The 275,214-nt window shown below is 38.6% G+C and overlaps 4 protein-coding genes and 3 long non-coding RNA genes across 16 annotated transcripts; 3 read left to right on the top strand and 4 right to left on the bottom strand.

Annotated features, from left to right (window-relative positions):
• Nucleotides 1–11,719: 11,719 nt before the first annotated feature.
• Nucleotides 11,720–23,608, bottom strand: LOC308184466. Of its 4 annotated transcripts, none has more exons than XR_013942657.1 (4): nt 23,545–23,605; nt 20,889–21,057; nt 14,637–15,008; nt 11,720–13,794 (listed from the first exon to the last, which is right to left on the bottom strand). It is a non-coding gene; the product is annotated as an uncharacterized lncRNA (long non-coding RNA). The 4 variants fall into 4 exon arrangements; XR_013942656.1 differs by lacking the exon at nt 11,720–13,794 and adding an exon at nt 21,665–22,044 and having other exon boundaries at nt 14,184–15,008; nt 23,545–23,608; XR_013942658.1 differs by lacking the exon at nt 11,720–13,794 and adding an exon at nt 15,418–15,559 and having other exon boundaries at nt 14,184–15,008.
• A 31-nt stretch (nt 23,609–23,639) lies between these two features.
• On the top strand, nt 23,640–27,795 carry LOC308184461. Its single transcript, XR_013942655.1, has 3 exons — nt 23,640–24,063; nt 24,173–24,307; nt 25,285–27,795. It is a non-coding gene; the product is annotated as an uncharacterized lncRNA (long non-coding RNA).
• Nucleotides 27,796–47,256: 19,461 nt separating this feature from the next.
• Nucleotides 47,257–60,128, top strand: TRAT1 (T cell receptor associated transmembrane adaptor 1). 2 transcript variants are annotated; one of them, XM_080571554.1, is made up of 7 exons: nt 47,257–47,837; nt 48,565–48,744; nt 52,373–52,486; nt 54,131–54,167; nt 56,084–56,145; nt 56,696–56,754; nt 57,963–60,128. In XM_080571554.1, exons 3-7 carry the CDS (start codon nt 52,381–52,383, stop codon nt 58,221–58,223), a joined length of 525 nt encoding a protein of 174 aa, XP_080427680.1. In that variant the 5' UTR covers nt 47,257–47,837; nt 48,565–48,744; nt 52,373–52,380; the 3' UTR covers nt 58,224–60,128. The 2 variants fall into 2 exon arrangements, with proteins under 2 accessions (XP_080427680.1, XP_080427679.1); XM_080571553.1 differs by lacking the exon at nt 48,565–48,744 and having other exon boundaries at nt 47,259–47,837.
• A 937-nt stretch (nt 60,129–61,065) lies between these two features.
• HJURP (Holliday junction recognition protein) lies at nt 61,066–75,267 on the bottom strand. Its single transcript, XM_080571538.1, has 11 exons — nt 75,104–75,267; nt 74,524–74,590; nt 73,087–73,151; nt 72,110–72,137; nt 69,644–69,705; nt 68,645–68,743; nt 67,824–67,884; nt 65,279–66,879; nt 64,678–64,741; nt 63,409–63,496; nt 61,066–61,264 (listed from the first exon to the last, which is right to left on the bottom strand). Exons 1-11 carry the CDS (start codon nt 75,179–75,181, stop codon nt 61,216–61,218), a joined length of 2,262 nt encoding a protein of 753 aa, XP_080427664.1. The 5' UTR covers nt 75,182–75,267; the 3' UTR covers nt 61,066–61,215.
• Nucleotides 75,268–85,245: 9,978 nt separating this feature from the next.
• Nucleotides 85,246–90,463, bottom strand: LOC308191829. 3 transcript variants are annotated; one of them, XR_013948299.1, is made up of 3 exons: nt 90,215–90,463; nt 89,184–89,317; nt 85,246–88,512 (listed from the first exon to the last, which is right to left on the bottom strand). It is a non-coding gene; the product is annotated as an uncharacterized lncRNA (long non-coding RNA). The 3 variants fall into 3 exon arrangements; XR_013948301.1 differs by lacking the exon at nt 90,215–90,463 and adding an exon at nt 90,122–90,151 and having other exon boundaries at nt 89,184–89,578; XR_013948300.1 differs by lacking the exon at nt 90,215–90,463 and adding an exon at nt 90,122–90,163 and having other exon boundaries at nt 85,247–88,512.
• A 412-nt stretch (nt 90,464–90,875) lies between these two features.
• Nucleotides 90,876–221,158, bottom strand: GUCA1C (guanylate cyclase activator 1C). Of its 4 annotated transcripts, XM_080557629.1 has the most exons (11): nt 221,027–221,158; nt 219,549–219,750; nt 205,275–205,368; nt 202,831–202,908; nt 166,519–166,664; nt 165,424–165,528; nt 164,745–164,875; nt 158,923–159,047; nt 99,262–99,411; nt 96,469–96,556; nt 90,876–93,385 (listed from the first exon to the last, which is right to left on the bottom strand). In XM_080557629.1, the coding sequence occupies exons 4-11, from the start codon at nt 202,852–202,854 to the stop codon at nt 93,255–93,257; spliced, it is 900 nt and encodes a 299-aa protein (XP_080413755.1). In that variant the 5' UTR covers nt 202,855–202,908; nt 205,275–205,368; nt 219,549–219,750; nt 221,027–221,158; the 3' UTR covers nt 90,876–93,254. The 4 variants fall into 4 exon arrangements, with proteins under 4 accessions (XP_080413755.1, XP_080413756.1, XP_080413757.1 ...); XM_080557630.1 differs by lacking the exon at nt 165,424–165,528; XM_080557631.1 differs by lacking the exon at nt 165,424–165,528 and having other exon boundaries at nt 164,745–164,872.
• LOC308178679 (uncharacterized protein C3orf85) lies at nt 197,041–208,173 on the top strand. Its single transcript, XM_080557658.1, has 4 exons — nt 197,041–197,771; nt 205,194–205,342; nt 205,563–205,648; nt 207,407–208,173. The coding sequence occupies exons 1-4, from the start codon at nt 197,735–197,737 to the stop codon at nt 207,483–207,485; spliced, it is 351 nt and encodes a 116-aa protein (XP_080413784.1). The 5' UTR covers nt 197,041–197,734; the 3' UTR covers nt 207,486–208,173.
• Nucleotides 221,159–275,214: the final 54,056 nt, after the last annotated feature.

Below are 275,214 nucleotides of genomic sequence, written 5' to 3'. Positions count from 1 at the left end.
GTGACAAGCAGTATTCTCAGGGAGTAATGTACTGAACCAAAGAAGGACCTCCATTCCTCTAAATGCTGATCTAATAGCTGGTCAAAATTTCTGTGTGGTCTCTAGATGGCACTGTGACTCTAAATAAAAGTTAATCTCAAATGAACAGCCCTCTTAAAAAAAGTGTTTGCATTGCCAGTCGGGCAAGAATTCACAGCTGTCAAGTGACTAGCTTCCACTTCTTTATCTATCAGAAGTGTAGTAATAGCTTTATTTATCGTGCTCAATTACTACTTGGGTCACAACACAAGCTTGTGCTTCACAAGATACCCTCCTGAGTTTGTTCACAGCTAATACTGCAAATATAGCCAGCTGGGTACTGTTACATGTTCTTTCTTAAGTAAAGACAATAAGATAATTAGGGACTCACTTGATTGCCTTTCAGTCCCTGTAGTCCCAAGGTGTGTTATCAATAGCCAGGCTGCTAGAAACACTTAATGGAAGGGTTAATTGGTTCTTCACATCTGCTGGGGATCTGTGTGATCAGCATTAGTGAATTCACTGCTGGCCATCATCTTGCTAAAGGCACAGAAGGACATGTTATCCAATGTCTTAAATCAGTAGAAATATATATATATATATATATTTGGTTTTGAGTGGAAATGAACATTTTTGGAGTGTTAAAATAAAAATCAACTTTCCAGTCTATGTTACTGTTCAGAATTGCTACTTGCAGAAACACTAGTGTAGGTAATGCGTGAAGCACAAACCAAAAGCAAGTTCAAGATTCCAGGGGTCTTCTGTATTATCAAAGAGATTTGTATTTAGTCACCTACTGATTAACAGTAACAAAACCCAGTAACGCTATTTCCTTGGTGGAAAGCAGAGTGACACATTTTGTGATGAAAGACCTAGCTTAACATCTGGGATAATTCATCTGTGTGTTTGGGCTGCAATTGGATCACAGCTCTAAGAAGAGTAGAATGAGAGAAGAGCACATTTTTCCACAGACAAGCTTTATCTGTCCTACTCTCAGATAGAATTTGGAATTAAAGGAAGAGCCAGTCTGAAGTATTCTGGTTGATATTTTGCAAAATGAATCCCACTCTTTCACCATTCATGTCCAGAAAAGAATGAAAGTGAAATCACTTCTTGTTTATGTAACAGCAGTTGTAGTTTTTTTAGCCCCAGGTCCCCTTCACCACTATTCCCCCATTTATTCAAAGACAAGAATAAATTGATGTTGCATACATATGATAAAAATGACACTTCAACATCTCTGCTTCTCATTTATCAACATACATTGTGGTTCCTTGGAAAACTGCAGACTCATTGGTTTTAATGAGCTACATTATACCAATAAGCTACGGCAAATGATTTACCAGTAAGGCCTTCCTGCTTCTTGTTCTTACATGTCATTTACTTACAAAGATAATTTCAGTGTTATGTCTACACTATAACACTCCAGATTCCAGAATAGAAATACACATTTTGGCTTGTTGCTACATTACAGAAAACGTACATTACATTGCAAAAGCTTGTTCTCTACTAAGATAGTAAGTCTATTTTATCTAGGGAACTGAAGTAACATCCTAAGACAATCCACAAACCAGGCATACAACTCAGTGGAAAATGTGAAAGGTCATTACAAACAATAAAAGCTGTATAGATAAAGATTTGAGGAAAAAAAATCCTTATTTCTAATACATCTGTCCTGAAGCTCAGATTTTAATCCCAGACCAACCATTTAAAGGGGTCTAAGATTTTAATCCAAATCCACTTATTTAATGTCTCTAGATTTACTTTCACTTCTTTGAGTCTGATTGAAAAAAAAAAATCCACAGAAAACATTTTCTTTCAGTTCAAAGATATCAAAGGATTATTTTATTTTAAGATTTGTGATTTGAAATGTTTCAGAGCTTTGATCTGAGAAGCAATAATATTTAACCATTGTCCTACTTCCCAGTAAAATATATACCATTTCACAGGCATCCAGATTTTCACTAAGATTTTCTTCTGTTTGGTTAAACAAACTCTGCTTGAGCTTGTTATTAAGCAATTATTGAAAAACATTATCTCGTTAAATAAGTGGAAACTGATATAAGCATTCTTCAGTTAAGTAGATGATGATAAAAAAACACTACGGCATAAACAGAGTCCTCAGATATGATTAGGCTGTAAATTTCCTGATGAAATAGGGGAAGAAATAACTAGAAAATCTGGGGAAAAGTTCAATGGGAACTTGCATCACAGAAAGGTTATTTTGAGCTTGTGCTGGCTACACTCAGCTTTTTCTCAGGATCAATTCTGGATCAGCTTTAACCATGGTCTTTTCCTACAAGTTTTGGTGAGCACACAGCCAAGCAGAGCTCCTTCAGGTTGCACCAGCAGTATGAACTAGTGTGCTACCACCTTAAATGAAACATAGCAAATGCTGTTTGTTGCTTGCCTGCATGCAGCCCACAGGAGCAGTGAGCAGCTGCTGCATTTGCACGTGGGTGACTATGTTTCTCGGTGGACATCATGGGGCGGAGGGGGGGGAAACCATTAAATACCTTCTCTAGGATGCTGCTCAGGTATCTCCCTGGTTTTAGGCATCACACTTACTTGCACTTTGCCTGCCCCAGAAAAGTTACGTGTGTAGCAAGTTGGCTTTCTACACCCAAAACAGGAGCATGGGAGTTTGCACAGAGGGCAGCCCTCCTGCACCAGCTACAATCAGATACCCAGCAGAACAGCAATTCTGCCCAGCTGGCTGTGGAGAGCTGTTAATGTTTGTCCCAGCCATCTGATTAAGCACTGCTGTGCTTCTGAACAAGGGACATGAATATTTTCCTCTCTTTTCTGATCATTCAGATTCAGTTTGTTGAGATGTTTTACAGCTTAACATTTACTATACATTATTTCAACTTATTGTTTTCCAGAAGGAAAACACATTTTATTCCATTTTACCAGGACACTCTTCATAGTTCTGTTATAAACAACTGAGTCCCAAATAGGATTACAATCAAAGTTTACAATTTATTAAACGAATAGAGGCAAGCAAACAGCGCTGGGTGTGCCGGGAGTCTCTGCTCCACCAAGATGCACACCTGTTACATAAGGCGGCTGGTTTTTATGCTCCTAGGCTAATACATATTCATTACTACTTCTAGAAGAGGCAGGGTTATTATAATTGGTTTCCGGAATCCAAAACCCTCCCAGGGGCGCCTGCGTATCAGTCTCTGGTGGTCTCTTGGGGGTCACTCAGGCTGAAGGCTGGTGGTCTTCCTCCTAGGCTTTTGTCCTTCAGTCGTCCTTCAGCTCCCCCTTCCTCCTTATTTGGAAGCCTCTGCGCCAGATTTCAGAAACTCTCGCAACATCCCGTGCAGTAGTCAGCAGTTTTCTCTAAAAACCCCCTTTATTCTCTTATCACCTAGACTCGGGCCTCAATGTTAACCCTTCAAATCCCTTAGTGACACGAATTGCTGGACCATTCCTTACAATCCCTCATCTTCTTTTTAATATCATCAATTTGTGTCTCTTCTTCAACCTTTGCTAGTAACAACTGGGTTCCATCAGTCAGTTCTCGGGGGGTCCATTTCTTAAGCGTCATTATTGACACATCACCTTTTTTCTCTACCGAAGTCATCACAAATTGGGTGCTATTTATTATTTGCTGTATCAACAGCGTAAGGCAAGGTATCATACAAGGTATAAACAATAATGTCATTACACCACATAAAAATAAAAATAGCATCCTTTTAACCCATAGTCCACTGGGCAACCATGAAAACACATCCGAATCCATACCCTTCCGAGTTTGTACTGGGACATGGGCTAGCTTCATAATTTCCTTTGTTATCTGTTTAACCACTTTTCCATTGTCATGAATCTGTAAACAACAATTAATTATAAATAGGGTCTCAGGCTCCCGATACCACCTCATTCGGGTTCCAGGTAGCTGGCCCATAATGCTGTATGATTCTTTCAGGAGGCCATTCATCCTTTCCCCATTTTTGGGCACTATCCCCAGATAAGGAAGTATCAATAGATCGTTTTACTCTGTTCAGGTCATCATATAATCTTATTCCTAAATGATTTCCTTGTGTTTGTGACAATAAAAAGAACAAGGGTCTTATGTATCCCACATAGCATATTCCCGACCGGTTTCCGGGTAGCCTCTTGTAAGCATGTTTGCCACACACCCAATAATGTCCCTTTAGGGCCCACGTCCCATTTGGAAAAGGACCATCCCATCCCTCTTTACCCTTTGGGGCGTGATAATACAGAGTGTCCTTGTTACCGAGTGGTCCTGTTACAATGCCTGCCCCGTTTGTACTCGTATATGCGCACTTCCAAGCTCCCACATTGGGTTTCCACTTACATTTACAATTCAGTTCTCTTTACTGGCCTGTCATATTATAAGCTGACCAGAAATGTTTAAAGAACACTCGCCTCCCATTCTCATCCTGCCATTTCCAGCAATAGACTCACACCACATGCTGTTCCTTAGTGGTGTTATCACGCTGGCAGCTCAAGATTTGACTGTCAAATTGTCCCCCCGCTTGTGCTCTTGCCACAGTTTCACATCCGGATCCAAAAAATTCCCTATATGAGCATTTCAGCCAAGTCCCATTTCTCTGCTGAACATGTGTGGCATTCCATTTCCCACTACGTGCTGTACAGTTTATAGGACTACATCCAGGATCGGTACAATCATATCTGGGGGACAGAGTCCAATTGCAAATGCTTTTTCCCACCGCCACTGTTCCTGTTCTGTTCAAGCAGTATATACCCCAAGCTAACGAGTGCAATTGCCATGGGCCTCCTTCCTCTTTCCAAAATTGTGTCCCATTATGAACTTTGCTCAAATTACTGACCCACCACTTGGGTTTGACTGAGCCTGCTACCCAGGGCCAACTTTCAGTTCCCCCCCGGTCCTCCACAAATCCAGCAGTTACTAAGGTTAAAGGCTTTGGCCACTTCCTCCCCCAGAGTGAAAAAGTTATTCCTCCATTCTTGCCCATAGCCCAATTGCCCCTGTAAAAACAATACCAGGAAGTATAGCATTTCTTATCCTTTTGCGCCGTCCAATCTTGAAAGCGTGGGAAATGCCTTCAATCATGGGGTTGGGCCTGCTTTCAGAGCTTGTGTTACCATTCAGCCTTTCAGGGTGATCCAGCTCCTGGAAAACTAATCACAATTTTATTATGGGTTTAAAAAAAGGTTCTTATGTTACTTTTCTCAGGACAACCTGACCTTAGTGCGGGAGAAGTCCGGTCGAGGCCCTCTCACTCGGCGGTCAATACCTGTAGGGGTTGCCTCCCTCGGTAGACCATACACACTGCAGTGGAGGGTCCTACCCCAGTCTTGCCTTCTCCCTTTCCCTCCTTCAGACTTGTCCTCTTTATCCGGTGCCCTTAATTCGTGCAGAGACTCATTGCCAGAACACTAGTTCCTCTTTAGTCTCAGTTTCAGTTCCTCAGGAGTGGACTCAACCTTCCGGGCTTCGACAGTTATTGATCCTTTTATTCTGGATGTGTGGGTCCAACCCCTTTCTGCTGTTCTCACAGCTGTTTCAGTAGTAAGTAAAACAAGGTACGGTCCCCCCCACTGGGGGTTCAATGATTCCTCTCTCCAGGTTTTTATTAAGACCTTGTCTCCTGGTTGTATCTTATGAATAGCAAATCCTAATGGTGGTGTTTGAGTCATCATCCCAATTTCTCTTAGCTCCTGTAATCTCCTTCCAATGGTAATTATATATTCCTGGATACTACGATCCTCAACTACATTGTTCCCTAGGGGCATCCCTTGAGAATACGGCATACCATATAACATTTCATATGGTGATAATCCAGTCTCACTGTGTGGTTTAGTTCTTATGTTTAAAAGTGCCAATGGTAAGCATTTCATCCAGGGCAGCTGTGTCTTTATCATTAACTTAGCCAATTTTTGTTTTATTGTTTGATTCATCCTTTCTACTTTCCCTGAGCTTTGTGGGTGCCACGGAGTGTGGTATTCCCACTGAATACCTTTCAAGGGGTACACCCTTCGAATCTTTGCAGCTGGTGTGAGTATGTTCGATTATTTCCACACAATTGTGTTCCAACGGTCCTTCTTCTGGAACGGTTCCTAGAAATACTGCTGGATTTAACAGGTTAGTCGTTTTCAAGGTTACATCATCTTGTTCAGTTAGGATTGCCTGATATTTCATCATCCGGCTGGGTGATAACCAGTGGCCCCCCTTTTGTTCTAAAACAGTTGTTACCATATGTGGTACAAAAACTTCAATATGTTTTCCCATTTGAAGACAAATAATTTTCTACTATCTTTATCAAGCGGTATGCAAAAGAAGGCATCCTTTAAATCTATCATGGTAAACCATTTATATTTCTCTCTCACAGATGTTAACAATGTGTAAGGATTAGCTCCTACCGGGTGAATGTCCTTTGTTATTTCATTTATTGCTCTAAGATCTTGTACTAATCTATACTCGTCATTCGGCTTCTTTACTGGAAAAATTGGAGTACTGTATTCCGAATTACATTCTTCCAGAATCTGATATTTGAGAAACTTGTCAATAATTTTCACAATCCCCTGCCTAGCTTCTATCTTAAGTGGATATTGTTTGATTCAAACAGGTTTGGCTCCTTCCTTTAATTCCACATTTACCGGTTGTGCCAGTTTCGACTTCCCTGGTACATCTGTTTCCCATACTGTTGGTATAACTTCATTTTCTTCTTCTCTTGGAATATTAATTAACAAAGAGTTTATCTTTGATCATTAGGATTTGTCCTACTTTGGACTCAGGTACCTTCATTATTAATTCTCCATCCTCAAAGGTTATTGTTGCATCTAATTTAGCTAATAGATCCCGTCCCAAGAGTGGATTCAGGCATTCTGGTACATACTAAAATTCATGGGTTAGTTTCTTACCCCCAAAATGCAAATCAGGGGATTGTAAGAATGGCCGTTCCTCCTCCTTCCCTATGGCTCCAATTATTGTAGTTGTCTTAGTTCCTAATGGTCCTTTTAAACTATTTAACACTGAATATGTTGCTCCTATTACATTTACAGCCTAATTAACACAGAGAAAGAAGCTCCCATAACCAACAAAAAATTCAAGCCTCTGTCTTTGTTTCCTAGCTTTATTTCAACTAGTGGACCTGCTAGGGTAGATGCCCCAGGTCCCCGTCATTCCTGACTGTTGTAAGTTTGTCCTGCAGCCTAAGACAATTTCTTTCTGATATCAGGGGCCGATTGCCCTGGAAAGAGGCTAGCCAATTGCCTCTGTTTGTTTTCTGAAGCCAGGTCCATTTTTTTCTCATTGCATTTCAAAGTTGGTCCAAAAATTCAAACATTCCATAGGGGTTTCTTTTGGACCTTGTTGGAACAGATTCTCAATTCCCAATTTAACCAGATTTTGGTATTTACATAATTTCTGGGGTGGTTAGGGTCTCAGTGGGGGGGGGGGGGGGGGTCGGTCAGGGGAATGCAATGGTTGAAAGTTCCCTGAGTGGTCCCATTGGCAGTCTGAGCTCACACATGAACTCAGGTTGTTTTAAGAGTTAACTGCTTTTCTGTTTCCATGACAACTCTCTTGGACCCATCATGGTCCCTCTGCCCCAGAGGGCTCACACCCATGATTTTGAAATCTCAGCCTCTGGTTGAGGTGGAACTATTAGCATTCCTACATCCTCTTTCCCTGCTCATTCAGCTTCAAACAGCTCTGTTAAATACTACATGCCACACAACCTTTAACACCTTCAACAATCCTTTTAACACTTCCTTTATCTTTCTCCAGCCTGTATTTTTCTAATGCCAACACCAAAGGCTCAGTCAGGGGCCAACTTAATTCCATACCCTTTTCCCTCCAAGATGCTGAAACAACATATCAATATACAACATTTCATCCTATTTTCCTTCTCTCCTCAAAAACAACATTAATTGCAAGACACTGTTATAGTCGATTGACCCATAAAGTGGCCATTTAGTTTATATAGTGGCCACAATTGATTGCAATACTTAGTGGAAGTCCTCTTGCTTTCTGTGCCCCCATTTCTAACAATATCCCTCCAATGTGCCAATATGCACCCAAGGAGGCTTTCTTTTGGACATCTTTGTTTTGGATATTACCCATTTCCTTGATTTCCCATTCCCTTTTATTTATTTATATTAGTTACTGTCCCTTGTTTCAATTTCCACGCAAACCTTTTTATTGCAGGTTTTTACTATATTTTACTAATCTTCTTCCCAAATGTCCCAATTCTCTGGGATTAAACTCTTCTTTCCACATACAAACTTTACTATTTCAGATTATTAATGAGCCCCGTTCCAATCATAAATCCACAGGACTTCAGAAAAACAGCTGAAGCACTCAGCCTTCCATCTTCTAGACAAACAATAACACCTTTTTCAGAAAATTTACATTTCAACAAGACCGAATTTCAAGCTGAATGTTAATTTTTCTCATGCAGTTTGTTAGTAAGCCTACACAACACAAGGAATCACTCCTGTGTGTCCGTCAAGATGAGGGTTTAAAAGGTATTGAGGCCTAAATAAATTTGCTCTCCCCCTTCTTACCAAATTCCCAGAGCTCAGGCCCGAACCACCAAAGAAGTGACTCTCCGTTCTACCACTTTGATAATCAGTCAGCCCCCCTCCCCCGATACTTGGGAAACCGACCAAACACCACCGTGAATATACCAAATCTTCTAAACTGTTACTTTAATAATGCTTCCACCTTCCTCCTTGTCACACTCAAAACATTTAAAAACAAAATAGGATTACAAGATGCACCACCGGGGGTGGATTGTTAGAATATAGAGGTGGTAGGTTATCCAATGACTCCCATTTATCATCTTTTTCTTTATCCATTTTTTTTTTTTCCTCTTCTTCTTCTTCAAACTTCTTGTCTGCTTTTAGTGTAAATATTGAGGCTGGAAAAGGACATGAAGTCCTGATCCGTAATTCTGCATAATCATTTTCCTCCTGGCTAAAAGGTTCCTTTGAATTAATACGTATATTTAAGGCCTGGCAAATCCAGTCTTCAAAGGATTCAAAAACAGGCCAAAAGACATGTGGTCTTAAAGGCTCCTTTGGCCATTCTATCATACAATACTGGATCATTTTTAATTTACTTTTTCCTTTTCTGGGGCCCCTATCATTCCAATTTCTAATCATTATCCCTAATGGAGTTTCTGGTGGTATGTCTGGTAATTTGCTCCCTTTTCTCTGGTCCCGGGTCTTTGATTTTTTCTGACCCATTTAGGAATTTTAGTGTGGCAATTCCTACAGCCCTTGGTTGCCTTAGTGAGAGTGTCTTGCAGGGGGTTTAGGACCTATCACCCACCCACGAATCCTATAGGAATCGCTTCGGTCCTTCACTGGCCAAGTCCCTCACGGGAGATTGGAACCACGGTTAGAAGACCTCCACAATCGCTTCAGAACTAAGTTCCGTCGCAGTCACACTCTCACACACACACAGGCAACTGGATCCCACCCAACCGAACAGTATACGCCTTAAATACTTACAATTCCGTCATCTTCGTTCGGATCTTCGCGTGCAGAATTATGGGCAAAATATAGTGCTGCAGCTGGCAAAGGGAGCTCGTAAAAAAATCTAAATCTTTGCTTGCCCTTATTCGCGTTCAAGATGGCATTAGTCCCAACCTGACTCGAACAGGAGCCACCAAACGGTGGGGGCGCCCCTCCTAGATCAAGTCAGAATTCAGGAACCAAGACCATCCCGGACGAGCCCCCAATTGTTATAAACAACTGAGTCCCAAATAGGATTACAATCAAAGTTTACAATTTATTAAACGAATAGAGGCAAGCAAACAGCGCTGGGTGCGCCGGGAGTCTCTGCTCCACCAGGATGCACACCTGTTACGTAAGGCGGCTGGTTTTTATGCTCCTAGGCTAATACATATTCATTACTACTTCTAGAAGAGGCAGGGTTATTATAATTGGTTTCCGGAATCCAAAACCCTCCCAGGGGTGCCTGCATATCAGTCTCTGGTGGTCTCTTGGGGGTCGCTCGGGCTGAAGGCTGGTGGTCTTCCTCCTAGGCTTTTGTCCTTCAGTCGTCCTTCAGCTCCCCCTTCCTCCTTATTTGGAAGCCTCTGCGCCAGATTTCAGAAACTCTCGCAACATCCCGTGCAGTAGTCAGCAGTTTTCTCTAAAAACCCCCTTTGTTCTCTTATCACCTAGACTCGGGCCTCAATGTTAACCCTTCAAATCCCTTAGTGACACGAATTGCTGGACCATTCCTTACAGTTCCAAGTTTTGCTTGAGCTGTACTGAACTTCTATAATCAAAGGGATTCGTTGCAAGCCTTGAGCATTTTAACACAGAATTTTCCAGGGGGCTTTCCCTAGCTTTCACTTGAATTTCAGTTTTCATTCTATTTCTTTCCTTGTGATGTGATGGGTTAGTTAAGTGCAAGTAGTTACTAAAAGGCAAGTTTTTGAGACAAGCCTGCTTATCATGCCCTTAGAGCCTCAGCTATTGTTTTTGGTTTTCTGTCCATGTTTCTCCTTGTTTATGCATAAGAGGTGCTGTACCCGTGCAAATTTACAGCCCAGTTATTGTGGTGAGTGTTATTGAATCAGTAATGTCTTTTGTTACACATCTTTTAGCAACAGCCTCAGTTGTCCTGATGTCATCCATGCTTTTCTGATCTATTTCTTGTCTTGTGCTTCATTTTACAGCAATGTTTTCTGTCTCTTTTTTGCACGTGTTTATGGAAGAAACAAGGTTTGCATTTGCTTCTTTACCTTGTTAATGTATTTAACAAGGACTTTTCTTGTACTTATTCATTAAAAACAAATAAATGAAAACCCCTACCAAACACAAAAACTTGAGCCATTAGCTCACATCACAGCTTAAAATGGGATCAAGAATTTGCTTGTGCAAGTCCATCTTTTTCCAAACTGGAGCTCTGCTCTCTAGTACCATTTGCAATTGTTGTGGTAATGTCTCTTTTACTGTTAGCTGTCTCAGGACTGTCTGGCATTTTGTTCCTTAAATGGACTTTTGTCTCACAGCCGTACAGCAAGTGTGGTTGCATTTGATGTCACGTAATCAAATGCTGACATTTGCTCTCTGGTATTACAAGCCTAAGCCTTGGTCTGTTGGCCACATCCAGATCACATATGGCTTACTGAACCTCAGTGTGGGTCGTGCTTTGTGCACTGGATGGGCATATTCCCAACTGGTTGCAAGCATCCTGCCCACTTCTTGATCCAGGAAGTAGTCATATCCCACGTGTAAACCGCAGGTGGGGGTTAGAAATGATCCCTTCACCTTCAAGAGGGAACAGACTTACATGTTTTGGCATGGCAGCGATTTAACTAAGAGGACTTACATGGGATCTCAGTAATCAATTTCCCAAGAAAGAAGCAGTGAGATGGCCTCTCTCTTATCAAGTGATCAGAGCCTGTCAGAAACCTCTCCCGCACTTCTATCTTAGAGTGGCTCAGAGATCTTAGCTTGCATTTCTAAAAGGCAATAAACAAATGATGAGTTTCATTGCACAGTTGGATGCATGCACAGATTCCTGTCAGCCAGCTCTCCACCCCTTTGTACATTCAGCAAAACTGCCAGTAATTCATACGCTGCAGCTCCCAAGCTCTGAAACCCCATGACCCCCACAAGAGAAATATTGCTCCTGTCCTTACCACAGGCAAACGGCCAAAAGCAGCACTGACACCTCCTCCCTGACTGCCAGAGAGGGAGGATCCCAGGACAAAAGATGTGTTTTCTACTTCCCAAAGGCAGTCCAGCCTCTGAGAGTGCTCGGGGAGGAGGCAGACATGGCTGGAGAAGCAGGGGATGTGGCGGCCTTCACCCAGCCCCCACCCACAGCCAGTGAAACTCTGTCAAAAATGCCTCCAGCATGTCCGCTGCTCCTGCCCTCTGCCCTCTTCCCAGCCACAGGTGGTTTTTGGAGGGCACAAGGTCAGCAGTCCCCCACGTTCCCACTGAGATTTTACCACCCTCCTTCCTCCTGTCTCTCAAGCTTAGCTCGGAGCAACTGGTCTGCTACAGGAGCATAAAGATGCCATGAGACACACCAAACGCTCACACTGCCACTTAGCTGGTTGCTTTTCTTTTGGAAGAGTTTTTCTCAGTTCCTGGCCTGTACTTCAGGACTTCTGAGACTTGCAGAAACACAAGGAATTCCTATCTGATCAAACACTACATCCCGCTCTTACAGAGGGAGCCATCAGAACAACTTTATTCTGACTGTATGCCGCTACCTACAGCACAGCTCAAGAGGCAGCTGGGCACCGCTTGTTTTCCGGCCCGTTACTTCCATCACAAGCAGAGGAAATATCAACTTCAATTACAGCAACAGAAAGAAGAAAGGCTTTGTGACTGCTCTAGTTGGCAATCCATAATTTAGGCATTACATTTCTGCCAGTATAGAAATTCAGCCATAATGTGAGTCATTGCTAAATGCAGAGAGGGATTCAATTTCCCTTTTATTCTGCTGTAAGTCAGGAGGGAATCCAGGGGAACAGTGCAGAGCTGTAATAGGTGAAGGGACTCATGTTCAAAAACATTTGTTCTTGGTAATTGTCTGCAATAACAAGGTAATTATTATTTTACAATTAACATATTTCATACTTTTAAGCCTGGTATAGACATCCATAATTGAGTGCCACCTATATGACAGTCAGTCCCACACATTTTATGGAATAGTAATTAATTATAAATCTCTATTTCTGGAGAATATTTACTGTGGAATCAAAGTTTGGAAACTGGGCAATAGCATTGCTTTTCATTGCATTAAAGACAAAAATCAAAGGCTCCATTTAAAAAAGGTTGTTCAATTTGCAGCGAATCCAGGTATGTTGTAGTGAGATATTCAGGGAACAAAACCCAAACTTTTGTGTGTGTGTGTGTGTGTGTGCAGAGAGAACTTCTGTCTCAAATGTTAAATGAAGTTCTGTTTTGTAATGAATTAAAAAGTCCACTTTCAAGCAATCACAATATTTTCTTAGAGAAGTGCAAACATGCATCAAACCAAGGATGCTGGGTAAAAAGCTGCACAGCTATTCTTAAACCACTTTGAGCAAAATACTTGGTGCTAATTTTGTTTTGTAAGTACAGAATTCAACAGCACACAATTGAAAATAAGGAGCTAAAACAGTTTGGGGCTCTTCCCCAATTTCTCAAGCTAAGTATTATTTCAAATTTGAGAGTGACTCTGTGATATGGCCGGGGGGGGCTTTCATAATGTCTTTGGCCTCTGTAAACCTACTAGCCTTTGAAATATGTTCTTTTTACTTGGATTGCCCTGCATAGCCTCTGTTACATCACCAGGGTCAGAATAATTCCGAGTCTTGAATACTATACTGGTACTACCACCATATGCTTTGAGACAAAGGAAGGGTCTTAAGTAGTAAGCAGCAAACCACAAAAGCTAAATGGGTTTAAGTCAGCTGATAAATTAATCCCTTTCAGGTCTTACAGAAGGCCATCTTGCTATACACTGTAAATACAAAACATTGATTTGAAAAATAGGCACAGCTACTTCATGGAAATTTCTCAGACGTGCTTGGGGAACAAAGACACTGCATTCAAAAGATTTCTTCTTTAAATCAGTGTATTAGTGCAACACTTTCTTAGCAATCTTGCTCTGCCAAAGTCAAAAATATGTTCCCCATTTTATATCCTAACCTTTCTACAGTTGCCCAGGATGGCTTCATAGGCTGGCTATGGTTGTGTGCTCCAGACTTACAGGGAAGTGCAGGTACTTTCTGGTCTGATAAGCACCATTTACTCTTCATGTAGACTACCAGGCTGCCCATTTTATCTGTATATCTGTAGAAATGAACATGGACCACAGAAAGAAATGTAATTTCATATAGAGCAAAGAACAGCAATAGAGCAGAAAACAATTTGTACAATCACAAAACAGCTAAGGGTTCTCAATATCTTTTCACATCTTATCCTTGCTTTTTAAAAAACTATGTTCAATTATACTACGAAAAGTAATGCAGGTAAGCATTAGGGCATGCATTAATGGGGACAAGCATGTCATCCATGGCTTGAAATTGTCCCATATTTTTGCTTTTGGAAAACAAACCTAAACCGCTGGACTCCTGAGACCACTCAGGAAAAGACCTAAACTTTTGCTTATGTTTCATACATATGTATTGGTTGAAGGAAGAACTCTGTGACACAGAATGTGGTGTGTTCACAACCACAGAATGCAGTGTGTTCACATGTCTTCACACGTTGCTAGAGAACTCTTTCTAATTTAGCACTTTATTGTGCTACATCTTTCTTTTTAGGCCCCCAGATACCACTGCAGCAATTACTGAATACTGAGCTAATTACCTGAGCTCAGTTCAGCATAGACAAGTCAAACATTAAAACGTCCTCAGTAAAGCAGGACCATTTGGACACTTGTTCCTTGGTTTTGGGCTTACCCTGACAACAAATATTACAATTATTGGCAAAGCATAGAGGATTAAATTCTAAAAGAGTCTCTCAGAGGTCTCATAAATTCCAAGTCAGCACAGAAATGGGGTGCAGAATTAAAACATCCCTCACACTGCTCATGAGGTAAAATACTTACAATTCGATTCTAGAACTTTTCCAAGGAGTACAAGAGGTCAAACAGAGACAACATACAATATTAATTAAGTTGAAGACAGTACCTCTTACATTTGGTGAACACTTTTTTTTTTCCTTTTTTTTTTCCCCTCACCAATCCACTGTAATTCCAAGCATTTCAATTTTCAGACAGAACTCCTTCCAACAAATAAGTGTTCTTGGGGATTAATGAGGTTTAGATGACTTGCACTAAGAGTTCTTCTCTTCTCAACTTGCACTGGTTGCAAAGGGTTGTGTGTGATGCCCTGAACTGGAGGGTTTTCCATGTTTAACATACTAGTATAGGGTGTCTTCCTTAGGAACATGCTGTATTCTTACTGCAGCCATGCCAACCATCACACAGGTACTGCTTACAGGTGACTCTTCTGGACTGCTAAAACCCAGAAACAAATGGAGGATGTTCTATTGGCTAAGTTCTTGAAGGAAAAAAACAAAACAAATCATTAGAGCGTGGTACTTGGTTATGTACTGGACCATAGAATCTTGTTTCAACAGGAAGGACAGAGTTACTTAGTGAGTTGCAGTTGAAACAGAAAGGTTCACAAACAACAAAACCAAAACCTTTATATCACTTAAGTTTTTCCTCACACCAAGACGCATCAGCTATACTTCACTGTGGTTTATCACACCAGTGCAAGCATTTCAAAAAAAAAACAAGTTTTGATCAGCAGTTTTCTTTGCCTGCAGACTGTTATATGGAATTCAACGTCAGGCAGGAATAAATTGTAACATCTGAGAGATGGATTTGCTGATGCAGCTAGCTCATTCAATGTCTAAATGAAACATGATCTCCCTCAGGCTAGAGGTTGGTTGAAAATTATTTACCTACAGATGGGTTATATCCGTGGGCTTATTTCATTACTCTGCTGTTGTTCATTACAGTCCTCCCATCTCCTGTTCAATGTGGTATATGTAAATTTTAAGAATAATGGGTTGTCTGGAAAGACTTCTTGATTTTTCACAGGATCTATAACGTTAAAAAATAGGTACCAAATCTAAACAAGATTTTAAGGAATGGAGAAAGAATGTAATAGTTGATTAAAAAAACTTGTCTAATGTTTTGTCTGAAAAGCATTTCACCTTTCACTTCCTTTCAAGGAAGAGAACAATTTTAGAATGAAGGAAATAATTTGCTGTGAAACGAATGCAAGAATAAAAGATCTAGAAATAAACCTCACTGATTCCCCAACAAAGGCTATAGAACGATTTCTTTAGGAGAAATGTGATTGGTGGTGGCAGAAGAAAATCTATTGACATTTAGGTGAAGTGGCATGCGGGCATCTGCATTTGTGTGTGACCTGTTAATCCAGCTCTCAAGAAACTAGGGATTTTCAGTAGGTGGAAGTCTTTCTTTTGAAATAAGCCTTTATCCTGGTGGTCTTTGAGACAGAATTAACGAGTTAGTCACATTGCACTGTTCTGCACATACACACTCTTCTGTCTGTTAGCTACATATTTATAGCCCATCAGGAGAACTCATAACATGTAGGCAGGTAGATTTGGTGATTTCTGGAGAGTAAAGCAGTGCTTTCCAGTGTGAGCAGGGTGTTTCTTCCTGGTAGACCTGCTGTGTTGTTCACAGTAAGCGGGATCTTGACAGGTGAGGACTGCTATGAATCTCATCTGGCAGAGCGCTGTAATACATCCTTACCTTCAACTATGCAAATACCTTTGCTGAGTTCACTATATGTATGCAAGACAAAACATATGCAAAACTAAGTGCCATCCTGAATCATAATCAGAATACACAAAAACTGCAGGATTACCTCAGGCAAGATTTTTTTTTTTCCTCTCCGTTGTCTTCAGTGCTTCTACTGATGTTCATGGGAGCATCATTTTTAGGGTCATTACAGGCTGCAAAGTGTAACCCTTTACTCCAAGAAATTAAGCAATTTAAAATTTCAACAGATTGTATATTGCATGTTTTGTCACTATGGGACGTATGTAGAACCTGTGTTTAAAGAAAGGGGAATTTTACATTTTACAGCAAGGATCCCAGAGATAAAACTGCTTTTACATGAACTGGATACTGTTCTAACTTTGCTGGGTAGAGGCGAATGTCAGTTTAAGTGACAGAGCAGGTTACACTAAGAAAATAGCTTGCTGATGGGATCTAACCCACATACAGCCATCTTCTCTTCCCTATCCCATAACCCTAACAAATCTTAAAAAAGGGAGGGAGATAAGCTAAAGAGGAGTCAAGATACTGCAGGACATAATTTACAATTAGAAGAAATCTTTGTTCTTTAGGAAGCCAGAGAAGTCTGCCCCAAATGATGGCTGGAATTCATGCCCCAAATGCCATAGCCATTTATGAGAAGGCCCAAATGAGGAGCCAGGAAACTACATGACCATTAGTCTTACTTCAGTCTCTGCGAACACCCCCATCCCTGGAAGTGTTCAAAGCCAGGTTGGATGGGGCTTTGAGCAACCTGGCTAGTGGAAGGTGTGCCTGCTTATGGCAGGGGGATTGGAATTAGATGATTTTTAAGATCCCTTCCAACACAATCTATTCTACGATTCTGTGAAAGTAATCAAGAGTCCTCCTAGAAACCGTTACAAACCAAATCAAGCAGGTGGCTGAGTGAATCCAACATGGGTTTACCAAAGGCACATCATGCCTGATTCACCTGACCACCCCTTCTACAACAAAATAACATTTTCTGTTGACTTGGGAAAGTAGTGGATATTTTTACCTGAACTTCAGCAAAGTGCTTGATGTTGTTTCCCACAACCTTCTCCTAGGCAAACAGGCAAGGTACAGATTGGATAAGTGGTCTTGCAAAATGGATAGCCTGGTTATTTCAAGATCACAGTCCTCAGAGCATACTCTCATATCTCACTGAACCTATCAAGGTCTGAGGTTTCTCCCACAGCACTTCTTGAAAACAAAAAACAACCGGAAAAATCAAAAATCACCCCCTATCTTCTCATACACTCGCTGTATTGAGATGTGAGGTATAGGAAGGATGAACTCAGGCTTTGAAGGCATTTGTTAATGGTGGGATGAGCAGATTTCAGTTTCTGTCTATAAAATGGAAGTACTAGCTCTTCTCTGTGTCAGAGGAATACATGTAACTATATATGCACTTTAAGATCTGGATACCACAGTGCAAACAGACCAAGCATAGTCCTTGGTATGTATAAAACCATAGGAATTGTGAAGTAACCTGCTTCATGCATGTGTTGTAGCCTGTCCTTTTTACCCAGTTTGAAGAGCAGCTCCTGCTCTGGCTCTGAGCCATTTCCTTTGCTTTCGGGAGTGGGACAGGACCCATTTCCAGTTAAGTCATACTTTCATAGCAGTTTATATAAAAGTAACTTGTGAAACATAAAACACACAAGTCTTCTGAACAGCTTGCCTGTATTTGGTAGGCAGAGGCTGCTCAAAGTCCATACCAGCTTATTCCTATTTCTCCTTGATATAGTAAAATGTGGGACGTATTAGTCTTCAGCTGCTTATGTTTCACTTACTCTTACCTACACTCCCAAATCGTCTTTCTACTTATCATGCATACAAAAATAAAGCAAACTGATCTGATCTGAATTAGAAATAACCTCTCTGTTAGCCTCACTTTTAAAAAAGCTATCATTTTCAACAACAGCTTTTTATGGCCTCAAGCAGCCTGATACTGCATTTCAGTCTTCAGGGAATCTGCATGTTTTTTTCCTGTTGCATAGCTATGAGTCTGTGCTTTCTCCATTTCCAGACTTGAGATAAATAAAAATAATATAGATATATATTTAATAGGAGACACTGACATTTTCTTCATGATCTTGAGCAGACATTCAGGTTTGTAAGAGATGTGAAAATTTGAAATCTTTCCATAGTTTCACATACTAAAACAAGACCTCTTAGTGGCTTTAGGGTCCATTTAATAGTGTTCAGCCGGACTTTTAGTCTGTCTGCCTCTGAGGTAGAAGAAATACTTATTAAAACTGATTTCTGGGTAAGAGTGCCTCCTTCAGGTCACTGCAGATCATAGTTTTGCTTGGTGAACCTCCAAGCTATTTCAGAGAATCTTAACAAGCTTCAAGAATTCTGACCACTTTCAAACACATTTTTCAGTGTTTAACAGCTGCCCTTCACTTGTCATTTACTGTTCTCTAGTTCAGGAGAGCATTGTTATTCCATATAGGAATGATGCAGTACAGTAAAGGAAGCCAAACACCAGAAATAGTAAATGATTTACAGACTACCAATGGGATGCAGATTCTTTCTTAACACCTAGGAAAATAAATGTTGACTTTTTTTTTCTTTTGCAAGCTGCTTGCAACACCAGAGAAAATCCATGGTTTATGGGTCACAGCAAATGTTTATCAGCTATTGGAACATCAAATATTAGCTCTCTTCAGACACAGCACTTCAGTAATTAAAAACTTCATTTAGTTGTTCAAAAGGTAGCAAGGCATCACAAGCAACTTCTATGGTATAATTGCATACTGTATCCTTAACTCCTATGACAGGCCATACATTGTGTCAAATCTTTTAAGAACTCCATTTACACTCCACTCCAATACTGAGAATAAAACACATTCAGATTTAACCCTGACTCCAAGAGCTGGGAATCTTGGGCTAGATCTAAAGCCTTTATACTTCATTTCCTTCCCTGGAAGCAAGGCAATTTCTATACACTTCAAATACTCACCAAGTACATCGTTTCTAGGGCATTGATTCAGTTCTGTCATAACATCTAAAATTATAGTTACAAGCTACATTCCAGATTTCATGAGAGAGTTTTTAAATTTGTGATGAATGCTTAACTCTATTTCTCCAGCTTGTTTTTCAGAAAGAAAGGGAAGCAGAACCTTCTGCAACATTCCTCCTCAGACACTCACGACAAAGTAATTTGCAGACATCTATAGTAAGGGAACATGGAAACAAAAAGCAATTGCAAGCCAGCTGCTTTCCATAGAAGGCAAAACATTCAGACCCCTAACTTAAAAATCATTTTTCATTCATTGCAGTGATTATTACAGATACTTCTGCAAAAAGACTTATTTCAGTCCCTTGGTTTTATATTCTCCCAAGATACCCAAATTAGTCACCTCTAAGAGGAGGGACATCAGACAGTTTTGTTGTCTCTCAACTTCTGGTGAAGAAATCTTTAGTTAGTTTTCACTAAAAAATGTGCAGAAAAGGCACAGTTTTCTTGAATCAAGAAACTAATAAGGATAGGACAGTTGGCAGCTGTAATATTTGAGCAGTTGAACCTGAATGTAACATTTTCAAAAATACTCAAGAGCTTAAGGAGCACAAGGATGTAGTGACTTTTATGTGGTATTTTCCTGATATAAAGTATCTCACAATATCTCAGGTGGCAAAAGCCTCTCTGAACTAGTACTTAGAAGCACCCTTTACAGCTCTACATTAAGTTTGGCAAACCGTTAACTTACTTTGAAAATAATTCACTATAAAACCTCTAAGCCCTCAGATAGCTTGGAAAAATGCAATACTTCCCTCAGCATCCAAAGAAGCCAGGAAACATTCAAAGGACTTTCCCACAAAGATGCTCATTTGGAGTGAGGTCTCTCCAATGCTTCTCTAACTTTAATCGAAACAAAGTAGTAATTTGTAATTTTATTATCTCATTATGATGTGCACATGTGTAACATCCCTCTGAGGCGTGACCATGAAGGTGGCAGCTGCTGCTTTGCCCACAATTGTCAGTGCTAGTGGAAGTACTCTAAAAAACATCAAGTACTACTGCACTTGACTATGAAAAGGCAAATTATGCAATCTTCCTTCAATGGATGGAGTACAGAAAAGGACTTTGAGTATCCAGCTCTGGTGTTTAATTTATATTAACTTCAGTCCATTTCTGGACGTGGAAGGTTCAGTTTATGTTACACTAGTTGTCGCTGTACAACAGTTGGACAACTATTTAACCTCAGTCTGCTCCCAGGTAGCTCTTGAGACAGACAAGTGCTACACAGTATTAATAGTGCTGCTTCCCTAATCCTAATAAGCAGGCTTCTAATCACAGCTATTTTAAAGCCATTAGTAACACTAGTGAGTGATGACACCAGGATGTAAATGATGCTTTAACCTACTGTGCAAATTTAGGACTATGAAACAGTATCTGAAGAGCTATAAAATCAGCATAACAACAAACCTGAACCTTTTAAGTGATATGTGCTTTGTATTTCTACAGGCTGTATAACAACATAGACATTTCCCAGAACAGCCTATGGTACATCTGCAATGCTTGCTTTACATTTGATTTCATGTCTCCCTTTGAGGCCAAATTTGACATCCACTGGAACATGCTAAACAACATCCAGGAGAAACTAACCTTGTCACCCGAGCACGTGCAGGCTAGCACTAAACACAACATCTCTGATGGTGATGGGAAGTAAAGTTTGGAAGCAATCTTCTGAGTGGTGAAGTCTTCTTGGAAGTGAAGAACCCTCAGCCAAGGGAAAGAGGATTTCATGCTTGCCAGGTAGCACACCTAACATCACCTTCATATTTGGAAGCAAACCACAATTGAATATACATACATGGTAGGATTTTGCTAACCTCCATTTACAAGCTTTTCTCCTCAATATATAGTTAAAACACAGGATGTTTACACAAGAGGAAAAAAAATACAATTATTTGGCATCCAATGAATAAAAGCTAAATTCACCATAATCTTAAATCTTCAAACTTGCAGGAGTAGCCATGGATGCTGAAAACCTGTTTATCCACACTCCCATACAACTTTCCTGTTTTGACACAAAGGTGTCCTCTAGTCATGGGTTTATAACAGGTAGAAACCTTGCAGCTGCTAGAAATCTTGGCACTGGCAGAGTTGTGGATAGACCATGTATTTCACAATTCAGTTCACTGAAAGTGACTTCTTATTTATCAAAATAGCATAAGTTTACATCTTGGAAACAAAATCCTATATTTCCTGCCACACTTGTGCCATACGATTGGCAGCCAATGATTGTATGTGTACGGCTATGGGGCTAGAGTTTGCAAAGTTGTCCTAAGCCCTCGCAATACCTTTCCTTTTTAGTACTACAAGATTTTAGCAAGGTGCTCTGAAACAAAAAAAAGGACTTCTTAAGAAAAGGTGCTTACAGTTGCTGCTTAGAGATGTTGAGTTTTTGTAACATTTCTAACAAAGATGTGCATTTTCACTTCCTTCCCAAACTGTGCACCTGATTTGCCACAACGAAACCTTCCGACTCCTCTTCCTCCTTCCTCCCTGGTAACCTGGGTTTGTGTTCTGCTTGTAGCTGGAGTCATAGCCTTCAGTTGTAACTGAATTTTCAAAAGTCCAGTTAGCTCACACAAGAATCTTTATTTTGGAAACTCTTTTGATACAGGTGTGATTTACAGGTATAGGTTCACTGGTTTGGAGTTAGACAGCTGGGAAACTCTGTATAGTTTGCATCTGAAAGTAACATTGTATTGCTTCAACATGCTTCCCTCCATTAAAGAACAATTGTCCTATTCAGCTGGAAAAGGAGAGGACAGGGGAACAAGTCACTAGACAGAAAAGATGTGGACTCAAATATAAATTGTAATCCTACAACATTGTTGTCTTGAGTGCGACTCATTCTTCTTTGTCTCAGTTTCCTATGTGGAATGTGAGGCAGATGCTATGTAGACACTTCAGGCTACACAAATAAAGAGTCTTTAGAATAAAAAGAAAAACAATCAAACCCCAGAAATCATTGGATGCACAGGATGATTACCAGAAAATTCTGCTGCAATGGAGTTCCAAGGAGGAGGGGCTCTAAAGTAACAGAAGTACCCCACCACCTCCTCGTTCTTGATAATAATTGTAGGACACCTTGAAAAACAGAGATATGCACTCAGAAGATCATATTATTTGAAAATGTACTCAAATAGCAGAGCTCAGATAGGTACCTTTCCTAGTTTAGCTGAGAAAGAAAGATCAAAATACTGAAAAAAGCAGAAATTCATAAGAACTTTTGTGCAAGATGATACTGAAATCAAAAAGTCTCCAGTGGATTTAATACCACTGGGAGAATCTTCCCAAGTCTAAAACGGACACATCTGAGTGATGGCCATTATGAAGATGACTAGAGGCATTATACTCCTGGCTTCTTGTCAGACTCCCAGTGCTTTATATTCCGCACCCCCCCCCCCCCCCCCCCATACTTCCAACAGTTCAAAAGCATTTATTTGGCTTTTGTTATTGTGCCAGCTTCTTATTCCTGGTGTTATCTAATAGGATTAGGAGGACATGAAAGGTGGAGATGCACTGCTCCTGTAATACTCTGAGAGAATCAATATTTTCTGTGTAACACCTTAAAGTTTTATTTCATTTTTACACCAATTTATAATGGAATGATTTCTCCTCTCCTTTCCCTCCTCACTTCCTCCTGTGTCTAAATAGCTGCATGTCACCTTGAAAAACAGCATGTGGGATCTGACTGAGACAAGCAAGAGAGAAAAGCTTTCAGGAACAGATTTGTGGTCACTGTGGGAATCAAAAGCATAAATCTGAAAAGCACAGGATTAACTACAGTCTCAAATTCCAGTGTGAGAAGTAATTAAGCTGTATGCTTTTCTAAATTCTTGTTAAAAGTAAAACTAATTTTTGCCACTGTCTTTCTAAATAAGAAAATATCAGGTATTTATCATAACATCTCAGGAACAATTTAAAATGAGCCTGGTATCTTTGCAAGAATCTTGCAGTTCAAGTAGCTACTTCCTTTATTCTAACAATAAATAGTTCCTGAAAAGTTGAGTAGTCAGATACTTAAACAACAACAACAACAAACAACAACAACAACACAAAAAACCACACTGCCTTCTAGTTCATTAGAAACATTCCATGACAGGAACATACAGAACAGATCTATCTATGTAACCCCCTAAAGAAATTAAGCCCTATTACCTAATAATGCTGTGACAGCCTTATTGATGTTCCCAAATGCAAACAAAATGACAACACATATAAGCTAGTGTTCTAGCTGAGTGCACACCTTTACAACAGATAGGTCTGAAAGCCTTCATCCCTTCCCCCAAGAGAATATTACATGGAGCATTTGGAGAGCAAGAAAGTGCAGGGAGTGTAGTATTTAAAGAGATGCAAAGGTAATGGCAGGTGTGCTTCACAGGAGGCATTGCTTACTTGATTTTTTCTCAGCTGCTTTCAGATATAAAGCAGAGTACATTTACTTAGGCAAGTGGCCAGGATTCAGTTGGCTTTTGCTCAGAGTAGCAACTAAATAGGCTTGACCTGCTGTACTCAGGAGTCTCTTCCTGTCATACTTTACTACTCACACATGACACAAGTCAGTGCTATCAGGAGGCAGCTTTAGTCTCATACTGCAGATATGTGCCAAGAGCTCTTAGAGAAGTGAAACCAAACTCCAGGTGCTCAGTCAGGGGAGTTCCAGCTTCAGGTTGTGGTTGAGAAGGCTTAACTCACTAATTCACTGGGTCTGTTAATATGCACATGGATTACCACGAGAGAGAAAGAGCGGCCTTCACTTATATTGGTTGGTTTGCATCTTAGCTTTAAATTTATCCTCCTGAGGCTTTTCTGAATTCTGGCTTTTTCACCCTTTCTTTCCCATTCTCTACCCTGTTTTAAATCTCTTTTCACAGGTGAATTTTGCTGGATTTTAATCTCCCACTTTCCCAGCTATAATTTTGATCTACATACAGGGAAATGCAACGGTCAAGATGAGCAGCTAGTGAAATGCACGAGCTGCTAGAATAAGCTGAATTACACAAACTGAGGTAAGAAACCTGCCTTTTCCCTACTTAGTCTGGCAGCTCCCACATCAAACAGCTCAATTTTCTATCTGTAGTAAGATGCTAAGCATCATTCTAAAGTAGATATTCCCATCCATCCTCCTCCCCCTTTCTTTGGGAACAGTCAGCTTGAAAGAGTCATTACATCCTGCATCCATCTCCCTCAGCCTCTCCATTATGTCATTTTATTAGCATCTGTGATGTGACTGAAACATTCATGGTTTCATTCATAACCTGTACAAAACCCAACTACAGACGTTGCTGATAAATGAAGCTCCAACTTCTACTTGAAACATTATTACATAATACATCAGTTTTATGTCAAAGGTACTGATGTTTTTATGGCCTCTCCATTCAGAGTAATGGGTCTGTACTCACAGGGGCTTCATAATTTGAAATGCAAGCATCTCTTAGATTGACAAAGTCATTTATAAAACCTGCATCATGAGTCAAGGCTAGTTATGTAAATTGGAAGTTTTTCTTGAAGTGAGAATTGTTGTCGCTTTCCTTTGACAATTTGTGGTCTGTATGTTCTCTGGAGACACTCCTAATCGCTAACAGTATCATCAAAACAGAATTATGCTAATGATGGCATTTTTGATTTGTAATCCTGCCAATTAAATTTGAGCAATGGCTTTTTGCATATGGACAGATGTAGCTTAATTTCCTGAGCATTTCCTTTCTCGTGTCTTAACCAATATAAGATCCCACAAATTCTGAGGCACAGCACCTGCAACAGCAGTTCTGGGTTGTGCTTTAATGCATATTCCTTACTTGGCCCAAAATATTCTGAGAAAAAAGGATGAAATGATGTGAAGCGTCTTCAATGAGTATTTTTAAACCCCTCTAGTGCATCTGAACAACACTTTCTTAAGAAAATAAGTTAAATATTACTAAGGAATAGGTACTTTTTTGATCTAAAATGTGTTTTTAAATGTCTCTTATATAAATCTCCCTGGCAGGTGAAAAAATAAGGAACGTTTTTTGAATTCATGAAGGTGACTGGTTGCAAGCAATGCAGGATTTGATGAATTAACTCAGACTCTGTATAAGTCCAGTTCCCGCTTCAGGTTCCTTCTTTTCTTCTGAATTTGTTACTATTCTTGTCCTGTTGCTTGGCTAAAGTCCTAATAATCTGAACAAAGAGGCACCCTGGCAATGTTTATACAAGACTTTATGCTGCTTTTTCTATTTCTGTCCTTGTTACCTAAATAATATAGAAGTACACTACAAAATTAAAGTTGTGTCTTAAAAATTCAGTGTGAAAAAAGTGTTTTGCAATGCCGTTCTGATCCTGAAAATGGGGAAAAACAGTTCAGTTTATCAATATAAAACACTTGACCCTAAACCACGGGGCAGTACATTGCCTCCAGTTTGTCTATGATTCAGCTTTATCTTGGTCACCCTGTTATTCCAGTGTGCCACCAAAACACGAAATAGACTTTTAAGACATTTCTAGAAAAATGGTTGGAAACCTCAGAGTCCATCTCAAATCTTAAAATATCTGAACAGGAATGTTTCTGGTAATGGTTAAAATAGGGAATAGATTCTCTTTTGACATGAAACTACTTGGAATGGCTCCAAATCAGCTTTTCCTTCCTATCACCAAAGCACGGAGGGTCTTAGTAACACCACGTACAAAACTCAGCGTGCTCCCCTCTGAGTCTGATGTAATTTCTGGTCTATAAATGAGAGAAGGAACTTTCCATTATTTAAGCTTTTACCCTATTAAATAGTATGTTTTGATCTTCTTTTACATGCATAGTGAAGAAAGGTGAGCTTTCAAAATGCTTAGAGCTTTTTCATTATCAGAAGATATTATCTAAGGAAAGTGGCTATAAGATTCAAGTAACTTCAAATGGTCATTTAGAGATTTAAGCACATTTAGTGTTTTAATATTATTGGACTGTTGTAGAACTTGTTCAGTAGCCATGAGAGACTAGAAGACACGTTTCTAAACCAGTGAGAAGGTTATTAGGAGAAATCTAGTAGGCTGATAGAGATAAACTACTTACAACCTTCATTTGAGTGTTTTATCTTGAGCTGATCATTGCTTGCTAATGACACTACACTATTCCACAGCATTTGTATTTTAAGTACTGGAAAGGCAAAGGAAAAGAGACCCACATCACCTTAAATGAAAAGGTTTTGATGTTAGTATTTTTAAACTTTAAGAAAGGTTTCAAAGGGAAAAAACAAACAAACAAAAACCCTTTAACAAGGTTTAAAAGGAGGGGAAAGGGGAAGGTACCAATTATAGTCTAGGTAGCTGTGCTGCTGAAGAAGACAATGATAACTAAAGATACTTCAGATTAATGTTTTCCCAAAAGATGACCTGAAAATAGCTTAATAGATACGATCTCCACAATCCCCAAACCTTTACATACTAGAGGAACACAACACACAGGACCTATCTATTTTCAGTTTATTTTGAGCTCTACCTACCCCTGTGTCTGACACTTTGCAACCACAGATAAATAAACCTTCCTCCTCCAAGATGTTGTCTACCTTCAGACAAAGGAGACTACTGGGCAGGAAAAGCAATCAAGTGTAACAAAGAGAAGATCTTACTTAAATATAACAGTAGTTGTACATGTAAACAACTGAGTTACTTTGGGAACCTCACAGTGAGAATCACAGTGCAAAGTATGTGTGTATATATATTTACGTATGTATACACACACATATATGCATATAAGGAAATGTATACCAGTCCAAAACACTAAATGAAAAATAGTCACATGGGTATACTGTGTAATATTTAGACTATTCAAGATTCTTGTCCTTTATTCTTATTTCCATGCTTTTGCAGTAATGTTTGGCAAACACTCTAATACTTAGATACAGCATCTATTTTTTAAAACAGCAATCCTATTTCTGGTGTCCCAGAAAATTCAACATCCTTGCCTAAACTTTGTATGTAATAACTTAGTTACAATAAAATCTTATTCCAATTCTTTTAAGGTGTATCTTTGCCACTGAAAGTACAAAATTACACCCTAAATAACTTAATGTTTCCTTAAAGTTCTTTCCAGCTTCAAATAAATTCTCCATCTGGTAGATCACATTCACAGCCATCAAGAGATATCTTGATATATGTGGACATGAATTTTGCAGGGCTGAGTAACATGAAGGAAAGATGAATGACCTTGAACTACAAAAATCACAATGTTCTCCTACTTTTCCTGTTCCTTACCAGGAAAGTTACAGATGTACTGCACTTTGTATTGAAAAACAAAACAAAACAACCCCCCTAATGATTTAACATTGCATACAAGTAGTATAAGACTATTTTTTTTTTTCTTGAGAGTCTTAGAGTTTAATTTTGTATAGCAAGTTGCAAGCCAGACTCATAGTCAACAACACACTTCAGCTTCCTAGAATTAAGGTGGTGTCCAGGTCTTACAGATATAAAGAGAACAGTTATTTAATTGCAGATGTTCACCTCCTTAAAAATATTATGTAGATTTCAGGCTGTTTTTTGTTCTTTGGCTTCAACAAAGAAGTTGTCTTTCCTTTTAATTGTTCTAATGCTAAATAATCTTAACAAGACATCAACATATTTTTTAATATATATTGTTTGTTTGTTTCAATCTAAATAACAAAATTCCAAGCTGAACCCCACAAACAATGCAAATGCAAATATGGTCTGCACGCTGCACTGACCAGCCAGCTGACCCTGCCAGTAATTTTCAGAGCAGCATATATTTTTTTGACCTACCATCCAGGTCAAGTACTAACTGAATTTTTGCCTTCAGTATGCCTCCATTCCTTAACACGTTTGATTAGATTAGATTAGGTTAGATGCCCCATTCTTTTCCATTTGACTTCCAACAATATATAGTACCTCTATGAAATTATTACTGCTGTTAGGAAGATCTAAAAAACAAGAGAAATACTCAGCAGTTAAGGACCAAACTCAGCTCCTCTCAGGACAACCTATTAATATGTAACAGTCGCTGAGCAACACAAATCACTGCTTTTCCTTTCCCCTTCTCTTAATAGAATGTGTTGTTATTTACTTGCATCAGAAATAACTACCAGCTCCTGTAATTCCTATTAGTTTCACATTAGCCAACATTCATAAAAGTAGTCAGGAACTGGTGTACTTACCTGGACTCAGTGGAGCTACTCTGCGTATTCCATACCATGGGCTGTACTCTGAACTATTGTCTTCCACACAAGTTTACATTTGGATGTAACAGAGCAATTGTCATTTCTCAGTCACTTGACTGGAATCTTGACAGCCTAGACACGTTGCACACCATCAAGCATGATAACAGCTAATTGATCAAAAAATTGACAGTTCTTGTGGATCTTGTTTAATTTCTGTTCCTAAAATGAAACAGAAGTTGTGTCCCCCTTGGAAGGATTTAAAGTTCACATGTAAAACAGTTTACTGTTGCTAACATGAGCAACCTACTTAAAAGTTAGCTGCAAATGGAAATTTTACTGCATTGTAAAAATTTGTTATTTAGGATAGGAAGACCTTCAGAAAACTCAAGGTGAACCAAAAACGCTAAGCAAATAAGAGAAAAAGTTTTTGTTTGTCAGTCCACGGAAGCTTCCCCAAAAACATTAATAAACTTTTAGTCCAAGGTAACAAAAACTTTGAAATAAACCAGTTTTGCACCAAGCTTTAAAACTTGAGTAAGAGTAGGGATGTTGTTGGTATCTCCTCAACCCTTAGTTTATGTACCCACCAGCCAACTCCCTAAATTTATGGAGCTCCTTGACAATGAGTCTGAACTTGCTTTACTCATATCTCTCTCAGTTTTCTTCCTGACCCTCAGAAGAGGGCGGACTGCTCAGTTTCTTCGCTGGCCTAAATTACTCTTAGGAATTACGATGAGAAAGACTAAAGTGCAAGACAGTGGCTAAAGAGGTCTTAATGTGGGGCCTGTCCACACAGGAACCGTGCTGTCAACACTCTCAGAAGGAAATTAATTTTTCAAGACACTATATCTCCAGCCACAAACTGCTTTCAGCATCAAAAGGACAGCTCAGGTAGTGTTACAAGCAGTCTGCACAACATGGTTAGCTAGCCTTTAATTTGTGCAGGAAACTTGAATATAGCCTTCAGCCTCACTTATGTCTAATAGGGATGAAATAGGGGAGAGGTGTACAGGATCAAATTAAGATTTGAAGAGGGTATGGTGAATCATACGAGCTAGAATTACGATGGTTTAAATGGGTTTATCAGCCGGTCAGGCAACCAGGATCAAGAGACTAGATTATTCACTGCGCAGCAGTGCTGAAAGCAAGGGTTGGATATCTTGAAAGGCCGATGACCTTTCCTCATCCTTTTGGCATTTATCTTCTTAACCATCACCTAAATCCTCTAAATTGCCTAGCTGTATTCAACACATTGCACAAACTCCAGCCTCACAGATCTCTGCCGCACTTCTGAGACACTGCTCTTGCCACTGGGAACCCCAGAGCTGATCCTTGGGAAGTTGACCACCAGTCCCATTACACAGTGCCCCAATAAAGGTGCTTTCCACCAGAGTGCTCCCAGGCTTGTTAGGAGTATGAACAGGCAGAGACAGGCAGCATTTTAACCATATTTTATGAGGGAGGAGGAGGCAGCTGACACCAGTTCACTCACTGAAGTCTTCAGAAAGTCCATTAATATCTCAGCAGGGGCTAACCAGCTATTTCTATAGCACACTCTAGCTACTTGCGGAAGTGTCCTGGTTCCAGTTAGGACAGAGTTAATTTTTCCTCATAGTAGCTGGTAGGGTGCTATGTTTTGGATTAGGATGAGAAGAGCGCTGATAACATGCTGATGTTTTAATTGTTGCAGAGCAGTGTTTACACCAGGCCAAGGACTTTTCGGCTTCTCGCTCTGTCCTGCCAGCGAGCAGGCTGGGGGTGCAGCAGGAGCTGGGAGGGGACAGACCCAGGACAGCTGACCCAAACCGGCCAAAGGGGTATTCCATACCATCTGACGTCATGCTAAACAATATATAGGGGTGGCTGGCCGGGGTGGGGGGCCGGCTGCTAGGGGATAGGCTGGGCATCGGTCAGCGGGTGGTGAGCAATTGCATTGCGCATCACTTGTTTCATACACATTATTATTAATAATACTATTATCATTATTACTATTATTATTATTGTTATTATTATATTCCTGTCTTAATAAACTGTCTTTATCTCAACTCACAGGCTTCACTTTCCCGTTTCTCTCCCCCATCCCAGAGAGGGAGGGGGGAGGGTGAGCAAACGGCTGTGTGGTGTTTAGCTGCCAGCCGGGTTAAACCACAACCGAAAGTTAAGGAAAGGAGATGGTCCAGCCCCTTGAGAGCTAAGCCTGCTGAAAGCACCATCAGAATATTTATTTTTATTTCTTCCACCTTCATTTTCTATTCAATTCACCACACTTCACTTTTTCCATATCTCTTCACATCTCATTTCAGTAGCAATATGAATCTGTTTCCCTTTAGCTTTGAGTCCTCCTCCTCTTTTTTTTTTTTTTTAATAGAAATGTCCCCTTGCATCCAGGTAACTTTGGTGCTATTGACTCTCTGGCTATGTATCTTTCATTGCTCTAATTACTTACTGATCATTGCCACACACTTTCCTACTTCCCTTACATTTATGTATCATCTTAATTTCATAGCCTCCTGTCTCTTAAGTCCTTGTTCCTCTTAGCTTATTCATTTTCCCCTGCAGTTCCACTCCAAGTAATAAATACCTGTTTTTATTAACTCAGAAAAATATTTGTTTCCTTTGTGCCCGTCCTTTTGCTAAAACCAGATTAAGCAACTGTTGTAGTAGCAGCCAGAGGGCGCCACTGAAATGAGGGTTTCTGTTGTGCTAAGCACTGTAAAAATATATCAGCCTGACTAGTTGTACTTCCAGCACACATTGTCCTTTGAAGAAGTTCAAGGTTTCAAAAAGCACAGACCACAAAGGGGACAAAAAGTCAACCATTTAAAACGAGTTTCTGCAGAGTACAATTTATCCACAACTGTTGAGGGAAGAAATATTGCAAAATGTTGTTGCAACAAGGGAATCTTCAATAAATATTTGATCAAGCTTTTCCAAAAACAAAACATCAAATCCATTTTTAATGAAAAGTTTAGATTTTATTTGAAGTGACCTTTTGATGAAAAACTCTTACAGTAAATGTTGTTACAGACTCTAATTGTGAGCTTTCTAGGCAGGTTACTCAAACAGAAAAAAGTGCATTATTGCCTTTCGTACCATCATTGTGTAAATACTGAATGAAGAGAAAGAAGTGCCAAGGTCAGTCGGGCAACCCTACACCAGAGCCTGGTGCTGAACAGTATTTATCCTGAGTCTGATAATGATCAGCAGCTAACTTCAGATGCAGACATTTCATCTCTGCTTCTTGTGCCAGGGCCTCTGCCATTTCTATCACCACCTCCTTTATGCCTGTGTATACAGAGTAGGAATACAAATAGAGAGTCAGGTCTTCCACAAACTTCATGTATGGCAGCAACCAGGAATTATTAAAGAAAGTGCTCATTTTATCTGGATTGATTTTTTTGGCCATAGATATGAATGAAAATATCCATAAAAGTTGCCAATAAATAAGCGAGTAACATTCAAACCAAGTCAACACATGAAGTCTCACTATCTTACTTATGCCCATAGCTTGGCAGGACCAGATTTACATACAATAGAATTTTTTTTTTTTTTTCCAGACAAGTCATGTTTTAAGACACCATTTTAAGACTTGTAGACTGATTAGTGTAGAACAGAAGAAAAATACACAGCTACACTTTTGTATTTCTGACTAGCTTTGCTTTGTTTGTGTTATATCTTCTCTTGCAGGTCAAGACCGAACCCCAAAATTCTACCAAAAAAAGTGTCATGAAGCATGAAGCAGACTATTTTGCATTGCTGTGCCTAAAGCATAATCTCTGCTGTGAGACCTGTCTGAGCTTCACACCTAAGGAAGAGAGACAACCTTGAAACAAAAAGCAGAAAAGCCCAAACATACTTTTTTTTTTTTTTTAAAGGAAAACCTACCCATGTTTGTTAGGATAATGAAATGCCAGTGTTTAAATTAAACCATATAATGATTTTCTGCCAGTCACTGTGCAAAGACACAATAGCCACATTATTCATTGAAAAAAAAATAATAATCACAAACTTTTCTACTCCAATGTATAGACAAGTTTCTAATCCTAAAAATATTTTGTTGTAAAATATTGAGCTTTTCTAGCAATGGAATTTCTCACTAATTCTCTACTTGATTTCCTTTACTGGACAAAATAGTTACTATGATCAAATTGTTTAGTATGAAAGAAAGAAGCAACAAAGTCTTCTTTCAATACACTTACTAAGTGGAGAGGAAATTGAAATGAAGTCTTACAATGAAATAACAAAATAGCCTAGATGGAGCATAGAGAAAAGAACAGAGGTCTTTGTCTGGCAGACCTTGCCACTGTCAGATAACTGAAAAACTTGGATGTTTTACACAGTTCTATCTCTGCACTTCCCCAGTATTGGATAAAAACCAAAGGATGTGATGATAGCCAAAAACAGGTCTAAAGAGAGAATTATATAACCCTAAAGGCTGTTCCATAATAAGCTTTTAATTATCTTTTGGACATCCTTTCATTCACCCTGCAGTAAAAAGAGTCAGTGTTTTCATCAGCTTAATAGATTGCTATTACTAGGCTCAAGGTATGTAGGCTCTAGTCCCTCACTGACATGTGACTGCTCTGCATGCAAGTGAGATGAGCATTCGTTTTCCCTCTGCCCAATCCCAAAGATTTTGTTGTCTTTCTGCAGCTGCCACCCCTCTACACTGCTGTTTTCTACTGTACATGGGTACCGGGGCAAGGAGGATTTTGGAGAGGACAACAAAGATCATTCGTGTTCATTTGCAATCAAAATTTTTGGACATTGTCCAAATGTCTAGAACCTTGTGTGCCACAAGGACCACTTTCTACTTCCTGGCATTATATAGCAGAACTCAAGGTGGTCTGTGCGCAGTCTTTCAGTCTTGCTTTGGGGGACAGCTGTTTGCGAAGAAGCATTAGCAGATCTGTGTTTGGACAAGAAGCAACCACCAAATGCTATCTGTGACAATGAAGGAAACATTTTGAGCATGTATTCAAAGTGTCATATGTAAATATGTAAGGCAACAGAGATGTCGCCTGATATAAGGTTATGATGCACAAAAATCTTACAAGCTTCCTTCTGCTCATGTTTGGTTTTGAGAACCAGCAAGGAGTAATTTCATTTGTTTCTTACATTCCCCTGACATCCAAAAGAACATATTGAGAATAGCTGAAGGGTTCAGAATAGCTTTATTTCTGTCTTTTCCCCCTTTCCTCCTAGGAAAGGGGGAGCTTGATATTATTATGATTCTAGATCTGATTTTTTCCCTAGTTAAGGGAATCAGAAATAAATATAAGCATTAAAAAAAGAAAACAGTTTATCTCTCCAAGTTCCTCTCTTGCAAAACTTCTGCAGTAAACTGAACCCAAAAGACTGGCCTTGTTCTGTAAAACAGGGTTTGTAAGAGGAAAATCCCCATCCATGACTAAATCAGCTAATTGGTAGAGGGGAAAAAAAACACAAGCATGTAGCATTTCACTATCTAAAAGTTAACTTCTTTTCTTCTCTCCCCCCCCCCCCCCCCCCCCGAATATTTTCTTTTCCTTGATCATCTTCTGACTTTATTCAGTCAATTCAGTGCATGTCAATTAGAGTTCACAGAAACTTAGAGATGGAGAACACCCAGAATCCTTAAATTTTAACTGTGACATTTGCTGAATCCATAACTTTGGAAGTTACTTGCTGATGGCTGGCAAGAGGTGGCCAAGAAATGAGTCTTGCCCCAGATTCCAGTGCATAAACTGTGCACTTGACAGATGTACTGCTACAGTAGGAATTGCTGCTGCAAGCTGTATAAGCTCAGGAGAAAAAAAAAAAAGAGAAGAAAAAAATAGTTGGGAGATCCCACAAACTAATGTATAACACAAATACTTAAAAAAACAAACGAACAAACAACCAACCTTGGGCTTCACTTAGAAATCGAATACCATGATGTATAAACTTATTTTTCCATTAGTGACCTCTGACACATCTCAGCACTAAGTGGTGCTGGTGTACAACAAAAGAGGCAGACTTGTATTTCTGTAAAATTGGAAGCAAGGCGAAGCTCCTCGTTCACATATCATCAGGCAGTAACAGGATAGAGAAGTTACAGTGGATGAGGCCCAAGTAGTTGTGAAGGTCTCATTGTTACTCTCAGAACTGACTTAAGGTAAGCTTCTAAATCAGAAAGATTAAGGAAGCATCTAACATCTTTGAATATGATTTTTTTTTAAAATAAATTATTTAAAGATCAAAGGTGATGTGCTCACCCTTATCCCCTCCGAAAAGAGTACTCAAGCAAATGCTTTTAATTCACTAATTATGGATTCTGAAAGATTCAATTTCATGCCCATTCTGGCACTGAACAAGAAGCACTTATGATAGAGAATCAGAGATGGAGACCCAATGATGAAAATACTTCTCCAAATACAGATACTCCTCCAAAACAGAGGTGTCAGGTCAGGCTGACCTACAGCCAGAGAGGTGAAGAGTACCCTAAGAACACTTTCCTCTTTTTAAGACAATGCTGAATTTCTAAGGTGAACACAGTGTAGTCTGTCTGGGAGCTGGCAGCAAGAATACCATTGTGACCCATTCCCACACACAACAAACCATGTCAGTATTAAGTCCCTGAGGTTTGTGGAGTGTTTCCAGCATGAAACACATAAAGCTGTTGGGTAAGGTTATTACAAACCACTCAGCTTTCAGCCAGGAGACTGAGTGGAGCTGGCATTGGAAAGGACCCGTGACAGTCCATGGAAGCTTGACAGCCTGTTCTAAACTGATACTGAAATAAACTGCTATATTCAGTGGACATATCAATGCACATTATGGATGTTACCTATGCCCCTTCTTTGTTGGCATCACTAAGGGACAGATCAGACTGATATATTGATAAAACACACAATATTATCTATCAGCACCTTTAGCAATGGCAGTTAATAAATAAACCATATTGTTACTGACGAGCAAAATCCAGATTAAGACCTGCATTCAGAAAACCGACAATGGCTTTACTATGGGGAAGGAAAATTAAAAAAATGTATACAAATTGTTCATTTTCTTCTGCATCAGTAGGTGGTGCTCTTTATATTAGGTATCACAGGCTACTTCTGAGAAACAGCGCTTGCTTGCCCTGGGGAGAAAACTAAGTGCTTTTTCCATAGGCCCCTCTTAATCTCCTTAAATTGCCAGACCTTCTTCCCTCTAAAATGGCTAGACAATAATCATATTAGCTCTCAATGTGTTCAACCAGGAACTTCAGATTAATCTCTCCCAGTAAATAACCAAACGAGCCAAAAACCATGCAGGATTTCTATGCCTCTCTGGAAGGCTACCACTCAGTAAATACTAATGTGATCCTTCCTTTGAAAGTGCCACAAAAGGCATCTCACCACACTTCTGTCCATGGTTGCCTTGGTAGGAATGTGCTGAGCAGCAGAGTGACCCTAGATCTGACAAAGCCCAAACACAGTACATGTTGGTGCAGACCATGTTTAGAGTCAGTGTATAAGTTTGACACATCGCAGACACAGCAAAACCACCCTGCATGCTCCTGTAACATCACTTTCTCCTATTAGGCTACCAGAATCCCAAACACCCCAAACAATCACTTTGAGATAAAATGGACAACTGAAGAGTGAAGAAACCTGAGAAACTCACACAAATACCAGCCTTTTTTTTTCCTGGTCCCAGAACAGAGGAATTCATGGTCCAGACAGTAGCAGAACCAGATGTCCTCACATCCACAGCCAAGCACACAAGTCCTTGTCCTCTGGAAACAGAGCATTTGGACATTTGTTCCAGCGTAACTTGGGAAGGTGACAGAATATCACACAGCCTTTAAATAGTCTCAGAGCCATGGCAAAACAGAACCAAAATCTGCGATAATAGGAGGAAAATAAGTCTAAGTATACACAGACACATAAATCAGGCAAGTTGGCACACTTACATAAAAGTGATGGAGTACTGTGCAGGACTCTTCATCCTTTCCTAGTTGCCTTTTAAGTCTATAGATTTCTACAACTGGCATTAATTTTTTCACATCTTCTTACTGAGTCTGGCACTACAGGCTGCTTTGAAGTTAATGTGTTATATGAAGTTACCTGGATTTATAAAAAAGAAATTAACCCATACCACAAAATACATCTAACCCACGACAATAACGGCAAGCCCACAAACCACAAACAGTGCCACTGACAGCACTAAAGCAGCAAAAAAAAAAAAAAAAAAAAAAAAGAGTGCTTTTCAAGCTAGCTTTGCCATCATAAAATAAAGATAACAAGTCGATACTTTTTACACTACTGCCTTCTTAATTCCTTATCAAACTTTGTTGGGGCCTTATTCTCCAGAGGTCAGAGATTGAGTTCCTTCATCTCTGGTGGGGGAGGAAACCCACAATGAATGGGTTAAAGGAAGAACAAAGGCTTCCTCAAGAATTGGCTCCTGCACAGCTGATACACCTTTTCAAACTTAGAAAAACTCCCCTATTTCTTTTGTTCTGAGTCTTTTGCTCATGTGTACAGAGACTTCCCTTTGCCCTCCTCATGAGGTGGAGTATTTCCCCAGAGCAGGCAAGGGAGAGAAGCAAGTAGCTGGATGTGAGGCTCTTTCTTAAGCTTCAACACTTTCGTAGATTTTTCCAGATAAATGGACAGGCCTTGTTTGTCCATTGCCCACTTCCAAGTCTCTGGTCCCCCAGCAGGCCCCCCCAGAGATTTTGAGGAGGATGTATTAGCTCCACCATCCAAAGCTGTATCCCTCTGGCTATTTTAAAGAAGCGTACCACAAGTTTTAGGAACCTTTGTTATCCGTCCTTTACAGAAAGGATTTCAGTTCTGCCCTGTGTCTTTCTCTCATACCTCTTTGTTTATTTCTTATCTTTTCTTCATCTTAAATCGTCCCTCTGTTTGCCCTGCAATATCCCCCAGTTGCCTTTTCCAGCAAGGCCTATGCTCCCATTCAACCTTGGATGTAGCAGGCTCATCGTTAAACTCAAGCACCAATAACCTGAGGAATTTCTTGAGACCAAATGAATTCATCTCCAAAATGTGCTGCTGAAAAGCATACACAGAGACTTAGAAACTCACTGTCTCTGTCTATATTTTCACGATTTCTTTCTGAGTGGGAATATTCACCTTGAGATAGCACCTAATACTGCATGAATATACAGCTTTGGCACCCAGTCCTTTCCACTTCTTTTGTTTGTCATTCTAATGAAGCAACATAAACCCCCAGTACTTTTCTCCCAACAGAAACCATGTTTCTGAATGGTGTTTAAGGTACAGAAAAGGATATTACATTTAGGCTGTCTAGGAAATGCTACTCTGCTGTGGTAAACTGAATTATATATCTTGACCTGACATTTTCCAAATGTATATATGGGCTTGTTTTCACTCCATGCTCTGCTCTCTCAACATAAGCCACCCTTTGAACACAGGAGGAGGAAAGGGAGACAAAAGAGGATGAGAAAAATTCACTGACACTGCGACAAGCCTCTAGCTCCTGCTGACTACACAGTGCTAGTTCTGTGCTTAAAGCAGAAAGATGAGAACAACAAAACAGAGTTGGCCCCAAAAGAAAGTATCACTTGAAGAGCTCTCCAAATTAACACAGGTGTCTGCTGAAAGGATCTGAAGTTCTGGCTACTGAGCTTATCATTACAAGAAAGTCTTCACACACAACAGATGGATGCATCGACTGTTTTAAAATCCTCTAATTAAATTGTAGTTTGGGTTAAAATAGCAGAAAAGTCCTAATGTTTGCCAGAAACCAGACATTGGAAGAAAAGCAGCAGTTATTGATCCCCTCCAGGATAACAAACATCTTCATCTCTGAGCTGCAGCAAGGCAGCTGCCAATTAACTGGCAGCCTTGGTGAGAGGAATATGGCTGATCTGTAAAAATAAATCCCACAGCTCAATAATATGGGATCACAGGACCTCTCTGACCACTGAAGAAGCCAATTTGCTATAAGAAGGGTTAATGGCATAGGTAACATCCCAATACTTGCATTTTCTAAGTCTTAAGGATTTGCATGTCCTTCCCTCCACCTCCTAGAAGAAGGCATTGGTGACATACTACTAAAGGCTGGCATGCTTGGACAAGCCTCTGGTTTTAGCCTCGTTGGTGCTTCTCTCACATAGAGAAGAACAACCTGACCCAACTGTCCCCCATCACTTGCTGCACCGCTTATACTTTGTGAGCTTAACCTCGTGAAGCAATGCAGGAGAGAGCCTCAAGGCCTGCACAGGAGGCAGGACAGACCAGGGAGGACAGTGCTCAGGACATAGCCTGCCAGTAGCAAACTACTAACTGTGTGTAGGCCCAGGTCAGGAGTCTCTCACTCACCTCAGAGCCAGGATGGTGGAAGCAGGAGGAATCACATCAGGAAAGCAGAGACGTAGAAGGATGGTACTGTAAGTACTACATGGGACACATCAGTTAAGTTCAGTTTAATAGTTTTCTGCTCCCCTCCTTTGCTGTTTCAAACTTGAAATGAAACCATCTAAGTCATCACTACTACTATAAAAACACTGGCATCAAAGGGACTAGCACAGGTAGTATTTCATACTTTGTCAGGCTCTCCACAAACATGGGGTAGTGTTACTGAGTTGATGAGTTAATCATGTTATAAAACACAAGCCTGATAGGTAGGGTAGAAACTCCCTTGCTCCAGGAATTTTGGAAACACTAGTACAATGCCCCTTCCTGAAAACCTGGACATATTTAGCTTTTAAATGCATTAAATTACCAGATTTCTCCTGTGCTTAAATTAGATGTGAATTAGTACTTTCAGCAAGTCATTTAAGGCCTGAACTTGCAAATATAGAAAAGCTCAGGGGAAATACAGACCCAAGACTCTGGGCACATACAACACTTCAAAGGTAGTATAGGTTTGCAAAAAGAGAAAAAATTACTCCAGCATATGGAGGAAATTGTGTTATTACTCTCTAATCAGGAGTAGCTAGTCTGCATTTTTCATTTGATGGCATCCTTCCATCATGGCCTTAAACAATCTCACAGGGCTGCTGCTGAATAAGAGAGATATTCTATATCAGAACTGACTGCAGTTCTGAGTTGGGTGTACAATGGTGTTGTTCATGATGCACACAGCATTCATTGATTTCAGTTTATGAAGTATTTTTATTGGTTTCAAGGATAGACACTTCAGTCCTGCAAGAAGTCTTCTATATGATGCCTTAAAAAGGAGTTGAGTACAGATTCCATTCTGTATAGCTTCCATCTGGATTTCAGCATTGCCTAAGCTCAAAGCATGGGCACATTAAAATACAGAATTCCATTATATTATAGCAGCAAAAAAAAGTTAGCACCAAGTCACAGCATTAGTGTATGAATCATGCCTGCAATTATACACGCTTAACCAGTGAAATAGAAACCTTCTGTGAGCTACAAATGACCTCAGAGGTTCTTTTCTCTCAATTAAAAAAAAAAAAAGTATCAACAGCTTCTTTAAAAGAACTTCCTTAGCCTCTAGCTATAGAGAAAAAAACTCTGGTGTTTGCATGTCAATCAAATGCTGCACTTTTATTCATAAGAGTATTCAGTGCAAACTTTTGATGTATTCTGAAAGTCAATAATTTTAAAAGAAAAGCAGTCTTCCATACATATGAAGAAAATTCCAGCTTTTCTTCAGACTCCTCAGTCTCGTTACTGCTAATGAGTTGTAGCACAACTCCAGGAAAGCTGCTTGCCAGGAAAATCAGAACCTGACATCTCTGTCTCACAAATGACCTTCTGTAACTGTCCCACGATGTAAAGCCATGATGTGCACATTTCAAACACTAAATAAAAGCACTGAGTAGGAGAAAGCCGCAAACCAGAATGGTCAGCCTTTACCACATTTTTTTTTTCTTTCCCCACGTAGCTGCATCACCAAGGTTGTGACTGTTCAGCTGAAGTAGATAAGTGTTTCCAAGGATTACAGAAAACTATTTGTGCCCTCCTCTCCATTTTAGCGTGGTGCCATCCTCCTAAAACACTGCTTCACTTCAGGTAGGGTGAGGTGTAAAACTGATGCTTTATCCAAGATGCTATAGCTCACAGCAAAGTTGAACGTTTTCAAGCATACATTTAGTCTTGTACTAAGAAGGAAATAAAGCTTAGTGCACAAAGATCAAATAGTAATACCATTCCCTTGCTTGCCTCATTTCATTTTTAAGCTTCAGGGGTGCTTTTTTTCCCCCACCGTAGTGTGTATTTCAGGTGTATATTTTTTTTTCCCACTGAAGCATGGGTACAGCATATTAACTACCACAGTATACCTCTCCACCCCCTGTACTACTTAATAATATGCCTGCTCTGCATCAGGGAGGTTCAGGTAAGGTTAGAAAATGGCTTGCTCTACCTGCCTCCTTGTCTTGTAGGGAATGTTGTCAAGCTTCTGAATTCTATTTATGAATGCCTTTCTTTCCAGCAGCTGCAGAGCAAGGCCTAAAGAGTTATTCTATGAGCTACTTAGTTTTAAAACACTTTCTGCTAAAACCTCATGGAGTTTTAAAGACAGAAATGTTATCTATTTCTGCAGTGCTCACACAGATGGATAGCATGTCTGGCTGAAACCGAGCCCAGTCACAATGTCTTTGCTCTATCTGGTCACATCTGATAGAGAGCTGAACCTAAATATGTACATCAATGGTGAAGTAGAAGGATGTGAGGTTTTTATTTATCAGGTAAATCAGCATCTGAACAGAAGTTTCTAAATAGCAATAAAGTCATACATTGCCTGTCACCTTTAAATACTATGCAATTTTGTTCTTTAGATTACAGAAGGAGAAGAGCGACTCATACAAATATTTCCTACATCCTTGGACAGTACTACAAATAAAGCACTAAGCCACACAGCAATAATTTGTTGGCATCAATAATCACCCATAGGGTAAGTCTTTCCTAAGCATCAACTATGGAAAAAGGAGCTGTACACATACAAAAAGTTGGAAAAATACTTATAAGTAGCATCTTTTCAAGAAAGAGAAAAACACTTAACTAGTCAAATAGACTCAACATAAAAGATAGTAAGCACTAAACATGAACTGAAAGACTGCAGTACCCTAGATTAGAAACTAATCCAAAACCAAAATCATAGGATTATTCTTGATAGGTTATAAATCTGAATTGACAAGCACAGAGCTTGCTTAAAGGTGGTCAGTTTTCCAGCAATGCCATACTTCCGAAATGAAATTACCTTGTTAGACAAGGACCTTAGTGGAATGTGTTATGACGCTTTTCTGGGGACAATTTGCTTCCACTGAGGACAGAACCTTTGTTTGTGACAGGATAAGGCTGCCCACAACACCTAACTAGTGCCCATGACTACACATTTCAGTTGTCACATGGAGACAGATGCTCAAGTGCACGTCCTGACTCCTTCATCCAGGAACTTTAACTCAAGACTCAAAGAAAACAGCTTAAACATATAATACTTTCTCTGGCCTCTGAGAAATGTCAAAATGTGTGTCAAATATAGAACAAACACTCTACAGCCTTACAATGCTTTGTAGAGAGACATTTTCTGCACACCTGTGCTCTTACTTTCTGCAAACGCTAACAGGTCCCTGGCAGTTTTTGCTATGAGGAAACTAGCGCACACACTGTACCCAAATCCACTGTTGAACAGGAAGTAGTAAGAAAACAATGTTTTTAACAGCCGTGTACATGGTGAGACAAGTGGTTTTATCTGCTTACCAGATACTACTTTAAACAGAAAGATGGAACCACAACATTGTTAAGCTGAAAGCTTTAGAAGTTGAGTGATTCAGACCAAACTCACTACCCCAATGTATCACTGACCACTTTTAAAGAACTATCTTCATAGCCACTATTTCAGGTCTTCATCTGAACTTAAATGCACACGGGTCAGATCTAAGATGTCTCACTAGTGCTCAGCTGCACTGCAGAGCTGTCTTGGCTTATTGGCAAACGTGTAACCACAGAGATTGAGGCAGGCTCATGCATTTTTTTTTTTTTTATTTCCTCATTAATGCCTGTGACTTTGCAAACTTATGTCCATGAACACGCCCCTTGACTCCCAGTGCTGTGGTACTCCTACTGCCCTCCAGCAACTGTGTCATAACAGGGGAACAACATCCCTCAGGGATAAAAAGCAGGTAGGATATTAGAGGAGAAAACAAGGGGGCTCAAATGCTTTTACCTGCATTGTCATGGCAAGGAGAGGTGGGAGAAGAAGCATATACAGAGGAGTCTGACTTCTAAAACATACCCCCAACCAGACAGCCTACCTTAGGTCTCCAGCAGCTTTTAAAGAGCTCAGAAGTTTTGCTGTGTCCAAAAGAGGGATTAGGCCAAAGCCCAGTTAAGAGCCAACATTAGTCGTGCTGTGATAACAAAGGTTGTATGTCAAGGGAGAATTACAAAAATACTAAAACCAGGTAAGTGGATTATAGCAACTTTACTAGGAAATTCGTTCTTCTTGTGCCTATCGAAAGAAACACCACCAGAGATTACATCTCTCAGAATACAGCAGCTGTCTGAGCAGAAAATAAAATCCACTGAATTCAGTGAAAAGGCCACACTTCTACAGGTTTTGGATGAAGGGGCATCTGTTCTTTTTGCTCTGAGCTAGTCGTGCAGAGACTCTGCTCAGCAATTTCACATCATGCAACACAAAAAACCCCACCCAAAGCTGCAAAAGTGTGCAGTGTTAGCTTTCAATGGAAATTTTGACAGTGCAGAATTACCAAGATAAGAAGTTTTCTCTTGCTACCTCTCTTAACAGTCTTTGATAATAAGGTTTTGTAACATTCGGAAAAAATAACCTGTGGTTTCCCCACAGGAAACCCATGATATTGCTTGTAATAGGAGCCTTAATTTCAGGGGCTATTAATGGGGTAACATCGAGTAAACATTGGTTTAAGATAAAACAATGAAATTCACGACATTGTCTCTAATGCACAAAAGACAATGATTAACTTTACCATAAGTACAAAATTCACAGTATTAGTCAGAATCACTCTCTGAAGCATTTGAGGGTGGATTCAAAATTCTCACTCTCCTCTCTCCTCTGTAGCGTTGTTGCTAATTTATATTTACTATAGATGTAGCACCAGGTCTGCGCCTGCAACCTAAGCAAAGAGCCACGTGCTAAGGTTAAAAGAATAGTTCTACTTCCTTGATGTGTTCATGAGATTAGTGTCAGAGTAGACACCACTTTAGCACGAGCTCATCTCAAAACATTTGCTATAGTTGCTTTCCCCAGCGAGTCAGACAAGATTTACGATTAAAAACATATTCCCACTTCAAACAGAGAGGTCATTTACATCTTGCATTTTTTAAGACTACAACCAGTCTCTCTGTCTTCTATTCCTTACAAAGGGGTTTTCCACGATACCATTTAGCATCATAAATGATATAAATTTCTAAAAGAAAGGCTTTAATATGAGTAGTGATAGAGAAAGTAGGCATTTGAGGCCTGATTCTATTGTCAGCTGTGCAGTTTATTTTGTCTTCCGGAAACTAGAATAAGTACGCATTCTGAGGTCTTAGAAAAGTACAACTTGCTGGTGACATGCATATATTGCAAAAATGTACTGAACTGAATGAGTTCTTAAGTAAATAAGAGATGTTGATTTATCAAGTCAAATGCATTAGAACCTTGTGCTAACTACCTTTTAATTTCGTCTTTTCTCTGACTACACTTGAAAAATTTTATATTCTTTTTTAACATCCGCTTTCTAAGAAACTGATAAGACAGTCCCCAGAAGTCTTCTTTTAGAGGCAGAGCAAAGACTTTCTCACTTGAAAACAAGGAGAAAAGAATCAAGGGGGCTTTTTGATTTCTTGGGGAGGAAGAAAGAGGAAATACAAACTGTGAAATGACTTTCAGATTGATCAGGCTGAAAACTTTTTTTTTTTTTTTTTTTTTTTTTTTAAGTTTTCAGTTGCATGTAGCAAATTCCAGGCTTGGAAGGGACTGCTGAGAACTGCTGTGGATTGCAGCCACCATAAAAAGTTCCATCCTGCCACAGTTCATCCAGAACCAGAAAAGTACTTTAAACATATGTATTCCAGTAACGGTCTTGCTTTTGGAAACTTGCTGACATCCTCTGGGTCTCTGCAGTCTTTCCTTGGTCAGCCATTGCCTTAGCTCCATGTTTTGTGGCAACATACAGCGACCTCATCATAGAAATTGGATATATATATATCTACCATGTTTAGCTGCTGTCCCATATCTCCTTCCCCAAAATTGTTTACTATACAAGTTTAACAAACTTCACAGTAAGTGTGAGTTCCCTATAACATGAGTACTATATGAGTACTATGAGTACATTCCCTATAACATGAGTACTTAAAAGACAAGTACTGCAAGGACTTCTAATTATTCCATTCTGTAGATAGCACCACATATTTTCAAGACAAAAATGAACAAACAAACAAAAACATTTGTAACATATTACTTAATCTTTTGTTTTGTTTCTACACTAATATCAAATTTAGAAAGACTCAGTTAAGCCCAGAGAAAGAAATTTGATATCAACCCTCTCCCTTCCCAAGTATGGCTTCCCTTCCAAACATCATCTTTCATGCCTACTTTGGGATTCTCCTGCCTGCCTTTCCCTAAAGCAGCAAACAAAATAATACTTTGTAAGCTTTTCATTATTTTTTCAACTGCTCCCTCACTCAGATTCACTTGATCATTCAAGTCTTCTGCCAAACCCTACTGTTTGTCTGACTCTATTTGAGCACAGACTTACTCCTTCTTATATGCCTGTGCATAACCATATTTAATAGTACTTCATTTACCATTTCCAAGAACTTGTCTAGCAAGAACCATTCCCAAACTAGTCAGTTGTCTATTTGATGTAGAATCATATCTTGGAGACACCAGCAGCATATATTTACCAAAGATCAAATAAGTAGGTAAGCGGTCAGAGATACTTCCCCAGAATATGCCCCCAGCAGTTTACAGCTCAGGGACTTTCAAAAACAGAGGAAACATCTTTGTACACAATAAATGTGCATGGAGTGACATTATGTCATGTCTTTCTAAAATTAGGCACAATTTATCCTTGTCTTTGTTATCCTGAATAACAAAACTTTAAGCAGACGGCTGGTTCTCTCTCTCTCTCTTTTTTTTTTTTTTTTTAACCTTAACACAGATATAAAAGACAGGAAAGTGAAGTAAGAAGTAATATTCACAATGGATTTTAGGGCCTGCAATGAAGAATTTCTTGCTGTCTAACAGATCTTGCAGTCTGTTGCAGGCTGTCCAGCAGAGCACATCATACTCATGTCTAATCCAATAGACTTCACTCCTGTGACCAAAGATGCTACTGTACAAAGATTTGCTCTTGGAGAACAGATTTATTAACATGCTACCAGGGCTACGAACCTAGAAATCCCCTACTGTATTCTCACTGTTCACCTATGCATTATGGCTCTAATTATCTCCAAAGGAGTTTATTACTTGTAAGCTTCTTGTTCAGGCTGGTAAACATTTTATTCTGAATCCTCAGCAGATCTCAGTTTTACTCCTCACACTCTTAGCTGAGAAATTAAGCAACTGTCTCCATTTATTAAATATGTATTTCCCACTCTCATCAACTTCCCCCTCAAATAAAGATTCTTTGTCTTTACAAGAGGTCTCTTTCCGAGTTGCATACTCTCATAAGGTGGCTTCACAGCACTTCAGTTCACTTGAGCCTACGACATGGAACTACTAAAGGCAGTTGTTATAACTAGTTGAGTTCTTTTACTTCCCTAAGCTCATGATAAACCTTTTACTTTCAAAGGTATCAATTGTGGTCACCATTTCATAAAAAATGTATCTTTTTCCCTGCTGAAAGCCAAGGTTTAAACCACATATCATAGTATGTTTCACTTTTTGAAAGGAACTTTTATTGAAAAATGGAATATAGAATTAAATGGGATGGACCTATGCTTTTTGATTTAACACTGAGAAAGTAAGTATCTGTAATTTTGATTCTACTGACATTTATAAGTAAGGTGTCTAAACTCAGTTGCTGGCAAACACCAAAGCTATAACCATTTAAAAATGTCATTTTTCATGCAATTTTTCATCAAGATAATTATAAACTCAAAAAACTTTTTAATTATTTCTATATTAATGTCTCATAATCAATGCACCTCATTCTGATAAAGCTGTGAGTAGTTAAGAGTCTTATTTGCCTTTGGATTCAAATGGAAGAGTATGTCATATTAAATAAGACTAACCTGCACCTGCACATTCAAAGAAGATGCTAAACCAGTAAATTATTTCTTAAGCATTAATCTAAGGCAGTTAATATAAAAATAATATCCTGAAGTAATAACACCCCAAATAAACTTATACTGCCAAGATTGTTTCCTCCTATAAGAGCCTTTCTCAAAGACAAACATTTTACATTGCTCCTTAGATTATAGTGAGGACATTTTCAATTTATGTATTCCAAAAAGACAAACAGTCATGTAATTCACCTTTTTTTCTTAACCAACGCTTCCTACTTCTACATTATGCGTAATTGGAGATAAAACCATTTGCTCTGAAAACAAACAAACAAAAAAGCACACAAACCCTCAAAAAGTTAAAAGACAGCCTCTTCAACAGTGATCTACATGCAAGCTTCCTCTGGAAGAAGCTACTGCAATTCTGAGAATAACATGTCTTTTCTAGCCAAACACAGGCATGTTTTGCTAAATTAAAAAAAAAAAAAAGGACAAAACACACACAGTAAGACACATGCTGATTTACCCTCTTTTTCCACAACTGTTTTGAGTTGTAAGCTCAGATTCACAGACATTAAAGAACAGAGGGAGCATATTACGATATCTTAACCTGACCTTCCAAATCTGGCAGTGGTGTAATTTCTGCATCATGCCTCTGTGTTGTCTTACTGGCTAAACTGTAGGCTCTCTCGGCGACGGACTTCCAGACTTGGTTTAGAAACCTCAAGAAGGAAAGAGTCAAATAGCACTCCTATGTAAAATATTTCTGTAATTGAGTTTAACAGGCATCCAAAATACTTTTGTTGAATTCAACGTAGCACAAACAGGAAGCCTTACAGTATGGGTCTCATATAAATATTACCATAGTAGGTTTTTATCACATAAAATTGAACTAATAGTCCTGTACATGCTCCGTACATGCTCTTCTGTGGCAAGACAGGTGGTTATTGTATGCAAGTGCACATATGAATATTTTATTCCCTCTCAGAGGCGTACACTCAAGGAGACTGTCAGTTTGCTAGTAAAGTTGTAAAAGCCTGAACCACATTTCCTGTCTGTAAGAATGCAGGGGAAGAAAAGACTAGAGACTTTTAAGACTGATGGCAACTCTGGAGATAGATTTATGCTGTCAGATCTGAAATAAAAGCACATCCAAGGTCTGCCAACATAACATAACTTGTTTTCCTGTTGGATAAAGAGACGGGGTGTATTCCTAAAAACAACAAAACCAGGTGAGTCGTGTCTTTTCAGTATTATAAATTTGGAAAAAAAAATGAACAGTAGAAACATACTTCAGTTGATTACCAGTCCTTCAAGAAGGTTGCCCTTTGTGCTGAAGTTAAATTATTAAGAACATATAAACATAATGATGAGGCTGAGTCATCGTCAACAGCTTAAACCTTCATTAATCTTCAGCTAAGTGGGCAAAAGCACTAAGGTTTGTTAATGAAGACTAAGCATTGACATCAATTTTATTCTTAAAATATTTACTGAGCATAGGACTTCTTATTTTATAGTGTGCTTCTTTCCTTCTGAAGTATGAAGTTGGTATCTTACAAAGCAATTAGTTATGCATTAATTAATTGCATCTTAACGAATCCTTTCCGGAGAATTAATCCTGTCTTAAAAGCTCACACAGGTGGAAGCATTATTAATGTTAATTTAACATTTATCAGTCTTTTAATGGGTTTCTTTTTGGCAGGGGTCATTGGTACAGAATATTATTTACCTCACCATTTAATAGGAGAGGGAAAAAATAATTTTGTTTAATCTTTGACAAATTTACAGACAGAAACAATGAGAAACAAACTATTTTGTGCTCCAGCTTATCTTCTAAAATTTGGTAGTGATCAAAGTAATTAATCTGCTAACATGAATAATGAGTTGATACAATAGATGGCAAGACAGCTCTTGCTAGATAGGTATCTATATTCCCCACCTCTTGTTCCTTTTTTGTAGGAAAGTACAGTAGAAGGATGATATACTCCTGTTACCCTTTGTGACAAATTCTCTGAATAAAATACATTAGAACAGGAAGGAACAGAGCTTAATACTTCTACTATTTATACATACGCTGCTAGGAGAAAACACATCTATTTCTAGCCCCAAATTGCTGAATCTGGTCTGTTCCACCAAAAGGTAAGTAGGATAGGATGTACGATAGGATAGTAGGAAAGAATGATTATGTTAATTCCTTCAAGTTGCAGTAATTGCAGAATTCACCCAGGAAAGGCTAGGGTGTTTCAATTTTGTCTGTTCTTTTTTGTCTGTTATCCCCACCCTTATTACAGTAGAAGGGACTCTGCAAACCTAGGAAAAAGTCAACAAATGTTTATTTATTCCCGTGTCCTGTATTTGTTGGTGCAGACAGTCATCAAGAGATTTAAAAGGGAGAAAAAGCAAAAATAACTGTCTTTGGAAATAGTTTTTTTTTCCCTGTATTTTGTTGTGTGAATTTACTATAAAGATTTGGGTAACCCCATCCCTAAAGTCACAAAAGTAGAAATAAATAAATAAATCATCCAGATGGAGTAAACAATTACCTGAGGCAGATACTCTGCTTGGATGGACATCCAGTTTGATGCTGTTTCCAAACTAGAATGAAAGAACAGCAGAATAAGAATGTACCAATAATACTAGAGAGATTCTGGTATAAGGTATTTGAAATACTGGCATCTTTGTAATGATTAAATGTAGTACCACCTCCCAAGTACCACCTCCCAAATGATTAAATGTAGTACCCACCTCCCAGGTTCTCCTGAATTAAAACTAGAATTGTTGCCCTCATGAAACCTTTGGCTATACGATGAACTCTTTTCTTTCACAGCGGAGCACAGTGCTTTAAGAACAGCTTCAGTATGAGCAAGTGACTATTGCTCTTAGGCTTAGACTATTGCAGAAAACTCTGATGGAAATTAGGCTTATCCTATTAGAATAATAGTGTACTGTCCGTAGGGGCCTATTTTTTCCTTAGGACATTTTTCCCAAAGATATAATTTTTTTTTTTTTTTTAATCAGTTTGAAGGTAATTGAGTGGAAATGTTCCGAACACTGTTCTAAGGGTTCTTAAGAATAAATATGTAATTTCAGAATGGTAAATCTAGTTTTGCTACATTTGACAATAGATGATTTAGAATTAAAATTAGAGAATGGAATAAAACTATTTCAGAACACTCTAAACTATAATTAAACATCTCTTGCTGTCTATCTCTCAGTCTCCACCCGCACTTGCCTTACTTTTTTTCTTTAGCACAACCAGTTAGCTGTCACATATTGCATCTGCTATCATAACATAAAGAGAGAGCAGCGTAGTTATCTGAGGAGACAAACTGTTCTTCAAACAAGTATTAGCTTTCCTTCTACCACTGCAGTTGTCAAAGTAGTAAATATTTGAATAATGCAATTATAAATGTAAATAGCTAGCATATTGGCAACAAATATAAATGTAGTAAAAGAACAGCTGGGGGACAGCTGGGAGTTGTATATCTGTAAATCTGAGATATAAAAAAAAATCTCTTGTATTTTGTACTTGAAAATTAAGATTAACTTGAAACTGACATTAGAAAACCATAGTCCAAACACAGAGGCACTCCTGTGTGTCTGATCAAGGCCTTTACTATGGTTTTATGGGGTAACTGAAAATTGATTTTATTTCTGAAATATAAATAGGGTTGTCTGAAAAACAAGTAGCTCATATTGCAAAGGTAAGAGAAAAAAATAAAAAAGACATTTACATCACATACATGTTTGTGTATGTATATAGGTAAAGTCACATATTCTACTGAAATACAAGCAGATGTTTAAATTGACATTTTGGGAAATCAACTTTAAAATAAATTAAATAATGATAAATGAAACTGTTGTTTTCTACCTTTCCCCAAACCTATGCAAGTTTCTAAACTAAGTATAAGAAAGACCTGTAGCTTGTAAAATTTAAAACATTGGTACATTTTATTAGAAATAAAAGTTGTTTTGTTAGAGTATTTCAGAAGTTCTAGAGAAGTGGAATTGCCCAAATACTGTAGATCTTAAACTTGAAACTGAAATGGAAAACAACTTTTTTTCCAACATCAACCATTTTCCAGTCAGCGATTCAAATATAACTCAGAAGTTGAAATATGAAAAAAAGCTTGTCCACAAAAATTTGGTTACCTCTTCCACATTAATTAAGAATTCTCCTTTTTCTCTGGAAACACCATGGAAAAAGAGAACTCCTAAAACAGACCAATAAATTATAGCCTTCAATACCTAGAAAAAGGTAGAAACTCAGATCCAAGTTGTATATTTGATATCTACTCCCTGTTTTTATTCCAATGAATCACAGGGTTTTTGTTTCTATCACAGGTACACGTGCCCTTCTCTCAGGCCACAATACTGTTTTTGCTCGCTGGACAAAATACAGTCTTAGGAAAAGCATTAATAAATGAACATAAGAAAAATGGAAGGCAATCACTTCACAAAAGATAGGACAGAAGAAGAAGGAAGGATGATTATTATTATTTAGAGTTGGACTACATTGAGACTTAAAATTTCCTGTCTTTGGCATAGACTTCTTGTAGTTTTGGGCAGGTTGCACAGGATGCAAATTTTTTATAGTGACTCATTGTACAGTAACCCGGTTCCAAACGCTGGTTACTCTTGATGTTATTACCTCTTCTCAAGGTGAGATCTCCATTTTTCTTAATTCCTCCTCTGGAAAATGGGAATAACATAGCGTTATATCATGGTGTTTTGTCTCTTGTAATGAATGTCTCATTCACGTAGCTCATTGCAAAAAAGTGCCTCTCAACATGACGTGTTATTGCAGTAATGGAGAGCCCTCAAATAACTTTTCTAGAACTAAACTAGGAGAAAAGAAAGGAATGGAAATTGGATATTTAGTTTGAAAGGATGGATAAATGGCCACTGGAAGGACTATGTGGAATAAACAGTTACAAAGCTGTCAGGAATTTACAGATTATTTGCTCTGCTTTGTTCCTTTAAAAAAGAGAGAGTCCAGATCAGGAAGGAAAAGTGCTACATAGAAGTCTACGTGACAATTTCTCACTAACAAGGATTATCTTATCTTGTTTAATCATCGTAAGAACATCTGTGGATTGGAATTAAACAAAACTAAAAGAGTCTTTCAACACTAGTGTAATTAGGGAACAAAAACCAGAAGGGGCATTTTCTAAGGTGAGCTGGAGTCAGTGAGCCAAGGAACAAAGCTCTGTCTTCTCAATAGGAGTAAATGCATTGGTGCCCCTGCAACATGTGAATGTATAGTGATGCATTCCTTTACTCAGCTTTCCTTTAAAAAGTAAACAAAACATTAAGCCCCTGAAGGAATCCAGCTATATCAAAACCAAATAGGAATATTACGGACCTGACTGAATCTCATGCTGCCAGTGTCATCTAACCTCTGCTCCAGCTACCTTTTTTTTTTTTTTTTTAAAGACAATTAGAAAAACACTTTCAAAGCTATTCATTGAGTTTTTTTTTTTTTTTTTTTTTTAAGCAATGTGTGATTTTTACTCCATTTTACAGGCAAACTAGTAGCCCAGCCTTTGGTTGATTTGCTATGAAACCACAGCTCTGTTAACAGTTTATGAACGTTTTCTTGTTATTTAGCATCTGGTTTTGATATTAATTATATAGCTCATAGAGCAATGGCTGCCACAGAATAAACAATAAAAAGGCTTGAATTACAGAAAGCAAAAATCAACCAAACACAAAGAATACAGTGTAATTGTTAGACAATACATAATATAAAATGATTTTCCTTCAGTTACAGAAATGGAATGCCACCCTTCTGTCTGGGGAGTTTTGGCCTTTCTGAGTCTGGCTCTGATTGTTTCATTGATACTGAATATTTCACACTATATGAAAAAGAAGCAAGAAAGTAAGTAATGTTGTCTCTGTAAGGAAAGGAATTTGACTGTTTAAAAGCACCTGCAGAGAAAGCTATCATTTCTGGGAGATGTCAAGCCAAAAGATTTATACTTTTGAGTCTTAAAGTTATTCTTTGGCAAGAATGATTCTAGCTGTGAGGGTGTAACTTTTAAAATTTTTAGAAGAATCAGGTAAGATTACAGAGTGATTATTACCTGTCCAACCCACTGCTAAAAACCACTATCCAAATCTGTCCTCTGATGACAAATCAACAGAAAATGTACAGGGTGAAGAACTTATTTCTGGTTAATGTTTTATTTTTATAGTGTACTTTTAAAGTCATTAATTGCTTTTTTTTTTTTCTTTAGGAGTACATTTCATGTTACTTATTTATATTATAACTGTACCTTAATTTAAAAATGATTTTAAGTAGCTGTACTAACATAAAATACATTTGAGAAAATTTGATCCTCCCCAAATTCCCAAATGCTTATTTGAATTTTGGCTTTCATAATTAATTAGATTAATATTGATATTAAGATTTAATATTAATATTTCATAATTAATCAGCTTAATCAGTTTGTTTTGAAAACAAACAAAAAAACTTGCTTTTCATCATGGGATTCTCTCTCAAACCAATGTGTCACTGACAATAAGGAACTCATTTATTTTTTTAGAGGATGACTACAGTCATACTCTGTTTTCAGTTAAAATTAACTTTTTTTTTTTTTTTTTAATGTGATTGACTAAGACAGTCCAACCAATCTTCTGCATATAATTCTATAATCAGTTGTACAATCCTACTGCAACCCTTCAGGAAAACCTGTCTTTACACAGGGAAAATTGTACCTTGTGCTGTATGAATATGAATGGGCAAACACTGTTAGATCAAACTACTTTAAAGGCTTACACACATACGTAATCCACATAAGCAGAAGGTTATTGCTTATAAATTGAAATCACCAAGAATAAGAGAATTGGTATGACTACAGGCTATTAAAAGAGATGTTGGAGTGTTTTGGGAGGGGGAGGAGGGTGTTGCTTCTTTGTTTTATCTTGACTTTTAGTGTTATTAGGCAGATATTTATACGGTGAAAAATCACAGTCATTTACAAAACTAACCTTGAGCAAGGCTGCAGTCAGATTGGCTGATGCTACAGTGTTCTGGTATCAAAGCCTTACCATGGTAAAGTCTGGAGTCCTGGAGCACAAGATAGAAAGTCAGGCATTCCAGAGTTATTAATCAAGCACTAGCAATAAATCTCTTTGTGGCTATTGCCTCTCTGCTTCAGTTTCTTTGTCTGTGGATCACAGGATATCTCTCTTTCAGAGATGGAAGCAATGGAACTAGTAAAAAAATGAACCCTTCATCTTCTAATATAAACACGATGCACCTCCCTAGGCATAGAAAAAGATATGTTAGAAGCAGAAGGAAGAGGAAACAAGAAATGAATCCCATATGTTACAATACATTTTTGGGAGAAGGGATTATATTTAATACACATATATGTTGTGTAACAAAATAGAGCCTGGAAGACTTACTTCTATACAGTGAAATCAGAAGCATTTCGGTTAGGACAATTATCTGAAGCACCCTTAAATAACACATTTCATTTTCTTTCACTTTTTTTTTTTTTTAAAACAAATTTTCTAGCTAAAATGTATAAAGACTACGAAGACAACAGTCCAAGGTAAGAGTGGATAAAAAGTTTCTTTCTGAGAAGGGCAAAGTAAGCAATAAATTATGATAGATGGCTTTAGAGGGGTGACACAGGGGAAAATCCATTATCTCACATGACCTGCCTGGAACTACTGGAGAGCAGGAGAGTTATGAAAAAAAAAAAAAAGTTCTATGAAGGAGGGAGGGAAATAATTTCACACAGGAGAGATGTACTCCAGTCATTTTATCAACAATAAATAACTGCATGTTGATATGGTTATTTTATTTATGGAAGGAAGTACAAGATATTGAGCCAAAACACTATTTATCACTCAAATTCAATGAATCTATTATAATTAAAGAGAACTCTCAGAAAATAATGAGAAATTATAGTCTGATATTTAATACTTGTGGAGCAGTAACTCGTGTGTATTTACTTTTCATAACCTCCTTTTGCACACTGTGTTCAAAAGCCCTAAAACAGTCTGCTTGCACTGGTTCCAGCTGCTGGACAGCTCCTGATCTCTCCCCAGTTTATACTATATTAATGAAATTACTTTAGAAAACAGAGATGGAAGGAGTTTCACCTCAACACAAATATAAGAGGCCCTTGAAACAAAAATACAAAAGCTGTTGTCCTTCTCTCCAAACCAATCCTCAATGACGTGCTTACTTGAAATTGGGAAGTCCCTCCGTTTGTTACTGTCTGTTCAGCTGATTATACCACTGAAAAAAGCAGTCTAAGTTTGCATTACTACATCCTCTTTACAAGTCACAGTATAAGGATGTAATGGGAACAGGATCACACAGTGCTTCACTCTAATGATTCTCATTTTTACAAACATGCTTAAAAACATTTTCAAGAAACACCAGGTAATGGAATACAGAATACCATTAAATATCCAAAGCTGAACTTTGTTTTGGTCTTGTCTAGGTGCATTGACATAAGAATTTTAGTTTAATCATGAGTGCACTTTTTAAAGAACATCCTCCCCAAAAGCACCATTTAGTTCTTTAGCCTGTATTGCAAAGCGGTCTTGGAGGATGTGAACAGAGTTCCCTCCAGATGGAACCAAACTAGGAGCCATGCTCCAGGATTGTACCTCATACTCCAGTTGTTAATTGGATTTCAGTGAATCGAACCAGGCTCGAGCTAAATAGAATTTAGCCCTCCTTCCCAACCACATACAGCTTTATCTATTCCTTAGCAACATTTTTTTTTTGACTCTAAAGGTGCACTCCTGTTGTGCCACACTACTACATTGGGCCTCTTTGACCTTCACCAGCTTCCCCCAGACTTGTCAAATTTAGCTTGCAAAGTGGAGGTTCAGAAGGATTAAGCTACCTCTGCACATGAAGTTGTCATCTGAAAGGGAGCGCGTTTCTGTAGGTTAAAGGAGTTTAGCTTGAGAGTGAAGGCATGTAACTCGACAGTGAACAAATTTATTTTGGTGGTAGAAGGTTCCTTATTACAGCAATCACTATAAATATGAGTAGCAGGATTAGAAAAGTTTGATGTAGTTCTCAAAAGATTATATGGTATGTGAGCCAATAAAGCAAGAAGTTGGTTACACTTACCCATGAAGTCCTTTTTGGGCCACTTTCCACAGTTATCTCACTAAGAGATCATTAATATTTTCAGAACTCCATCAACCAGTAGCTTAGTAGTCTTGAGATTACCTTTATACATACTTAAGTTACAGGAAAGAAGAATTCAATCCTTGGCTAGATGATAAATTTATCTTCAGAATATTGACAGTGCCTTCTCTTCCCCTCCTGCAAATCCAGTGTTATTACCTCCCATTCCCCCAGATATTCTTCGTGTTGTTTTTTAGGTCATATACAATCTTTTACTGTATATTTGTGTAAAATGTTCAAAGCAGAATAGTGGGGTCTTAAATAAAGCTTATTATGTGATTTTAAAATATCTTTCCATTCCCATTCTAGCTATGATGACCATTACACAGAAGATGACCCAGTTTATGGCAATCTCAGTCAGGAAATTTTAGGTAAGCTTCACTTTAAAAACATGTGTCTATTCGGTGGCTATGAGAAATGTGAAGTTAAAAGCAAGATGACTGACACATTCTGTGTTTCTCAGAAAACTTGGGAATCCTTTCCTTTTTAAATTGCTGTAGTAATACCTACTTGGGGTAGAACAGCAAACTAATGTACTGCACCGTTTACAAGACCAGGTCATCTACTGAATAGATCACCTCTACTGATGAATATTTTGGTATGTGAAGTTATCCCCAGCTGAAGATGTTCTAGCAGTCTAAAACTATGTCCCTTTAGTGCATAACAAGAAGCTTATCATCCACATGAATAGAACATTATTTTCCATTTTAGAGTGCCTGTGCCTGAATTTCTAAGCTACTCTGTAAGCAGAGTAAGAGGGAGAGACTTGTGTGTCACTTCAAAACAAGTGAAGCTTCTATCAAAGTAAATTGGTGGGAGTAAAGGGGTGGGGTTACTTCTGCCAGGGGGATTTGTTAACTGGATTTTTTAATCCTCAGTAAGATGTCTTTAATAACATTTTTCTACTTTGGTAAATTATAGAGGAATGTTGTTACGAGCAGATGAAGTCCCAGCCCCAAGTGCCAGTTAACCAACTACAGGTATCTTCAATTTTAAATTTGGATATCTGAATTAGGGTAATGTGGTCTGTCTCAGAGTTTTTGTGGTAATCCCATGACAATAAGTAACTCAAATTCTTACACTGCTCATCACAAAAGTTACCATGCTTGAGTGTTTCAGTTCATCAGGAAATTTAAGCACAGACTTGACACTTAGTTCAGTCTAGGCCATTAATAAAGGAAGCAGCAGAATTATGGACTGCTCATTTCTAGCCATATGGCATAATAAAGCTCAGTCACAGGCATGCAGATCAGGCTCAATTAAGCATGCATCTACTGCCATGGTTTGTATGAAGAATTGTATTTGTTTTGGACATCAACCAAATGAAAACATAAGTTGCATCACATGGTAATCATGAGTTTGACTAACTCTCTCCTGCCCAGCACAAAAATCTATGCCTTAACAAATGAAAGACAACTGATTTTCTATTGATTTTTATCTTGTTGTTACTTGGATACCTAAAAGCATACAAGCTTCTATTGAAATTTGTCTGTAATTGAAGCATTCCTAGTATCAATTTTTTGAATTGATTTCCACGTATTTCATAAGGAGTTATTTCCAGCCTCTCTCTCTCAGGATACTTCCAGGGGGAAGAAACATGCTTTCTTATCTAAAGATCTGTTAACATAAACTTCACAGAAACAGAATCGTCTATGAAAATTCCAATGCCAAAAGCACTTAACAATTTTACTTCAAAAATGTATAGAGAGTAGCAGTGGATACACACACACAACATACATTTTGCACTTGAAATCAGATGAGATATAGAACAAAGAATCGCCCATCGTCTGTTTTCCGCACAAAGCCTGCAAAAACCGGTCGCGAACAATGCTGTTCTAATAGATCAAATGGGGGAAGAAAAGCAGATCAAACAATGCCTTGCATCGCAAAGAACTTGGGCTGATTATATAAGCTATCCTTATTCCCATAGAGGGAATAATACCTTAATTATTTATTTACTTACTGCCATTATTCCAAGAACATGAGTCATTTACCACTAGGTTATGTTGGTCTGTTTTCTGTGCTGCCATAGCTTAATCATTTGTACTTTCAATTAGTTCATTTACAGCTAGTTTGTGTAAGCTTCAGCCCCTCCCAAATAACAATACAGACATACTGAAAGCCTTAGACGTAATTTTAAATCAAGCATGAGTACTGAATGTTAAATGCAAAGTGAATTTCCTTCCAGGTGGAGCCTGACCATCAGATGTGTTATGCCTCACTTGATCACAGTGTCAAGGGAAAACGCAGAAAACCAAGGAGAAAAAAAGACCCTTCAGCAGAGGATGAAGAAAGATCATCCAAACCCACCATTATCACTTCAAAAGTTAGCATTTACCTCAACAGTGATCAGCTGGCTGCTGAAAATACTGTAAACATAGAAGCCATTCATGATGATCCCATAAGACTAATGGGTTTGATTCATACATCAAATGGAGAGAACATCTGAAGTAGCTTCATGAACCAAATATGCAATCACAAAGTGAGATCTGCTTTGGATGTTCTGAAGGAACGGTGAATGATTAAAGATTGTATCCTGTCAAACTGACATACCAAACATAGGTGTAAAACAGGTAAGTGAAATGTTCCAGATTGTCTTCCAAGCAAATCTACGGACTAAGCAAGAAATAACTATAGGTCCAAACTGGCATTTTAAAGGACCTGTCCTCCTGAAGAAGTTTTGAAAGGGAATTGTAGGAGCAGTATCACAGCATTCACATGGTATTCAAGTAAAAATTAAACCTTTGTTTAAAACAACCATCAACCTTCAAACAGTCACAAAAGACCTACTCATTTGTGTGTAAGAACTGCTGCACAGTACGACTGTTCTTCTATATAGGTTTTCACAATACTTTTGGAAAGAAATGGTGTTTTGCACAAGTACACTTAAGGATTTAGTTGTTTTCCCAATTAAACACTGATCTGCTGTTCAACATTGTGTACTTCCCAACTGTCAGTAGCCTACGGTGTTAAAGGAATATACTTAAAGCTAATTGGAGAATAATTTAACAACTTGTTTTAAGTAGTACCTGTACATCTAGGAAGATTTAACAAAACTCCTATATATCTTTATTTTCCTTCTGTGAGCAATATCAACATACACCTCAAATCTTCGTTCCTCTACTAACAGTGTTTTATTCATCCTTATTCAAGAATAAGATATTGACAAATGATCTGTACCAATAAATCTCCTGTAGAGGATTTTTTCCTTCTAAAATTATATTTGATATTTAAATTCCTACTGGGTGTTACAGTGCATTTTATCATTTATTTTTTATTTTTTAAGTAGAAAGATTTTTATTTCCTAAGTTATTTACATACTGGTTGCACTCATAAGATGGTAAGATTTTATAGTGAGGATTTCTTTTTGTAGCACATTCTGGGAGCCATTATATAGTAGTAGCAAAAAACAAGACATGCTGATGTACCACGCCTGCCTCTAGGTGTCAGAAAGTTCTGCCTTCTCAAAAAAAAAAAAAGATATTAGTGCCTTTAAAAATCTATGCAGAGCACAGTGCCGAGGAGCTTGAAATGCTCAAGGACATTTGGAGACCTGACAGCATCTCAGGTCCTGAAGGAGACAGCAGCCTCAAAAGCAGTTACAAAAAACAAACAACCTATAGTACAAAGAGCCAACACCTCTGAAAAAAGCAGAAGTGGCTGCCTCTGTCTAGAGATGCAACAAATTTATGAAGAAGAACAAATGTAAGAATGCCTTGACAGTCTGGCCCACATTTAGTTTAGCTTAGTTAACAAATCTCTCTAACATGCCTTAACTTCTATGTTAGACCAAAATGAATGACCCTGTAGACCAAGCTGCTCAGTGTCTTGTGTTAGCATGAACTTTTATGTGCAGAGATCAAATCAATATGTTTGACAATTAGATCCCAGAAACAAGGCAGACTCAGTAGCATTAAACTGACTGTTATCATGGCCACTGACCACATTAACACTGGAGAAACAGGAATAAATACTTGTGAAGAATCAATTAAAAACAAACACATGCACATCACCACTTCAATGGAGCATCATATTAAATGATGACCCTAACTGAAATCCCAAGAAGGGGAAAAAAAACAGAAGTCAAATCCAAAATCCAAAGCTAAACAGCAAAACAGAGCACGAAGTACTATCTTAATTTGATCAGGTTGGAAAGAGTACCTTTTTTTTTTTTAGCAGGGGCAAAGTAAGAAAGAATAAACTAGGTATTTACAAGTTTTTGCATAGCTTCATATATCAAAATAGTTTGAGTAGCATTAATGATATGTAAAATATTTCAATTTAACTGACACCAATCAGATGCAATACTCAGATCTGTGAACCAATCAGAAGTGAAAGCTTTCTTAAACAGCCTCTCCAGTATATAAGGAGAATCCCATGGAGCTGTTTGTCGTTGTTTTTCCAAGACATACATGAAAAAAGGAATGCTATTATTTTCAGTTAGTACAATTTGTGTAAACTTTGTACAAGGGTTGCTATTTCCTAATTTTCTCTCAGCATTTGTACTCTTGATTATGCCTTTCCTCTCAAAATTCCAAGATCAAAGAACTTCTGAGACCGATCATTAGAAAAAATATCAATAGAAATGAAGCATACACTTCTCATCGAGTAAACACATAACAATAACCCCACTGCATAATGTTTTGGTACATTTAGTTTCCTCTGTATACTTAGCCTTCATTGTTCAGTCCAGCTATTTATTTACTAAAATATTCATCCGCTGCTTTTCCCTGCAACTTTGTTTCCTAAAAGAACAGAGTTATTTTGTAAATATCCTCCTTCAATATACATTTTCTTTCCAATTTAATCACTGTTATCAATAAATTATTCGTTGCTGCTCTCACAGCCTCAACTTCAGGATCATCTTTTGTCAGGCTTATTAAAAGTTATTACAAGTTAGGGTGCATGATACTGCATTTGGACCCCAGTCCGGTTTAGATTTCTTTCATACATTTAGTACTGACATGTCTATAAAGCAGGAAGGGAGTGGGTGGGAATTAAGTGGACACAGAACTTAAAACTGTAGTATTAATAGATTAAATGCAAAGTTCCTCAGCAGATAAAAAGATAATACAAACCATGTTCTATTATTATAAATAATACCATATACAAAATTTAAATAAACTGAGACATAGAAAGGAATGTTGATTCCTTGCAATACCTGATGAAGCCCAAGGAGTAAGGAGTACACTGTCAGAAGTGAGGAACCAGCTCCTGAGAATTTATATTACAGGGAAGTATAAATCACGACTAATTATGTATTACAATAATGTTCTTCCATCCTATGGATCTTTTGCTTAAATATTTAAATTATTAATAGATCTGTGATTCTTGGAAAAAAATAACGAACACAAATCAAAGATTATAAAACATTGTTTTCTCTGTAACAGTCCATGAAGGTTCCTTGGTGACTTTTGACCAGGACATCATCCAAGGGATTACTAGGATTTTTGGTCTTTTCCACTGGTGTAACTTAGTTTTCTTGATACCCTGTGAAAAAATAATTGTTTAGAACATAAAATAAATTACACAAAAATACTATACTTGCTGACTATCTGATGAACAGAATGAAAGTGAAACAACACACCAAAGCAAGATACGTGAACACCTTGATTGTGAACAGCAGCAGGACTCCTTGCCTGCATTCCTATGTGTGTTCAGCTGAAGAGGAAGCTTTTCATCCTGTGTCAATTTCAATATCTCAGTAATGCTACTATATTAACCTAAATTATGTTAACATAACTTTCTATTTAATTTTCAGATGCAAACTCTGAATGTATTCAGAAGTAGCTAAAAATTAAAGATACAAGTGAGAATACAATTATTTATTTGCAAGTTACTTAAGAAATGGCATATAATTTTTTAAGATTTATTTTAAACTAATCTGGTATACATTTACAATTAAGTGTAGTTGTAGAACAGCATTCCCATATATTTCCTTTTCTGATAAAGGTCTTTTCCATAATCAGCTTCTAGATAAAGGCAGTAAAGTTATAAACTGGAAAAGAGTCTCCTTTCCTTTTCCTTTCCCCGGAAGTATGTCTTCCTCTCCTCTCCACAAACAGTTATTACAACAAACAGCATTTTGCCACCTGGCTTAGGCATAAAACTTTTGAGGGCTCTGAAGCCATTAAAGAGCTTCAGTCCTGGCAAGCGTATTTCAACCATAGAAGGCTAAGAATATCACACCACAGGCCTAAGGAATCTTGCCAGCTGACAGACCATTTTGGCTACATATCAGCAAACGTGTATTTGTGTAATTAAGGAACAGAGCAATAGATTTTCTTCCAGACGGCTTGACAAGAACGCACACAGTGACATTCTGATTTCCTATACTTTCTCAAACTTCTCTACTTGCATACATTAATTAAAGGAAAACCTTTTCCTTCTTGAGAACAATTACTAATTGAATAGGGAGGGCTATTTAGCGTGGACTCAGGAAAAAAGGAAATAAAGGAATTAAAAACGGAGCAGAATTGCACTCAGCTAAGTGGGTATAGTCAAGATCACTTAAACATCCTTTTATAGTCATCAACACACCTCCAATCTTCCACTGTATCAGAAATAATCCAAATAGAATCTTTATTGGTATTATCATATACTTGTAATGCAAGCTTTTAAGTTTTAATACCATCTTTGCTTAAATTGAGACTTTTTTGATATACAGTACAGTCTCTTTCAGATTAAGTTCTCCACACAAACAGTTTAAAAGCACACTCAGGCTTCCTTTGAAAATCAAAATTTTAATTTGAGCACTGTCATTTTTATTTATTTATTTATTTATTTATTTATTAATATTAGCTGTATGATCACCTTAAGTGTGGTGAAAGCACTTATTGACTTTAAGTTCGGGAAGGCAGCACATCTGATGGTGCCAGAACAGACTTTTTAGCAAAAAGAATGTCAGAAATGTTTCAGAAAATAAAACAAAACTGTTTAGAGAACTTGTAATATTTTTTAATCCTGCTACCTATTAAATTAGTTAATAATTAAAAAGCCAAGAGATCAGAAACTTGAGAAACTCGCAGAAGCCATATTTGCTAAGGAAAATAGATGTAGTAGGCCATTTTCCAGGGTGCTGAAAGGCGTTTTCTCCATCCAGAGATGTCAATACATTGCCAATAGTAATAACAGAACAGGAGGCAAGGATCTCAGATACCTTCTGAACATACCCATTGCTTGTTTACACAGAGCCAAAATGCACATAACCACGATCAACTGCAAAGAAGCTGACTTTTGGAAGTCCATCTAAATGGCAATATACTACGCTCTCCAGAGCTTAAGGATGTGAGAAAACTTGTCAGCTTAAGCACACAGCCAGAATCAAAACAACTATGTGGTCACATAGTGGCTGAAATAATAAATATCCCTATAATGAACACAAAATAAGAACTGGCGTAGCTGATCCCTTAGGCCCATCATGTATTCACTGCCATCCACGTTGGTCTCCGGCTATTTTTGTCCACACTTGCCTCCCAGTGTTCAAGTGTGCAGGCTTGAGCTTGTGTTCTCTCAAGCATCCATGCTCATTTTCATTACAGATACACTCATTTAAGCAACAAACCCCCTACGTTTAATATAAATGTAGAACAGTACAAATTTCCTCTGAAATTTTTTTCTCCAAAGGCACTTACTTTTGATGATGTTTCTGTGCACCTCCAGGACAGCTGTAATTCTGTGTTGTCCTATGCCAGCTAGAGCAGGCATCTGCAATTCCAGATTCTGGTGATGAAAGATAGTATCGAAAGGGTAAGAATCATGCTAAGTAGCACAAAGAATACAATACGTTTTAAAAATACTAGCCTGTTAAGACACTGGTAATAATCACCACATTTCAGTCAGAAAATTCTCTTCTGGCAAAATTTAATTTCAAAAACATTTTATAACCTATATTCAAAAGCCTCAAATATATTTAAGTATAAGCTAACTTTTTCCCAAATAGTTATTATTTAATGACCATTAGAAAAAGGTACAATGAGGAGAAATAGTTATTTCCAGAAAAAAAATGTGACAGAAAGTATGAGGAATTAAAATTTGAGGAAGGCAAAATAAGACAGATGGGATACATCTCAAATAATATGTCATCTCAAATAATCGAATTCTTTGTAAAAATTATTTATTGGTAATGAAAATGCAGCAAGGCAAGAACCATACAAACAAGTTCATTTCTTTTGCCATTTTCTGTTTGTATATTAGTTGACAACTTTTTAAGTAATCTTCTTCAGTATTTTCCCTTGCATGTTAATTAGTTATTTGATGACCTGACTCATAAAAACGAGGTATAGAAAAGAAATATCGTCAATTTTGACTAAGCTGGAAGAAAACCTACATCATGTTATAAACACACTTTAACCAAAACCAGATTATTAAAGGAAAAATATAAAATTACCATCTAGAATCTTAGTAGTCTAGAATCTTAGTAGTCTTTCAGTCCAGAGCTAATAAAATGATACTGTCCTGAATCTGCACAAGTGGTGATCAATAATCCAATTCACCTAAGCAAGTAATGATAGGCATGCAACAAGGCAATTGCACATTTTTGTAAAATCCACACAGAAACATTTGGTTATTCAAGTGTAGGATTAACAAACTATCCATTTCCTATGGAACATTTTTATACAGAAAGTAAAGTTAGGAAAAAAAAAAAAGAAGAGAAAGCTAACAGGTAACGAGCAATACTTTAGTAGGAAAATTCCTACAGAAAAAGCTTATTAAATTACTATTGTGAGATTCAGGAAACTCTTTTCTACTTCGACTCCTTATTAAAGAAAAACAAGCACACCTAATTATTAATGAGGAAGAAGAGCTGTCACCTAGACAGGGGTCTATAGAGGAGATCTATATATGTACCCTTTAAAGAAATGACTGGTATAATAATAATTCACAAAGCTGCTGAAACTAACCTTTCAGGGAAGTAACAGGACTAACAAGAAAAGTTCTATCTGAAGAAGTGTGAAAACCAGAGTCCTGAAAATAAAGCATAAACATACTACATCAACGAAAACACTCTTATTATTTCTCAGCTTGCCTTAGAAGAAACAACTGGAAACTTGGAAATAAGGGCCTGATTTAAACAAGTCTGGTAATTCCAAAAGAGCTTTTTTTTTTTGGTCTCACCTTGCTCATGTATATAATGAATAAAACATAATAGTTTCAGAAGGATAATCTGTTAATTAACAGAGTCACTATATGAGAGTATTTTAACCAGTGACTGTGTATTAAAAATACGAGAAAACCTTTTGCTGAGCATTTTAAAACCACTTTCCATGTTAATAAATACAGTGAGCTTCCTCATAAGATCCAGGAGACCTGACGCAACTTGTATTTTGTTTAGCAAATAAAATCCTCCCAAACTCACAAAACAACTCCACCAACCAAATAGCACTGGAAATACATATATGTTGTCACTAGTCTAAAGACCTTCCAGCTCGAATCCATTTCTAAAGCGTTTCTCTAAATAACAGCAAAGAGTACACAACCATTTTTTACAATGCCCCAAAGTACCTGATTCTGACAGTTGCGACTGTTAAAAAAGCTGGTGTTACTGCCATTGTATGGGCTCAAAAAATCCACATCAACTGTCTGAAGATTTACATTTTTCCTGTGAGAAATTTGCTGATATTTTGTTGGAAAAAAATAATGTTCAGGTATATTTTTCAGTTTCTTTACTGGTGAAGAAAGAAGATCATTTTGAAAATTTCCTAGTCTCTTAACTCTGGGAATTGCAGGTAAAGATCGAACAGGTGAGTTAACAAGAGCATTTACAGTTTCAGATATCTGTATTCCTTCATATTTCCTTAAATTTGAAGCTCTCTGAAAACCAGGAAGTTTTGAAACTGCCTCACTAGACAATTGCTCATAAATCTTCTCAAATGCTCTGTCATACTGTATATCGGACCTCTCAGACCCACTGAAGTTATACTTAATTAATCGTCCTCTCTCTTCAGGCTTCTGTGAGTTTGTAAGCGCTTTTGTCAATGTGAAAGGCTTTTGGATTTCTTTGGAACACATTTTATAGTAGAGTTTTTCAAATGCATCTTCATATTTCTGGGGCATCTTTGAAGGACTGTGCTTCATAGACAATGAGGAAAATGAGTGTCTGCGCTGGAAAGAAATCTCTCTTTCAGAAATTTTTATCTGAGGATTTACGACAAATGTATTTGATGCTCTTGCAAGAGAATGATTTGTGACAGGTACAAAAGCGCTACTATTATCACTGAAATAGCAAGTAGATGAACAAAATCCTGAAGTATCATCAGAAGGACAATCAATTTTTTGAGCTTTACTCTCTTTTACCAGATTAAGCACTGTTGAGTCTGAACTGGCGGTAGATGTTAAAAAAGGGTATTCCAAAGAAAATTTGTAAGCCAAGTTATCACTTTGGTTGCATTTCAAATTATTCAGTGAGACAGTAGTCGGTAATGGATCTTCAACTACAAACGTCTCTCCCATTCTAGCCAAAACATTAGGAAAAACAGTCTCTTCGGGAACTTTTTGTCCCTTTCCAAATAACAAATGATGATCTACACTTGAATTAGAGCAGTCCGTTTCCATTCCACTTGTATCTAGGTAAGAATATGGTACCAGACCAGATGAATTATTAATAGAACACTGATCATCACAAGGTCCACTATTCTCATTTACATTATTTCCTGAAGTTTTATTCTGGATGTCTTTACTACCACTGCATATGCTGGGTAGTGCTTTCTTCAGTTTAAGTGGTCTGAACCTCCTTATTTTGTCTACAGTGACATTGAGCTTTGGTCTTCTAGGACACCAACTTTTGTGCCTACAGTGTCCAAACATGTATTTAAATGCTTTTCTCCGAATCTGCTTTGTCATGAGCTTTATCAGTGTCTCTACCATTGCAGGATACAAGTCTGCAAGAGTTACATTGCTCCAGGAACATTCCTCATCTGCAGACTGGTATTCTTCCATGACACTGTCATTGCAGATTTTATTAATTTCTCGAAAAGGTTGAAGTCTGGGTACAGTTGTTATATTTGGTGAAATGGGGACACCAGAAAATTGGAACTGGTGAGGCCTGGATGAAGAATATGCATTTGTCAGCTCTACTTTCTTTCTGAAAACACTGGCGTGATTGCCTATTCAAAAAACAAACAAACAAAACTTAAATCACAAAAGAAAAATCAGAAAAAAAATTAGGACATTTCAGTAACATGTTACATGACAAACAATTGCAAGTGGTACATATATTCTTTATGTGCTAACAGATTTCATTAAGCTTTTCTGCCAAGCTAAACGGATGATTACATACAATTGATTAAGGAAAATTAAAATATCTTTTTAACCACATTGAATTAACAGATTATAGAAGGTAGAAATTAAATATTTCTATGGAAATTAAACATTTCCAAATATTGAAAAAAACATTCTAAAATAACAATATAAAGATAGAAAATATCTTAACTGTAGAGGCAGATTGTTTCACTCTCTAATTTCTAACCAGGAGGAACAGATTCTACAGATTTTGTTAATATATTTCCATATTACTTGAAAGATTGGTACTTAATTAGTACCAGTGCAGCTTCCCTTGAGGTAAAGCATGAGGAGGATAATGCTTTTTGTAGTTTTTAGGCTTAGAATTTTGGTGTAAATATTTTATCTCAGGTTTGCTGGGGCAAGTTTGGAGTTTTGAAGAAAGCTAGCTTACTAGTGAAGTAGTTCTTTGTCTACCAGAAACCAGCAGACCAAAAGCCATTCCTCAAATTCAAAGTAAATAGAACCAAAAAGTCATGCTTTCGTTTAGCTGAACTTAATTCTGCTGAATTTTGTAACTATGCATTTTTCTGGGGTTGTTTAACAAAAGTTGCTTTTATCCATACATGCTATTTATTTTCTGTTTTTCAAATACAGTTTGCCGTAAGCAAAATCACATCTAACTTCTTGGCAAGAAATCTGTCTAGAGAACTGGTCTGTTGGTTAATTAGTCCCTGTGTTTTCCACAAATTACTTATTTCTAATCAATTTCAATTAAAAAAAATCAGAACTATCATATTTGACCCACAGTCAAAAGATTTAGTTGTACCTATCATTTCTTGCACTGGTGAAACTAAGTGAAGATCTTCTGACAATCCTTGAGGTGCTGCCTGAAAAATAAATGAAATAAAAACCAAAACACATGAATCCTGAATTCATCCTTGATTTCTGCATGCTAAAGGTAATATAAAAATCTTTTTTGTGAATCCTTCTGCCCTCTCTTTACTATGCTTGGTCCTGTGCAGTAAAATAAAATAAAAAAAAGCTAGTCTAAGATTCCAGTAAGAATTCTTGAGAATTACAAGTTTAGTCTTGGAAACCTATTATACAATGTAGAATTTGCAAAGATTATATCATATTTTATTCATTCTTCTTGAATATTATAATGTATACATATATGCATAAATATTTATGCATATTAAATTAACTATATAATATATATATATGGATAATTTACATATCTCTGGCAAGTTGAGTAGGAAATAGATTCTGTACCATGTATCGTAAAGAAATTAAATTTAAAATCTCAATTATTTTCCCCCCTCTACAAACCACAATATTTAGACATTTCAGAAGACTTACTGAAGTGAAAACCAACTCACACATCAGGGTAAAAAGAACAAAGCATAAAATTCAGAAAAAGAAGTATTTGTATATTGTCTGTCCTTTTCTTATAATTGTTGCTGCCAAAGATCTGAAATACTGTGATATTTATGTAGGAGAATTGCAATAATGAGAGCAAGCAGGAGAATTGCAATAATGAGAGCAAGCAGAGAAGTTATATGATTCATTGTGCTGTGCATAGTTAGAGAGTCATTATGTTATTCTAATTAGCAAATAACTTTTAACAGAACAGGAGAAATATGTTACCATAATCCACTTGGGAATTCTTCTTGCATCATCTTGTACTATCACATCCACTTGAACTTTTACTTCTTCTGATGTTTTCACATTATCTACATCCAGATTCTTGGGGCAGGAGGGAAGGATTAAAACACATAGAAGTTATTGATACAGAAGAACACAAACACATTACTCAGATTTGTTTCAAACTGGTGTTATTCGATAAAGATTTCCCACCTGCATAAAACTTATTTATTTAATGTACATTTCATGTCAAAGAAAAAAAGTCTCAAGAAGGAACTATGTCAGAAAACAGAGAGATAACTAGCTAGTTAATTGATCCACGGAAAAGCACACGCTGCCTCTTTAAGGTCAAAGACATGAAAATGCCTAGAACTAACTTTTGTTTTTTTTTGCTAAACAGAAGAGGAAAGTAAATATTTTTTTGGTAATTGTACCTGAACAAGCTGAATAAAGGATTAGAATGGCTTCACACACAAAGCGTATATTGTACTTTTCTTCACCACTGTAACCTGTTTGGGTAGTCCTGATACCCATAGTCTAGCTTTAGCAAAAAACAGCAGAATATTCCATTCTGCTTTTGTTATGATGGCCATTATTTAAGGTTTGCTTTTTAAAATCATGTTGCTCTGTTCTCCTGAGAGAATTTAGGATAAAGAATCATATTTAAAGCTTCTTCACTTTGTGATTATTTCTGGTTATTCTTTTTGCATACCTATAATAAATGTTATCAGAAGTGCCTGTTCTGTACAATGAATTGATGGTTTGGGATTATAAGTATACTAGAGAAAACCATACATAATTACTTCATATCATTCTTCATGACATTATTTATTGAATGTCTCATTTGCTATATTGACAATAAACGTGCATTAAGATGCAGACTGCAGAGTCTTATGCTGTCAGTGCATTAACTCTTCAGGCACATATAAGCTGTTCGAATAGTTCAATTATTTCTATTGAACACAAACTTATTCCATTACATTAAACACCAGAAATTTTTACCTGGAAGTGGATGTCTTCAAATCTTTTTCGTACTGAAACTATATCAGCATCACTTTCTACATCTGCAATTTGAACATAAACACTAAATAAAACATAGTTTAACTCAAACAAAACCAAAATCAAGTTTCTTGGAAATGTTTTGAAACAAATAGTGACTCAAGTGGTTTCATTTCAGAAAAGTCTTTTCTACTATAAGGTTTTTTATCTGTATTACATTCCTTTTAAAGTCCAATTGAAAAAACATGATTTATAGACTCATAAATAATTTTGTGAGGGAAACAAAGAAGAGTTAAGATAACTTGTCTGTAGCCAGTTCAAGACATATGCTAGCCATTTCAGAAGGTAAAATATTTTCAAAGCACTGCTCCTTCAGAAGTATTCATGCATCATTCCCACTTCCTTCCTTCTACATTTTTACTTATCCCAGCAACAATGGTAAGGAATGGGACATTGCCACTTGCTTGTATCATGCTTCCTTTTGTAGTTTCTTATTATCAAGACAGCCTTAGAATTGTGAAGATAAGAAATAAGACAGACTTAAGAATATTAAAAAAACAAGTCCAAAACTTCTAACTCAATTTTTAGGTATTCTACAAGTATTTTTGGAAACGATTTTGCTAGAGGTGGCCAGATGTTCCCATTAATTACTCGCTAAAGCCTCAGTCTTTCATGATAATAAAACATTTGACTGTATTGTAAGCCCCAATTTCTCAATTTCCTTGGCTGTTATGTATTTGTCCCATGATTATGTTTACTCCAGGAAGAGAAAGAAGAGGGAAGAATAACCCTGAAAGGGAAAATAATGACTCAAAAAAAAAGTCTTGTTTATGATATTGAGCACATCATTGACCCTTCATACCTTTTTTAAACCACTAAAAACAAAATGAAAATCTTTTCCGTATAAACCCATGTTCCTTTTACATTCCCTCTCATTGCAGTCATCACCTAAAGCTCTGTGGGCTGCTGCCATCATAGAGCTAGGATAAAGATTCATATCAAATAAACACTGTTTTTAGAGGAGACCACACAATTTTCCATCCACTGGTGAAAATGTTGATCAATCAGAGGGCTGGCTTTGACAGTCTAACCTGAGTTGAACTATTTCATTAGAATGGAAACCCATACCTGCCAGATGGCCAGTTCCTACCCACATGACTAATAGAAGACACAGTCGTGGGCATTTTATCCACAGAAAATCAGTTACTAAGCATCCTTTGTAGAGAAATTAGTAAGAACTTTAACATTTTAGTCTGGAAAAGTTTCGCCCACCTTCTCCTGTTGTAACAGGCGATATTCTTTTTCTGCTACATAGTCTTCTTCCCCAGTAGTTAAGCACAAAATTGGCAGACTGCTCTCAACGGTCACTGAAATGACTAGACTAGACTACTACAAATATAGGATAGTCTATGAAATAAAGTTAACAATTCTAACCTCCAAGAATGTTTCATAGAATATCCTGAGTTGGAAGGGACCCATAAGGAAGGAGTTGCACTCCATCATGCCAATTACTGAACGTTAGAAAAGAGTTTGCATCATAGAATGAGCTGGTCTGTAAACAAATTGAATACTCTAATAGAAACAAAATCTAAAAAAATGTGATTTTAGTACATCTTCACTGTATTCACAATCAGATGTCAAAGCACTGGAACATTAATTATCAGTAGAGAACCACGGTACTGCACAGAATGGAAGTGAAATATTTTCTCCAGGGAATCTGAAGGTGTTTTTAAATCCTTAAAACCTTAAAAAAAACAAAGCCCAACATACTTTCACTGCACTATATATCATGTCTCCTCCGTCATTTATCCCAGTAAAAAGACATTTATTTTGTTGGAACATACAGCTCCTTTTCAGAACAAAGGAAAAGGGAGAAGCATAACATCTAAAGATTAAGTAGTATCAGAATTACACTTCGTGTGCAATCTTGATTTAATTTCCATCATGATACTTTATCTCTAATTAAACGTCTACTTTTTCTGCAGGTAGCCCGATTCATTCAGTATGCAGAACAATCTGCTGAATTTGTGATCACTCACCATGCAACTTCACACACATTTTTGAATGTGTGTGCTTGTCTAGTTATTTTCAGAAAGCTAGTAAATTATAAACTCTTCCATATGTACAGCCAGGTAACTCAGGGTGGGATTTTTAGATTCAAAGAACATCTGACAAAAGCTAAAAATACAAGAAGGAAAACTGTCTGGACAATCGATAAGGGGAGATTATTTTAAATCAAGTTGTGATGATAGCAACATCAATAATAAATTACTAATTTTAAACATTTTTAGCTACATTGCATATATCCTTATGAAACTAAATGCTGATGTGTTTCTTTTTTATCTGTTTGTTGTTTGTTTTTTAAAACCAGTGAGTATCCTAAGGAATTTGACATAAAAACGTGATATTTTCTATGAAGTCAAGACTCTCTTGGATAATTTATAGCACTTGTTTTTTTAAACACTTTACCTGTATTCCTTTGACTTCTTGTATGATGCTGCAATTATAAACAGAGAAAAAAACATCAGAAGAATCTTAGAATAACAAATTTACTTTAACTGAAACATTTATTTCCTTTGGTATATCTTACAAGTTGTCACTTCGTAAATAACCATTCAGTTTCCTTCAGCTTTTGCATGGCCTGACTAGCAAAGCAACAAATACTTGGTAAAGCATAGGTATGTTTTATCATTCAGTCCTTGCCATGCTGTTGCTGTTAAAAGCACTACAATAACATAAGCTGTAGTTAACTTCACACACGAGAGGCTACAACAATTCTTCTTACAGTCCTTAATGGATTTAGCCTGTAAAGTTGTGCAGCCACTTGTCGCAACGCTTAGATGATGACACACAAGATATTCCCAGAAGTTCAAAAGGAGAGAAATACAGCCACATTTGCCTCCATTAAATCCACTTACACCCCAAGACTGAATTTCACTCCTCACACCATGGGTTCAGAACAGCTTCTGTGTTAACTAGTAAGGCACCCTACTCAGCTTTACTGTTTTGACAGGTAACGTAGGGAACAGAGCAGCTAGGTGACTTTATACAGTTATCGAGAAACACTGTGCTTTTGACCAAATCCTCTGTTAAGCTCTTATGAAGGAGTTTAGGAAATAGATTAAGAAATGACTGCTTGGTTAACACCAGTACTTAGAAAAAGAGCATACAATAAACAGGCCCACAACACTATATATGGGAAATACTTTTCCAGGTTAACCAGTGGTATTACCCAATAATAAATACATCATCTATATCTATCCATCTCATCTGATGTTCTTAAGGAATCTATCCTAAAACCCTATTTTAAGGTAGTTGTTGACTTCATTAATATCTCCTGCAAGTGTACCTCCTGGCACAGCAAGACTGGAATCTATTCCTACACAAAATATAGAAGAAAAAAAAAATACTATATTTTGATTGCATAGTAGGACTACATTAGATACCTTAAGTAGTTTCTTCCTCCATTTTTTAAGACTCTTGTTTGATACTTCCTCCCATTGTTTTGGTCCTATAAATAACAAGAGATGTTTATTTAAACAGCTTTTCTTGTAACACTGTTTATCTATACTGAGTAGCATTCTACCAAACACATAGAAAGAACACATTACATAGTAACAAAACATTATCAAATCTAAACAATCTCCAATCCAATTGTTCAAACAAAAACTTATAGGAAAACAAAACAAGATAACATTGTAATTTCAAGTCATAACTGAGAAGTTGGTTAAAAAAAAAAAAGTAAAAAAGAATCAAATGAGTCTAACAACACTATGCTAAAACCCAAAGAGCATTAACAGCCCAGATATTATGAAGATAAAAAAAAAAGGCATATTATTTTATTTGAGTAAATAAGTTGTACTTAGTGCATGCACACTACATGGCATTTGAGGTTATTTAAAACTATAATCAAGGCTTTATGGACTAAGATCCATATTCACTGAAAGCATATACAGAAGTTACCAAATCAAAACTATAAACAAACCTTTTCAAATCCAAGACCTTATATTACATTGTTGTACGTATGCATGAACCTCACCCTGCCCCCAGCCTTTGGTAAATATTTGGTGCAACAATTACATCGGGCTTGACACTGTGTTCATACCTCTTGGGTATGCCTAGTAAGCTGTTCCTTAGGAGAACTTAACGTGGCAATTATGCATCGTAATCCACACCGCACTAAGGATAAAAACTGGCAGAACATTTCATCTAGCAATAACACCACCTAGCTACTAAGTCACAATTCCCACTAAAGCTCAGAGAAGTCAATTTTCAAAGTTTCTTTCCCCTCAATAAGTTCTTCATAAGTATTTTTCACTGTGCAACGGACCGACAGTTTTAATGAAAAATATGACATGGCATAACACGTTATAGATTTATGCTAACCACATGAACATTCAATGAAAAATTAAAGACGACACTATCTACCCATTCCACCCTGACATTTGACAACACCTGACGTGCTAGAAATTTATCACTTTACAGCAGCCTTCAGAATGCTAAGCAGACCTGAAACTACATAATCCAATCAGACATATCAGCTTCCTGCTATTAGCTCTGTTCCTTTGTTTCCTCTCATCCTTCTCCATTTTGATTCTTTCATTCCAAGTTATTCAAACATTGTCCATTGTTTTCCTGTACTTTGCTACTAATTCTTTTCCATTGTGTAAAACAGAGCACACGATGGACTAAAAAGGTGCGTGTGAACCATCTATCCAGGTATTTTTCATTCTAATTCTAAGTTTACAAATGAAATACCACACCTGAGCGCAAAACTTGCGGTATTTGGTGAAATCTCACATTATGTAACCGCTTGCAGTTGTGTAATACGCAGTATACTTCACTAAGTCTAAACATGTAGCATAACTTAAAGAAGTTCTTACCATCAGGGGTATCAAAAGTGAGGGTTTCCATGGAAATAAGAAAATCATCTTCAAAAGGATGATTATACTACATAAAAAGAAACATTTAAGATTAGAATAAATAGTTAACAAGACTTTTAACAGGCATTTTACACAACTGTTTCAATCAAGACATGAAACTGTCAGTGTGCTGTGCTATTGGCATCAGCTGGGAGCCAGCAATCTGGAAACAGGAATGCCAAGAAAAATAAATAGATAAATATATATATATATGAAGCATTAGATAAATAAATACATATATATGAAGCACGTGTATAAGTCATTCAGCTTCAGGCCATAAGCCAGCCACTGACAGGACGGAGGTTCAAGATGTTCAAAGTGGTCAAGTGAGCCTGTTTCAGAGTTTCCTGTAGGCTCGCTGCTAAGAAACTGGAAGCAGGCACGCAGCGGACCCACCCGTCCCGGTACCCAAACACCCAGCCTGGGTGAGAACAGCCCCGTGCCAGCTGGGGATCCGCGGAGGACGCCCCATGACGGCGCCCATCTCCCGGTGACGGCCCTACAGGCGGGCCCGGTGCCGGCCGGGGAGGGGAGGCCTCACCCACTCCAGGATGCGGTTGATGGAGGCGACGAAGCGGGAGTTGCTCCGCTGCAGCCACTCGCCCAACTCGGCAGCCATGGCGCGGGGCAGGGACACTCCCGTCCCGCCCCGCGCCGATTCAAACTGCGCGCCGCCCGCAAGGCTTCTCTCCTTCCATTGGGTCTTGATCGCGTCAGTCCCGCTGCGGCAGCCTATCGGAGCGCGCAGCGCCCTGCCCTCCTGGCTCTGATTGGGTGGTCAGGATGCCGAGCGCCCACCCGCTGTCGCGTCGCAGTCAACACAGCTCAAAATCATACCAAAGGGCACTGCGCTCACGGCTAACGGCGGCCAAAAGTTGCAGTTCTACCTAGCAACAGTGACCCACCGGCAGCTCCCATTGGCTGCGGCGTCAGTTGCGGGTTGCGGCACCCGCCCGCCCTCCGGAAAGAGGCAGCGCCTGGACACTCGGGGCACTGCCCAGCCCTTCCCTTCACCGGGCCTCGCAGTGCCTCGGGCGGGTTGGGGACCGGTGTCCAGCACTTTCTTGCTCGCTGTTTTTTGCCGTTTAAGTATTACAGAGCACTGTCGTGCTCCCCCAGCCTCCTCGCCCGGACCCTTACAGTGTAACAACGCCCAACAGGGCACTCTGCCTGCCCCTCAGTGGAAAAGCCAGCTGCCATCTTCACCATGGGCCTGCTGAAATAGCAAACCACAGCTGCTATACACAACAGGCAAAACGTGTTTACCCTTAGCTGTGTCTTGCCGAGGAAAGCTTAAAGCATAAAAGCTCCCTTCCCTACAGAGCACTGGAGAAAACCTCCTGGCTTCCCCCTGAGTGTGACTCCTCAGGGGAATATGCTGCTTCCACATCGGCGTATCACTTAACTGCACCACTTGTTCGTTCAGAAATTGAACCCTCCCATCTACTTGTGTCTGTAGCTAAAGCTGGACACCTAGCCACTGCAGCTGTATTCGTGATATATCAAGCATGTTGATATTCCAAGCTTGTATGTCCCTGTCAGCACCCCTGCTTGTGCTAGGGAGCGTGACAGGCAAAATGTGAAGTGCAGAGGCAGCTTCTGAGCTAGGCCGCATTTCCAGTTCACCAAAACTGTTGGTGTGTTGTGGTAAAAGGCCAATATTTAAACACATTAAGTGCCATTTCTTGTACAAGAGAAGGCTTTTTTCTTCAGCCAGCTTTTGTCAGGGCTCCCCCTGGGCGGCAGGGCCTGGTTGTGAGGCCCTGCCCCTCCACTCACCGTCAGGGAGCAGCCTGTATGCAACACCATGCGGAATATGGACATTTCTGCTGGATTCATCAGAAACAGAGAATTGATGACTGGAGAACTGAATGTGAAATGGCCACCAAAGTTCCTGCCCTTTCTAGTCATTCTCCAGCTAGCCCACAGGGTTGTGGTACCGGGGTCGCAGAGGAGGGGACTGTCACTGGCACCACTGAAAGTGTCACCTGTCCACCAGCACAGTTTTCAGATACTATGCCATTCCTCTCCAGTATTCTTCAAGAAGCCATTCCTTTTCTATAAATAAAGCTAAATAAAATAAAATGCTATCAGCACATCAAGTGCCTTGGAACTGCCCATTATAAAAACATTTGGTGTTTTGCCAACATAAAGACGTAGATGCATTTTTCATAACGGCTAACTATCTAAAGCTGATTTATATTTATCTATTTACTATTTGTGAGTTCAGTTGTAATAAGTCTTACTATTGAAATGCCAGAAATAAAGACATAACTGGCTGTTTTAAGCATTGGTATTGCTATGTGGTAAAGTTCTACAGCCCACAAGTTCTGCAGTAAGGCTTTACCCTTCTTCTGGTATCAGCAAGGCTCAATTTTTCTGTCACCACTGCATGAACCCCTGTGCTCAGCAGTTAAATCACGTCTGTGGTGAGCAAGCCAGCCACAAGAGTGGTGAAATAGATTGTATGCTGGTGAGGTCAGTAATGTGAGTAGTGTGTTCAGCTTTGGGCCCTTCACTACAAAAAGGACATTGAGGGCCTGGAATGTGCCCAGAGAAGGGCTACAAAGTTGGTGAAGGGCCTGGACCACAAGTCCTGTGAGGAGCGACTGAGGGAACTGAGGTTGTTTAATCTGGAGAAGAGGAGGCTCAGGGGAGGCATTATTGCTCTCTACAACTATCTGAAAGGAAGGTGTAGGGAGCTGGGAGTCAGCCTCTTCTCACAGATGATAGGGCTAGAGGGAATGGCCTCAAGTTGTGCCAGGGGAGGTTTATGCTGGAAATTAGGAGACATTTCTTCTCAGAAAGAGCAGTCAGGCATTGGAATGGGTTGCCCAGGGAGGTGGTGGCGTCACCGTCCCTTGGGGATGTTTAAGGAGAGGTTGTACCTGACGCGTAGGAACATGGTTTGGTGGGTGACATTGGTGGTAGTGGGATGGTTGGACCAGATGATCTTGGAGGTCTTTTCCAACCTTTATGATTCTACAATTCTATACTTTAAAACTCCGTTAATTCTACAAATGCTCAGTGAAGCTCTTTTTAAACAGAAGGTAAATAGTATTTCATTTGAGCTGAGATTTGTCATGCCTTGCTGCCCTGCCCTAACTAAATTAAAAATCTTTATCAAAATGCACCATTTGAATGAAGAAACCAAAGTAAGTCACGTGCTGCTCTGTATACGCCAATCTCGTGCTAAGAAGTCAAACCAAAATTGCCTTCTGAGACAGTCTAGCATTCAGAAATAATCAGATTAGTAGTGTCACAAACAGGGTATTGAAATAGTGATAATTTGCACAAGCATTTTTTTTTGTACCTATGTTCTAATTAAATGCTAATTGCACTTTATTTCTCAGATACCAAAGGAATTAACCACTCAAGATGTCTTCTCTTTCTTCAAAGAGGAGGTACAACAGCCCAGGAAAACACATTTACCTTTTTTCATTCCTCTTTAGATTATTTTAATTAGTTGTCCAAGTTATCAGGGTGCCAGCAAGTGTGTTTTTTTAACACAGAGTATAAATTTGCACGCTGTGGAAAACTGTTTATTACGAAGCCCATTAACTTCTTTTCTCAGGTCACTAAGCACCTTCTGAATGGCAATGATACTCAAACATTGCTTTTCACAACTTAGACTGGTAAAATATCGACAGAGAAAATGTTTGGTATTCCATTCTCCTTTCCCATCAGGCATCTAGTCTTCTGGCTTCTTGAATATAGTAATTTAACCATAGTAATTACAGGTCTCTTAACTCTACCTTTCTTGGAAAAGCCAAAGTACACTCAAAATGCTAAATGAATGTGGACTTATGGAGCCTTTGTGGTCCCATGAGAGTCAATGATCCCACTGACTGCAAACTGGAACAGAATTTCTTCAAGTAATGTCTAAAGATATATCAAACTCTTGATTTATTCAGAATCTTATTAACCTTTTATGCAGCACAGTATTTCTATGGGCTACTGCAGACAGGTATAGGGAAAGAATATAAGTATTCTGGGAATACTTTTTTAATAATATATATATCAGTGCCATGATTACTTTCCTGTTAAAAACAATGAAATATTTATGGAAAGAAATGGCATTTTTTTGTGTGTTTCAAAAGGAACTAAACTGCTATCTGGCTTTAGGCACAGCTTTTGATTCTTAGCATCCATCCAAACATTCCTTCCATCTCTGTCCACAAGGCAATAAAAATTGGGGTTGGTTGTTTTTTGGTTTGGGTTTTTTATTTTCTTTTTCGCATTGGCAGTGTACCTCTGGCAAATAGTTTTAATAATTTCAGACAATAAAGGATGCGTTGATGCATTTCCTCCTCTTTTTATTTAAATTACATGTATTTGACAATCTCATTCTGTCCTGCAGGATTTCAAAACCTCTCAAATTTAAAACACAGCGCACTTTTAAAAAGTTGCTAATACTTTGAGGAAAAAGTTGAACACTTGTAATTAAGTTTCCGTGTTTTTTTTATTGTTCTTGCATTGTTCCTTTCCTGTGCTAAAGGTTTGCTATCTCAAAAGAGGGTCTTGAACTAGTTTTTAATTAGGTCAGTCTTCCCTATGATATCCTCTTCACCAGCTCAGCCTCTAATGGTAGTGCCAGCTAGCAAACAGCTTCTGGTGATGATCATAATAATTCAGTGATCTTCTAACTAATGATAACTTCCAACAACATTCTATAATAGTAAACATCAAAAAGCTCACAAAACACAAACGACAATTTGTGACCAGAACTACTTATCTACTATTCTAAGCAGAGTATTTCTTCAGTTTTCCAAGAAAGTTTAGGCTCTTCTCTAGGACTTCAAAGTGCACAGGGAAAACAAATACATGAAAAGTCCAAGCTTCCTAATTATCAGTTGTTTTTTCCAAAGTATCCAAACTGGTGAGATTCCTGAGCATCCAAGCTAAGAGCTGACTTTCCCAGGACAGTGGAAAGAGAAAGCACTTGTGTCAATAGGGCAGAGCATCAATATTACTGTCTAAAGAAGTTGATATGAACAATCAAACAAAAAGAAGGGCATAATGCTGCTCTGAAAAGAAAAAGGGAGGCTCCAGAAATGATGTGTTCTGCCTGCCAGGGTTAGTGAATGCCTCTGGAGAACACAATTATAAATCTTAATTTGGTATTTCCTGGGGGGTTTTGATCATTTCAGAACACACGTTTGTGCCCATTCAGATATAGGATGTGCTCTGCTGTCAGCTTCTCTGCCTCCTGTCTCAAAAAGTGCCAAATGCTGTCAGGTGTCTGAATAGAAGCCAAATGCACAAAACAGCCAAGAAGCTGCTCCCAAGACTGAAGGTAAGTGCTGATCAATGATTTAAGACAGCTCATAGTGAAAGGGGGTGTGTAAGAGATGGCCATAAGTGCATGTCCTGCAGGTACACAAGCTAGGGGAAAATAGTACAACAAATAATCCATACAATTGCTTCAGCTGGCAGAGAAATCCTCAAAGCAAAGCCCCCTCACAGCCACCCAGAGTTTTTCATGACAGTGACGATGGCAATGTATGTTTGTGACATGGCCATCCGCTGCTAGTAGGAATGTAAATTTTGTACGACATAAGCAAGTCAGATATGAACGGAGCATGACGGAATGTTTGTCCCTGTCTTTGTGCTATTGCCACAGTTTCAGTCTGCTTGAAAGTATATGAAAGTATCCTTTCATATATATCTAAAACAGACATCTGGAAATGCAAGCCATGGTGCAAGGAGGCCTTGTGACACTATTCCCATGGCAAGGCTCTGCTTATCGGACTGAAGAAACACTTCCCATATTGGGATAATTTGCAGTAAAAATTGCCACAGATGGTGTTAGTTAGCATTTGTGGAGTTTATGAGATTAGTATTTGGCGACAGATCTATCTCCACATGTTTTTATGATACCAAAATGAGTGCAAAGTTAGAAAAGCCTGAATGAATGCAAATGTTTTTTAAAGGACCCTTTGCTTGAAATTAATGTTACTATAAGCTTTTCAGTAGTATGGTCACCAGATACAAGTCCAGCTCTCATTTCCACTCTAAAAATAATCCTAATTTGTATCTGTACAGGATTCCCAATCATTGTATGTTCTCCCACATGCTACTAATCTGTTTATGATATCACCAAAGGCCTTTTAGACATTTAAGCAGGAGATACAAACTTTTGTATAACAGCTCCTTTGTTCCTTCCCAGCACCTATCTTGTTACGATGATCTTACCTATTTTTTTAAGCAGAGGTGACACTAGGAAACACTGTCCTGGCTTGTGTAGCAGGTGTACAGCTGGAGCTAGTGGTACTCCGGTACAAATCTTTGAGTGCTAGATGACTGAGGAGGTGAGTGAAAGCAGGCAGGGTGCCTCAGAACACAGCAGCTGTGCAAAACCCTATGCTCCTCGCTTGTCACTTGACTGTTTCCTTCCCAGCTAAACTGGGAGAGGACTGAGTCTAAATCTTCCTTTTTTTTTTTCTTTTTTGTTTTTTTTTTGTTTTCAAGCAGGAGAAATGTAGTTCTTCCTCATGTCTTGAGAAAAGGGCCTACAAGCATCCCCACTTGAACCATCTCTTGAGGGCTCAAGGAAGTTTTTCCAGGCTTTCCCTGTTCCTCTTGGCCCTGCTCCTATTTTTACCCATCTCCTCGCAGGCTACCACTACCAATGTGCAACACTTTTTGATTTTCTACCCTAGCACTTTGCTACCAAGTCTTTATCCATCCCCATCAATTTCTTTTTCTGCAACCCAGTCTTCCAGCCATCTTCATGCAGACCCTGTCTTAATTTTAAAGCCATCTTCATGTATGAAATATCTTCACAATTGCTTGAAGAGATCCCACAGAAGAAAGCAAGGGGCAAGGAAGAGGAAGATCAGAAAGTCAGAATCCCACACACCAATGCAACTGGCCTTTCTACCTCAGAAGTGATAAGCCACCCAAAGAAAACTGAAGGCTTTGTGTCTAAGGTGGTTTAACTCTTCCCTGTTCATAGCCATGAATTTTTACCAGCTTTGTAGCAGAGGAAGGATCCTCATACACACACACCTTATTTTAGGTAGGACATAAGGCAATTTTACAACCTGTAAGAGTACATGCCACTCAACTCTAGCTTACTACACCATGACCATACAGTAGTGTGCTCGAGGGCTCCTGGGGGCAAAAAAGGGGTGCTTGTGCCCCACGCAGCATTACCTTCCTTGGTAATGTTACAGTTCCAGTTGTTCGGAAGCTGCTGAGCTACTGCTGCCCCTGCTACGCTCACATCTCCGCTTGCAGGACAGAGCTGGTGAGAGATGACTTCCATAAAGTTTGCCACAACTGTACAAGAAGCAGAGAGCTGAAAAAGGAGGAGAGGAAACAAGTGCTGAGGTACAGCTCTATTTTCTTTTTGTTCTCCACAGCAGCAAGTCTAGCTTAGAAAGGTGTGAACCTTCATAACTGCAGCCCAGCAAAACCATTTCCTGTTTTCTCCTGACAAGCACCAACTTCTGTGCTCTTAAACCACATAATGCTTCTTTATCCAGACTCCACAGCAACACTTGTGTCAAAGTATGCCGTTCTGAAAACGACCTTTTACTCTCTGCATACTATAGTTCTCTCAGGCAATTGCAAATGTTTATGAGCAATTTTCTAATAAGGATATGGACACATCCTTTTAATGCAACTAATCTTTTCTAGCTGAGGAACAGCTATAGTTTCATCTGGTTCAAGTGACCAGACATATGCTCTTGAATGATGCAGACCAAATATTTATTTCAACCAGTTCAAAAATACCTTGCGGGCTAACACTTGTTTGCCCAGCTTTTTGTTGAACAATTGCAAATGAGAAACAAATTCAAAAAATCACAGCTTGTTTATGCATAATTTGTATGCTCGCAGTCGAAAGGGCTATGTATCTCAGCTAAATCATTTGCAATGAATAATTCTACTGTTCAGTACAGATGCAGAGCATCGGAACTTACAGAACATTATGGAAATGTATCTTCCATCCTCAGGAGATGTGAGAATTTTAATTCCTGGCACTGAAGGCAGGCTTGAATGAGAATATGATTAAACTTTTATAACTGCTTGATGTTTTCTTGGCTCAATCAATATTCTTTTCAATAAGCCCTTGGCCTGTTTCAGAAGCACTGCCAATATTTGTTGTTGAGTAAATGTGGCTTTATTTTTCACTCCCGCTGATGTGATCAACAGAATGACATTGATGACAATGGGTGCTGTGTTCAAACATTTTAAAACAATTTAATCTGCCAACACAGGACAGAGGTTAGGTAGCCATACTGATTACAGCACATCTTTTGCTGGCCTCTGTTACAGACAAGCATGCTTTGATATCGCCTCCAATGCATCTGATCGTGATCATTCATCTGTGCAAGCTAGCAGGAATGGATTGGGTCATGCAGACTGGTCACTTCCTTCCCTTCAAAGGAAGGCCTAAAGGCCTGTGGCAGACAGTCATGCATTCTTCGGGAGGACTGGCACACAGGGGACAGACCCAGAGCCTTCCATCCTGATGCTCGTGAAAGCACTCAGGGGAATTACCTACAATTAGTTAGATGTCAATACTGTCAAGCAATAGGATGCTAGACTAGAATTTAGAACATGCTGACAGCCTATAGACCAATATGCCAGCATCACACACACAACTTCGGGCAAATTACTTAGTTCTGTACCTCAGGTTTTCTATCTATCAAGCAATGATAATAATTCTTCCTATATTTTTTGAAACAGTTTGAAATTTATGTAGGAGAGCTGTGATGTGACTGTTGAGTGGTGGCATTCATTCAGCACATTGATGACACTCAGTTCTTTGCCAATACAGGCAGGAGATACTTCTACAAAATGCTAGAGAGTGAAGGATTTGGAGCAAAAGTCAATCCAGTTAGTTTTAGTTGATACTGAGAAATGGGGAAAAGTGGTGAGTACTGAAAGGAGCAAGAAGCACTCATTCCTTTTCAAGGAAATTCTCACTCTTGGCTTTTATGGTAGTACAATTTTACTAGGTCTGATTCCCGAGCTTTGTGCTTTGATTCCTCAATGATAAAAAGTGTCTTTTGTTCTCACTTCTCCATTTCCACGGCTGATGAAAAGAAGACTGACCCTTTCAAGGTAATTGCTGTCCTAGTAATTGCTTGTCCCTCTATTCTCAGACATGGTGGCTGAACTTTGGACCTGCCTTTATATAAGGTTACTGTTACAAATATTTCAACCTTCAGAAGCTTTTAGAAGTAACCAGGTACAGCCCGCTGAGCTCTGCCAGCAGCCAAGTACCCACACAGCTACTTGCTTGCCCCAGTGGGACAGGGGAGAAAATAGGAAGAGAAAATGTGAGAAATCTTGAGTCAAGATAAGCACATTTGGGCAAGTGAAGGAAAGGGTGGTGATGGGGAAACAACAAAACAAGGGATGCAAAGGTAATGGATCTCCTTCCCACAAGCAAAGGCATGCCCAGCTGGTCTCTAAGGAAAGGCCATCTTGGAAGAGAAAAACCTTCTTCTTCCTCTATCCCATTTATCATTGCTGAGCATGATGTTATATGGCATAGAATATCCCTTTGGCCAATTTGGGCCAGCTGTCCTGCTGTGTCCCCTCCCACCTTCTTGCCCACCTCCAGCCTACTCATACTTGCAAGGGGGACAGTGGGGAAAAAAAGAGAAGGCCTTGACACAGTACAAGCCCTGTTCAGCCACAGCCAAAGTATTAACTGATGTGCTACCAATACCATTGTAATCACAAATCCAAAATGCAGCACTGTAGGGGCTGCTATAAGGAAAATGAACATCATCTCAAAGATGACCCGGCACACCAGGAAAGAAATTAAAATAGCAAGAAGCTACTAAAGCCAAAAGCCCCATTTGTGCAGTGGAGTGATTAGGATAGAACCAATTAAATTAGTCCCCCACAAAATTAAACATGCTTTTGCACAACAGAGAGCAGAAAACAGCCTTCAGAGAATGGGCAAAACAATGAAGGCACCCTAAGAGCCTGCTTCAATTCCCTTCCTGCAGGCCTGCACGCATTCTTCAGTGGTAGGAGCTAAATAACCTTGCTCAGCCCATGACTGTGTTTGGGAGCTCAGCAAATTGTTTGGCTTGATGAGTAAGATTTTTGATGACTTCCTGATGGCCAACTGTTGGTTTGGCACTGATGTTTATATATTATATATATAAAAGCAGTTATGGACTGCTTGGGTGTGTTTATGGTTTGAAACCAGTTGACTCTTTTAACTGGGACACTCATGTGAGGACTGCCTTGCATAAAGGAACTGATTTCTGACTCTGGATAGAGTTGTGAGTATGGGGGAGTACGATACCGTGTCTGTCCTACATCTGCAAGAGCAGGGAAGGCACAGACTGAGGTACCCTGTGCTTTCCTGGGATGCTCACACTGCCTTTCCCACAGGCAGCCAGCTCTTCTCCCTGCCTACAGTTACTCCCTGCTCCACTGCCCTGTGGTTTTGCATGGCCTCCTCATGCCTGGTTATATTCACTGACTTGACACAAGCTGAGCTCTGCAAGGGTTTCTGGAAAGGAGCAGTTATTTTATGTCTACATACTCCCCTGTACAAAGAGTAAGAGCAGCATGTAATCCTAACGAAATATACTGAAGAGAGATGAGTTTGCCATTTAAATAGTCAATGTAATGTTTTGGCTGTATCTGAAGATCAACATTTACAGAGAATAATGTGTAAATTCCTTTTTATATGGTTCTTCAGAGTTTGCTTCCAGAAAATGATTTACTACTCCAGATGCCTAAATAGTAAAAGATATTGACTGACTGGAGAGAGTTCAGAGCAGAATAGTAAAAACGATCATTTAGCACAGATGTTTTAATTTATAAAAAAAAAAAAGATAAAAGATTAAAGGGATAAAATACAGCTTGCGGCAAGGCTAACTGATGAGCTAGAAAGAATATAGCTGTCCTGAAATATATGAGTGATGTAAACACCATGAATAAAACAATTACACATGGCAATGCACCACAGGGTAAGCAATGGCACATACAACTCTATCCTACCAATTATTCTTCTCTAAGCCAAACGTAATTAAAGAGAAGTTGAGGTTAAGTCTTCTGTCAACCATTTCTTTGTAGACCTACTCAATAGAATGGCAGAAGACAGGATGAAGTTCTCGCACTTCACAGGGACCAAAAAAAAAAATCTTGAAATGTCTGGGTTTCTGGATCATATTAAATAGCAATATTGTCTCTTATAGCAAGAAAAAAAAAAAAAGGACACAATGTTCGATGTTTATTTAATCATAAGATTAAAAAGATGCTGGCTGTCTTCATACCACAGGAAATTTCCTGCTGATACCAGCATGCCCCTCTCCTGTTGCAGAACAAGAGCGAGAACCTATTTAAAAGCAAAGTCTCAGAAGTCTGGGTGCGTACTGACTGCAGGACTGGGACGTTTTCATTTCTCTGCTGGTACTGTCCAAGACCCATGTCTCCTCACAGCACATACCACAACTGTATCTTTACAGCCCAGCCACCCCCATTCAAATGAGGATTGCAAAACACTTTTCCCAATACTCAGCTTATTTGTGATTTCAGAAATAGCTTTAATGAGTTGTTAAGTATCTTTATTGGAGTGGAACCTAAGACAAGGATGTTGTGTAAATGCAAGATGAACGGGTACTCCCTGTTCATTTACAATCTCAGTAATTAAGCAAGGCATGGCAAGCAACAGATGCATAAGGAAATACAAAGGAACACTAAGAAAAAGATTCCCAACTTCATGGTCATGCAAGACAAATGACAGCTGCTCTGTTTCTTATAGAGACCTTAACAAACAAAGTTTTAACATTGTTCTTTCTTGGTTCCCTTCTCTTGCTTGATTACAGGTTAATACACTACATTGCTTTGTATTCTGCACAAACACATCCCCTGGCATTAGGCATTACCTAATATTTGTTGACTTTGATTCTTAAGATTTGAATTCATTTGGATTTTTTTTTTGTTATACCTTGGCTGGACTGGATGATCTTGGAGGTCTTTTCCAACCTTAATGATTCTATGATTTCTATGATTCTAAAGGATAAGCTTGGTAATTCAAAGCTGATGAACTAGATTGCACCCCAACATCTGTAAATCTCATCCCACTGGGATGAATGCAGAACAAATTGCCTCAGACCCAGAATCACACTGGTGATCACCTAACTTGACTAGTCTTGGATAGGTTCTCATCCCCCTATGCAGGGATGGATTTGCAGAAGCTCTCTGTGCTTTCTGTTGCTATTCACTTTGACTGAAGCTATCTTTTGACAATATAAATCTTTATATAAACTTTGTAAGACTTTTAAAACCAGTACCTACTTAGAACAAATCAGATTCTCTACATCTCAGATTAAGTTGCCAAAACCAATGGACACTCAATACTTTGACCCAAGTCATAGAATCATAGAATTGTAGAATCATAAAGGTTGGAAAAGACCTCCAAGATCATCTGGTCCAACCATCCCACTACCACCAATGTCACCCACCAAACCATGTTCCTACGCGTCAGGTACAACCTCTCCTTAAACATCCCCAAGGGACGGTGACGCCACCACCTCCCTGGGCAACCCATTCCAATGCCTGACTGCTCTTTCTGAGAAGAAATGTCTCCTAATTTCCAGCATAAACCTCCCCTGGCACAACTTGAGGCCATTCCCTCTAGCCCTATCATCTGTGAGAAGAGGCTGACTCCCAGCTCCCTACACCTTCCTTTCAGATAGTTGTAGAGAGCAATAATGCCTCCCCTGAGCCTCCTCTTCTCCAGATTAAACAACCTCAGTTCCCTCAGTCGCTCCTCACAGGACTTGTGGTCCAGGCCCTTCACCAACTTTGTAGCCCTTCTCTGGGCACATTCCAGGCCCTCAATGTCCTTTTTGTAGTGAAGGGCCCAAAGCTGAACACACTACTCACATTACTGACCTCACCAGCATACAATCTATTTCACCACTCTTGTGGCTGGCTTGCTCACCACAGACGTGATTTAACTGCTGAGCACAGGGGTTCATGCAGTGGTGACAGAAAAATTGAGCCTTGCTGATACCAGAAGAAGGGTAAAGCCTTACTGCAGAACTTGTGGGCTGTAGAACTTTACCACATAGCAATACCAATGCTTAAAACAGCCAGTTATGTCTTTATTTCTGGCATTTCAATAGTAAGACTTATTACAACTGAACTCACAAATAGTAAATAGATAAATATAAATCAGCTTTAGATAGTTAGCCGTTATGAAAAATGCATCTACGTCTTTATGTTGGCAAAACACCAAATGTTTTTATAATGGACAGTTCCAAGGCACTTGATGTGCTGATAGCATTTTATTTTATTTAGCTTTATTTATAGAAAAGGAATGGCTTCTTGAAGAATACTGGAGAGGAATGGCATAGTATCTGAAAACTGTGCTGGTGGACAGGTGACACTTTCAGTGGTGCCAGTGACAGTCCCCTCCTCTGCGACCCCGGTACCACAACCCTGTGGGCTAGCTGGAGAATGACTAGAAAGGGCAGGAACTTTGGTGGCCATTTCACATTCAGTTCTCCAGTCATCAATTCTCTGTTTCTGATGAATCCAGCAGAAATGTCCATATTCCGCATGGTGTTGCATACAGGCTGCTCCCTGACGGTGAGTGGAGGGGCAGGGCCTCACAACCAGGCCCTGCCGCCCAGGGGGAGCCCTGACAAAAGCTGGCTGAAGAAAAAAGCCTTCTCTTGTACAAGAAATGGCACTTAATGTGTTTAAATATTGGCCTTTTACCACAACACACCAACAGTTTTGGTGAACTGGAAATGCGGCCTAGCTCAGAAGCTGCCTCTGCACTTCACATTTTGCCTGTTGTGTATAGGAGCTGTGGTTTGCTATTTCAGCAGGCCCATGGTGAAGATGGCAGCTGGCTTTTCCACTGAGGGGCAGGCAGAGTGCCCTGTTGGGGGTTGTTACAGTGTAAGGGTCCGGGAGAGGAGGCTGGGGGAGCACGAAAGTGCTCTGTAAAAGCTAAAAATAAAAAACACAAAAAACAGCCGGCAAGAAAGTGCTGGAAATGAGCCTCATCCTGCCCCACTCAGCCTCATGCATGGCGAGGCTGCATGCATGGTGAAGGGCAGGGCCTGAAGCACAGAACAAATACAACATGAACATGGTTCTTCACAGCCGGAGTCTTTTCCATACTTTAACATTTGGCTTTTCCTCTACAGCATGATCCTTATGGGACAAGGTTATGACAGCTTGATGTTCCTTCACGGGGCCTGTTGCCCTCTGCTTTTTCTACCTCTTCAGCTTTCCTCCTCTGCTTGTTTTCCCCATGGTTTTGTAGGATGTTCAGCACCTCCCTCCCTTCTGCCCTCCCCGCCTCTTCAGCATTTTGTGAGGGATATAGTGGTAGGTTTTTTTTTTTTTTTTTGGTAAACAGTACAGCTTTAAACGAGACAAGAACCTCAGATCTTATTTAAAGTAACTAGAACTTCAAACTGGAAGCAATTGAATTTGATGGTTTTACAACCCAAAAAATAGTATTTCATTACAGTTTTGATTATAGGCATAGTAACAACTCTGTAGTTAACAGTCTTAAATTCTCTCGCAGCTCTACTGCAGAGAAAGGGAAAATAAAAGCTAAGTGAAGATGCAGGAAAATACTTAGAAAAAAATTTCTTTGTCAAATAAGTTACCTTTGATGGCTGTACCTTCTCTCACATAGCTGTTGTAGGCAAAAATCAGTGCAGGACATCACTTTTCAAGTCCATCCTTCTGTCTTCAGAGTCACGAGCCAGTGGTTTGTCTTCTGCTCAGTGTCCCAGTCAAACTGTAGAAGTAAAAGGGTCCCTGCCTGCTACGCATACCAGCCAAACCATGGCTCTCTTCCTAATCTTTAGATCAGAAGTTTTCAGGTCACTGGAGACCAAAGCAAGGGTTCACCAAAGCTTTATTATTAGTGTAGAAATGTTAATGATGCAAACAGTTGGGCAGGGACTGGAGAAAAGAGCCTGTTCCATCCAGCAGCTACATTTTGCCACGTTAAAAAACGTCATTCAGCTACTTTCTCTCTCAGCTTTCTAATAAAGGCCTGTCAAAAAAGTACAGTGTAAAGCTACATGTTTCCAACTTTTGGAATATTCTTCTATATTTAATAGAATGTTTAAAAATGATAATTAAAAATGCCTCCTTGAATTCTTCAGTAGTTTCTATAACCCCTCAAGACTTTTTGTAGACATTGAGCCAGTTTCTTCAAATAAATAGACATATGTCCTAACAGACAGGGAACCCGAGGCTTGAATATTTAACCATTATGCTCTACATGATACAGCTAATCTTACATAAGGTCAAAAATTAAATGCAGCTACGATATCTTTTCCACACCACAGCAAGCTTTCCTCCCACTTTGTCAGGGATGCATAACTATGGCATAAGGTTTAATCATGCCTGTTAATGCTTAAGCAATTTCATATCTATAAGAAAAGGTAATTTTCTTGTCGTTTTGAATTCTCAGATTCTCAGAAGAAAAAGTGCCTATTTATTTTTCTAGCATATTAAGCTACCAGAATAGAAAAGGAGATAACATTAGGACAATTATGAATTGTTTGAAAAAGAGAACTGTCATACTAATTACCTTTAGCTGTTTGGATGCAATAAAAAGAGCATAATGCCAAAAGGATTTCTTAACAGTAAAAGAGCTTATATTAGAAGAGAAACTACCAATTACCCTGTTGATTGGCTAAGCTCACCCAGCTGCACAGAGTGAATTTGAAACCTGTGGTTCTTTCCAAGGTGAATACGGTGACAAAACGATTAGCTATTCTCAGGGCACATTTATCCTAACTAAAACCTACCCCCCTGTGATGATGATATAGGCAGCCCAGCTTCTGCAGACTTTCACAGCTGGCATCTGTATCAGTCTTGTTGACAAAGACATTTCTTGAGAGCATATGCTATAATGTTTTTTTTTTTTTCCTTTTTCCTCCCATGCAGGGTTTTGTAGCAAAAGATCAGTGGCTCATCACTACCCCTTAACCACTTAAATATTTGCTAAGGGGTAAATGTAATGTGAGCTAACATTTGGCTTGCTTTTTCCTTTTCTGCTGTCTATTAAATCAGCAGTAAGCATTTGAACAGACAGGTCGGCTTACAATATTCCTTCTTTACTACAAAGCACCTGTGCGGTGATGAGCTGCAGCTTCAGGTTGTTTCAGAACAAGACTTCAGGGAGTCAGATTAGGCAGTTTTTGCATGTGCCACCTGATTTCACTGATACGTTCAATGAACACCTGACAAGTTTAAAAGACTGAGATCAGTAGAAAATTGTGACCACAATGCATTTATCTCAAGCACCTGTATATCGAATAGTGCTTAAGTCATTAAAGGAAACATACACTAATCTAGATGGAATCTTGTGAACAACCCCAAAAATGTGTGGAATTCTTGTAGGTAAATATTTTAGGAGATATGCCACAATGTTTACATTAAACAGAAAAGGTACTTTTTCTTAATTATGTAGGTTTCTGCTAAATAATTTTATATTGAAGTGTATAAAGTAAGTATGTCAGGTACTCCTTTAAAATTCAGTTTCACACACACAAAAGGCTAAGAACTTCCTTTACATATATTAATTTTTAATACAAAACAACACTCCCCTTGATTTGGTAATTCCCGTCATATAATTACAGTTGCACAGAAAAAATAGGCAAATTTAAATGGAAATACTCTCTTTTAATATCCATTTATTGAAAGAGAAAGAGAGAGAGAGACCAATATACGTAGACAGTAGTCACGTTTCAAAGTCAGAAACTTCATTATTTTAAAAGCAACAATCCAAAACACAGCTGTTTCTGTATACCCAAGTTGCTTAGATTGGACCACTGTATTTTAAATATTTTAGAGCCAGTTCTGAAGACCACCGTCCTCACAGAATTAAATGCAAAACAGTAGATAAAGAAAAATGATTTTCTGAAGTCTAGGTGTGAGAAAACTGATACTGACAGTGAGATATTAATGTGTCAATGATGAATAAATACAAGAACTTAAAGTTCGAACCCACCAGCAATCTCATACATCATTCTCTTTTTTGGGAAAGGATATAAAAGATTCAAATGTCAGAACTATAATGTCAGAACTGTTTATAATGTCAAGTGATGCTTGTTGCATACTTTTAGTATATTCCATTGATCAAACCAGAACCTGGGGAAATAATTGCAGATGATGGAGCACATTTCTGTGCAAATGGACACAGACTTGTAGTGACTTCAGAAAAAAAAAAAAAACACCACACTTTTTCATATTTAAGTCTTAATAAGTGTTTCCTTCAACCTGCGCCTACCCATGCACAAATGATTTTGCATTAAGCTGATGTTTCTAACAGCATCTAGTATTAGTGTGATGCCTTCAGGGCACTGCCAGCCAAGGAGAACTTATTCTTACGACATAACGTAGTGATTTGATAGAACTGGTTGCAGACTTGAAAGAGAATCCATCCCAACGGAACTGGAGAGAGCTATGATTTTCCCTTTTCAGACAACTTGTGCAGTTACGTTTCAGCTTAAAGAATTAATCTTGTTTGTTAGAAAGTAAGGTTGAGTTGTTTTTAGCTTGGTTTCCTAAAAAAATGAGACGTATGTGATCATGCCATCTGTGAATCCCTTCTCTGTACTCCTAACAGCTACCACATTCAGAGATGATTGCAACCCAGTTTGAAAGAAGGTAGAAGTCTCAAAGAGACTAAATTGCTAAAAGCTTTCACCCATGTATCTGGGCAGGACAAAAATACCGTAGTACTCCCTGTCAGGGGAAGGCAGGAAGAATTCATCTGTTAAGCAGTCTGTTTGGCAGACACCAGCAGTCCCATCAGCATGAACTAGTCATCGTACATCTTACCTTTTGTCTCATGAAGCTGTGGCAGAGAGCCCAGTGAAAATGAACTGTTTTGCAAAGGAGGACATACAAGTCAAAGGACACATCTCTGGGAAACCAGATGATATTTGTTCCAGTGCTTACAAAATTGTTTGTTTTAAACATTCTTTGAACTTCTAATGCTACTCTACAAAGATAACAAAATTTCATCCCAGTGCTTCTATAAAAGTTAATTTGAAAGAACAGTAGCTGAACCTTGTGAAAAAACATCAAAACATCGTGTTATTTTATTTTACAGATGTAATGAAATCAAGAGTGGTAGATGGTTTCTTAAAGAGGATGCACATCTCTGGAATACTGAGCTGACTGAGGTGTTTCCCAGAAAATCTTCTCTGATTTTGAGCACTGATTAGATTAAATGTTAAGTTAATACAAGCCAGGCTTTGTTCTTAGTTGGTCCTGATAGGAGCCAATCCTACCTAGATGTTTATTGCCACATTTTAGATAGCAGGTTAAAGAACCTGTACTTGAAAGAATAAATTTATTAGTTCTCTGTTTTCTAGAAAGGTTGCACTTTATGATATTGTCACTGTTTTATTGATTATTCTGAACAGTGTTCATAGAGACCAAACAACTTATTTGTACTGCATCAAACATCTTTTCTATTATACGTAGCCAAAGGTTTGTGTTCTGTAGCTGCCACAGTCCTTAGCGAGAGACAGAATAAAGAAGAGGAGAGATGCGGAGTCAAGAGTGGAAATTCTGAGGGACAATTATTCCTGGAGCTGAGTGATTGTTATTGTCTGGGCTGGTTTTGACAACATCAAGCTCTCTGAATATATCAAATATTATCTTTCTTGAAACAATGACAACAGATGCCACATCCGTCACTGAATCCTTCAGATGCTGTGCCGCCTGCCGCTCTGTATGACTTTGAGTACGTTGGAAAGGTCAAAACTTTTTGTAATCAATTCCATTAGGTCTTCATCTCTTTCAACACCACTGATAAACTCTTCTAAAGTCAGTTCCCCTAAAAGAAAATCAGATACTCCTTAGGAACCAAGGAATGCAGCAATCACTCTCAACCCAACACAAGGCCATTCATGCCAGGTTGCATCCCCCAAGAACATTCCCTGTACTCTGCTGATATGCAAATGCAGGAAGAATATTTTCATATGTTTTCCCATTTTGCATCAGATTTTAGAACTCATATTCACTTTTCTTTATTAAAACAGATCAAATGCCACTTTCACAGAAGTTTAAGACAACTACAGTGCTTAGCATCTTCGACGACAGATGTGTGGGGAGAAGGGCTCTAATGAAGGGTTCATTCTGGCATAATTTAGCTGCATGAAGCTATTCTTACCAAGCTAACTGGAGTTTAGCTTATAGGTGGTTTTAACAGAGATTAGGGGATGATTTGCTGAGGATTACAAAGCATATCCCCTGTGTTGACTACAAGGATTATTTAGAGCCAGGATAAGATGATGAAAAAAATCATTTAAGTGGTTTGATTAGAGAAATTCTTCCAAGCAACTGAAATGGTCATGATTTTTAAGATTTTTTGGGAGTGTGTAATTCTTTTGGACTCATTCCAAAATCAGGTAATACTTTGGAAATTGCAAGACAACCTCCTTTTTGCAGGAACAGGAATACCATATAACATTCTTCTTCTCCTGCTTACTTCCCTGGCAGCAAAGGCAAAGACCAGTCCTAGGCATCGGTCTGCTGGCAAGGTACACTGGAGTGTGCACGATTCTCTGGCTAGAAATTATTCCATTGATATTGTTTTTATTTGAGAGGGGAAACAGCCCTTGGTTTAAGAGGAAGAGTGATTCTTTCCTCTTAAGTTTTTTTTATGAAAATCATAAAAATGATTTTTTTTTACTGAAATAAGAAATTGAAAGAGGCCAGGCAAAAAGAAACCTGCTGGATGACTTAGGGCCCCTGCATTCTGGGGCCCAACAATGTAAATCACATACACTTCTGGTAAATGCTTAAGGTAGATGAATTGTAGCTATTTTCACATTTAAGTGGTCCCTGCAGGTTTTTTTGTTTCTGTTTTGGTTTCTGTTCATGGCAACTTTGGAAGCTTAATCTGACTGAAAACCAAAAATGATCAGCATGTGAAGAATTTGAAAATGACCCATCGGCAATAAAGGCTGCTTCCTCTTTTGTCATATGGTCCCCACTGCCCTGTGAGCAGGCTCACATACACACTAAGTGAAAAGAGCCCCTCTAACGCAAGTCCTGGCTCTTAGGCTGCAGCGAGAGGAGTAAGACCCTCTCCAGTGGTTGATGTACAGTGTCCTGAGGATGTTCACTCCTCCCCTATCAACCCCAGTGCCCTCATATAATCCCAGGAGCGGAGCCAGAAGGAGCTGTCTCTGCACACTTGTCTGCATCTTTCTGCTTTGCTACTCATCCACTCACTTCTTCAGATCTTTCCCCCTGTCCCACATATTCCTCTTACTCCCCATCTCCTCCCCTCTTTGTCACCTTTGACTGACTGGAATGTATGAATAGGGTTCCTGGACTCATCAGATGGACCTGCTGCATCACTTTCCTGCTTATGCAGGTTTCAGTCGCCAGAACTGGACTGTCTGTTTCATGGTCTGTCCATTCCCTTCAGCAGGTCTTGACTTCCCTCCTTTGATCCCAGGGCTATATATTTCAAATTAACAATACCAGAATGCAAGTGCACAAAGAACACTGCAGTTACCAGCGAGATGAAGTTATGCTAGCATGTCCAGGCTCACTGGGACTGTGATGAGCCTGAAATTTCCTTCAAGTAATGAAAATAAATTGCAAGGCCATCAGGAGATTTGTTTTAGGGATTGCTCCCTGCTGCCATGAGATTATTTCTTGTACTTTAATGTGGGGAAGGCCATCACAACTTATTTGTCTATTTCATTTTATTTATTTATTTTATTTTTAATAAGCAGCTACAAGGAGGCAGCATAGCTTAAGATAAACTTCGAAAAATGTGTCCTATTTCTCAGGCTGAGTTAGTCCTGCTGCTCTGTAGCTATTTAAAAAAGTATCTAGTTATGGAAAGCAGTTTGAAAGGGGAGTATTATGAAGGTGATTCTGAATAATTCATGTTCTGGCGTCTCATTGCTAATATTGAAGACACAAGTTATTTTTTTAGCTGATGGTCTAGCTCAGATACAACTATTACTTGGAAGTAAACGTATGGTCAAAGCAGGGGTCAAAGTAAAAAGTATCATAGTATTGGGGTTACATTCTAGAATATGACTGTGTTGTTTGGAGTCTGTAATTTGCCTTCACCCCAAAAATGGACCAAACAGGTGGGAAAAATGTTCTACCAGTTATTCATATGCATCACAAGATCACTATTTATATTCTGATTATGTATTGCAAACAGCTTCCTTAAAAATAACTTCAATACACCAAATGAGACCTCAAAAAAATGAACAAACAAAAAAAAGCCACAAATTCTTGGCTGGAATCTGATCTTGCTCTGCAATACTTTCCTAACATTTCTAATTTGTCAGTTACTATAGTGGTTGCCGGTAGGAGCATTTTCATGGTTAGGAATAGGAGGGAAGACATTCATGTGTGACAAGCTTTTTACTAGAAATAATTCTAAAGCAGTGAATTGAAGTCTTAGTTTCCAATTTTAAGTCCAATTGGCTTACTCTAGTTCTCTTAAGAAAAAACAATAGCATGTGTCTTAGCATGCGTTAACATTCAGACTTCAAGAGACATCCACTATGCTGTCCAATCTTTCAGACATGATAGGGCATGTGCAACCATGCATCTTAGTTGGTTTTCTTATTCAGTTTAGGTAGATTGAGCCGTTGCGGATATACTGAAAAAATACCTTCATTTTACTGTGCAACCAAAGCACTGCTATTTTGGATGAACAGTGCAAGACCTTCGTGTTTTAGCCACTATTGCATGTAATTCCTGTGCCAGGTTAATAGAGGCAGTACTGTAAATCTGGATGAGTATAGGTAAAGAAGAACAGAAAGGTTTTCAGTTTATCTAAAACAGAGTTCTTCAGTAGTGTGTTCAACTCCCCTCCTTACCCTGCACTCTCTCACGGGGAAAAACCCCTGCCATTACCAAGAAAACCTAAATTCTTACCATCATTGTTCACATCTATCTTCTGAAATATCATGTTCGTGAATTCTTCAGCGGACATGTTGGTGTGCCCATTAATAGCCTGGATAGCCTGAAGACAGAAATGCAGAAAGTTCCATCAGACTTTTCTCCTTCAAGTTGTGAAAACAATACACTGGCAACTGCAGTAATTGGGATGCAGCTCTTTAGTTCACCAACCCTTTCAAAATCGCTAAATAAATAGCTATTTCAAGTAAATCTTCAGTAATGAGGATTGGAAATTTAATTAACATAACACCGCCTGAAGATTACAGACCTCATTTACATATCTCTGAAGGTCTTCTGAAACCATGTGGCACCTCTGTTCTGCTATACCCTAGATTCCACACCAGCATTTTTATCTCACCCTAGAGAGTTCTGTGTGTTGAGAGTGCCCTGTGCTCTGTGTGATTTAAATGTAGTATTATTTTTCACAGCTGAAAGCACATGATGAGAAAGCCTAAGTCATTTTTCTATTAAAAAATGTTTAACTTAGTAATCACAAATAAAGTTAGACTGGCAGTCCTGAAAGTTGGCAGAATTTACTTGTCCTCCAAAGAAGTTAAGAAAAGTAATCTCCCCTCTGCTTTTTCTGTGGCAAAGGTATCCAATATTTGGAGTAAAGGTATAAATGAATACCTTTGCAAAATTGTGTCCCATTCACTGAGACAGTCATTTCTGCATTATGGTGATCATTCTGGCCAATAAAGAAGAAGCCTATATGTTAATAACTGGTGGCCTATATCCAACAAGCATGTGCTTATAGAGTTGGACTCAGAATCAATATCACAATTAGTGACTGAGAAAATAGATACATATCTATGTATAAACATCTATTTTTGTTATATAATGGGCACACTGTAGGCTTTTTTTTTTTTTACATCTAATTATCATGAGATGAACTGTGTTGTGCAAGATAATTCACCATATGATTTTAGATACTATTTTAGAACTCATTATACAGAAATAAAATGCAAGCTAAACACATCCATCACTGGTGTAGAATTCCTAACCATCACTATCTTTACCGTACTTTGCACAGAGTTCTGAAAGGCAGCAAGAATTTTACAAAATATAGGTACATAAACTTGTTTGTATTACTCATTCGTACTATGGATACTTTTGGTATTTTGTATGCCTGACCCCAACGCAGCCTTCAGAAGGCTGTACCTCTGTCACAGTTAAATTTGTTGTAGTACTAAGAGGAAAGCAGTGCTTCCTGAAGTACTTGAATCACTGACTACCACAAAATCCCCCTAAATAATAAATTATCTGGACTGTTAAAAAGGCACTGACAGGGTGCCTGGCGCTATGGCAAGAATTTTGATGGCTTAAAATGATCTGCTGGTCCAAAGCTTGTATAGCTGTAGGGGCAGATGAAGTTTTAATAGGACTTATTTGATTTATATTAAAGTCTCAGATCTGATATATCTTTTTGGATAAACCCTTGATTACTGATGCTCAGTATAATTAAAGCCCTTACTGGCTGTGAGTCAGAATTTTTATTTTTGTTTAGAGTTTCATCTATTTTCATCTAGCCTAAGTCAAATGACTTGCACAGGTTTAACTTAAAGTTCTCTTACTCCAAAAGAGAAGCGGAAGTTTTACCAGTTAAGCTAAAAAAGAAATCTTTACATTAAAATGTTTTTAATTCTCTTTTTGGATAGAGTCCAAGACAAAGGCAGCTGCATCAATGCCTTCAAGTAGAAAATGATGGAGAATAGCAACAACAGAAAGATGACATTAGTCTTAAATGAGAAGAAATTGAGGCTGTGCAGCCTCTCTTTCTGCATTTAGAAAGCCGTTCTTTAGAAGGAGATGCATCAACTTAATTTGTTTGACCACATGGCTAATCTAGCTCTGGTTCCTTTCATTTGAGGCAGCAGCTCTTGAAAGTCTTTAACAGTGACTAGCCAGGCACCAGCAGCAAGACAGAATCTTGGAAAACTACTTTCCTTGTTTATTATGACATTAAATCCCTATTTAGATTTTATGCTCCCTGCAGCAAAACCTTGATCTGTAACAGGTTCTGTACATTTAGAAAGAAGTATTAAAAGTCATTCATATTTGCAAGGAACCCTATAATATCTTTTGGTTGAAAGCAGCTACTGAAGTGCAAAATATTAGCTCACCAGAGCAAGTTGAAAAATATGGAAATCATTGTGCAGAAAGAATTACACTGTTTTGGTTTGTGGGTTTGAAATAGGCCCATTTTCAGAAAAAAAAAGATTATCTACAATATTTGTATCAAAATGTCAGTGCAGGATTTAATGATAAAATTAAATTTCTCCAAGTTAATTTAAAAAAACAAGTAATGGCATTTGCAGTAAACAAATCTAAAAGCCTTTCAAAAAGAATGAAAATATTTGAATATTTTGATGACATCTATATTTTTTTTTGTGCAGAAAGTTCTGTTTGAGAAGCCATTTTTCCACAACAAACTGGCACAAATGCTTGCAAACAGCTGTTTTATTCATTATGCTACTTCAGCTCTACCCTGCCTTCTTATACAGTTGATCTCAATAATGTTTCTACTGTTTCTAAAGTTTTTCACTTTCAGTAAATCAGCATATATAGAGAATTATAGTTTAAAGTAAAATACTACTTAGATACGTTTATGTCAGTAAGCAAGAAACCAATGACAAGAGTGTCACTAGCCTGAACAGTTCTGGTTTTGTGACTGTAAAGCATTAGGTAAAATACAACATGTGATGAACTACTGATTCAGAGATAATGTGCTATCCCAAATGCAATTATTATTGGTCATAATTTGCTTACCGTGAATATGCTTAATAGTTCTTTTTTGTCAATACATCCATTTCCATCAGCGTCATATAGCTTAAAATACCATTTCAATTTTTGGTCAATTTTCCCTCGTATAACCAAATTTATTGCAGCTATGAACTCCAAGAAGTCTATAAATCCATCCTAAGAGAGAAAGAGAGAAAACCCCCATTTAATAATGTTCACTTTCTGTTCATTCTGTCAATTTCACAGAAACAGGTCACTGAATTCAATATACAAGCTGATTTATAAAGCACCTTAACATAGAAATTTCATGTGGTCTTTAAAAAGGATGAGCTCAACTGGAAGCACTGTAGGAAGAAGTGTTAGCTCAGATAGTTTTGTTCTTCCCTGAAAGCTGCAGGGGAAGCAAATCAATTCAGAGCAATTACTGTTGACATTGTTTGAAGAGAAGAAAAACAGGTTTGTGGTAGGCTTCTACATGCAGAAAGGGGGAGTCTGGGATACCCCAGTTTGGTACTGTTGAGATGTCTGCAGTGGAGCTGCTTATCTTCATATGATTACTGCAGAAATATGGATGTTTTCCAGTGCAACAGAGATGCTCCAGGTGTTACTCATCTGAGAGATCATGCAATAAGAATTGTATGTGGTAACCAGTAACCTGGCATGAGCTCCAGATACTGTGGTTTATCTGTATAAGCATCAGGTCTCTCCGACTGATACATTTTGCATGGGATATAAAGCCTTCAGGTCATAAACTAGTTTCTAAATAGCGAGGATTGGGGGATATTCATAGCAAAGGAGCATTTGAGATTGATTTAATTCTGATTTGATTCTGATTGATTTTCTGCTTCCTTCTCTGAAACTACTGATGGACAGGACTCCATGGTCAGGTGGTCTAAGCTACTGTATAAAAGGGGTGAGGATGGAAGAACAGTTGCTGAATTTGGAGAGTACTTGCTCCAACTGTTTCTTATGTGCATATAAAAAGAATTAGCAGCTGGTAAATTTAATCTTGTGATCTTTACATTGGTCAGAATCCAAACACTTGGAAAACCTTGGAAAGATTGTCATCAGCTTCAGATGGCCTGTGACTTAGAAGACTGGATGAGTATCTACTAGGTTTATCATGTTACTTATTTTTATTGTCATACATCAGCAGGCATTAATCTGTCCTCCTGACGGTATTAGAACAAAGGAAAAGAAGTCTTGTAAAGGCATGGTGTGACTTATTGCCATACTTGTAGTGCTTGTTTTCATTTCTGTGCAAAGTTGTTCTGTGCAAAGCAGTAGCACCTAAGAGGTAAATCCAATCCAACACACTGGATTCAGTGTACAGGCAGAAATTGTGTATGCATATCTTGTGCAGGCTGATTTATGGCTTCACAGACTTTCTGTGCAGGTTCTGCCATCATTGCTGGATTTACTGTAATTTTAATTGCAGTAAAATCAGCGAAGCCAAAGATACCCCTCAACTGCAGTTTGGGATGAAATGAAATCTGACAGTAACTTCATGTAGTTTTCCAGCAAGATTAGGCCCAGTATTACAAGCAGATACTTTGCCAGAAAATGGCACATCATGTACCACAAACTTTATGCTTCTTTCTGGCACACCAACTTGGATTTTATTTTTGGAAATATTATTTCAAGAAACATCTCATCAGATATTTTACATTTCCACCCCCTAATTTTATAGATCTGTTAAGAAGGTGGTTAGATGCGTTTCACATTGCTGCTTCTTTATTGAATTTCATACTACTTATTGAAGCTACAGATTAGGTTTAGGCTTTCTTCATGTCTGTGACTAGATTCATTTTCTTTTCTTTTTTTTTTTTTTTTTTTCCTCCCTTATATTTCACTCTGGGTTTTGGAAAACTGTATTTTGTTAGCTTTCTTCTTATGTCTTTGTTTTACTTCCATTGCTCTGACCAGCAGCAGAATACCAGAAGTTTGGAAAATGTAAAAATCAGCTTAATGTTTTGTAGTATGAACTCTTATCTGGTGGATTATTTGGCCTGTCCCAAGCAGGAAGAGACTGAGGACCAAGGTAAAAAAACAAAGAACCAATCTCTGAAACATGTCTGAGAGACGCTGTGGTTGCTAGGAAAGCCCCAGACACATACGGCTGTAGACACACAAAGACCACCAGCAACATGGTAACCTCAGCAGCCACTGCTCCAGGAATATGAATACTGAGAAGGCCAACATGTTTATCTACATGATATGGAACCAGAAGAGTGTTGCACAGAGGCATTGACAAGAAGCATGCTGTTTTTCCTTTCTCCATCAAAAAACATACATTATATACAGAAAATATTTATGTGATGTGAAAGCTATAGAAATCATGATACACATATCCAGAGCTTTCCCAAAGAAAGATAAATACTGCTTTTTTTACAGTGGCAAAGAGAAGCCTCAGAATAGTGCATTAAATAATGGAAAAAATCATAACAATAACCTATGAAGATAATCCCCTGGTTCTTCAAGTACAATAAATAGTACAATAAATGTATTATGATGTTATTAAAAGAATACTGCAGTGCTGATTTACCCATCTGCTGCTCTATAACCATCCACAATACAAATGCCTAGGTATTTCCTCATGTGTCTCCGGGCTCTGTAAAACTTCATGCTGTGCAGCACACATGGTAAAGTATCTGTTGCTCATTAGGATGTCACTCAATCACAAGCAAAGGGACACCATAAAAATAATAAAATAAATAATAAGAAAATAGTAATAAAGGAAAACTAACAACAACAAAGCACCAAAACCACAATAAGCAGAACTGTTTACCAGCTGGAAGACAGAAATAATTTACTTCCAGTGCTTTATTATGTTATTGCAAAGTGCTAATTCAAAATATTTTTATTCAAAGGAGTTAGCGCTAATGAAACCTGCTTATTTGACATTTTAGGACACCGGACAGAGCAGGGTGATTGATAGAGTTGTTGAGTGTCAGGGCTTATTGTCTGTGCCTGTGTGGAGCTGGCACCTGCCTACCTTGGAGGCAACGTGTTACTCTCAATGCCGCCAGCATTCAGAGGGAGGGTGAATTTATCCTTCCTTCCCTGCCTGCATACATAAAGTCTGCTGGGCTAAGCTCACAAGATATACTCTCTAGATACAGTGGAAAAGGAGGAAAATCTCCCTCACAAAATGGGGGAAATCTCCCCAAAGTGGTTCTGAGGAGAGGGCTGGAGAACCACTGAAAAGCCCTCAAAACTTCTTTTAGATGCCCCTGAGTAAGTCTTAAAGACTTACTCCTTACCTTAACAGACAGTAAAAATAAATAAACAAATAAATGTATTTTTAGCCTCCACGAACTTGATCAGGAGAACCACAAGCTTAAGGGCAGACTGAACCACATGATAGTTGTGCTTGCTAGTTCCCCTTGACGTTGTGATTGGCTTTCATTTCACTGATGGGCGTTTTCAAAGCCCCTTGTGACAGTGTTTAATTTACAAAACAAGCACAAAAACAGACTCCAAAACTGGAAGGAGAATTTTTTGATTGCATGACACTAATCCTCAGGGCCCTAAGGGCACCACCAGCTCTGACTGTCTCTGCATGGACTGCCGTGCTCTGCCCAGGCCCCATGCCTGCTCCCTGGGCTGCAGGTGTGCCATCCCCTGAGGCCCCGGCCTGCCCGCTGTCCCCAGGCCCCGTGTAGGCCCTGCCTTTGCCATGGCTGCCCTGTGCTCATCCTGTCTTAGCTGCTCGCCAACACAAAACTGCCACATTTACCCTCAGCCCCTACAGGGCTGAGTTCTCTCTTCCTTCTTGGTCTCTTTCCAGGGCCTGCACAATGCTCTGCACCTGCTGTGCAGACCTTGTCTCCAGACACAACTGCAGAGCTGAGTGACCTGCCTTGGAAACCACGTCTTTGGGCTTGCTAAGCTACTTACTGCCATCAGGCTGTGTCAAGTGGGCGTTTATGAAACAAGACCTTCTGTTTAGTGGAGATCTTACCGATTACACCCAGCAAAATTTGTCCCTTTCTTTTTAGCACACCTGTGACCTGGAAGCATCAGACTAATTTGAGAACAAGCTCCCATGCAGGCAATAAAGGCGGTCAGTGGTCTCACCCTGCCGTTCGCCCTTGACTCTGCTAGCAGAAGCTTCTAGCACTGTGAGACATTTCCCACTGCCCAGCTCCTGAGCAGTAAAAAGCAGCTCCGTGACATTAGGACCGGAGAAAGAAGAAAGAAGACAACAAAGCTGAATGCCCGAGAATCTGAGCTCAGCCTCACAATATTGAAAAGGTTAAAGTAAAAGTGAGCTGGAGCTGTGAATATCTGTTCTGAAGGAAAAGATTCAGGTGAAGAACTTGCAACTAAATTAGTTTTAAGCAACAGTGAATACCACAGGGTGAAAGGCCTCTGTTCACTTCAGTCAAGGTCAGACTACCAGAATGATGCAGCCCACATACTGGAAAGAATGGTGACAAGGTCTGAGGATTTACTATCCCAAAATTGAATGATCTGAAGCATCTCCACGTTTGAAAACAACTAGCTTGAAAACCTAGCTAGAAAGAAGCAAATGACAGGTGACATCTTCGTTTGTGCCAGAAACATGAGATTTCCCTGAATCTGGACAAGGGCAACATGGTATATAAAAATGGGACTATTCATTAGTTATTAAATTACTCTGTTCTCAGGAGATCCCATATTATCTTTTTTTTTTTTTTTTGTGAGATATTTTTGTTTCAGAATGTCAGTTTATGTGCAATTGCTGGAGGCTGCCCACTTATACTCAGTCAGGACAGAGAGCCGTGTTCTGTGAAGGGAAAGGACAGTGAAGGAATGGCGGCCTTATGCAATTAGTACTCAAACCCTGAAAGCCTGAGAAGGGCTTTATGCTTTGGTTCCTAGAATAGTGTTGTTAATCTTCACAGGTCCTTAAAAAACTCTCACAACTTCAAATTATTTGGATACAGATTAAAAATAATTGAATTGGAAGCTGTGAATACACAGCTAATCCTAAACAGCACAGTAATTTGGGGCTTGGGCAGAACAACCAGAACTGGGCATTTTGGGTGTGAAGCTCTTGAACATGATTTCTGGACAGTGTTGATGCAGTCCTATGGAGACAGAGTCTGGGTGAGCCAGCTATCTCCTGCCACACACAACAGTTACACATATGGAAAGGGACAATTTTTGTCCCCACAAAACCCCACTAATAGTGAACTCATCGTCTTACCTGGAGTACTGAGGACTCTATTAAGTGTCTATAAGTCTTGCCTTGTTTTCAGATTTGCTCCTGAAAAATCTCTAAATCTCAACGTGACAGCAGGAGAATAGCTCAACAGACTTTATCTGGATTGACAAGTGTGCAAATATAGACTGTCCAGGTATTTCAAACCAAGGGCTTAAAACATTAAGCCACCTTCCCTTCCCACCCCGTCTTTTAGACTGCTATTTAAACCTGATAAGAGAGAGAGAAGCGGTTATGTATATATTGGCACAGGTCAAATAGCAGATTACCACAGCTCAGAATAACTGCGAAATTTATAGCTAATCCTGTGTACTCCTCCCTTTCTGTCTGGCCCTACCAATTCATAGTCCTGGTTTCTCCATCCTCAGAAAACTAAAGGTGGATTCATTTTGATCCATTGCATCTTCCCCAATTTCCTTCCCTTTTTTGTTTGTTTGTTTGTTTTGTTTGTTTCTAATTTCTGAAGACTTTCAGCTGTTCATCAAAGGCAGCATACAGATTATTGAAGAAATACAGAGCTACTTGTGACTCTGCTACTTTGACACGTCCCAGAGGTCTGATGAAGTTTGGGGCTTGGAGAAGACTCCAGGCTTCCCTCAGGCTGTGGCCAGAATCACCGGTTTCCTCAGTAAACAAAGCTAGCATTTGTCACAGGGCAAGGGGGAAGCTCTTGGCAAGCAAAGGCTATTAGGTAAGGACGAAGAAAGAAGCAGGGAATTAGGAGCAGCAAATCGTTAAGTGGTTTTGTGACAGCTGCAAACCCACTGTTATATAAAGAGACCAGGCTATATTGATCAGCCTGTTACACAAGGTTCTGCTTTGTCAAGCTCGAGACCTGTGATATTTGGGGACAGAAAATACCAGACTTTCAGGTGTGTTCACCACCCTGGCGAAACCTGTTGAAATCCAAAATGCTAGGATGACCAACAATTATATTTCTTTAAAATTATCAGCTCCCCTTCTCCCTCACTCCCCCCTCCCACCCCCCCCAGCTAGCTGCCACCACTCACCATTTTCTTTTGAGGTTACTGGCCAAGCAAGGAGACAGGGATGTCACCAAGGCACTGGGCTGGGCCCTGTGCTCAGCCTGTGGCGTGGCATGGCAGAGCAGCATCCAGGAGGGCTGTACAGAAGGAAAGCACGTGCCCAAGGACCTAGCCCTCCACCACTGCCTCCCAGATGATGGGGTTCAGCTTTTTCCACCCCCTAATATTGAGCCTCTGCCCATGTTTTTAGGACCATCCTTATCAATTTATAATAAAGCAGTGGGCAAGAGAGAGAAAACAACAACAAAAAACACACAGCCATGACTCCGTGGCCTTCTGTTTTTCCAGCAAATTTTTTGTTGACAGTTCAAGCAAATTTTTCTTGCTTGACAAACCTATAGAAAAAGGACTTTGAAGACACAAATGCCTTCTTGTGGCAGATGCTCTAAATGGCAGATAACCACAGGTGGGTCATATTTTAGGCATTAATGTTTCAAGGAATGTATGTAAGAAATCTCCCCCAAATTAAAACACATTTCCTATCGTTCTCTAGACTACTCTGTACTATCAGATAAAGGACCTCAAGGGAAAAAAAGTTAATACTTTACCTTCTTTATCTCATAAGCATTTTTTATTTCTGTGATAATGGAAGATTATAGATCATGTCTCATCACAAGAACAATATAAATTTAGTGTCATTACATGAGTTTGTGACCAAGTTAGTTAAGAGAGATCACCCAATTTCTGTTGCATTTCTTCTGCAATTCTTATCATTTCCAAAGCTTAGTTCACCAACATCATTATCACCAACAAATGCGTTAATCACAGTTGCATACTTTTGGATATTTCAAAGCAACACTAAAGTGATAAAGGAAGAAAAAACAAAATGTAAACTGGGAGTACCCTTCAACTGCTCTATTCAGAATTATTAAGGCAATAAATAGAAAAAAACTATGGTTGTACTTCTAAAAATAATTTCTTTAAATAAAAGAAACATATTACTGAACTCATTCTCTTTAAATTCATTGTTCTCTTTATCTACATCATAATTTAACAAGCAGTATTTTAAAGTAATTGTGATTAAATGTGCAAAGTTAATCTTCATTGCCTGTTCACTTAATGTGATAAAATTCAGCATTAACTGGTAATGTTAGTAATATGCTCCAAGTGCTTTTAAATCTCAATGACAACTGCATAGTACATGCTAATTTGTGTACACTTAAATGAAATTTTCAAAGAAGCCCTACACACTTTGCTACAAAGGTATAATTGCTTCAGCTTGATGTATAAGATTGGTCATTGAGTAGGTGCACAGGAGACAACTCTAAAACTTTCCTTTTGTTTTCCTTTTGTAAAGGACCTAAAGGCTGGGCAGTCTTAGCCTGTGCAGATCTCATGTGCTGGGTCTTATTGTGAAAGGGGACTCCTGACAGCCAGCTGCCAAAGCAGTAGTGGGTGCAGCAGAATTCATCTGTACTCAAGAATTCAAGAATTCCTCTGTACTGACATTTAGCAAGTGATGGTTTTACTGACATTATTAAAATAGTCTTTTAGCTGGCAATGACACACTATTATAGTGTAAGTTAGTACTATTACAGCAATAAATCCTATACCAAACCATTAGAAAACAAAATTAGGATTGTGAAATTGCACCAATAATTATGGGAAATCCTTACAAAGTAACGGATTCCTATAGCCTTTCTGGAATCAATATAAAAAACGTTTTTTTTTTTTTTTTTAAATCTGGAGGTAAGAAGAAGAAAAAAGACATTCTTTAAAACCATCTATAAATTGAGTAATGTTTCTTGGAGCCAGATTAAATAGTTACAGAAAATCATTTCTATTCAGTGGTGTTGTTTTTTTTTTTTTTTTTTACAGTCCATTTAAAAGACACTTAGGCATACTGACAAAAATGATATAACTATACTACTTTGAACACAGAAAACCATATTTTAATCTTGTCCTTATTTACAGTAATCAGACTAGTTACTTTATGTTGGAGATAATTTTATGCAACATTACTTCAGATTAAGGCGAAACAAATGGTCTGGCTTTGTTGGTTTTGTTGCTTTTGTTGGATTGTGTCCAAAACTAATGTGAAAAGGATTTCTACATGTACATATCAACTCCAAAAAGCCAGAATATTTCAAGAAAAGCTGTAGATTTCTGTTACTTCTGACAGAAGGATTATTTCTGACTAAGAGACATTTCTATTCTTATTTTCATCTAGCCCTTGGTTTAGAAGCTAATTAATTTTTTGACACACAGGTTTTTATTGCTGACTTTACAATGTGACAGCTATGATTGCCATGAAAAGAAAAACATTTTAAAAATATTTCCTGTTGTGTAGACTTATTTAGAGGCAATTGTGAGAATGAAAAAGTGTTCAAAACCAGAAAAAGCAAGAGTTTTACTTCTTTAGGCAAAGTGGTAGCCCTACCCATGTGTGCTGAACCAACACAAGAATCTCAGGAAGGACAGAAAAGAAGTGACATAAAACCTAGCATGTCTTGCAAGCACAATATCAGCTTATATGGCTCTTGACCCCTTATTGCAGTATGTAATGCATGTGTTGCTGTTTTAGCTTTACTGCTTTGGCTAACCTGGCTGATTAGAGTAAGCTAGGAAAAGTTACATGCCCGAAAAGTTATGCCAGCCTAAAGATAACCCTAAAACTACATGTGCAGCTGAACTTATGTTTCCAAAACTATTTGAAGACTTAGGATACAAAAACCAAAAGCTGTTCAGAAAAGTCTAGGAAAATATTTTTATAATTATCATCCTCTCACAACTATAAGCTATAACATCAAATGTGTGTCAACTTTGGTAGTGCCTCTAGAGGTGTAGGAATGCAACAGTCTAGGCAGTTTCTTAGGCAGTGTGACAATTCATATCATAGCAGCTATCTGGGGTTCTCGAGACACTTCAGAGGAAGGCAGTCTAAGAAAGGAAGCCCAACTGGAGAACCAAGTTGTAAGCAAAGGAAAATAAACAGAGATACCCTGAGTCATTCTAATTAATCTCATAAGAAAATGGAACACTTAATATTTAGGTTCCAGGTAGCGTTTGAAGTATTGCTCACTGGCAATGCTTTGAAAGCTCTTCATATTCTCATGGGAACATGGAAGGCAGCTGTCACATAGTGAGAGGAAACCATTGCATAGTTGGGCCATATCAAACATTTACAACTTATCACTTCATGTCAATGAAAATAACATTTCTTTGTCTCTCACACTTCTTAAGAAGGGGGAAAAAGTGGAGGAAAAAGCAACTGCAAGTCAATGAGTTGCAGTTATCACAAAAACATCTACGAAAAACGTTAAATATTTGTGTGAGTGTTTTTATATTTTTCTTAGAATGAGCTACAACCACTGCTTTCACAGAGGATTTCATAGCAAATGATGTACATTTCCTTCTACTACAATACCCAAGAGGAGATATCAACTAATCCCATTAAAGCCACAATACCCAGCAAGGATAATATCTATTTATAGTCAGACCACAGAATAAGATGATGAAAAGTCTACCTGAAAATCACTGTAAATCAAAAAAAATAAAATAAAGGCACAGAAGTACAGTAGGGACGGAGGTAGAGTGAGGAAAAAAGGAGTGGTGATCTGGCTCCCAACAAAAGATGTTTTGAGATTTAGTTTTCATTGCTATGTAGACGTTTTGACAGGCAACTGTTCTATTGAAGTAACATACTTTTGCATTTCTTATTATCTGTTCTGCAGTAAATAATCTGCCGTAACTTTCTTCTTTAGATTTTAAAATGGATTCCTTTTCAAATTTTTTTTTCTTTTCTAATCTGCATAATGATATCAGATGAACTCTATTTTATCACAGGACTACTTTAAATATTAAATGAAAAAGCACAAACTAGAAAGATGACTACAGATTAACAGCAGTTGTTGATTACTTACCTAAAGATTTTTGTAAACTCTTTGCTATGGAGCATCCACTTTTCTGCACCTACCAACTTAATCTCTGCACAGGAGGTTTAGCAAGAACTACTGTTCTCTGTTGAGGACCATCTGATGCTTTATAAAACGTTAGCAGAAAATCCTTGAAATTGCATGTTTTTCCTCTAGAGCTACATACCAAAATCCTATTAATCTTCTTTACTCTTCATAGTGTATCTAACTTTTAAAATACAATTTTCTTACAAAATGACAAGACATTTATTCTTGTATCTAGTTTCAATTAATGCTGAAATAGGGAATAAGAGAACTACCATAGCGGCATCCCATTTTCAGTACATTGTTTCACACGTTAAATGGCTATGTAAATTTTGTCCTTCACAGGTCACAAGAACTCAATCAATCTATTCTTGCAGAATTCAATTATTAAATTTAGCAGTTCCAAACCTATTTGCAAGCCATTGGATGTGGATGACGGTGATCTGGATTTTTAATTTAAAGTGAGAGCATGATCCTGAGAAGACAAAGCTTGGATCACTAAACTCCAACAGAAATGGGCACTGACTGGAAACAGCTTTTATCCATTGAACAGATACACTCTGTTGAGACAGTGGCTGGAATACCTGTATGATGCTATGCCCCATCACATACAAACATGCAAGATAACTGAGTCCAGAAAGCCCTACAGCCACAGTAGCACTGTCTCTTCAGCATGGTAAATTAGTGCAATATTCCTAGCTAACATGCTTTGGCTATGGCCAAGGCCAGAAGTAACCTCAATATCTCTACACGAGACTGAACTGTGCTGTGAAGATGTACCGCCCACTGTCACATGTTGACTGACCAATGTCATTTCCATAAGAAGGGTGCTGAACGATTATCTCCAACTTAAAGAAATTCAGGGGACTCTAAGATTTGGCTTGCAATTGAATTTTTGTTAACGTTTATATAGATGACGTGAGTGAACCAAGCTTTGACAAGGCTATCAATCTATCACGAACTGGTAAAAACAGAACAAAAACAACAACAAAAAACCCCTACCCTGCTACCAAAATCATTTTTTCACTGTTTACAGTTCAATGGCAAGTGGCTGTTTTTTGTTGTTATTGTTTTGTTTGTTTGTTTTGTTTTGTTCTAAATGAAAATCCTAAGTAGGCAAAAGATGTCTGTAACAAACCTCAACTGGAGGCAGGAAGGTTAACAAGGAGGTGAAATGCAATTCACTACTGTAATTTTTTCCCCACAAGCCTTGTTGGCTTCCTATGAGGCTAATGTTTCACGTTTTACCTTCTAGAGATTTTAAACTGGGCATATATGAAACATGGAGGAGAAAGCCTATGCGCTTTTTAAGAGTGTTTAATTATAATATTCATGATGGAATATTTCTCGGCATGGGTGACCCCAACTTACCTCAAGAAGCATTAAGCTGCTATAATTGAAATTGTAGTTTAATCTCAGGCCTAGCACTTTAGCACAGCTTTCTGAGCAGATTTCTATTTGTGTGAAAACAGAAGCCCACATGAGAAATACATATTTTATGCTGACAGAAGAGGACCTGATTAAATGACTTAAGTTTCCAAGAATTAGTTTCTTCAGATTTAGATGAACTTTAAACCACTCCACAGAGCATATAATTTTATATATAAACTTCAGCAATAGAAGTCATGACAGTTTTAAACTGTAAAAAAACGCTTTTAAACCGTGTTTTTGTCTGGCTACAAAAAGTTTTACAAGGAAAAAATCAGGTCATATATCTATAAAAGTCAGCTAGGCAAAACATGGGAGAATGTTCAAGTTTGCTAGCTCTAAACAGCACTGCTATATAAAGGGAGCTATTAAGCGAAAAGAAATCATTTCTACCAAGAAATTTTATATACTCCACCACTCACTGTGGTAATGACCCCTTTATTAGAAAGCAACAACCAGACAAGAGTGCAAAAGCAAAAGAAATCAAATTTTGACCTACAAACCTGAGTAGTCTCTGTAGTGCCGAGGGAAACTGATTGTAAGAAAAAGCCCAAATGACCAAATTATTTCTGAATCCGTGCCTATTATGCATGCAACCACTCACATACATTAACTTCAGTGGTTTGCAGATGAAAGATTATCATCTGTTTAATATTGCAGAGTGCCTAAATGTTCTACATAATGCTGTAGAAGGATAATGACCCCTTATTTGTACAATCATAGCTGCCATTTAAGAGCCCACAGTGTGATACTCCCAGTCAGCTATCCATTGACCACTCTTCACATATCTGTACTTAACTAAAAGCACCTTTCAGGATGAAAGCCTATGTTTCCACCAAAAACCCCTGTGGAGAAGAAAAAGCTGTAGCAAGGGTACAGGACAAAAAGTGAACATGTGGAGTGAGGAGATCCTCTTATTTTACCTCATCAATAACATACACTGTTCCTTTCTCCTGCCCTGAGAGGCTGTTCTGTTGCTACTTTATTCCCAGCTTAACCACATAAAAAGCATCATGGACAGGTACTTGAAAAGTGTTTGCCTGATACTTGTTATTTCTAAAAGTATACCTTAAAATAGTGGTTTTCAGTCTCAGAAATAAACAAAAAAAGGTAATTAAACTTATGAAAACAGTGTTGTTAACAACAGAGTGTTAGAAAAAGAAGCAAAATAATTCAGGCTGTATGGTAACAGAAACACAGTCATTATAACTGAATAGAGATTAAAATACAACAAATCAGAAACACAGACTCAGAATAGAGACATGGAAAAGGCAGTAGTAGGAAATACTTTCTCTTGTATTGGCTATACAGCCATAGCCTGCTGTCCCCTGAGGATGTATTCATAAAAGGTGTGAGGGTTAGCAATACGATGAGTAGTAAAGCAGTTTTTCTGAGACTGAATCCCTCTACATTACCCCATAGATAGAGAAGTGACTATTAGCAAGGTGTTGCCATTTTAAATGCATCTGGCCACTGCCACAGCAACTAGACCTGAGCACAGGTTCTTTCTGAAAGCTGCATTTATTTTACTCTCCACACTTCTATATCAATCCAGAATTGTAGAGTCTCAAAAATCTGCAGAGCATGTGCTGGTAGGCAGTGTCCTGGGACACTCCAGCATTGCCACGAGTGGAGGGCTCAAGCTGGCCATCTCCAGGACCTACGAGCATAAGACAGTCCTCAAGACAGACCTAGAAAACAGCCCACACTTGCCTGGCAGTCTGTCAGTTGTTAGATTCTCTGATGTTTGCCTTCTTCCTTCACAATGACATGGTCTAAGGTCTTCTACACCTACTGAAAGGTGCTGCACACAAGTACCAGATGGCCATAACTTGGACATTACCTGCATGTTAGGGAGAGCTGACTGCAAGCACAAGCAGTTATTGCAGCTTCAGGGAGAGTAAACTGGAGATACAATGCAAAGAATCTGCTTTACCTCTTCATTTGGTAGTCTGTCTGGTCTCATAAGTTGGGCACTGTGTGTTGTTTCCTAATCTTAACTACATTTTCCTCTGTGCCACACATTCAATACAGTACCTTGGACAAATCTGTGCATCTGTGATGCACTTCATTGGTTAAGTGGAGACTGTATTTTCCCCTTTGTATAACATTGTTGTGAAAAAGGAATTTATTAACTAACTTTGTATTTGCACATACAAATATTTTTATATGCTCACATACAAGCATAGGATAAGCAAAGGATAGAAGAATAACCAGTGAACTACAAATTACATCTCATTTTCAGAAATGTTTCTTGACATTTTTCAAGTGCATCTGGAAAGTACTAGTGAGAGTCCTCCTCAAAGCTCTCAAAGCACAGTCCCACCTCTTCACCTTTAGCGCACCACAGCAGCAACCCTGTCCACGACAGCAGTTTTGTGAGCAGATCACAAAGAAAAGCCTGCAGGCTACAACTCACAAACAGTAGTATGACATTAAAGACATAAATAAAAGAAGGTTTACCTGGTTCAGATCAAAGATATCAAACACTCGTTTAATGTATAAATCTGCCTGTGGATCCAGCCCCTGCAGACCCAGGAGTTTCTTGAATTCATGCAGACTAAGTTGCCCAGATGGGCACTCTCTCATAAATTTGCTGTAATAATGATGCATCTCTGGGACAGGGCCATCACCTGGCAATGATTCGTTGGCACCCATATTATTACACAAGTGTCTCTTGTATTCTGTTCACGATTATATCTCCCAGGTTCAGAGTCTTGCTCATGACCAGAACTCAGGCGAGTACTGCATTTAAAGGGTCATGGTAAACCTCTTACAACTGAGTTTCTATTTTTACTTAGTGACTATTTGTACCCATGTAAGATTACCTTTAATGCCTGGTTCTAAACCAGATGGGATTTCATAATGTGGCTAAAGTGGAAGTAAACAGAGCCATGCTCAAATTGTAGTTCTTGAAAAGCCAAACTGTCCCACTCACTACAAAAGTGTACTAGAAAAGTTAGGAGATCCTCACAATGGTTGACTATTAATTATATGCTAACCATTAGCAACACATAGAAGTCTAATCCTGGACTGACTGTAAGAAATAGTTACAATTTATGCCATAAATAAGGATGGAGAAAGTTGAGAGTGCAAACAGTGTTACATCTTCTCCATTGTAGGTGTGCAATTGTACCCTATTTGCCCCCTCATAGCACGGGTCCCCAAGGAAAATGCAACACTCTGGTCATGAGCCTACTGACATAACCTGAGCAAAAGAGGAATCTTTTACTGGAACTCCTTTAACAAAAATCATTGTGGTCTGTTAAATAGATTAAATATAAGTTTCCTTGTTGTTGGTCAGTGCTGTAGTCCTGCTTTTTATTTTACAGCTTTCAGGAATCGAATTCTTTCTTCCTCTGTGAGGTCAGGGAAGCGGTTAGGTATCAATAATACTTCTGTACTGATTAGCTTCTATACAGGGAGATGAGCAGCTCAGGGGCATTACTGTGTCACAGACAAATCTGGAGTTATAAATACCAGTGCAAAAATATAGGATGTTAGAGATGTAGGAGCAAGACAGTCCCACATGCTTATCCTTTTCATTTACCATCACTTGGCGGAGTTAAAGAGCACAGTCCTGTGAAGTGCTGAGTACCTTATGAAAAACAGCAACTTCCCTTCAGCACAACTGTAGCCAGAGAACAATTAATATTTTATGGGGTTTTGGTCAATTTCTGAAAAGGTCTCCACACGCTCTTAATGGCTTTTGCTACAGTTCTCTCCACAAGAATATTATTAAGTTTAATATCATATATATCCTAGTCAGGCATATGAGTAAGAAAGCTTGAACACACCTCAGAAGTGTCCACAAACTTCTGAAGATTGAGCAGGAAAACACAAACATTATCATGGCTTTAGCCAAAGGTGTTCCTGCAGGCAGAGCACCTCCAGCAAACTGGGCGGTGGTTGTGCTGTCCTTCCCCAGAGACCATCTCTGAGCCCTCGAGCTGCTGTGTGATCCCCGTGACAGGGAGAGTGGGGACACGTCGCGCAGGTATGGGGGAGGCCCTGGGGTGAGCAAGCAGTTCTGCTGCCATCCCTCAGGGACGGCAGGAGAGTCTTTGTGGGGCTTAGGCGATTTATTGGAGCTGAGGGAGTCTCTGAGCTAAGGCAAAAAGGGAGGGAGACACAACAGGATCCCATCCGTGCCACAAAACGCTTCTCTGCAGAGGGAGGAGCACCCTAGCTGAAATCCACTGCCTGTCTGCAGGTGAGTGTAGGCTGGGGCAGTGGGGGTAAGGGAAAAGGAAGCAAGGACAAGGGAGGTGAAGGGAAATAAGCAAACTTCTTGGTTATGTATAGTCTGACAAAAAGCAAATTTTTTCCTCAGCCATCATACCTTAAAAGCTTAAAGCGATGCACAAATGTCAAACACCAAAGGAGGACAGGGCACCAAGGACCTAACTTAGGCAAGCTGAAAATTTTACATGGTATGATAGGTAAGGACTGTTCATCAGTAACTCAACCAGTCCTGGACATCCTTCCTCTTCTCTCTCTGCTCTTGTGGAATCACATCACCTTCTGCAAACACTGCTCCCAGGATCCCTCTTAGGCAGAGGGAACTTGGAAGTTGCCCACATCTATTTATCCTTCTCCACTCCCACCCATATTTCCCACTCTTTCCCCCAACAACTCCCCACATTTCCCCTGCTACTTTCTTCCAAATAACAAGCCATGGGAAAGTGTACCCATGGTGACTGAAGCACATCACAAAGTCTGCTGTGCTGACGTAAAGATGGGGCCTTAGAAGTCAGACTTTTGTCAGATTTTGCACTTTCTCATAAAACTAACAAGAAAATGTTACTTTAAAATAATTCCAAGTTTAATTTAGTACTTGTTTTCAGGATCCCTTTCATTTAATAACAATAACTAAAATATTTGTAAAAGACAGCAAAAATGCCTGGGGAAAAAGAGATCTGATTTATAGTTCACTGTCACAGCATCCTTCACCCCTAGTGAGAGACTGGAATAGTATGTAATGCTGATATTACACATGATGAAAATAAAAAAATAATTAAAAAAATCAACAAGGTGAGTTTTATAGAGCACAAAAAGGCTAAAATTTATAACCTACTGCATAGTTTGACAGCAGTTAATAAACTCACAGACAAAGTATGTGCTGAGACAGTAGAAATTCTACAGAAGTCACCTGTTCCTAAAGCCAATGGCATTGGAACATTTCTACTTTTCTAAATAAAAAAAGAAAAAAGTCATAACAATATGGAGCTGAACTGAAGAAATTAATATAGCAAAGCCACCTCAAAGAGCACTGAAACAAAGGTTATAGGGACTACCTTGTAGACAGGAAGCACAGTGAATCAATTTCAAATGAGCAATCTATGGCAAACCGAACTGATGGTGAAAGACAAAAATAAATTTTCAGTATCTATTGAGATCTACATTAGAGATGCCAAAGAACTTTCTGGAGTCTGTACAATATTTTGGGAAATAAGAAAGAGGTACATACGGGTAACAGGGATACAACATACTTGCACTGAATGTGACAATCCTGCAATAAAGAAGATTGTTGATTCAAGGACAGACTACGGTGAAACTGCAAGAACATGGGGCACACAGAAAATTCATACTGCAGCTAAACCAAAACTGTCTTTGTAGCCAAACATGAGAAAAACCTCAGATTCATTAATCCTGCTCTGAAAATGGTATAAAATCTCATCAGTATTGGAAGGCATGATGCCATCTGGATTTCTTTAGAAATGAAAAAAAAAAAAGGTAATGCTTCCACATAGGGTGATAATAGTGGCTGCTCCTCTTTTTATTCTTGTCTTCTTATTTATTTATTTTTTCCTTCACAGCAGGGTTATTAGTAACTATCTTGATATGAAAAATGGCAGAAAAGTAAAATATTAAAGAAGATATTCTCTTTGTTATGAAAGTAGTGGTAACTCAATTGTGAGCAGCAGATACTAAATCCCTGTGCTGTGAAGCAAGGTCACATATCTTTAGACTGCGGTAGATTCAGCTGAATACTACCTATTTGAAGCATAAGACAAAAAAAGACTACTGCTAGTGCTCGAAGTAGCAAACGGTAAGTTTTAAATGCATTTCTATCCTCCATAAACCAGATAGCTTTTGCCCCATTGAGGCAAGTTTCTAGTGGGGCATGATATTCAGTCTCTGCCTGAGAGCAGAAGACTCACTAAATTCCTGCTAACTCAAGCATGGGGAGGAGGAAAAGATAATTGTTTACTGTTTCCTATGGCCTCTTACCCATGGCATACAAGGCAAAGTGTGTGGGAACAGGTGTACAGTCACTTGATTATTCTCTCAATGAAAACACTGATCTAGCACTGGCACAACTTTGTTAGGTCATAATCAAATTCCTTGTGTGCCTTCTATTATATTTCTACAATGATCTCCTTGGGTTTATGTATGAATTTAAAACAGAAACAGAAGGCAGCGACCATTTAGAAGTACATCTACAGAAGCCTTTTATGTCTAATTCCTTTTTGTACTACTGCCTCATTATTCCTGACATGGAGATTACAAGTATAGCACAATGATACATGTGCTGATGATGAGATGAGGAATTGTGCTTACCTGAGTTGTGTGTACTCTAGCCCAGGCATTTTTGTCATTAAACTAAGCACTCAGAGACATGATTCTGCTGATCTGGTTAGCTACACACACCACAGCTCACCAGTATCTATAAATAACCAACAGACCGTGTATAATGAAATAATGTCTTATACTTCCCACAGAAACATTTGCAGCGCGGTTGTTTTCGTTTTAATGATTACAGGAAGTGCTCTGAGATACTGACCTTATGCTTCCCATTTGGGATCAAAGACTTAACACAATAAGGGGCTCCTCCTGAAGCTGTTATTTTCATTAAGGTTTCTAGTCACCAGAGAAATATATCCTCCTCAAGCAGTTATGCATGTGGGGTCAGAAATACTTTCTTTTTGTAGCTATTGCAAATTCACTGATTTTCCTGAACTGACATCAAGCAAGTGGGACTGAAAACCTCTGTCTGAGGACAGAAAGGCAGTGTAATGACTATTAAACTGTTACTTTTAAGTGATCTTACTAGAACTGACAGAAAGCGGTCCTCTCATCAAGTCAGACCTGAGAGGTCAAGGAAGTGGCCTGGCTCCAACTGGGAGAAATAAAAATAAAACAAATCCCACAACTTTTGCATGCTGGTAATCTGGGAAGGAAAAAAAAAGTACTTAATTTTGAAAAAAAAAAAAAAGCTCAATTATCAATTGCCTGTAAATACCTTTCTAACATAAATTAATACAAATCATTTTCAATTTAAGTTAATAAATTCTTGTTTCAAGAGTCCCCTAAATCTTTGTATTAAGGGTCATGTCTCTGAATTAACTGCCACCCCAATGAGATTTTGATGCCACAGACTGTTTTCATAAAGGATTTCAGCTTAGAAAAATTGGATTTTTCAAGTTAATTATGTGATGTACAGCTCTTTAAGAATTCTAAATCCTAGCTGCTTCTTTTTATCTGCCTACACAGCACAGCCATTTGGAAGAACTTTGGCTATTCAAGTATCCTATTTATTTATTTATTTATTTATTCATTCATTCATTCTGTCACCCCTCAACAGCAAAAAGATCCACTGAGTTAAGCATTTTAGAAGAGGGAAAATATAGCCAAAAGACAGAAACATTAGTAAACATTTGATTAAAAGGAGAGTCTGCCTTCTTTAATTAGGCACCATTGTTTTGACTGGAGATGTTCTCTTTGGTGTCTCAAGCCGTTCCCAAGCCCAGCAGACACTGAGCAACTTGCATCTCCTAGTGGCTCCAGCTAGGGATGCAATGATTTGTTGCAGCTGCTAAATAACAATTGCATATTGGTGTTCAGCAATTCTGTCCAAGTGCTTTCCTTGGCCTGTGGGAAAGGTGGGCTCTGTGGAGCAATGCCCAAAGTGCTGGATCTTGGGGCTGCTATTCCTGGCCTCTTCTTTTACCTCTTACTGCAGCTCAACAAACTACCACGCTTATTCCCGCACATTTTTGTTTTGGTCCAAGTGTCAGCTCAGTTTTGGATAGAAAAGGGATCTGTCAGGAAGATTTTAACTATCTTTTCAACACTCCTTCTCCACAATCTGCATTTCAATTCCACAAGGGTTCGAACTAATATACCAAGTTGAGATTAGACATTATTTCTTCTTTTCACTGTTTGTACTTTTTCATTTTATATATATATATATATATATATATATATATATATATGTTGTTTATTTTCCAGTTTTCTTATTTCTTCTCCCTCCTGGATGGCTGGTATCTACTTATCTTATTCTTGCCTAATTGTATTTTTGATTCTACTTTTTTTTTTTTTTCCTTTTCTTCTGCACTTCTTGATTCTTTCCATTTATATTTAGAACAAATAACACCATCTTGGGAATTCTGATTTAATGTAATAATTCTAGTCTATCATCCTTCCCCTGCTCAGACTTAAAAATATTTTTTATTTTTATTTATTTTATTTTTTTAAGGAGTTGGGAAGGGAAATATAACAGCTGTATTACTGTTTTACAAACTTTCCAAATAAGAATAAGAATGGTGGTAATCAGATAAAGAAAAAAAAAATGATATTCGTTGTAAACATCCCCAAAAAAGCAGCCTAATAGATCTGAAGAAACTTTGCTTTAGAAACAGTGGGGAAAAACATTTTTAAAAAGGAGAATGAAGACAGAAATATTCACACAACATTTCGCCAGCGAAAGGGAGGAACATGAGGATTTTAAGACTCTTGGCCAGTCCTACCTGCAAGGAATCAAACATTTCTGGTAGATTTTTGAAGAGCTCTTCTCTTAAACCCCCTAAAAAGACATTGGAAAGAAATTGGAAACAAATCCAATTTTCTGAATTTAAGCAGGGCTGATGAGAAAAAGTGAAACAAAAAACACCAAAACAACTTCTGTTTACCTACCCCTTCTTATCTGATATCACTAAGCTAAAGTTTTCCATTGTGCGAGCTAACATACACATTTCATGATGAAAATAGTCCAAGAAAGTTTCTTACCTGATTCATGTCAAAAATCTGAAACACCTGCTCAACGTACATGTTTGCCTGAGGGTTCATATCACATAGACCGAGTATTGTCTTAAACTCATGGAGAGTAAGTTGTCCAGAAGGGCAATGATTCATAAATCTCTTGTACCACTGACTGTTTTGTATTGCTGCAAAATCATCTGCTGATTCCCCAGCACCCATAACGCTGTCCGCCCTTGCTCTCCATCCACAGCACACTGTTTACCTTTGCACAGTGCTGTGTTCCCTGGCTTGCCTCCAGCTAGAGCTGAGCCACAATCCATGAGCTGTAAAACTACTATAAAGCCCTCGAAGATCCCTGCAGATTAGGTAATCCCTATTAGGCAAAAATAGAAACTCCACGGGATCATCCTCTGCGATCTGTTTGAACACAGGCAGGTTTGTCAATAAGCACATACATCTCCCTGGCCAGAGCTACCTCAACACCTCAACATGTTCCCAGGGTTCATCCTGCCACTGCAGGGGCTGTCTTGAAGATGAAACATGACATTTTTGTTTATGCTGTGTACAAGCCTGTGTCAGGTTTGCAGCCCTGGTACTCTTCCTAAAATCATAATGCTTTGCACTAAAAATGTGCTGGCTATGATGACTTTGAATGCTTCCCAAACAGTAAAATGGTGTTGCAAATGCTGTGCTTTGTTTGGAGGGCTTTACTTTCAACCCTTTGGAAAACAGAGAGAATCAAAAATCCTGCAAAATACTAATGACGTATATGGTGACACTAATGTGTGTTAGTGAGTGCATGTTCATCCAGCTGAAGGAGGATAATATATAAACAGACCATACAGTAGGAAAACATTGGCATTGAAAACAAATATTCTGATAATCTCACACAGGAGACACCAGGTTATTTAAATACAAAAAAGAAATAATAAAAAAAAAAGAGGTGAATTTCACACACCAGAACCAGAGGAAAGTACATAAATCAGAGCTAGTGAAATTTAGGACCCTTTTCAAAGGGTTTGAAAGCACTCTCCAGGACCCTCCAATTAAAACACGTACTTTGAATTTGAGTTACATCCTATCTAACCTGAAGTAGGAGGTAAATACCTCTCATATAATCTTGATGTAAAAAGAACTAGGAATGTGTCCTTAGCTATATAATTCTTAAACAGTAAGAGTAACTGAAATGTAATCATATTGCTTCATTTGCATAATCCATTTAACACAGGTTCTGTTCACACAATCTCAGTGATGGGTTCTCAGATAATACAGTGATAGAAATCAGAATATTTAAAGCATGTATCATAGAAATTGGAAGCTGATAAAGCCACATCCAGCAATTTCAGGTTCAGAAAGAAGCCTGCAGCACACCAAGTCTGTTATTTGCTTGGAATCTCAATTCCTAAATGGCAGACATACTGCAAGATATTAGATCCCAAATTCTTCCTCATTCTGTAATGTCAAAGATCTGGCAAGAGATTTTTACCATTATGGCAGGAGACAAAATCTGATCCTCTAGCAGTAGAAAAATAACATGTAGACTTTAGAAAAAAAGAAAACCATCCCTGTAGTTTTCAATTTGCAGTGGGCAAGACAGTCTGAATAATAACTTTTAGCATCTCTAAACATTATGACCTGTCAGAACGTTGATTTATATGTAGTTTTTTTCACAAACAGATAAAAGAGGATATCTCCTTATTCTATTAAGAAGCACTCAAATAGTTTTTGCTGACTGAATCAGGTAGGCTGTTATTCCACTGAAGTATGAGGGAGGGCAGAGAGGCTTGGTTCATGTAACGTGCAAAGAGCTGAGTCATCTCGTAATAAGATCCTTTGGCTGAGCTTAGCATGGAAAGGAGTCTTGAGCTGGATTTCTGCATTAAGACCAGAATCCAGAACACAAATCTGTTCTGATTGCACTACTCAGAAGTCACACTCTTGTTAGGGAAGAGTTGATATGGTCAGAATGATCAAGAGCAGTATGAAGATAGTTTCTAAGAAAGCCCATGACAAGCCATAAAAATCCCGTATGTGTTACAAGAGAAAAACATAACCAAGCTCATCTAGATGCTATGTGTAGTATCTGAATCCTGTTACTATACTGCTGTAAAACATTGCAGTTCAGTTAATGCATTTCTTTAAGCCTTTCCAACCACTAAATTATACAAACAGATTGGACAAGGAGAAAAACTTGACAGTCTTTTATCTGGGAGGAGATTTCACGTTCTTAATATTCCCTGCTGCAAAAGGATACAGACTGTACAATCTCAGGTATGTGACTATTCTTAATGTACCCTGCCAATCCTGCCTTCTAAATAACTTTTCCTGAGCCTTCTGCCGCAACAGCTCAATTAAGAAAATATACAATGAAATCTATGCCTCAGATTACAGTAGCTAATGGCAGATTGTTAAAACATCTTGCAGAACTGGAAATGAAGATCAGATCTTTAGCTGGAGCTCATTATTAAATAATGAAGTTTTAAGCCTAGCATAAGCAGTTTTATAGTGGATTTTATGAAGCCCTAAAGGCCAAATCGTTGTTTAATTTCATCAAAATGGGGGGAAGACTTCCAAATGGATAAAATATTGAAACATCTTTTTCTGTCTAACATGGAACATTAATTAAACAAGCTCTTCTGGGAAGAGCAAAACAAAAGCCTTCATTTGTACAGACTCTGTCTATTGTCTGCTAAATCTCCTCACCCTGGTACCCCGGCTCCACCCTGTATCCTCACCAGGCAAAAGAAAACAAGTGCCTGATTATTGTGCCAACCAGCTGCTGCCTTGAACAATGAATAAAAGCTGAGTTCTGCATGAGTGGGGCGATCATCCTGGGTGTGTCCCTGCTACCCAGCTGCCAATTTTTATGACAACTTTAGGAACTAATTAGCTAAAATTCCTACTCCATGAAATTTTATTGAAATATGCCAATCGATTAAAACGTTATGGGTTGAGCAGAGAACAGGATTGGAGATTGCTAGATGGGACCATGTAACAATAAAACTCTGATGGGTGTATAACCTGGCAAGTTTAAGGCCTATGTCTTAATATTCATCAGAAAACCCGAGCAAGCTACTCCCTGGGTACTAAGCTATTTGTACTAGAAGGGAGGCGCTGTCATCAGTAACTGGTAAAAAACAAAAACAAAAAACACAGCTGATCAATTAAAAGACATCCCCCTTTTTATAAAGCTCTCCCCCTTTTTAGTTTTGAGCTCTTTCCCTATTTAGAGAGGTGCCAGGTACACACATGGCTTGTCCTCACGCAGAGAGGCTAGCTACTTTGACAACATTTTTTTTTCTTATGGAAATAACCTAGACATGGAAAACTATTTTCCACAACTGTAATCTGTTGGACTGTAATGCCCCGAGTATATAAAAAGCAAATATCAACATCAATAACCCCATTCTCAGTACTATGAGTATTATAAACAAGTGAATAAAACTGTTACAGTTTTAATTATATTTAGTATTACAGGGGTTACAGATAGTAGAAAAAGCTGAAAGGGGTGGTAAAGAGCAACTGCACCTTGAAAGTTTGTGATATAACTTATTCTGCACTTGCTGCCTGTACTGGTTACACTATTTACTGAGTGGAATAGGTATTTTCAAAGATAGAAACCACTAGCAACAGTAGTGACAAGTTCTCCTGGGTATTTCTGTCGGTGCAAAACTATTCAAAATGATACTTTCCTATTCCCTGTCCCCATCCTCAGTTATTCCGCAGCAAGTACCCAGTTTCCTGATGCCTGCGGTTGGTCTTGCATTGGGATGCCATCACCTTGACAGAAATCTGATTTTTAGGAAGTGTTCATTTCACATTCCAGTTTTCTGAAAAGTGACTTAAGCAAGTTGAGGGCTCAATTTTCTGATATACTAATGTTTTTACTTATTTAAGTATTAATAAGTTTTCACTCCGTGATGGGCCCATTTGCTTTTTCAGCTGGAAGCTGACTTTGATTGTTGTTTCTACTATTGACAAATCAGCCTGAACCTTATTTCAGTCAAGGACAAACATTTCTGTAGGAATTATAAATGACTCTCCATTTCTGTAGTATTTAATATAAATTTTTATTTTCTCCTTTGGCTCAAGGAGAAAATAACAAGGCACAATCTTCTGGATGGGTCTCATGGCTGGAAGGAACCCCTATGAACCCTGAGTTGGAAGAACAAATGACAGCAAGGCAACCAACAGCTGCTGGAGGCTTTTGTGTTAACCTAGGATGTTAAGAAGTAAAATTGGGATGAGGGATTAAAATCAGAAAGATGAGTCTTTGGAAAAGGGGGATTGACTGATACCAGCCTAAGTCATACCAGGTGCTCAGAATGAATCCAGAAACCTTTTATTTGGTGACAGAAGAAATCCTATTGTAGCTGTGTTTTATATTCTTAAAGCACTAACAACAATGGACCCAGACAAAAATTTAGTGCTTTTAAAAATATTTTTCAAGTGGAGTTATGCAAATAAACTTCCAATTACAAACACACGTGGAGAATAATAATAAAAATACGTTTCAAAGATGAGAAGTTATTCAACAAATATTGGAACGCAGGCAATTTCCAAAACAGCAAAACGTGCTGGGAACAGAGCATTCAAAATTGTTTGCCTGCCATTCCCATTTATTTGCCAGTAGTTTTCTATTGAATCACCTCTGATTCACTTCCATTACCTCTGAATAGCCAACATTACCAGCACCCTGAGACATGTTGCTGAACATATCAAATGGTAGAGCCATAAGAAAGTCACAAAGTTAAAAATAAATTCTTACCTTATTCATGTCAAATGTGTGAAATACTTGTTCAACATAGCTGTTAGCTTCGGGAGTAAGTCCATGCAGATCCAGGACTTGTTTAAATTCATGCAGACAAAGTTGTCCAGATGGGCACTCCTTCATAAATTTTGTGTACCAATGGTGAATTTCCATGGCGTTAATGTCATCGGCTGATCCAGCAGCACCCATAGTGTCAAACATACCAGGTAACCTTTTTCAGTATTTATTCATCCAAACGTTCATTCTTGCTTCCCGGCAACAATCATTCAAACACCAGCTCTGCCTCTGAGAGCTACTTTAAACCTCTTATAGATCGCTACCAATATAGACTAAGTAAATATAGCACCCTAGCAAGATTACCAGTGCCCAGTTTCAGGACACCACGGTTTTATCAGCTGATCACGGTCTTTGTGCACAGTCAGTTTGCAGAGCCTCAGCAGGGCACGAGGACACATTGTGCTGATTCTCATCTTGTGTTGGCATCTGTGGTGCTAAGGCTATGTAAACTGGATGAATATTGAGTAAGCAACACTCAGGGATTTTGAGAGTAGTTTCTAAACCTGTTTTAATAATTCACAAGGTTTTAACCAGACCTTCAGCCCAGACGTCCTGTCACTTGCAGTGGTTATATTTATAAGGACAAAGCACACACTCTTCACAGTAACTTGTGGAGTCTTGATAGAAACTACAGCAGATTGGTAACCTGAAGGTTGGATGAGTTGCAGTCACTTTCCCTTCTCACTTTTTTTTTTTCCAGGGAATAGGTCACAAAAGAAAAGATAAGCTACTGAATATATAAGAAGAAACAAGAAGTTGTCTAAGTCCTACTGTGAGACATCAAGATGCATCTGTAAGAGCTGAAAGAGCTTTAAATGGTAGAAAGCATATAAATAATGCTTTGGTGAGTGGTTTTCAAACACCACCCTCAAGTAAAGCTTCTCTGAACATCTTATTTTTCTATCCTTATTTTAATAGTTAGATAATATTTTGGATACTTTTTGGACAGCTGCCTTATAGCAAATGACTTTTCATTTTTAATACTTCTCTGTATACCTTGGTCCAAGTACAAGGTTTTACCTTATAGGCCAAAACCATAAGATTATTTGACTTGGATAACCTGAAAAAATGAAAACAACTATACACTAAGCACAGAAACCATGACCTTGTCTTTAGAAAGCAGTTCTACAAGTGTCTGAGTCTTGCATAAGCCGCTGCTCTCCTAAAAAATGTTCCCCCACTGCCACTGCTCATGCAGTCTCATGCTTTACCTTCCCTTAGGTCAGCATGAATTTTTGTGTGGTTGCACCAGGGAACAACTGTAAGAACAGATCCAGGTAAAAGCTTGCAATAAAATTGAATACTAATAAATATAGTTAGCTGAGACTACTTTATTTAAACTCTGCACTGCCTGGTCTCACAAAACAGTGTGTTGTACAAGAAGATAGATCAAATGAGTGGGATGGAAAAGAGTGACCCGCAGCACAGTGAGTGAAAGGCCACTTCTTTTGTATAGGGAAAATGAATAATTGCAGCAGAATGCAGTCCTCCCATGGAGCAGTGTGTAGCTGCATAACCTGAATTTTCTTTTGGGCGAAGAGTCAGGCTGGTTTAGTTGTGAATAGTCAACACAACAGCCATGAGAGACAGATGCTTTACAAATTTCATCTCTATGGCACATTAGTTGGATGTGCACAGGGAGGGAGGTATGAATGACCCTGGACCATGCTGTTTGCGTGTTTTGAGCACTGTTTAATTTTTCAGGTGAATAAAGATTTGGGACACACTAATCATGTAAAATTAGAATGGCAAAATAGTCCAGAAGAACAAGGAAACATGGAAGAAGAATCAAATGCAAATAGGAGATGTTTTCAAAGGAGTTCTTGTAGGCCACGTTCCTGTTAGGGTAGCTTTACTGGTGGATTATAGCGATGAAGTACAGAACCTAAGGGTTATGTTGGCAACTCTTTTTAGCAATTTAATACTATCCTCACTTTCACTCTGAGGAAAACAGGCTTCTCTAGTTAAAGCACAATTGTCTCAGGCTCATTCTATCTACACGCCAAGGTTAGTCAGGGATTGTATTTCTTCATATGTATGACGCTACAAGCAAAGTCAAGAAGCAGAATGAGGGAGAATAACAAGGTAGTGAAGAATTTGGATTGTATATCTGCAGGCGATGTAATGGCAATGTAATAATGGGAGAAAAGCAGCCAGAAGAGGAAAACAAACACAGAGCAGACAGACTGACAGGACTTTGAGAATGTATGGCCATACAAGAGAGGATGAAAAAAAATGATGTCATAAAAAAGTATGTGGCCTGGAAACAAGAAGCTGAGTTTATGTATCAGGTTGAAAAATGGATTTTAATTCCAAAGAACTCCTCATTCCAAAGACCTCATCATCAACAGTTGTGCACAGAAACCTATTGCCTGAGTAGTGCCTGTCTCAAACAGGCACTACTGTATCTGAACATGAAAGAAACCATGTACATGGAAAACAACAGAACCAAACAAAACAGGTCACTTGGAGCCTCTGCACACTCTACCAGATGACACCTGCACTTAGACCTTCATGATGTAATGGAAGTTACTCAAGATTACAAATACAGGTTATAAAATAAAGGCCCTCAAGGCTCTGATAAACTGTCTAGTTAATGTCAAGTTTTCTATGCATGATGCTTTGAAATATGGGGGGAAATATAATGAAGCACTGGAAACCTAAAATCACAGACAGCAAATCCCATGATATCATGACAGAGACGTCAAGAACTCCTATGGAAAAGCATCAAGGGAGTAAACTCTAACCCCAGCATTTTGTCCATAGCAAAATTCTGACTAAGCCTCAAAGTGTTATATATTAGCACCATCAGTCTCTGCAATTCATAGCTTGCACTTGAAGGATGTAGGAAAATGGCACCATTTAGAATTTTTTATTTGATCCCTTTGCTACAGTGACATGCAACAATCTTACTTGTGGCCATAAAAATTGCAGGCCTCTGAACTGAAAAAAATCTTACTCTCCTTTGAATTTAAGGCAGCCTTTCCAGAATGATTTGAAATATTTTTGCAAAATAATTTGAGAAAGGATCACTTGGAAGTCTTAAAAAAATCAAAATGTTTGCATAATTACACCGTGGAACTAATTGCCCCACAATAGTAAACAAATATGGGTTCAAAAGGCAATTAGACAATTATGTCTAGGAAAAGTCCATGAAACCCATTTATTGACTTTGTTATCTGACTGAGCAGCCACGGGCTGCTAGAAGCGGGGAAGGTGGCTGAGGGGCATCTGTTCCCCAGGTATATGCCCCTGGCTATTGCCAGAGACAGAACAGGAGACCAGAAGTACTTTTGAGCTGACTAATGAGTAGGGCTATTTTTACAGTCCAGACATGATCCAAAGAATGTTTAATTGCCTTATCTCTATTCAGCTGGCGGTCAGACTGAAGGAATGAAGACCAATCATTTTGGAAAAAAACAAAGCTGTTTGTGAAGAAGGTCCTATCCTAGATGGATGTCTGGCTACAATACAGGCAAACCCAGTTTATTTGTAATTTACATATATATCATAAAATTATTGGTGTCAGATTTTTTTTCCTTAGAGTTTTCATTTGCATCTTCCCATCACCTTTTCATGCAGGCTTAACACTTCCTTATTAGGATACTTTATATTTAAATTTTCCTATAAGCTTTTCAGCGTGCTCCTATCTGAAGATATGCAACTCTGAATACACAGTAATAAACCTGTGGATTAGTGATTTATTATTGTTACGTCCTATACCTGTTCTCTAAGAGGCCAAAGCTAAACACATGTAGGAATCTGCCTGCTATCAAAGCCATGATGTATACAAAGACAAAATTGGGTGCCACTGATATAGGTAGTAAGAGAAGAAAATCAGAAGAGTTGTGACAGTACACACTAAGGAGACGGCTAGACTGCAATTAACCTTTAATTCTTCTTCTTATGTTGATTTTTTTTTTCTAAATTAGTTAATTACCAATGGTTCTTGTAAACTTTAACAGATGTCTCTTGAAATTAATTTTGTAAATTGTTTCTAAAATGTTGGTAAGGTCACTTAAGTAATATTCTAATTCTACCAAAGCCCTTTATATAAATAATTGAGGTGACATCATTGTCTGTCTGGAACTCTTATGCAACACAGATACAACATTATCTTTTTTTTGTTGTTGTTGTTAAAAAAAAAAAAAAAGACAACCAAACCTGTTCCCTTCCGACCATCCTATGTGAGAAGAAAAAGACGGGAAAAATAATAAAAGTTATCCCTCCTTCAGAAGCATACTAAATATCATTGTTTCATTAATTCCTTTTGGTGAATTTTACAGTTGATGTTTATAAAGTGACTGTAAAAACTAAAACTGAAGAACAAACATAACATACTCAGCACCACCAGCCTTGAAAAGAAATCTTACATTTAATAAATAAATCATAACTTGATTTGACAGTAGTAATTGCATTTCATTTGTCAGTCCCTGCTGGTGTAGAGTCTGGGATTATCTAAAGGTCAAGAATAGTTCTCTGTGAACTGGCACGGGGATTCACAGCACGCAAAGCACCACATTCCCCCCAAGTGCCTTGTCACAGACAGACTCAGTAGGAAACTGGAGCACATTCAGCTCCAGCGCACCAAGGCACATCTCCCAAACTGCAAATAATCTATGTCCATCTATGGTTGTACACAGACACAGAGCCAATTTAGGAAGCCCAAGACACACCACATTTTTCTTTTTGTGTTCAATAACTAGAAATATTTGAAATTGAATATCATTTATTCTCTGAATGCACTTCAGTAATTCTGCCATTTTCCCCCTTAGGCTAATAAGTTTTCCTTAGCTGTGTTTGCAATTCACAGTGTTGCTGTGGTTTCTTAGCATACTCTGCTTTGTAGATGTGGCAAGTGAGGGACAAAATTATTTTCACTTTATTTTTTTTTTAACTGAATGAAATAGTCTTTCAAACCTAGAGAGGCTATTTTGTTTTATATCCTGGCTAACGGCAAGCCTGTACTCCTTCCTGGATGCAGGAATTGAATGCATCCTTAGCAAGTTTGCTGATGATACTAAACGGGGAGGTGCTGTTGGCTGTCTCAAAGGATGAGAGGCCTTGTGGAGGGATCTAGATACATTGGAGCATTGGTAAATCAATCACCAATGGCATGAAATTTAACAAGGGTACATGCCAGGTGCTGTATGGACAGAGTAATGCCAGACAGGTACAGAGGGACAGATGAGTTACTGGAGAGCAGCTGTGCAGAAAGGGACCTGCGGTACTGGTTGACAGCAGGCTCAACATGAGCCATCAGCATGCCCTGGCAGCCAAGAGGGTAATCCTCATTTTGGGATGCATTAAACATAGCATTGCCAGCCAATCAAAAGAAGTGATTCTTCTCATATATTTAACATTGGTGTGGCCTCGTTTTGAATATCATGGTACAGTTCTGGTCTCAGCAATATAAAAAGGATGTTATGATACTTGAAAGCATACAGAGGAGGGCAACAGAGCTGGTAAGAGGGCTAGAGGGCATGTTGTGTGAGGAGACGCTGAGGAATCACGGGTTGTCCAGCCTGGAAAGAAGGAGGCTGAGAGGTGACCCCGCTGCTCTCTGTAACTTCTTGAGGAAGGGAAGCACAGAGAGATGCGCTGGCCTCTGCTTCCTGGTCACGGATGACAAGATCCTTGGGAAGGGCACAAAGCTACACCAGGGGAGGTTCAGAGTGGACATTAGGAAATATTTCTTTACTGTGAGGGTGGTCAAACACAGAAACAGGCTTCCTAGGGAGGTGGTTGATGCCCCATGCCTGCCAGTGTTCAAAAGACATTTGGACAACACCCTCAATTAATATACTTTAACTTTTGGTTAGCCCGGAAGAGGTCAGGCAGTTGGACTCAATGGTCTTCATTGGTCCCTTCCAACAGAACTATTCTATTCTATTCTATTCTATTACATTTCTATTGAGAAGTAATATAAACATACATTTAAACATGGATAATTACTAGCTAATAACCCATCATGGAAACCCAGAACAAATGACATGCAAACAATGCATGTAAGGCATATCCATAGTTCAAGTATGGACAACAGCAGAACGAACTCAGGTGATTACAGGAGCTTACTGTATAACCTATCCAAAAAGTTTTCCCTGAATTTTTACCACCCAAATTCCAGCTTTTTGCATGGCTGAGTTCAGACTGAAAAGGCTGGGAGGTTCTGTTTTCTCATCTCCCCCCCGCCTTTTTTTTTGTCAGAAGGACCCCAAATAATTGAAAGATCTATTAATAAGGATTGGACAAAGAAAACAAGGAAGAAATTGATATGATTTTATGTTATTATCAGATTTGGCATTACATCCTGAAAGGCAATACAGAAAAATAAAAACAGCATGGAATTCAATTTAAAGGAAAGATGTGAGAAAAATCTTTTGACCTTTTATACTTAATATTCCTCAAGAGGAATTTCATCACCACTGTGCTATGCAGCACTAACTGTTCTGCAAAGTTGTCTCACACAGCCACAATTCCAAAGACAGTTCCTGACTGCTGCAATTCATAACAAATTTTAAGATGAAAAAATATCAGTAAGCACAACATTTATTTGTGTTATTTTTTATTTAACTTAGAATTGATAAAGAGAACTCTGTGTTTCAGTCTGAAAAGCTGAGACAAATACATCTCGGAGAATCTGTCTTCACTAAGAAGTTACATGCTATGAACAGGAAGGCATAACTTCAGTGCTTTTAAAAAGGGAATGTAAGAGCTTAATCACAGTATGCAATTAAAATAAAGACATGGGAAATCTGGTAGAGTTTAGAAAGTAAAGAGCAGAGTTTCCAGACAAAATTGCTGATGTATTACAATTTATTTTATTTTATTTTTTTAAATTTAAGCTATTTTCATCATCATGTAATAGGTCAGCATATCAGCATTCACTGTTAAGAGTAAACTGCTGGAACTCTAAGCTCTGAAAAACTGGATTCAGACTTGCAATAACCATTTGAAAAGAAAGAAAGGGGGAAAATGGTTTGGGTTCCAAAGCTGTTTGAAGATTCACGAAAAGTGCTGTCTACTTTAAGTGGAGGTCACATATTTAGTTTGTGCATTCAAGTAGGTTCCTATCAGCCATTTTACTTAGTTGGAAAGAGAAACTTCAATGGATCTTCCAATTTCACAAGCTTGCATTTTCAGAAATTCTCTAATCTGTTCTAAACTTCCATTTTCTTAGAGGATACCGATATCCACTGAAGTGATAGAAACTACCAGGAAGATGAGATAACAGAAAAAATTTCTCCTACCTTACAAATCACCTGTTCAACATACAACACTGAGCACGAAGATTTTACCAAATCTTTTCCATAGCAGATACAAAAGAAGAAAAGTATTCTAAGTCCTCCAAGTTCATTTACTTACTAAATCCGGCCTTATCCTTGAAATGCAAATCACAGTGAAACACAAGCTATTTTTGACAAAGTGCTGTTTGCATGAACCTGGAAAACTAATCTTTAATGGAATAACCTTGCTTCTCCCACAGTTCTTAAAAGTCACCATGCTGATATAATTTGTTTAAGACAGAAGATCCACCTCCTGAAACAGTTCTTGTAAAGCTGAAGATTGCGTAAAGATAGCTAGCCAAGTTTTGCAAACTGCACACACTAATAATTTTGAGACAAAAATTTCCAGTCTGTCTTCAAAAAATTAACGTATTCATACACATATGCACACACACACAAATATTTGCCCCCCAAAACCAACAACCCTGGGTGAACTAAATTCTTTCTTGTATTAATGCTTTTGATAGGCTTGACTGCAACAATATTTTACAGCACTAACTGAAAGTTAAAGCTGAGCTCAGGTTTTCTGTATTATGCATAACCTTTCTGTCTACCCTGCATAATTTAAGGTGGCTCTCTGGAGTATTAAATGTACTTATGTTATTAAATTCGAGAATATAAATCAAAGACAGCTCTATTCCTTGGAAAGTAAGATCCACAAAGAATAATTACAGCTATATAATAGCACATCATCATGGAATACAAATTAATTGTATATAGTATTTTTTACCTTGTTGTAGAACAATTCTGACTTCTTTAATTGTTCAGGAGGTACCTCTGGTTATTCTTATAGATAAGGAAATAAGGAAAAAGAATTAGTATTTACGTTCAGAAGAAGTATTTAAGCACTATGTGTGTGTATAAAAGGAATCAAGAGAAATTTGTAAAAGAGCCAACAGCTGAAGAAAAGCAAATAGGGAAAGGAAAGAAAGAAAAAAAAAAAAGAGGAGAAAGTATTATCAAACATCAATTAATTCAGGAGGATATGGAAGCCTAGAAGTGTGAACTAATTCTTTACCATCAGCTGGAGAATAATGACATTTTCATAGCTGAGTTATCATTCTATGCCTTAACAGTGATATTGGAGTATTTAATAATTCTGTAGTACTGGAGAAAAAAATGCCAGGACAACTGATAGACCTGCCCTCAGATACTAATACAATTTTCAAATCCTGTAATCTAAAATGAAGCTCATCAGAAGATCCATAACAGATGGTTTAATTCTGTGTACTGTTCCTGGAAATGTATGTAAAATTGAAGGCAGGCTCTTGCTGCAACAAACCTCAGAAAATGTGAATGTGTACTTCTGACAACCATCTGCTGTCACCTTCCAGTACCTAAGCCCTCAGTAGACATGCACATGTAGTAAACTTTACTGATGCTGCAAGACGGCATAGGACAAAACGTAAAAAGAGCCCACAAAAAAAAAAAAAAAAACTCTCTCTTGGGTCCTTGATGGGGAAGTAATTTAAAAGTTGCATGAAGAGAGCTGATCTTTAACTTTCACCTTAAAGCTGCCTGGAAGCCATTCCCTTTCTAAATAGAATTAGCAATATTTAGAAGCCAGAGAAAAGCAGCTTATTAACAGAGGCAGACTGAGCTGCAGCTTCCCTGAATGGTCCCGCAGTGGTGTCTTTTGAGTTCATCACAGATCTGTGAAGTTTTTGAAGGAGGGGGGTAATAATTTGTTCACATCAAAATGTTGCAACTAAGCAGAAAGCACAGGTAGTGTGGACTGGTAAAAAAATAATCAAGGTGAGTACATACCTACCAAACTTGTACCTACCAAGAGTTACGCCCATAGCATATATTTACTGGTGGTGGGTTGACCTTGGCTGGTGGTCAGATGGCCATCCAGATGCTCTCACTGCCTGTCCTCAACAGGACCGGGGGAGAAAATGTGATGAAATAGCTCATGGGTCTAGATGAAGACAGGGAGATCACTTACCAACTATTGCCATGAGCAAAACAGATTTCACTTGGAGTAAGTTAGTATAATTTATTGCCAATTAAATTAGAATATTATGGTGAGAAACAAAGACAAAACTAAAGGAAAATGTCTTTCCTCCCCCTTCCCCCCACTTTCCCAGCCTCATTTCTCCATTCTTCACTCCTTCATTCCCCTCTCCTCTACCTCCTGCCTCACAAAGCAGCACAGGAGGGATGGGGAATGGGAGGTTGCAGTGAGTGCATAACAGCTTCTCTCTGCTGCCCCTTCAACCTCACACTTTCTCCTGCTCTAGCACGGGCTCTCCATGGGCCACAGTTCCTTTAGGTCATGTCCAACTGCTCCACCATCATCCTCTCCTTTGCCATGGTGTGGTAATCTGCACCACTAAGGTACTCTCCAGGAGCTGCAGGGAAATACCTGTTCCACCATGCTCTCCTCCAGAAGCTGCACTGCAACTCCTGCTCCAGCACCTTGGGCAACTACCCCCCTTCTTCTTCTTTAACCTTGGTGTTCATGAGGCTGCTTCTCACACAGGGCAGCCCTGGCATCTCCTCACACAGCAGCCCCACAGCCCCCTGCCTCTTCCTGGGCACGCGAGCTTAGTAAAGTAGTTCAACTAAAATTTCGGTGCAGCTAAGGATGGGGACACAAGCAGACACTGCCCTAACCGAAAAACAGGAGAGGACCATCACTTCCCTCACAAAACTCATTTGGAAAAATTGCATCAATGCACGCCTTGATGGCAATTCTATGAAGCCTTCATGTAACTGTAAGTCAGGTGAGACGTTACCCTGGTTTTCAATGAAACTGGATCTCTGCCTGTATCTGTGTGTCAGGAGTATTTAAGAAAGCAGTATAAGCAGTATGTTCCACCTAGTAAGAATAATGAAGCATCGTTTTTTTAATTATACCAGCTTGGACATTCTCTAGAGGAAGACACCTTAATTCTGAATGAATGTAATCAAATTGGACAGCTATAAGTTCAGATAGTTTAAGCATAGATGGGGGATCCCCTATCAACATGCAGGTAAGTGGTTCTTGTGATAGCTTTCGTCTCGCAAAAAAATTACAGCAGAACTCTAAAAAAATTCAATGACAATTACAACAACAACAGTGATGAAGATTCCTAAAGCAACAAGGCCAGGGAAGTCATATGCTGGTCACTCAGCTGGGACATTTTTGTTAAGGACCATTACCTTTAGTGAAGCTCTCCCTTGGTACAGTAGAGTGAAGCAAACTGAATGCAACAAGTAAAACTATGCCCTTAAAAATTGCAAAGTTTTAACTTCTTGTAGCTCAATAAGAAAAGGACTTATGGAGGAAGGTTGAAATCCTACACACAAACTGTGCTTACAAGATTTCAGTGCACACCATTCCACTACAAGAGCTATCAGAAAATTTACTTAGTGAGCAGTTTCCAATTTAGTACAATGTTAAGTGGCAGAAAACTTCTCAATTTTATGAAAATTAATTCTGTTTTTCAACCAGCTGTAGAAGATGACACTAAACCATCTGGCAGCCATCATGTATAATTTTCTGTGTTTAAAATTAAGGAACTGGACTGGAGGCCAACTATTTGTGCTATTCAATGCGTCTTCACTTTGTGTCTGTGCTATCCAATGCCATCAGCTTGTCTTCTGCAGACTCCCAACAGAAGGACAGAAATCTTTTTTTATCTTAGATTCACATCACTGGTGGAAAAAGGCCATGTTTTACAAAAATACTTCCTTGTATTTCAGATATGAAGCTGAAGCAGAGCTGCAGAGAAACCATGCTTGGGTCAGAAAGAGTACTTGCAGATCTGACACCTGATTTTGTCACTTGACATCTCAGGGAAGAAGTTCCCTCCCAGTCTGTTCACTCTGTCCTTGGAAGAGGTGTAGAAGAAACAGCATCCAGTGAGCAACATACAGATATTTACTCATATCACTAGCTGTATGCATGGTGGCTTTTGGTTTGGTAAGCAGGGTGAGGGGAGCAACAGAGTAAGGGGATGAAGAGGGAAGCAACGGAGAAGGGAAGAGGATCTTCTTTCAGGCAGAATACTCATATTGCCTAGTCTGTGTTCCCTAATAACACTGCCTGAATTATTGAATTATTGAATGCTGTTGGGATGAATGATAATCAATTCGTGGATACTATTCAATAAATGAAGTGTGTCCCTGATCACAGACAGAGGTTTAGAACACCTGGCAACCATACTGCAAGCTCGTGTGCTTGCACATTCTGTTATTGTGCAACTTAACTCACAGAGTACAGGAAGCAAACTTCTTACAAGCTTAATTTTATCTGCAAAAATTCTGACTATAAAGACTGACACAGATGGTATTTCGGATACCTGTACTTCTGGTATTAAGATAGCCATGCTTTCCCACAAAATAAATAAATAAATAAATAAATAAATCAGTGTTTAAAGTCTGTGTTTAATTCATTTTTCCCTGTTGGCATAAAAGCCACCTTAGGAAACCACTGGTGGTACCTCTGGCAATTTTATTGGACAATTGCCCAGATTTAGACCCATGATAATGTTGAGGCTGCTATACCGTTATTATAACACATATTTGAAGAAACTGGTTAATGCATGAATTAAAGTCTGGCTATTCATTTGCAGCATGTTCACACAATTTTGCAAACTGCATCTGCAGAATCAAATAGTAAGAGCACACATTCATAGTTTTTCTTCTATGAAAGTTATTAAGAGGTTTTTGAGTGATTTCAAGATTTCTTTTAATTTAGGAATTATTATTCTCCTCTCATAAATTGACTTAGAGAAATTACATTGACAGGCTTAATGATGTAGCTGGCCACAGCATCTCTATTCAGTCAAACAGAAATGTCATAATTCTGCTAACAAATAGCTTCTTCATGTCTCCACTTCTCCACTTCAAAAGTTGATAGTCCTTAAATAAGAAGCCTGATTAAGTTTTGTCTATCTACTTTTAGTTCCTGTGCTTTATCTGGTAATTATTCAATGTAAAAGGCTTTGGAAGAGCAGAAGCCTACTATGGGGCCAGGTTCTCTTTATGCCTGACCTAGAGCTTCTCAGTTTTAATGATCAAAGTAACTGGAGCACAGAACATGCATCTAATTCTATCTAATTCTGTTATTTGCTTAGTACATTACTCTTTTTTTTTTTTTCTTTCTTTTTTTTTTTCCCCGTTTGCTTCAGGAGATAAATGGTCCGAAAAATATCTAAAAGTCCCCACGTGAAACACAGTGTATCATGAGCCAAATTTAAAATGAAGTAAAAAGTGAAGAGACACTTGCAAAGGGAGTTGACATAACACTATTGCCACAATGCATCTAATTTCAATTCTAAATGTGAAGTTTCGGTTTTGCTTTCAAATCCCCATTCCTGCCTCAAATGCAGTAGAAATAGCATCTGCCAAAAACTTTAAGTATACAATTTATGCAATTTCCTGACTACCATGTTTAGCACTAAACTGAAGATTTCCTCCTTCATCCAAGGACAAACTACTTGCAGCTTTGCTCTTTATTCAATTCACTGTCCGGAAGAAGGAACAGTTTTTCATCGCCTGAAAAAACAGTCCTGAATACCCGCAGGGAGTATGGCTATGAATGGCTTCAGAGAGAGACATAAGCGGTAGTAAGAGATGAAAATCCTCACTTCACCCTGCTAAATCCAGCATTACGCTTCAGTGATGTGACAAGAAAAGAGCCAAATACCTGCCACTTTCATCCTGCTGAAGTCCTGAAACCAGGATTAGAGTTATATAATGTTGTAAAATGGGAACTGAACTTGTGAAGGAAGGAATCTCTCAGTTCTCTTTATTTAAAATGACTGCCTGTGCAGCTGAATAGCAATTCCCCAACACAAACAACACAGAAGAGCCAAGTCCTCAAAACTGTAACTCTTGCCCAAGCACAGTCTTACAAGTGCACTCTCTAGGTTAACTACATGCATCTAAGAATTTCTGCTCAAGAGTAAAACTGTCGGGCATGTCCTAGACAGGGAAAAATTTGATCAGATACTCATTTTGTTCTGGATATTTTGCACAGTGCTCAATCTTTGTTTACATTTCAGCATAAACTCTGAATCAGAGACTGAAATTAAGGCACACCTCAATGAATTCAGGGTTCAAATCCACAAATGTGCAAGATGAACACAGCAAGATTGCTTCAGGTACAGAAAAGCTTACCTTAAATGAGAGGTTGGTATTTCTAGCATCCTCCTCTACATGCTCAGGCCAGATCCCATGAATGCTGTCACTGCATCCCATCTAATGAGTAACCCATGTTTAAATAAGCGCTACAGATAAGCAGAGCACAGAATAAACTTAAAGGAACTTGGAAATATCCTTTCTACTGCCTTCTTACAGTTAACATCTTAAAGCTGCCACAGTAAGCGTTAAATAAAACTTGAAATCAGGGAGACTACACAGTCTATTTCTGCAAGGCTGTCCTGGAAGCAGGTGAAATCTCCATCAGGTTGAGGGTAAAGGCCCCAAGGGCTCTGGACTGGGCAACTCCAGTTTTTCTCAGCCCTGCAGCATGATCCAAAAGTCCAATTAGTCCTGACGGCAGGGAGTAAGGGATGGCTGTCCCAAACTTCAGCCAGAGAGCAAAAAACGTGCATTTAGAGTTGTAAGAGCAAAGTGAAAGTGAAGGGCTGACAAGGCATACAAACTTGGCCTTGCCAAATTACGGCACTACTAATGCCTTACAGGGAGAGGTGTTGCATGTCCTCAAAGAGGGCTGGAAGACGTTGAAAGAACTGGAGGGAAAGCACCTTGGCTACCCAAAACCTTTTTGTTTGGGAACAAAAGTGTAGGTTGCTTGGAAGACCACAGTCTCTCTGAGAGGCTGGCTTTGCATGTTAGAGAGTGAAACACACAGTGTAAGACAGGAAAATATTGATTAAATCAGCTGTTTTTTTCAGTTGGAGTTCAATAATATCAGACAGGACTGAACAGAAGACATTGTTCAACCTATTCTTGCATCAAACAGGAGACAGGTAATTTTATAGTAGACGGAAAAAGTGAATTAGAGTTGTAAATTTTACTAAAGAACAAATAAGAATTGCTTGGTAGAATGAAACCATAGAACTTAATTAGCTTTACAAGATCAAAATCAAACAAATAACAGGTGAATAGGTACTGTTGCAAAGAAGCAAGGAAGACTGGAAACAGACTAAATAATTTAAGAAATAGCTAGTGTGGTGTATTTTGGATTTCTAAAATTGTTGGATATTTTATGTCTAAATATCTAGTCTTTCGGTACTGACAAGCCAGTATTTTTGACTCATACCCCCTCTCCGCAAAAATTAAATTATTTTGATAAATCTGCTAAAACAAACCTTTATTCAATGGGCTTCCTTTCACTGAGTTTTAAGAGAAGCACATGAGAAAAGCAACAAAATCAACAATTCACACAATTTCAACACAGAACTGTAGTGCTCAGAAATTAATACTGCACTCAGCAGCAGTCCAAGGTACCATATTAAGATAAATGATTGAACTACTGCAGGAAATGTGTTTGTCCAGATACTGCCGCATTCTGATACAACATTAGTTTGATACCCACATTAGTATTACTGATGTACCTTTTCTGTTTATCTTACCTCTGTGTGGCAACTATCTACAGATATTTAAACTCATTCATCCAACAAAGCCAAAACAGTTGCCTGAATGCTACATTGCATGTGACCATCCTGACAAAACTAGTGTTAGGCATCCTACGACCCCAGCCTCAGGAGTCTTATTACAGCAAATTTATGAGAGCAGATGTGGCTCCACGCCTTGCAAGACTATGTGTTGTGTTTGGCACACTGGAGTTAAGCAACGACAGAGCTTCATATATTCCTACAGCTGCGTAAAGTAGTAATTATATCAGTCTAACTACACGCTAAAAATGTATGACTGAAACTAAGTTAGCATGATTAAGGGATCTGAAATCTTGGATAAGTCCTTGCCTTTATTATACTGTGTGAACTGTTTGCAGCACTGTCTTGAAAAATAATAATAAAAAACAAAAACAAATTTGTTTCATGGCAGTTTAAGTAACAGATGTTTAATCACTGTTTTTAAAGTCTTCTTTCTGAAAATTGAAATTATGTTTTTCAACAAGAATGTCAGGTTTATTTTATCAACCATATATTTATGAATATAGTACCAGGAAATGAAGAGAAATGTAAACAAGAATGCCATAGATATCATTTATATCGAGTGGCATTTATTTACAGAAAAAAGATTGCATGTAATATTAGTTATTAGTAGTTTTTCACAATCAAGTTGAATTATGATTTCAATACCTAAAAGAATATTCAATAGTTATGTAATACAAAATTTCATAAATTAGACTCAATCACACACTTAAATCCAGGAAAATGTTGTTAGCAAGCAGAAGAGTTTCTACTGCTTTCAGTAAAAGGAGAGGCTGCTGATTATCTGCTGCACTAAAACATGGACCTTGATCAAGTTATGAACAGAGTTATACGACACAGCTGACTCTGGGATGAGGAGGTGGGAAATTATGTCTCAGAAAGATACTCCTGGTCATGCCATCCTCAGATAATATTAATACTCTATTTTCATATATTGTAAATTAAATGTCGTATTGAAGATACTCCCCATTTACCGTTGTACCTTGTGATAGAAATAAGCCTTTGGTCTGAAATATTTTTAGAACTGGAACATTTTTTGTAATCAGATTATTATATAAGATCAATTAAATAGATTTAGTGGTTATGCAGCCACCAAAAATAAAGCATAAATACACGACATCGTTCTCCAGGGAAGATCTCATCACCGAAACCTGAGGGGATCATTAGCCTCAATTTCAATTTCACTTTTATACAGCACAGTCTACACTATGCAATGCATTATGTTTTGTATCATTAGCTGCAGCTATGCCAAACACACAGTTACTCTTCTCACCTGTCTGGCTTAGAAGCAGCAAGCTGCTTCCTGTTTCATCCACAGCATCATCCCCATCAAACAAATACACGTGTCTGCATCACAACATTTTTGCTGCTCTCAAATGAATCTACGGACTTGGCCAAAAACATCAGCTGAATTATTTGTAAGTGGTATCCCTAAAGAACTTTTAAGCATGATTTCCTTTAGTAAAAGTACGGGTGCTTATTATTTAAAAAAATAAATTAGCAATTATTTCCTTGAAAGAGCTTACACAGCAGTGTCATTTTGTTCTCTATAGAGTGCAAGCAGAACAAAAGACTCTTCAGCATGACTTTTCTTTCAGGTAAGAAAGCTGTAATAGGCAGGTGGCATTCAGATTGGTTAGTTGCTGTTCCACATGAAATACTAGCAGAATAAGGTTTTGGTCCTGCTATGTAAATAGTTTTGTCAAAAACCTCACTGAAAGGCAATGAAATCTCATGAATGCAGAGTAAAGCTCAGAATAGCAATTTTTCTCCCTGTGATCTCTAAAGCCTACTTTTAACTTTCCTCATGCCAAAGTCTTTAGTCTTATCTTACTCTTGAATCTAAAAAGCACCTGAATCTAAAGTCTCTAAAATGTCACAACTAAGTTAAGTTTTTTAGGTGTTAAACTACTTAGCTTCTCATAACAACATGGATACAGCTAAGAAGAGTTAGATGCTGTTGGTTCATCAAAGGCATTTTGGAACGTGCTTTGTCTTTGCTGTTATTTTCATCAGAAATAACTCCACTTATGTTAATGGGTTCAAGAGGGCAGAGCTGGTCTATAAATACTTCCTTGCTAGTTGTTTCCCACTTGAATCCAACAGAGTTCCAGACACTAGCTCATCATTATTATGAAACAGATTATGAAACTATCTTTATCTTGACCCACAAGTATTTCTCACATTTGCCCTTCCGAATCTCTTCCCCATCTCATGGAGGGTGAAGGTAGGGGGGTGAGCAAATGGCTGGTGGATACTCAGTTGCTGGCTGGGGTCAACCCACCACAGTGACTGATTTGGTTTGATTAACTTCCATTCACATGCACTGTCACTTATCAGTGCAGATAACCTGGAAAGACGTTTTATGACAGGTCCATGTAGAGTACTGTAACTTGGCAATAAAAGCAAGATGTTTATCACTTACGATCAAATCAGACTAGCCATATAAATTTAATCCTGGGTCTAGATGCCCAGTATAGAAGTCATGGAAAGTTAAAAATGATTAGCACACAAAAAGAGACGGACAAGCTTCTACGCTAACGGAAGCACCAAAATAAACAGCCAACAAAAGCATATAAGAAAAGAAAACAGAGAACTCCTGAAGTCCGGATTGATGTTGGTGTCCTGGGCATTTGGGACAGATTAGGACAGCAGGAGGAACAGCATTAAGGGCTTTGGTTTGACTCATGGCCACAGTAAGTTCTCAAGTCTGTTTAGATGAGACTTAGCTATTGCATTTCCCTGAAGTGTGTTGACATAGCTAATGACAACAAGGCCCAACAGATGATTGAAGAGATGAGGAAAGGAAGCAACATCATGCTTTCCAAGGAAAAAAAAGAATGATCGAGACAGATGTAATTTACTCCAGTTCTTAGCATCACGTTCCTACAAATAGAGAGCAGTACTGGAGCTATTATCGTCACCATTCAGGCATGATAAGTGTGAAAAATAATGAACTATCTGAACACATAAAATGAGCATAGTATAAGGCATAGTTATCAGACATTTCAACTATCCCTGAAACAGGAATAATGTGTGTTCTATGAACCATCCATCAAATCTATCCGACATTATTCCATCTGACAGATTAAATGGCTGATCTTCAGTTTATGTAAAATTGCCAGATATCCAGCAACTTGAGATGAACCAGTCTAGTTTTCACGAAAAAAGAAAAAAGAGATTGAGTACAGTAGTGATGAAAATTACTACCTTCATGTATTCTGTCAAAATGCCAGAGTTTGCATGTCTTGAAACATAAAAATGAGGGAAAGACTGTGCAGAGGCAGACAGTTAAGCAAAGAAGGTAGGGTTAAGATGAACAAAAGCAGCTTGCAAATTACCAGCTTTAGGGCAACAGTTGCTGCTAAAGGAACACAAGACAATTAAATCTTAGGTTCATTTTCTAGCACAGAACAACTTAATTAAAAAGCAATTAAAGGTACATGAGGTAGGAGTGATCAGCTGACCTAATTTTTCATTAACAATCAGAGACTAGATTGTCAGCTGTGATCAGCCAGTCCCTGTTTGGGCAAGTTATAAGTCTAAGAAATATGTATATTTTAAAAGTATGCCTTAAATTGAGACAGTGGTGTAAAGGCTAAAACAAACATAGAGAGAATTAGAAGGGATAAGTATCATAGTGAGTGACATATCCACAAAGAATTGTGCAGTAATTTTGAAAAGTTAATGTTTTAAAAAGAGTATCATGGTAACTTGAGGAAAAAAAAATCATTATCATTTGGAGGGAGTTTGTAGCCATTCATCATTTACAGGACAAGCAGGACAGTATCTAAGCAATACTTAAAGACAGATTATGATCAAAGTTTACAAGGGAGGGAGAACTTGTATCGCGGTGAATTCTTAGTCAGTAAAGTAAATATTTCACTGCAACGCTAGACCGTGACCTCAAGATATAACTGGTTTAACAGCATGAAGTACTGGGTATGGACTCATCTTTTGCTGAACAGAAATACAGACCCTCTGTTACAAGGAAAAGACAGTGGTCAGGCAATTTTATTTGTAACATGACTTGGCAAGATCCACAAACTGAAGCCAGATGATACTAATTTATATTCCAATTCTATCACACATTCTGCCTCCTAAAAATGACATTATTTCCATACAGCCAGGTATTCATTTACAGGAGAAGCATGGAACACAATGTGCGCAAAAGCAACTCAGCTACAGGTCACCTTAATCATGAAGACTACTAATGAAAAAGCTTCCTGTGATATGAGCCCAAAATGGATGAGTTCTGAGGTCCAATAATAAATGACACATACTTCAGGGAATTGCTCACTGTTAGGCTTCCTATCCTTTATGAGAAACAGTTGTGAGCTATAAGCACTCAAAACTTTACTGACAATTAGTTTAATGGAAGTAAATTATTTTACTTTCAGTAAATTCAGAAATATTCTGCTCTTAAATTGACTGCTAATTCTTAATGCAAGCCTGTAATACATCCACGCTGCAATTATAGAAAATGCTCCTTAATTTGGAAGTCCTTCTCTTTCTCCATCAAAGGTGTCATAAATTGGTAAAGATTTCTTTTCTTCATTACAAAGAGCATTAAGATTTTGTTGTTATTATACTCTGTATTCTAAAAGGACCTTTCTGCACTACAGTGAAACAGTGCAACAAATTCATATTAAATAATCTGCTAATCTTCTAAGCCTTTTCTTATTTATCTTCCGCTTGTACTTTACCCTCTTGATTCTGGGGTGTTCAATTCACGACATTTTCAGGAAATTACTTTTCCTGTATTTCTTTATAATTTTGCAAATTAACATCTGGCTATCAGATTTCCATTTCTGAAAGATAATACATTATAGATGTCTTCACCTCCTATATACTATATGAGGGTTTCTATCTTTTATTTATTATTATTTTTTATTTCATTTTGTTCCAAAGAGGGAGGGAGAGAGAGAGAGAGAAGTAAAGATAAACCTGCTATTTAGAGAGTTTATTATTATTGTAAGTTAATTGTAAGGAAGTATTAATTGAACTTATCTAGCAGGTTATAGGTTGACTTTCACTGCATCACCAACATGATGTTTTCAAGAAAACGCCAGCAGTTTGAGACAGCTGATCCACAAGTAATTAAGGCAAATGATACCTTAAGCTGGAGATTTAGAGTGCTCAGTCACCCTGTTAAGAGTATTACTGGCTTTAAGACATTTAAAGTCCATCCATGCTAAAGACCATCCATGTCACTTTGCCTACTATTGCAAGGTCTTTTATCATAATAAACTTGGTAAATTCATATTTTTACACTACAGCTCTCAATTCTCAATGGTAGTACAATATTGCAAGCCACCAGCTTTAAATGTGGCATTTAAACAGCAGAAGGTTTAGGATCACTTCTGCATTTGATTTTGATATAATTTGTTCCCATATAACAGCTTTGGTGCCTTAAAGTTCCTCACACAGGTAATTTCTAGATCACTATCTTTCACTTCAGTTGTAACAACACCCATGGTTCACAGAGCAGGTATTTTCCTCTAGGCTGTAAAGGGTATCTGAAAAAATCTGTAGGAAACAGACAGGTTGTAGACATTTCTAGATCAACAACATGTAAGTTGAATCCCTTCATAGTCTGCAATCATTCCCTGGGATGTCTCCTGTGCCACACTGCAGACTATGTTCCTTTTTCAAAAGTTCTCGAGTTTGTATTGGGATGTTTTGGATCTGACTGTATGTCATACAATGAATGGTATGCATGGGGAGCTTGGAAGAGAAGCTGTGTGAACCTTTCTGGACTGTGTACTGCACCACTGCCCATGGCTGTGTAGGACCATGGAGACAGACAGCCATCCGTTCGGCAACACAAAGATTCATCTGCCTAACAAAATACCATTAAATTGTCCTACAAATCACTGCTTTCACAGAATAAGTTACAAGTAGTGGAGATACACTGTTAGATCACAATTCCGGGAACATACCTCAATGTTCAAACATCCTGTTTTTTAATTCTGATTTTCAGGTGGAATTTTCAAGAAATGTTTTTAAGGCACCATTTTCTTGAGCAACATCCTGCTTGCAGCTTTTGTAGAAAACCGTGCGCATAACTGGCTGCTTTTACCTTTCTCTGATTGACGGTCATGGAAAAAACAGGTTTTCAGTTTATTGTGTGACAGCCCTTTATTTTGATGACAGTACTTAACTCAATGACAGGTTAATCTTCCAAAGACTGAGATCTGACACACCTCTTTTTCTGGAAATCAGAAAACAAATAAAATACTAATCAGTTCATATGAAGCCATATAATTCCTCACTATTGCTTGCTGCAAATATGACTGATAATTATTTTATCAGGTTAAACTGATATTTCATTTAATCTCCATCAGGATTCAACAACGGGGAAGAGCAAATAAACCAGCATGCAAACAACTGATATGCTCATATTCAACAAACTTGTAGTGAAAGAAGGAAGAGTGGGCTGTGAGAGGATGAATTTTTTCCTGACCTTTTTGAGTGATCAATGTACATCCTGAACAGCACCGATAAGTTTTTGTCCCAGCCAGTTTAACTGCAAGTATTATTCCCCCCGGGTCTTAAAATTTAGATTCATATTAACATGCAGCATTATTTACTGCTTTCTGACATTCTATTTCTTCTAGCACGACACAGAAACATTGGGCAGGTTGAATCATACTAGCTATAATGTGACAATGTTATTTTCCCAATTGTATATACATTAACATTCCGATCCTTTTCTTTTGGAAATGAAATCTGAAGTGCTAGAGGCCTGGTCTCTATCCAAAGCAAAGCCATTTATCTAGTTCACTATTTTTTTTTTCTTTAATCTTTAAAGATGTATGTGGGGGTGGAATTTTCAGCCATCTGAAATAAAAAAAGATTCTGGGTTTTTGACGCTTGAGGGAATGTGAGAACAATCTAATTCGAGAAAAGTTACTTTTTTGTATAGAATAAAAACCTGTAGCAAAGTCCTGAGAGCTGTCTGAAAAATGGCTTGGGAGCTATTCTAATGAAAAAAAAAAACATAGATATAAACAAACTGTCAGAAGAGCAATGTAATTAGTCCTCTTGTCAAAGGAATGACCTGCAATATCACTGTGTAAGATGCTACTGCCAAATCCAAGAAGCATTAATCCTGAGTTGATCTAATCACTGTAATAAAATTACCAACATAGAAGATGAGCTTCATTATCATTCATGAGCTATAAGATGACTGGAAATGCTTGTGGTTCAGCATATGAATGTCCTTTCCAAATAGCTTGCTAACTGTAACGTATATACAAAACACATGCTCCTGTACTTGGTATTTCATACAACCAGCATCAAGGGCAGTAAACCAGACCATTGTCTTGCCTGAAACTGCTACATCAGTTTCAAAGTGAAGATGCTGAAACCTGTAGTTAGTGCCCATAATCACAAGGAAACTTCATTGACATATGAGATAGAGTAAAATTTATTCAGCATATTTACTATTCTAAAAGAATAAAAAAATGAAAAAATGGTCAGGGTAAAGGTCTTAGGAGCATGACTTTTTAACAGGCACACCAAGCTCCACATGCTGGAGAGAAGAACATTAGAGGTGCCCCAAACAACCACCATCATAAAGTAAACAGTAAGAGCTAAACATATGTTTGTGTTTTGATGTCCAGTAAATGTGAATCAAGAAAACAGAGCTACATGTAAATAGGCATGTAACAACAGTGGAAAGAGCACATGCTTATTGCTGGCTGACTCAGAGATTGTTCCAGGGAAGCTAGTAGTCATTGTAATGCCGAGCAAGGCTGTTGTTTATTCATTATAACCTAGCCAAACCAGCTTAACATTAGTTGCATTAATCCTTCCTGTACAATCAAATGTCACTTAGGGTACATGCAAGTTTCTGTATCTGTCTTGCACCTTAGGCTACTCTTATTCTCACTGTTGAACCTTCCCTGTGTAGTATATAACAGAACAGATATTTTACCATGTCCCTTTTCCATGTGCCTCTGGCTGTCAAATGACAAAGGGAAAGCATGTTTTTCAGCACGCACACAAATACAGATCTCCTGGGGAAACGTCTTTCATTCCTTACTTATTTTAAAACTGTCTTAGAATCTGAAATAAAGTTTCCTGTGCTGTTATTTATCAATCAGAAAGGAAAATACAAAATCATTTACTATATACACTCCAACAGCATTTTAAGGACGTGTTTTGTAGGGCAAGGACCCTTTTTAAAAATATCAATAGCAATATCTACCTCGATAAACTTATTCTGTAAGTTTCTAAAGCAAGCAAGATCCAGTACTACCTGTCCCCTCACATCAGCCTCTGCTATATAACAAACCTCTTCCTGAGGCAGTCTTGCTGTGAGCTCTTGGTATTTAGCTTGCAGAGCTGTAGTGAAGCAACTGGTCACTACCATGCCTGCACAACAGCCAGCTAGTTACTCAAAAACCCACAGGTGAAAAGAACTCAGCAGTCACAAATGACAGTGCAGGAGACAGCTGAGCCTGCTGTGCAAACATCTTGTGGTATTTTACTTCAGATTAGGTCTAGTGAATCTCTGATACTTTTTGCACAGTTTTTACTGTTTCTGAAAGCACACTTTAAATTGCTTGAGTATGAAATAAACACTCCGCAAACAGAGCTAACTTAAGGAGGGAAATCACAGATTGTTATATTGTACCTCAGAAGCACAGGGATGCTCCACAGGGTCCAAAAAGGCAAGAGAGCTTGTTTGTCACTGAGGTGATCTAGTTTCCTTCTGGGATGGAGATATCTGTCCTGGAACACATCCTTTTAAAGCTTGCTTCCTGCATGTGGCCTTTTTCCCCCCCTACAGATGTCTAGGCATAGAAATGGCAGAACTGAACCCTTATGGATCCAAAGCAGTTCTGGTGCACTGCTTTTTAGCCATTCACGTTTTCCTTAGGAAAAGGAAGCTTCCAGCTATATAACCACCTGGACTTCTGCTTTAGTTAGTTCCATTTAACAATCATCTGTGTTTGATTTTACAGTGTAATTCAGTGTAACGTTTGACCTTTTATAGTTCCCCAGTATCTGTAAATTGTTTTCCAGGCAGGTGGACTGTCTCTATATGGTGAAACGTAGCTTTTTTTCTGGGGCAAACTTCTACTTTGCATGATGTAAAGCCAAAAATTGACTGTGCATGGACTATTTTTGTTCTTACCCTAGCTCTGTTTTGTAAGTGGTTTGTCAGAAAGCACAAAACCAAACAATGAAATACATTTGTTCTTGGGGCTCTCCTGCCTGCAGAATGAAGAGCCAGCTGTGGTCCTAACAAACAAGGCTTTTGCAAAAAAGATGCATGAAATTTAGGCATTTAATTATATATGTCTGTCATGAAATGGTAAAGGCTCCCTAAATGACCATTCAAAAGGTTAGCAGCTGACATTTTAAGTTAATGCTCAGATTCAGCATGCCCCCTGATGTAGTGGCACAAAGAAACAACTAAGGGGCTGCAAAGCCCCTTTCAGAATGACTTCTGACTACCCTTACAAGCCTGTGGAGAAAAAAGGGCACCTCAGCTACAGACACCTACTCTTTCTAAGATTATGAATCCTGGGCACGTTCACATCACATCATACCAGGCCCCCCACCTCTGTGCAGATCAACCCTGTAGGCTACATACGCATAATTTTTACAACTTGTTGACAATTCCAGAGAGCATTAATGGGCATTACTGAACACTTGTATTTTCTGAACCCTGTATTTTCTGGTTTTAATAAAATCAGGAAATGAGAATTTGAAATGACAATTCATTTTTTACTTTTCAAAGGTCTTGAGCTTTGGCGTTAACCAGACTCTCCAGAAGACTGCATGATAAGCAGAATGCAAATTTATGTTTCTTCCATACTTTTTTTTTTTTCAAAAAAATGGGAATAGTAATCCAGACAGTTTTAATATGAGCAGTTTGCATAATAAATTATCAAGAAAAAGGCTATTTCAAGATCCAGATTACAGCTCACTTTGTATTTCTTTAAAAGCTACTCTATATACCTTTTCAATTCACATAAAACTTGTTATGCGCACAAATTATTTGCATAATATTCTTTGCATAAGGAATACGGGCTTTATTATTAAAGTACTCATTCAGCATAGAATTGTGTTGGGACCTTCTTGATGGAATAAACAGATTTAACGATTTCATAAATATGAGGCTGAATCACTACAGCTAAGTTGGTGACCTCCTTCTGCACAAGGATCCACCTTGCCGTATATTCTGTTCCCAGAAGTGTTGTAAGAAAATGCTGAGGGGAGAACAGGAATAGGGCAAGCCATATGTAATAATTCTGCAACAGCTTTCAGCTACTTTCAGCTAAATTTTTACATGCAATTTTCATAAGCTGTATAAATAGCTGAAGTATGTTTATGCATGAAAACAAATGCAAATTTTCTAAAATATGAAAGCACTTATATTTTCTGTCCTGCAAAAAGTTAGTTTCACTTAAACAATGTGTAACAATGACTATTCTCTCTCTCTCTTTTAAGAATAAAATGTTTGCTCTGCATTTTGGAAAGTACACATTATGAATCCTTTTTCTGCATTGTTATCCCTAAATTTTAGGAATTCATTTATTATTCTTTGCTAGGTGACTTAAGTGCAAAAATTAGCCAAAGAAGTTCTTGACTCCTCTTCATCTGAAAATCCTAAAAAGATTCTGTAGTTTGAGAGAAAATTTTGAAAAAAAAAGTCTCTAGCGATAGCAATGATGCTTCAGTTGAAAAGACGCATTATAAATAGCATAAAGAGATAGTATAAAGTTACCACAATAATGTGTGCTTTTTTCTAAATTCCATAGGATCCATGCACCACTGAAGTATTATTGCATACTCATTTGCACAGTGGAAAGAACATTTATTTTACCTATAAGTGTCCTTTGAAGGTATTACTACCTAGATAAAGGCAAATTTATAGGCTGTAGTTATATTTAGCTCTTCAAAAGCATTTGGCAAGGGATTTCAATCAAAGCAACAGAAGCTACAATAGAACATGGGATAAAAAAGCTGTCTGAAGAACAAAAGGAAAAGCCTCATAGCTTGAAGCTTTTCAGTATGGATAGAAATGTCTCCTACACCTGCATTCTTTCCCCCCTGTGAAGGGGCAGTTTTGGAGCTAGGAGATCTCCCACAGATGAAAAGTCAATAGTTGAGATGAGGTACTTTATAAGAAACAAACAGCCAGTCATGCAGTAACACAAGTGTATTAAATTAAATTTCAAAATAAAATTTCAGTATTCCTATGATAACTGGTGCATGGTAACTAATGGAGTCGTTGTTTGTCCGATTTATGAACAGTAAGTAAATTCATATATTCTGTATGTTCTGAACTCTTAGCTTTACTAAATACATGTCTTGTATTCCTTTTGGGACAAGTTACAGACTAGTATAAGTGGAACAGGATTAAGAACTGCAAATATCGGACTGTTGCTAAATATAACATGGGTTATGCTTTCAGGCAATAAATTACTAAGATAAAGTAGATATAAAGAAGATAAACAAGCATAAATGATGCTGGAATAGATGAACAGCAGAAAAGGAGAATTAGATGAAGACTTAAGTAATCCAATCAGTTAACTTGCTGAGAAGCAACATTTCTAGAAGAAATATTTAAAAAAATATCATACTGAGAAGAGAAGAAATGTGCATTTGGCACACCACACAAGAAATGCTGAATCATGAAGAACTTAACTCATAACTTAATTTAGTGGTAATTTCTGCTCAATTTGTCAGCTAAGTAGGGAGACACAATTTGTTCTAGAAAAAGAGAGAAATACGAAAAGAAAATCTGATATTTCATGTTAAGGAACTTGTTTGTAAATCTCTAGAGAAGAAACAGAGAGGTTAGAAATACTAGATGAGATGAAGGGGAAAAGAGATTATTGCCAAGCTTGCAAAGAACATCACAAGAGATGTGGGAGATTTACTTTTCTGTAGTTGAAGTGATTTCAGTTTTACTCTTTAAAACAGATTTCAAAAAATCTACACAACTACTGACCATCCTTGTGTGATCATACTTCTGGCAGGTACATACTACAGCAGGTAGCTTTTGCAAGATTTGAGATTTGTTCAAGCATCTGATTATTATATAAACTGTGGTCAGAAATCCTTAATAAAACAAACAGATATTGCCCCGAGTGAAATGGTGAAACCCCAAAGAAAACTTGCTTCTCCAAAATGTAGTGACTTAAATGGAAAATCCAATGAAGCAACAGATAAACAGATGCCACTATAGAGATATAAAGCACATTGTCTGTGAAGCTGAGGACAGACAAAAAGGGAGAGCCTGTGAAGCAAGAATCAGGACCAGCCTAAGATGCAGTTAGCAGCAAGACAGAGAGGAGACTCCACAATTTAGAAGAAAAGCTTGATCTTCTGAAGTGACATTTAACAGAGGGGATGGAGCAGGGAAAGAAACTGATTGTGAGAACACTGTCCCCACCATGCTGAACTCCTGCCAGTGATGACCGAGCAGCAGCAGGATGGCATGCCACTTAATTCCCACTTTATCACAGAACTGTAAAGAAAGCAAACGTTTTAGAAATTCTGTGCAAAATCTGTTGTCTCACATGTGCCCTAAGAGAGAAACAACCAAGGAGCCAGAGCAATGGAATATGGCTCTTGAGAAGAATCCATTGCCCCATGAACCCCATCGCCCCAAGAACCCATGCCCCAATCCAGGGGATGGGGCAGAAGGGTATGTGGGCTGCCATGCTGTGTAGCCTATGCAGTGAGTGAACCACACGACTGCAAACAAGTCCACCGCATTTTAGGCAAATCATGACGTACAAAAATTGGTGTTGCGAGAATTGCAGAAAACAGTTTAGTATACAGTTGTGAAGATCTAAAGACAAATAAAACATGAAAACATTTCCTATCCTTTTATCACTACAGATCGAAGGATAAAAATTAAAACATGTGAGGCACTGTCTCTTCATCTCTGATCACTAATAACAGCTCTATCAAGCCCCTTCTTGGAAAACAGTAGAATAATTTGGTGAAGAGCATGATGTGACAGAAAGATGGAATTAGATGACCTAAAAATGAACAAGCTAAGTAATTTTTGGAACTCTACCACTACTGCAGATCTACTTGATAAGGAAAATTTCAATTGTTAAGATGGCAATTAGACATAAAAATATATTTATGGAAGGTCTTATGATTTCTTTTTCCCTCAAAGCAAGACATAATTGGAAATTAGAATGAAAAGAATATTATATGTCATGAAGTGATAACTTGACCAAACAGTAATTTTCTGTTCCTAAAATATGGCAGAAACAAGCAGATGTCCTTGTTCACACTATTAGAAGCTTGCTTCTGACAAAAGCACTTTGTCATTCAAAGAAGTACTATACCATGCAGTTTTGTGATGCAAATTCTTGCTAACAGCAGATGTTTATTTAGCCCCTGCCCCTTGATCTAATGCAACAATTCTTGATGCAGGATTTCTCCTTGGAAACTAAACGTTGGGGTTAGGCTCAGGAACCTGAAAGATTTACTTAGCTTTGTACTTCCTCTGATCATCATTTTTGTGGGCGAAGGTATGTAATTTTTAAGCACATTCAGCAAACAACTTGCCTGTAAACTGTTGATATATCATATTCCTAACCACCTACAATTCCAAAATGTATTACAACTTCAAAACAAAAAAATGGTATCTATATTCCATGTATAGGAGTAGGAAGGTCTACATCTTTCAAACTGATCACTGTCTGTTTCATTCTTAGTAAACTCAGTGTTTAGCAAAACTATATATTTTTTTCAAGTGTTATTACCTTTTACGTTGCATTTGGATACAGCAGCTGATTCCAGAATCCTAATTCTTACCTGAAAAAACCTGAGTCAAGACAAAGTCATAAACTCTCATACTTTAAACATAACGGTGATTGTTTTAGTGCTTTTGCAATTGAACAGAATATTTTATTTCAAAAACAGACTAATTCAGAGATTTTCGTTGTTTTCTTTTTATGATTACTTATAAAACTGTTTCAAACAAAGGATCTTTAATGAGGCAAGGCAAACCCCTTAGCTGTCATGGAACAAGTACTCAATCCCTTTAACAACGTTGTTTTTTTTATCTATTCTTCCCAGGAGAAAAGGAGGGAAGGGAGCCCAGAAAACAAAAAAAAAAAACAGTGTTTAGTTCTCAAATCCAGACTGAGCTCAACAGAACTTTGTACAAAGACAAACCAGAGATGACTTAAAAGGAAGCTGGATAATCTTCAAGTAACAGTTCACCTGGGACTGCAAGTTTCCCAGTTGCTTTTGATGTCTCTTGATTGACTGTCTAAGGTGATTCTTGTTTGTCATTTGAAAAATGTGGTCATTTCTTCAAAGTGCCCAGAGGAATAGAGGATAAGCACCCTGGTCTCTCACACAGTATCCTACAGTATAGGACTAATCAATACAAGAGGAAGAAGCAAGCAAGAGAGGAGTATTATGTGCTATCATTATCTTGCATTCCCCAGCAAGAAGTTATCTTTAATGATTTAAAATACAGCACTGTTCTCGTATGGGGTTGTTCTCTTGAGCCTGTAAGGTTTTGTCTTATACAATAGATCCTTCACTGAATGTAATCCATATCTTTCCTGTTAACATCAAATGATAAAATAGGCATTACTAATTTTAGCTGTTAGCTCTAGGAAACATGCTCTGCTCAGAGAAAGGTACTGAACGTATGCTAGCATTGCTTACTAGATCTGCAAAAAAGGCTAGTTAATTGCACTGAAGGCAGGTGAAAACCACTTTCTTCGTAGGCTGCTAAGATCATACAGCCACAACAAAGCACTAACGTGAAGACTCTGTCTGAGCATCACAGGGACAGCTGCTTTTCCCCATCACCTTTTTGTTGTTGTTGTTGCTGATTGCTTGGTTGTGGGTGGGGGTTTTATTTATTTATTTATTTATTTGTTTGTTTTGAGCAATTGGAAGCTAGGTGCCATTTTGAAATTTCTTTTACAAGTTATTTTTCAGAGTAGAACCATACTTGGCATACAAGTCCCCAACATAGTTTTGCACCCAAGTGTCCATCCATGGACACCTCCACTACTTCCTGTGTAGAACCAGTGTTTTGCTGAGAACCCATTTCTGCCAGGCTCTCAGTCATGTAGCCACTTGCTCTCTCCAGAGTGAGGCTCTGGGAACTGAAACTGAACATACTAGAACAAGTGTGGTGACGCAAAAGTTATGGTCACTATTAGGCACATACCATCAATGTTATGTGTTTGCCAGAGGCGAACAAAAACATGCATTACCATTAGATTGAGAAAGTGAATTTATCATCCCAGGGAACTAGCTGTCAGGTGTAGTTTGCAAAAAGATACTAAGTTTTTTATTTGCTATAACTACATTTATACATATATAATAGTATAATTAAAGAGCAACAGAGAAAATCACAAACAAAAAGTCAGTCAACTTTTGCTTTCTATACATGCTTTTACTGGGTGTGATTTATTACTGTAGCCAATGGAGGAACAACTACATCAAAAGGACTTGATTAATTGAAAAGTTATTTTTCTCCCAAGTCCCAGGGATTTTTGCACAAATTCAAATTTCTCCTAGACCTTCTACTTTCTATGGTGGAGGGATATGCTTGAACTCTCCATGTAAATCACAGATCTAGGGGAAAACCCAGAGGCACAAACCAAAGTGATTACTACATTGTGGAAAATATGTGACTGAATGTCCAACTATGTGTCATATTTCTTCATTTCTTCTGCATTCTGTGCCTAACTGCATTTTTCCTTGAAGTGTGTATTGATTTAACACAGTAAGAGAAATTTAAGCGAAAGTCTGCCTTTGAAAACAAAAGCAAGCCTTCAATGTAGCCCTCTACAGAGGAGCCTGCTTTTTGTCATATTTTCCAAAGTATCACCAGATCCCAGCATGGATAACAGTCAGAACAGATGAAGTGCCATAGAATCGTAGAACGGTTTGGGTTGGAAGGAACCTTAAAGATCACCCAGTTCCAATCCCCTGCCATAAGCAGGGACACCTCCCGCCAGACCATGTTGCCCAAAGCCCCATCCAGCCTGGCCTTGAACACCTCCAGGGATGGGGCATCCACAGCTTCTCTGGGCAACCTGTGCCAGTGCCTCACCGCCCTTTGAGTGAATAATTTCTTCCTTCTATATAATCTAAATCTCCCCTCTTTTAGCTTAAAGCCATTACTCTTCGTCCTATCACTACATTCCCTGACAGAAAGTCCCTCCCCAGCTTTCCTGTAGGCCCCCTTTAGGTATTGGAAAGCTGCTATAATGTCTCCCTGGAGCCTTCTCTTCTCCAGGCTGAACAACCCCCATTCCCTCAATGACATGAAGTGTAAGAGTTTATTGTCCATCCTCAGCAGGAATGACTGAATCCTGCTGTCAGCCTTCTCATTAAAAAGTCAGGAACTAGGACCACAAATCCTACTAGGAGAGAAAATATGGCACCATAGAAATGACATAAGAAAAAACAGATGAAGTAGTTCCAAAATGTTTCAAAGATGTTCCTAACTTGAAACACGTCACTGAGGAAGACAACATAAATCATTCCATAGCTGGTACAGAGCAGCCCTGCAGCCCAGTAAGTACTGAATTGCCATTGCTAGTAACAGTCCATAGACTTTCTGCTGAGTTTGCAGGGCCTCAGGATGGTAGCTTGTCAAGCTTACTTTGTCTCAGCTTCTCTTGATCTGCTTGCAAATTCCTGACTTAGCTATAAGAGCAATTTTTTCTAATGACTAAGTGGATTGGCCTAATTTACTTTATTTTTCTTATTTTTGTATGATATAATCATAGTTTAATACAGTTATTCTCTGCAGAAGATACAGTTTAATAGGAAAGGCCTTGAAAACAGGGACACAGGACATGGTCTAGAGATGTGCATGCATGGGACAGTAAGAGATGTGGCACTGACTGACACTGGAGGCCCCACCACTATAGACAACTCACAAATGGTAAGTCGAAGAAATGCAGACTCAGAGCTGGGCAAAACTACCTATAGAGGTACAAATAGAACAAAGAATAAGCATCCAACTTGCATAAAATCTACTGTATATTGGAAATTCAGTTCTATCATGAACTAATCAATAAAGAGCAAGCAAAGTATAAAGCATGTTAACAAACACATAAGTATTACTTCAAGATGTTCCTAAGCTAAGGAAAGAGAAATCAACAATATCATATTCCTCCTATCTAAGAATTCAAGCTGCATGATCTCTTCTGCCCTGCAAAACCTTCAATATTAGGACACCACGGGCACTGGAATGGTAAGAATTATATTAGGAAAACAAGCAGAGACCATGAAGCATGAGTGTCGCAACTCTTTGTTGTTATAGAACCTTTTGCTCTATAAGTAGTAGTCTTATTTTTTTTTTTTTTGTCCCTGTAATAACTTAGTCTGGAGTAATAAATTCTATTTGGTTAAACTGTTAGGATTTCAATTGCATGCAAAATAAATTCTTGGCTTTACATATAATTTGTGTTTCATTTTTACCCGTAACAAGAGATTGAGGGTAACAATGTGTAGATAGTACTCTGCTCACAAAGGCCGTTTCACACTGGGATTTTAAATAATTAATATGTGCTATTGAAAATAATCATCATCATCCCTTTCCTCCCCATCCAAATTGAAGAAAAAAATGCTCAAACATGATATTTCTCTTCTGGTACAATTCATTGTTCAGTCTCTTTAAGTTCACTGATCACCTAGTAGTAGCTTGAAGGTAGTATTTTAGGAAAATTTATTTATTTAAGGCCTCATGCATTTTGAAAGCTGAGAAGCTGAATGCATGCTGATTTGAGGTTGAGTATTATGAGTTTCTGATAAATCTAAAGCAAATTTTTGAGTCCTCTTCATTCAGTGTTTATCCATAGATTTTCTGTGTCATGGTTGGGATTTCCCAGCACTTTTCCAGCTTGAACAGAAAGTGCTGTTGCTCATGCAAGTGACATATTTAATTCTGCTATAACAGTTTTGCAATATTCAGGATATGAAGATATCTACCTAATGGGCAAAGAAAATAATTTGATAGTTTTGACTCTGCATCGAAGTAGATGAGCATATCTGAGATAGATAAATTTAAAATTTCATACACCATCTGCACTTTTTTCTTTTTCACTCTAAAAGCAATTTAAATGTCATGTTCTTTGCCATTACTGTTATTACCAGTAGTCTCCTTCATGAAAACAGACAACTTAGTCAAGAAAATACTGTATTTCAGAGACATTGAGGGGAAAAGAATCTATTACAGGAACTTTCCTATAAAGACAACTCTTATTAAACTTTTGACTGATCATTTGTCTCTGCATTTCTTCAGAATGACTTGTCCTGTGCTTGTTTAACTGCATTATGATAAACTGAGATATGGGATTAGTTTCCTATGTGCAAGTCAGAAGCTAAAGCTGGCCATCTGTAAAATAAATGTTACCATAGGATGTCCAGAGTCTATGAGAAAAAATATTGAAAACTAAACCTGAATTAAACTGGCAAGACTTTACTTCAGAGTGTACTGCTGATATGAAGAGTGCAACAAAACCAAAAACAACTGTGTAAGCACCACCTTTAGGCTTGGTCTTTATCAGCTAGAAAGCATGAAGGTCCAGCCTTGCGTGCTGAAAGGAAGGAAGAATAAACGAACTTTAAATGGTGGCACACTACTGTATAACATTATTTGTGAAAGAGACTAGGAAATTAATTCAAAATAATGGTTAATTTACAGATTTGGCTAGAAAATTTTGCTGCTATTGTTGTTTTCTTGAACTAATAAGGCCTGTGTACTACAATGCACCAAACTGAAGCAGTGTCTCATGTGTGTCTTTGGAAGTGACTGAACACACATTGACCAAAATGAAATCAGCAAATCAGCACTTACAAAATATTAACACATTCTCTATGCAAAGATGTAAAATGAAGCAAGAGAGAATTAAGGAATAATATGTAGCATTAGTGGGAAGAAGTGAATGAAAGCACAACAGTATATTCTCAAGGTGCTGGAAGGAGCTGAAACAAGTTGCTTTATTTTTATGACTTCTTTGGGTATTACCTTGCTAAATCCTAACTCAGTTTCACTTTATATAGTTCCAATTATACTGGTTTACCACACTGAGCAACAGTGGGGACTTCTGCTGCCTTGCCTCATTTATAATGAGTTGCCTCTGAGGGGTTCACAGATCATTTGTCACCTACAAACTAAACATGTTCCAGAATGATGCCACCCCCTTTGGGCTTAAAAAAACCCCACAACAACAATCAAAGTTATCCTCTGCCAGAACAACATGTTTGACTAGCCTGCAGCATTTACAGTTGAAGACTGTACATGAGAGAAGGAAATTTTCTGTGTCTATCAAGAATCACAAACAGACAGCAAGGTAACCACACCAGCCTGAGCGGTGTTATGTTGCTCTGAAAATGAGCTTGCTGCCAGTGGCTCCAGAAGCATCAGGTCTCCCCCTTTTCAATTAAGCACCCACCTGATATAGGGGGACAGTGACTTTCATTACCACATTTTTGCAAAGTCCTCTGAAAAGCCTTGAATGCTCAGAAAGCACATCTTCATCGTTAAGTTCCGCTCGGCAAGTGGTGAACTCCTGCATACCTACAATTTGGAGACATGCTTTAAGTGCCTAGTATACAAATGGAAACTCAGATGTGCAGTTAGTGGAGCACTACAGAAATGAATTGCCATTTACCTATCAATAGATTTTAGACATCTCAGCAGTTCAATAGAAGCAGCTGTCCTTAAATACTTTTCAAAATGAAAGCCATTTCCACCTGACAAAAAACAAAATACAGCTGTAGCAAACAACAACAATAAACAACCCAGACCTTACCAACTATTTGTAAAATATCCTTTCTAAAAAGACTCTAGTGTTGTGGAAGCATTCAAACCACACTTTAACTAAATCATTTTTTCCTGAAAGCTCTAACCCAGAAGGTACTACAGAGATAACTGTGCTATGGAATTGATATAGGAAATCTTTTGTTCTTCATACACTGCTAACAGGAACATGTGATACATATGGTAGATATGATGAATAAGGCTAATTATGAAGAGCCCCAAATGGTCTTTCCTCTCCTTTCTGTTCCAAGACAAGTATCAAAGTTCTTGGAACTGTGCACTGGTGAATTTTTATAGCCATCTTATGGTAGTTGATGCTGGGTTATGTCATATGGGGAACATGGAGTGGGATTTCTACTTGAGCAAACAAAATCAAAGGGGGCACGTATATTTGAAAGGGAGAGGGGAAAAATGAAAATATGACATTCATGTAGAAGAAATTCAAGAACTGTGGGACCTCAAATTAAACTAAGGGGCAGTAGGTAGACAAAAATAGTAAAGGAGGTACTTTTTCTGTGCAAGGATAACTTAGGCTAGAATACTCCCACATCCTGTCCTGGATGCTAAAGCTGTGCAAGAGTTCAAAGACAGCTGGACAAATTCATGAAAGAAAGTTGCCTGTAAGGCCACTAAAATCAAAGATGTTGCCTTTGCTCAAGAGCAACCTGAGCCATAAGTCACGACTCATGTCTAATGGCCATACTGTCAAAGAATACAGAGATAAGGCAACCTCCAGAAAATATTTCTCATCCTCTTGTCATGCCCAACACAATTTGTCTCAGTAGAATAGTAAGACAATTTGCTTTGATGAAGCAGGTGCAGCACACAGCACAGGAAGAATTAACAAAAGTATATGGCACAACATAGGTGTAACTTGTTTTCTTACTCTAGGGCTGAAGCTTACTGGAAGCTGCTGTAAGTGTTGTCTTGCTCCTTGGTGAGTGGGCTTGAGTACTAAATGCCCATGTTATCTGGATGTTATTCATAATCCAGGTAGTCCTGAATAGTTTAGGTTCAGCACAGAAGTGCATACGTGTGGAGCAGCATAATAGGATGAGGACAAGCAGGAAAGGTTTAGGACAGCACATGCCTGTGGAAAAGCAGGGACTCTTTCCCTTGGCATCATCACCCTCGCTCCTTGTGACTGCAGAAGAACTAGTAGTTGAATGGCCTGATCTAGTCTACCTTCTCTTAAAACATCCTCATGTGCAGCCTCACATCTGACTGGCTTAGCCATGTGCCTCAATGTATCTTTACCGTCAGGGTCTTTAGCTTAGTTTCATGCTTTGCCAGAGCCAAATTACCTTTTGTTTGATCCATGCAAGTTGGCAACTACCACTAGTTTTCTAAGTGACCAAGTGCCAAACTAACAAGCAATACCACCACACCTGTAGGCACTGGGGGACTACAAGTAGCACCTTCACAGTATCACAGATTTCTAGGTTGGAAGAGACCTCAAGATCATCGAGTCCAACCTCCGACCTAACACTAAGTACTCCACTAAACCATATCGCTAAGCTCTACATCTAAACGTCTTTTAAAGACCTCCAGGGATGGTGACTCCACCACCTCCCTGGGCAGCCCGTTCCAATGCTTAATAACCCTTTCGGTAAAGAAGTACTTCCTAACATCCAACCTAAAACTCCCCTGTCGCAACTTTAGCCCATTCCCCCTCGTCCTGTCACCAGGCACGTGGGAGAACAGACCAACCCCCACCTCTCTACAGCCTCCTTTAAGGTAACTGTAGAGAGCGATAAGGTCGCCCCTGAGCCTCCTCTTCTCCAGGCTGAACAACCCCAGCTCCCTCAGCCGCTCCTCGTAAGACTTGTTCTCCAGACCCCTCACCAGCTTCGTTGCCCTTCTCTGGACTCGCTCGAGCACGTCCATGTCCTTCCTGTAGCGAGGGGCCCAAAACTGAACACAGTACTCAAGGTGCGGCCTCACCAGAGCCGAGTACAGGGGGACAATCACTCCCCTAGACCTGCTGGCCACACTGCTTCTTATACAGGCCAGGATGCTGTTGGCCTTCTTGTCCACCTGGGCACACTGCTGGCTCATATTCAGCCGACTATCAACCAATACTCCCAGGTCCTTCTCGGCCAGGCAGCTTTCCAGCCACTCATCTCCCAGCCTGTAGCTCTGCTTGGGGTTGTTGCGCCCCAGGTGCAGGACCCGGCACTTGGCCTTGTTGAACTTCATACAGTTGACCTCAGCCCATCGGTCCAGCCTATCCAGATCCTCCTGCAGAGCCTTCCTGCCCTCAAGCAGATCGACACACGCACTTAGCTTGGTGTCATCTGCAAACTTACTGAGGGTGCACTGGACGCCCTCATCCAGATCATCGATAAAGATATTAAAGAGAACCGGCCCCAGTACCGAGCCTTGGGGGACACCACTAGTGACCGGCCTCCAACCAGATTTGACTCCATTCACCACAACTCTCTGGGCCCGGCTATCCAGCCAGTTTCTAACCCAGCGAAGCGTACGCCAGTCCAAGCCACAAGCAGCCAGTTTCTTGAGGAGAATGTTGTGGGGAACGGTGTCAAAAGCCTTACTGAGGTCAAGGTAGACCACATCCACAGCCTTTCCCTCATCCACCAAGCGCACCACTTGGTCATAGAAGGAGATCAGGTTCTTCAAGCAGGACCTGCCTTTCATAAACCCATGCTGACTGGGCCTGATCGCCTGCTTGCCCTGCAAGTGCCGCGTGATGACCCTCAAGATAATCTGCTCCATGAGCTTTCCTGGCACTGAGGTCAAACTGACAGGCCTAGAGTTCCCCAGGTCTGCCCTGCGGCCCTTCTTATAGATGGGCGTCACATTGGCTAGCCGCCAGTCAACTGGGACCTCCCCCGATAGCCAGGACTGTCGATAAATGATGGAAAGCGGCTCGGCCAGCTCCTCCGCCAGTTCTTTCAGTACCCTCGGGTGCATCCCATCCGGCCCCATCGACTTGCGCACATCCAAGCTCCATAGCAGGTCACCAACCATTTCCTCATGGATAGCGAAGGCCACATCCTGCTCCCCATCCCCTTCCACCAGCTCAAGGCACTGGGTATCCAGAGAACAACCGGTATTGCCGCTAAAGACTGAGGCAAAGGCGGCATTAAGCACCTCAGCCTTTTCCTCATCCTTAGTAACTAGGTTTCCCCTCGCATCCAGTAAAGGATGGAGATTCTCCTTAGTCCTCCGTTTCGCGTTGATATATTTGTAAAAGGATTTTTTGTTGTCTTTAACGGCAGTAGCCAGGTTGAGCTCCAGATGAGCTTTGGCCTTTCTAATTTTCTCCCTGCACAGCCTCGCTACATCCTTGTAGTCCTCCTCAGTGGCCCGCCCTTTTTTCCAAAGATTATAAACCCTCTTTTTTCTGCTAAGCACAAGCCGCAACTCTCTGTTGAGCCAGGCCGGTCTTCTTCCACGCCGGCTCGTCTTTGGGCACGTGGGGACGGACCGCTCCTGTGCCATCACGATTTCCTTCTTGAGGAGCGCCCAGCCTTCCTGGACTCCTCTGCCCTTCAGAACTGCCTCCCAAGGGACTCGGCCAACCAGCGTCCTGAGCAGCTCAAAGTCAGCCCTCCGGAAGTCCAATACAGCAGTTTTACTGGTCCCCTTCCTGGCCTCGCCAAGAATAGAGAACTCTACCATTTCGTGGTCACTCTGCCCAAGACAGCTTCCGACCACCACATCTCCCACCAGTCCTTCTCTGTTTGTGAAGAGAAGGTCTAGCAGGGCACCACCCCTGGTAGGTTCGCTGACCAGCTGCGTCAGGAAGCTATCTCCCACGCTCTCCAGAAACCTCCTAGACTGCTTTCTCTGTGCCGTGTTGTGTTTCCAGGATATGTCCGGGAAGTTGAAGTCCCCCACGAGGACAAGCACCTTGTTTTCCTCTACCTTATGTTACTGCTGCTGCTATCACAACCTGTCCTTGGCCCAGTTGTCTGGTCTTTTAAACAAAGTTCAGAGCTGTGAAGAAGTCATCAGAGGAGGGTTCTCATGTGAAGCATGTGAACAAGGGCTTAACAGCGGTCCCCAAAGCCAAAGTTCGAAGTCCCAAAGTTCACCAGCCTAGAGCAAGTGGTTCATTCAGGGCTAATTGCTTGTAAATTAACACCGGAGCAAAAAAAAAAAAAAAAAAAAACAAACACCAATGAAAAGAGAAAAAGAAGGAAAATTGCATAAAATACTATCAGAAATCAAACCTATGGCTCCCTTTATACAGGAGATAAACCATCTGCTTCAGTTCATGCTTGGATGACTCCCCATTTTCAAAAATGAATGAAGTGAGCAGATTCCCCACTTCAGTTTTACGAGTAGCTATTCATACACCAGAACACTACAAGTATTTTATTGCTTTTACCCTTCCTCCCCAGCTGGTGCAGAGGCCAATGCAATTTTATTTATTTATTTAGAGGAAACAAACAAACAAAAACAAAAAACACACAAAGAAAACCAACCAACCAACCAACCAAACAAAAACCTCCCAGAGTCAAACTAACAGATGAGTCTGGCAATAAAGAGAAAGGTAGTTATTTGGAGATAGACTGGGGCTGTGTTTAGCAGGTGGAATCAGAAATATGGAGACTTAAGCCTATCAATATATTTCCAGAGATCTGTGTAATAATAGCAATTGAGAGCTTTTATAGCTACACAAATCTGTCAAACACCACTTCAATGATATTTCAGGAGGGAATTGGGCAAAGAGCTTTTTACAGAGAGTTAGGGGAGTTCTGTCACACCTCATCTATTTGATATTGCTTTTAAGTATTGCAACACCACCTCCATGCGGAAGGCAGCAAAGGGAGTGCTATCAAGCAAACCCAAGCTAAATTACAAAAGACAGCATCTCTTCTGAGGCAGCCAAAAAACCCCTCCCAAAAAGCACAATTTTGATGGTTAGTGTAGGATGAGTAAACTGGGAAAGAAGCAGTATTGGGTAATGCCAGAGGCTCCAACTATGAAAAAAATCTCTGAAATGAAATATAATTCCATTTTCAAAGTGACAGATTCATGTTTATATTGAAAAAAAATCATTACTTTCAAAAACAGAACCTAATTATTCCAGCCACCAGCACAGAACTGAGGACTTAAGGACCCTAAACAAAACAGCCTAGCATGTTTTATTTATAAGAAACTTATACTAAGATTGTTTATTACTTTCACCAATGAGTTATTAGGGAAGCTCAGGTTTTATTCACACTGCATATATTTTGTAATACACACTGGAATTAAGGAACTCTACAAAAAACAGATTACAGTTTTTAAAACATTGCTTTAACTTGGACACACTGAGTGTCTCACCTAATTTGCATGCATATATAGTCATATTGTATTTAAAATTAAAATCTTTTTGTATTGGCCTTTCCTTTTTCCTTTCTTTGCTAGTGAAACAGAAATGGCTCAAGTTCTCCACAACTAAAACACTGTGGGGCGGGGTGGGGGGCTCTTTTCTCTCACCCTGGTCTTCACCTTTCTGTTCTCTTGAGTGAGGGTGAGTGGACTGCCCTTTAGGATGAATCGGCTTCAACACCACTCTGCTGCCAGCTGCCCCTTTAGGTTTCCACTTGCTTATCCCAGTCTTTCTGCTTCTGAAATTAAACACTGCTTAAGTCAAAAATAAACAGGCCGACAAGCAAATGACTTTGCTTAGATCCCAATTTAGCTTTTGAATTGCTAATATCCATCTACACAAAATATGCTTCTCAAGTGGTGTCAGGGCATTTACTTATCTTGGTTCCCATGTATATTCCTGGACAAAGGGACAGCTGCAGAGCAAGTGCATCAGTTATTTGGTTACTGTTTTTACTCAGCATGCAAAAAGTTTCCAGAAACTGCCACTGGTACAGTTTATGACCTGTGCCCTCTCTCTGTGCTCCCCTTCTACTTTACCAACAATATTTGATGGATTGGCAATGGCATCTAGACAGAAAATAAACAAAAAAAGAACCAAACAAACCCTACTTGGGTATGCCAAGCAGTAAAGGCTTGCATACGGTGGTTTTCTTTGCTTAAAGAGAAGAGTGGTAGAGGTTTTTAAACAAATAACTGAGTTAGCTTTTGTTTCTAGGTGTTCGTCCACAGAACACAGAGTTATTCTGTACTGGGGAAACACAGAGTGCTGCAGAATACCATTTACCTCAGGAAATATTCCCAAAGATGTCCTAACTCAGCACTGAAGGAAATCTGTCCCAAGAAGACAATCCAGATTCTGTATTTCCTTTCCACTTGCCGAAAGAGTAATCTAAATAGATAAAAGCATTCCCAAGAAGATGGATGGACAAACCATTTTAACAGAAAACTACAGTGAAAAAACTCAAGGCTGCACCCAGAAACCAGTGCAGAAAAATGTATGGACCAGAAGAACATTCTTCTAAGAAACACAGTTTATGGACTATCAGAAACCTTGCGTGCTGTACACTTGCCATCCTAAGTGACTCAGCACCATGCTCCTGAATGCCTGCTTTGAAGTGGGTTTTGTTTGATTTCCTAGAAACAGAAATTAATTTCCTCTAACATTTCCAGCAAAGGGACCCAGCATTTTAAGCATTGCTTTCAGATGTGCACTACATCTATCCTACGGCATTTTTATTTATTTATTTTTTTTTCTGTCCTTTAAATAGGGGAATGATTCTTTTCATATTTTGTAACTCGTCTTTGCTTCTCTTCAGGCTCCTGACACACTCTTTTTGCATTTTCCTGAGCATCCAGTGGCACAGCTTGAGCAGGAAAATTCATTAGGAGAAGGAAGAGGAATATGAACTTAATTTTGCATCAGGTAAAACAGAGTGAGATACATCCTCCTGTAAAAGAGAAAATGGGCTCAGTCTCATGCTGTTGCAAAGCTGTCCCTTATTTGAGAGCTGCTTTGATGCTTCTGCTTAATACTTGCACGGTGGAAACTGAATCTGAATAAGTTGAAAAGGCTGGTAAGCCTTCACTCCCACTGTTCAGTAGAACAGTGGGGCTGAAGGCAACAGCAGGATACCCAGCTGCTGGCCTCTTGAAAGATTTTACTACTTCACTTTCCACGGAGGCAAAATAAAAGGAAAACAAGTCCTGTGAGATGAGAAAAACAAAGAAACAAATCCACTGGCTTTGACAAGTAAAAATAAAATAAACAGTGGAACGCAGTTAAAAATGGCAGACTCCTTCCAAACACCGGAAAACATGTGCACTGTCACAATAATAATTTAGGAAGTAATTTAAGTTCCGTGGTTAGCAATTTACCTACCTGCATCTGCTGCTGGTTCTCCCTTTCGGTGTTTCTATTATGCCAGCAAAGTTGCATGTGTTTCCAGAGGGAAGGAGCCTTGTCGTTATCACCCCCGGAGAAACTACAGAGAATTCATCTGTATGTGCATGAAGGAAGACAGAAGACTGTGGAAAGAAATAAACAGGAGAAAACATTTATTTGTTGTCTCCCAAAGTACAACTGTTTTAAACATAAGGAAATACTACAATACACGAAAACTTAGGGAAGTATAATCAGCCACATTGCTTAAAACCTGATCTTGGAGGACTAATAGAATTTGACACCAAAGCTGCTAAGTAATTCCTAACAGTAAATATGTAATTAACAGCAAACTGTTCAGTTGATCTTTTTCTTTTTTTTTTTTTTTTTAATTATTATTATTATTATTATTTAATGCTACCAGTGGAATAAATTTCGAAAAGCTTTCATTCAGTTTGTTCTCAACATGGCTTGGAACAACCACATGAAAAACAAACTGGGTAGTTTTCCAAAAGCATGCCATTGTTGATTTTCCACCGGAATACCCTGGGTCCTATAAACCAGGTGTTGCTAGAGCATATTGGAAATGAAAGGCAACATTTCACAATTTGTTTAAGCGAGATTATGCATGCTGCAGTGCCTCATTGAGTTCATGCAAGAGAGGTTCTTCCCAGTGCTTTAATTGGCACTTAGCTTCTTTTACAGCTTGTTCGCCTAGACAGCCTGCACAAAGTAGTCACTTAAAGTGTAGCTTAGAGCATTATAAAACACAGCTTTACAGGAAATATGAACATTCATTTGATAATTGCCATGACAACTCGGCCATGTTAGATTTAAAAATCATTAGTTTTGAAGCTGTGATATGCTGAGTGTTTTTCCACCTCTGGGCATTCACAGCAATGAGGAGCACTTGCTAAACCACCTGGAGGTACCTCGCAGCACAAGCTGCATGGGGATGAACATGACTGCAGCCTCCGTGGACCTCACAGGGGTTGGGGGAGGCAGGACCATCATCACCTGGGGGGCTCAGCCTCAGAGCTTCAGTCACATGCACGTCACCACCAAAAATTATTTAGAGGTTTACTGGGCTGAAAAGTATATTCACCCCCTCGTGTTACAAGAGAGCTCACAATAAGACCCTTTTTAATGAGAAAATACAGTTCACTTGCAGACCTAGAGGCACAGGAAGAATAAGGAATAACGCAGCCTACAACAATCAGAAAATACTCGTTCAACAAAACCCAAATATTCCATAGGGTCACGCTGACTGCTGAATCTTTTTGATTAAACTAAGAGGGGAAGTGCAGGGGGATGGGATGGCAGCCTTGAAGATGCACAGATGAAAAGATGGGTGCCTCCCAGAGATAGACTTCATAGCTTCCAGATGGCCAGAGAATTATTAAAATCTAATTTTGTTAGCCACAGAATAAATGCTTTATATTTCTCTCTTCTTGTAAACTTGGAAATTTAAGTATATAACATGTTTGCATGTTTGCCATTAGTACATTCGCATTTGGAAGAGTTTTTTTTTTTTTAAAGAGATGAGGAAAGCGATGGGAAAAACATTAAAACAGCTTTTCATTACTGCTATTAAAATTCAAGTCCATTACTGTGGAGAAATCGATTGATTCAACAGGAAGTTTGCATATGCCTTTCTTTTTTATTAACTGAAGAAACAAACAAATATATTTGACAATTTTTCTTCATGCTGCTGACAGTTTAGCCCAAACCACTCTCTGCTTACTGCTCTTGTGCTTACCGGTCCCAAGAGCAATCACTACAGTCTTGCTTGCTGTGCAAGATTCTTCTTTAAAATGAGCCATCACTCATGGTGATCACTTATTATCGTTGATGCTGTTTTTAAAAAGTCTTAAGAGTCTGCAAGCGCAGAGGAATTTTATGAACAAAGCATAAAGTCATAAAAGTCAGTAGTATTTTTATTCTACTGGCAGACAAGCCTTAGCTCTTAGTAAACTGCAAGTGCAAACTAAAAAGCAATATAGTCATGCACACAATGCAGCAAAATAGTTCCAACAGGTTGATACTGCACACCAATCTTCAGCTACTTTTTTGCCTTTTAACTTCATTCTTTCTAGCCTTTTCTAATGATGACTGAGAAGAAGAGATATGTGCTATGAAGAAGTACAACAAATCATCATAAGCATTTCTTTATTTTTTTAGCAGGTAGATTTTACACCCCCCCCAAGACAGTTAGAAGTGCATATAATGTTTCTTAATACATTAAGGGCCATGCAATGCATTGCTACAGATTTGATTAATTCACCTTCTGAAAGAGCAATAATACCTGACTCTGCAATGCTCAGCATTATTTAGCTATAATGCTGAACATGTTTCTCAAAAAATGATCTGCCATCCAGAGTCAATGTAGAATTCACAAATTTCTTCTCATTTTTCATTACTGTTTTCAAAAGTATGACTCATGTATTTTTGAATTTCATGGGACTAAAGGAAGGGAATCATAATCTGCATAGTTTGCATCCAAGCTTCCCAGCATGCATACCTAACAAACATTATAAACAAATACACCGCAGCCACAGGCTGCTCTTTGATTCATACAAATGGATTTCCTAACTCAACCTGACAGCTCAGCTGATTAGACAAATAAAATCTCTTGGATAACACTAGTGTTGATAATAACATTTTCCAAATGGGACAGCTATATTTTGTGCTAAAAATGAATATACAGTTAGAAATCATGGAAAAACTTGTACAACAACTAACAAGAAAAAGCAGATATTTTTAAAAGGCTGTGTCTTTTCTCATCCTTGTTTATGCAAGCAGTTTCTAGCTGATATGCACCTTAGCCAAGAGAGATATCAATACACAAGGTAAAGTGCTGAGCAGGACACAAGCTGCTGAGCTCTGCTGGGCTTATTAACTGTGGAGGTGGCAATATAGGTTAGCCAAGAGAGGCACCAATGCTGGGAGAGAACCCTCACTTTTCCATCCCTCTGACCTGCTACCTTCAAGCCACTTCTGCCCCTGGGAAGCACAGTGTGCCCAAGGGAGTGGACAAGGATGAAGGAAGAAGGGCAAGAGATGCTCACTGCAGCAGCCCAGCTGTGCATCAGGGGATATCAACGGGTAGGGGCAGGGAAGCAGGAGAAAGTCATGGTCATTGGAAAAATACGGTCTTATGAAAAGAAAAGAAAAAGGTCATGAACTGCTGGTTTATATCTTGCATTATGAAACGACGTCACTGGCTCGCTATCAAAGAAGCTCTCAGAGCTAAGACAAGCATATATCTGTGATGTTTCCGACACCAGCTTTAAATGTTTAGCTGCTACCAGAGAGAACCAGAAAGCACTCAAACAGCCCAAGGGAGAATACTGAGATGAAAGAAGATATCATTAAGATAATTTTGCATATAAGAGATCAGTACAAGACAGCAAGACAGCTCTTTCTCTAAAAAGAAATAGCAATTTTCTGATCTTTAAAATTAACTTGGAGACTCTCATTGCTTATACAGAAATCTTTCCAGAGAAAAATGAAATGGGGAAGGGTTCTCAGAATTCAGAATGATTCAAGATGATGGGACAATGCTCAAATGATGCTATAATGTTAGAAGAGTGAATTAGTCTCATTACCAGGCTCTTTTTTTCACTAGCACTGAATTTTTAAGAGCTGTTTCACAAAAAATATCAGAAATGTCAATTTATATAATAGTGCCCTGTTATTTAGAAAGCTTACTTTGACAGTATGAAGTGTAAACTACTTGTGAACATGAAAAATCGGAAGTGTCAGTGGATTTGTAAAGATTTTAAAACTGAAAACAATGAGATGATTTCATAAATTCTTGATTGTTCTAAAGAGTCTGTTTCAAATGACAAACTAGAAAAATAAACAAAATTCACTAAAGTAGAGATTATATTTTTTCCCCTTTGGTTTCCCCAGATTTTCAAATTAAGACTCAACATGTTTCAGCAGCAGAAAAGAGCCAAGAACTGAAGATTTCCTATTAGAAACAGAGACTGACTGATTGCTTCTCCCAACTAACAGACTGAGCACAGAGCTTGAGTTTCCTTTTCATTTGCTATTTTTAAATGATGCAAAATGCCTACTTGTGTAAAATGGATAAATATGCGCAGTGCTGGCAACCCAAAGTTTTGCTACTTCCGTGCACTCACAATGGTACATCTTAGACAAGTGAAAATTTAAACAGATGTCACAGCTCCACCTTCTGAACCAAGAAGGAAGGATCAGAAGGGGCATAATTGGTCACTCCAATGAACTAGAGCAATGAAGACGCAGTTGCTGAAACTGCCTTAACTGCCTTTTCTCTTTTTTTTTTTTTGACACAGCCCTTGCACTGATCAAAATCACAGTGTCAGATACAGCAAGCCATCCAAAAGAAGTAGGAGGCCATCAACTTGCCCAGTTAGAAGCAGCAGCCTGGTTTTGAAACTTGCATGAATTGTAGTAAGCCCATTTCTGCATTTTCTTACTCATTGGCTAGGAAAAGCAACAACAAAAAAACAAGTTTGCATGCACAGCCTTCACTTCAGAAGGATGCTCCTGCTCTGGTGGTTCTGATGAAGCAACAGATGCTCTGTAGTTCACAGACCATGAGGTTAACAGGCATTTTATATCCCTTTAGCTCCACTTTTTGGTGTATTACAAAAGCTAAAGAAAAGGTTGATCAATGTGAAGTTCACATTAAACTAGAAGAATATTTGGCAGGTTAAAAAAAGAAAATCAATCTTGTAAAGGAACATAAACAGGTATCTATAGTTTCAGCAACCAGACTCTGTTCCTTAATCTGCTGGTAGTAAGAGTGAAGCAAATACCCTATTTCCCTGAATGCTATTCTCAGCTATATGCCTTGTGGGTACAAAAAGTGGTTCACAGCCAGAAATTCTGATTATTGCAGAAACCTTGAAGACAACAGCAGATCAGCCAAGTATTTCCTACAGATTAGGACCATGGTGACAGCGGAGAAATAACTGACAGATGCTGAAGCAAAATGTCTTAGTCAATAACTTACTAAGAAAAGCACAAAGGATTGTGGCAACACAGCAGAACAGGAGTAGTACAGATAGCATAAATCTTTCATGCCACCCAAAAGATTCTTGCAATGAGCAGAGACAGTGCTTTGTGAGTCTGAGAGCCAGCAAAACTAAATATCGCACCTGAAGCAATGGAGTGCTCAACAATATGTCAGATATAATAGGTGAATGAGAAGACTTTTAGTCCAGAGGATTACCAGAGTCCAAACACCCACAGAGCACTGGCAAGCATGCAGAACCCAAAATGTCAAAACAAAAGTTAAAATAACATAAAATAAAGAATCTGCATCGGGTATAAACCAAACAAAAAATGACACTGATAATAACTAGAACTTGAACACGTGCCTAATGTTTGCATGCTGCAATTAACTAACTAAAGTGCTGGAGTGATGATAGCTAAAAAGAAAACATTTAAATCAGTAGGTAGGGAATTGGAGTCACATTTCTTGAGGGGTAGACTCAACTGTGTGCTTCTTCGTCCTGCATGCACTGCGTTTTGCTTGCTGCTGGTCTGCATAAAGGAATTTTCTTGACAAACACAGACTGAAACAGAGACCTGGATCCAAACCAGCAAGCACTGGACTAACATAGCTGATAACAAGCCAATACTGAAATAGCCAAGAGTGGATGAAGATGGGAGTTTTCATGAACACACAGATGAGGATTATAAATTGAGTATTTATACTCAATAGTAATCCCTCTTCATCTTTGATTTATTGTTTCTAGTTTGGTGAATGAAGAAAAAGAGATATAAAAGCAAAAAGCAAGCAAACCAAGTATCTGTATTAGAGTTGCTTAACAGTGATAAGGACAGCATCCAGTATGAACCCTTCAGAACTGTCATGGTTTGGGGAGGAGCTGAAGATAGGTTGGTTTCATGGAGGACAGACAAATTTTAGCTGACACGAGATATGAGAGGCTGCACACCCAGAGAGAAGAAAGTTGCAGGGACAAGCTTAATCCCTGCAAAAACACCCAGTGGAAGCACAGCAGAAGTGATGGAGGACTTAAAGCCCTTATGCAGACAATCTGGAGGAGGAGTTGGGCCCCAGGGCACTGCGAGGCTGAAGAAAAGGGGATGATGAGGCTGAAGTGAGAGACCAGCTCACTGCCAGGGGTGCAGAGCTATCTACCCTGCTTCTACTCCATCCCAGGCACCAGCAGTCACCCCTCATCTGCATGCTTTGCAGCAGACAGAAGTTAAAAAGCAACAACTTACTCATAGCAGAGGAGTAAGACAAAATATTTGTTTCCTTCCTGATTCTGAGAAGCTGAAATTCCCCAGCACAGAACAGTGTAACCAGAAGGACTCCGTTCCTTTTCCACTACCAAAAGAATTATAAAAACAAGTTATGAATTAAAGTCAGTACTACTAAGAATCATTCCAACTGATCTTTCTTTGCCTTACAACCACCTCCTTGAAATAAATAACAAATGCTTGAAATGGCACACACTGGTTGAGGGAATAGAAATGAGCGACAAACACCAAACGAACTAAACTCTGATCCCTTGGGTGAGAGAGGTATTGTATGGAATCGGTTAGATTTCATTTCAGTCTAGGGTCACTTTCTCTAGTGCAGTGAATGTAAGAATGCAGAAGCATGTTGTAAGACCTGAAGAGATTCTGATTTTGTAGGAAAAATGAGCAAGAGCAGATACGATACACTAAAAAAGAGAAAAAGCAATTGGTACTTAAATAAATCAAATCACAGAAAAGTCCATTAAATATGACAGAACCAACATAATGGGCTTAATATTTAAAAGTGATTGAATAAAGGAGGGACATGAAAATGAAATGAATATAATGCTAGAAAGAGATGAGATACAAAGTGATGGAAAAGTGAATGTTGTCATTAAAACACACATTTAGAACAACAGAATAATCAGTTTATCTTCAGGAGGAATTACATTTCTTGTCTCTCGTAAGTGACTTTTGTATTTACCCAGCATCTGCAGTGAGGACGGTACTGCACGACTGCTGGCAGAGGAGGCTGATCACAAAATGGTGCCTGCTGCAGTTGTGTGGTGGCAGCGGCACCAGGTCCCACAGGCGCTCTGGGCTGAACACTGAAGAATTGCAAGTGACTTTCAGAGGTCATTTAGAAGGTACTAGTTAGCTTGCATCATATATGCTTTTTGCTGGAGAAACTGAAACATTCCAGCAACCCTTTCTGATTCAGAGTGCTTTCTGATTCATGACGGGAAACCTTCAGCAACTCATTTCTCAACTCTACTTAACAGGCAGACACCTTGAGACTTCAAGCAACAAAAAGCAACTCCTCAGGACAGAAGCTAAAGATTTTCCTATGCTAATACCACAGTTCTTCAGCACGACCTTTCCTCAAGCCAGCACTTATTAGCATCTCCTTATTCCTCATCACTCAGCATTCTACATGTCTCCCACGCTTTGATATCTCTCCCCCTACCAAGTGTACCTTTCAAGTTCTTGGCATGCTGCTTGCTACTTGGGCTCAGCAGTTTGCTTTATGTATCTATTTCAACTGAAGTGTTTACAAAATTAAAATAGGTAGGGAGGTCATAAATTTGCTCAAACACCTGTAGTGACTGAGCAAACTGTTTATAGCTCACAATGGAAAATTTGCCTAGCAGGAGCAGTTAGTTTATTATTGTTGAACAGTTTATCACAAATGAGCAGTTATCACAATTAGAAAAAGAAGTGGGAGAAATGATAATAGTCTTGTAAAGAAAATCATTATCTGAACACAAACATCTTAATATAGATATGTAAAGAAAGTGAATTCCTTAAAAGAGCTCTTAGGCTCAGCAGGATGTGAGAATAAAGGCACAGAGCAAGAGTTACTTGTGGCAGGATAAGACAGCTGGGGGGCAAGCTGAAACCAAAAATAGCAAAGTCACAAGTTTGTGATACATAGTTTCAAGAGTTTGAGCTGTAGCAGCTGATTTGGTGATTGCAATTTTGTTTTAAGGAAAGATATGTCATCAGCCAAAACATGAAGCAGACCATTGGTCCTTTCCTATTTAGGTTGTTAGGCTTAGTGGCTTGGCGAGTCTATAAAGCACTTAGAACAAAGACTTTTCCATAAAGTACACTTGTTTGAAAATAGGTATGAATCATTTATGACATCCAGCTGTGTACATGACAGGTTCAATCTGCATCTCACCCTGCAGCAAACAAGCAGATTACAAGCAACAGGTGGGGAAAGATTTTCAAGAGCACTGTGCTGACAAAATGCTGTTAACTTGAGAGGACAGAAATAAGGTCAAGGTTAAGCACTTAGGAAAAAATCTACTTTTGGACTCCACAGCCACAAAGGATACAGGATGAGAAAACTTGCACCTAAATGGCAGTAAGCTTAAACCTGATAAAATTGCTGCAAGACAGACCAGATCAAAACAAAAATCAAGTCAACCAGGGGACAGCATGCCAAAATTGTAATTCATCAGTGCCAACAGCTTAAGAGGACAGAAAAAATTCTTCCTGAGGACTTGCTTTAAGTTCTTTCCCTCACAGAAGGCATGGCATGAGCATCTATCAGCCACAGACCGTAAAGCAAGAGGAACTCACAATAACGTTTTGTGTGTACCAGACAGATCTGACTATGACAAGCTGAATACCCAGCAAACGCAGGACCACTCTGTGCCAGTCATCTGGGTTTTGAAATTCCCAAATAATCTGTATTCAGATGAGCTCGTGCTTTACCAGACCCTCGTACACATAGCTCATCTATTAGAAGACTCAGCAGCCATTTATTTATTACCACCTGTGCTACAGAATAATAGAGCCAATGATCAATCCTTCTGTAAAGATACAGTGTTAACAACTTAGCTGCTAAATAATTGATTGCTTCAGCTTGTACACTTAGTAGGAGTTCCTCTCTGCTGATATTTGAGAGCTGGATCAGGTCCCAGCATGAATGGGAACTTGTGTACTAATCAGGCACAGAAAGATCTATTTTAAAAGCAATTTTGTATAAATGACAGGTTAAAAGATTGAGGAACCATTAAAAAAGAGCTGCATAAATGACCTATAGTCCTATATCGTGTCTCTTTTTCTATACTTTGGAGACACTCAAGGAAAAAAAAATGAAAAAACTGTTAAGGTGATTATATTTTGTACTAAGTTTGCTGCCTTAGGTTGCAGTTACTGCCAAGTTTTGTATTTTTTTCTCTCTCTTTTTTTTTTGTCACAGGTGATTACACTTAAGCAGACTTGCCTGCCAATGTGATTTGAACTTTGCTTAAATTATAAGTCACCCTGCCATCTAAATCAATTTCCCACCATTCCAGAAAGGTCATTTAAGCTTTCAAGTGCACTGGTTTGAAAATTAAAACATATAAAAGTGTAACAATAATGCAAATCTGCTCACCTGCATCCAGAGAAGAAAAAAATGTATGTGGTTTGCTACTGCCTTCTCAGATTGAAGAAATATTCTCACCCATGGGTAAAAACACAGTAATAACTACATAGTCTTCCTGTGACTGTCATTCTGGAAGGCTGAAATATTTTGCATGTAAATAAGTTTATTTGCAGACCGCAAAGCATAAACTCTATTGTGTGGAGAATATTAGGTGCATAATGAACAAAGAACACACAACCTTTTCAGAGGTATTAAACTAAAGTGTCCTTTACGTCCCCGACCTGAGTTGCAGGGAGAGATGGAGGTCACGGTGCTTTCCTGCCTTGCTTATGTTGCATTGTTAGCTCTTCTCTTTCCTGGTCATAGTTTTTGGGCAAAGCCTTTGGAGGACTCATGCAAGGAAGACAATATCTGGTGTGCTCCTCCCAAACTGTCAATAGATAGAAAACTGCAAAAAACATTTTCATAAATGGTCTTGGCACTTTCCCTGCCGAATCTCAAATAGTAAATCCTTGTTTAGCTCAAAGAAGGGAAGCAAGGTAGGGAGAGGAAGTTTAGCTAGTGTAAGGAAGAAAGCTGCCTTTTATGTACGGCTCCGTTAGCACAGCATATAGTATTACTGATGATGAACCACTACCTAAGATATTAAAAAAATACATTTTTTGGAAATATTCCCAAATGCTCAACAAAAGAGCATCCTGACCTGACTGCCAGCAAGGTGACCTCAAAACAGTGAGATCTGAATTTGGTTTTGCAGTCTGTTCATTCTTCCCCCATTTGCTTAGAGCTCCACTCCAGGACCAGAAGTTCAGCCCCCCACTTTCCCTGTGCTTTGTGCTCAACAGGGATTGCTGCTGAATTCTGCACAGAAGCATGGGAGGTTAGAAGACTTTTGCTGTTTTTCTGTAGGATTCATTTTTCGTAACCTCTATTTTTTTTTTTTTTTCCTCATGCATTCCTTTGGCCTCCAGAAACCTCTTCTGTTTAGTCCATGTCTGTTCCCTGTAGGATCAAGATTTCTAAGGCATTCCTTCTAATTTAGTAGCAGAAACTATAGCCATATCTGACATTCCCCCTCACTAAATGTCAAGAAAAAGCTCTCCCCTCCATGCTCCCAACAAAAAAATCACAACAGGTTTGAACTTCCTTCTATAAGCATCACTGGACGGTATGTGTGGCAGTGAATCAATGATGCCTTGCAAAAATTAACTGAAACTGTAGTTCTTATGGGTATATACCAAAGACATGCACAAACAAAAAATGCTAATTCAAAAAAGCAAAAAACAAAAAAGCAAAAATCCAACCCAAAACCAAAGATTACTCACTAAAGAAAGCATCCCCTATCCCAATGGGGCTTCTTCCTTTTTAAGAGCTGAACTTGCCCTTTTTTCCCTTCTAGGTAGTTCTCATAAAAAAATTCCAAATACCAGAGACAGCAGTTGATTTTTTATTTTAAAAACGTTTTCTATACAGTTCAAGAAATCTCACTGAAAAATGAATACGAGTATTATTGCCATAATGCCACATAATGCCATCCCCTTTCATTCCCATGATCAAGTCTCCTCGTTACCTGCATTTTCAGAACTCCCCCCCCCCCCAAAAAAAATAAATTACTAACACCAAAGGTGTTATTAGCATGCCAGACCAGACCCTTCTCCCACTATGTCTGCTACAGAAATTCATCCATTAGTCCAGTGCAGCTATGTCACCTGTTCAGCAGCCCAGCATTCAAACCATCTGATCCATTAGTTACTATGCACAGCTGAGATCTCCATTGTTCTTATGTTTCAAGTAATAAAATAAATAAATAAATAAATAAAAAACGTTTCCAGAGAAAAATACTCATTTTCCAGAAAAACAAAAAGAGGGCTATTATTTTCTGAGGTGTACTTCAAATAAAAGTATATAAATAATGCTCAAAGTTTCAGCTCCTAGTCCTACTAGGATAAATGGAAAAAATGCATGCTCCCTGAGCTTGCTGAAAGTAGAAGAGGAGGGGAGGTACTCTGATTTCTCTTTCCAAATTTTGTCTCTTTTGGGTGCCTGGGCCATCATAATCAGAATACTACCCTATGCAGATTCAGGCCAAGACAACAAGAAGAGAAATTGCAGGAAATGATGTAGAACTCCAAATTATCTGTAAAATTAAGACTGTGAAGAAGAAAGAAAATCACTCCTGTTGTGTAAGAAAAACAGTAAGAAAAAAAGAGGGTCATGGATCATGTGTTAGACAGTAAAGACACTAAAAAAAGCTCACCGCAAAGGTGAAGGACAAAAAAAAGTCTATGTGGGTTCTTCTTAAAGTATAGTAAATGTGGCTGATTTTTTTTTGTAACATCCTAAATCATTTGTTATAGCTTTTGATCCCAAATGGTACTTCGTTGTCACTGCACATTAGCATTGCCGCTCCTGAATGACATCTTAAGATCTTTATCAAACTGTCACTGTTAAAACAGTAGCTTTGTATACTTACCATTTACACCACAGATGGCACCAAACAGCCGCATCAATTCAGTCATTCTATTTAGAAGGTATTTCAAAGTGATCGATGCCGCCTAAACACAGAAACTTCATAACCTGTAAGATATTTTCTTGTATTTGGTCACCACAAAAACTTTAGGACAATTATTTGAAATAATCACATCCCTACACTATTTTTTTTTTCAAAATTAAGAAAAAAAAATTACCCTTGAACTTTCTCCTTCTTTGACAGATCTTAAATGAAACAATTGTAATTCTAATCCTCCATGTAATTAACCTTACAAAGTAAAAGATGAGAAAGATGCTAATTGTAACAAGTTTTTGTTTGGGATATTAAAGCTCTAGAAATAATTTGGTAACAGCTAGTTTTCATTTTATTTCCAAAACTTGGGATGAATAGTTCTGAAATGTATGTTGCAAATACTATTTCTGCAGGGATCTTTTCAAGGACAATCTCTGAAAAAGGTAGCAAAAGTGGCCAAACACCCAACTAACAACCTATGGAAGTCAGCTATAAACATGAAGAAGAATGCCTTAATTATTTTGTTATCACAGTCTTGCAGCCTTAAGAACTGGATTCACATCCATTCTTTGCCACACATTTATTGAATGACTATCAGAAAGAAATAAAATGAATGACTAAAGATTAGCTGTTCCCTCTTTCCTCTTTTTCATACTCATCTTTCAGCTCCGCTTTTTTTTTTTTTTTCAATATTTCTCAGCCCGTGTTGTTGCTTACCCTGCCAAGTGTACGAGGCTTGCTGTAGTGAATCAGCTTTACACCCTGTAATGAGTAAAAACAATGAGTCATTTATCTAGGAAAGTTGTTTGGGGTTGCACAAGAAATTGGTTATTCAGCCCCTGCTCTGTGAAGCTGCTTTGTTCACCTCAGAAAGGAGGCCTTCTCCTCACTGCCACTCATCCTGGTCAGAGGGGAGCGGATGAAATGGGAGGCTCTGGTAGGATCTGCAGCTCACCATGGTACACCAGGCCCCACCAGGTACAGCTGCCAGTCAGGTGTTTTCTTACCTTCAGATGTTGGCAGGTTTACAACTAACACACAACTAACTCATCCTTCTGTAACAAAATAAACTTTAAAAACACAGGTGGTGATTTCTGAATGAAGACCACACTTGATAGCCATCCTTTCTAAAGAGGAGACATTTTTCAATTTTCTCAAGTATGCTTTTATAATTTTATTATTCAAAACAACATAAACTGATGATTTAGAAACATCACACACTTAAACATCCAAGTTTTAAATGTAATCAGATAGAGCAGATACTTAAGTCAAAGCTTTATCCAAACTGTTTGCGTGACAATTAAAGAAAAACAAACTACCTCATTAAGACTTTCTTTCTCACAAAACATTTAAGAGGAGTACCAATCACTGTCACTGCATCTTCTTTCTTAGTGAATAATATGAAATCTTTCAGATTTGCAATAAAATTAGGTAAAAGATGATTACTCACAAATAGATTGTTGTCAAGATGTTACTCTATTTTAAAAAGACAGAAGGACATCTGATGCCCCTATTTTAACATGCTTAGATTAAATTTGCAGTACTAATGCTGTTGTGTTTAAGGTAATTCAAGGATAAGCAAAGTTTACAGAAAAGAGAACAATCATTTTCTACCCAGCTTTGCCCTATTGCATTTACATGCTGAGGAACTTGCCTGTTTTTCCCAACTAGATCAGATAGAAACTACATCTATATGAAACACAAATATGAATGAAAACTGCAGAATTTTTTTCTGAAAACCTTTGAGACAGTATCAGGTAGAAAGATTAGAAAATACATTTCTGGAATATTTCTTATAGATAACCAAAAAAATAAGAATTCAAGAGGTTCATCTGCATTACCAGCAACAGCTGTAATCTAAACACTGAGTTAGATAACCCATTAGCTTTTCACTACTCACATTAACATAACTTTATCTAGATTTTGGAACTTGTCATTAAGTGAATTGCTAGAGAATTGGTTGTGAGCCTATGATTTCAAAGCAAACCCTTGGATTTCAGTCTGTCATCAGTGTCTAATCAACTTGGAGACTCATGTCCATTTAGAAAACCTCCCAGAACAAATGAAATCATTTGCTTCCTCCAAAATACAAACAGGCCATTCACTTACTGAATTGTGCCTATAAGGCAATCACTAGATAATACCCTAAATTGCACAATCTGCAGTTTCAAAAACATACAGTATTTTTCTTCGTACTCCTCTCATTCATGATAATTCAGAAGAAAGCAGTTATCAGAACTCAAGTGTGCATTAACAATTGTTCAGCTCGGTAGGAACCATACACATGTTCCCCCTGCTTAACACACTCTCCAGCTCATACACACGTATCTCTTCCTGCTCTAGTTGATGGCAGAAGCCAGAAATGGATTGCAGAGACAAATAGCTAAACTTAAATGGCCTAATTCACTCTTTACCCATGTAAAACCCTAAAGATTAATCTTTATTTACAAATCAGCTGATATTTAAATCACATTTGGTACAACGCTGTGGGTATTTCAGGAGAATGAGCGTATTTGATCTTCAGTATTCTGAGGATGTGAGTACAGTTTTCCCTTTTCCAACATAAGGAGAAAAGCGGTAAAGGCAAGTGGCTAGTCATGGGATAGCTGACTGGACACATCAGAAACTAGACTCTGATTCTCTGCCCCATAACAAAATGCTACTATTGCAATCAAACATGCTCCAAGGATGCTGTTTTCTACCACAGTGCCAGTAGATCTGGTAGGTACTTGCTGCTGTAGGTAAAGTGGAGCTCTTCTTCCAAGGAAAATCCTCATATAAGATGTCTTTCAAAGACTTAAATATAAAGAACTGGCTTACAAGAATACCTGACAAACCTGTTTTGGAAACAGTTTATTTTCAACCTGCATTAAGCTTAAAGATACCAAGACACAGATTTTGCCTTTATCCTCTTGGCAGCAACATGAAACAACCAAGACATCAAGTGTACCTTTTTGATACCTTTTTGATTACAAGGTTATTTGGTTACTCCTAGAAAGGGCAAATGTTGTCTTAAAAAAAAATAAATAAAAAGAAAACAGACAACCAAGATGGCTAAGGACCCCCCAGTACAACAGTGTGTAGCTACTTCTCCTGAGAAGAATGAGCTGTGCACTAGTGTATTGTTGTAGCAGGGCACTTTAATACTATCCATATGTCAACTTGCAAAACACAATGACCAAATTATGTAAATTTTTACCATATAGTCTCCAAAACAATGAAAGTTACCACCACAACAGTCATTTGTAAAAAAGAGCTTTTAGGAAACTGTGTGAGATCATATAGAAAAATATAATATGCAGCAATATGAGCTTATGTGGAATATTTTCTCATGAGCAGATGGCATTGATACGAATTTTCTTAAAATACTGCATTTAGAGGATAAATGGCCTTATCCTGATAACTGAACTTCAAGGGTTATTCTTTACCTGGCTCAAGCACAATACTGGGAACTGAGGTGCCAGTCACACTTCAATAATGAATACCACACATTAATTTATGTTTAAATCATGGTTTAATTAGTGCTTTAGATATTTTAGGAAAATGAATGACTATTCCTTGCAAGCTTCTTCCCTCATTGTCTTCCAAACAAAAGGTCATACTTACCTTTGCCAATATTACTTTTGACCCTCTCACTGCAATGTTGTAGGTCAGCTTTCCATGGCAGTAACAATATGGCACAAGGAGAATTTGAGAATTCAGAGCAAAAAGCAGTCTGTAGTGCTCTTTTGATTTCTCAATGCCTGTGACTTAAGTTAAAATTTGTCTTGAGTGACTATCTAAGAGAGCATGAGAGACCCAGATTTCATTCTTATATATGTGCTATTTAAAGAAAAAAAAATCAGTTTTCAGGACATCAACTAGACAGTGATTTTTTGGTCTAGATTTTCACCTTCTTCTGCCAGGAGTTCCCAACGTGCACTGATAAAACTAAAGGACAAATGCAGCAAGGGCTGTAGCAACTAGCTAACAAAACATGAATTCCAGAGAGAATGCAATGCAGGGAGAGCCCTGTGACCTTAAACACTTTAGGCATAATATAAGAAATGCCTTAAATAAGAAAAGATGGGAAAAGAATTTTAGGAAGGATATTTATCAGGGAAATTAATTTGGCTTGTGAATTGTAACTAACGTCCTGGTTTTACATAACTAACAAAAGCTATCAGAAATTTTCATTTAAATGAGTTTTTATTTTTATTTTTTCCTAATTACAGAATTAAGAGTTACTACTGTGCTTTGGACCTCTGGCTGCTTCCAGACATGTGGTGGTGCTACTGCTTAAAGCAAGCTAGATAGGCTTTGCTAAAGATCAATTTCGCATTTTATTCTTCTAAAAAATGCAAAGTCATCATTGAAACAACAGAAAACAATCCTCCCCAATCTCATATTATTTTTTTCTTCTCATAAAATAATGTGCAAATGTTCTTTATTGATTAAGGCATATTTTAGTTGTATAATAAATGGCTCTATATGCATGGTATTCCATTCATTTCAAGAAAATTCCCTTTAACCACGCAGATTAGCACTTATGTAACTACCTTACCAGAGGTCACCATGTCTATTGTCTAGAAAGCACAGAAGAAATTTTCTTTGTAGCTCACCACTACCCACTGGAAAGGAAATAAAAATATATACATAGCCAATTAATAGTGATTCAGTATTTGGGTTAAAAATTCTCCTTCACCCCCACAGTAGAGAACTGATAAAATATTCTCATATGCTATTCTAACCCTAGCTTTTTGTCAATTATTGCAGTTGTGTTCTACATATGGACGTATTTCATTTTGTTCCAAGCTGCACAGAGAGGAAACTCGTCATGGCATCCCTTTCAAACCTGATGAGAGCTGTGCAATTGCTGGCCTCCATTCAAGGCTGCATCTGATGCTCCTGGCAGCAAGTGAAGTAAACCACACACATGGAGGAAGTAGGGAGGAGCAGAAGTGAAGACTTCTGGAACAACACAGCATTATGAAAAGATCTATTTTAAAACATGTCCTATAGAATAAGGAAAAAAATTGCTGGATTTTTATTGTTGGAAAATGGTGGTGGTAGGGGAATTAGACCAAGTAAACTCCAGTTCCTAGCAAGATCGATGTCCAGAACAAGTCTGAGGAGGGTCAGCTCTCTGCAGCAGATAGCCCTTTGCCATCAATGACAGAAAATAGAAAGTTCAATTTAAAACAGCTCACCTGACTAAACCAAAAACCCTTTTCTGCTAGGAAGCTGAACTCACAGTATGCTAACACGTTTACTGGTGTTGGTAATTCCTAGCAATATGCTTATACATCCAAATGAAAAACACAGTTTTGCATGCCTTTTGTTTGAAGCATAAAGACTATAGATGGTCATGGGGAGGGAAGAAAAAAAAAAAGCCTCTTAAAAGGTGAGATCCATTTGACTGTGGGATAGTTTTCAAAGGGAAATGAAAATGTCATCACCTGACATTTCCAAAGCTGAGCTTTCAACTCCCAAGACAGTGTGCAGGCAGATGCATTAAATAGAAGAACTGGTCACAGACCAGTACACTCTCCATATGTTTCCTGGGGGGAATTAGCGTCAATTCCTCTATCACGGGGCTCACTGTGCTTACCAGTGAATATGTCAAGTCTGGTTGCTCGTGAGCCTCTGAAAACAAACACTGCAAAGTTACTGACAGAACCTTTAGGTTGAAAAATGAATCCTTCTAACTCACACCATCTCAAAAATAATACAGAATAAATAAATAAAATTAATCAGTCCTTTGAAACAGAGGACTGCCTGCTCCCTTGTGACATCCCCAGAGAAAAGAAGCAGAACTTATGAAACCAGAACCCTGACTGAAGCCTGGTTTGGGGCTGCTTTAATCTATTTTTTCTCTCCCCTCTTTTCCTGGTGCATTGCATTGCTGGATTTGTGCCACAGGGGCAGAAGCTCTCCCCTTCCTGCAGACACATGGCCAAGCATGGCAGAGGCTACCCCACGGAGTATGGAAACAGCAACCCAACACTGACATGCCCCAAGCCACCAGGATGCCAGGAACATGCCTTTTCCTAACTGCAGCCTTCAGAGCGTCCGAAAGCCACAGCAGGCTGCTTGGAGGAGCAGTCAGCTAGCGCTACTCCAACATAAACACATTGGTGTACGGCCTCAAAGGTCACAGTCTTAAGATCCTCAGCAATCTACAGCACTATCTCATATTATTTTTATTTAGAAACCAGTTTGTAAGTTGTGAACAGTATCACCTCTGAGGAGCTGCTTAGAAGGCAACACAAAAACACATTAGAAGAGGCAATCAGAGCTGAAGGCCTTTCACACATACCAGCAAATACAACCTCCTCTCCCCTTTCTCCCTATCTCCCAGGATGCAAACAGCAGGGAAAGAAAGGTTATTTCTTCCTTTCAAACCCAAGGCTGATCATAGGGTCCTTCCCATCTGAGGAAGAGAGAAGCAGCAGCAGCAGCAGGGACAGGTTTTGGCATCTGGACACGGTCATGGGCAGCCTGCTGTAGGTGGCCCTAACTGAACAGAGGGCTTGGACCAGACAACCTCCAGATGTCCCTTCCAATGTCAGCCATTCTGCACTTCTCTCCAAGCATGCCATCCTGGTCCTGCCTTTAGTAAAAGGGTGACGCCACTTACACAAATAGGGAATGGTCCCACTTTGACTGGAGACAACTGCAGGAAGAAGCAGATTGAGCCCCAGCGTACGAATCACTACCTGGCACACCAAATTACTCAGGGAAGTGGCACTGGACCTGCGCCATGGTGCTGTCAGCGCTTGGTGGCCACCATCCCATGTCTGCTTTCCAACTGCCCTGTGTCTGGCTCTTGTAAGAGGGAAGAGATTCCTGAAGAGAAGTTTTGGTTAAAAAAAAAAAAAAAAAGAAAGGCAAAAGGTTTTATTTTTTCCTTTAACAAGTCATCTACAGGAGTGGAATAAAGCCTCCTTGTGGAAGAGATATAATTTAGACTTCAAAGTCATTTGTATTCGTTTGTGGTAAGCTCAGCAATACTGACTGCCCTACAGCAAATGGGACTGACCAAGAGCAGTGAGCCCTGAGTGCCCTTCACAAGTTTTGTAGAATTAAGCTGTCTTTCGGGCAACAGTTTTCTAGGCTTTTTTTTTTTTTTTCCTTAAAAAAAAACACAAAACAAACAACTCTGGGTAGCAAGGTCTTAATGCAATATCTGTTTAATACAATTCTCCAAGAGGCACGATGTTCCTTGGATTTTATCCAAGCCATTTAGTTCACATACATATTGGAAAAAGCTGTCATGTCAGCAGCTAAGGTTGATATCAAAGAGAGACAATAAGAGGATTAAGAGGTGGAAAGCTTTAGAATGCAAGCTACTGAATATTTCACAAGAAATGAAGCTGAGAGTGCTACTGATGCAAGGGGAAGGTCAGAAAACTTAAATGCCTCAGGGACAGTTAAGAAATAATAAAATAACCATTAGGCATTCCAGATGTTGATATGCAGTTTTTAGTATCCCAGCTTTTGTACCAACTTGATTGCTTATCTGAGCGTACATCTGTGACATATAGCACTTATCAAGTGAATTTGCTGGGATGTGTCTACAGCACCAAAATGCAGGAATGATCTGACATTTGAGAGTGCCTCTGAGGCTGATATTTTGTCATTTAATTGCTCATTTTTATTAACACCTGATGTGGACAGGGTTCCACATCTCCAACTACCAGGGTTTAGTGAGAGATATGAGAGTTTAATTTCACAAAGACACTCCTTGTCACTGTTACCCCTTCCTATCTGATCCTCTCACGGAATGGTTAAGTGGATCTTCTCTATTATATCTTTTCACCATCAAGATCACATAGACTGAGGGGAAAAGAATTTTACAGGGCATTACAACTTTTTGGAAGCAAAGGGACTGGGCAGATAAGCCCAGGTGTTTTCTGTATCCTTATCAATGACAAGAGGCAAGGCACAGCAGGAATCTCTCCTTAATTGCTTCATGCTACACTTCAGTAATCTCACCTATAAATGTCAAGACACAGCTTGCCAATGGGCAATTCAAAGAACATTAGTTTCTTGCAAAGTAGAGAGGGACTTAAGCATTACATTACCCTTTAACTTACAAGTATCTCAAATAACTTCCTTCTCTCCTGTATCCAGCCTACCAGGAAGGCATTAACAGATGTGGACAATATATTTTATATCCTTATATTCTCAAGCTCCTGTACCACACTGATGAATTAACACCTTGTCAATATGCAGTTTCTCTTATACTGTGTTTTTGTGGCACATTTCACAAGAATCCCTCCCATCCCCCATGCTGTTTAAGTAAAAATATTCTACTACAAAAGTTGAAAAATGTTCACCATTTCATTTTATCTTGATGTAGTATTTCAGTCCTGCATCTAGGCATATTTTGAAAATGCTTGAATTATAAAGAATAACTTTCTAGCCCTCATGACTTTCAAAATATTTATTTTTGTCTTGGAAATGGTAACTTGTTTTTTAATTAGAAAGAACATTTTTTGCATTAAATTGGTAACTACTCATGCTGTTTTTTTCACCTACATAAAAACTATTACATTAATAAAGTACTATTTCCCCATGTACAACTACTGTACTATTGTAGCATTATATTATGAAGTAACTTCAGCTGACAAGTTGCCCACAGTGTGATTTCTCTTTTATTCTTGATAGCTTAATTATGAAGTTATTTAGTAGTATCCTAAACAAACAAACAAACAAAGCAATATGCAGTAATGTAAATCTGTGTGCAGAATGAAAGAGAGACAGTAAATACATAGTCAGCCACAACTGTTCTCTGAGTGACTGTGGTAAAAGGACAAGTTAAATCAACATTAACTACCTACTAAAAGCTGGATCTTCTGCACAGTAGTTGAATGGCTGGTGGGAATTTTTAAGTAGAACGATTAATTGTAACAGATTACGCTAAAGAGAAAATGCCATCCTCTCTCCTCCTTCCCCCACAAAGTAACACGCCAGTTCCAACATAAGCTTTTGTGTTTAGAAGTGCTGGATCTAGACCATGATTCATTGTTTAACACAAGGAACCTACAATAAACAGGAACCTGGAAATCAAGACACCTGGAAATCAGAGACTTCAACCTATGTCCCCACCATGCCAACTCAGGTTTAGGTAGCTTACCAGTTGTAGTGCTGTTAATTATTTCTTTCAAGCAATCAGACAAATTGTTATAACAGTTTGGCATTTACTTTTCTAAGCTATGCTCTCCTATGAGATACAGTGAATGTCTCCAGTGTTTTCTAGAGATGGAGTAGACCCAGACATCAGTCACTGTTGCAGTAGTGAACACAGTAATGTAGGTTTGGTTCAATAAAATGCTTTTTCCCATTCCCATTAACAAACACAACAATAATGACAAAGCAAAACAAAACATTCTGATTGCACTGTTTCATTCAGATCATGTTTCATTTGCCATTTCCTGTAACACTTTTGTAGAAAGTGGCTGAATTTTGTCAAAGTTTTTACCAGCTAGCTGTGAGAGAATAGCTTGCTCACTCAGTCACTGCAGATTCTACAGAAATGAAAAATATTTTGTTCTTAAAAGCAAAATACTCACCAGGCATTATCAAACATCTCAGCAGTTGCTCTGAGAAAGAAGTCATGAGTAGAGCTGAAATAAATAAATGTGACTGTTTTTAAGAGCTAGAAGTATTTAACAACAATAAAACAAATAAGCGTGTAGTGCTAATGAACATGAGCAATATCCTCAGTTTCAGGCATATGGAATCAGATGAAAGCAGCTTTGTCTGGTGACTCAACTATAACACATACATAATTGTGAAAGATTCTGTTGAGGACTTCTAAACAGCAAAATGCTGATCAAGACATCTAAACCTTTTTCTTCATTACATTTTAATTTTTCTTCCATATTTTATTCTGTATATGTATTTCCAGCATTTTAAGCGTTGATGCACTTACCAGGGCCGTTTGTTACTGTATAGCTAGCACATATTTTTTGTATCTAGTACCAAAATAATAATAATAATAAATACAACAACAACAATAACAGCAACAGTAATAACAATAATAAAGTAGTGATGCTATGATGGAATGATCTATAAAAAGCTAGAGCTATACAAACATATTTTGTAATTGGTGAGATCAAACCTGGTTTCATACCTGTGCAACTACCTTGCTTGTGCATCTATCCCTGTTTTACCACTGTAGTGAGATTTAAAACCAGGCCTTATCTGCCAAGTGCACATAAGGATCAGTTCATCCCGCATTCAGCAACAGCAGGTGACAGGAGGATCGAAGCCAGATTAACAGATGGACTTCACAGAACAAGGATTTAACTTGACTGTGTTAAATACACCTGTGGCATAAGTCACAGCAATAGCAGTTACTTCCCACTGCAGCCCGTAAGATCTCTAAAATGCTCCTCAGATTGCTCCAGTTATAGAATTTTTCATATTTCTCTTCAGGATGCTATCTTTCCTTGTTTTATGACAGGACTACGGGATTACAAACTATGGTTCGATGCTCAGTCCTATACGTCAAATCCAATTCTTTTGGCTGTATGCTATTCAGCTTTTAAAAAGAAGTAATAAAAATCGACTTTACCACTAGTTCAAACATTTATTTGTTTATAGATGTAAGAAGTTGCTGCAGTATGTAAGTAGAAAGGAGATGACAGCACAAGATTCCCCCAGCAGCTTTACTGTTTTAGCTGAGAAACTTGTTAGAGGAAACAGTCATCAAGTCCTGCTCTGGCTAGATCAGCCTGACTCTATAAACACTGCCTAAAATCCACACAGGGCTGGCAGCAATATGGATTAATTTCTGGGAGAGAGGGGACTTAAATAATTCTGCATTTCTAATTGCTTTAAGTTGCCCAAGTTGCACCCACCACAGTTCTAACATCACAGCCAGCAGAAAGGCAAGAAAAAATTACAGAAAAATTACTACATCAGGAGGAACTTTTTTTTCTGCTCCGAAAGCCATGGTTGCTCTATCACAGATCAGGAGTGATAGATTAGAGCAGCCCCAAGAGCTGTCAGCTAATATCTACACCACAGCAAGATCAGAGAGCAGCAACCTGTCTGAAATGCTGTGACAATTTCTGGCTGCCACCACGAGAACTGCAGGTTATGCTACCGTAGGAAATTTTAAAGTAGAAATCTGAACTTTAAGAAACATAAACAAAACAAAACAAAAAAAACACACAAGACTACATAATCTTGTATACAATAGAAAGTAAGGTTTCAGAAGATAAAGTACTGACAGACTCTTAGAGATTTTTTTTTTTAGCATTGCTTCAGCTTTTTGTCTTGTCTTATGTCAACCTGTTTTCCCATTACACTGGGACAGCTGCATTCAGGTGAAGAGAGAAGGCCAAGATCAGAGTTGTCAGTGGCATTGAGCTGGCCACTCAGTTACACCCTTGGACCTACACTTGAGTTCAATAGTTAAAAAAATAACAGCCTAGATTCAAATGTTTGTAGCTCCTCTAACTTCCCTATGCATCAAGGACACCCACTATCCAATGAAAACAGGATAGTCAATAGGAACAAAATCAGATGTAAAGCATAACAAAGTTGCTGAAACTGTAGAAAAACACTATACACAACAATGTAAACACTCTGAGGATGTTAGAAATTTAGTAATTACAATCTCAGCAAGAAGAGATGTATTTCTTAGACACTACAGTTGTATGAGGGTCAAGTTCACTTTGCAAATGAGGTGAAAACTCAAAGGAATGATTATCTAACTTTCCAGGCCACTTCCCTGAATTTCAGCATCTGTTCTTAAACTCTGTACTGATAAAAAGGAAGGAAATAGCAGTTGCTGGTTACGCTAGTCACTCACCACATATTAAGAAAAAGAACAGGAGATTTGGGCTGATGGTTGATGCTTGTGAGGGTGAGACTCAGTAGCAGGACTTGGTGATAACAGTTGGGTTACATGACTAGAGGGAACAGACTCAAGTTGTGGCAGGGAAGGTTTACGTTGGAAATTAACAGAAGTTTCTTCTGAGGAAGAGTAGTCAGGCATTGGAACGGGTTGCCCAGGGAAGTGGTGGCATCACTGTCCCTGGGAGGTGTTCAAAGAAAGGTTGGATGTGGTGCTTAGGGACATGGTTTAGTGGGTGATATTGTTGGCAGGGTGATGGTTGGACCAGATGAACTTGGTGGTCTTTTCCAACATTATTGTTATCTAGGATGTGAGCATATTCTATATTGTAATTACCACGTTGTGGGCACGGTCTTGGGCAGCCTGCTCTAGGTGGCCTTGCTTGAGCAGGGGGAATGTCCGTGTTCCCCCACAAGGTACTGCACAGACAAATGCGGACAGAGTGTACGTTAACACGACCAATTTATTGGCCTCTGCATAGGCTGAAGCTCCTGGATGGAACGGAGTCTCTCCAAGGGTCTGGGTGGTCACTGCCCGCTGCTAACAGGTGTCTCTGTTGCGCTCATGGAGAAAATGGTATTGTTCAGCAACACCGTGCTGATGGTGAAGCCTTCCAAGGCCTACTCCAGGCTCAGGAAGCAGTCCGAGCCATCTATCTGCACCCTAAGCATGAACTCGATGGAGAGGGTGCTCTCGGAGACGCTGGCCAGATTGATCTTGCAGTAGTGGCAGGAGGGCAGCACTGTCAGGCGGCAGTGGTGTGACTGCAGCAGAAGCTCCCAGGCTGCTTTCACCAAGGCCTGGAACCAGCGGGTGGTTTTCTCCACATTCAGGTAGGAGTTGGTGCAGAGGGTGCGTAGCAGGCTGGGCTCCTGTCTTCTTCTCAGCTCGTCCTCGGGGTGGTGGAGGAAGCACAGCATGTCCCCCACCAGCCGCTCCCTGGTGCAGGCACACTCCAGCTCCACACGCAGGCCAGGCTTCCTTGCTGGTGTCTCCCCCTCGGCGCCCAGCTCTGGGTGGAAGGCATGCCCGGGGGAAGGCCTCAGGGGCACGAGCAGGCAGTAGAGGATGTTGTCCTCCCAGGCACTCCAGCCTTTGTAGAGGCAGCCCACGCCGATGGCCGGCTGCAGCCATGGGTTGAAGAGACAGTTCCTGGACAGTCCTTGGCAGGCACCAAGAAGTTCCTCCACCAGCTCCTCCACCACCTTGCACTTGTCAGCCATGTATGGCACTGGCCACTGGGTGCTATCCACCCAAACCCTGCCCAGATCCCAGGTGTCATCAAAGTCACTGTCTTGGTCTGCATCATCGTTGTCCTCCTCCTTCCTTATAGAGCTGCCGTGTTTGCTGCTGCTGCCTGGCCCACGTCTCCTTCTCCTGAGCCAGTGGCAGAGCCCAAAGATCAGGACAAGGAGATCAACCAAGGTCCAGAGCTGCCACTGCTTCAATGCAGTGAAGAGCAGATCTCCCAGGGCCACCCCGCTCTGCTCCCGCTTCCTCTCCTCCATCTCTTGCAGCAGCCGAGCCATGCCCTGATTCAGCTGTTGCCCAAACACCACAGCAGAAGCATCTACCCCAACAGCACCCCAATGTGGGTGCTCCCAATTCACCCACAGAGCAACTGAAGTCTCGCAGTACTTGGTGAGGTGCCCCGATGACCAGAGGGTGGTGGACACCACCAGATATTCTCAAACCCTGGCCCAGGGCCACTCATGGATGGAGTGGCTTCAACAGACAGCTCCTGCCCCTGTTCGCAGCTGTTCCTCCTGCCCCACAGGAGCTTCCCTAGAACCTCCTCCTCCTCAGACACCTCCGACAGGTAAGCTCAAGGCGCATCCAGCACCTACTCCTGGAACTGACAAGATAAGGAGTACGTGTCATTGCAAGAAGAGAGTTTTACACAGTGCAGTTTGGGGAAAACATGGTGAGTTAAGGCTTTCACTCCTCCCTGTGTGAAGAGGGCACTCAGCACTCGTAAAGGTGAACAGATCAAAAGCGCTTAAGTACAAGAGCAGCAGGACTGGACTGATGGTGCTGTTCTGCATGGGTGAGCATGGGCTCATCAAGAGCTGTAGCTGGCTGGAATAAAAACCAAAACCAAAGCACATCTCCAAGCCAGACGGTGTAAAATGTAAAGTCCTGCTGTGCTAAATACCTCACTGTATGCCAGCAGTCTTACTTCAAAACACTCTAGGCATTTGAAGTAGTGGTCAATAAAAGACCTGTTAACTTGCTCAAGTTAGACCTCCCTGTAGCTCATAGTTCAATTCCACTGCACACAGATTTATATAAATTGCCTTTGCACTGTCACCTTGGAAAAGCAGGGGATAATGAATTCATGTCAGGAGGACAGTTTTGTAGAGGCAAAGTCGCCAAAAGGATGTACTTAACCATCTTAGCACACTGATGGTGACGCTGGAGGGGCGTCCTCCCCTGTACTGCTTGCTGCAGTAGGAAGCAGTGTGCTGCCCCTGGGCACATCCCAAGCACCACGCTGATGGCAGGTGTTTTCCAAAACTTGTGTTATTCTGAGGTAATGAGGCAGAATACAGAAACAGAAACTGAAAAAATGGAGCAAGGAGTAAGTAACCAACCCAAAATGCTGTAAAGCCCCCAGTTCTTTCCCATAACTCCAGTCAAGGACCCATCTTTTATATTGAGATGCTAGCAGCGCACTCACTGCAAACATGCAGAATTCTGTATGCAGAATTACATAGCTGAGCTCTCCCTTTGAGAGAAAAGTAACAGAAGAAACTTTACCCACATGATTGTCAGATACAGGGTTCAACACAGTACATAGTTCACCTGTAAATTTTAAAACTGGTTATGAAATTAAGGTATCAAGAATCTATCAAGGAACATTAAATGCTAAACTACTGCCTCTGCTTTCAAATTGTTAAGCATAAGCTGATGATTGTACAGGAGATGGAAGGCTGTATGCAGTGTTGGAAACAGCAAAGGTTGCTGTTTTGTTAGACCCCCTCTCTGTTGCTGGCCACAGTCAATCATGGACCATCAGGCTTCCAATTTAATCCAACAGGACAGGTACTTATACTGTGATCCTAAGGCGCAGACTCTGGAAGAGGATTCTCTTAGTTTGCCTTTGTGCTACATTCGTGCTCAGTTTAACCAGTCCAAATGAGGTGGAGAATATAGCAACAAGCTGAGGTAAAAGAAACTCTAGGGCTCTTTACTCTGTTAAAACATTCTGTTTCTTGTCCTTATAATAGACTGCCCCAGGATGGCATACAACATTTTGTGCAGGCTTTCACTGCTCTGTTTTGAGAGAAGGCTTTCACAGACTGCATATGTTTTATATTCTTTCAAAAATTACCTTGCACTTGTCTCATCTCAACTTCAAAAAGATACCACAGCAACAAAACAGACATTTGAAAATACGAAGTTCAACACTAATATAGGCAGATCCACTTAAGTCAGAGACGTCTTAGAGATGAACAAACAGAAGCGGTAAATGTTAGACAAACTGAAACAAATGAGGAATTTGATATTAAATCCCCCAGAAGATGACATTTCTCAGCAATTACATAGCAGTTCGCAAAGTCTGTGATATGTGCATTATACTTAGCAAAATCGGACCAGAAGAGTTAAGCTACCTGCTGTGATGTACAGGTGTGAAGCAAGTGCCAAGAAAGAAAAAGGATGTGTGATTTTCCAGCTCAAATTGTTCAGGTATATCTTCCTTTTCATTCCCTAAACCATTCTTTATAGACTGAGCTCCTACCTGTTTGCTCATTCCCTATAACCTTATATGTAAGCTGGTTTAAATGAACTTGAAGCTGTAAGTGGTCTTAAAGATATTCAGCTCCTCTGTGTCTCAGATGTTTTTATAAATTTGCCATTTTACAACTATTTCACTAGTATAAAATACATCGAAAAATATTTAAGGATATAGGTGCAACACTATATAGCCAACAGTCAACACTCTTGGTTAGCTTGCTTTTAAAACAGGCCCAACATCTTTTTATCCTTCTTTTCCTAAAATTGCACAAAATCATTTACTTTTTTTTAACTTTTTATTTAAAGAAAGAAAAAAATTATAACAATGGGGGAAGAACCTACGTTCTCTGTCCTATCTTTCCTCTGAAACAGCGATTTACTGTCTAACGTTACCAAATTTAAAAGACAAAATGTTCTGATCTTTTCCCAACTTTGAGTTCTCCTGTTTGAAGCCTACCTTACAACTTATTGATAAGGTTGGCACTATTCTGATAGCCTCAAATGTTGCTTTACATAATCTTACTTTCAAGTCCCTGTAACTCACTTAAACTTTTATCATTTGGTCTGCCAGGTGTCTGCCTCAGCTTTTTTTTTTTTTTTTTCCTTTTTTTTTTTTTTTGGAAGAATTTCAGCCAATCTAGCTATTTCTACAAACAAGACAAGGATGTGTGGGGGGAAGTTTAACTTGCACTGAATATTCTGATGACAACTCCTTTGAATAGGTTTTACATGCTTTAAAGTAGGGAACAGAAATTTGACAAGTGAGGGAGGGTATCAAATGAAAATGATATGATGATTCACTCCTCCATATGAAAATTTGAGCCATTGGGCCAAGTTATAAATCTTCCAAAAATTGCAGCCTGCATATCTGTTAGTGATTAACAGCTAAAATTCTACGTTCAATGAACAAATGAAGACATTCATGGGTTTTTTTTTTTTCTTACTTTTTAGTGATATCCAGATTGCCTATATAATGCCCTCAAAGAGCATCTAAGAACACATCTGTCTCGTCAAAAGTTTTTGAATGCGATCCATCTGGACATATGCAATCCCTAGACTAAATATAGTGGTGTTTTTCTTCATATATACACATGTATATACGTATATATTTTTATATTACAGGGTTTCACAAAGTACACTGACCATTAACCACTGAGAGGTGGTAAGAGTGGGCAATAGCAGAACTGACATGGGAGGCTGGGAGATGGTGAATCTAACAGCTTTATGCACTCTTGGATGTGGGAAGCAGGACATGTGAGAGGAGGAATCGAAAAGAACACTTGGAAATCACTCTTCATGTAAGAGACTAATAAATTCTTCAATCTAAAGTTAAGTTTTACGAGCATAGCGTCATATTATATAAAATTGCATAGCATGCAACAAGACAGAAGAAAAATCTTGAGGAAAGAAGGCAGATGTAGGCAGGCTGGGCAAGAAAAAACATAAGATGGGATGGACTAAGACCAACATTAGGCATAGAAGAGACTGTGATGTGATAAGGGATGAAGGAATTAAAAGCAGGATGGGTATGCATGTGTCACGAATCTATATTTCTGAGACTTGCTGTTTGCAGCTTAGCTGCTTCCCAAATCTTGTATCAACCCCTAAGCTGGCTGACCACTAGTCCTCTCTACAGCAAGGCTGTAAGCCTTGTAAGACAATAAGCCTTGTGTTCTTCTGAACTCAAAGCTTGGGTCTGGGTGCATCAGAGTCCCACTGTGGTCTGTGGCCTCACTGGAGGACTTTCCCTATAAGAGTCAGGGTTTTATCAGTAAAAGATTCCCCAGCACACGTGGCAGATTTTATGTGGAAATGGCAAGAGTGAGGATGAAATTTTAAGTTCTGGAAGACTAGACTTAGAATATTAAGGGTCAGTTGGGATCCATGGCCTCTGTCTCTTTCATTTTTTTTTTTTACTGCTCCTCCTGTTCCAAAGGAAAACTTTCGCATCTCATCATCTTGCTTCTGAAGATGAGATAGAAACCGTATATACCTTGGGTCTGTGTTTCCAGTCCAGCATGCCTCCCTGTTACCTGTTCCCAGGTAGCATCAAGTCTTAGTGGCTGCTAACATCTCACTTGGCCTAGGCCATATCGCTGACATTTTTCCTCTACCAGCAGACTGCACTCTAAAATACAGATAACTGCAATGAATATAAAATGACAGGCCAACATATTCTTTCATACTTTATTCTGTTATGTATAATGAAGGTAAAAAACAAACAAAAAACATCTGTTAGAGGCAGCCTGCATTAGAAAGGCAGGTCCATGTAAGATGGAAGTATGGAACAGGATGGAAAATACAGCCTAGAAAAGTCTGAGTTAAAAGGATAACCACAGTACACTCCTCCAGCATTTATTTCTTGGGAATCTATAGTTGTTGAGCACTTCCGTCACAGACACCTGTGCCACCCCCATCCCCTTCTTTCCACCTTCAACACTAGTCCACAAACAGGCTGCCATCTAACGTTTAGTTTAGTAGTTCAGAGATGGAGAAGGCTGATCCACACATCCTGAATTTGGATAATTAACAGTTATTGTTAATGTGGCTCCAGGGTGCAGGACACCTGGCCTCTATTCAGAATTGGCTGTTGGTTCTTTTTAATTGTATGTATTTATTGTCTTAAAAAGTACTAAAATAACAATAAAGTTGTGAAGTGATCTATTGCAGTTAATGCTTCCACTGTTAAGCCTGCTGTTCAGTACCCTCCCCTTCTGCCCACCCCTGTGTAATGACAGAAATGATAAGCCTAAAAGCATAGCTAAACGCCATTTTGTTTCCCAACAAACCTTTGCTCCATCCACTGTCTAGACTGCACGGTTCCTGCCATGAACATAAGGATGAAATACTGCTGCTCATCACCATGGAGTCTGGCCCTGGACCTGTAACATCAGCAAGGTCTAATTGCCTGACGTAAAGACCTTCGTGCATACCTGTAGGGGTGAACTGCAGTTCATCTCATCTTATCTCAACATGTGATAAAGCTCAGCTTTTCCCTGGTCTGTCGTCATCAGTGTAGGTGAACTTATGAAGATAAATTGGTCAGTGGTAAGACAACTGTTATTGACAGAATTGTACAGAAAAAGGCAAAATTTAAGTGTGTGGGGGGAAAAAGGTAAGGCAGCATGAACTCATGGTGTCCCACACTCTTTAGTTTCCCAGCACCAGAAGGCAGCAACAAGAAACCCTGTGATCTATGTCTAGTTCAAACGAGGAACCTACCTCCTTGTTCTTCCCTGTCCTAGTGCTTTCTCAGTCAGTTTTCTCACAGGTTTTTATTCTCAATCCAAGCATTACATAGTGAAAACATACCGTATGCTTGGGCACTGCTCTCAAGTTGATTCAAACACCATCTCCCACATACATCAGACAATAAAATGATCACTTCCATTACCACAACAAGGGGAAAACAATCATGCAGAAGACTGACTCAGACACCTGCTGTGTTCACTGAACACAGAACAATCCCTATGCACTATTTCATGTTACAAAGCTTATGCAGAAGTTAATGTATCTGCACAATAATGAGCCATTATGTCTCATTAGAAACTCTGCTGGCAAAGTCCAAAGTGTACAAACAGAGGCATACAAGACAAATCTGAACTAAGCACTGTACCCTGCCCTCTGCATGCACCAACGGTTGACAGCTATCCAGTCAATGATTTATAAACTTAAAGATAACAAAGTATAAAACTGTATGACTGCCTCTGTTTTATAAAGGAAACTTTCTGGATGATTTGTGAAGTCTCTGAAAATGTTACACATTTTGGTGTCTTCTCTGCTGTTTACAGGTAAGCACCTGGCACCCTGTCTCATGTCATTCCATTCTGGCATTTTAAATAGTCAGCTGGCAAAAAGAAACCATGGTACCACTGGAACAGCACGGATAGAAGAGAATTAACTGGAAATCACTGCAGCGGAACATATGGGAGAGTGGGCGAGCACAAGGCTGCATAGCCAAGTCTGTGAAATAGTCTTGATTCTGCTCCTTGTGATTACTTTAGAATCTCTTGCATATTAACCTCTCAGGTGTTAGGACTGAGGACACATTCCTGACCGAAAGAGATTCTTATGGGATGTTTCCTCGGCTGTTAAAATTTTAACAGTTACTTAATGCCTTTTTTTTTTTTCTTTCCCTCCTCCCTCTCCTGGAATCTTCCTCAGACATTGCTCTACTTTCATCATTTCTTGCTTGCAAGAAACACACAATTTACACACACTTTTTTTGGACTAACAATGATCTGTTTCACAAGTGATTTCTAGATGTCTGATTTGAAATTGCTTAAGGGGACTGACTTTTTAATTTAATTTTATTTTTTTAAAAGCTCTCAGTTTTTCTGATCATTGGGCCTTTACAACACCCCGCAACCAGGGCACCTAAAATTAAGATTCATTCTGTAAAACTTGGAGCAACGTGAAAATGGATGGGGCAGGGCAGCAGCATCAGCAAAGCTGAAAGAACACTTCTTCAACAAGCACAGACTGCTACAGTCAATGACCAGTGACACACATGCTGTGAAACTTATTTATTCGTCAGTAAATTAAAGCAAAGCAGGGAGGCACTAAATGACTATAGACTTCAGGTGATTGCCTGCATCATGGAAAGATGTCCATCAATGCATGCATTAGAACTATTTCTTAGATGAGTGCTCTATCAAGACAAGATCTAAGGCAAAATGATGTACATAGACTTAGCTAATACTCAATCACAAATTAATTAAAAAAAGTGGTTTTGTGATTTGGGAGCACCTTCAGGTGTGCTATCACTTTTGGGCCAAGCTCTCTTCCTTCTTTTATGTCCCTAAAGTTTGGTTGCGATGAAGATGTGCAGGAAGGGAAGGATGTGGAGAGAGCCTCTCTCTCTTTCTCCCCCCTACATGTGAGACTACAATTTGATACCTTCCTCTCCCTTTATTTGCATGTCATGATCTGCTGTACACCTGAACTTGGACTATTCCTGGGTACTTGTCTGTCTGCTCAAACCTCACCTCCTTTCCATGACAGGCCCCCAGGACACATGCAGTTCCACATGAAATGAAGCAAGTAGGAAAGCACCCTGCTGCCCCTTCTGTGGGAGACTCTTTGCTTTATCTCCCTTTTTCCTTTGTCTTTCACAACAGCCCTGTTTGCTCTCTCTCCCATATTCCTTTCTTTAAAAGGTGAGAAGAACTATTTACTGCTGATTTCTAATGGGCTCTTAAAAGTTTCATTGATCACTGGCAGCAAAGAGTTCAGCTTTTCATTAATTGTGAACACTTCCAGAAATGGCCAAGGTGGTGGTGAATTAACACAAAGCCTGTAAGGTTCACTAACGAGAACCTGACACTTCATCACACCCTCAGCTCAGCTGCTATAAATCATTCTCACTATTAAACCATTTCCACACTTCAGGGAATAGGTTTTCTGAGACATGTTCTGGACCTCTTTCTCTAGTCTCTAGATAGTGCAGCAGCAAGGGATGGAGCATGAGTGTGATGTGCTGGCACTAGGATTGCTATTGAATTCTCTCAGCTGCCTGATTGGGGTGTCCTGCCCATTCACTTGAGGTTAAACTGATGGCCACATGTGGATTTAGGAAGGAATTTTCACCAAGACCCACTGAGAAACACCATGTGTTTTTAATCCTTTGTTGCAGGGGAAGTAATTCCTTCCTTAGGATTATCCAGGAATTTTGCCAAATTCCCATTATTTTACTCATACCTGACAATTTTCATGACCCCTGGCATCGCTCCAACACAATTCATAATTCAGCACACAATTCTGCATTGTGTCTGTAACTTGTCTGTCTTTGCTGATGAGGAATGAGGTATTTGTAATGACTGCTAATGACTGAGTTCTCATCCTCTCAACCAGAGTTCATGTTCTGTATTGTAAAATTAAGAACTGTTGAGGAATAAACACTACTGTACTTTAAAAATAAACAGATGAGACCAAAATTTAAAAACTAGAGGGATATGCACAATGTTCAAGCAATTAACAATCAATGACTTAAAAATGTTGTAGTTGACAGGTATTAGAAAATCAACCTAGTTTTCACATGGGGTATGTATCCTGAAGAACTTAAAAAACACACATTTCTTTTTCACCATTTGCAGAAGCAACACGCAAGAGTTTGATTTTAGTATAACTGTGCTTGTCAACAGGGAAAAGGCAACACATGGCGCAAAGGTGGCCTGCAGAATCCAAAAATGTACCTCTGCAGCCACCCACCCATGTATGTAAAGTACTGACAGACAAACACGTTGATTTCCAAGCAGTGCCACGCAACCTAGAGAAATACTTGCGTGAAAACAAAGCCAGGTACTTCCACTTTTCTTTCAGTGCTTACACTGTTGCATTGAGACATGCTGAATCCTCAGGTGTTGCAGAAAAAAATGACTGAAAATGAAATAATATTCTTATTAAACATTTCCTAGATATTTTACAGCTTGTGAATATATTTTAGATATGATTAGAAAGTCACAAAAAAAAAGCCAAACCAAAACAGCAACCCAAGACCAAGTCCTGGAGTCTGGCTTTATGAATTTTTTCTGGATTTAGAAAGTTAGACACCAGAAATGTGGAGGTCCATTCTGCTTCATTCCTAACTTTAAGAAACATACCTGAGCTGCAATATTAGATTTATCATTTCAAACTACCCAATGTCAGCACCAGCAGCCTCAGCAAGGTTGAAGTGTCCAAGGCTGAAGTTTAGCTCTGCCTAAGTGCTGGCTTTAAGTGTTGATAACACTGGCAGCCTTACCCCTGTGAGATGACATTTTGACCAGGCAATCATCGAAGCTGATAATAAGAATTATTAGCCTAAAAGGAAGGGAGTCAGAGCAATTGCCAACTTTTGACATTTAAATTCCACTGATATAAATAACTTCAGCAATGGGTTTTAACGTTGTCAGAAACTTGGAATAGTCTTCAAAAACCAGGGAGAGAGACAAACAGCTCCAGTTTATATGACAATGTTCACAGAGAGCAACTGAAGTGTTGCTAAGTAATTGTCATTTTTTTTTTGGTAAATATCACAGCAAATCAGACATAAGCCACTTTTCCCTGTGGTAGATACACACCAGGGATAAACTGTGGTCCCAAGCCTTGACATTGCTCCTCACTACTTACATACTGCTGCTGATCTGGATAAAAAGGTTCCCTGTGGGGGGGAAACATTCTATCCTAAAGAAATTTTAATGGTTTGTCTTCTGATTATTTAGCTCTACCATTAGACATGCAAATGGTGGCTTGCCTGCTCTCCCCAAAGACTGTTAAGCATGCTGTCTCCTACTGCTCAGCTTTCGAAAAAGAAAAAACATATCAATTAAATGGGTGCCTAAAGAGGCGAAGGTGTCAAAATTTAATCCCACGCTCACATTTCTCTCCATGTGAAGTGGATCATCATGCATTCAGCTGATTGAAAAAGAGCTCTTCCTAGGAAGATTTAGTAGTTGCACCCAGCTAAACATTCTTTCTGAAAATCTATCCTTGCACAATAGAATTAAGCTTCTGTTTGAGCCTAGTATGAAGAGATTTTAATGCACAATAATTTAAGACGTATGTAGGTTGATTTTGCTTGTTATAGTATAGCACTTTCTAATTATTATTTTTTTTTAGATTGGACTTCAAACCTATTTGATATGCCTCCTCCTTAATCAGTGTTTTTGACATTCAATACTGGATTAAGCTGCTATTTTGACAAAGATGACAAGAGTCTACCACTGTTTCTTCTCTGAGGTTTACTGGTGTCATACCAGTTCTCCTTAATATTAAACAAGATGCTTGGAAAACAGCATAGCAATAATGTTTACTAAGTTTTCCCACTGGACAATCTGTTTAAGTGTACGGGACAGACAAAACTACCTGCTGAAGGCAGTAATTACATGTTTCACATCTGCTTGAGAAAAACAGCCAATTTTTCTATAATTAGCTTTTCATACAAGAATGCTGAGTCAATCTAGAGATGAAAGAACCACTCTAGCTGGTTACAGTTGATGCAGTCCTTGTAATAGTTCACGTCTGCACACATTCCTTGTGTTTTTCCCTTTGGGCCATTAATCCCTAAATGTGCTTTTCAAATAACATTTATCTAAAGAGAAAAGAGGGAAAACAGCGTTGAATGAAAACATTAACGTAGATTTTGCCTGACCACTCTGAACAGTGAAAATTGTTTCACTACAATTTGAAATTCTTCTTTTTCAGCTCAATTTTATGCGTTGTGAGCAATTTCATTAACTCTTATCTACCCACCTGCTCCTACCTCCCTCTAGTCTCAAGCCTAGGCGCTCTGCACCTCTGTTCTCCCGGCTTTTGACAAAGAGCTGCACATGCAGCCTGAAGTCCTCCAGGAATACTGTTTCTGAAACATCTACCTGAGCAACAAATTCCACAAACTTTTACTTGGGCATTCAAAATGTGGGGAAAAATTACACCCTGTCTGAGAAACTTAAACTGAGGCAAGACAGAGGTTATTTGCTGAAGACTAAACGCTGTATTTAAAGGGGCTACTTGAATAGAGAAATCTGGTCTGATGCACCCAGGTCTATGTTTAAGCTTTCAGACTGCTTTCTCTGAGCTCTGCTAAAGCACAAGCAAATGTGCACCCCTTTCTGTCTGAGTAGTTCCAGTATATGCCTGAGACCAGTAAGGCTCTTTCCAGTTTCAGTAGAAAAGCATCAACCAGAGTTGTTCTGCAGGTGAATGAAGTTTGCCTTGTTCAGGGAAGCTTGGCCCATTCAGAGACATATAACGATCCTTACAGTAAGATGAAGGGAGAACGAGGTAAGCCTGAAGGATTAGCGTGAATGTAAGATATAATAATTGGGGGAAGAACAGAATAGAAAGAAAAAAAAAAGTAAAATCACTTACCTGATTAACTTCCATGTTACTCATGTGTCTTCAGAGGGCCCCAGCAGCTAGGGACAAGCCCTGCAAAGACTGATCCAGCTGCAAAAGGTGAGAGGTGGAATTATTTCAGATAGCATAGTAATTATTTTTGTTATGGCTTTTACAGCATATAGAAAAGAACAAAATCTGGTTGTGAATGGGGGCAAAAGATGCTAAAGGCAGAGCTGACACCCTGCTCCCCCTTGGGGCAGGCAGGTACTCTTTAATCAAAGTGAACATTTGGTAGAGTTAGGGATAGAATTTCTCATTGGATATATGTGCAGTCAGAGAAGACTATATGTCAAAAATTGAAAGTTAATACCCTTAAAAAGCAGCACTCTGCACCACAGGAGACAAGAGAATACCTTATTGTCCCACCAGTACAGCTACAAGCTCACTCTGTGAAGATGTTGGCAGTGGGAGGGGGGAACACAGAAAGAGCTGCTTAATGATCTTTTTTGTAGCTCACCATGAAGCCAGAAGGCCAAAACACACATCAGTGATTAAATTTAATGTTTAATGGCCCCACTAGCTATATATACACATTTAAACAAAAGTGAAGGCTGTTACTAAGCCAATTTCTGATCCCAGTTCAGTTCTCAGTCCAGAAACGTAATCATGACTTTACAAAATATTTAATACCAAAACACCCCCCGAATTCACTGAAGGGAAGTTAACAGCTCATAGATTTTCTACTGGATAATAGTAAATTGCCAGAGATGTAATGAAATTTGGCATAAGCTTAGTTTTATCTTGCACAGTTCTGGACAAGAACTGTAGCAATTTAATGGATAAGTGCAAGCAATATAATTTTTCTTCTCCAGGCCAAAATTGTATTTGTTTTCTGAAGTACATAAGTGGCTATTGCTTAGTTTCCTAAGGGAGAGAGCAGCTTGTGCAACAAGTGTCCACACCAGAGAGGGTCACATCTGAGGGTCTGAACTTCAGTTAGCCAGTGCTTGTTCACCTTTCTAAGGTGAGTGTTCCTTGGAAACCCCCTCCCACAAGTTTCTGCCTCCAGTTTCTGATTATAGTAACTTGGAACCTGAAGAAACTGAAGTGGAAAAGAACTACAGGGACATTCATTGCTTCCTATGTAAATTTTCTAGAGAACTATTTCAGAGTTAAGAGATAACAACCACTTCCACTTTGTTGTTGTTGTTGTTCATTACTGTATAATCAACATTTTCTCACCTTTTTTCAAGCATTTCTCAGCTATGAAAAGAGACAACAAACATCCTGCCTCACAAATCTGCTATATATATGCATTCAGCATACATTTTTCCTGTTTGAAAAATTGAAGAGTGACCATATTGCAGGTGGTCAGGCTTGCTAACAAGGGACCTGATTCTGCTGAGCATTGTGCATGAAGGCAAAAAGTTTAAGTTTCTAGTGGAAAAACTGAAATTATCATGAATAAAAGCATTGCAGAGTGGTCAGTGAGGTGGCAGTTTGCCCTGCAGAGCTCCCATTGTAACATACAATACATTAGAGTTCCCATTCTTGCCCCATGTGTACCAACTATGTGCAGGACATCCTCAATTGTCCATTTCAACCCACTCAACTAAATCAGAGCACAGGTGTTTACTGACCCTGGCCTCAATTTGGCTGACTTATCTGAGTTCAGACTTAATCAGCAGCTCATTAACAATCACATATTTCAGACTGAAGTGTTATTTCAGAGCACTTTAGCCCCAAATTAATTTAAGTCTCAAACATGGAAGACTAAAAGAAAAGCCTTTTGCTATATCAGGACCTTTCACATGAAGTTAATGAGGAATTCAGCCTCTCTCTCTTAGGCAGAGCTGTCATTTTAAGAAGATCTGCATGAAGTTCTGAATCTGGGATGACCTCAAAAGCAATGTTATAACAAGACTAGAAGTGCAATATCCTTTGCCCAAACAATACTTTACATGCAATTTCTATGCTGCTACTAATGAGAATAAATACGTCTAAACCAGAAGGTTTAGGAAGTGTAGTTAAATTCATAGGTAGCTAAAATTAAAAAAAAAAAAAAGTAAGCCTTTCTCAGCACACCTGGAACTAGTGCAATTCCAGTCTAAATGTTTCCTTTAACCAAATCTAGTATTAAAATTAAAGTAGTACTGTAATTTGATTGCCAATTTATCCACTTTGGATTTACAGCAAGATAATGATTTATAGGAGCAGTTTTATTAATTTCAGGCTTAAAGAAATATATAATTATTTCTGAAGATCTAAGGTAGGACCATCTTTGATTTCTTTTAAATAAAGTGCAATTCCAAAGAAGTGTTCCTTCTGTATAACTTCTGTATTTTTAAGTGCACATTCTAAAATATTTTTCTAACATTACAAGTATTGCTCAGCTTCCATTTCAGGTGTCCTTGGAGTACCATTTCTGACAGAAGAATCAGCAAATCAGTTTATACGACTTAAACGACACTTACCATATTCTGAGAACTACTGGGACCCAAGCAGCAGCCAAAATACGTGGGGATATGCTGTGATTGAACAGGTATTTCTTCCACCATCTTGCAGCATCTATTGAAACAACAAAAACAAATAAACAACAACAAAATCCAAAGTGCAGGTCTTGGACTGGCGTGTAACAGATAAACCTTTGGGGAAGGATGGAAGTCTGATTTATCAGTGCAGGCAAGGTTGCTCAATAGTCACACGTTATTTAATCAGTATCAAAGCTCAGAATCATCTTTTTCTGTTTTGATCTACTCCAGGTTAGCGAATCATGGGCAGCTTTGAGAGAGACAGCACAGTACTACATGGACTCGAGATCTTTTGCCTTTGATCCACTGATTACCAGGTACAATGGGGTTCCTCAGTAGAGTATTTCATAAGCTTACAATGCATATGTAAGATATGGAAACAGGAAAACTGCACAATACAAGACTGCTGGTATCTGGATCTTCGCAACATATTTATACACATTAACAAAAGAGATTATAAGAGATCTTGAAAATTAAAGATTTGTTTTGTCATTTCAGTTTTATAGTTATTTAAACATGGTCATTTTATTGTTTTAAGAATGCTTTGGAGAAATTCATTGAAGTCTTAAAGTACTTTTTTTTTTTAAAGTTCACAAAAGCTGAACTGTGGCAATATATCATAGTTGATTTACAACGCAGATGAAAAGCAATTCATGAGTAGAAAATCAGAAAAAACAAAAATACACATTTATTTTGGTAACAAAACTATATTCAATGCAGAATAAAAGTTCAGCTGAACAAAACGAGATGTAGTATTTGGCAAAACCAGTATTTATAGATCAGCACATAACCATATCAAATAAAGTGTCTCAAACGATCATAGAGGAATTGTTAAGACTATGTTAAAACATACACATTCTCGGGACATAATTTTGTCAAATTTAGGAAACAATTGCTAAATGACTCAGTTTGGTAAGCATAATGTAGAATACATGTGTTATTCCCGTGAAACACTTTTCATACAAAGATATTTCACTCAGAAAAGGCCAGGAATGCATTTCAGTGCTTAAAATAGTTGCCAAGAAGTAGTGATCTGATTAGTCTGACTGTAACCACCAATAGGAAAATGGGTAAATTTCTTCTCTTAATGCACTTTACATTGAATATATTTTAAAAATAACTTTCTGCTCACTTTCAGAAAGAAAGCTTCATTTTGAAATGTGCTTTTTTTTTTTTTTTCTCCTCTTCAAAGTGTTCTTTATTAGATAAGAATTTGATTAGGAGATACTCAGAATTACCTTTTTAGGACTCTTCCACCTGAAAGGTGGAGCACAAGCAAAAGTGCAAAAAATAGCCAAAAGTGACAATTTTGCTGTCAATCTTTCAACTTGCATCCTTGGGCAGCTGAAAGGAAGCATCAGGATATTCTCTCAACTTCCAGAACTGATACAGGCAGCAGTGTGCTTGGCTGCCAGCAGTCACTTCAGTCTCATCACAAATGTGAAATTACCTGAAGTCACTTTGCTTGGTTTTCTGTGTGTGTAGCAAAGCAAAACAGAACAAACCCCCAAACCTGTCTTTTCCATCAGAAAAATGCCTAACTGCCTCTAATTATCAATCGTCCAATCCGTGCGTCTGAAGGCTGTGATCCTGACAGCTGTCAGGCATACTCCAAGATGAATTATTCCTCCAGAATGATAATCCTTATGATTGCCATATGACAGGATTATAACTAGTTTACAGAAACACATTTGTGGGCACTCCCAAAGAAGCACATTTATGATTTCAAAGGGAGGCTGGTTAACTCCTAGACTGAAATAGACTTCAAAATGCTAGCATAGTAGAAATTAACATCCAGAACTTTTATAAAGGCATACAGAAAAACAAACAAAACTAGAGTTTTGAAGAGCATTGTGAATAACAAAACAACAATTTTTGACCTCATTGTTCATATTTCAGAGGCAGCCAAGAAAAGCAAGCCTATACAGCATATGCAGAAATCTGTTTCAGGGACCATGTTTGCAAAGGCAAATATTTGCAAAAGCTGGCAAACACGAAGACCAAAGTTGCTGACAGGATCTTTAAGTAATTTTGTACATTTATTTTCTAAAAGAAGTTTATTTCATCTTTTCTAGCGACAACATCAGACCTTACACGGACATGCTACAGCAGTCTGGGACTCACCTCCAGCAACAGACAAGGACGAGCAATTAAATTCTGTGCATCTTGTATCTGGCAATACTAGGACATGGTGTGTTATCTATTTGCCACAAATTACTTTACTTCATCCCACTGTCTAAAACCACAATTAACATGCACAGTCTCTCAATGACTATTTTACATTCATCAGTAGGAGTGAGATGTAAGTCATGGTAAACGGAATAAAGAGATGAAGACAAGGCAGTCATTAACTTTTACCAATTAAGTTTTAAGCAAAGGAAACCACTTGTTTTTTGTAAAAAACATTTTTTTTGACTAAATAATTATTTTTAAATACAATTTCCTAACAGGAAACCACATTTTTCTTCAGTATTTTACTGCAGATACATTTCTGAGAAGAAATTAAGAAATGGAAATCAGTTACTGTAGCTGGGTAGGAAGTTGAATATATTTGCTCCACAGCTGACTAATAGAAAGAATATGCTTTCTATACTTTAATTGTATTTCCATTTTTTTCCAAGTATTGAGGACAAATTAGTAGGTGTTATAGTATACATTCATATTGTGTGCTTTGCACATTTAAAGTTCTGTACTTGGTGTTGAAAGCCAAAAATGACTGACACTAAATTACCAGGATAAGTTGTTCTTTCTTACCCCATGGAAGTAGGAGCTGGTGGAATTATTTACAGCTCATTTTCTAATAAAAAGGGTGATGACGGAAGTCGTTCCTCCCCCCCCCCCCATATCTTCAAGTTTCCTCATTCTTATCTGCATAGAAAAAGAGAACCTGTTGAGGAAGGTGAAATGTATGGTTACCTTCAGAACAGGGTATGTGAAAGAAGGTAATAAGAAGGTAATTTCCCCTCACTTTTTTATCTCCAGACAGTGGATCTGTGTGTTGTGGGTCTGAGGTTCCTTCTGAATGTGTGCTGTATGATGACTGGAATGAATGTGAAGATAATGTTGGATCTTCTAAAAAAGGAATGCATATTCTGACATTTCAGCTATCTCCATCACACTACTAGGTATGAAGCTATCCTTAGGACATTATTAATTTTCCTTCATAGGACAATGGGCCTGAAATTGCCATTATTCATTAGCTGAAATGGAAAATTCATTAAGAACTTGAAAGAGATAAATTAGGGGCAAGTTCAGTATCTGCCATGTAGAATTTCACATCTTCAGTCATGCTACTTAATTACGAGAAGTTCATTCAAAGATAAGGGATGACAAATGATGTGTAGACTAGTAGACCTCACTAGTTAAATACAGTGCCTGGCCTTTCTGCTCACCTTCCTCCCCTGTGCTGCTCGACATTGGGTAAGCAAGTGCTGCGGATACTAAACCGGTCACTGTTTTCCTCAGTAACAGCACACGCATGTTAGTTACCGAAACTTATCAGCTTGTTAGCAAAAAGGAGGATAGCAAGGATATGTATTGTTTTTTAAATTAAACTAATGTAAAGTTAAAAAAGAGAAAAAGATATACCTCCTCCAGCTGTGCACCTTGCTGGTCCCAGAGATACTCCTGCTCTGCAGGCAGCCATATCCAAACCACCTGTCCATCAGTTCCTAAAGGGCTGTTGTTTTCAGCCCTGCCTTTCTAATTGATGTTGTTGCTGCCAAGGCAGGGGTTTGGGATCTGCCTGAGAACTGGCTGCAGTTTTCATGCCTGCACAGCAAGCTAAACCAAAATGGGACTCTTGCAAATGGACAACAGACATCCCTGGAGCACGGGCGACAAAGTCCACCAATGAGGTGGAAGGTAAAATGAAATGCGTCTTACCTCATTTACTGTCAGCTGCTGAGGTAACTGCCCAGTCTTTATGAGCCATTTTATGGTTGTCAGAGCAATAAAATTAGACTAACCATTGCCTTCAGTCTATTGCCACGAGGACAGTCTTGTATAAAGCTGGCTTTGTGATCAGAACGTCAAACAAAGCCAGGGGATGCAATTTGACAGTTCTGTTGTACTTAGACATGACTAATTCATTTAAAGAAGTTGTTCAGAAAGCCAGAGCTGCAATCTGCAAAGCTGTAGCTTCAAGCTAATGTCACTAATTCAGATAATTAGTCTTGCTGAATTAAATGGGAAGAATTGTGCATGCATGAGTAGCAGTGGAAGATGAGGTGCTTATTTTGTGTTATCAAAATACATGCCACTCATGACAATGAGCAAATGGTTTGCACAGGCATTTGAATGTAAATAAAGTGGAGAGGAGGGATTTTAAGAATTTGGGAAGAAAACATTTACCCTCTGAGTTTACTCCCCTTATTTAGCTTCACGCGGTGTTTCAGCCATTCAACATAAATAACTTCAGACCCTTCTTTACTGCCTTTCCCCCCACATCTTCATGTTGACACCTACAGGTTCTCTCATTGCTTTTTTTCCCCACACAGCAGATACACAAGCTGTATCTTATTGATGGCAAATCCAAAGAACATGCCTAAAATAAAGAAAATTTTAAGTACAGTGCTGCTGGTTATAGGGGTAGAAATACAGGCCTCGGGGCACAGGACTTATGTAACTTGTGTAAAGTAGAGCAATCCCTGCCAGTGCCCTCAAGCTTTATGTCTAAATAGCTGAACAGGAAGGAATTGCTGTCCTGCTGCCCTCTAAAAGCTGCAGTACCTGAATACTCCGACTTTTGGAGGAAAACAAAACAAAACCACACCCATAACAAACAGCTCCCCAGGGCCAGCAGCAGCATGGAGATCCTAGGGGAGAGGAGGAATGGATGGTGAGAGAGAGAACACAGAAAACTGGAGTCAGATCTGTCTCCATATAGACATTAGTTGGATGGATGAGGGAGAACATCTGCCAGGCAGCCCTGAATTGCCAATTCTTTTCTGAGTGAGGTGAGCATGACATCTCTCTAAGATCAGCAGAAAGACAAATCAGGATGCTTGCATGTCTCATGGTGGATTATTTGCTCCAGCAGGTCTTCCCAAGCTGGGGCAATTATATGATGTTTGCCCCATGGGGGTGCCCAGACGCAAAGTCAGATCTGAGTTGTGCTGCAGCCCCTTCCTCAGTCAGAGCACTCCCCTGTTCCCTCAGCTACTCAGATCCCTAGTTTTACCAGGCATAGAAGTACCAAATTGCATTTGTGACTTCTGCTGCTATGTCAAGTTGAACTAGAAACAGCCCACAGGTTAAAAATTTACCATGGACAGACTTAAGTGATAAACACATGCATAACTGGACCACATGACTGTGGGAGCCTTGCTTTGTTACACAACCAGATGGAAGATGTAAGTGTTGCCTGATGTTACAGAAAAATTAAGAAAATCCATCTCTCCAATAATAATAAAACTAATACTACATGGCTTTTCTTTTAAAGAGAAAGACATTTCAACCAGAAAAATATTTCAGCCAAAGAAAATAGCAGTAATTGTACGACCGAAGTAACCTATATGTATATAACCCATGTTACAAACAGTGAATGTGGAATAAGCACCAAGAAACACTGTTTTCTCTAAGTTCAACAGAACAACCAAGTAACAGTATTGAGAGCTAATGAGAAAGAACCATTTACTTTATGACCTTAATGGTTTCTACAAACAGAACAAGTGGCATCTGGTTTTCAAAGAAAAATCTACATACTAGTTCATCGCTATGGTAATTCTTATGATTGAACCTGGTCTCAGACAATTTTAATAAGTAAAACTTTTGAGCATGTATCACGCTACTGTTATATACCTGCTTTGCACTTGATCTCCTGTTGTCTTAATTGAAGACAAAACAGCTGAGACAGAATATTTATCTAACCTATACCTGCTGCTGTAATTCTCAGCGCCAGCAAAAGCGAGCTGAGTTCAAAGTGATTTTATGTTGGCTGATTAAATATACAAACCATCCACCCGAGCCAGGTGCATTGCTATAATCACTCCATATAGAGTGGAAAATAAGTTATTAGTGCTTTGCTTCATCCATAAGAAACAATAGATGAGTAGCTAAAATGTAAAGATATAAAATTGTTGTCAATTGATAAATTCATTCAGGAAAATGAAGTAAGCATTCCTTGTATGTGATTATCATCTTAAAAAAGGCCACATTTTTTTCTGCAATTACTTTAGTAATTACTTTTCTGCCCCAAAAACTGGGGAAAAAAATGTATATTTTAAACGCACCATATAAGACCTGTGAAGTCTACTTTTCCTGCCCGACAACAGCAATAGGCTAACTCAGTTCTGTGGATGGCTATTTTAGGGGTGAAACACCCACAGAGCCAAGTAATGCAACCTTACCCATTATCTCCCATGAGGAGTAAGCTTTCCCTATGTTATTGTCAGTCCAGGCAGGGGTAGGGTAGGAAGGATGAGAGGCTGACTGACTGGTGCACTTCAGCCTCCTTCACCTACCTGGCGTTACCAAATAGTCAGCTTAGTGTGACACTTCTTATTCAGCCACTTACTTCCAGCCACACAGCCACTGCTAAGCTGATTTCATGCCAGTCACTGTCTCCTTGGCAGGACTGAATAAGCATGTGAGATTCTGTCTGAGTAATTCAACTATGTCCTGGTTGTGGTTGAAAGCTGCTGTGCAGCAGGAAGCTAGTTCAAGGAAGGCTTAAAAGCCATCCTTACAACTGTTAATGTTATCATCATAAATCCATGGCCTGATCATGCAAAGTGCCATGAGAAAGCAGACAATCTGGCACCCTCAAAACGCAGATAGATGAAAGTATCTAAGGACATAAAAACAATCATAACAAGAAAGTGGCAAAGAGACAACGATGGTGCTTAGTGGTGACTGTTCGCTGCAAGATGACTAGTGTCACCATCTTTTAGAAGAATGAATTTAAAAGAAATCCTGTCTGTGATATCAAACATGATTTGGATGAACATTGCACAGAACACTCTCAAGTGCTGCTTCCTCCCACCGTCTGTGCTCCAATATTTGTAGCGTTACCTTTGGCGTGGAGTTCAGATAGAAAGCTCTGTGCTGACAGATCTTCCACAAGCTTTCTGATGCTGTGGGCCTGATACCTCTGCCCAGATTACACCACAGAAAGGAAGCAGTAAGGCTTTTGCTACAATACCTCAGAAGGCAGCCACCATTACATTATACCAAAGCTATGTGTACTGACTTTTTGTTATGACTTTTAAAAAATGATTACAGAAACAAGGAATTCTTTGTAAACATTGACCATAGTGAAACTAAGGAGGTAAAACAAACAGAAACATGCTTTTACTCATATGTCATTTAGGACAATTACCTTTTGTTAAGTATACAAATAATTTAACCAGAGTGACTACGCTTTGTGGACTAAGGAAATTATTTTCTTATAAGAAAATAATCTCCCTTTTCATTATTCATCAGGGTTACCCTTTTCACTACTCTCTTCTAAACCCCTCTGTCCCAGGCTAGGTTTATTTTCATTCCCTCAGTAATTTCCCAAGGATTAGATAGAGCCAAACTACATCCACAGGTACTGTTTTTAAAAACCACAGATTACTCTGTGCCTCAGTAAAGTGTTAAGGCTGACCTGATCTGTCAAGGTCAACTGTGTCAGGAAGAGCATACACACCAAAAATTACTATACATTAAAATTATGGAAGATTCCCTTTTCTTGAAACAAAGGACTTAGTCATTAGGACATGCTGTTTTGAAATCAGGGTTAGAAACTGAAAGATTTTCTGAGAATTGCTAGTCTGTCTCCTTCCTACAGGGCCTTCCTGAAGGCTTTGAAGCTACATTGCTAATGGGAGCAGTGGCAGCACAGCACAGGGAGAGAGGACAGGGAATTATCTGAGATGGACAAAGCCTTACTTGCCAGGTCTGAACTCACACTTAAAATTGCATACCAGGAAATAGAGGGGCAACCAGCACACACCATGAAAATATCAGGCACACCCTCCTAAAATCAGCTTCTTGAAGAACTCCTAATAAGTAAGCAGAGATTACAATTCAAGAGTGCTGTATCATCTGCTTTGCAGCTGGTTGATTAGAAGAAATTATGAGTCCCAGGAGAACCAGGAACAGATAACTACATTTGTCTCAGCAGCTCACTACGATAGCTAGGGCCAGCCAAGTTTCCTCTGAGCCTTTTTCAAGTTGAACTAATCGGCCCTGAAATCTGCTAGCTTGAAACTGCTGCCAGTATTAGCCTGGAAGGGGATCTCTTAGAGAAACACTTTGAAATTGTCAGCTCTGCTTCTTGAGCAGAGCCTGAAAGTAGCTCATCTATGCAAATAAGTTGTCTGTCAAAGGACTGGATCTATCCTTTGAATTTGTCCCTGATACAAATTATACATTGTCTTCTGCAATATTTGCAGCATCAGGATGGCTCTCAGCACCAAGAGTACAGACATGAATCCACTATCTTTCTAGGACAAGATCCTATGATGTGTAACAGCACTACCAATCATTATGCCCAATGAAAATAGCTGATTATAACAGTTCTTGTCACATTATCTTGTAACAGGAACATTATGAACTTGTGACTGCACAACACTTTTATAGCAAGAATCCTTGAGGACAAGAAATATATATTCAATTCCTTTTCCTGTCTGTTACTTAAGTCATACATCAAACATGCTAGATAGAAGGGATTATTTGGTGATCACTAAACACTAGCAAACATATCAGAGAAATTTCTCAAAAACAGAAAAATTGGCTGTTAAGATGGCATAATAGTCCACAGCAAGGACTTTTTTTTTTGAAAAAATAGGTTTGAAAGTGTCATGGGCTTACAAGGAAGCAATCAGATCTGAGTATTTTCCAGCATGTATGGATGTCCTAATATGCAGCCCCGGACTACTCCTCCAAAGATTATTAATAGCAGTTGCGTGGGTACTTCATCAGTAGAAACGAGAGAGAGATGAATCCATGCAAAGATTGCACTGACAGAACAGAAAGACCATTACAATAGAAATATACATCGAGAGGCTAGCACTGTACTCTTGCTGCAAGAAGTTCAGTTTTCCATTTAATCTCTTTCCTGAGCTCAATGTCAGTGAATACGGTTTGAACAATTTCAGAGAAATCATATTTGATATATACGTATAAAATAAAAACACCCGATGTATGTGTGTGTACGTATATATATATATATAAAAAATTATCCCAGCTTTTAGAAACTACAGAATTATATTTTACTGTAAAGCATCTAGCTGTGAACTTTCCTGCCTATAATATCACATTGTCTTTACTTCTAAGTGCAATGAGCACAACGCCTACTGAGGACTACTAGTATTCACTCCATTGACCAGCTGAAAACAATTAAAATTCACAGCCCACAAATATTCACACATGGGCACTCATGCCACTTGAACTCAAGCTGAAAGTGAGAATGAAGACAGGCTACTTGAACTTAATCTTACACGTGCATAAACACCCATCTAAATTACCTGAATACCCTGCAGTGTTCCAGCAGAAACACTTTTTAACAGAAGTCCACGGCGGCCACACTTAGCCCACTTACTTGGCAATACTTTCTCTGAACATTTTCCAAAGCATGCCAGGTTAGTAGAAAGGCTATAAACTGTTATTAATAGTGGAACACGACCATTCAAAAAGCCAAAGGAGTGGTTTAAAGAAATGTTACTCTTTCCAGTACTTCTGCATTTCTTATCCTTATTTAAAGAGCAACAAGAAAGTGTGGGAGGCAAGCTCTGCTCAAACGAGAGAAGGGCCACAGCAGCATCTTCACACAGAAGACTATTCAAACAAACCCCAGTGCAGTCAGCATGCCCAGCTCCATACATATTAAATCTCTGCAAATATCTAAACAAAGTGCTATTCTCTTTGAATAACATCTGGCTGCAGCAAAACAACCTTAAATTAAATTTGCAAAATGACTTTATAAAATGGCCTAGTAAAATGGCCAGCCGCTGCCAGTGGTTCTCTAGGCTATAACAGCTCCTGGACAGTTTTGTTTTGTTCTATAAAAATCCATCTTGTTCAAATTAACTGCACAACTGACTTTTTCTTACTCCGTGTAGTATTATAATAGCTGAGAGAGACAAGGATCCTTCCCAGAAGAGCCTTGAATTTTAAAAGCTACCTAGGAAGACTCAAGAGTTACTTCTTACTAGACAATATCAGTTTTGAAAGTCAGTCTTCTGTATTTCATCCAATTTGTAAAGCCCAAGATCTCCCCCTAAGAATTCAGTACTGGCCAAGAGTCAGCCTAGATCAATTGATTACCATTGTGTCCAGCCACAAGAGTTGATAATGAGCTGCACGTATTTTCCAATTTAGAGTTTTGGACAAGCATTATGGTGAATTTTTGATTTGGTATCCAGGAGAAAATTCAGTACATAGTGACATTTCACATTGAAAGGTTAATGCTGTTATGTCTGGAATGTCAACTGGGGAAAGCAGAGACATTATTTCTTAGTTACTCCAGGAACAGTTAAAAAAACTAATTAAATACTAGTGATGGGAAATGATCTGCTACAGGAACACTTTCCCAACTCTCTCCAGGAAAGAGAGAAAGTCTTTATTTATACTCCTAAAGGATCAGAGGGAAATATGTTTTGGAAAGGTAAAAACTAGATCAAAAGTAAGCCTGTGCCTGATTCCTCAAGAGAGGACTGGCCATGGAAGTGAGCCAGTTTTGCTGGCAAAAGCACATCTCCAGTAGATGCCGCCTGGAGCCCAGGGCACAAAAAAAAAAAAAAAAATACCTGCAGGAGACCTGAGTCAGGAAAGTGTCTATATAAGACAGCTGGGAACAGGAAAATGAAAGGTGACTTTTTAGATTCAGTGTCAGTAGATTTGCAACAATTTCCTTTCATTTCATCAGAACTCTCTTTTTAAAAATATTTGTCCTTATGTTGTCCATTTTGGATGCTGCACATAAGTCTTTCCATTTAGTGGTCATTTTAGCCTGGTTTGTATGGAAAAGGATAGCTAGCTAGCAGGTGAGATCCAAGGCATTTCACAGCAAAGGACCACTGCGAGGGTGTATGTAGGGGGGAGGTAGATGGAAGCATGCATCACAGGAAATACCTTTTTTCCCCCCCCTCCTTTGGGCTTTGGAACAAGCAGAGTGATACACTGAAGTCTGAGAAAGCTCTTGCAGCCCCAAGACATCTCAGGAAGAGAAGGACCAGGCACAGCTCGCGAAGGTTCAGAAACTAGGAGCAAAAGGGGAGGTGATCAAAGCAGCTGATGAGCCTTCAAACAAACAAACAAAAAAGTAGATGTTTAAGAAACAAGAGCGGTCCTGAGGTGTTAAAGCTAGAAAGCTATAACAGAAGAAGTGAATGAATAGCACACCAGGTGCTGATAAGTTAGAAGTAACACTACAAAAGGAGTCCCACCTACCATGACAGTAAAAGGTCTGATAACATCAACATCTGGGGTTAATGTGAGAAGAAAGAACTAATTCTGTCTTTCTTGCCTTCCCTGACGCAGATTCATGTACCTACATACACTTGCTCGTTTTCATTCACTCCTGTCTTCACCCCAATAAAAGCAGATGAAGGGCATTTGTTGTTCAACTATGAGAAGAGTGAAGATCAGGTGTTATGGTATCTGCTGTGTAGGGGAGCAACTGACTCTGTGTGTGCCTGTCTCAGGTAACACTACAGCATAAATTAACAAGCACCTATCACTTCACAACAGTAGGAAGGTGGCAGTTTGCCAAAGATAAGCCCTTTACATGGTATTAATTCAGCTGAAGATCAAAAGTCTGAGGATGTACACTGTTCCTCAACTCAACTTGGATTCCAAAGTAAAATGGAAGACAGATCCAGGTTGCTTTGGGTAATGGCAAAATTTTGCTTCGGTTTCCTTAAACCAATGGCTGGTTTGTGGGGCTTCCAAAGTAAAAGTGAATCAAACAAACTTAAAAGAATCCCACAGTGTTCTAAAAAAATGCCTTAATAATGTATCTATTATTGTGTTGGTAATCTGCTAATAAGACTATTTGACTACAACTAAACTGAAGAAACTAAATAGGAGAAATGACCAAATTAAAAGGCTTGGAAAATCTTCCTCTTCTAAATTTGGACTAATCCCTATTTCATTCTGATTTTTTCATCAATATCAGGATTTCTTGCATTTAAATTGCCCTTCATTCATTCTTTTTTAAGTTTGTGAATCAGTCCTGGCCTTTGGCTTTTAATTTCACATCAGCTAGAATCAAGACTCACATTTTCTTTTGACTGCAGCCCGGCTGCAGTCTGCCACAGTTCAGCAGCTCCTTGACAGCAGGACTGCGACCATGCCCTTTAAAACCTTCACAGTTTAAAAATCTTGCACACAGAGCACTCTTTTCCAGGAAATTGGTTTGCACATTGCCCCTCCAAAAGCCTTCCTTCCTCCTATCTCTTGTAACTCAAAGTACTTTTTTTTTTTTTTTCCTACACTCAAGGTGAACATGGGGAAGGCTGAACAATATAATCACTGGGCATCGTGCTTACCATTACACCAACAAGTACAGTGCATCACTGCGCTGCTGTGTACCTCAGTGGGATTAGTGGAAAGAGGCAAGACTGCTGAAAAGAGATCATAGAGGAGACTCCTGGCTTTATCCAAAAACGGTTTGGGGGTATGCTCTGGGATTACGCACTTGGGCACTTACCAGCAACCTCTAGTAAAATCAAGTTAGGGTGTTTGTTTTTTAAACTATAGGCAGCACGATTGTGATTTCCTGTTCTGTGCTGCAACCAGCCAGGAGAAGAGAGGCAGAAGCCAGCCAAGGCTCTGCTGCAACACCAGGGATAGGGAGCATATACAAATCAGGGAAACCTGAGGTATCCAACTAGTTTACTTGGTCCCAGGATTCTGGGGTTCACTAAAAGAGAGGTTAGACCTGACATAAATTTCTGGTCACATCAGGTGACTGCTCCAATAACAAATAAGTAAACAAAGCCATTTTGTAACTCTAGCAATTCCCTCCTTTGGAAGTCTCTGATGACCACGGATGCTTAGTTCACAGAAAGCAACTCCATCTCAAAAATCCCTTCCTGAAAGAACGGTTACAGCAGAGAGCAAACTCCATGTTTCTTCTTACACCTCCCACACAGAAGTGTCAGAAAGGTACTGCCAAATCATATTCTGTGATGACTGGCAACTCACTTTCATGCCAAGAGTGGCATGTGTAAGAACATGCCAACTGTAATCTTGCCATTCCCTGTCTTTCAGAAGTTTTTAAAGGATAGTAACTACTTTTAATTGAGTTTAAAGAAGAGAGCAACACTGTGTTGGTTCTGGTTTTTATTTTAATTTTAAGCAACTCAGCCAGGTCTAGTCATCCACCTACCACATGAACCAAGGAGTATGAACATCACACGCACAGGCAAACTTTAATTAAAAATGGTTCATAACAATTTGCATTCTCCCTAGCCTGTTTAGAAAATGATGGTATTTCTTCCGCAGCTCAAGTAGCACTTGTATAGAGTCCCATCATCAGGTTAGTAAAAGCAAAAGTCTGAGGTGAGAAAAGAAGCCTGCACTACACTAGTTTTGCATTCACAGTCTAGTTGGGCTTACCAAGGTGTTTTAAAAACAGTTATTAAAAGACGACCATGGACCAGTATCTCTATCTTGCAAGAGTTATTTATCCTGTTGATATGCAGATTTCTCACAAACAAAAGAAAGATCTGCTGTTACCTAAGCTTTAAGGTATCCCTTATAAAAAAAGATTTTATATTTGAGGACAAGACTCCATTTCCTTAAGTCACGCGCAAAAAGAGGCAATAACTACAATTTAGGGATGAAGGCAGAGATGCTGAATCTTATGTCAACATCCTTTGTCCAAATCCAGTTTGACAGTTAGGAAATGGTGACATTTAGTGATCTCTCTACGTGAAATGAATTTGTGATAAGACACTCGATTAGCAGGTGTTAAAAACAGAAAAGCTTTTCTTATACCTGTGGCAGTTCTAGCTGCAGTTTTTCCATAGATAAATAAAATACCAATGATATTGGTTCAGACAAATCAACCCAAATTATTTTGAAAGGATCAATCAATCAAAAAAAAATATCTCATAAACTCCCTTCCCCCACACTGAAACTCAGCTGAAACTTCTGATACATAATTCCTCCAACAAATCCCCTTTATATGCCAGAGAAAAGGCAAGCAGTCTTCACAACACCTCACAGAAGGATGATCTCAAACAACAGCAGAGGAAGACACAAAGAACTCAAATTACTTACCTTCCAGACTTGACTTCACAGTGCTTTGTTTCTTTTGAAAGGTATCTTCAACCTTGATCTCCCATCTAGTCCTTAAAACAACTCCGCAGCTCTTGAGATCTTTGCAAAAAACAGATGAAAACCTGCTGCAAGCAGGAAGAGGTATTTCACTGAACCCAGGCTTAGCAGGGATATGACTTCAGCAACATGCCTTTCAGCACACCTGTGTAATAAAGCTACAGGTGAAGAAAGTGAAGCCATCATTGGTGCGAACTACTCTTGGATCTTGAGAAATTAGGAAGATACTTTGGCACAGCTGTATAACTGTAAAGCATACTAGTCAAATGTAAGAAAGAGGCAATGGAGATAAACCATCACCTGATCTTGGTTTGCAGTCCCCCCAGCCTTGCCAAATTCTCCTGCAATGGACACATTGAAATGGACCCTATATGAAAAAATGTCATAACTGACTTTGAAGGAAGAGCATCAGGATATTAACTAGTCTATGGTACCTTTACAATGCTGGGGATGAAAAAAAAAAAAAGGAAAAATGATTCCACACACAGGCAATGGTGATCATGTTATGTGGCTCATCTTTCTGCTTACACTGAAATCTGTTGGAGGGCAGGCCTGACTGAAACCCACACGAATCATCAGGTGTTCAAGGATATGAACAGCAGAAAAGTATTTGCTACGACAGTGGCTGTCCTACATTTGTTTTGTCTTTCCTGCATGATTTATTTTTTAAGTGGTTTATTTTCAATTTTGGCTTATACATCTAACTGTAACTGGAGAATTCCAGCTCAGAAATTTACATATGCTTAGTGCTTTTATGGCTTTCCCCCTTAAGGCATTCTGTGGTGTAAGAGGCAGCGAAAAAAAAAATGATTCCAATTACTGAATATCTGCTTTAAGACTTTTATTTTTATGGCACAGATCTGCTCCCTGTTAAACATCATGGTACCAAACTGCCATGATGAGAAATCTTTTTTTTTTTTTTTTTTTTCCAGATTGCCAATTAACTGAGGCCACATTGCAGAGGGAAAGATGCTGTTGCTGCTTGCCTACCCATAGCCCTAAGGAAACATGAGGAGGAAATCAGTCCCACCCAAGCCCCACTGCCAAGTGTTTGTACAGGTGTCACTAATTAGGGCAGAATTTGGCCTGCAGAAAACGTCCAGCCACAGATGCTGAAGAAAACTAGCAATTTGGTGGTGGGGGGTGAATCTCTCAGACAGAAGGGCTTAATGTGGCCATAGGGTAACAGATTATTTATTTCTCTTTTTTTGTGAATTGAGTATCCTTGGTCTGTGTACTGGGTCTTGCTGGGAGAGAGTTAATCATCTTCATAGCAGCCCATATAATAGCATGTTTTGGGTTTGTAACAACACCTCTTTTTCACGGCTGCTTTTCTAGGGTGTAGGTATGCTCCTCACACATTCCCCATCCCCTTTTCCAGAAGCAGCACATCATGGAGCTGTATGTCACAGCCATCCTACCTGTGTGTGGGCTTTTCTTCTCTACAACATCCTGGGGGAATGGAAGAGGGCACTGGCTCATTTGCAGCAACTTCTCATGAACGGGGAGGAACAGCCACGTGGAGTGGCACAGAGTGAATGGACTGGTGTGAATCCTCTCCTTGCTCTCTGTCAAGAAAAGCAAAATTAAGACACTCACCAAACATGCACCCAGGATTCTCTAGATGATAAGAGCTCAAAATAAGTGGCAGTGCCTCAGATGTGCTGTGCATAAGCACAGGGACAGTTACTTCAGCATGGCTGGCACAGAGCAACTCAAAGCACAATAAATACATTGCAGTCAGTAATAGCTCTCCATAGCTGAAATCCTTGTTTGCAACAAGAGCCTTCTCTAATGTTTTAATGAGAGAGTAGCCCTCAACCATGGCCAGCCCTGCTTGTTTCAAGGGGTGCTACCTTGTGTGCCATAAATGATACTTTAGATAGAATTTTAATTCTTTTCCCTTTTTTAGTGCTTATAAAAGGACTAAAAGATAACTATGAGAATCTGCAGTGGCACTTGATTAGCAAGGGAGAAGAAGACAAAGGATTTATAAATCAAGGAGAGAAAGTCTTTAAAGACAGGATGGGACTGTAAAGAAAAAAGCTTGCATGAGGAGAAATGTCAATACTTAACATTTCATTGAAGGAGCTGTGGCTTGAAAAGTTTGGAAGACAGTCTGGAGAGTGTTTCTAATATTTCAAAACCAGCTGCTATAAATTAGTCTAATAGTATTAAAAAACACACTTGAAGAAGGGATTTTTAGGTAAAGACATTTACCAGGAACTAACCAACCTATTTCAGTCATACCTCATGTTAAACTGTCTAACACCAAAAGCTACAATTTCCATTTCTCTCTTTTCCCCCCTCAACTGTTCTATTTCCACATTGGCATACACATAATTTTTGTGCCTCCACACTCGCACAGAACCTACAAGGAGGAGCTATACAGAGGCTTTTTCAAACATTTGATCAAGTCACTTATCCTATGTAATGTTGTTTGATTTTTTTTGGATATATGCAAATTTATCCTCATATTTATTCTTTTGTTAATAATTACACTACAATTAATAAATAATGGCATTTTCAGTTGCATATATCCATTTTCCAGCATTCTGTGGCTGGCTGTATGATTCCTAACCTCTCCATCTGATAAAGCACTTTTATTATTCAGCACATGAAAAGGAAATTTTACAAGTTTCCATTTAAAAATTACAATCTGCCTAAAGAGGACCTAACACTGGTACTTTCAGATTTGAAGAAAAAAATAGAGATGTGCTTAAGTCCTCTCACTTTTCTATTGGCATCCAGAAAAATCATTTATTCCTCACGGCACACTACTGCAGCTTCTTAAAGTCAGAAACTTGACTATCTCATCAGATACTTACATTTTTATTCATGGAAGACACAAGTGGACATACTTACTGACAATTCTACACTTGTTGGTAGGAGTTACCCCTATGTACTTTAAGACATTCCTGTTGTCTTTCAGTGTGAATATCAGGACCAAAATCTACCAGCTTCCAAAATCCTCAGGGGCTGTTGTCTTCCTGCTGTGTGGTTCATTTCCTGTAGCTGTTCCTTTTTCAACATCAGCTTAATAAATCTTTATCCAGGCCAGGCAAACAACAGAAAAATATAATTTAAGGAACAATTGCTGCCTTGACCAGCAAAGAAGAGGGAGAGCAATAGATCTTAATGACCCTTTTCTGTGTCTGATTTCGAATGCTGTGAAGTTATAATGTAAACATTGAACTGTCCTGAATTGAATGAAGTCAAGACAATTCAAGGACAAAAACTTTGTTGTAGCCAATATAGATATTTGAAATCTTCTCAGCAGTTCTTTAAAAATCTCATTACAAGTTAAATGGGTTATTATATTTTTTGTGGTACTCCTACAGTCCCTCAATTTCTTCATTGTTTCATTATGTGTGTTCTGAATACAGAGATGGGATCTCCTGTGGATAAACTATAGAAGCTTACAGGATAAAAGATATCAAAAAATAATTATTTGGTTAGTTTATTTACTAAAAAAAATCATTCCTGCCTGAAATATTTAAATCTTAATTTCACTCCAAGCACGGAACAGTTCACAAAGGGCTTCAGTGAGTTCTGTAGCACTACAAGAACACTGTTACTGCTTTTAATTCAAATCCAGTTTTAATACTAGACATTTCAGTTCATTGAAAATGACAGGTAAGCTAGAACGTATAGCACGTGAAGTCTTTCTGTTTTTATTTATTTTTTCCTCTTACTCCTTGTTATAGCTAGAACTATGGCACTAAGCAGCAAAGTATCAAAGCTTCACTTTGAAATAAATTTCTGGGCTTCTTATCATGTAGCTAGACCAAAAAATAAAAAAATAAAAATAAAAATCTACCTAACAAAAACCCCACCACCACACAAAATGGACAAACAAACAAAACCCACCAACAACTGGGAAGTAATTGAAAACATAGTCTTGGTTTACAGAATAATTTTGTCCTACATTCTGTAAAAAACAGGGTTGCTTTAAAGGAAATAAGGTGCTAATTTTCCATCTACTATGCAGGCATTCAAAACTTGTTGTTACTGGTGTATTCAAGGAAGGATTTGATACGTTTCCTTTGGCCATATTGCTAAAAGAAAGACCACAGTTCAATTGAGAAAAATTATTCGGGAGCCCAGCAGAAGAGAACAGGGAACCTTCTGCCCTGCAGAAGACTGGCTTTTGCATATAAGTTTAAGCTAAGCTCTTAATAGGGACAGAATATTCTGTAGCTATCTTTGCAAATTCTGTGACATAATTAACACAAATGTTTTGCAAAGATAATGGCCAGTCCTGCTTATCAGCGATAGTAATTAAAAAACTCTGGTGAAATAATATCAAGATAAATTTCAATGCTTTGTATGATGGAGCTCCTGACAGAAAACCCAATATTACAACTTTAGCTTCAACTTGTTAGTCATTTTTGACAGCTAATGACATGATAAATTTAAATAATATGGTTAGTGCATATTTCTATGCTGCATTAATTATACATCTGAAACCATGGAAGACACCCACAAAGAGGACAAATACAGAAAATATAATCTGCAACTGGAGCCAAATTAAAACAGTGTCTATCATATCAACAGAATTTTCATTTGATATAACTATTCTGTGTTTGTACACATTAATTTATTGTCATGCTGCCTTACTTCTCCTTCCCTAGAGAGGTCCTTGAATCCAGATGATAGTTTTGTAGGACTTACCAATTCTGCAGAATACTAATGATATCTACATTTTTTCCCCTCTAGAATCTTAATTAGGAGAGTAAGAAGTTCTACAGTCTCAAGTCATGAAGTCTAAAGCCACTGACGAGCCAACATGGAGTTTGATACCTTCACAAGGGCTGTTACTTACCCTTTTTAACATGCAAAATGGTTTTATTATTCTGCTTGAGATTTAATGCCAAAACCTGCTGTAACCCAATTTGTGCAAAGGTCTCCCTGATCAGACAGGGATATTTTTTCTCATAACACAGGACTGGTTTGATGCACAGGCTTCCTTGCCTAAGAAACTCCTGTTGCTAGAAAGCCTGGAAGCTTTAATTTTGCTTGGCTGGTTCACAAGCAGAGCTGTGTCAGGGAACAGAAAGAGGCATTAAGATACACAGGAAGGGGTGAAGAAAATATAATCTCAATGCCAGCAAGAACAAACTGTCGATATGGTTGATCTTAAATCTTCTTCCTAGGTGGGAGACTATAGCAGAAAACAGATGAGATTTTCAACTTGGAAAATGCTAGTGAACCAGAAAGGATATTTGAAAAAGTTACAATATGAGAAAATAATGCAGATTGTATTTTGCTGATATGGAAATATGTAAGAACAGCACTTAAATTAATGTGTCTCTATTGCAGTAGGTTTTTTGTTTTGTTTTGTTTTGATTTTCCCCTCTCAATTACAGTACGTTACCTATCCAGAGGCATCACAAAGAGAGAGAGGATATTTTAAAAGAAAACTTATATTTTGCCAGGGACCATCTATAAGACGGACTATTGCCCAAATTCCAGGTGTCAACCAATGTGCACATGTAGCTTGCCACCCTGGTTTCGGCTAGGATGGAGCTTTACATTTTCGTGGGGGGCATTATGAGGGTTGAGCGTTATGTGTATCTGCACTTCAGAATAATCTATACCTGGGTACGTGGGCCAATCATCAGCAATATGCAGAAGAGAGAGTGAAGTCCCTGTCTAGCAAACTTAAAGCCCGCTGATTTCCCAGGCTGTGCCTACTATTGAACCTGACTCTTTTTCAAGTGAAAATTCCATTACGGACTGATAATTATCAAGAATACTAATACTGGAGTATTCCATGAAAAAAAAAAATCACCAAGGTTTAGAAGACAACTCTTATTAGTAATTTATAATGATTAAAAATAGCTGAGAAGTTTCTCACCAGCCCTAGTTATAGTGATAATTTGCAAATACAAGAATTATCCTCTAGGAAACAGAAGATGTGAAGACAACTCTGCATATGCTCGTAGTGGATCACAGGGTTTTTTTGATTCATATAGACCCAAAATAGACCTCCTGGATCATGAATTCCAGTTCCCAGGCACACATATGAAAGCACTGACAACCTAATGAGGTTCAGCTGGTAGCTCTGAAGCCCATTCACAATAGTGAACAGAAGGCTCTGTGTTCTTCCATCAAACCCTTCACAGGAAAATGGGCAAGAACTCAGAATTCAGATAGAGAAAGAAATCTCACTTTGATACTGAGTAGCAGCTATAACTCAGCTCTTAAATGAATCCTATTTACTTGGCTGCATTTTCTGGTGGTGCAGATGGGCCTACAGTAAGTTATAAAATAAATATATTCTTGACTTTCTACCATCATTTAGCTCTCATAATTCTCATTACTGCATGAAGTATACCTTTGCAAAACCTATTTGATGTAATGCACTGGGTCTGGCTGGGATGCAGTTAATTCCCCATAATTCAATAATTAATTCACCATACCCAACCTTCTTGCATTCCTTCTTCTGACTCCCCATCTCTAACACAAAATCTCACTGCAATTCTTCCCCAGGATAAATTAGTACTGTACATACATGGAATCCCAATCTGCAATTGAAGAAACTGCTGATTTAGTGTGATTTTTTTTTTTTTTTTCATTTCAAACCAGCCTTGCACTCTTTATGTAGTTACCCAGGGGTGTATTTTACCTGCTGCTTTCTTCCTACTTCCCCAGCATTAGAAGACTAATCACATTAGATACAATACATGCACTTTCTACTTCATCATTATTCTGCTAGCAGATAACAATGAACAGTAGCTGAGAGATCCTCAAAGGCTTCCATTAAGTGCTGATCAAATGCTGGCCTCATTTTTCGCATAGAATAGTGTATTTGTGATAAATAAGAAATGGAAGTAACACAAATTGAATATGGATAAGCTGGATACATTCTCTGATGTGATCAAAACCACCTGTATTTAAAAGAAAATGATACAGGCCTTGTTGGCTTTGATTCTGAGATGGAGGAGCAATGGTTATCTGTGTAATTCAGGAAGTTCATTAGCCATACCATAGGATTATGCACACAGGTCCCTGTCCTTAGACTTGAAACAGTGTGGATTACCACCCTGTTGAAATATGTCCACCAAGTGATCTGTTGCCATTCTGGCTGCACAGTTGCTCTCCTCTTTGAAAGCAATTGTGGCACCCTTCACAGTCGCTGCCTGACTCCTGTATGCTATTCTACGTTCATGTAGCTTTACATGTAGGCTCCTACTAAGGGAATTCAGGAGCTTTGGAGATTCAGATTTGAACATACAGTACCTCAGGAGACACTGACTTTAAGGGCAAACAAGTATCTGTTGCCTTTACAGATAGTCTGTTTAAAGGACTGACAAATTGTTCATGACACTTAAAAAGAAAAAAAAAGAAATGAGTATAACTGAAAAAAAACACATGGATTTTTATTTATTTATTTAGAACATAAACTACACAGGTCCTGACTGCGCTGGATCTGAAACTCAGGATAAATGTATTCAAAAAGTAAAGAGAAATGATGCAGAACAAAATTATTCTTTTTCAGGATCCGATTCTGCAAAAGAGTCCCAGTGCTCCCATTGTGCCTGAAAGACTCAAAGCTTTCCTCCAGAACATCTGGGACGGGCGCTTTGGTTTAAGAAACATGTCATTATTGCCAATTTTAGTTGAAACGCATTCTGTTTCCAATCCTTATTAGTAAGAGGAAGGAGATAGATTCACAGAAAACAGGTTTTTGAGGGAAAATTAGAAGGAAGTAATTTTGGAGGGACAGGAAAGAGGAAGACAATTCATGAGGAATACTCCAGGAATAGCTCTACACAAGATGCCTTCTTGAGATTAATGAATTTGTTGTACATGCCCATAATTATTTCCATTCACATGGAACAGGTCCAGCTGCTTTCAGCATCCATAAATGAGAAGCAGAAGGAAGCAGAAGAGAAAACAACCATATTTTGTTATGTCCAACAGTTAAAATCACTGGATGGCAAATAAATTATGCTAAGCGCAATTAAACACAGAATTAACAACAATCATTTGTAACATAACACAACAAGACAGCTGAGATAAATGAGAAAGGCTTGCATTGCATCATATTGAGAAACTGAATGATGCGTTGCCAAGATACATGTTTACAGAAATATGAACCTGAGGTCAAATAACTGATTGGCTTCTTGTGGTACATGTATTCATCTAAGCCTTATTTGTGGCTGATTCTAATCCCTTCCTCTGGTTGTGTGTGCGCTAGAAAAACTCCTACTCCTGTGTAACTACTATTTGAGTGGTATTAGGTGCAGGAATGCCAGCACAAGTCTGGGCTCAGGAGGCTAACATTTAGTTATTACCAAGTGGGTTAGATTTGCCCTGAGCCAGGAGGGAGATGTCCCAGTGACAGATAACAGCTGCCACTCCACTTTGGATCAATCTGATCTTTAGAGCTCTGCTAATGACCGGAAGACAATAGGGAAATATTTCCAAAAAGCAAATTCAGTCATGGTATGCACAGTACCTTGTGGGCAGATACAAGCTTGGTCCACAAGTGCTCCAGAAGGTTGTGTAAACAACTGAGAACCATGTGGCTCAATTAAAGCAGTCCATACAGCTGGGCTGATATACTCTTGGCTCCTCAACAGGTCCTGTACAGTTAGGAACATGACTGTAATAATACAGTCAGCTTTGGTCAGCTTGAAATGCAAGCAAAGCAAGCAGATGAAAGCCTGAAAGTTGCTATTTAGACTTTCTCATAGTTAGAGCCACATTGGCTTTCCAAGGTTCAGGTGTTTGCACTTGTTATAAAATACCTCCTTCATCTGTTGCTATAACAACTCTTTTCCCTTCCTACTCAGCAATAGTGCTGGGACAGACTTTAGTCTTATTATTTCTTTTATTGTGGCCTGTTTTGCTTTCAAAGATATTTTAACTTGCCTTGGTGTAAAAGTAAAATATCACCTTTCATTGGACAATCACATCTCAGCCACAGACGGGGACCAGAGCATGTCCTGGCTGCCTTCAAAGTACTGGGCCCTTGTTTCCATTGAATGGAGGGATGATTGCCCCAAAATCTACAGATCTGAGTTTCTGCAGTAATGTGCATCCAAATCTAGAAGCTGAGAAATACTCTTGGGAACTACAAAAAGTAGACATAGAGTCTGTGCATCTAACATGCCAAGAAGATGATACGAATAAACGCTCTCACATGAACACATTTAAAAGCTAGCTGGCGTGATAATTTTGCTTTGCCTTCCTAAATTGCACTCATTCCTCAGCGAAAGAAAAAAGACACCAGCTTTCAGGACAAAGCTCTTGAGCATTATCGTGCTGCTGACAGTCCCTGAGGATGTAATCAAGAAACTCTGGGTCGGGATTAGATGTGGAGTCTGAGGCCAATTACATCCACACCGGGCACGCTGCCAGCAGCCCATAGGACTGTCCCTGTGAGGGTGAAACAGCACTCTCAGGAGCCACCTTCCAGCTTTACTGCTTCATTAAGTCTCTACCAAGGAGCTGGTGTTCTCATAACAAATAGAAGCACTCTACAGGCTTACAGCAGTGTTTTACTTTGCATCAGTGACATGCAGGTACATTCTCCACTTCAAAGCACACCTATGCCACAGGCTTTCCATAGCCTCTTTAATCTTTGAAGGATCCATCAAATTTAAAAATTGATTTCCAGCTCCTGAAATGAAGAAAAAAAAAAAAACAGGCAGAAAATTTTTGTAATAGATGAGTGGATGGAAGGGCAGATCTGAACGAGATGAGACAAGCAAGGCTATAATGTAATTTTGTTTCCTTAAGGATGAGGATTTGGCCCTTGCATATGGCTTTTGCTGGAAACCTGGTTCACTATACGGAAGCCTAAATCTGTTTGGTTTCTCCCAGTTCTCTTTTCTGCTAAAGAGCAAAGTATCTGACAGGTGGAGACTAAGCCAAGTAAACACGGTCCCTGCATTAAGCATTAATGGAGACAAATGCCAGGTGTAGATGTCAACTGCAATTTTTCATTCCCTGCTGATAGCAGAAGGCTCCATAGAGCAATGCCAAAATGTTAGGGTAGAAAATGTACTTGTGGCTCTCCCAGTTCTGTTGTGACTATTTAAAAAGCTTTCTGTTTTCAAAAAGCGATTTCTCTCTGGTACTTCCATTACTCCATGTAGCTTTGTAACAGTTGATCTTCATTAAAACTGAAGACACTGTAAGAGAAGGCACAATTTTATTGCAAAGGTAATTGTTCCATAGTCTGATCCACTGCAAGTGCCAGCATGCAAAATAATGTCATGCACTCACACATGCTGTGTAGAGTTAGACATTGTCACAAACAGCAGTTTGTTTCCCAGTTTGTTTTGATTTAGGAATACAGCAAAGTCGCCTTCTGCTAGAGGCATTTTTCTAGAAAGCGGACACAAGCAGAGACTCAGCTGTAACTGGTACTCAAATTCGTACAGAAGAGAGCCTTGAAATCTTTCAGGGTTTAGCATGAAGATAGGTCTGGTGTTTTGCTTTGTTGGCTTTAAGAACATGCTTTGGCAGAATGTTGTTTTGTTTTATTTTATTTTTGTAAATCAGTATGATTACATTTTAGTGAAATAAAGAGGGCCCTGAAGTCGGAGGCATTTCTGCCTTAACTGCCATACGTGGTATTGCATTTGTACTCTCTGCAATTGTGTAAATCAGACAAGGTTGCTGTGATGCTCCAATTTTATGTGCTGACCATTCTCTTAGTGAAAGGGAGACAGAGCAACTTAAGACCACCAAAGTTCTCTCAACAGTTGTCTTTTGGCTTTAGAATTCCTTCAGCATGAAAACCTCAGTTATGGTTTCCTTCAGCTGTAAGTTTGTCTGCCTGAAACCCACTGTCATTACAAAATAATTGATTAGCAGGGTGTCTGTTCTAAATCAACAACCAGTAATGGAAGTCATGTGTCCATTTAATGGGTATTGTTTGCCTAGAATATTTCTGTCAATTTACTAGTTGATAATAAAACACAATGTTCAATGCCCTGAGACATTTCACAGTGAAATGTACCTGCTGAGGAGCTGTGAGAGTCTGGGGAATTTGGGTATTATGCCCTTAATGAGTTTAATGGAGCCAGTCATGTTTAGGAGATAGCACCTAATTTGCCAAAGTTATATTAGTCTTTCCAAAAGGGGATAGATATCCAATATTTATTTCCTGGAAAAAAAGGGCTAGATTTTTTTATTATTATTATTATTATTGTTAGATTAATGCATACCTAATGGAAAAGAAAAAGAGAGACAGATTTGAATGTAAGTGGAAACCCAGCAGACTCCGAGGAACTAGATACCAACACTTGTGCAATTGATTTGGAAGGTGCTGTGTCCACTGGTACTCATGAACACATGGGAAAATAATGCCTTCCTGAGCATTTGAGCCAAAAAGCAGCTTGAACAGGTTTGATAACATAGAAGAGGCCTTTTTTTGTTGTTTGTTTGGTTTTCATGTGAACAGATTAAGACAACATCTTCCTTTTTGCTCCTTATCCATCTTTTACCAATATTTTAAATGATGATGTCTATTCTAGACATTGTAAATAAACCTCTATTTGTATTCATCTGATCTTGACCTGAGTTAAGGGTGACTCCTGGGTACTTGTCTAACAGCAAGGCAGTCCTCCTAGCACGGTGGTAAGAATATCTAAAACACTCCAAAGCAAACAGTTTTTTGAACGCATCCAAGGGGTAACAAACTATGTCTCCACTGAACTTTTACAGGTTTGAAGCTCTGACTCTAATAGAAATCATAAGAGGTAGCATTAGAAAACAGAATCTAGGCAGCTCCATGAGACCTGGCAGCTCAACATGTGCCTGTCCTTTACTTTCTTGCCATGTTCCAGAGAGCTTTCTTAGACCTTACCCCTTCTAATGGGATGCTTCTTCAATGTAAGTCCCTGCATGTTCTCACAGAGTGGTGACAGCCAGACCACAGTTTTCTCACATTTTCAGGTATGGGTGACTCTACTTGTTGACTTACCTATGATTCCATGGCTTAAGCAGCATGCTCTTTCTTTCCTGTTAGAAATGACCATCAGCTGCAACTAACCTCCTGAGCTTTAGGGAATATAGACTATTCCCATGGCTTCCTCAGCAACAGGGCCCAGACACCCTCAGGTTGTTCATATTTTGCTGGAAGGCTTACTTTAATGGTCTAATACATCTGTCCTGAGACACTAAGGTGGTGAAATGATAGCAATGTGTGTCTCACTAAATCTCTACACATTTGAGAGCCCAATGTTTATTTCACAGAAACCCTGTACAACTTGGTCTAGTGTGTGGCATCCCTGCCCATGGCAAGGGGGTTGGAAATAGGTGATCTTTAAGGTTCCTTCCAACCCAAGCTGTTCTATGATTCTGTGATTCTCTACTACTGAAAACTTTTGGTCAGGCAATGAATGCTATAATGGTGGATGCTATGGGCAACATTAAGATAAAAATAACATAAGCTTGGCAGAAAATTTGTCACAGATGTGTACCAAGTAGAAATGACACAAAATGTTGTTACTAAACAGCATGCTCTCGGCTTCTGAGAAGCAATTACACCCACATACATATCTTCTTTCAAAGTCCATAGTCATTTATAATGATCTGCTTATAAGCCTTGAGTTGAAGAAGTGAAGATGCATGAGAAGGAGGAAGGAAAATAGAGGTGTTCTCGTGAGAGATAAGCTTGGATTACTACTTCATAGGAGTGAAAAAATACTAAGATCTTCAATACCATTATCTTCATTTTGTAAAAATAAATATTTATAAAACTAATTAAGCAATGAGGTAGACGAGGATTTTATGATAGCATCTTGCCCTTGACTAATACAATTTCAATTTACCTCAGATGTAGCTGCCTATGCTAGAGCTAAATTAATCTTTTCACATTGATGTAATAGATTGACCTGACCAAATTAAACTTACACTTGAAATGCCTAAAGAATCTTATTTATTTATTTATAGAAAAAAAAAAATCTGTTTCCCAATATATGCTTGGTGAGTGAGGACAGCTTAGTAACCAGTCTGAGTAATAACAATGTACCTTGCCTGTAGATATCTCATTGTCTTGAAAACTTTTCAGATTTGAAATTTTCTTCATGGCTCATCAGAATTCAGAACAGCTACCAAGTATTCACCTAAGAGTTACAGATACAGTCCATAAGTGACAGGTCAATTAAGAAGACAGCACAAATTCCTAGAAGTGCTGGAGAACAAGGGGCGTACAGAATACATTACAAAGAAATTGTGAAAGTAGATTATTTCTGAGAGAGAAAATCAGAAAGGAGAACAGAGGATAGGAAAGCAGAGAACACTAAAGAACCCTTCATTAAATGCTTTCCTCCTACCACTGCTGGGAACCTGTCAAATTCAGAAGAAAAAAAGTAAATTCAAGGCCAGGAGAAAATGTATAAGTTTATAGCATCTGAACGTTAAACATCATGTGGTTTTACACAGGCAAATAGGATTTACTAAGTTACTGTGATATTTCTACATGGTTGTAGAAATTGGTCATTGCTGTCCCATTACAGTTGTATGCATTACTGCCATTGCTTTTTTTTTCTTCATTGGTACCAAAAGAAGCAAAGGAATTTACTTCCTGGGTTCAGACAGGGCCAAAGAAAAAGATTCACCAACTCATGCAATTTAAGCTGAGCAGAGTATTTTTGGCAAATAAAATCTTACAAAATGTGCAGTTCTGAGCAGACCAAAGCATTTCATGAGTTTAACTAAAGTCCAAAGATTATTTTCTGAAAAGGATAAGTAGGGAAACAAAATCCTTCCAAACACAACTGAAATATTGATATTTTGAATAAAGTGTTGTGGTTGGTAATTCTGTGTTTAGAAATAAGATCTTTATGTTTTGTTGTTGAGGCAAAATAATATTTTTTGAAAACAAGGTAGACATAAACCTTTGAACTTTAATGCAGAATGAAACATTTTGTTTCTGATCAAACAATATGCTTGGGATTGTTTTAATAGTTCAGCTGCACCATTTTTTTGCACTTGCAAAACAAATCTAGTTGTAAAATACTATGATTTTAGAAAACTAAAACAAAATGAACTGGAATGAGCTTCAAAGTCACAGTCCCTGTGTAGTTCCAAGTCTGACTGAGGAAGGACAGACTACAGAATTTCAACAGCCCCGGGAAAACTCTGCGAGAATTTAGGAGGTGGCTTATAGGTGTCCTCTCCAAAAGTACTATGGTAACCCCTCATGCATATAGCAGTGCTTTTTGCACCTTCAGCAGCCTGAGAAGGGAACTAGTCCTTCAGAGATGGTGAGGTTCTGCCATTGCCTTGAACAGCAAGTGAATAACTTATCTGATATACTCAATGAGAAGGGTAGCTGGTATCTTGTGATCAAAAGCTGTTTCAAGTTGTTTGTTCTGTAGCAAGAAAAGTCAGCCAAAGCCACAGGTAATCATCAGTAGATCTGGTATGAACCCATGGACAGGGGCTGTGTAATTTTTCACTTTTTAGTCTATAAAATAGAAATAAAAGTGCGTAAGTTTTATTAAAGTAACACACAATCATATTTTCAAGGCACTTGGACAGTAACCGTATAAATATCAAGACAAGAATAAATATAAAGGTATCAAGTTGGACAGAGTATGCCTTTTCTGCTTCATGAAAGAAAATAAATTCTTTTAATGTGGGCATAAGTAATGCACTGTTGAATTATTAACCTACATGAGTATGCCAAAGTGATTAGCTCATTACTAAGGTCTCCATAGTTTCAAAATTGTAGAAAATATTTCAAAAATAATTTTGTAATTTCAACCTGACTTACTAAAGAATGGGTAATAGTACTGGTAACGTAGTAATGGAATAATAATCAGGTATGATCACAAAAATACACCCTCAAAGAACAAGAAATGTGCCATGTGTGGCATTCTTATCATAAGCCTTTTCCCAAGGAACAGAACTGTATAAGCCTGATTGAAAATGTTTGCAAGTCTAGTGTGAAAGTATTTGTAACAGCCTCACTTAGGATTGTGTATACACAGTAATAGACTCAAATTAAATTAAAATACCTTTATAAATAAAGGTATAAAATGGGTGTATAGGTATAAAAAAAAGGTATAAAATAAGTCTTTAATTTAGGAATATAAACTTTGACTAAATAATCCTATTTCTGGCAAAAGGCAGACCAAGAATAATATTCATTTGTGATAAATAAAAATAATAACAAAATCAAAACATCCAAAGCAATACAACACCTTTGAGATGCTTTAATTAAACTGGCTCCAACTGGGATTAATTTGTTCCCTGTCATCAGCTCAGGTAGGAGCTCTAAAGGAAGGACAATATGTCAGGCCTAATTGTGCTTTATTTAATGTGAAAATGGCAATAGACTCTCCAGAGGTTACCAGAGTAGTAAAACAACCCTTTAATTACTTCAGCAGCCTCATTTCACCATTGCTTGTGGAAATACCCTGCTGCTGTTCCTTGGCTGTTGTCTTGGTATAACATCTGTCCTGCATGGCAGCGGCTGGACCACACTGCAGTATCAACCCTCATTGTTTTACACAACTCCCTTAAACACCCACTGTTGGATGCTGTCCAAAGGACGATACTAGCTTAAGGTGAGCACACCTTCTTGAATAAAGGTACAGGCCAAGAAGATTCCTATGGAGAAGAAAAATAAGAAATAATGGAATTGTCATCACACTTTCCTGATAGCTCACTCCCAAATGAGTGGTGGTGGGGAAAAGCTAACTTTTTTTTTTCCTTTCACTAACCAGCACCCAACCACCCTATTATAAGCTTGAGGTCATTCACTTGATGTCACACGAATAAAGAGCTGCGTATATGTTTCTTCCACTGTTCATTGCGTGTATGGGACCAGAAAAGGTGGGCTGGTAACAGGGCTAACACCACAGCAGTGGGTCTTCTCGAAGGGAGAAGATGCCAGGGTGCACCTGAGCAGCAAGGAGGTCCCACTTATTGGAAATTTCTCCAGGCTCAGGAAGTCAAGATTGCCTTGAGGCAAGAGACACAGGGTGACCAGGAAACCTAGCAGAACAACCGACCAGGTTTAGTTGCCTATAGCTGCGTCTATGAGATGATCTCAGTAGGTTGAGAAGGAGTTATTCTTATCAAAAGATTAGTTTGAGATCAGGGAGAGCACTCCAGGATGTTTTATGCCTGGGGCAGCAGTTTGTGTTTGGGGACTCTCCTGCCCACTCATGATATACTGCCACACTGTGGTAGATTGCTTCAGGTTTTCAGAAGAGCATATGGGAATTTCAGAGAAGGGCCAGTAAAAACTAAGAATAAACTTCAGGATTTCCACACAACAGCAGTAGCACTGAGGTACAGCTATCTCATAGATGTAAGGGAGCTATCAATAAACGTAACAGGAGTAAATTCTGTTTAACAAGATACATTGCATTATCTCCTCTAGCTCAAACTAATGCAAACATACATCTGACCTAAAAGATCCTTTCCAAACTCAAAAGTTCATCCCACGGAACTCAGCATGGAACCCTCGGAGGACTAGAACTGCTGAATCATGTTTTTGCAATTCATCTCTGTGATAGACTCTTGAAACATAAAAAACCCATTTTATACAAAGCATACTTTACACAAACATGCCACTTCTGATCTTTCAGTCTTGATCTTTAAAGAAGATCTTCAAAATGCCTTCTGAAGATGAGATTGGAGCTAACATTTTAAACTCTGCTGGTCACTAAAAAACACGGATTCGATAGAGATATTGATTCCATGGCACAATATAATTTTCTTTCCCCTCCACTAACATCTCCATGTTCGACAGGCAATACATTATTTTTTTTCTTTCCTTTCCTTAAGGAGACAACTACCTTATCACTTTTCTCTATTCTACATATACCAGCTACCTTTTCTTTCAGAAGTAGTTTTGCTGGTACGTATCTGAGCAACTGCTTTCATTTTGCGTTTCACTCTGAAGTCTGCTAATTCTGTTTCAGATATGAGGAAGTCTAGTGTGTCGGAAAATTTGTCTACCATTTCCAATTATACTACCTGATTAAATAATAGATGATATCTCAATATGCACATCTGTTTTTACCTCATCTTTAGATGACTGTTATTAAAACAATTCAACCACATCTGCTTTTTAAACATTTCTGAAGTTGGAAGGCTAAGAAAACACAGTAAATAAAGCATACCAAGTTAAATAAAATATGAGGCATGATGAGATCCTGGTTCAATTAAACAACAAAGTGGATCAGCATGTGACATTAGAGTCATAAATAAAGAATCAATATGAAGGTTACTCACCTTGGCTTGTGTCTAAACTTCTCTGTTTTCCAAAAACACCAGAAGATTCTGATAACTATTTGCTGGCTCTGGGTAGCTTCATATTAGAGTAAAAAAGTGATGGCACTGTCATCCTGCAAAGCACTGTCCAACAGTTTGCCCTTAGACTGAAAGACGGGCTATTGTCTAAGCATAGCATACAGATAGCATACTTTAAGGCACCTCCAGCTGCTGATTCAGAAAAAAAAAGAGTATTCTCTAGGTTCCGCATCACATTAGCCAATGTGTCGCAATTGTTTTATATGCCTTGGGACAGCCTAAATGACACTTGATGTTAATGAAACTGAAACTCACCTAGGACACCAAGAATGAGGAACAATTAATTCAGGCTCCTCCTTGGTTAGACTTAACAAAAAAGCCAGGGCCTATCTCAAATATCCTATGCAAATGTTATTTGAGAACAAGGTCCCCAAGATGTGGAGCACAATTTCATGCACCACAAACTGAGAATACAACCCTGTCCAAAGACGTCCCTGGGTGGTGTGAAGGATGAGTTCTCCCAAGTACCTTGTCAGTAGCACCGGTTTTGTTAGGCTAGGAGTTCCCCCTCTTTACTGACCAAATGAGAACAAGAATAATGAAAACAAGTAAGATATTCACAATAAATTCAGATGTCTAGTGGCAGTGTAAAAGTAGTCAGACTGTTTGTAAGCTCTTTCAAAATATTGGTACTTATATTCCTTCTTAATATTTTTTAGCTAATTAATAACTAAAATTATTTTATATAACTTCAGTAACAATAAGTAAATTCAACTTAGTTAATTGAAAGGTTATAGTCCTCATGAACTTTTACTATATTTTTGGTCCTTTAAAAGAAGTTAACATTTATAAATAAGATAGAAACAGAAAATAAGAGAATAATTCCATAAATTTTGTTTTGATGGACAGTATCATATCATATATAAGACAGTTCCAATTTACCACATGAATAATAACACAGATATCTCATAACACATTGTGACATGGTTGTGATGAAACAGAGGTTTATGCCAGCCTTAATAACATTTCCAGAATTCAAAGCACTAGAGCTACCAGTGGGAGACATATCCCCATTTAAATTTGTTAGATGATCTAAGTGCATCTTTTTCTTCAAGTATTACTTTTTGCTGAGTCATTATTTTGTATCCTTCCCGTATGGTTCACAGAAAGTGAACACCAGAAACAATGGCTGTATTAAATTAAATCTTGTGTGTACAGGAAGCTTGTTTTAATATTGGCTGGCAAATACAGACAAATTGGAAACTCTGAAATCCTTAGCACTGTGTTTTGCTATCAGACAAATATTTATTTTTAAACTGATGGACTTGAAAAAAAAAGTTTAGAGTGATTCCTTTGGAATTCATAAACTCATGTAAAAATTACATACAGTGTCTACAAGCTATTATTACATTGTTTTTCAGGTTAATTAAAAAAAAGATACTATATATAATGTTGTGTTGTGTTTTTTTAATGATATACTATTGTTTTTATTATTTTATATATCCTTATAAAGAGTCAGTGGAAGGAGTTGTTGAAGATTGTATTAAAGAAAAATTTAAGAGAAGAAGAAAATGGAAGAGAAGATCTAGCCTTCATTAGAATCAATCTGTTAGAGCTTTCAGAAGGTGACATTTAAAAAACAACAAATAAAAAGGGCTTGGCTAATCCATGGCCATGTATCCATACCACAGAACATCACAGGTTCATGGGCTCCACCAAAAAAATAAATCTGTACCTTCCTTCACCATTGCTTGTGGTGCACCTAAAAGACAAGGATTAAGGGACTATGAGATATCATTCTGTACTTGAGTGAGGTTATTTGTCATACAAGCTTTTCTGAAAGCAGCTAGATTGTTCCCTTGTGGAAACCACATTACTACAAGCCACCACCTCAAATATCACACCTGGCTGTTGCACTTAAATTAATCTGCAATGAAGCAAAGACTTGCCTCTGCTGTTGCCTTGATATTACAGTCACAATGACTGAGAGGCTGGTTTGCACAATGCAGAAAAGCAAAGCAGTGTTGAGCTATTTAGGAGTTAACTATTAATATTAGAATTCCTAATAAGGTCTTATTCCTTGAAAAAAGTAAATACGTTAAATTTATTTTTAAAATTCACTAAGAAACTCAATGCATGGTTACATTCCTAATACAAGAATTTTGGGGCTGTAAAAATTACTACAATCCTAGGAAATCTGATTTTCCATCTGTGGAAATCAGTTCAAAGGACCACTTAAATGTCAAGGTGAAATCAGACTTGACAAACTATGTACAAGAGCATACTCCCCCACATCAGGACATCCATTCAAAATTACAAAGTTTGTAACTTATTTGTTATCTGTCACACATTATATTTCACCAATTCACCTACTTATTATACATTACGTGAAGAAAGCAAATTGAAGAAAATAATCTCATCTTTACTTATTTAGCATACTAGATGTCAGCTGAAGAAAACCTTTGTCCATCCATTAATGATTCTATGATTAGTTATGTAGGAGTGAGATGCATAATTGATCTGACTTTTCTCTCACATAATTTAGAAATAGAAAATAACACTGCTGACATCAAAAAACTATTCAAATTCTCAGACTTTAGTGACAGACACTGGTGCAGCTGTCATCTTTCTTGTGCATGCTGGCCTAAAATGAACACAATTTTCAGAGCAAAACAAGAGTCAAAATCACAGAGTAATAGAGATGTGAAAGCTGGTCAATCCCACATAAACTGAGATGAACAACTTTGGCACAACTCCACTAAAAACACTGGATAATTGAGACTATGGGCCTACTACCTGTAAACTGAATAAAAAACTCTGGCTTTCTGATGGCAGCTCTGAGAAAGAAATATTCCCTCAGTGGAGGGTTGAATGGACTTAGAGGAATGTATCACATTACTCTGCTGTCTCACAGGAAAACCACCTTCTCCATCTTTGCTTGGTAGAGACCACAGAGAGCACATGCACAGGAGAGGACAGGAACAGCCCCCAAAAGCACCACTCCCAAACCAGCAGCTGCAATATGCCGGGCCAGGCAGATGTGGTGGCTGAGCAGATTTCAGTGTCCAGCATTTTGCCTGGCCCCTTGCTGATATTTAGTGCGTCCCTAGTGCAGACAGAGAGCAGGTATCTATGCCTTGTTTGTTTCACACCATACCGTATTAAAGGGATTGCACAGGCACACAACTGATTTCTAATGTCAGGCTGCCACCACTAACCCAACCCACCCATCACCTCACTGTCCTATAGGGAAGAGATTCAGTTAACATCAGCAGCCACTGCTAGCCCTTTCAGAAAACCCTTTTTAATATTACCCATCTTCGATAAAAAAACATGCACTTCCAGAACAGGGAGCAATATAAAACCTAAAAAAAATCATCAAGATCTTACCTCCTACTGAAGTTGTCACACTAGAACCTCTGGTTTGCATCTGGAAAAGCACCTAAATCCCTGAGGTTTGTTTTTCTTAAATCCTTTTTTTTTTTTTTTTTTCCCTAGTCTCTCTCTGTCAGTTGCCTGGCGATGAGGCTTCCAGGAGCAGAAATCTATGCAGCTTTTTTTCACAGTCATGGTCACATGTTGACATTATAGTTGCAGGTATGGATCCGTTAGCTAGGGACTCCATTTCTAAGAGCTTCTTCCCAAGTTTGGCTTGCCAGTCACCAGCTTCAGTAAAATTCCTCAGCTCTGTTTGTCACAGAACAACAGGGTTCTTTGGACACCTGAGGTGAGCAGCATCTTGCCACATGGTTCTGCTACAGAGCAAGCCAGGCATCAAAAATAAGATGGGATGTTTCAAACAGATGCACACACAAGTCCCAGGGCAAGCAGAAGCTCCAATCTACAACAGCAGAAGAGAGGGAAAACAACTCATTGAGTGAAAAAAAGTAAAAGAGCACAATAAAACAATAATGATAAATAAAAAAGTTTTTTCTCTTTATTTTTTTTCTTTCTTTCCAGGTCAATGAATGAAATGTTTCTTTTTTTTTTTCTTTTTTTTAAAGTAATTTTTACTGTTACTCAGCTTCTTCTATAAACATCTGCATGACTGCATCCAAAAGTGCTGTGTACATGATCTAGGAGCAGAAAGCTTTCATATACAGGTCATATCTGGTCTCAGAGGCAGACACACTTCTGTTCTCTTCTAAAGTTCCTTTCTCTCTCCAAGAGCTTTTCTTTTATTTCAATCTTGTCTTTGCTCTGCAAGCCACGTAAAAACCTTGGATAGATGCTGCCAGCCTTCACTAAAGCACAGATAAAAATGACTTCATTTACCTGGCATTTTGCAGGGCAGAGCAACCTCTTGTGCACCTAGACACTTCAAAAGGCTGTGAGGATCTGACTGCAATGAAAAGAACGCAAGCAGAACTTGTGCCCACTTTTGCCATAGCTTATAAGCATTCATCTTACACCTAGGGACAACTGACACAAGTCTAGGAAGAAGATTTTAAGGAGCCTGTTCTTTAGACCGTAAACGACAGATTGCTGTCTAGTCCCAGAGGCAAATATTAAACTTAATTCAAAGAAGGAAAGGATGAAGACAGAGCAACAACAGTCCAGCCACACAAAATGTATGTCATGCTCATAATGTAATATGTGGTAAATTTAAGCACAAAGAAACAGATCTTTGTAATATGTGCAGATATATGTGTATATATCTATAAACATGTTTGCATATAAATGCATATATGCACATACATACACATATGTAGATAGACATATATACATGTATCTGTGTATATCTGGGAAGGGTCTTGGTCTTTTACCTGTCATCTCTTCTTTATTATTTTTAACTTCCTGCCACAATGCTGAGGTTGTTTTTGCAGTTGCCATGCTCTGTTGCGTGCCAGGGAGTGTACTATGTAACATCCCCACCACCACCCTTTGGCATGTTATGCTATGAGCCTTTCCCTCGTTCTTGAAACTTGTCAAGGAAACAGATTCCAGCCTCTGGGATGCCCAAATTCATGTGGGATTGCTGACATCCTGATTTTTATTATTATTATTATTATTTTTTAAACTCTAATTTATTTGAATCTATTGTTTTGAAGAAAATAGGGGGCCCTTGTGCCTCTTAGGCTTCTTTCTGAGGTACTTAAAAAAGCAAGGCAAATTCATGTTAGCAAACCAAAGGGGTTAGGCTGTAAACAGTTATGAAAGGAAAGAAAAAAAAATGGAATGAAAAAGGCACAGAAGTACTAAGTCCTAGGCTAGCCTTAACTTCTGCCCATTACCAGAGTTTTGAGGGCTGTGGCATGCTGAAAACATGCCACACAAAGCTGAGACCAGTGGCACAGACCCATCTACAAGATACTGACCTCCATACCAGACCGGGTTCAGGGGAAACGGAACTTTTGTCCAGATACATCCAACTACCACCAGGATATCGCTACACATAAATTAAATTTCAAGCACATTCCCTAACATTTTCCATTATTTAATTTTAGCGGAACATAGTACCAATTGTGAAGAACTTCATTTGTGAAATTGTAAAAGAAATATTTTTCAGGCCCATCTAGGAGTTACACAAAGGCTTGACATACCGACTTCTCAAGCTACAGTGGAGAGAGAACCAAAATGGGATTTGCCTGACACTGCGTGTCACAGGCACCATGACTTCTATTGTTTTATTTTTCATAGCTTGATTACAATTTATAAATATGTCAGAGAGACCACTATCATTAAGATGCTGTATTTCCACAGAGACCACACACTTAAAACCAAACTAACAAAACATTTTACCAAGTTGGCACATGGTATCCCCATTTTCCAATGCAACTTTGCAAGCTGGGGCCCATCACACTGAGCAGTTATCAGATTAATTTGAGTCAGATTAAAAAAATTAAAATGCTCAAGGACTAAATGTGCAACTGATTAAAATAAAATTAAGAGGTGGGTGAGCTTTTTCCCAGATAAGAATATCCCACCAGAGAACTAAACAAACTATTCCTTAAACTCCCAATTGCAACTTGCAGAAAGAACATCTCAGCTGATTTTAAACTGCAAGATTTTTGCAGCACATTTGTAAAAGCTAAAACTCAGTCTTAGAGATTAAAAAAAAGAAAAAGAAAAATGAAACAGGATTTTTTTTTTTTTTAACCAAAAGGACCTATTTTGTTTATTAGATGATGATTTAAAACTGATTTTCACTTTAATGGATGGGGAAAAAAATAATAAAAAGATGTAAGCATTAACTAAAATTGGTCTTCACTCATGATTCATGATGGAAAATCACAATCAACTCAAATCCATACTGTGTACCCAGAATACAAAACCAACCACAACATATATCCCAAGGAGAACATGAAAAATCCATTTATTCCTCAACTTACAACAGTTGCTAGCAGAACTACTAGAAAATTTCAAGAGTTATAAACTTGGAATTATTCATAGCCTACTGGAAACTTCCCAAACCACCATTTTTATATATGAGGGAAAAAAAAAAAATGTGTTGCCAGTAAAAAGTATCCTACTGAAAAGGAGACCTAGTTACAAAAATATAGAGAAAATGAATATTTAAAGAAAGGAAAAAATTGAAGTAGTAGTTAAAAAGAAGTAGTTAAAAAGTGGTAGCAACTTGTTAAAGCAATTTATAAACTCAGTGCAATCTGAACAGGCAAAATAATTAAGGACAACAAGATGGAATTTTTAATAAGAACAAGAAGTGCCTAACCATGGATTAAATACATTTCAAGATACAGGAAAAATCATAAATAACACTGGAGATAAGTTATAAAATATAAATATCTGCTGAATATTTCTAATGATAATTATCATAAGAGATCTTATCTATTCTATGTAATACAAAACACTGAAAAAAAGTTTTTTAAAAATAGGCCACATCTGCCAAGATTAAAGGTAGGCATAAAAAATCAACAGGTCTGGCAAACTTACCCTTACCCCCACAAAGCCTAGAACTGTTTAGCTGAAGGGCTCTCCAATTCATTAGCCTTTATGTGTTTATTATTATTATTATTTAATAATAAGTCATGGAAAACTGGAACAATTCCAACAGATGAGAGTACTGCCAAGAAAAAGAAAATCCCAAGGCTGGAAAAGAAAACCCTGCAACGTGCAACTTCAAAAATATATTATCTCAATTTGTTGAAGAACAGCTCAAAAATGTTGATCACTGCAAAAATGATCTGAGAGTAGACAGATTTTTCTTCTGAAGTGGCTTCTACAATGAACACTGGAATAGCTAACCATATAGACCGATGGACAGTCTCAACATGAACTTTTCTAGATGGTTATTTCTTTCCACAACATATTCCTTTCTTTCCTACTTTCAGCTCCTTAGGCTGAAAGTCTTTGCAGTCAAAACCTCAGGCTAGGTGGTGGGTGGAAATGGTCCTTAGTGTCTTCAAAAGCCTTTGACACTATTGTGCCTATCAGCAAAAATATGCAGTCGTCGTGCAAACAAACTATCAGTGCAGTCACTTGGAGGATGAAAGCAGGATTTGGCCTATAGAGATTAAATGAATGTTTGCAGATTCTTGAGATATCTCTCTGAATGAATGGAAAAATATGAAAATTAATTAAAAGCACAGCTTCACAGCTGAGACCTTGAACGTGGCATTTCATCTGGAGCTAATGTTTATGAGAAGTTACACTCTCCCCACCTTGGCAAAAGGTTATAAATTTGCAATTAATAACTGTGCTGCTATTAATCTTTGAATGAAGTGGAACATAGTCATTAAATGGAGAAAGTCTTCAGAAAGTATATACATGTGGATGAGTACAGAATCCTTTCAGGGAATGAAATGGGAAAACTGGCAAGAAGTGTTTTTAATGGCTTGTTATTAAAATGCTGCTATTCTGATCACGAATTAACACTCAAGGCTCCCCCAGATGAATCCTTCTGGAGTTAGCTGCAGCAGTAACTAAGCCAGTTCCTGCCCCATCCATCTGGAGTAGTGTCTACTCTTCAGTTATAGCAGATCAGAGGTCACTGTCATGATTTAACTTGCTCCCACCAGTGGCTCAAGCTCAATCCTCTGCCATTTCAATGAGCCAGTGGTGAGCCTCTGCCATTTCAATGAGCCAGTGGTGAGGCACAACTTATTCCCATTGCCACTCATTGAGTCTCAGGGTAGAGAGATAGCAGCAATAACACGTAGTCTGGATGTATAATCAGCACAATACTCTGTCTGGTATCTTAAATCTTCCCTTACAATACTTTCAGTCCATTGATGAGCCAGCCTCAAGCCAGGGTGAAGGACCGTTAGGAAAATGTGCTCAGCTCCTGCCACCAACATGCACAGTGACGATCAGTATCTCAGGCATTCTACCTAGATTACGTCCTTTCTCTGCATTTTCCCATTGTCAGCCACCACCAAAACCAGAGAGATATGAGGCCCTCACCCACAACTTGCTCTAGAAGTCACAGTCCAACAGCTAAGGTCCACACCAATGTCTGCACAAGAACCTAAGATTAATGCTAAAGATACTCCTGACAGCCCTGGTGCAAAGCTTCCAATCCATTCTTTCCCAGTACCCTCTCTTTCTTCCTTTTAAAGCAAGTCCCCTGAATATCATCTCCATGAAGCTTCATTCAAAGATTTGATAGGCTAGGAAGAACAAAGTTTCTACATAAGCTCTGATTCTAACTTAAAAAACACAATCCTTAAACATCTCTGAAAGTTAATTTTACTGCCACCTATTAGAACCAAGTTACTCATTCAGTGTGAAATCAGTTTCATTTATTTATTATCCCCACTCTTGCATAACATGGGGGCAAACATACATTTTGTTTCAAGAAGTCAGTAAGAGAGAAATTCAAAGTGACAAGCAGAGAAGTTTTGCCCTCCATAAACCTTGGTGTTTGCTACCTCTTTGGAACCCTGTGAGTAAAGAGCCTGAGCCTAATCAGGTGCTACACTTCTACGAAATCGGTGAGCAACCAAGTGCAAGTGTATTAAGTGGTGCAATGGGAAGTGAAGCTGAAAATATTTGCCAATCACTTTCTTGAAGGATGCATAGTAATGGACAGCTTTCCCGAGTTTGATGGACATTTCTTTTCAAAAGGCAATTTCTTACCTAAGAATGTGTGCTCTTACTAGAGAGCGTTCTGGCTGTTTAATGGCTTCAGCATACGATGTGGCATTTTGACATGAGCATAATTACTACACTGTCAAAGGTAGGATATCCAAGTTCACAGAAGTATCAACAGGTTCTGTATTTCAGAGCCTAGAAAGTCCTAGTGATCTCTGATAGTACCAGAAGAAAATCTCTTATCATCATTTGTAATTCCTTTTAATCCTTCCCCAGTGAACATCACAAGCTGTCCAAGAAATACCTAACAGAGACAAACAACGAAGAACTATTTAAGACTATTAGAACATGAAATTTCAGCTGTGGTTAATTTTGTTAGGTAATACAAATAAGCCTTTTGCTTAAGAAAAGAATGTTTTACCGATTCCATGCAGTCTTGAGGAAGTTTGATTAGAAAACAATGTAACAGTGACTGTAACATTGTAATCTCTCCAGAGAAAGACTTTGTGTTCATGCTATCTGTATCTGTATTGCCTGGGCTGTAACTATTTCTCACTTCTACAATAAATTTTATTCCAGGGTAGGTAAAGACTAAGATATGCCTCTAGAAAGTATTCAATTCAGTCACCTTTCCTAATCCTTTTATAGCAAGATTATAACACTGAAATTATTTTTTGCACCTTTATGGGGATTTTTTCTCCCTGTTTCAAAGTTTTTATCAGCTGAAACAAGTGCATTCTGTTTTTAAATACTCATTCCTTAACATTTGTAGGCAGTTAATAGTTATTAGTGCACATTGTGAAACTTACAATTCTAAAAGGCATTTGGACAGTGCTAATACAAGAGCAAGCCTGTTTTATTTCTCATTTCATTTGTTGAAATATAATAGAAGATTATTATGAAGATTGATGGAGATGATCCCCAGCTTAATTGTTATAACCAAATGATCATTGCGCACTGATGCAGAAAATGAAGGGTGTATCACATCAGGAAGTATGCTCAGAAGCAAAGCCTTGATTTTGCAAGGCCACAGGAAATCATATTAACTGTGGAGAAGTAATGGATTATTTTCACAGATCGGCCTTTTCATAAGACACAACTTTCACTTACCTGCAGCCACGCAATGACCGGGAATTTTTGAATATGTATCCTGACTTGACTCCCCTTAACCAAAGAAATAAGTAGAAGACAAAATGAAGGGGAAAAGACAAGTTAGAAACAACAGAATATTGGTTAGTAAATCATAAAGCAGAAAAAGTGGGCAAACGGAATTCTCTTCTGATAAGCACTCCTGGTAATAGCTAGAAACATTAATCAACCACAACGTAATTGAATGGTAGCAAGTAGAGCAGCCCAATAGGAGAGGACATAAAAAGTGATATGGCTGGTGCTAAGGACCCAACATTCAGATTACGTATGTCCTGGGGAGATTTTAATTCAGAGTTACTCTAGTTTCTTCCTATACGCTAAACACCAACTAGCTGCTGAAGGGCATCTTCCAGTTATGTTTCAGACCACAGGACTTCAGTTCATGCACTTTCACAATCTTTCACAAGGGGAAACCAAAACATGGAAGCAGGGACAAACAAGCCATCCATCTTAAAGTGAACTGCTGATCCAAACAAAAATGCTATTGTGGATGTTCTCAGTATTTCTATGCACAGAGACACAACAGACAATGCAGCAGAAAAATAATAATGCTGCACTTACAGCCATCCATGTGCTGTGCTACAATGATGTCTACAGTAACAGATATCAGTAGTATTGGTCCTGCATATTTTAGCTTCTACTCCATTAGCACGTGCGTGTTAGCTCTACAGGCCTTTCTATCCCAAGAGAGTGGGAGGAGGAAGTGCTTGAGATATACTGGGTTCCTCTCACTTTTCCTTTCCACCTCTTCATCAAAGCACCTACCAGTAGAGCATGCTGACTCTGTGCTGGTGCAGCACAGTTGCTGCACTGGAGAACCAGCATGCTCTTGAAGTGAACCGCATCTGCAAGGAAGAGCTATACTTGAAGGACACAAGAGGGAAGGAGATTATCCTAATTCCACCTTCTGAGAAAGTGACCAAACAGACCCCTCCTCTTGCCCACAAGCTCTCTCTCCCCCTCAGACTCCAAAGACTCTATCCAGCCCAGCAAAACACATGCTAGAGTAGCATCATGGTAATCTGTGATCTTGTAAGGCTGGGTGGGAGGCAGGAATGTCACCATCATGGAAGATTAAAGTGGCACTATCCATTACTAGAGGGCAGTTAAGTTTTCTCCAATGAAGGTTTAAACAAGTTGTGAGTACAATATTTCATTTCTCTTGAGTAGACTGACTTAACTAGAGTAGCAACATTTTTTCACATGGGCTAATCTGTAACAAGCACCATTTTTACATAAGCCTTTAGTTACAGACCATCTAATTTAACTAATATGGCTGGTTTCCATAGTGCGTTTTTCTAGGAGTGCATTTAAGTAACTAGGAGCTAGTTGTGAGAAACAGGGAAATAAAATTTAATACAAAATCTTTCAAAACTTACCATCAGTTCTCCTTGATGTTCATATCTTCATCCGAGAATGGAATGAGAGGAGGGTTTAAAAACTTTTTAAAAGAGATTCGTGCCTTTTTATTCCCACCATGGTCTCTGAGCTTTCCTCTTGCTCATTAAACACAACATCCTTAGAGGGGGGCTGCTATCCATGAGGCCTGGCACACTGCCACACAGGTCTTACCTGGATTTCTTCCAGCATTCAGCCCACATTGGTCCTCCAGGAATAACATTCCCTGTATTTACACCCTGACAAAACAACCTCGTCGATCTTTTAAAGGTTCTGTGAGTCTGGAGTAACCAAGGTCCCTGTTGTTTTCAGGCATAACATCCTTTTGAAATAGAGGACAAAGACTGAAAGTCCCTAACAGGACCTGCAGTAAGGTCAAGCAGTGAACTCAGAGTATCAAAGTGGCAGCCCATGTAGAGAAAAAATAAAGGTGCTGTATAAAGAAAACAGACCTCAAATACAAAACAAAATAAAATAAAAGTACCCCCCCCCCCCAACTACCAATATTATACTTACTGTGCTTACTGATTCCGGTCACATAGGTGGTGATGTTTTCTGTCAATGATATAACCTGTGAGTAGCTAAACACATAGGCAAAGCTTTGAAATGTGGATCGAGTTTCCACGTGAATAAAATGAAATCAACTGTTCAGCCTTAGGAGTCAACTGGTTGGAAATAGCAGCTTTATTCAGCTACTGACAGGAAGCAGACTTGTACTGGATATTGCAACTAATATTTGTTTTTTCATAATTTAAAGGACACTACTTTGCCAATTTACTACTTAAGTTTACTGTTCATTACACTTGATGCAGATATAAAAGCTGTATCTGATAAAATCATCTTCTGAATAAAATTAATGAAATTACTTTCACACATAGCCTAGCACTGTGCTAGCTTTAAAATTTAATGAAAAATCCAACATATGAGCTTTTTACATTCATTTTGTTGTCACATAGCATGAAAAAATCTCTATGAAAGCTTTTGAAATAGAGAATTTTCAGAATTGGTTATAGCTCTTATGAAAGGCTCTGCAGTAACTGATCTGCGGTCCGAAAGTCTTTTTCCTGCCTCCCCCTCAAAAAGCAAGTGCAGTGCGGGGGCACAAGAGCACTATCTCCTTATACACAGCTTTCACAGTATTCTCTCCCAGTATCTTTGTGCATGAACTACAGAAACCACACATAGGCATAGGAAAATAGCTGGCTGCTTCTCCATGCACGTTCACCTCCTGCCCTCTTTGGTCACAAAGCCAAAAAGGTTATAAACAGTGGTGGGTAGTACCTGACATGGATACCTGTGGGGTTAAGACCTCAGGTTATTTCACAGGTTGCTGAACAGCTGCCTAAAATATCTTTTCTGTCTCCCATTCCTTTTTTTTTTTTCTTCTTTCACTCCCCCAGAAATTTACACGGAAGAGATGAGCTTAAGCCAGCAATCTAGAAGAGATCTGAATCTTAATAAGCAAGAAGTAACACTGCTTTTCCCTAAGGAGATCAGTCTGTGAGAACAAGATTTTTCTCTCTGGTTGGGAAAGTGTATGGAGAATGCCACTAAACTGGTTAAGGGTTGGAGGAAAAAATGCTTCACAAATGGCATATTTGGCTTATTACAATGGCAATATTGCCATGGGGAAAGAAACATTCAGTGAAATCAATACCTAGGTCAGCCAATACTATTCATATACCTGAAAGCTAAAAGACTCCCTCTTGAAAGAGGGTGTGTTGTGGCTGTATTGCATGCATATTCTCTAAAACTCCTAGGAGCCTCTGAGGATCTCCATGCAGCAACCTGTGCTCAGGTGGCTCTGCCAGTGTACTACATTACTCACCCTACAACATGTTAGGGCAGCAATTAAGCTGTGTAAAGTGGACAAAAGAGGATATTGAATCACAGGTTCTTCAGGGCCATGAAACAATTTAATCTGTATGAAGTATGTCTGCTTCAGAAAGCAGATTTAGAAAGAAGGAGTCACACAGATGGGGGAGTGCAAGCAAAGCATTTCTCTGACTGGAGAGCATCTGGCATACCATTAAGCTACACTTAAATAACTAACAAGCTAAACAAAAGTTTAAGTAGCACATGATGCGTGTCTCTTGGAAGGACCTGAAAAGTAACAGCTGAAGACAAGTCACAGGATGTTTAACTACTGCAGAGCCCAAATATCCAAACAGATGCTTAAACTCTAGTGAGAACTGAAGGAATACAAAAAAGCAAGCACAGGGACTGTTCAAGTCAAAATGATGGATATGATTGAGAATTGGAGTTGTTAATGTAAAGGCAGAAAAATAATTAATGTATTGCAGACTGCAGTACTTAAAGGAGTGAAAGAGGGCTGAGTAACTCCTGTCATTGAGCTTCAATAAATTTATTATTATTATTATTATTTAAACAAACTTTAAATCTTACTCATCTCTAAGACAGGATGCAACTCTGCTTTTCCACTACCAGGTAATTTTGCCTCTCTGCACAAAAGTTGGATAGTTACACCACAATAATCAACTCTACAGTCCCCTGAGACTTTAACATGGAACGGATATTTATGCTAGTTTTTAGAAACAGAAAGGCTAAGCAGCTCTCACGCAACTCTGGAGTGCCAGCAATTCTACATCTCAGATCCTGAGGAATGAGTCTCTCTGGATTTCTTTTCTCATTTGATAAAAATAACAACAACAACAACAAGCTCTTTCTTTCTTTCTTTTCTTCGCCCCCACCTCCTGGGTACATTTGGCTGTACTTTTTATTACTTTGTAAAGTGCAATCACAAAAGTAGGTGGACAGTGATTCTCTTCCATACACAAATGAACTAGGAGGGGTTTGGCATAGAGGAGGGTCAGTGTACTACATGTGGCCCTACAAGGAAGTCTGGCATCAGTTCTATTAAAAAGATGAATAAGAAAAACACTCAAATGAAAGCAATTTGAGTAAGTAGACATAGCAGTGTGCTTGAAAAATAAGTGCAGATAATGTGATTCAGGACACAGCTAAAGGAGCAAAAAAAAAAAAAGTTCCCTACTGTTTACATTATTTTAAATATAACATAATTCTTAAACTTTTGGACAGAAAGAATCTTTGGCTGTAGTCTGTATTTGGAAGCTTTGTATCTCACTTGTACTAAGGAGACTAACTCACAGTTGGCTAAAGACTATCACCATAAAATACAGCTGCTCTTAATTTGAAGAAGTGCATCCTTGCCTTTGTTGCTGTGTATACCTTTCCTCAGTGGTTAATAACAGCCAAATAAATATAATAAGAAAAAATGCCTCTCTAATATTTAATTTGAGCTTATCTCATTGAGTTTCCAGCTATTAGTTCTTGTTGTGCTTTTCTCTGCTAAACCAAGGAGCTCTTTTGTATCCATTTTTTTCTTATCATAGAGCATTTATACACTAATCAAGTCACTTTTCAGTCTGCTGTAGTATAAAGAACAACTTGATCTGCAAGTGTCTCATTATACAGTTTTTACTCTTCCCCTTGAGCAATTAGCATTGCTTTCTTCCTCACACTCTCTACAGTTTTTAATACCCTTTTAAAAAGCGTGAAATGGAAACAATTTTCAAGCTCAGACAGTGCTATACTTACCCAGAAAATTACCTTGCTGATTCCATACCTTCTTCTTCCCGGGTGCAAGCGAACCTTTCTGCCATTGTACAGACCCTCACGCTGATCAAATGCCCACTCTGATCTCTTTTTTGGAGTCACTGTTTTCCTTCCTCCCTACTTTGTTTATGCTGTTCCATGTTTCTAGACAAATAATTTGTTTTCTTCTCATATTAAAATGCATTTCATTTAACTGGACTCTGTTGCTTAGTATTCCAGTTCTCTCTGAAAGACTGTCTCTTCAGCCTTTGGCAGAGCACCTCTCCAATACACATGTAAATGCTAGGAGCAAGAATTTAACATTCATTGCTGAAAATATTAACTGGTACTGTATTCAGCATTGACCTCTGCATGGCTTCCCTCTAAGAGTATCTTTCTTCACTGATTACTCCTCACTAAACTCTATTTTTCAAAATTTGCCAAATATTTACTTATTTAACAAGTCCGTTGAAAATACAAAGGACTTTTTCTGCTCCTGTTGTGAGACTGGCAGAGACAGGTTTAGGATAGCTTTTGCCTTCCTCTGTAGTGTTATATATAAAGAATTTACTAGGAAATATACAGGCATTTTTGTCTAATGAAATCTCTCCTGTTGTGCTGAAGTAGGACGCAGCTGAAGCCTATTTTATCTCTTGCTCTCCTGTGCTCCAGCATGGGCTTGGGACATTTCACCAAGTGACAAAAGCCCACCTGCTTCCAATTATTGGTACAAGGCTCCATGGTCTGAGTGGTCCCATTCAGTCCATTATCTCTTAAGGTAGTCTCCTATAAACTGTCATTACTTCTATGTATTTACCAACTTTGTATGGCTGAAGAGCAAAAAAGTAGAGATGTTTGAGGAAACTGCATGGCCATACTGGCTGTCAGAGATATAATTATGCTCTGGCTTTCACAGACTGTGTTGCACCCTCACAGGACTTCTGTCTCTACTCCTGAAAACTTTAAGAGCTTTAAAACATCCCTTCTGGAGATCTCAACAATCCAAATTTTAAGCATAAATTAGATCCAAAAGGCAAGAGAGCATCTTAGCCAATGCCTTTAGGATACCTGGCAGCAACTTCTCTGAGCCTGCAGAGTATTAAGTAGTATTCTAAGTTACTAATGACTTAGAAAATACAATTTCACCCTTAGGCAGTACAACTATATGAGTCTGATACTTTCCAAGCAGAGAATAGAAATATTTATTGAATCCATCTGCTTTTTCAGTACAATTATTTTTGTTATTTCCCTCTGCTTGGAATAGATGTGTACAACTACCATGATTTAAATATCCACCAAAAAAAACTTCTTTCTGTTCTCAGCCTTGCAAAATGTGAAATTCTTTAACATTTCTCTGTTTCATAATTTCAGATCAATAATGAGTGCTACTTATTTCCTTTTCCATATTCTTATGCACAATTTTTAAATTCTCAATTCCTAATTCCCACCTCTGATATATTACCAAAGCAAGAAGAACTTTTCAGCAGAGCTGCTTTATTTCTTGATAATAGAACACTTGCATTTTTTGGACCATTCTTCTAAAATAAATCCTATTTTTATTTATGATTTCCTTGTGACTTTTTCCTTTGCATGATTTCTGTTCACAATTTTTCTGTGGTGCTTGGAGGATTGGCTTGGTAGCCCTGAGTATTTATACTGCTGCTAGGCTCATTTTTCCTTGCCCAGACTGAACATAATTAAATTCTGATCACCGATCCCCATCCAGTTTTAATCAAACTATTAATTTCTCACCAGCCATCACAGGCAGGCTCTTTATAAAATGTACTTGTTGTCTCCTCATCCATCACTCAGGTATGAACTCCCAGGTATTAATGGTAATTTTCAATAACTTTAGTGTTTCTCTAAATGAGGGAAACTGCAGATCCTGTGATATCAAGTGTAGAAACTAATCATAGGCCAGGAGCACTAATTGGCCCCATCCTAAGTCATTAGCGAAGGAAGGTCTTCAGTGTTGGTTAGCTGTACCCACTCCCATTTTTCTACAGGAAGAAAACCTGAAGGCAGGACTGGACTTCACCTCTTCACATGCATTCACATAAAATCCTATCACTTTCCCAGTCACTTGAGGAAAACCATCTGAAAGGAGGCTTCTGCTTCCTTCATTTCTCTCACCCTACTCTTCGTGACAAAATACTCCCTACCTCTTAGTTTTCAATGAACCTTCTTCATCTTTTCCTGCATTCATCCCTGTCAACAGTATCATAGTACTTGTCTCTCTAATCTACTCTCTCTTGTTTTATTTTGCCATATATAGAAACTATGTTTTGCAGAAGATTACTGCTTGCAAGGGAACCCATGTATTTACACGTCTATTAAAATCTTCAAAACGATACATTGGAAAGTCAAATTGTACCTTGCAGTATATTGACAAACAACCTGGCTTGAGGTTCCTCAATACATCATTTCTCTGTGGGAGGCAAGTCATCTGAAAACATTACTGCTCACTTCTGCTCATCCATCTTCCTTGCAGGAGCAAAGAAAAAGGGAAGTCAACAATGTGTCTGACAGCAATTACTACAGAAATATCCACGTGTCTCCCACCTTTAAATTAGTGTTTAGTTGTGTTTGCTTAAAGTACAGCTTGAAGAGAAATAAAGAAAACATTAAGTGACAAATGTGTACACTGTGGACATGGCTTAGCTGAGATAAAACAGAATTTTACTTTTAAGCAAGCTCAGGCTGCCTAGTGCCAGCTGTCCATGAGCTGGAGCAGGCTTGGTCTGACAGCAGGGCCTCTGCCCAGGGAGAAGCACCCTGCTCACTCCTGCTGCAGAGCCCCATGCTCCCTGTGCAGTGGTACCTCTGCACCATCGCCTGACGATGAGCACTTTTCCTTCTCTCTGCCCCCTCCCTCTCTGACACAATTGGCAGTAGCTCTGATGGCTCTTTTCATAAACAATACTTTTAGTTCTTTTCTTCTTCAAACCTTTTTTAAAAATTATTTTTATTTATATATACATTACAACATTACCTAATTAATCCTCACAAAAACTCAAGAGAGGTTATGAAGTTCTAAACAGTAAACAGCAGTTGGCTGTCAATGCATCTTATTTAATGTAACCATTTAGAGGGAAGGTTGAAGAGAAGTAGGTATGTATTTATTTTATGTTTTTACAAGACCAGTAGTATCATGGGAGCTGGAGCTATGGCACCACAGTTTCCAATTCCCACTTCTGTCCAGGAAACAACGTGCTGCAGCTCTCACAACCCCATCTCTCCTGTTTCCCCTTCTACCTTCTTTCTGAGGTTAACTGAGTTCTCTGCAATTCAGAAAGCTCTAGAAAAGGCTTTTCTTGAAATGTTCCTCCTGTAGATTGGTAAACTGTCTCTTTGATTAACTCCATCCCAAAACAACGGACTGATTATTATTTAACCTTTACAAAAGCTGGAACACAAACTTACCATGCACTGCACTCTTGGAGATTTATTAAAATTTAATTACAAAAACCAAAGGGAAACATGCACTGCATCTTGAACAGCTTTACAAAAAGCCAGTCTAGACAATCCTGTGTGAATGACTCAATCTATGCACAACATGAAAGAAAACATGCAACACTTTCTCAGTGTCATTTCTATTTAGAACTGGCTAGAATATGTGTTTTTAAGTAAAGAAAACATAAGTAGTAGGAAGGTATTTTACAGGCAAAAAAAAAAAAAACCTACAGCTAAATGCATTCAGGATTGCAACAAACAAATATAAATTATTTTTTTCAGACCTCAGGGATCACTTTGAATTGATTCTCAATGTATCTAGTCCTTCCCAACCTCAAAGAAGCATATAGCTTAAGAAAGGAGGTCTGTGCAATTTTATTACCTTCTTTTTTTTTTTTTTTTCTTGCTCTCTCTTGCTGTATGAGGAATGTGGGACTAGCCTGGGCCAGCTGACAGGGTCAGCTCCTGGCAGGACTGGCTGTGCCCCATCACAGCTCAAGGCTGGTCCCGGAGTGTGAGCCTAACACCACCTTTGCAAATTCCCCACAGCACCTGGCATTGGCCCAGAAGTGCAAGCTGCACATTATACCAAGGCAGTCACCAAACACGCAAAGAAAAAGAGACATTTAATCAAAAAAACATGAGATATCACGACAAGCAAGAAGACCTGCCTCCACCAGGAGGTTAACAGGAAGAAATGGTTAACACCATCCAGAAAGATCGTGTCAGTTCCAAACATAGCCCCTGTGCCAGGGTACAGGAGGAGCAGGGCTGCCTTGCCTGGGGAGGTGGCACTGGAACAAGATCAACCCCAGCATGGGTCATGGCCTGAGACAGAGCCTCTCAAGGGTCCCAAGGGGAGGGCAGCAGGACTTGGGTACTCCCATGGTGCTGCTTCGGGCAGGCCTGGCTCAACCAAAATCAAGCCCCTGTTCCCAGAACGGGCAGACCAAGGTGGTAGTCTTGGATGGGGATAGATCAGGAAAATTAATTCCTACAGACACCCCCAAACTAACTTCTGAGCTGAGCAGTGGTTCGTTGGATCTTCCTTACCCACTTGTCGTCTGAGTGCATCTTAACCAAATGAAGGAGTAGAGCTCCTTATCATGAACGTTGTGCCTGGCCTGGCTTCAGAAAGAGCTGTTTCCTTGCAAAGTGCATGCCCAGGAGTGGTGGCTGCAATAGCAGCATGGCTACTACAATTTCATTTGGTAAAATGAGGTCATGAAGTGAATGTTTCAGAGACAGAAGTTGCTGTACTTGCTCTAAAACTCCCAATAAACAGAATGAAATTCATTGCACATGTTTTTGAGACCTAAGAAGCGAACAGAGTTCAGCCCGGACCACAACCAAGCCAAGCCAAGCCAAGCCAAGCCAAGCCATAGCTCTACCTCAGCCTGCATTGTTACAGAGCTCACAAAGTGGGGCTGAGACAATACCAGCCCCATTGAATCATCTGGCATGACTGAAACCACCTGAATGTTTCTACAGACACCATGCCCAAGGCCTGCTGTACCCAGCCACCTAAAATATTGCCTAATCACAGTTGAACAGCTGTGAAAATAAATCTGATCAATTGTAACTTCATACATGGAGAAAGTTGTCTCAAACATGGATCAGGTCTGTCTTCTGCTGGGATCTTTCAATAACATCAAATGCAAGCATGCTGAAAGGCTCTTCTTAATTTTCAGGGTAAAATCAGTGTGATCCCATCCAGCCCATCACCAGCACATGAGAAGTGCCAGGAACGAGTGGCCTTGTATGCCAGCAGTCTCCTGCTCCCAGATCACTCCCAGGGGGCTGCTAATGGCAGTGCAAATTAACGGAGTTATAGTCACAGCCATTCATCAATCTTGGATGTCACTAAGTGGACATAGGGATGTACCTAGGGATGGTCCATCTAAGCTACAAGTATAAATCAAAACCCACATAAATGTACACAGCAGCTTTGTAAAAGATGTACATACCCAAGTGCAGTTTCTGTGCTTCTAGCAAGTTTCTGGAACTGCCTTATCTCTGAATATGGGAAACATGCCCAACTCCTAACCTTTTAGGCAACTCATTTTATTATCTGTCAGCTACCTAATAAGCCTTGTACAATGTGAGCATAAACACCACATTAATGGTACAGTTATACAAACACTTCTCTGGCAGCAAAGTTGAGTCGAGAAGTTCTCCCCTGCTTGGTCCAACTCCAGCTCCACTTATAGCTCTTCTTCACTGTACCAGCCAGACTGTCTGAGATGTTGCACTGTCAGTGAGATTTATGAAGTTACCAGGGTAAAACACAAAACAGAAAAACCTCTTTCGTTGCAGTCTCTTCCTCTCCACCAAGGAAAAGGGAGAGCAGGCAGAATAGAAACAGAAATTTGAAAAAAAAAAAGAAAAAAAAAACTTTTCCAAAAATTGAAATAGAACAGGGCAGAAAATACTTGAATTGATGTTACCACCTTTACCAAGAACTTGTAGCTGTGCACAGAGAAACACATACCAAGAGAACAAATCATTCATACACCTGTGTTGAAGAAGTAGAAAGCCCTGCCAGAGACAGCCTGCCTTAGAACATGCTTATAACATAACATGTATTCTAATCATAACTAAACTAAACTAAAATTTAAAGTTCAGGACAATTTAATTTGAGATTTGGTTTAAGGTATTCTCAACAAAAACAATTGAAGAAGAAACACTTACAGTTATAGGATGACAGAATGACTGAAATATTGGGGCAACAGCCTGGATGAGAAAAGAGCTCCCTACAAATGCCTACCACCAAGCTCTGTTTACAAGAGGTAATCAGGCATGGCCAAACACAAAACCATCAAGAGTGATGTGACTTGGCTTCACTGACTTAAAAATCCAGCTTAGAAAATCTCTTTCAGAAGTCAAATGACCTTAACCCAATTTAAAGAAGTGAATGTGAACTGAATTAAAAATTCTTGAATCCAAAGTAAATCCACAGCTGGTTTTAATCTTGTTTACAGGAGCATAGGAGTAAAGGAATCCCCAGCTCTTGCAATTTTATGCAGCCTCATCAAAATTCCCTGCTGCACTGATCAAGTGAAGGTCAAGATTTGTGACCCCACTGCTCTGCAACTTGTTAGAAATTTGCCTAATTTTCTTCCCAAATTTATTCATGGCCAATTTATTCCAATTTATCCTCATAACAACATTGTCCTTTGGGTTAAATGGCTCTCCTCCCTCTCTGCTCCAAGTATTCTAGGCAATATCTTATCATCTTGCAGCCATCATTTTGCTAGATGAACGAGCCAAGCTTTTCAATTTTTCTTTCAAAGGGAAGAATAGCTTTCCTCAAAACTTTTTCAAAAATCTCTCCTCTCCTTTTCTAATTAGAGTTCAGCTTCCTTGGGCTTGGGTAACCAGAACAGCACTCAGTATTTCAGACATTATTTCACTTTTGCCCTGGATGATGGTACCCATTTTAAAAAATAACTTACTCTTAGTTTTCACTTTTATTATCTACACAAAGAAACTTAAAAAATATCAAGATCACGTCTGACCTTATATCTTAATGTTTTGACACAAAGCTATCAAAATCAAGACTTGAGAATGTTTCCCTCATACGTCATTCTGAGGCAGCATGATCCGAAATGGAGACTAATTAAAATCTCTCCCTATAAGTATTGTTATGGCAGAATCAAATGATTCATGCTACATACCTTAACTAATATAACTGACAAAGAAATATCCTTTTTTCTGTATCTATAACCTCTTCTAGACACCCTATTCAAGGTTATGGCTAGGTTATAAAGATTGTGTCTGTTTTCCACAAAATGAAAACCTGTGCTAAAAATCAAAAACAAAACATAACTGCTTTGGAATAGAAGCATTCCTTAAAATGTACTCGATTTTATCTCTACATTTAATTCTTTATTTTCCAGATTTTTACTAAACTCTGATTGCTGATGCTTTTTCTCATTAAAGTGATAAAATGAGTCAACTGTTACTACTTTAAATTTTGTTAAGTATCCCCAGGATGGTGTCAACAGCTACATAAAGCTTAACAGCCAGAATCTGTTTATTTACCAGCTTTGTTTCTTGGCTGCTATGAAAGTAACCTACACCTGTCATCTAAGCAACAATGTAATAGACTATTTTCATTGGAACAGGGCTTTATGATTGTATTGCTTTGTTGTTTTATATTCTTGTTTGGTCTTCCTTCCGCCCCCCTCCCCCCCTCCCCCCCCTCCTCCCCCCCCTCCCCCCCTTCCTTTTTTCTTTCCCTCTTTCTCTCTTTCTATTTGTTCATTCTCTCTTTCCTTTTCCCCCACAGTAGGACTGCTGGCTTCATATGATAGGTATGTGCATATATGTACCTTCAGATAAAAACTTGTGAAGAAGTAGATCAAACATTACGAAAGAAAGAGTGCTATTCTGATTTATACCACTATCAATTTAGAATAACTACTGAAAAAGTTGTAGGATAGAAGTAGCACGTCAGTTCAACTGAACTGCAACCATTCCTATGCAACTGAAGTCACCTTTTGAAATTCCAGATGCTGAATATCAGTACTAGTGTTTTATAATTGACCAAACAACTTTCATTCATGACCTCAATATTTTACAAATATTTATTGTCAAAATACATTTGAATGAAAATTACAATCTCATCACCACCACCCAAATATATTTTTTTTCCCCTCAAACAAAGGAAACGCAGGAAGACTGAACAAAGCAAGCTCTAGTAGAGGTAAGAAAGGGTCTTGTCTGCCTTCAAACCACAACCCCAGAATCCATCATATTTTTAAATTATGCAAGCAAAATGAAAGCCTAAACTACTTTCTTTACTTTATATTCTTAGCAATTCAATTCAAATAGAAGGACTGCTGGAGCTCTTGAGTCACCTGTAGGAACAGATATCTTCAGTGATCTAAGTCAGTGAAAGGGAAAGAAAAACAAAAAAATATGTTCTTAAAAGCTATTCTGTGAGGAATTATATTTTGCACTCATCTATGGCTCTGATTGCATTCACTTGTAGAGTATAGTTGAATAAGACTTGGCAGTTAAAGAAACACTGCTGTCCTTTATAAAAATTAAAGTTTTGGTTGCTTTTATTGTCTTCTTGAACCAGGTTTAACCTGATGAAAAGGTAACAAGAATGCTCTTGCATGTTGATCCATCTGCACAAGGCACTGAAATTCAGCTTTGTGACCATTACATCCTGAATAAGAAGAATTATATATTTCATTTTATTTTTAAATCACAGCATGTCAAAAATAACCAAATGGTTAGGGACTCATTTCTTCATGCCTAACAGTAATCACTAACTTTGTGTTATAGCTGTTTTATTTCCATTAGTACAGGTGTTGTCTATAAGTGTGAAGTGCAGAGGCAAATAACAGGAACTCTATATTCCACAATGACTAACTTTCTTTTTTAATTTGTTTTCTCTTCCTCTAAATAGAGCACCTGAACTCCGAAAGTGAATTTATATCACTTTTTTGTTTTGCAGCTGGGCTGAAGCTTTAGGGCCAAGTTTTGGTATCCCTTAATTTAAACAACTCTCTTACAAGTTAATGCAAGCTTTAATATGAGAATTGAGATAAAATACTGTACTTGGCTTGGATAAAATACTGTGCTTGGCTAACTACGCTTCCCAGAGGGGCATTTCAACCAGAGGAGCACAGAAAATACAAATATTCCAAACTGAGCAGTCATCTTCCATTTAGAGGGTCAGAACTTTCATGTCATTACTCAAAAGAAAATTCTAGTTACCCTTAGTAAAAAGGAAATAGCAGAGTTGCAACTTGAAATATCTGTGGTTTCTAAGATGTCTAGAGAATGTAGCTATCAGCGTGCAAACACTAATACTATATTTCTTACAAAAAGAAATGTACTTGCTACATATATATTTTACATATACTTATATATATACCTATATATATATTTGAATTTAGAAATATATTTATTAGAGTTAGAAAAAAAAATAAAAAGCTTTTCCCCTATTGTAAGCAGAATAAAGATTGTGTAAACTGCTCACTGTGCCATCAGTCGTGGCTGGAGAGCAGGAATGCTGCTGACAGCAGTTACTATTCTTTTGATACACCAGATACATGCCTCACATTCCCGCAGCAGCTGACACCACAATTAGCTCTTGTATGGCCAAAAGGGGGTGGGGAAGGAAGGAGTTCTTCTGGATAACATTTGGTATCCATGGATAAGCTTACTTTTTTTTTTTTTTTTTTTTTTCTGCAGTAGTACTGTCAGATGGCTGAATCATGAAGTCTTTATACTCTACTTGAATTCCGTTCATATATATCTTTTGTCTAATGATTCCTGAGAGAAGAACACTTAATGAGTTTCAACCTTGTTTCATGAAGCTTCATGACAGTGAAAATGGAGGAAAAAGCATTTTCTCAGAGTCATTTACCCAGTACATAAATGAAATATCTACTGAAATCAGGAAAAGTTTTGCCCAGTGAGTTTTCATTTCCGTTTTATATTTTTCTTACTTGAAAATTATTTCTGATTAAGACAGAATTATGTAGAAGACTTGAAGGTTTACTAAATGGTTGACTTTTGTATAAAGCCATATATAGCAGCAGAATTTATGTAAATAAACAATGGGTGTTGATTACTAATAGAACTTGGCATGTATTTTTCTTTTAATGTCAGATAACTCCAGTGATCACAGCAATTTCATAATCTCCAATGTCCAAAAACAATTAGATGTTCTGTCTAGTCTCCAGTAACAAGATTTGAAAATATGCCCATAACCAAACTGCTCTATAGGTTGTTAATAGGGCTGTATGTGTATATATATATATATGCACAAATATGCTTTGCAAAGCACATTATATATATTTAAACAAATCTCTTGTTCAAAAGTTCCATGTTAAAAATGTAGTTCTGCATAAAAAAACATGCTATCTTTTCCATAAGTAGATAAAAGTTGCATGTTAGCACATCTTTGCATACTTCTATTGTATCATGATGAATGGGCAATTTGTGTCTAGAGGTCAACATCTTTTCCATTCACCACAGTTGGAAGAGAAGTTGAGTAGGCTGATGCAGGGCTGCCAAGACTATTGTTTCCCCTGCAGGCTACATATTTTTTGCCCTTTTCAGAAGCCAAAAGGGAAAGCAGTGCAATATATTGGTTTGCCTCCAGCTCAGAGCTCAGGATGCATTGGGGTTTTAATGACTTGTGTGCATTATGGAACAACTTCATCACTGATGTTTTAAATAAAAGTCATGTTCTGCTTCCCTGACTTAACTCATAATTTGATTATCCAAATCCAGATTTCCCCAGGGGCTCTCATAAGACATTCCAAACAAACATTTCACTCCTTTTCCTCTTATGCTTACATTTCTCATATTATTGTATTCAAGACTGACATTTGCTATAAGAACAACCAGAAGGTACCTTTTTGCATAAATTGAGAAATAATTTCTGCTGAATCTCTACCCTTCCATTGCAAACCCAGACTTTGTCGTTATTAACCCTCCAAATGATCCAAACGATCACAGGCAGCCCCCTACTTTTACTTTCTTTTTTTTTTTTTTTTTTTTTTTTTAAGGACAGAGAATAAACTGGGACAAAATTGACACGTTTCTGCTTCTTCTCATTTGTACTCTTCCTACTCACCATGATGAGAAAGTTCCATGCTAGTTTTATTACTTCTCATTTGAATTCTTACGTTGTATATGTAAGGCTCTCCATGAGAGGATATGCTTATTGCTACATCACCTAAATAAAGAAACGCATGGTGAAAATTTGATTTTGCATTCTATTGCCATTTCCTCTCCCTTCGGTATTAACATACTAAGCAAATATTACTGTGGAATCAGTGTGATAAAATAAGTAGAGCCATAGGTTATATGTGAGCAATCTGCCATCACAATTCATAGCTGCATGGATAGTGCTGTGCTTCACTATTGTCTGGTTTCTTCCAGGGCATTATTTTTCACTGAGAGTTCCTGCTGCCTGAGCATCTTTGGGTACTTTACAGACATGAAGTCAGTCAGTGCTCTGCTCCCTCCTTATTTTAAACTTGCTGTTTGTTGAAGAAATTTTGAAAGAGCTGTATAAGTAAATTGAAAGGGATTTTCAGAAGCAGCGTGTACAAAGTTAAGAGTCCAACTGGCATGCACAGCAAACTGGTGGCAGAGCTAGAAGGGAATCTGACATCGTTGCAGTTCCCTACTCCAGGAGTGACTCGGCCATTCTCAGCATAGAGTCGTTGCTGACAGTTCAGTGTGTGCCCGACTCCCCAGACTGAATAAAAGAGAATGGTCATTCTCTGTTACCTGTGGAATTTTACCTGTGGAGAGAAAATACTTTGGGTGAAGCACTGGGAGCTCCCCGTAGACAGCAGCCAAACTAAAACTGCATCTTCTTGGACAGAGCTCACTAGAGGGAGCACGCACACCGCTGCCTCTGATCACTATCACCACAATCTGCTGACGGAGATTGACTTGAATTTTCAAGTCTCCTCAACTGCTGAAAGCTAAATGAAAATAATAAATCCTAATGAATAGACATAAAAATCACCATTGCAATTTTCTGGGGAGGCTTTTCCTTTAAAAAAAATTTGGTTTTAAAAGCCAGTCTGATCGTTCTGATGGGAAACATACAATGCTAATAAAAACATGAACTTATTAATGAATAAATCCCATCTCCCTTTCCAGAAACACAAAGGTAGTTTTTCACTCCTTACCGTTTTCTACAGTTGCACTGGGATAATAAAATAATCTAGTTACCATATGGTCTGAGCAATAAAGAGAAACTAGGGAATCTTGACAGACTGTGAAATGAAGATTTGTTTATTTTCCCCACCTTTCATCAGTTTATTTTCCTAATCCTGTATTGCAGACAGATTCTGGTGTAAACAATGCCATAGCCAAATGACTAAATAGAGTCACAAGGGTCTGTTGGGCAGCAGCAGCTCTTCTGGAAAAGACTACTGCAAGCTCAGATTGAAGTCACAGAAAGAGAAGTCTGTGCCGTGGAACAGCTATTCAGTATGCCACAGATTTTTGCTCTTCAAATAGTTACGCAACAAGGCTGTGTGTCTTTCTAGACCCCCCTACAACCTGCTGGTGATTTTACCTTTGATTCTCCCATTGCTCTGCATTCTTGGCAGGTCATTTACATTTGCTACCTGTTTGACTTGCACAGTTCTTCAGGCATTGCTGCATGAAGGAATTTCTCTCCTAATCCTTATGTGGTGTGCATCTCACTCAATTCAAAGCAGTTGGAAGACAGGCCTCCTCAGGAGAAAGGCCAAAGCCACACTTAGTCAGTCTTGCAAGCAAACATACACAAAGATTTAATGACCATTTCAGAAATGTCAGGTTAATAGCAATGAGCTCTATTTATGTAGGCACGTAAAAAAAAAAGAAAAACATCACACGTGGTGGGTGTGTGCTGCGAAAGAAAGGGAGAGAAGAAGAAAAGCCTTTGGAAAGGACTAAAACTAATCCCTTTGTCCTAATGGCTCACAGAGAAATATCAAGGCAACCACTGCAGCCGGCAAGTCCCAGTAACCTGGCAGTATAAAGCCAGTTTTGCCAAAGAGACAAACTTTCAGAAGAAACTACTGTAGCCCTCAATAGCAGAGTACACCATAGCAGCCCTGTCAGATTGCTGGAGGTCATGAGTGAAACATATGGAGGGTTTATTTCTCTAATAAAAGAAGTAAGTCACTTTCTCTGCATCTGGATTAAAGTGATCTTTCAGCAGCTGCCACAAAATCCTCACTTGGTGGTGGTGGTAACTGGGAATCTTGCCCCACCACGGCTCAGCAGTTCTAGCAGGCTCATGCAACATGCTTTTCCAAACAAATGCAGATAACTAGTTTATTAAAAACAAAACAAAACAAAACAAAACAAAACAACACAAGCAAAGCCTAGTGAGTATAAAAAAGAAAGGGAATGTTTTTCAGTACAGATGACAGTTTTCTTTATGTACATTTTCTCCTTTTTTTTTTTCTTTTTTTTTTTCCCAGCAGTTCTTTGACATTTTTAAATTGTCTTTAGTGCCAAATCTTCATTCCAAACAGATCAATCCAAACTGAACATGATGTAAGAATCAATATGACTTGGGAAGAATTAAATCCATTTCTCTCTTGAGTCTTTGAAGGTTCTGAAAATGCCAAGCAATTTTCCCATTAACTGTATTGTAGCCATCCTATTAAATAGCTGGAAGATGCTTTTTAATGTTTTTAAGTATTGCTTTGAATCAGTGAAAGATTCATCTTTAAATAATATTGGTTGCTAAGTGAACCTGACAAGATATCTCCCTTGCCATAGGGTTCTGTAAAAAACCTTCTTCAGAGGAATTCTAGGTCTTCCACTTCCAGTGTTACTCTAGACCTGAAAGATGAGTGTTTTTTCTGTAGCAAAGATCTCACTTTTACTATCAGTACAAGGAAAATGACCTCCTAAATCAGAACAGAAGCAAATCTTAAAACAGTGTCACTCGAGCTTTTCCTGAAATTCTTTGCTGCTTTAACACTCGTACAAGTCTGTCAGTTTTGGTAACTACAGAAATATTTGTATCAAGCACATCAGCTACTGAGTTGGCAGCATTGTTTGTTGAGACACTTTCCTGGTGAATCCCCTCCAGAAGTATGACAGCTTATTATAAGTCAAGAAGAGAACATGTGAGACATCAGTATGATCTGGGGAGAGAGCTGGATAAGAAAGAATAAGATGTCATAAAACAATTTGGTCTTCATGAAAAGATGATCTGAATAATCATATGGAGTACTTAAAGATGACATTTACGGAAAAAAGAATACAGCAGGAAATCCCTTTGTCTGTTAGAACCAAATTTTGAATCAAAGCTAATTGTGACATAGAGCAGCAGAATACAAAGAAATAAGTCAAGGTTTTTATTTAAAAAGCAACCACAATCAACCACAATAAGTCTACAACTGCAAATGTGAAATGGAAGCTCTTCCTCCATTGTGTGCAATGACTCTCCAGCAATAATAACCCAATACTTCCACTCTTTATCAATTTTTCTCCAGTCAGAGTACCAAGAACATATAGTCAAATCTCTGCAGACTGTTTGTTAGTGTTCCTCCTTTCTGAAACAAGAAGAGTCTTAGCAACTTTCACTGCACTGAACTTTTCCATTATCTGCAATTCAGTCAATGGGGACATTGTATGAGCTGTTTGAAAGGGAAGACCTCACATGGTCAAAACTCACTTGTTGTTCCCCCTCCTCACCTGGAAATGGAGATTGACCTTACAATTCCAGCATATGTGAGCATATATGATAATAAACCATTTATAAACACCATAAGCACCACTTTGACTGAGAGAAAAGTTTGTTCGTGTGGAGAGGAAGAAGAGAGAAGTACCTTAGGAAGTTATTTTGCTCCTAGTCCATTAGTAAAGGGTTTAGATAATCTACTATACGAGCACTATTTGGACCATGGAAATGCCTTTAATTACAGCACCGATAATTGAAGTTACTGCTATAATAAAAGGGCAAAAGCTTGATCTGGTTTGCTTGAAAATTTGAAGGCCCTATTAAAATTTAATTTATAATAGCAAGCTTTATTCTGATAAGAGCATATTTTTTTTCAGAGTGATTGTATACACTGATTTGATACCGTGATTTTATGCATATACTGATAGGTTTTCAGAAAAGGAATGGCTTTCCCAAGGACTATTGCTGCTGTGATGAGGGAAAAGTTACTACTTTTGCTAAATCTGGATATTGGTAGCAGTACATTTTAGTCTGCCACGGTCTTTCTTTTGCATTCAAGATGGTTAGTCTGGTAGCGTTTGGACTGTTTTTGCAAAGTGTGTAATGCTTGACTAGGTGCTTTATTAAATTCAGAAAAAGCTAACACATTCAAGTCACTTCTACAAAATGCTCCCCTGAGTCCGAGACACTGATATCACATCTGACCAACTAAAGGAATTTCCAATCTCACTCCATAGTTTCTGCCACTTTGTGGGAGTTTATTTTGCTGAAAGACATCACATTAAATTATAAGAAGCAGCAAGGAAAATCTCATGTCTCAGAAAAGAGTTTAGGACTAGCTAAATGTGTATGGGAAGGAGGAAGAACTAGAGCTGGTCAGAAGGTTTTTGATAAATAGACTTCATCAAAATGAAAATTTCATAGTAATGTGACTTTTTTTTTCAATATCTATGGCTTGGTGTTCTTTAATTTTATTTATTTATTGCTTAAACGTATATATATCCAATTTTCCACTTCTAAATAAATAAGCAATTTAGACACTGATAATACAAAAGTGAAAAGATAGTATAATCTGTGGAAATTAAAATGAAAGAATTAAAGATTATTGAAATATAAGTTTTGGTTGATTAAACCAAGTCCTTTTCTCCCTCCAAAATACATATAAACATATAGTCAGTTTAAGAATAGTTTCAAAGCTCTTAGCTTGTCTTCCTCTCAGGTCAAGTAATAAGCTTCTACACATCCATTATAAGAGTCTCATATGTTTCTTTAATAAAATAGTTCAGCCTTTGTTCTGAAAAAGAGGGCTGTAAAGATAAAAATAATTCAGTTTCAGTATTATATCTGGGATCTTGCTTGCTGGTTAAATATTGGCTTGAACCACCAAGTCAGCCATGATCAGTGTTTAAAACACTGCAATACGTATGTGTTAGGTATAGGTAATAGGTATAACTACAAAGAAGGCAGAAAAAATCTCCTTGAAGTGAAAATATGTCTCATAGAATCCAATGAAATATTTACTAGAATGGCTGTTTACAAAATGCAGCTCTTGAGAAAGGTTTATGGCAAACAGGGATCTAGAAAATGACAAACACACATGCACACAGACAAAAAGAAAAAACTAAAGTAATTGAACAGAAAGTTAAAAAAAAAAAAAGTTGTCAGGATGTTAGTCAGAAACTGTGAATTTTCCCTCCTTGAAAATTCAGTTTGGAGACATTTCCATTCAAATAAAACATTTCTCGATACCAGACCACCAAATGTACTACACCTTAATCATTTATCTGATTCTATTCTGCCCATGTTTAATAAGAGACTGGAGACTTTAGTTGGAAATTGTGATGTGAAAGCCACAGTTTTAGGCAAGAAAAGTGCATATAGTGCTTGCCAGGAATGCATTAAAAGAGTTAAGTCTCACTTCCCATATCCATCAGTACAGTATTTTGCACTAAAATGCCATGAAGAGCTGAAACTAATATCTAAGATAATCTGAACACACAAAAATATTACTTCTACTATTCTGGCCTACCCAAATCCAACAATTCAGCTTTACAAACACCTGTATAGACCCTGGTAGCAATTCATAGATTAACTTGCAAGAAGATACTCTGCATAGACCTCTCTATATTAAACTGCATTTTGCATCAGGTCATCGTACTTACAGTGATGCACTTTCAATGTAATACTCAGGTGCAGATTTCCTGTATGAATCCATGCAAACTGCTGAGGTCTTTGTATGCCTTAATTTCCCATCGGTCTAATGGTAATAGTCATTTTTTTTTTTGCTTAAGAAGGGTGTCCTAGGAATATGGAAGTTAAAGAAAGAAGAGTGCAGGTACTTTAGCAGAAAAGATTGTGTCTGCAAAACAAAGAGCAGGCAAATCCGAACCAACTCACAACTCTAAATGACTAGCTCTTAATATCCAGGCAAGGGCTGGGAGCCATGAGCCATGTACCACACTTTCTAATTCATCCTTTTCTGAGGCTACAGTAAAGGGAATTCCATGGTTGATGGGTGCTCATTCAGCTTAGGCTCTCTAGACACTGTGTTTGGATGGAGGTAACATTTAGTAAAAATGCATCAGTGGTATCAGTAGCAAAATCACAGAGGGCAAAGGGTTGTCAGACAACACCAGGTCACAACAGTACCTAGACACTAACATAGGAATTTTATGAAGTGCTCATTTTCTGCAACAAAGCAATCACAAGCAGAGCTTCCCCAGGAATGTTTTCGTGACTTCAGCTGTATTATCCAACTGGTAACAGCAACAGCCACTTCAGAGAATCATAAAACCAGAGAATAAATACTGTCCTAATAGAAACAGCTACAGTGAAGGCTGCATAAAGAAGATAACCAGGCAACAATCATTCTGACCATTTTCAGTGCTTCAGGTTTTCAGCTTTGTTCCCTTCATGCTGGAGCTGTGTGACTGCCCCCTTTCTTGCTTCAATGCAATGCCCCCTGATTTTTCTCCCCTCAGCTGATGGTGCTCAATTTATCTGTCCTGCAAACACCCTCACATTTACCTCTCTTTATGCCTCCCCCTTCAGTTGTTCTGCCAAAACTTTTTCTCCATTAATCCCCTGAAAAGCAGTTCATGAAGGACATTCATTAGGTATGCAGCTATATTTTTTTTCATGAAATATGAAAACTAATTTGACAGGTGTACATTATCACCAATTGTCATAGTAAATCACTGTTACCCAACTTCTCTCTCTTTCCATTTAAGTCCAGCATATTTTACTCTGTCATCTCTGCTTTCTTCTATTGCATCTGCTTAGGCTGGGAGTTCTTCAGAATAAGATTTCTATGTTTCTGTACAGCAAGACACTTACCGTGAGTAAAGTTCTTTAAAATAATGAATTTTCTATTAATACATTGGTGATTTCAAAGCTGTTTCAATATACTGGCAGACATGAAGATTTCTGGCAGAAATTGGTGCACTCAGCAAGGAGATCAGGAACTGAAAAGGCCCTAAAGTCTAGCCATTTTGATGCATTTGGGAATGGCCAGCTTGAAATTGGTTCCATTCTCTCTTAAAGGATTAAAATAGTACCTAACAGCAGCCAAATTCTACTCCCATAAAAGTCAAATGCAATCCACATTAATGCAAAAAATTAGTCAAATGCCAATTGCTTTCCAGAGTTCTGTCTGACACACCTGATTCCTACTCAACATATGTATTAGATATATGTGTATATCTTAATGACTACACTTCAGCTAGCATTACTAATAAAGAACAACAAATAAAAGCACAGAAGAGAATAATATTTTTCATTTCATTTTTATGATGCTTATTTATTAAATATACAGTCCTATAATCATTGCAGTATTTCCTAGTGTGAAAAATAAATAAAAAGCGAACATAAATGAAACATAAAAATGTAACATAAATGAAAGGAGCAAAAACTGCATTTTCAGCTACTGCTGAAATCAGAGTACAAACTCTGCACATGAAAGCATTAGCATTGCATTAATACTATGTGAGCTAATTAAACCCACCTTGCTATTTGCTCTGCATCCCCTTTCTCTGGCATTTCAAGGACCAGATGCTTCTGAGAGATGTGCTTTCAAAGTATACAGATGAAGTTGTGTGGCCACAAGTCCATTCAGTGCTAGGAAACAAATAGCCATGAACTCAGTACTTGTGCATGTTGTTGGGTTAGGAAAAAAAAAACACAAATGAACAAAAAAAGAATGTCCTCATTAGCCTCACGCTTTTTTTTTTTTTTTTTTTTATGTTTAGCACAATAGAATTTGTCACATCTGCAGAGCAGGCTTTAATGGCCGGCAGAAAATTTCCCAAGGAAGTAGAGGCAACAGGAGCATTGACTGCATGGGACAGACAGGATACATGCCTACTGTGGTTGTTACCTACCTGTTTCTTTCTTTCCAATGTTATTTTTGCTCTCAAGCTGCTCCTACTTCTGAAGGAAAACATGACTTTCCTTCATAGTCTCAAATTGTGACGGGGAGGTTTAGATCGGACATTAGGAAGGATTTTTTCGTGGAGAGGGTGGTCAAGTGTTGGAATGAGCTGTCCAAGGAAGTGGTGGAGTCCCCATCCCCAGAGTTATTTATGAAATGTATGGGTGTGGCACTAAAAGATATGTTTTAGTGATGGGCATGGTAGGTCTACAATTCTATGACTTTTATAAAACACGCACTGCAGAATGTTTCAATTTACCGCTTTGTTTTGGGCAACATATAAATAGGAACGCCTTCCAAAACCAAATTACTATACCCCCAAGTATAGCTTAGGAAAAAAATTCTGCCTATCTTATATACTGCTTAAGTGGCACTGTTAAATATAGAAATATGGAGAACCAAGGCAAAAGTGTGCTAGTGTTTTGGGTGGCAGAGAGTAAAACAAGGTGGTGGAGGCTGTGTAAGGAAATGATTACATCTCGGGTAGTACTGGCATCCTGTAGTTAAACGGGGTCTGCCAGACTGAAAAGGTCTGTGTTTCCAAGAGTGCCCTACATTGTAGGCCACCTTGAAGGATACTTCAAACCAGATACCCAAACATTTTGAAAATATGAGCTCTCTGCTTGAAAGGGCAGAAGCAGACAGGCAGGGCATAGGGTGTGTGCCCTGGCAGTTGGTGGGTAGGTAGAAAACCTACCACCAGTGCAAAGGATTACATTTTCTGACCTTTAAAATAAAACAACAAAAAAACAAAACACAAAAACATAACCCCATCTCCCTCAAATGTCATATCCACAGGACAGAGCTTTTCATTACCTTCCAGGTGGTTTGTGATCATTTTCCCTTTACTTACCTTAAGCTTTCAGGTAGCTATGGACTAGCGCTGTATTTTGCACCTCCTGTGAAATACAGACATAGTCCTTTGACAATACCTGCTGGGAAAACATGACATACTCTCAACTAAACTTTTCTAATAGGGAGAAAACGACCACTTCTGTAAAAGGTTTTCCCAGATTTATGCCTCAGTTTACCCAGCAGGACAAATATGATTGTCAAAAGAAATCTAAAAAGCAGTTTAAACTAAGAAATGACACAAGCTCTAATCCTTACCCACTCAGCAAGGGTCACTGCAGGAAGTCTGCACTGTCTTTGGAAAAGACTCAATGAGATATTTCAACTATAACCTGCTAAATTTCTAAGTAACTCAAGGAAGTGTGGTAGTACAGAGCCACAGGGCCCAGCACTCCTGTTAGCTTGCTACATCAGCTTAAACTTACCAACTATTTTTAGGACACCAGTGAAGCTATTCTGCCAGAAATTCACTACCGCATCAAGGACTAGGTTTGAATGGAAAGGCTCACTGTAAAACACCAACCAGCACAAGCCTCACTTAGAAACAGATGAAAATTTCACTGAGCCATGTGCTGCTTAATCAGCTATTCTATCCCCTCCTCCCATGTACAGGAGTCAATTAATTTTACTTAAGAACCATGATTTTTTGAGAAGCGTAAAGATTCAAGCAAAGCACATGAACAAGTTGCAGTACCTAATTCTCAAAATTATTCCATGGCCCTTTATTTCCTAATGAAGCAAATGCTGAGGTAGGACGAGGTTTCTCTTCTTCTCCCACAGTGACAGTACGCCACTCTCCTCCCCGGTGGATCTGGCAGGATTTGAGGGGCAGCAAGGCACTGCTCCAGGTGCTGCCGGCCCTGCAGGTGAGCTGCTCTGCAACCCTTCCACTCCTCCCTACCTCTTCTCCCTGCTGACTGCCCTTCACGCTCTTCTACTCCTTCCTCTGCTAGTCAATCTGGCCACCTATTTCTCTCTATTCTTTGTACTCTTTCTCTCTCTTTTATTTTTCCTTTCAGAAATATCCATTAAAAGTAACAAAGACATATGCATAACAAATGTTTTAGTGTGTGCTTTAAAGTATCTCTCTTCTTTTTGATCAGATGTCCAAAAAACTTCTCATCCTATTGGACTACCGTCTTTCCAACTTAGTCCTCAACCTCCCTGCTTACAGGAGGCATTGCTTGCAAATTTTTTTTTGTTGTTTGTTTCTACTTTTAAATCTGATTTCAAAGCTAGCCAAAGGGAGGAATTGTACTTTGACCCACAGCTCCAACTGAGATTAATGGGCCCATCTTTAGACCTTCTTCTAATCTTCCATCTCCTTGGCCTCCCTGCTATTTATTTCAACTCTAGACTGTTAGTCTTATTTTTTAAAATATCATTAACTGACATTCCGTAGATTAGTTTTCAATTTCAGAAATATCTACAGTAGTCAAAAGACCATGCCAGTCTGTGAAAATGATACTGGTTGTGGAAAACAATACTACACAGCCTAGAGCCACATGTGATGATGTATGGGAACAAAAATGGGAGCAATGGGATGATGGCCATGGATATATAATTACCAAAAGTTTAATGGACCATGCAAGGCAGTTTTTTGTTGTTGTTGGTTTTAAGTATAACATCACTTAATTGCTTTACTTTCCAAAAGTCTTAAAACAGACTTGTATACCACAGAAACATATCAGTGAAGGGAAGACAAAGACACAACTAGCTAAAAAAGGGAAGCTTTCTGATAAATCCACCAAAGCTGTTCCAAGTCTGCTAGGAAGAAGCAGCCAAGGAGAGTTTCACAGCTTTATTTAGTAGTGAAACAGAATAGAGAGACTAAATCCATTTAAAAAAAATAATAATAATAATAAAGAGACTTCACTTGTTTTACATTTTTAATTCATAATTTATAGAGATTATTAAGAATTTGCTGTAAGGCTGAGAAAGCATTAAGCTGTGTATATGAATACTACCAACCTCTTTTCTGGTTTTCCAGTTTCCCCAAATTAGGAACCTACTAATAATTTGACTTCCTTGGGATGCTTAGGATTGCCAAATGCAGCATTCAAAATTCCTCATGCTAGGCTCAAATGAAGAGACATCACACACAATGTACATATAGGCTTGCAAACCTGGATGGTATCAGTCTATGAAACTGAGTACAGACTAATTTCATTCATCAATAACCTTTTATTATTGTAGGTTTTAATGCTCCCAAGTGCTAAGGGAACTTAAAATTAGCCTCTTAAATTATTGTCCTATATGTGCAGATAGAACCTCACAGTCTGCTTCTGGGGTACACTTTCATAACCAGTTAGGGAATTTCTCTTCTTCAGAGTTAGACAGCAGAGGTTCAATAACTGATTAGCCCAAAATAGAGAGTAACTTAAACATTAGCAATGCATTAAAAAACTCTCCCAAATTTTTCAAAAATGAGTGGTTTTTTTTTTTTTTTTTTTTAAACATATTCTTCAACACTTGTTTATATCACAGTTAGCCACTAAAGGCTTAAACCAGTGACTTTTTCCTTTACTGTTCCTTATTTTCACTCTCCTGATGCTGCTGGACCAAACTACGGGCAGATCTTCACTGTCCCCAACAAATAGCTCTGATGTTTTAAGATGTTACTGTTCCTCTTCCATGCAACTCTTAGCATTCCATCAGCAAAACTGGCTTGACAAAGCCCAAAAGCACTCTTCAGTCATCCAAGTGCACAGCCAAGCTCCTTAACTCACACTGGTCTTTGGCATAATGTTCCAATGGATCCTAGGGTGATACCAGCCTCTGGCATGGGGTGGTATCACACATCTGAGGAAAACCTCTTTTCCTACTGCTGCAGATGCTTAGGCAGAAAGATCTTACCTGAGATCTAGTCAAAATTCAAAACTGTCCTTTGGTATTTAGAGATAGGGATAGAGATAGTCCTGTAGTTGACCTGAGAATAATGGTATTTCACAAGGAATATTATAAGAGATATGAAACAACTTGAGACCATGAGTCAAAACAAAACAAAACAACAAATAAAAAAAGCAAAGCAAAACAAAACAAAACAACAACAACAAAAGTATGCCTTTAATCCAGTGTGGTCCAACCCATTCACCTTTATTTTGCTGACTATGCATTTAAACTGCAAAGGATATGTAGCTCTTTCTGATGTTCTTATTCATACGCCATTTGTGCTAAAAACCTAAAATCTAGTGTTTTTTTCTTTTACCCTCTTAGATATCACATTCCCAATTCTTCTGAGTGTTAAAATTTCCATTTGTTTTGATCATTTTGACATTAATATAAAGGAACCATGTTAATGCCAGGCAGATTTTACTTGTATTGCCTTTCAGTCCTAA

The sequence above is a fragment of the Anser brachyrhynchus genome (assembly GCF_964034855.1).
Source record: "Anser brachyrhynchus genome assembly, chromosome: 1".
Taxonomy (NCBI): domain Eukaryota; kingdom Metazoa; phylum Chordata; class Aves; order Anseriformes; family Anatidae; genus Anser; species Anser brachyrhynchus.
The sequence above is the reverse complement of the archived record's forward strand: the minus strand, read 5'-3'. Positions and strand labels throughout refer to the sequence as shown.

Bases quoted from the DNA above. Each gene is read 5' to 3' on its own strand.
- TRAT1 (XM_080571554.1), top strand. From the start codon at position 52,381: ATGGAATGCCACCCTTCTGTCTGGGGAGTTTTGGCCTTTCTGAGTCTG. The intron at 54,168-56,083 runs GTAAGAGTGGAT...TTCCCATTCTAG, and splicing joins TACGAAGACAACAGTCCAAG to CTATGATGACCATTACACAG. The intron at 56,146-56,695 runs GTAAGCTTCACT...GGTAAATTATAG, and splicing joins TCTCAGTCAGGAAATTTTAG to AGGAATGTTGTTACGAGCAG.
- HJURP (XM_080571538.1), bottom strand. From the start codon at position 75,181: ATGGCTGCCGAGTTGGGCGAGTGGCTGCAGCGGAGCAACTCCCGCTTC. The intron at 73,152-74,523 runs GTAAGAACTTCT...TGTTATTTATAG, and splicing joins CACTTTTGATACCCCTGATG to GACCAAAACAATGGGAGGAA. The intron at 63,497-64,677 runs GTTAGTTTCAGC...TTTCATCACCAG, and splicing joins TCCTGTTACTTCCCTGAAAG to AATCTGGAATTGCAGATGCC.
- LOC308178679 (XM_080557658.1), top strand. From the start codon at position 197,735: ATGTTACACATTTTGGTGTCTTCTCTGCTGTTTACAG. The intron at 197,772-205,193 runs GTAAGCACCTGG...AGTATTGCTCAG, and splicing joins GTCTTCTCTGCTGTTTACAG to CTTCCATTTCAGGTGTCCTT. The intron at 205,343-205,562 runs GTATTTCTTCCA...GATCTACTCCAG, and splicing joins GATATGCTGTGATTGAACAG to GTTAGCGAATCATGGGCAGC.
- GUCA1C (XM_080557629.1), bottom strand. From the start codon at position 202,854: ATGAGTAACATGGAAGTTAATCAG. The intron at 166,665-202,830 runs GTAAGTGATTTT...TTCTTTCCACAG, and splicing joins GTAACATGGAAGTTAATCAG to TCTTCTGTCTTCCTTCATGC. The intron at 93,386-96,468 runs GTAAGAATTTAG...ATTTTCTTTTAG, and splicing joins GATAGATGTGAACAATGATG to GGGAACTGACTTTAGAAGAG.